Here is a 252193-nt window from a genome sequence, read left to right as displayed (position 1 = left end):
TCTAAAGAACAGCTTGCCTTTAATATATTGTAGAGAGCTATAGGCCAGCAAACTCCAGAAGGCTTGTGCATCTGGTTAAATGAATAAATTTGGACTGGCTCAAGCTCCTATATATATATATATACATATACACACACACACACTGTCATTGAGTGGTAAGTTTTTTACAACAATATATAAACTTATCATCTTTAAAGAGAACAGATAATCAACATGAGAGTTTAATGTCAGAGGCCATTTTCACTAGCCTTACTTTTCTAGATTTTTTCTAGCCAAGAAGGGCCGGGGGGGGGGGGGGGAGTAGTAAGTCCAATTTCTCCAAGGACCTTGTCCACATCCTCAGGTTGGAACAGCTGAAAGATCTGTGTGAGCTTGTCAAATAGAACAAGACCATCTTTATGCACACTTTTCACAAGTTATGTCAGAGTGAGCTGTCAAGGGTTCTGTGACTCCTCCAGCAGATTAAGCAAAAGGACCTTCCTTACCCTACACAGGTACCCTGTGGGATGTCTCTGCAGAACTTCCACAATGGCGGAGAGCAGGCTGTCACAGAGCAGGCTCCAAAACAAGTTCTAACTTGGGTCCAATCACTTATAGTGAGTTCCTCCACTGTCATTTCCAGCTGCCTTGGAACCAGCAGGCATGGCCAGTGTGTGGGAGTAGGCCAGGTAGGGCCGGTGCTGGGGGCTCTGCTGCCCCAAATTTTTTATTTCCATTCAGCTTTGTGGTATCTCTTGTAGTTATTATCTTGGTTTATTCCAGAATGAGAGAGAAGATATTGCAGGAGAACATTTACATTTGGTTGGTACTAGAGTTTGTTAACCCTGAAAGAAATATAGAAAGGATTACTCCTGAGGAAGCCTATTGACGAAATAAGCCTACATCCGGGTGCCCATAGGACTTTTTTTTGTAATATGGGAATGTTAGAGTTGGACCTCTGTTACAGTATGAAGTATTATAATATATGTTTTTAAATGGTTTTATTAAACTTTGTTAGCCAACATACCACAGTTGCTTAACTTTCATTGCTTGTCTCATTAACTGTGATTCCTTTTTTGTTTCCCATTTTTCACAACTGATCTCCAGCTGGCAGAGATCAGCTCCCCTGGAGAAAACGACTGCTCTGAAGGGTGGACTCTAGGGTCTTGTACCATGCTGAGGCCCCTCCTCTTCCCCAAACCCACCCTCTCCTGGATCCACCCCCAAAGTCTCCAGGTATTTTCCAACGCAGACCTGGTAACTGTAAACATGACTAATTTGTACATAGAAGTCCTTCAGCCACAAGTGGAACTTGTGATTTTCCTTCATTTGTTTGCACCAACCACATAAAACTTAATCTAAATACACCGGCTCATTCTTATTCTGCAAGTGAGGGGCTACACAGATGGCATCTTTTGAGATGGGGTAAAGGCAAACAGACCCTGACCTGGATAGCTCAGGCAAACCTGATCTCAGATCTTGGAAGCTAAGTAGGATCAGCCCTGGCTGGTGTTTGGTTGGGAGAACTCCTAGGCAAGCAATGGCAAACCACCTCTGAATGTATTTTGCCTTGAGAACCCTATAAAGGTAAACAGAACATGCCATGTCCCTGCTAAACAATTCTGCCACAATCAGGTTACACTCCCACACTTGATGTCCCACCTGCAATATTCATATTGGCTTACCTTACAGAGCTGTTGGAAGGACACCTTTTGAATACTGAAAGCGCAAATAAGCTTCCCTCTGTCTCTGCTCAAATTCAGTTAATTACAGATTTCAAACTGGAATTTTTCATCATTTCTTTCTTTTGTGAACTTTCTATCTAATGATTCCTCACTTCTTTAACTTCTAACTACTTGCGGGTCCCAGGAAGGCTGAGTGGGGTTGGGGCAGCAATGGGCACAGTGCCTTGCCAACCCCACCCAGACTTCCTGAGTTCCAGAACGGGGTTGGCGCAGCAGTGCGCGCACTCGGAACTTAGCTCCTAGTGTGCCCACTTCTGTCCCGACCCTGCTCAGCCTTCTTAGGACAGCTGGGTGGGGTCAATATCGGCCACCTTCACATTCCCCAGGTCTGTGCTACAGACCCAGGGAATGCAAAAGCAGCTGGGTGGCATGTGCACACCACAGAGCACACATGGCATGTGGGGAGAGGGAGCACCCAGTGGCACCCTGTAGGCCAGGTGGTGCCCTAGGCAGTTGCCTACCTGGCCTACTCTGATGTACCATCATGCCCTCTCCCCATGATGTGTGTGCTCCTTGGAGCTTGCCAGCCCCTGGGTCTGCAGACCCTGGGAATGTGAAGGCAGCTGCACCCCCACCCAGACTTTCCAGGAAGGCGTAGCAGGGTCAGGAAGGCAGTGGGCACACTTAGAGCCAGAGTCCATGGGCCAGGTGCCAGGTGTTCGGAGCCAGACTCCGTAACCTCCATAGCCCTGGGACTAGGGAAGGTGACTGGGGCTCCATAGCCCTGGAACTGGGGAAGGCTGAGAGGGGTTGGCGGGGTGCTGCGGCAGTGGGCATTCTTGGAGCCTGGCTCCTTATGACCCTGACCCATGACTCTATATAAGACCATGAATCTATACTAAGAAAACAATTGTATGTCAGTCCATCTTTTATTTTTATATATAAGAAAACATTGTATATACTACTACTAGTATATATACTACTAGTACTACTATTACTAGTAGCAATTGTCACAGCTTAAATAGTTAAGGTATTTAAAAGATTTGTCATAATGATCACTTGTTTGAAGTAGTTGGTCAAAGAAATAAGTTCTCTTTTTTGCTTTTCAAAATATGGTAACCTTTTGCAAGATCTGGCTGAACTCGGTGCAAATCAAGAAGGGGAAAAAATACTGACCTGGGTAAATACTGACCTGCCAGCTTGATGTCTGGAAAAGTTTTAAAACAAATCATCAAACAGTCGGTCCTGGAACATTTAGAAAGAATGGATATGATTACTAAGAGCCAGCATGGGTTTCTCAGGAACAAGTCATGTCAGACTAACCTGATCTCTCTTTTTTTTTTTTTAAGTGACTACCTTGCTGGATCAGGGGAATGCTGTAGACATCGTTTATCTTGATTTATCTTGATTTCAGTAAGGTTTTTGAAAAGGTTCCACATACTATCCTTGTTGACAAATTGGTAAAATATGGTTTGGATTCTGTAACCATTAGGTGGATCTGGTTTCAAACAATTTTATTAGTAACATATGGTAATAAATTTCAATTTCTTACATCATTAATAACTACTTTTTTAATCTATTCCATATATTACTTTCTACCCACCCCTCCCCCCGTTACTTGACCCCCGCCGGTGTTCTATACTTAAAGTATTAACATTAAAGGTACCCTTAATTAATAAGAACCAAAATTAATATCCTCCTCTCTCTTGTACTTAATCATTATCAAAAATTGTCCAACGTCCTTTTATTTTCCACTCTTTTTCTACGTATCTTCTGAACTTTTTCCACTCCATCTTAAATACTTCTAAATCATAGTCTCTTAAGGTTCTTGTTAACTTGTCCATTTCACTCCATGTCATAACTTTTACAACCCAATCCCATTTCTCTGGTATTTTTTCTTTCTTCCACAACTGCGCATACAATGTCCTAGCAGCTGAGAGCAAGTACCAGATTAAAGTTCTATCTTCTTTTGGAAATTTTTCCATTTGTAATCCCAACAGAAAAGTCTCTGCAACTTTGTTAAATTCGTATCCCAAGATCTTAGAAATCTCTTGTTGAATCATCTGCCAATAATTTTTCGCTCTTTCACAAGTCCACCACATATGGTAGAAAGAACCTTCATGTTCTTTGCATTTCCAACATCTGTCTGGCATCTTATTGTTCATCTTTGCCAACTTTTTAGGAGTCATATACCATCTGTACATCTTAAAACCATTTTCTTTGATACTCTGACATGTTGAGTTTCATAGAGTTCTTCCATAAATATTTCCATGTATCCATCTGTATTTCTTTATTTACATTAATTGCCCACTTAATCATTTGAGATTTCACTACTTCATCTTCCGTAGACCATTTTAAAAGTAACATAGATTTTCTAAATTAATTTTTCGTTATCTCCAAGCAGAACTTTTTCCATTTCTGTTTGTTCTCGTCTTATTCCTTCAGTTTTAAGATCACTTTCCACCAAACTCTTTATTTGTTGCATTTGAAACCAATCATATTTATAATTCAGCTCCTCAGCAGTTTTCAACTCTATTTTACCACTTTGTATTTTTAATAGTTGATTGTATGACATCCATTTCCCCTCTTCTAACTCAGCTGTTATTTTTATTACTTCTGCTGGCACTATCCATAGTGGTTTTCTCTCATCACCATATTTCTTATACTTCATCCAAATATTTAGCAAATTATTTCTTATGTAATGGTGAGAGAAAGATTTTTTTTCCCATAGTACATATAAGCGTGCCAGCCAAATTTATTTCCATGACCTTCCAACGTTAAAAGTTTTTTATTCAATAGCATCACCCAATCTTTTATCCACACTAAACAAACTGCTTCATGATATAATCTTAAATCTGGTAATTGGAATCCTCCTCTTTCTTTAGCGTCTATTAAAACTTTCATTTTAATCCTTCGTTTCTTTCCAGCCCATATAAATTCTGAAATCTTTCTTTGCCATTTATTAAATTGTTTACTGTCTTTCACAATTGGAATAGTTTGGAATAAATACATTATTCTCGGCAAAATGTTCATCTTAATTGCAGCTATTCTACCAAGCAATGACAAATTAAGCCTGTTCCACTTTATCATATCTTCATACATTTTTTACACCATAACTTTTCATAATTATTTTTAAACAAATCAATGTTCTTCATTGTTATTTCCACACCCAAGAATTTTACTTTAGAGGTAACTTCACATCCTGTTAGCTTCTGCAATTCCTTTTGTTTATTTACTTGCATATTTTTACATAAAAGTTTTGAGTTTTCTTTATTAACATAAAGTCCTGCCAATTTTCCAAAATCTTGTATTTTTGCTAACAACAAAGGTGTTACTTGTGTAGGATTTTCATTTATTAACATTATATCATCTGCGAATGCTCTATATTTATAGGTAAATCCTTTAATTCTCATTCCTTCTATTTCTTTATTGTCGGGTATTTGCATCAATAAGATTTCAAGAGTCATTATAAACAACAATGGTGAAAGTGGACAACCTTTTCTTGTACCTTTCCTGATTATCATTTCATCTGTAAGATCCGCATTTATACATAGCCTTGCACATTGTTCAGTATACGTTGCCTTTATCATTCTTATAAAGTTTCCCCCCAACTTTATTTTTTCCATTACTGCAAACATAAAGTCCCAGTTCACGTTATCAAAAGTTTTCTCTGCATCCACAAAAAATAATGCAACTTCCTTCTCTGGATGTCTTTCATAATATTATACAATATTTACAACAGTTCTAATATTGTCTCTTATTTGCCTTTTAGGGAGAAAACCCGCTTGCCTTTTAGGAAGAAAATTTCCTTCTTTTCCCTTTAACCAATTCAAATCTTCACCACTATCCAATAGTCCTTATTTTATAATTGCCAACTCAGTTAACACCACCAATTTTTACTGTCCCAGTCACTTTAAAAACGTTGTTAAAACTTTGTCCTCCCAGCAATGGCCGCCAATGTTTCTCTCTGATCTTATAATCCTAGAGTAGGCTGTTAACTTCTCTAACTTCCTTCTTTTTCCTCTGGTACTTCCTGCTTTTCCAGCCACCAAGTCTCGTTTCACTGGTAGAGAAATCTCACAATGTCTGACGTACTTCCTGTGTTGACTATGAGTGCTGCAGATCTATGACGATGGGGCTGCCTCCTCAACCGCAGATAGACTAAACAATAAATTCTTTTCTCCTTTTAGCACTGTCTTTTAAATTTACAAAGTTCAAATTTAGCCCCTTTTCTTCTCCTCCTTTCAGGCTTCCATTATTTCCAACTCCCACCTTTTAATTTTGTTTTGTTTAGCTTTAGTTAGTCCCAGAGTGAAAATAGCAATCAGTACCTTTTTTTTGTTGTAGTTTATCCAGATCAACACCAGTCTTTTGTAAATTAGATGTTTAAAGTTGTAAAAGAAGATTTGGATCCTGTCGAGCTTATGTCAAATAAATGACTCTAGAAACTTCTGCAGATGATGAATATGCAACTTCTCTCCGGAGAACCCTCAAAGGAGCCCCCGCCGGGACTCCCTTTCAGCCAAGGTAAGTCTCCTCAAAGTATCTGTGCATATCTTGGACAATTCTCTAGCTGAGAAAAGTAGGCAATAGGCATTAATTTGCCTTTTACTACCCCGAACAGAAGTGCCAGCCTGCCTCCCTTAAGGGAAGCAGCTCAGCTCGCCATTTTCTGATCCCGGAAGTCACCATTAGGTGGATCTGTAACTGGTTGACAGATCACACCCAAAGAGTGGAGTGCCTCAAGCATCTGTTCTGGGACCTGTTTTGTTCAACATCTTTATAAATGATTTGGATGAAGGAATAGAGTGAATGCTTATTAAATTTGAATATGATACAAAATTGGGAGGGGTTGCAAATATAGTAGAAGACAGAAACAGGATCCAGGATGACCTTGACAGGCTGGAAAACTAGGCTAAAACCAATAAAATGAATTTTAACGGGGATAAATGTAAAGTTCTGCATTTAGATAGGAAAATCCAATGCATGGTTATAGGATGGGGGAGACTTGTCTTAGCAATAGTATATGCAAAAAGGATCTAGGGGTCTTAGTGGATCATATGCTGAACATGAGTCAACAGTGTGATGTGGTAACTAAAAAGGCAAATGCAGTTTTGGGCTGTATGAACAGAAGTATAGTGTCTAGATTACGTGAAATGATGGCATCACTTTGCTCTGCTCTGGTAAAACCTCACCTGGAGTATTGTGTTCAGTTTTGGGCACCATATTTTAAGAAGGATATAGACAAGCTGGAAGGGGTCCAGAGGAGGGCAACGAAGATGGTGAGGGGTCTGGAGACGATATCCTACAAAGAAAGGTTGAAGGAGCTGGGGATGTTTAGCCTGGAGAGGAGGCGACTGAGAGGTGATATGATCACCATCTTCAAGTACTTGAAGGGCTATCATCTAGACGATGGTGTGGAATTGTTTTCTGTGGCCCCAGAAGGTAGAACCAGAACCAATGGGTTGAAATTAAATCAAAAGAGTTTCCGGCTCAACATTAGGAAGAACTTCCTGACAGAGCAATTCCTCAGTGGAACAGGCTTCCTCGGGAGGTGGTGGGCTCTCCTTCCTTGGAGGTTTTAAACATAGGCTTAGATGGACATCTGACAGCAATGAAGATCCTGTGCATTTAGGGGGAAGTGTTTGTGAATTTCCTGCGCTGTGCAGCTGGTTGGACTTGATGACCCTAGAGGTCCTTTCCAACTCTATAATTCTATGAACTCAAGGATGAGAGAAAGGTTAGACTACTGGAGAAAATGACCTGCAGGCTGGCAATTACTGTAGCAGCCCATCAGCATGCTGCCTTGTCTAGCATCAGTTCTGCCTTGGTTGATGGGCGTAACTTGATCTTTTGGCAAGTCTGCTTCAGTCTTAGAGAACAGCAAGTCTGGCTGATACTAGAGGGCCTTTTATTGGGCTCAGTTTTCTCTGTGCCCCTAGTAGCTGTTGCCAGAATTGCATTTTAAAAATAAATGGAAAGTTGTTCGTTTGGCTGCAGCATGATGCTGGCTTCAAGGGCCCTCTGCAATTTGTTTCCCCAGTCTACCCCTATTGGTGGCCCTGAGCAGCAGCATGTGAGGAGTGACTCAGCTGTATTAGAGGAAGGTGCTTGGAGCTGGGACAGAACTGCTGGCGAGGTGTTAATTTTGCTTTTCTAAAAATGCTGGGGAGCATTACTTAGGGTTGCTGTGGGAAACAACTGTGTGAGGGTTGCTGTGTGAGTGCTTGGAGCCTGCTGGAGACGGGTTTCTGATTGCTTTTGTGTGGTTGTTGCTGAGAGAAGAGGGCCTGTGTTGCCTGGGGGTGGTTCTTGGCAACACCCTCTGCTGTTGCTCTGGCTGTTAAGTCAGAGGTGGGTGGGAGCTTGAGCCTTTAAATTGCAAGCCTCCTCCTCATCACAGGCTCTTGGCCTATGGGTGTTAGCCTGGGGGTTCTGTAGGAAGATGGGTAGTTCCTCAGAAGTAGTCTCAAGAGGCAGTTTGGCAGTGGAATTTACAGGGAAGTCAAGATAAAAAGAACACATTTTGAAATGGATTGCAACAGCATGATTGGTGAGGGCGCTGAGGCAGTAACATGTAAAGTCTGTGGGATGTTTGTATTTCTACCTGATGATAGCAGCAATTAACTTGCAGCAAGTGTGAGGTGGTAGCCCTGCTGGAGGAGAAGATACGGGCCTGGAGGCACGATTTCCCACACTACAGCGTATAAAGGAAGGTGAGGATTTTTTTGACAGAACCCATGAAGCGTTTTTGAAAGGACAACAGGAGGAAGAGGAAAAAGTATCTCAGCAATTGGAAGAGAATCCAACACAGGAGGACGGTTTGTGGAAAAATGTAACCCACAGGAACACGAAAATCAGGAGACGTTGCTTCTGAGCTTCTGTTGCTCAGCAGTTGGTTCCAAGATCTCCCCACAGATACTGATTCTGAACCACTGGAGCAAGGGCTACTTCCCCAGCCTCCATGAAGTTTGAAGAAAGATCCTGTGGATAAGAAGCCTGGAGATTTCACTCCCCAATATAGGAAGAAGAGGGTGGTGGTAATTGGAGACTCCTTGCTCAGAAAGGTAGAGCCCAAAATATGCCGACTGGACTTGTCATCCCAAGAGGTCTGCTGTCTACCAGGTGCACATATCCAGGATGTGACAGAAAGGATAGGAAGACTTGTCAAGCCTGCGGATTATTATCCTTTCTTGCTGATCCACTTGGGAATAAATGTACTGCCCAGCACAGCCCTGAATGCATTAAAAGGGACTGTGTGGCTGTGGGTCAGAAGATGAAGGAGCTGGGAGTGCAGGTTGTGTTTTTGTCAGTTCTTCCTGTTGAAGGCCGTGGCTTAGGATGAGAAAGAACAATACTTCAAAGAAACAACTGGCTACGTCGATGGTGTCATCAGAAAAGATTTGGATTTCTAGACCATGGCTTATGCTTTCAAGATGGTGGTCTTCTATCGGGAGATGGTTTGCACCTTATGAAGGTAGGAAAAAGGGTGTAAGCAGTGGGGTGCTGCAGGGCTCGGTACTGGGTCCCATGCTCTTTAACTTGTTCATAAATGATTTGGAGTTGGGAGTAAGCAGTGAAGTGGCCAAGTTTGCAGATGGCAATAAATTGTTCAGGGTGGTGAGAACCAGAGAGGATTGTGAGGCACTCCAAAGGGATCTGTTGAGGCTGGGTGAGTGGGTGTCAATGTGGCAGATGAGGTTCAATGTGGCCAAGTGCAAAGTAATGCACATTGTGGCCAAGAATCCCAGCTACAAATACAATCTGATGGGTTGTGAACTGGCAGAGACTGACCAAGAGAGAGATCTTGGGGTCGTGGTAGATAACTCCCTGAAAATGTCAAGACAGTGTGCGATTGCAATAAAAAAGGCCAACGCCATGCTGGACGTTATTAGGAAGGGAATTGAAAACAAATCAGCCAGTATCATAATGTCCCTGTATAAATCGATGGTGCGGTCTCATTTGGAATACTGTGTACAATTCTTGTCACCGCACCTCAAAAAGGATATTGTAGCACTGGAAAAAGTGCAGAAAAGAGCAACTAGAATGATTAAAGGTTTGGAACACTTACCCTATGAAGAAAGGTTAAAATGCTTGGGGCTCTTTAGCTTGGAGAAACGTTGACTGTGGGGTGACATGATAGAGGTTTACAAGATTATGCATGGGATGGAGAAAGTAGAGAAAGAAGTCCTTTTCTGCCTTTCTCACAATACAAGAACTCGTGGGCATTCAATGAAATTGCTGAGCAATAAGGTTAAAACGGATAGAAGGAAGTACTTCTTCACCCAAAGGGACTGGATAAAAATATGGAGCAGAGGTCCATCAGTGGCTATTAGCCACAGTGTGTGTGTGTGTGTGTGTGTGTATATATATATATATATATATATATATATATATATATATATATATATATATATATGTATGTGTGTGTATTTTGGCCACTGTGTGACACAGAGTGTTGGACTGGATGGGCCATTGGTCTGATCCAACATGGCTTCTCTTATGTTCTTGCTGGAATAAATGCTGTCAGTCTTTGAAGAGCTACTGAATTTCTGTGTTCTTTTGTTACAATGGACTAACATGATGACCCCTCTCGAACTATCATGAAATTCTGACAGCCTCCCCCATCCCGCAGCTCAGTAGTAGGGAGTAAGTTTGCATGAATAAGGTCTCAAATTCAATCTCCAGCAAATGTGCCTTTGAAGTTTTCAAGGCTGCAAGACTCTTCTGTGGTCAGAAAAGATGGAACAAACTACATCCCGAAACCAAACAAACAGGCAAGGCACATGTCATCCTCCAAGTCCCAAATTTTTAAAAATTTTATTTAATCAAAGTTAAAGATGTGAATGAACATAAATACAATATAGTTAAAACTTCAGATCATTCTTCATATTGGTGTACATAAAGACCCAGTAACATAAATCCCAAGGAAACCTGCAGTCAGCAATGAAGTGCAGACAATCTCCCAAACACACACACACACACACACACAGAGGAGGGAAAGACCCCCCCTTTAGAAGTTATCTCTGAAAAAGGGGGGGGGGACCATACAAACTTTAGAATCTCAGAACACGCACATGCACACACACTCATTACAAAAGATTCATACATAAATAGGTAGTGGGTGCAAACAAGCTACTATGCTAACATATGTATAAACCTTTGTTAATAGGAGAAAACCAAAAAAAAAAAGCAGCCATAATGATTAAAATACATTCAGTTATTGATCGCTAGTTGTGCCGTATGAGGGGTTTAAAAAAAAATGGAAATCGTGCTGCAGAGAAGAAAAAAAGCTATATACAAAGGAAGTTAATGGCCAGGTAAATGCATGCATGCCCTGTAGTGGGGGTGAGGGAAAACACTGCCACTTGCCAGTATAGCTCTGTGTCTGCATTGTAAAAGCCCTGTGCACTCAACTAAACAAAAAATGGTCTTTAAAATGATAATACTTGTATAGCAGTGGTGTTTGCTCAATAGCCCATAACAGACACACGCAGTGAACAGGAGAGATGTAACGTCTGCTTAAATCTTTAGCTGTAGGAAAAGAAAACTGCAATAAAATAAGTGTTTGGTTCATGTTCTAAAAAAGGAAAAAAAAATCTATGTATTTTAATGACATGCATGATTCAAGATACACATCCCTAAGTTCCTGATAACTAAGGGGATGAGAGCAGGGAAAGAAGATCAAGTAAATTTCATCTGCAGATGGTCAGAAATTTTAATATTCTAGCCAAGGTAGCAGTTCAAATCTTCTGAATCTTTTCACCAACAACTACAGGATTCTCTTTTCTGATTTTCTCAGCTGCATCAGCTTTGTAATTGTAAGAGCAACTGTGGACGTCTGAGTAACGGTGTACACCGCAGAATATGTTTCCACACCTGCATTCAAACCCTGTGAAGACATTGCAGGTATTAAGGATATGTAGTATTAAGCAGTAAAAGATAGTTTAAAACAAGTTCTTGTGTATTTCCATCCACACCCTCTTGATGAACACAAACCCACACTGGAATCATCCTAACAATACATCAGTTGGCCTGATAGGTGGGCACCACCTCAACTACTTTGTTGCAAGATCAATCAAAGAAAAAAAATCATGCAAGGGTTGTCACCCTGTTAAAGACATTTTAACAAGGTAATTCTAGGGGTTTTAGTTGGATTGGCTGTACTCTCATCATGATTTTTGCTAACAGTTTAAATGTGTTGAAGCAGTTCTCCTAGAAGAACCATTCCTCCTCTTCAACACCAGGGGGAATTTATCTTCTAAGATGGCCCTGCTTATTTGCAGTATTTGTATATATCTCTACTTACTTTTGAATTTGTATGATCTTTATTTATTTTGAAATATACTACAAACATAATTTTTGCATTCAGAGCTTTTCCACAACTGAAAGTGTACTTTTTATATCTGACTAAAATTGATTCAACTCTGTTCTGAATCTCTATGCTTTGAGTTGTTCAGATCTTCTGATGTAATTATTTTTCCTGGACTGAAGAATGATTTAATCCTGACATTTTAACCATTTTCCAGTCTAGGAGAGGCTACTACTTGATGTATACTAACTATCCCAAGTTTAATCCCACTCTGTTATCTATGTGTGTATGAAGATAACGAGAGTTTACAGTGGGATGCTTTGTTAGTACTTACAGTCCATTCAAATCTTATTTCCATAGTACCAAAATAAGTATATTTAAGAGGAATCTCAAATTCATATTGTTCCTGTCTCAGTCATGGGCTTTTATGCATATCAGATGACCACAATACAATGGAACATGATAGAAAAGCATAATATACAGTAGTACTGGAGAGAAACAATCCATCATCCAGTTGCTCAACATTTTTGTAAAGTCTTTATAGATACTGCAAGGGTTTCTTGTTCCAAACAAATTTAGCTATTTGTCACAGTACTAGAATTTTAGGTGCTATAAGAATGGGCACATTACAAAAGGAAGCAATACAAGCTTGCAGAGAAATCAATCTGCAGAACATGTAAATGGAACAGTTCAAGAAAACCTTTTTGTAAAGGGGAATTAGGATCATAATTAACTTTTGTGAAATTTTAGGTCACTGGTTTTCAGTTCTCTAGCATTTTTATATAATCCTTACTGTGTATAGTATGTATTGAATAGTTTTTATGATGGTGTTCTCTTATTTTGTAATGCAGTTTTATTCTATTCTTCTTATTGTATTGTTTAAATGTGTGTATTCCACTTTCAGTCTCAATGAGAAAGATAACTATACATCAGGGGTGGCCAATGGTAGCTTTCCAGATGTTTTTTGTCTACAACTCCCATCAGCCCCAGCCAGCATGACCATGCTGGCTGGGGCTGATGGTAGCTGTAGGCAAAAAACGTCTGGAGAGCTACCGTTGGCCACCCCTGCTATACATGATGTGAAATAAATAAGTACATAAAATGTACTTTAGGACTATATTCTTCTTTATGAAAACATGTCCCCTAGCTGCTGATATCACAGTCCAGATTCTTCTTGGTAGACCTGAGGTGTGTGTGTGTGAAGAAGCTGCAGGTAGACAGGGGCTGGCTGGTGCCAACCCCCAAATGCAGCTCTTTCACTGAATTGCAGTCACTGAGAAAACATAATCCAGCTCGAGGCTCTTTCCCCTCTGAGGGAGGAGGTCAGTAAAATGTAATTTTTAATTTCATTTAATTTTGGGATTTATATCCTGCCAAGTCAGGCTCAGGGCGCATAACAGCATAAGAACATATACATCGATTTCATTAAAACCATTAAAAAGTCATCAGTAAGACAATTTACAACTTACAATATAACAGCAATAAAACAAGATGGCTAGGTTCCTTAGGTTTGCTCAGGCCAACTAATAATAATTAAATTTCAAGCACTTAACGTGATAAACAATGTAAGAGCAGTCTGAGCCAACATAGAGCATACAGTGTACAGCAGAAGGGGCAAATCAATCAGGCAGACGTCTGGCCTCCCCAGCAACGGGCTTCACCAAAACGGGCTTCACCTGGCAGAAGAGCTCTGTCTTGCAGGCCCTGTGGAACTGCAAGAAATCCCGCAGGGACCTGATTTCCACAGGGAGTTCATTCCACCAGGTAGACGAAAAGGCCCTGATCCTAGTGGCAGCTAACCATATACCTTTGGAACCAGGGACTACCAGATGACATTGATTGGCTGACCGGAAGGTCCTTCGGGGGACATTTGGGGAGAGGTGGTCCCACAGGTATGTTTGTCCCCAGCCATTCAGGTCTTAACCTTTAAAACCAAAACCTTGAACCTGATTCAAAATTCTTGCGCTGGCAATCAGTGCAGTCCGCAGAAGACCAGCCTGTACAGGCGTCATTGACAGCAGGCATGCTGCTGTGTTCTTCACCAGCTTTAACTTCCAGATCAGATGCAAGGGTAGGCCCGCACAGAGTGAATTACAATAGTCTAATCTGGAAGTGACCACTGCATGGATCACTGTAGCGAAGTCATGAGAAAAAAGGTAGGGAACCAGCTGCCAGATCTGCTGAAGATCCAAACTTTGCTGCTGTTGTGACCTGGGCCTCCATAGATAAGGTGGCATCCCGTGTCACACCTAGGCTCCGGAGTGTGGACACAGGCATCAAAGATGCCCCATCCAAGGTCAGGAGCCAGATTTCCCTGCCCAAGTCCCCACAACTCAGGTACAGGACCCTCTGTCTTTGATGGATTTAATAGCAGCTGGTCCCACCTCAACCAATTAGCCATGGCCCCTAATGCATAGTCCAAAATATCTGGGGCTAAGTTTGGTTGGCCGTCCATTAACAAATACACACAGGAACATTTTAAAAAAGAAAATATAATCTTCAGGTTGAAAGAGATTGGTATGCACGAAACCTTGCTTTGAATTAGCACCCATTAACACTTCCTGTTAGAACTGGCCTCACTTTTCTTCATTCCATAACTTAAGCTATCATTAACTTACCGGTAAGACCAACCTTCTTCCGGCACATGAAGCAGCGAGATTTTTTCTGTTTTGGTTTATCAAGCGATTTGTCTTGTTCTTCAGAGGAAGGCTCTGCACTATCTGATGCTGAAGCTGACGGGGTAGGGGGAGAGGAAATCCAAGCAATTTTTTTAAAAACCCAGGCAGAAATAAATACAAGCCAAGACAAAGCTGCAGCCAGATTCTCCTGCCAGGAACTTACATAAGATTTTTCTTTATCACATAGCTGCATTTTTTTCTAGGAAAGACAAGTGTTTATTCTTTTCATGCTTTTATTCTTTTCATGCCTCGCTTACAACCATGATATATATATTTTTTAAAGTTGCTGAATTGAGGTCTATTTTTCAGTTAAGTACTTAGGATCCATACTGGATCCAGCATTACTGCTAGAGAAGCAAATTAATGCAGATGCAAAAATACTTTCTTCTGTCTCTCTGTACCTTAGAAGACTGCTGATCCAGCTACCTGGATCCATGCCCATAGTAACATAAAGACTAGACTACTGTAATGCACTCTACATACGTTTCCCCCTCAAAGTAAACTCAGAGAATCCAGTTAGTACAGAATGTTGCAGCTTGGTTACTAACCAGGAGCTAGGTGGAACATGCATTAGTTCAATTCTATACCACCTGCCCTTCAGTTATTGGGTTCAATCCAAGGTACTGGTTATCTCATACAAAACCCTTTATGGCCTAGGACCCTCAAATCTGCAGGGCCACCTCTCCCCCCTATGCTACACCACAACAGTTTCGCTCATCTGAGCAGGCTTTCTGCAGGTGCCAACCTAAAAATGGGCTTTCTCTGTTATAGATCCCATCTTATAGAATGGCCTGCCTGGTGAGATCAGGAAGGCCATCACCTTCCTGGCCTTCCACTAACGATGCAGAGTGGGGGAAAATTGCCCATATGAATAATCTTCTTGGAATGACCACAGTTAACTCTACAAAATGCCTGCATGACTTCCAGCACCCCTGTCCCTCCCTTTGGTTCATCAAGCCTAATGCAGCCCAATCCTTTACAGCAGCTCGGCAAGGACACAGATAAAACTTCCCATTCTGTGCTGGTCCCCAAAGATTCAATAAGGCACAGGAATATGTTTGATGATTCAGAAAGACATAAGCAATCTTGCTCAGCTGAGTCCAGCTGCAACAGACTTGTTTCTGACCTCATCAGTTATTCTTTAGTGTCTGTCCCTAGGACCACTGGAGTCTTCTCATTTTGCTTACAGCCAGTACATAGTGCAACGATTGCATTTGTCCCTTGTAGTCCCAATCCAAATATGTTGTGGGTATGCACAAGCAAAGGGGAGGGAAGAACAACAACCATGCCTCAGAATCCCTGCTTTCTTTTAATGACTTTAAGGCAGCTACCAGAAGACGTCAATCCTTTTCCATTTGAAGAACAAACTTCTTGCTCTCTTTTTTTTAAAAAGTAGGCTGTATCTTTAGGATGCCATAGAATCTTCAAAAGGTACCTCAGACTCTTTAATCCATTCCCTTATTTTAAATTGTGGTTTGGAGAGTACCAAAAAGTGTAGAGGATATCTACTGGAGATCCACAGACTGCAAGCACTACCATCTTTGTTCTATAAAAATCAGTTCCTAGGCTGTATATAAAAAGAGTGACTCAACAGAAGGAAGTGGCAAAGCTTTTACATATACACCAACACATGACTCTTCTTTTAGCAGCTGCACTACCTCACTCAAGGCCATCTCTACTGTAACCCCTTCAATTCCTCCTCTGCTACCCAAGAAGAGCCTTTAATTGGAGTTACAAGGGACTGAAACAAAGATTGTGCATAAAAGGTTGGCTCCAACTGGCTTTTTGTCTGATGAAAAAGGGAAGAGGGAATCTCCTTTGGCCATCAAAAATGACTGTGATTATGAAAACTGCATTAACAAATGCTATGAGGAACAGGGGAGGTGGTAAGCAGGGCCAGTGCTACCCAGTAGGCCAGGTAGGTGGCCATCTAGGGCACTACCTGGCCACGGGGGTGGGTAGTGAGCAGCCACTCCCCCTCCCCCTGCGCGCCCCACTGCCGAGCTCGCCCTTGCCGCCACCCACAACTCTCCTCCAACTTGCAAGTACAGCCTGACGGCCTGCTAGGAGTGCTGTGGGCAGGCAGTGGTAGTGGGGAAGGAGCTGAGCAGCAAGGGAGGGCAGGCTTTGACCATGGAGAAGGCAGCTGGTTTCTCTAAAGTGGCCTGTAAAGCCCACGAGGCCTTTGAGCCCTGCAGCCTGCACATACATGTTCACCAGTGAGGTGCCCTCAAACATGGCCGAGGCCATCCTGCCTCAGGCCAGCCAGAACTGGAACAGGGGGCTCCAGGCAGGCAAATGGGTGGGTGGACAGGGCATCCTGCTGCCACCGCCTCCCGCGTGGGTGAGGAAGGAAGGGAGAATTCCAAAGGTGCCTGCAAGCTCCGAAAGGTTGGGGGCCAATTCCTAAACCAACATTCTCTCCACCACATCACAGGGGTTATCTTCAAAACAGGAGGGGAGAGGGACAGGTCAAACATACCACTGGGTGTGTGCAAGTCCTTGGATGCTATGTAATGATAGCTGTTGGGATCCAGTTGCTGAGCTCCATCACAGTTTTCTCCACAGGCTTTGTAAACGGGACTGACTTAATGACATGGTTGACATTTCAAACATGGTATTACAGAGGATTTATATGTTAAGGTAACTTTGCACAGTCAGAAACATATAAAGCCAACTGATTTTTTTTTTTAAAAGCACACTAGATTTGCTGGCTGCAACTCAGCCTCTGTCCTCTTCCTGTTTGCATCAGTGCTTTCTTTGCTAAAGACAATCACTATAGTAAGGTCAAACCTGTTTCAATTTGTCAGGTCAGTTCACCCTATTGATTAGTTGGGGCTTTCTATTTCCCAGATGTCAAGGAACAAAAATTAGAACATCTATGGCTACCCAAGTGGAGACATGCGGGTTTTTTTAGAGCCTGAAGGTCTTAAAGGGGCAGCAATTACATGAATATCTTCAAATACACAGGAAAGAAGCTCCAACTGAGTAATGCTGGAAAGACCACGTGTAGTCATAGAGGGCTACAACAGCTCATGATATCATTAGTTAATGGGAAAGGAGCAAAGGAACAGAGCAAGGCAATGGTTTGAATACACATAAAATAATTTGACAAAATAGGCAGGGGTGAAAATAGCAAAATTTTGCATGTTATTTATTCTACCCTTCTACCATTTGTGCATAAATATATACTCTGGCTTTGTAATTAATGGGGAAGGGCCAAGGATATAGGCACAGAATGAAGCCTTACTTCAATTACTATAAATCATACCCAGGTATCATGTTTGGGATTTCACCAAAGCATCTCTATGCAGTCATTAGGGCTGCACATGCTAAGCATCTTGGGAAGCAGATGTGACTTTCTGCATTTTTTTTTGTCCTCTTACCAAATGATGGCGCACAAACGACCATATTTATAAAGCTCTAATGGAAGGATGGGGAGGAGAAGCAACTAATGCCCCAAATGTCCCAGGAGCGAAACATGGTTGAATTAAAAAAAAAATAAACTTAGCAAAATTGCATGTAACCATCGGGATTAAAACATGGTGTCTTGTCAAATTCAAAACTAAATGAATGAAACAATAAAATTCAAAACTAAATGAATGAAACAAATAAAAATAAATGAAACAAAACTGAAAATCCCATAAATTGAACCTTCATATTCTTGCCAGACCTTCACTATGATTCCTAATAAAGTCAGTGTGCAAAGAGTCTAGGAAATGAGAGACCCAAGTTCAAATCTCCCAACTGGCCATGGAAGTTTCCTGGGTGACCACGAGCTGGTCCCACACTCTCAGCCTAACCTATTTCACAGGGTTGTTTGTTGCGAGGATAAAATGGAGGACAGAAGAACTATACAGGCTGCTTTGAGTTCCCACGGGGGACAAAGACTAGGTATAAATGAACAAAAATAAAAATAAAATAATGGATGCATTAGGAACACATCTCCAAACATTTATACTATTTCAAAAAAGCACCTTGCACTCTAGGCTTGGATGCAAAGTAGACATTTCTATAGGGGTAAAGATTTCTGCACATGGAGTGTGATTTTTCTGCCCCTCCCCCCCCCCCCATGGCAACCAAAAATGCCTCCTGAAATCCTGTTCTTGGAGGAGAGGGGGAACCACAGGAATAAGATTTCAAGCGGAATTTTTCTCCTGATGCAGGAAGAGGGAGGGTAGAAAATCAGTCTTGTGAACATAAATTCTTTTGCCTGTGAAAACATTAGCCTCTTTACATACTTATCCCCTCTTTACATACTTAGTTGTACTAGAATAAAACCTTTATATTAAGTTCACTCTCTAATCAGTTTACATGTTTGAGGTGAACCAGATGTTGAAATGCACTGGAGAATCAATAACCTCTGGCAAGGTCAAGAGCTTGTGATGGTTGCTCTCCCTCTGTGCCCAAATAAAATACTTTAAATCCAGTGGCAGGATTGGTTCCATGTACAACATATCAATTCCTCATCCATGAGCTGAGACAATCCTTCAAGAGACTGTAATTGTAGTATCAGATAACTGAGCTTTGAAGAGGAGGAAACCTCTTGAAACATACCCTTGAATAAGTGTCTGAATTTTGATTGTTCACTTACTCATGAGCGAACTGCTCTTTTACCACTGCAACACCCTTCAATAACACCCATATCCTAGTTCTCACTGGGGCAATGAACCCCGTCTGGGCTGTGCGAGATTAGACTGAAATGGTGATTCACTTTATCTTCACCTATATTTACTTTATTTATACCACATCTTTCTTCCCAATGGTGACCCAAAGTGGTTTATGTAATTCTTCTTTCCTCCATTTTTTCCTCACAACAACCCTATGAGGTAGGTTAGTCTGAGACCTTGTGACTGGCCCAAGGTCACTCAGTGAGCTTCTACGGCAGAGTGGGGATTTGAACCTGGGTTTACACAGATCCTAGTATGGCACTTTGACCACTATACCCAGTTTGGTGTAGTGGCTAAGAGCAGCAGACTCTTATCTGGGAGAACTGAGTTTGATTCCCCACTTCTCCTCATGCAACCAGCTGGGTGACTCTGAGACTCTGACTGAAGGGCAGGTATATATCCAAGTCTTCTCCTTATACTACTCTGGCTGCTCAGCAGCATCTCCAGGAGCTATCCAGGGTCTCAGGCAGAGGACAAGGAAGAAGACGGAGGAGGAGGAGATTGGGTTTATATCTCACCGTTCATTCAGAGTGGTTTACAATCTCCTTTCCCCTCCTCTTCCCACAACAGACATCCTGTGAGGAAGGTGCAGCTGAGAGATCTGACTGAGAAGGGCTCTTGACAGAACAGTGATGTGAGGAAATGTGGTTGTGTGGTCCTAAATGAAAAAGGAGCTATCCAGGGTTTCAGCAAAGGTAAAGGAAGAAGATGGAGGAGGAGGAGATTGGGCTTATATCTCACCCTTACAATCTCCTTTCCCCTCCTCTCCCCACAACAGGCATCTTGTGAGGAAGGTGCAGCGGAGAGATCTGACTGAGAAGGGCTCTTGATAGAACAGTGATGTGAGGAAATGTAGTTGTGTGGTCCTAGATGAAAAATTTAGCCTGCTAGGTAGGTGACTTAAGATCAGGACCCTGAAGGTGGCCTTCAGAGAAGTGCTGCCTCTTCCACATGCAGGGCCAGTTAGACAGACACAAGTTAGTAATCTCGATGAGATGATGGTGTAGGAAGGAAAGGGTTAAGGCTATTGGGCACTGGAATGCACACTGTAAGTTGGTACCAATATTTCCTCTAAGCTGAATTAGTGTGAGCTAGCTCACAGTTTTTTAACCTCCAGCTCACACATTTTTGTCTTAGCTCAGGTAAAAAAGCCCCAGAGCAAACTAATTTATGCAGGAGCTCACAACTTTAATGCCAGTAGCTCATGAGGTAGAATTCTTGCTCACAAGACTCCACAGCTTAGAGGGAATATTGATTGGCACTGTGACTGAGCACTCCTCAAGAGAAAAACACTTGCTGAAAACAAGCAAGGTAGAAAGATGTTTTTTGGAACATGCAGGACCTGTACAAAAGAGATGGCCTCCAATTGTCCTGGAAAAGAACCAGGCTGCTGCAGCTTAAAATCAAAGGGGTGGCAGAGCAGTTTTTAAATTAAATCCTGGGGGAAAGCCAACAGGAGATGAAATGTCTCTGGTTCAGGATGGCTCATCTCTAAGTGATGAAGGGATAGCTGTTACTGTTCTAGAGGGAAATGGACAATGACAAACAATATTGACTGCCTGACAGGGTCTAGAAGCCACAGGAGGAAGGCTGTAGGCCTAATGTGTCTGGGGAATTATAGATGTTTATATGGAAATGGTAGAAGTGTTTGAGGTAAAATGGGGGACCTGGAATGCTTAGTGGAGCCCATAGACATTGTGGGCATTTCAGTAAATAAGTGAGATGAGGATAATCAGTAGGATGCAGTGATTCTTGAATCTAAATTATATCAGAAGGATAGGGAGGAGAGTGGCTCTTTATGTCAGAGGGAATATACAGTCCAGTAAAATTGAGAATCTATGACAAACTGATTCACCTACAGAAATGCTATGAGTAGAAATAGTGAGCCCAAAAGGAGCCTTAACTCTGGGAATGTGTTATCACCCACCAGATAAGAGATTAGAGAATGATTTATAAGCAGCAAAATAATTAAGGTAATATTCTTGCTGACAAGTTGGTAAATGTGTTTTGGATCCTATTACTACTAGGTGGATCAATAACTGGTTGACAGCTCACAGCCAAAGAGTTCTTCATCCTCTTGCAGAGGAGTGACAAGCAGGGCCAGCCCATGGGTGCCTGGCACCCTAGGCAGGCACCCCCCCCCCAGCCACCCCACCGAGGTGCGGTGCCTCCTGCCTCCTCCCTCCCCTACCTACCAGTTTACCTCCTCCCCCCCCGCCGCTGCGGCTGCTGCTAGCCCCCTCCAGCCCACCCCGCCCCCTCCTGCCCGCTGACGCATCCCCTCCCCTCTGACGCTGCTTGCCCTCTCCCAACCCCTCCAGCCCCACTTGCCGTGAGTAAAACTAAGGGCTTCTGGCTCCTCGTAGCCGCACCTGCGTATTTTGTTAAGAGTCAAAACGCGCAGGCGCGGGCTGTGAGGAGCCGGCAGCCCTTAGTTTTACTTGTGGTGAGCAGGGGGTGGGGAAGAGCAAGCAGACAGCAGCGGCAGCCAAGGCAGTGGGGGGAAGAGCGAGCACAGTGCAGCGGCGGGCCAGATGGCGTGGGGCGGCCGGGGGTGGCAGGCCGGATGGAGCTAGCAGCAGTGGGGGCAGTGGCCACAGCAGTGGGGGGGGGGGAGGAAGGCAAACTAAGCGCTTCCCTGGGACACGGAGGGGGGGAGCCCAGTTTGCTGCCCCCTGCCTCCCTGCACCCTAGGCAACTGCCTAGTTTGCCTAGTGGGCGAGCCGGCCCTGGTAACAAGTGGAGTGCCTCAGAGGTCCTGGGATCTGTTTTATTAAACATCTTGATAAATGATCTGGTTGAAGAAATTGAGAGAATACATTAAATTTGCAGATGGTACTAAATTGAAAGAGGCAGCAAACTGTAGTAGAAGACAGAGTCACAATTTGGGATGATCTTAACAGAATGGAAAACTGGGCTAAAACAAATAAAATGAATTTCAATGGACATAAATGTAAAGTTCTGCATTTAGGTAGGAAAGATCAAATGCATAATTATAGGATGGGGAGACTAGTCTTGGCAGTAGTGTAGGGGTCTTAGTAAACCAAACATTAAACATGAGTCAGCAGTGTGACGTGGTAGCTAAAAAAACAAATGCAATTTTGGGCTGTATCAACAGTAGTGTCCAGATGAAGTGATGGTATCGCTTTACTCTGCTCTGGTTAGACCTCACCTAGGATACTGCATTCAGTATTGGGCATCACAATTTAAGAAGAATGTTGGCAAGCTGGAACTCCAGAGGAGGGCAACAAAGATGGTGACAGGTCTGGAGTCCAAGTCCTATGAGGAAAAGCTGAAGGAGCTGGATATGTTTAGCTTGGAGAGGAAACAACTGAGGGATGATATGATCACCATCTTCAAGTACTTGAAGGGCTATCATATAGAGGATGGTGCTTTCTATTTTCCCAGAAGGTTGGATCAGAATAAATGAGTTGAAATTAAAAGAGTTTTTGGCTGAACAATAGGAAGAACCTCCTGACAGTCAGAGCAGTTTCTCAGTGGAACAGGCGTCTTTGGAAGGTGGTGGGCTCTCCTTCCTTGGAGGTTTTTAAACAGATACTAGATGGCCATCTGATAGCAATGCTATCATGAGAGGGCAGGTGAGAAGGGTTGCATCAGTTCTTAGTTCTCAAAAAAAGACATTATAACATTGGAAAAGATGCAGAAAAAGGGCAACTGAAATGACTGAGGGGGATAGAACACCTTCTCTATGAAGAGGGGCTTGGATAAACATATAGAGCAGAGGTCCATTGGTGGCTATTAGCTACCATGTATAAATGGAACACTAAATCGTCAAATGATGGAGATGGGAAGAGTGCTCTGTTGGTTTCTTGGTAGTGGTGAGGGATTTCTCCCCCAAAGCTGCCTTTATCCTGCCTCTCCTTGGTGTAAACAGCTTGGCATGTGGAGGTATTATGCCTTTGCTCAGACAAAGGAGATACTCAGTGTGTTCATCATTTGGGGCCTTTTCAAACTGTATTGACAGTATTTCTTAAATAAGGCCACCTCCCCAGCTGGAAATTTTTTAAAAAGAACCTGAAGACCTGGAAAATAAAGTATCCTTTCTCCACAGCAGCAAAGAGAGAACTAAGGCGAGAACTCTCCTCACCTTTGTCACATGAAGGGGAAGAAGACTATAGCTTTATACCCCACTCTTCTCTCTGACACTCAGAGCGGCTTACAATCTCCTATAACTTCTTCCCCCACAACAGACACCCTGTGAGGTGGGTGGAGCTAAGTGGGCTCTTACAGCAGCTGCCCTTTCAAGGACAAGTTCTGAGATAGCTATGGCTGACCCAAGGACATTCCAGCAGCTGTAAGTGGAGGAGTGGGGAATCAAATCCAGTTCTCCCAGTTCTCCTCTTATTCCCACTCTTGGCTCAAGATGGAGGGGAGGGAGAGTGCTCTGAAGCTTCCAAAACTGCTGGAAGCTTGCAAAATGAATCTCCATGGCTGGCCTGCACGTGCACAGTTCCATGTGGGATTGCACAGTAAATACAATGAACATGCTTCTGCCATTTGTAGTACATGTAATGAACATTGCTTGGAGTCCTCTCATCATACAGAGAGGAAGGTTTGGCGGGAAATAGGGTGGAAGGGAAGCAATGTAGTTGTGTGCCCAAACAATCACAAAACCACTGACTTGCTCACACAGCTGATATTTGGAGAAAGATATGCTACTAAGTGTGCAAATTTAGTGGTTCAGTGATTGTTATTAGCTCCAGCATGCAGAATGGCAGAGTGTTCTCTAGAGGCTGCCTTAGCAGTCATGCACTTGTATAAGGAAAGCTACAGATTAAGAGTTATGATGTACCCACTACCACCACTGCCTTGGAGACTTTATTTCTGGTAACTAGGGAGAGGGAGTCATTCTGATAAGAATGGGAACTCCACTAATGTATGCATATGTTAGTTTTATATTATGTTAGTTTTATATATGTTGTAAGCCGCCCTGAGCCACTCGGTGGGAAGGGCGGGATATAAATCCCAGATAAATAAATAAATAAACAAATATCTTCAACAATTTCTAAGAAGCCCTCCCTCCCATGAATCTCCAAGAAAGATGACAACTTTTTCCAGGGACAAATTTCAAAAGACAGGAGCAGTCCCTGACAAATAGGCACATGAAGCATATGCAGTGCTGGCCCAAGGGTGTATGGCACCCCAAGCAGGCCCCTCCACTGCCCCCCCATGGCACTGCAATGCGGTGTGCACTCCATCACAATCCCCCCAGGGTGCTGTGCCATGGTGTGGCGCCTCCCCTTCCCTTCCCCTCCACCCAGGGTGCCGAGGTAAGGCCCCCCCTTTCCTTCCCTTTGCTTCCCCCCAGGGAGGCAAGGTGCTCCCCCCTTCCCTTTCTGTCCCTTTGCCTCCCCCCCCCGCACAATCACAGCGCACCCCGCCTGGGCCTTGCTGACCCTGATGCGGCGTGCATCTTTAGAAGGGGCACCGGAGGGGGGGAGCCCAATTTGGCACCCCCATCCTCCTGGCGTCCTAGACAACTGCCTAGTTTGCCTAGTGGGCGAGCCAGCCCTGAACATATGCATCTTCGATACAGGAGTGATGAATGCATCCAATTTTAATCTACACCACAAACACAGCCTTAAGGATTCAATGGTTGAGAAATCTCCTAGGATTACAGTGAGCATACAGAATACACAGAAGGCCTTTTGTCCAACCTTCTGTTCAATAAGTCAACACAGTACAGCGGACAAGGTCTCTGTCATGAACCCACAAAATAGCTTTAGGTAGATAGTTTTCAGTCACATGTTCTCTTAAAATCTCAACAAGCCTGAAAGCCTGAAAGCTTTCAACAAGCCTGAAAGCAGTGATGAGCTAAGCTATGATAACACTTTTAGAGTGTCCACCAACTAATGCATGACCACTAGGACTTTTGCCTTAAACACATGCACACACAGAGTCGGTATATACCCACTTGCCCTCTGTATCAAACTGCTTTGGAAAACATTCAAATCCAAGGTCTCCCTGGGCTTGGGAGCCAACCTTAAAAGTAATTGTATGGAGAGAAGGGGCATAAATGTTTAGAATAAATCACTAAACTTCTGCAGCCGGAGTTCCAGGTTTCCTATGTGCACAACTGAAAGGAAATAACAAGCAACCCACACTCTGTGACAAAGGAACCTTTATGATTTGTATTGCCCAACATAAATTGTTGTATTCATATTTTTAGGTGAACACAATTGTCATCTTAGATGTATTAAAACATTTCAGTAATGTAACACATCAGAAGTGCATCTGTAAGAAAAAGCCCCTACTTTTCATACACATGGACATTGTGATCACCAGTATGGTTGCCAGGGTGCCTGGCGTTTTGACCCACACACATCTGCTTTAAGAAGTGGACTTTGCCCACGGTTTCTAAGGCTTATGTGGATACTATAAGCCTCAGCTTTGCAGCAGCATTCTACATCTCTGGATGGGTGTTAGCCAGAACTACAGACAAGCTTCCAGCTGCTCCTTGCATGCCCAATCTTGGCCGCTGCAGTGGAAGAAGAAACGCCACCATGAACTGTACAGGCAAACAGTTTCCAGCCTGTTTCCATGAACCAAAGGCTAACACCACCAGAATCCATCTTGTTTTCCTGACTCCATATCCAACAGCTGCTTCAACTTCTGCATAAGGCAATCAAGCTTATCTTAGGCGTGGATCCTGCCAGACCGCCTAAGCCTTTGTCTAACAGAACTCAAGACAAAGACTGGTGCCAAGAAGAAGACTGAACAAGAGGAAGACCATCTTCAGCCAGAGCCAAGTTCCTTTGTGTAAACCGGGTGTTACCTTAGGTAGCAATTTGGCCATCTATTGTCACCTTTTTAGATAAGTTTGGTAAACTCAAGCACACCTCCACCCAGCAATTTCCCCCATTCTTTTCCCCATTTTGGAGCCTCACCCTAGTCCATTGCAACCTGAAAGTCCAACCAGGTGCCCCTGGACCAAGCTTGTTCATTGGTCAGTCATGGGCACCCAATTAGGTGCCACCAATTAACTTGCTATTGGCTACTGCAGAAGTCCAGCCCTTATGGTCACTGAGGTCATGTACCAGCTGACCACCTGTCATCCACCCCTGTGCCTCCCATCCCCTAAGGGCTCAAGGTAGTCTATATAATCTGTAACACAGCTCCCCACATGTGTGCTTCTAGCAGTATCCCAATTCCACTGTCTAGATCCATCCCCGATTCTAAGGCCAAGTTTCAGGTCCCCTCTCCCACTTCCTCACTCGTCACTATTGGAGCCTTCCTTGAAGACTACGATCGGTAAATATCACCCTGTTCGTCTACCCATGTATTTCTCTATATCTCTCTCTATTTTTCTTAGGACTGTATGAATGATTTTATAAGTATTTTATCTTGTATGGAAGCCTATATTTTTCTGGAATAAATTTTACACATCCTAAACAGAGCTATACCCTTCATCGACTTCAGTTGAGTTCTTACACTTCTAAGGGTGTACAGCTGCTTAGAATGGCTCTGTAAACTAGACCTAGTCATATGGTTTTGCTTCTTCTACAGTAGAACTGGGATCCAGTGTCTTCTCACTACCTCTAAGCCTTAAAATACACCTGAATGATATTTATACAAGAGTTTAAGCACAACACATTGAACACTGCTTTCTGATGGAAGATCTAATCTCAGCAAGACAGGAGGAAAAAATGGAGGAAAATCCTGGATAAAATCAATCTTTCACACACAGGTGAGGATCATAAAATACTTTTTGTTCTGAAGTTTGTTCTGTTCACCCAATTTGGTCCTGGACATCAGTTTTCAGAGAGAAGCCCCCCTCCCAAATGTCACATAGAAAGCTACTTATAAAATCAAGAGGAGTTTCAAAAAGATTTTGAGATATGGCACTGGTGTGCATGTTATCTATTTACCAAAGACACACTCCCTTGGAGGCACATAACACGGCTCATTAAATCCTGGCTCCCAGTTTCATCATTCCTGAAAATGCACTGAAATTTCTCATTTACTCCAAGGAAGGGAGCTGATGGCAAGAGCAAAAAGTGCCACACACAAGCTGCACAAAACTGCCAAAAATGGCAAACACATTTGAAGAAAATGAAAGCTTAGAGAGCAGGAAGTTGGAATTAAACGATTAAAAAACACTGTTATTTTGTCTGTGATTACCCACGCTCTTTATGGGACACCATGGAGTTAGAAGATCTGAAGCAGATGGAAGTATGAAAATAAATACTATCAGAAGAGGAATCATAACGCAAGATAGATACACTAACATCTGGATGCAGCAGCATGCAGAAAAGTTATACATTGAGAGGGAAAAGAGCTACAGAATTACAAATGTAATCAAAATCTGAAGGCAGCTAAAACAAAGGCTTTTTATTAATAAATATTACATAATGCAAGAGAGCAATGACAAAAGCATGTTAGGAGACACCTGCAAACAAAGGATGACATCTACACCAAGGATGAAAAAGTGTGCAAGAAAAATGTGGTTTGAGTTTCTGCCCGGCAATTAGGCTGGGCATGATCTTCTCCATTTAGCATTTTTGAAGTCCCACTGATACCAAGGAAAGAATTAACACACACAATTTCTGCCTTTGAAATTTATAGGACTAAAAGGAGTGCTATACAGATATCCTGTATGCAGACATCCTAGAAACACAGAGACATAGAGCTAGAAGGGACCTCGAGGATCATCTAGTCCAACCCCCTGCTCAAAGCAAGAAGTTGACAACTACCTCCCACCCCTCCATTTCCCCAGTGACCCCTGCTCTATGCCCAGGAAGACAAAAAAATCTCCACAATCCAAGGCCATTCTGCCCTGAAGGAAAATTCCTTCATGACCCAAAGTGGTGATTGGCATTACCCTGGGAATGTAAGAAAGAGCCATGAGAGTCAAGCACTGGCTCATCCCTTCCTGCCCTCCCTCTCACTGCTGTCAGATGGCCATCTAGACTATTTAAAAGCCTACCACCTCCTGAGGAAGCCACTTCCACTGAGGAATCACTCTGTCAGGAAGTTCTTCCTAATGTTTAGCTGAATTTTTAAAAAATTAATTTCAACCCACTGGTTTTGGTCTGGGATCTTCTGGGGCAACAGACAACAATGCCACTCCATCCTCTATAGGACAGCCCTTCAAATACTCCAAGATAGTTATCATCACCTCTCAGTTGTCTCCTCTCCAGGCTGAACTTCAACGTTTCCTCATAGGACTTGGTCTCCAGACTCCTCACCATCTTAGTGACCTTCTTTCCAACTTGCCAACATCCTGACCGAGGTTTAGTTGTGATGGTTATAAACAAAGCTTATTGGTTGAAAAGTTCTGGTTAGTGGGGAGGAAATAAAGTCCAATTTGGCCAGGCACCTGCAATTTGGACATCCCAAACTAAGAAGCCTTCAGTTATGCTCTATGCATTGGGGAAAGGAGAGCACACAAAGATGTCAATAAACTATGTTCATGCCTGTCATGGACAAACCTTCTTTGTACCTTCTTATCCATTATAATTGGATGTATCTATTACAATTGGATGTATCAGGTCTTTAAAAAGGTAAAGGTAGTCCCCTTGCAAGCACTAGTTGTTTCCCACCCTGGGGTGACATCGCATTATGACGTTTTCACACCACTTTTTTTTTTTTTAATGGGGTGGTTTGCCATTGCCTTCCCCAATCATCTACACTTTCCCCCCAACAAGCTGGGTACTCATTTTACCGACCTTGGAAGGATGGAAGGCTGAGTCAACCTTGAGCTGTCTACCTGAACCCAGCTTCCACCAGGATCACAGAATCATAGAGTTGAAAGGAACCTCTAGGGTCATCTAGTCCAATGTACAATGCAGGAAATTTACAAACACCTCCCCTCTAAATTCACAGGGTCTTCATTGCTATCAGATGGCCATCTAGCCTCTGTCTAAAAACCTCCAACGAAGGAGAGCCCACCACCTCCCGAGGAAGCCTGTCCCACTGAGGAATCGCATTAACGGTCAGGAAGTTCTTTCTGATGTTGAGCCGGAAACTCTTTTGATTTAATTTCAACAAGTTGGTTCTGGTCCTACCTTCTGGGGCCACAGAAAATAATTCCACACCATCCTCTATATGACAACCCTTCAAGTACTTGAAGATGGTGATCATATCACCTCTCAGCCATCTCCTCCCCAGGCTAAACATCCCCAGCTCCTTCAACCTTTCCTCATAGGATTTGGTCTCCAGACCCCTCACCATCTTCATCGCCCTCCTCTGGACTCGTTCCATCTTGTCTATATCCTTCTTAAAATGTGGTGCCCAAAAATGAACACAATATTCCAGGTGAGGTCTTACCAGAGCAGAGCAAAGTGATACCATCACATCACGTGATCTGGACACTATACTTCTGTCGATACAACCCAAAATTGCATTTGCCTTTTTAGCTACCGCATCACACTGTTGACTTATGTTTAGCGTATGATCCACTAAGACCCCTAGATCCTTTTTGCACATACTACTGCTAAGACAAGTCTCCCCCATCCTATAACCATGAATTGGATTTTTCCTACCTAAATGCAGAACTTTACATTTATTCCCGTTAAAATTAATTTTATTGATTTTAGCCCAGTTTTCCAGCCTGTCAAGGTCATCTGTATCCTGTTTCTGTCTTCTTCTGTGTTTGCAACCCCTCCCAATTTAGTATCATCAGCAAATTTAATAAGCATTTCCCCTATTCTTTCATCCAAATCATTTATAAAGATGTTGAACAAAACAGGTCCCAGGACAGATTCTTGAGGCACTTCACTTGTCACTCCTCTCCAAGAGGATGAGGAGCCATTCATAAGCACTCTTTGGGTGTGATCTGTCAACCAGTTACAGATCCACCTAACAGTAACAGGATCCAAACCACATTTTACCAACTTGTCAACAAGGATAGTATGTGGAACCTTATCAAAAGCCTTACTGAAATCAAAATAAACAATGTCTACAGCATTCTCCCGATCCAGCAAAGTAGTCACTTTCTCAAAAAAAGAGATCAGGTTAGTCTGACAGGACTTGTTCTTGAGAAAACCATGCTGGCTCTTAGTAATCACATCCATTCTTTCTAAATGTTTCAGGACCGACTGATTTGTTCTAAAACTTTCCCAGGTATAGACGTCAAGCTGATGGGTCGGTAGTTACCCGGATCGTCTTTTTTCCCCTTCTGGAAGATGGGGACAACATTCACCCGCCTCCAATCTTCTGGCACCTCTCCTGTTCTCCAAGAATTCTCAAAAATAATAGCCAGAGGCTCAGAAATTACTTCTGCAAGCTTTTAGAACCCTTGGATGCAATTCATCTGGCCCTGATGACTTAGTTTAATTTAAAGAAACTAGGTGTTTATGTACTACTCCTATGCTGTTCCTAGGTTGGAACTTCATACCCTCCTTATATGTTCTGTTTTTGCCACGTAGGGCAGCGTTTCCCTCAGAAGAGAAGACTGAGGAAAAGTAGGAATTGAGGAGTTCCGCCCTCTCTTCATTACTCGTTACAATTTCACTTTCTTGCCCTTGCAATGGGTCTACCATGTTCTTGCTCTTTTTCTTACTCTGAACATAAGAAAAGCACCCTATTTTGTTGTTTTTAGCATTTTTAGCCAGCCTAAGCTCATACTGAACTTTAGCTTTCCTAACTTTTTCTCTACAAGCACGGATGATTTGTTTATATTCATCCTTGGTTATAAGGCCCTTTTTCCAATTCCTAAACGAGTCTTTTTTATTTCTCAAGTCTTTAGAGAGCTGTTTATGTAACCAACTCGGCTTCTTTAGGCTTTTTCCATTTTTTCTTCTCATAGGAATCGTCTGTGATTATGCTTTCAGTATTTTGCTTTTAAGAAACTCCCACCCCTCCTGAACCCCCTTCATCCTAAGTATTTCTGACCATGGGATTTTACCCAGCATAGTTCTAAGTTTATCGAAGTCTGCCTTTCTGAAGTCCAACCTGTAAGTCTGACTACGTATAGCTTTTCCCTTCCCTAAGACTGTAAATTCCGAAGTCACATGGGCACTACTGCCCAAGGTGCCCACTATTTCCACTTCTTCAATCAATTCTTCCTTGTTGGTGAGAATCAAATCCAAGATAGCAGATCCCCTTGTTTCCTCCTTCACTTTCTGGAAAAGGAAGTTGTCAGCAAGACGAGTCAGGAATCTATTTGACTTTTCATTTTTAGCAGAGTTGGACTTCCAACAGATGTCCAGCTAATTGAAATCTTCCATGATCACTCTATCCCTTCTCTTAGAGAACTTTGCAATCTGCTGTATGGATCAAACTCAAGTCATGAGCAGAGCTTGGACTGCGATACTGCAGCTTAGTGCTCTGTGCCACGGGGTCTTTACAGCACCTGATTTATAGCCCAGTGTTTCCCAAACTTTTGACATCTGGAGGACAGTCTTTCTTTCCTCTGGTTTAAAATGGGAGGTACACTTCACATCTTCAGAAAGATTTTCTTAATCATATTCTATTGAATGACAGGGCAGATGCATTTGGTAAATGTAGGAAAGCCCAGTTAAATATTGCCTCTGGGGCATTCCCTTTACTCAGACCATACCTTTCAACAATTTTGATGTTTCTGGGATTTTTCCATACCAGGCTATAACAGGGATTACCAAACAGCCTTACTCTCCTGCCCCTGAGACCACACCACAACCCTTGGAAGGCAGTCAGAGACCCTGGCCACCCACAGTCTTCCTTGGAGCTGGTAGCTAAAATTTTTGAAGCCATGCATCAGCCTCTCTCACAGTACACAAGTATGTCACAGCACATACTTTGGAAATTACTGTTGTAGCCTATGGTTAACAATGAAACTCACTTACCTACTGCGTTTAGTGTTAAATCCATGTCATGCCTCTTCATTCTCACTCTTGAGCTCTCGTCTGGGAAATCAGGGCCATCTATATTATTTTCTATGCTTGCATCATAATCACACTCTGTTTCTGAGCCCCTGGCAGTGTCGGGTAAATCTGAGTTATCCATCGACAATTCCTCTCCGGTACTGTCTATTGAAATTGTCTCGGCAAGGTCCACTGATGTTGGTTCTATTTGTTTAATGGGACATGTATTTAGGTATGTGAAAAATGTTTTTTGGTAATAAATAAATAAATAAATAAATAAAACTTATGCTGTTCACTCAGTTTCAAGAGGTCGTTTGCATTTGGTACACAGTTTTGCTATCAGTTGCATTGCAGCACTGCAACAATGCAGAGTCTATCAACTCTGCAAACATGCCCAGGGACCAGATGGATCACTAGTGAAGAATGAATGTGGGAAGAAGTGATTTTTTTTACCTTTTTCTGTTATCACTGAAAACAGAGGACAGGGAAAGTATTAGGGATATGGAGGAAATGAAGGGTGACTGCTGCAATTTGCACTGAATTGCAGTGACTGCTGCAATTTGCCCACTGCAGAGTAGCCTGAGAAAGGTTTCTCTCTGCCTGCCCCCTGCACCTTGGTTAGATGAATAGTGTAAACGCCTTTAAACGCTTTTAAAGATTTAAAGTGTGAAGATTTTCCCAGTACAAACTGAACAAGAACTGCAAAATGAGGAAAGCTAGCTTAGCACACATGAACAGAATGAAGCAACAGGGATGATCTTTATTCACATACATTTTTAAAAATAGGGTAAGCCCAAGCATCCTTCTCCTTCATAAGCCATTATGCCTAGGAAATATCCATCTGCAGAGTACCACACTGGCTACCCACACCAGCCTTTGGTCAAATGTATGTGGTGCACAGAAATTGCAGTCATTTCCATGTGTTTACCACACTGGGGGCAATATGCTATTTCATATTTAGAAGTGCTTGCTGTTGTGGAGGGGGGGTGGGGAGAAAACCAAGGAGATATGTCAAGAACCAATAGTGCTCAAGCACCCAAATATAGCAGCATTGGGGGGAAGGGGGTGGGTAGGACATAATTCAGTTGTGCAACTTCCAAGTTCATCACCTCCGATTGGTAGCAAAACAGGGGGAAATGACTGCTGAGGGGTTGGACTGCCATTGCTACTCATAGCAGAGAGTGCTATGGTACAAGACCAATGGCTAGACAATGTAAGGCACCTATCTATTTTTTTTTCCTCTTAAAACCCAACCCACATGTGTAATGCCATCAAAAAGGTTCAGCAATACAACTGGTAGAATTTCAAACTATATCATATGTGCTGAATTCTGTGTTAATCTATGCTTGGTGCTTTAATCCATACACAAGTATACCTAGTACTATATTCCTTGGGTGTAAGTTTTAGCAGATGTTTGTCCAGCTCGGGCAAGGGCCACATAACTGTATTCTCTATACATTTCATTTATTATTGGACACTGGCACTACCTGGGATTCATGCTTTCAAAAAAATGGTGAGAGAAGGCAGCCTCTGGGGGGACAGGTTATTTAGAAAGTGCTCAAATGCTGAATAGGATAAACAGATTCTACGTAACCTCAAATAAACTCAAATTTGATAAACTCGAATTCTACATAACCTACAATTCTACAATGAGGACTGGAAGGAAAATTCCCAAGAGACTGACCTTCACCCAAAACTTTTTATATTGAAGGATTCTTTACCACCTTAAAAGAGTTGAGAGACACTACGCAACCACATCACATCACACTTACTCTGAATATGTTTAGGTAGTCTAGTGAATTGTCAAGCACAGCCCATTAAAGCACAGGAGCTTTGTACACTGGACTTGTTAGAATCTGAGCTTAAACACAAAGACTACTGAATCCTGTATACACTGGGCTTGCTTCTTGTTTTGCAACATTAATTCTATTCTTCTTAGGCTTTTCTTCCTTCACATTTCCTGAAGGAATTTATATTCCACTTGTTCCCCAAGAAACCAAGTGGCACTCATGAAAGGTGTGGAGGATGCAAATACAGCTTCCAGCCCGTCACATGGATGATGCCTCTTGTGAGCAATAAGATCAGGGCAAATGTCCAACTGCACATGGGGCTGGTTGTCATGATTCTTCTTTGCATGGTGCAGAGGTAACCTCTTAAGGCAGGAGTGGCCATTGGTAGCTCTCCAGATTTTTTTTGCCTACAACTCCCATCAGCCCCAGCCAGCATGGCCAAAAAAAACATCTGGAGAACTACCATTGGCCACCCCTGTCTTAAGGCATCAGCAGCAATGTTTCCTCTAAGCTGTAGCATATTGTGAGCAGAAAATCTACTTTGTGAGCTACTAGCATAGAAGTTGTGAGCAAGCCTACTTCACAAGATTGTTAGATTCAGGTGGGTAGCCATGTTGGTCTGAAGCAACAGAACTAAATTAGAGTCCAAAGGCACCTTTAAGACCAGTGGTTTTATTCAGGGTGTGAGCTTTCGTGTGCATGTACACAATTGGAGATTGATGTGTCCTTATATAATGAAATATGCTAAACCCATTCCACTATATTGGTAGACCTGTCCTCTGGAGAACATTTCCCGCCCCCACCCCCACCCCCACCCCCAGTCCAGTATTATTGGTAGACCTGGCCTCTGGAGAACAGGTTTACCTGCCCCAATCCACTATATTGGTAGACCTGGCCTTGGACTATCACCCTGCACTAAACTTTAGAAAACATACCAGTACTTGGGGGAGGGGGGACTCTTGCAGCCTACTTTAAGTTTTTTTAGCTCAATATGACAAACAGTGTTACAGGTCAAGTGTAAGAGAGGTGGAACAATAACTGTCAGAACCCTGTCTAACTTAATAAACAGGAAGTTGCTTAAATATTATCAACTTGCCCAAACTACTTATTTATTCTAATATTTATATCCCACTTTTCCCTGTGACTCAAGACAGCTTACAAATCATACTGAAAAGTATAATAGGGGTGTGCAAAATAAGCAATTTTTACCCAGCTCCATTGTTGCCTAAGAGAACCATTATAAGTCAATGGCCCCACAGGCTATAATGGAGAATCAAACCCAAAGTATCTGGGGCTCAAGGAGGGGGAGGTTGTTTTTTGAGGTAGAGGCACTAAATTTGCAGCTTAGCTGCTGATCCCTCTTCTATTAAAAAAACTCCAAATTTTAAAAATACTGGACCAGGGGGTCCAATTTTATGGCCCCCAGAAGGAGGTGCCCCTATCCTCAATTGTTTCCAATAGAGGGGAAAATTCCTTCTAGTGGGCTGAGTTCAAAATGCCTGCTCTGGCAGCTGAAACGTTGTGTGCCAGCTTAGAGGGAACTCTGATCAACAGTATCCTTCCCTGCCCTCTACAGCCCCTCAGCTAGACATGTGTTGTACCAAGAGCACTGTGACAAACTGGGCCCAAGTGACAAACAGGAAGCCTTCCCTGCCCTAGGCAGCAGGATCCAGTAGCTCCACTTTTTCTCAGGGTCTTAGTAGTTTGCCCCATTTCATTTCCCAAAAGTCCCTGGCCTACTACATGCTTGACCTTTCAAAAAGATAATTCCTTGAGGATTGCAGAAATCACTGTATACAATCCTTTCCGGTACTCCTCTCGGGGACGGGTCTTAATCAGTGCAACTAAGATTCCACACACCACAAATATTTAACTTCTAAAATGTTCTAAGATGCACAAGTGTTCAAGAACTAGAAGCCTCCAAGTGCTGACGATTTCATGTCCACAGGTAATAAGCATAGCCTGTACTTAAAGGGCATATATCTAAAATTGCTCTAACCCCTTCTCCCACCCAAAGTAGCTCAAGGTTGCATTTCCCACCACATTCACTATGGTAGCCCATCCCCAAAATAACTTTGCTTTGAACATGTGGCAATTTTTGTACAAGTCCAGATTGTAGAAAGTCCAGAACTAGTGTTACTAAGCCAAGCTACACTGGACAGACGGTATCAGTGCAGTGCCAGTTTTTTTTAAAAAGATGCCTACATGGGAATCAGTGGGAAAGAAACCTTGCTATGTTCTACTGATATAAGTTTGACAAAACAGGGAAACTTCCATAGCTAAAACAAGACTTATGGCAGTTTGGAAACTATCTTCTTATCTTAATGACCTCACTGTTGAATGTATAACCAAGTTCTAGCTTAATCTAAAAGCCATCCCAAATGGTTTCCCCATGGCAGATACAAAAATATTGAGATGGATATTCAGTTTAAACGTACAAGATTATTCAGCCTGTACTAAGCTGCAACTATGCATCTTTTTAAAGACAGTAACAAGATCTGTAGTTGTGAAATAATGGAAATGTGCAGTTCTCAAAAACAGAGGAAACTATATTAATGAGATGCTTGAGAAGCCATAGTCCGTACTTCATTTGAAACAGGGCAGGTTCCATTGAAACAGCTGATTTTGCCAGCTCTTTTAGCCACTGTAATCATGTGAAGTTCAGTTCTATGGCTGTCCTGTCACTGAGCAACGCTGAAAAGGAATTCCCTGGAATTTCAGTACTTCGAAAAAATATATACTAGAGGACACTTTTAAAAGGTGACCAATTTTAATGCAGAATGACCCTACAAGCCTGCAAAGCTTGTGCTTTGTGCTATGTCTTTTAGCTACTACAAAAACATGATCCCTGTAGGAGTATGGCACGTTTTTACTCTCATAATTCTGTTCTGTACAGCAGAGGAGGAGGAGGAGGAGACTGGATTTATATTCCACCCTTCACTCAGAGTCTCAGAGTAACTTATCTCCTTTTCTTTCCCCTCCCCACAACAGGCACCCTGTGAGGTAGGTTGTGCTAAGAGCGCTCCCTTGAGAACTGTTCTCGAGAGAACAGCTCTGAGAGAGTTATTACTAATTCAAGATCACCCAGCTGGCTGCATGTGAAAGAGTGGGGAATCAGACCTGGTTCTCCCAGATTAGAATCTGTGCTCTTAACCACAGTACCAAAATGGCTGTAACTGAAAAGTAATGCCTATTTCAATTACACAATGCATTCTTGGTGATCTGAAACTATCCAGGTGTATCTTTTTATTTATATTCTGCTTTTCTCCTTTATGGGTTTCTCAAAACAGTTTATCAAATTGTTTTCCCATCCCCCATTTTATGTTCACAACATCAACTCTGAGAGGTAGGTTAGACCCAGAGATTGCAACAGGCCAAGGGTAACCCAGCAAGCTTCCGTGGCAGAGGTGGGGATTTGAACTTAGTTGTTCCAGATCCTAGTTTGACAATTTGACCACTACACCACACTGGCATAGTCTCCTTTTTGCCAAGCTATATGAAATGTGGAGACTTTGGTCACTTGTGCAAAGAACAAGATGGTTCTGAAACCCAAGCTGATGGCATGAACCAGGATATGGAAACACTGGGTTATCATGCAACAAGAAATAAAAAAGTATTCTGGCCTTTTAATCCAAAGCTGCAAGTTGGCAAATGATTTGCAAATATCTTTATTTAGCCTAGCTCTGAAGCTCATTCAGATTAAATAGCTAGCAACAAAGAACTTGAATCCTTTATCTACCTTTCATCAGAACGCCTTAAAAAGCAGTGAAATAAGAAAACAAGTCTTGATGCACTGGAACTCCCTCTTCCAACAAAACTACAAAGCACTTAGAGATTCTCTCTTTACTGCTGAGACCAAGTTTTCTTGTCAACAAACTCAACAGAAGACCCCAAAGAAGAAACCTTTCCTACAGCCACAGCCAAGGCATTAAGATAGAACACTTAAAATGTCACCTGACTACAAGGTCCCTCTTTTTAGCTAAGGCTGCTGTAACTTAAAACAACAAAAACAAAAACCTCACTGGCATCATTCAGTTACGGAAAACAGCCATAAACCATGTGATTTTCCCTGCTGCCTTAACATGTGCAACAGACTTGTGTGGGGGGGAACAAGTTCAGATACTGACCTTGCACATCTTCTCTTTCAGGAACTGTTTTGTCCACTAGGTCTGTACTTTCCACTTCAGATGATGTTACTGATTCTGCTAAGAGTGAGGATGGGCTTGACACAGGACTGAAATGAAAACATCCAAACAGTTTGTTGTTCAGAAAGCAGCTTCAGTCTTAGTCATAGCAAAAAGCATGAGAACTTTATAAGAGGCAGCAATGGCAATGGCATATTAAAGGTAGGGACTAATCTGCTCTTCTACAACTATTCAGAAACCTAAATATTTCTATATTAAATGTTCATCACCAAAAAAGACCTAAAGGCAGGCAAGCTCACTGGACCCACAATGCTGATGAGTTACTCAGAAAACTGACCAACAAATAATGATGATAATAGATATAAGGGTAGGCAGCATGTTGCAGGCTAATCTTGTCAGATCTTGGAAGCTAAATGAGTACTTGGATGGGAGACTACCAAGGAAGATTCTGCAGAGGAAAGCAATTGCAAATCACCTCTGTTTGAAAGCCCATTGCTGGGGTTGCCATGTCAGTTGCTACTAGATAGCGTATTTATTTGTTTGTTTGTGTGATTTTTATCCTGCCCTACCCCGCAAGCAGGCTCAGGGCAGCTTACATCATGTCATAGAGCAAAAACAGGTTTCTTACCTGTAACTGATGATCTTCAAGTGGTCATCTGTGCAGTCACACACATGGGGTTATCCGCCAGGATCAATCCCGACCTCGGAGAATTCAAAGCAATCTTAGAGCATTAATTTTGGCACGCACTTCCTCTTGTCCCGGGGAGGAGGCATCCACTGCGCATGCCTAGACGAGAGGGAGGCGTTTCACCCACCCAGTTTCTTCCCACCGCCGTATAGGAGGAATTTTTTTTAATTAGGAACAAGGAACCAGCAGCAGGGAAGGTTGGGCAGGCATGTGTGACTGCACAGATGACCACTCGAAGATCATCAGTTACAGGTAAGAAACCTGTTTATTTTCATCGTGGTCTCTGTGCAGTCCCACACATGGGTGACTGGCAAGCTAATCTGTCCGGAGGCGGGTGCTGGATCTGTAACCAAAAGACAAGGTTAGGTATGCATATAAGAATCAATAGTGTACTTACAGTGTAGTTGACTGGAGATATCAGTCGAAAATGGATCATAGTACAGCCTGCCCAAAGGACGCGTCACGCCGAGCACAGACGTCTAAAGTGTAGTGCGAGGCAAACGTAGATGGAGACGACCAGACTGTAGCGGCACAGATGTCTTCCATTGGAACACCCTTACAGCAGGCTGATGAAGTGGCAACGGCTCTAGTAGAATGAGCTCATAAATGTTCAGGTATAGGCTGTTTAGCTAGTCAATAGCATAATGTAATAGCAGCCACAATCCATTTTGAAAATCTCTGCGTTGAGATTTTAGTGCCTTGGTTGTGGGTTGCATATACTACAAAGAGTCTAGTGTCTTTTCGAAATGGACGTGTCCTCTCAATGTAAAAAGCAAGGGCCCTACGTACATCCAGGTTGTGTAAAGTCTGTTGACCTGCATCGGCAGGACGTTGAAAAAAGGCAGGTAAAGTAGACGACTTTCCTAGATGAAACAGTGAGACTACCTTGGGTAGAAAAGAAGGGTCGGGCAGTAAAATAACTCTGTCATGATGGAAAATAGTGTATGCCGGGTCTGCTCTGAAAGCGCAGATGTCGCTGGCTCTTCTGCCAGAAGCACTACCAGTAAAACTGTCTTCCAGGACAGGAGATGCATAGCAATGGATGCCATGGGCTCAAAAGGTGGCTTCATAGTTGGCTCAGCACAAGAGACAAGCTCCAGGTGGGGTGAAGCTGGCAGATTGGAGGATGAGGGTGGAGGATCCCTTTCATAAAGGCTTTAGTAGCATAGTGGGAGAAAACAGTGCACCCTTCGATGTGTGGATGGAATGCAGAGATGGCCGCTAATTGGACCTTCAGAGAAGAGTACGACAATCCTGAGTTAGAGAGGGATAAGGTGTAGGTCAGGATCTGAGCTATAGTGGAGAGTTCAGGCTTGAAGTTATGTAGAACAGCATACGCCGAAAAACGTTTCCATTTTAAAGAATAAGATTTTCTGGTGGCAGGTTTTTTGGCGTTGAGTAAGACATGATGAACGTCCGAAGGAAAATTCAGAAACTGATTTTCCAGGCAGTCAGTGGTAGAAGTCCCGGATTGTGGTGAAAAACTTTGCCTTCTTGCTGGGAAATCAAGTGCTGAACTTGAGGAAGTCGGAGGAACGTGCTGTCCGAGAGGAGGAAGAGAGTGGTGAACCAGGGTTGACGGGGCCACCACGGTGTAATCAGGATGCAATTGGTTCGATCTAGCTTTATATTTTGCAATACTCTTGTGATGAGAGGAATTGGTGGAAATAGATAATGTAGTGTCCTGGACCATTGATGGAGGAAGGCGTCCCCCGCAGACAGTGGGGATGGAGGACCCCGAGTGTAAAAGTGCGGAAACTGGGCATTGTCTGGAGATGCAAATATATCTATTTTCGGAACTCCAAAGGTCTCGAACACTGTGTGCAGGTAACGACGGTTGAGGGCCCATTCGTGGTCGTTGACTAAATGATGACTCAGTGTGTCTGCTTGGACGTTTTGGACCCCTGGCAGATGCACCATTGTCAGGAAAATGCCATGATAGTGCCATAAGGATAGGGCTAATTTGCACAAGCGAACAGAGGCTGTGCCTCCCTGCCGACTGATGTAGAAAACAGTGGCTACATTGTCGTAGGTGACTTGAATGTGGCGATTGTGAAGAGATGGTAGAAAGGATCTCAGAGCTCTGTGGACCGCCAGGAGCTCTAAGCAATTGATGTGAAGGGATCTCTCGTAATCAGTCCACTGTCCCTGAACTGTCAATGTTCCCAAATGGGCTCCCCATCCCCACTTGGAGGCGTCGGTCATGACAATCGCAGAGGGCGGTGTTCGTACGAACGGCATTCCTGCCAGGAGATAACAATCCACCGTCCACCATTTTAGAGATGGGATAATGTGAGATGAGACCGTAAGTAAAGTCATTTGGTGTTGCCGGTGTAGATGAAATGTCCGGACAAACCACAGTTGAAGAGGGCGCTTATGAAGTCTTGCAAAACAGAGGACGGCGGTGGTGGCCGCCACGAGACCTAACATCCGTTGGAAGATTAAGGCAGTTTGGGTACGGTGCGTGATTATGGTATTGGCCAGGGATTGGATATGATGCACTCTGTCTGCTGGAAGGTAGGCCTTGTGTGATATCGTCGACAGACGTGCCCCTATAAATTGTATGTTCTGAGTGGGATTCAGGTTGGATTTTGCATGATTGACCTGAAGACCTAGTGCAGACAGGAGGGACAGAGTAGAGGAAATGTCCTTCTGAAGTTGTTCTTTTGTTTGAGATACGACCAGCCAATTGTCTATATAAGGATAAATGGAGATCTGTTGTAGCCGGAGTACGGCTGCCACCACTGCCATACATTTCGTAAAAACTCTCAGTGCTGTCAAAAGACCGAAGGGGAGAGCGCGGAATTGATAGTGTTGATCTCCAAGAGCAAACCTGAGGAATCTTCTGTGATGGTGATTGATGGTGAGATGGAAGTAGGCATCTTGTAGGTCTATCGACGCCAGCCAGGCCTGTTCTGGAATCAGTGGTAGGATAGACTGCAGAGTAACCATGTGGAATTTTTTGTAGCAAATATGGAGGTTGAGTTTTTGAAGATCCAGTATAGGGCGCTGCCCCCCGTCCCTCTTTGGAAACCAGAAAATAGCAGGAGTAAAATCCCATGTGATGGAACTGCGGTGGAACTGGTTCTATAGCTCCCTTGTCCAGCAAGGTGGCAATTTCCGTTTGAAGTGGAATAGATGGGGGTGTAAGTATGAACCTGTTGAGTTTTGGAGTAGAATCGAACTCTATGATGTAGCCCCTGTGGCTGATCGCCAGGACCCATGAATCCAATGTTATGGATTCCCACATGGGGTAGAATGGTCGTAGTCTGGTGGTGTCTGAATGGTGTTGTAACTGATTGAGAGGTAGTGTCATGGGTGCTGGGGGCCCTGCAGAAGAAGCCGAGCCTGCAGAAGAAACTGTGCCCCTGCCACCTGCACCAGTGCCCCTGCCTCCTGCTGGAGAAGATCCAAGCCCCCCTGCCTCGCCCTCTCGGGTGGCTCGTGTGCGTGACCGCCTTTGTCAGGACCTCAGGGATTGGAGGAGGACGGCACGCTCACGAGCAAGACGCTCCCTGAGCCCTGAGTTTTGAAAGGATTCTGGCCCTTCTAGGAGTGAGGGTGCTTGAGTCTCAGCAGGATCCTGGCTGCCCTCTGAGTCAGCAATTAGCCCAAATGGGCAACAGACAGCAGAGGGCTATATAGCTGTGGGCTTTGAGAGAAGACTTTGTGGAAGCAACTCGTCACTTACCTGACGTTCTAGCATCCACTTCGGCTTCTGACTCCGGCTTCTGGACCCCCTGACTCTGGCATTGACTTCTGGATCCCCTGACTTCGGCTTCTGAACCTCTGACCTATGATACCTGGACTGTGATTCGGTTTTGGCGCTTTGGACCCTCCTTGCTACCCAGCTACAGACCTTGGACTGCCCCTGGACTTCGCCTGGCCTGGCCCCAGCCCATGACAGGTAGAAGAGAGGAGTCAAAGAGACTTGTTTTGGAGCCGGTGTTGTCTTCTTTGAGGTTTGTGGACGTGCTCTTTGCTGAAATGGTTGTTTTGCCGGAGGAGCCTTATGCTTCCAGAATTCAGCTTGTCAGGGAGATCGGGAACGTTTGTAGTATGACGGTTTCCAGAATCTCTGCCGATTAGGTTGGGATTGCTGTTGAGTAACTCCCAATCTTTTGGCCCTTTTCCTACTGTCATCAACAGTGGTTAAAATATCATCTGAGCTGGCATTAAAGAGACCCTGTCCATCGAAAGGTAAGTCCTCTATCTTGAATCTGATGTCAGGTTGCAGTGACGAGGACCTAAGCCAGGCATGACGGCATAGAGCAATCGATGTAGCCATAGTCCTAGATGAGCATGCCACAGCATGAAGCACTGTATTAATTTGTTGCTTGCTGACACGAGAGAGCTCCTGAAAGATGCGCAAAGCCTGCTTCTGTGCTGCATCCGGTAGGGAAGGGACCAAGGTATTAAGTTGGGAGGTCAGATTGAAAGCATATGCTGAAAAATAGGTCAAATAATTGTGAATTTTGGAAGTAGCAGTGGTAAGTGAATATATCTTTCTTCCTAAAGTGTCCAATTTCTTCCCTTCCTTTTCAGGTGGGACCAGGTGTCATGTTTGTTTGGATTTTTAGGATGAATGCAATATCATGGAATTTGGTGCCGGATGACTGAAGAGAAATTTTGATTCAGGAGCATGAATTTTGTAGAGGGATTCTACTCGTTTAGATGTCGGTGGCACTGAAGCGGGTTTGTCCCATGCCTCTTTCAAGGCTTCCAAGTGAACTCGAAGCATCGTGAGAAAAGAGCCTGCCGGCAGGTCTGCATATACTAAATCGTGGACTACATCCGAAACTCTAGGTGCGTCAGTAGTCAGTTTAATATTGAGTGAATTTGCCATGTTGGATAGTAAATCTAGGTAAGATTTAGAACCCTCTGAGGGTGAGAGGTCAGCAGGTTTGATGATGTCGGAGGCTGGTGAAGGGGAGCTGAGGCTGTAGAATGGGAGGAATCCGATTGTTTCACTTCATATTCTTCCTGAGTTTCAATGGGTGTATCAATGGGCTTGGTAGGCATTGATATCTGTCTGGTCAGCAGGGGAGGCTGTTCCACCTGTTGCTTAGGAGAGACTGAGCACACCAAAGTCGATCTAGCTGGAGACGATGGTTTTGATACCATAGTATAATGCTTAGGGCGTCGATAGGGACTTGCACGGGGTTGATAAGACACGTCCTCATGGTACCGAGGACGATCCTCACGGTATGCGTGCTCCCAATGTGTAGGATGATGAAGCACCTCACAGTACCGAGAGTCCTCACAGTACCGAGGGTCTTCACAGTACCGATGGGAATCCGAGGAAGGTGATCTATAATATCGTTGGTACCTGCGAGGAGATGGTGATCTGGACCGCGATGGGCTATAATAGTAATAGCGTTCCCTATGATGACTTTGAGATCTCTCGGCTCGGACTCGAGTGGATGGCTATCTCAGTGTCGAGGGTTCTCTTAAGAATGGAGATACGGGTGTCGCTATCTGTTGTTTGCTAGGCATCAGTCTACTAGGCATCGAAACTTCTCGGAAGGAGTATGCGCCAAGAAGGTTAGCACACTGACTCCTGTGTGATTCTGGAGATTCGGTGTCGAGGATATTTTCTGGCAAAGACCTATGAAGTGATGGCGACCGAGAATGGATATGAATGACCTTGAGAGGTACAGTATTGATGGGCACTGAGACCTCCGCTGAAGTTGGTGCTGTCTATATCGAGGCCGAGGTGTTGACAGTCGGGTGCGATGTAGAAATCATGGTGGGAGACTTCGAATCCGAGGACCTACGGCCGAGGTGCTGACAGTCGGGTGCAATGTAGAAATCATGGTGGGAGACTTCGAATCCGAGGACCTACGGCCCGTCTTAGATTTCGTTTTCGATTATGTCAAAATTGAAGGATCTTTAGAAGTCGATTCTGTGCGATGTTTCTTTCTAGAATCATCAGACTTTTTTGAGTGTTTCCCGGACTTAAGCTTGCTGGGAACAGAAGCCACGGAAGCTGCCGGTCGAGGCACTTCCTTTTGAGTAGATAGGGAAGATGGCGAGGTTTGGGATCCCGAAGTATGGGACATAGTAGGGCGCAGTGACGACTCCAACAAATGACTTCTGAGTCTAGCCGCGTGGTTTTTTCTTGCTTGCTTTCCAAATTGACTACAATGCAGGCAAGTGTCGGTGTGATGGGCCTCACCCAGACAAAAAAGGCATAAAGAATGTCCATCTGTGGATGGGATTTTTGAGGCGCACCGATTTTGTCTTTCCCTTCCATCTGCCTGGGGGGGCGGGGGGGGGGAAGGGAAGGGACGAAGGTAGAAAGAGGGTAGAAAGATATATTTTTTTATAATGATACCAGTGAAGTTGAAGAAGAAGACAAAGACAAACGATGAGGAGAAAAATGCAGGAAAAACAGATGAAGAATCGCTGTGGAGACTCAGCGAGGTAGGTGTATCCCGGGAGGCGGTAAAGAACAAACTGGGTGGGTGAAGCGCCTTCCTCTCGTCTAGGCATGCGCAGTGGATGCCTCCTCCCCGGGACGAGAGGAAATGCGCGCCAAAATTAACGCTCTAAGATTGCTTTGAATTCTCCAAAGTCAGGATCGATCCTGGTGGATAACCCCATGTGTGGGACTGCACAGAGACCACGATGAAGATTAAACAATTCCATAAAACAGTAATACAACAATTCCATAAAACAGTAATACATTAGAATATTAATTGCAACAGGATTTAAAATTTTAGGAGACTAATTAAAAATATATCTATACCTTATGGCAGCTCGGTGGTTAGTTCCATTCCAGTGTACTATAAGCCCATGTTAGGAAGGAGCAGAGGATCACACTGATGGATTAAATCAACTGCATCTGGAACCCATGATGGAGTGCTTGAAACAGGAGAGGCCGATATTATTTGACATCTGCTGCTTCAACCAAAGGCCTGGTGGAACAGTTCCATCTTACAGGCCCAGTGAACATATGAACATATGAAGCTGCCTTATACTGAATCAGACCCTCAGTCCATCAAAGTCAGTATTGTCTACTCAGACTGGCAGCGGCTTTCCAGGGTCTCAAGCTAAGATTTTTCACACCTATTTGCCTGGACCCTTTTAGTTGGAGATGCCGGGGATTGAACCTGGGACCTTCTGCTTACCAAGCAGATGCTCTACCACTGAACTGCAATGAATCCCACAGGGATCTCAATCAGGAGCATGTTCCACCAGGCCAGGGCCAGAGCTGAAAAGGCCTTGGTCCTGGTTGAGGCAAGGCAGATGTCTTTTGGACAACGGACTTCTAAATGGTGCGAGTCTCAAGAGTGCAAGGTTCTTCGGGCCACATACAGGGAGAGTCAGTTCCGCAAGTATGCTGGTCCCTGGCCATATAGGGCCTTAAAGGTTAATACCATAACCTTGAACGTGACTCAGTTCTCAGTCAGCAACCAATGCAGTTGATGCAGCACTGGCTGAACGTATGCCTGCACTAACATCCCAGTCAGCAGGCAAGCTGCTGCATTCTGTACCAGCTGAAGCTTCCAGATCAGGTTTAAAGGTAGGCCTGTATAGAGTGAGTTGCAGTAGTCAAGTCTGGAAGTGACGTTGCATGGATCACTTTCACTAGGTCATGGGAGGAAAAGCAGGGAACCCAGCTGCCTGACCAGCCAAAAGGCTGACCTGGCAATGTTGGTGACCTGTGTCAAGTCCTCAGTCTCTCAGGAACATCAAACAGACCATTGATATAATAGTAGTTTATTGAACCTCGATAACTGTGTTAGGCATGGCAGATCTTGCAAAGACTGGCAGGGCCAGTCTTTGACTCTCTTATATACATTCAGTATAACCGTTATGTTTTCAAAGGGAAAGCGGGAATTTCAAGCAGGAATTATACGTGGGAAGTCTTTTAGCCCTTCCCCTCCCAGGTGCATCTAGCCTGGCCGGTCAACCTTGATCTCTTAGGCAACCGCCAGGCCACTGGAGTCTTCTTTGATAACTTGTTGCAAAGAGATAGTGGTAAGAAAAGCGAAAGAGCAAGGGAACATCAAATTAACAGTGTGCAGGAATTCATGGCAAGACCCTTGACAACCTGGGCCTCCATGGAAAGGAAGGCATCCAGGATCACTCCCAAACTCCTCACCATTGGTGCTGGCGTCAGTGGCAGCCCACCAAGGGCTGGGAGTCAGATTCCCACACCCATTCCCCACCACTCCTCTAGAACAGGACCTCTGTCTTAGCTGGATTAAGTTTCAGCTGGCTTCTTGTAATCAGTCTGCCTTGCCCCTAAAACCCTAGCCTGGGGCTGAGTCTGTCCATCAACAGATAAAGCTGGGTGTCATCAGTGTACTGGTGACAACCCAGCCCAAACCCCCAGATTAACTGGGCAAGGGAGTGCATATAGATGTTGAATAACATCAGTTAGAGGATATGTAAATACTTAATTAACCAAGCCTACAGTACTTGACTGGAAAGGACAGTGATTCTTGGCTGCTATGTCAGGATCCATTGGCAGGCTGAGAAAACCAACGAAGAGAGATACACATGCAATGCAATAAGTTGCGATTTGTGGGGGCAGGTGGGTGCTATAACCTTCAAAGTAAGGAGGCTTGGTTACAAACTAAACTTTTAGTACTGGCTCTAAAAGAAGGCCCTTGTACCCTAAAGCTAGAAGGCAAAGAGGCAGAAAGCCCATAACACTGCCAACTCTCCCTAAAGGACATTCCACTCTTATACACAATTCCCAAACACTGAGGTTGGGTGGGGTGGAACTGAAACTCACTACCACATAAGGACTCCCAGTTGTGGTTTTTATATAAAAAATTAAAGCATTAAGGCAGAGTGTCTGAAAAGCTTTCTTCCATTCTCAAGGCATGCACAAACATAATGCTCTATTAACCTGGAAAACAATGAGAAACAAAGCTGTATTAAGCCACACCTGGGGGAAACCACTGATATGCATGGGCTTTAAAAAATGTGATATGGTGGTGACCATATGGTGGTGACCTTGACCTTGACCGTGACCATATGGTGGTGACCTTGACCAAAGGGCATAGACACCACCATGTTCCTCCTCTACCCAAAAAAGGCCCCAAATTGCTTTTCTTCCCTTCCTGCATTTTTCAATATACCACTCTGACCACAGGAAATCTTTTTTGTTGGTCTTGGTATTTTATGTGGCAGTTTTTATCATTTTTATTAACATTTTCCAAGCTGATCATGTTCTGAAGTAAACTGAACTGAATACGCACACTTTACACCAACTTTCTGACATCAGTATATCCTCTGGCTGGCAGCAGCTCTCCATGGACTCAGGCGGAGAAGAGGCCTTTCTCCACAACTGCTATCCAGGAACATTTAATTGCAAGTGCTCGGGAATGAGCCCAGAACCTTCCATATATGAACCACATCATGTACTACTGAGCCCTAGGTCTCTCCGCTTTGAGATATTCCCTTCTCCCCCTCTGTTGGCCATTCCCTTCAATGCAGCAAATATCTAGCAGCCTTCTTGGCCTCAGAAATGTCTGCTGATGCCTAGGAATTTATTATTTACTTCATTTATACCATTCTTCCCAACGGGGGTCCAAAGTGATTTATATCTTTCTCTCTTCCATTTTATCCTCACAACATCCCTGTGATGTAGGATAGGCCAATAACATATGATAGCTGAGCAAGCTTCCATGGCAAAGCAGGGATTCAAACCTTGGTCTCCCAGATCCTACTGCAGCACTTTAACTACCCCTCCACACTGGCACTAGTTCTCCAGCTGGTATTCTAGCCCTATACTTAATATACATTCTCCCTCTCCCCCTGAGTTAATAAACTCACCAGCCAAGATTACCTTGAAAGAACACCTCAGAAAGGAAAGAAGAACTGGTTGCTCTGTTTTATCCAGACTTTACTCATATTAGCAATGCCAAGATCCTGCCAGCAGGATGCAAGCAGTAATTTGACAAGGCAATGTCATGGCTTCATGCAGTTACCACCCCACCTCAAAATGCAAAATCATACTAGAAAGTGAGAAGCAGCAGTAATACACACAGTTTTTAAACTCTGTAACATCAGCAATTTTTACCTTGGTTGCATAGGCGCTATAGGTGTAGAGTCTAGTGTTGATGGAGCTTCCTGGATGCTGCCTTCAGTGCACTGAACAGGTAAAGACTCAGGGAGACTATTAACAGAAGTGGCTGAAAGAAGAAGCACCAGTGTTAAGGAAGCACTTGGCTGTGCTAAGAAGATGTTCATGGTAGGGCTCAGTCCTGTGCCTTCTGGATCAGAAAGACTTCTCAGACTTCAAACACACACACACATGAGCCAGCCCTGCACTGCCAACCAATCAAATAGGTGCTCTTCTGTTAGAAAAAGAGAACCTGGGATATTCACTTTTTAATTACCATGGGGCCTCTTGGATGCAAGTTAAGAAAAATACACATGCAACAAAATGTACTTTAAAAAATATATCAAGCTCCTGTTTGGAGGTATTACTCTCCTCGCCAGTGCAGCTTTAAACATCTCTTACTGCAGCTGCTCTGCATCTGAAAGCTTCCTCAACAGCCTTTATATATTCCCATTCAATGCCAATAGATCAGTGTCAGAAAAAAACCTCATTTTATTAACAAATGGTGACACAAGGTCACTGTTACAGTCTGGGAACATGCATCGGGAATTCACTGCATGAAAATGTTTGAATGTGCACACCCAGAGTGGAGAGACACTCCTTTCCTCACACCATAAATACATTCAGTTTGGTGTAGTGGTTAAGTGTGCGGACTCTTATCTGGGAGAACCGGGTTTGATTCCCCACTCCTCCACTTGCACCTGCTGGAATGGCCTTGGGTCAGCCATAGCTCTGGCAGAGGTTGTCCTTGAAAGGGCAGCTGCTGTGAGAGCCCTCTCCAGCCCCACCCACCTCACAGGGTGTTTGTTGTGGGGGAGGAAGGTAAAGGAGATTGTGAGCCGCTCTGAGACTCTTCGGAGTAGAGGGCGGGATATAAATCCAATATCTTCATCTTCTTCTTCTTCTTCTTCATTCTTAAACAACTGCTCAATGAACAGGCTGCGCTGAATAATCCAAAGTCTACTGGCATAGGGGCAATTATGTGATACAGCACTACAACCAATCCTCAGAGTGCCCAGAGAATAGCACAACTAAGTACATATCCTAATTTTTATTCAGTTGGCCTACATGAACTGGGTTTACACCAACCACACGTGCTATGATCTCGGGTCAGGTCCATTATGCCCCAAAGTTATGCTTCATCTGCAAGAATTAACTTCACCTCTCCTATGAATTTGCATGGGCATTAGACATAGTACTCTATCAGCTTAACGTGTCCCCTCTGCTGAAACAATGTAGATACACTGGGGTGAATGCTATCCCTATCCTACAACAAAGTTTACTTATTTGTCAAAATATTTCTCTCTCACCTTTTCTTTTAACTCAAGTTAGAAGCCTTCTTTCAACTTAAACAGCTCTTCTATTAGTCTAAGAGCCATTTTATGTTAGAGGAAGGCACCTTAAACTTGAAGAATGGTTCTTCGGAGGATAGCTGGCTCTATCCCCTGGCTAGTGTACCCAAAAAGGTGGTTTTAAGGACTGAGATCATGTTTTGAGCAGATCTCAAGTATATATTTAATATTTGCCTTATCTGGACAGGAGAAAGGAGGATACCCACCTAACCACCAAGGAGTAATTTTAGTGAGACGGTGGAACTTTAGCTACATAAGGAAAAGTAGGTAAGCAAAATCAAGTAAGATCATAGGTCTCCTTCTGGGTAGCTAGCTATCACTTTGAGGGGCAAGCTGCAGCACAGGACAAGTTTTATGCTGAGGGTCAGGGGTGGACTGGATCCATTGAGTCAATGGCTTGAAGCTGCTATCCCCTCCATGGAATTTTCCTTCCAGAATAGCCACAGCAGGGAGCATGGCCAAGGAGGGGGTATAACCATTTGCCCAGACTGTTTTTGCCTTCATAATATGCCCTGCTCTTCCCTCCCCCTTCTTATATTTGGCAACTACATTCATTTGAGAGATCAGCATTTCAGCGGGGACTGCTCCAACTTGTGCCTTTCAGATTTTTGATACTGATGAAGCTTGATTTGAAGCAGATCCCAAAATTTCGGTTTGAAAAGCTTTATATTTTGAGTTGAGTCTGAACCCATTTGAATTTGGGCCCTGCTTCAAATGAAGCATGCATTGACCCCTCCCTTCAACTTTTCTGATACAGCTTCCAGAGCAATATGCTTTTTTTTTGGTGGCGGGGGGAGAGAAAGAGATTAGTAAGCAGTAGAACCTGCATTGCTTCCCTATACAGATACATAAAATCTGTTCTGCAATTTGTCCTTCTTGGCCATAATTTTTCCCCCAGGGATGAAGAAAACTACTTGTATATTTGTTTGCAAGCACCCCTATAGAAAGTAGTACTCTTTGTTTGCAAGCACCCCTGTAGAAAGTAGTACTCCATTGTGTAAGAAGCATGCTGCAAACTTTCACAGTTTGATCAAGGTCCAATTGCATGCAGCTTCTGAATGCAGCTGCCTTGGTGACTGGAGTTTTTCATCTATAATTGATGTGACAATGAGGGCATACTCATCACCAAAACAGCTAAAAGCGTCCATGCACAGAGTTTTATTGCAGCTTCTCATGGCATCCGAAGGCAGCTTAATCATTTTTCAGATAGAGCATGGAGGGAAGGGTGTAAGTGAAGTGCACAAATCACTTCTTTCTGCAACACCTATTTTCAGGCAATCTTTTGTCCACCTACTCTCTGCTCTCAATTTATATATGCTTCCCTATTTCACTCACTTGGTGAAGCCTCTGCTGATAAACAGGGGTTTTAACAACCAGCAGTGGACACATACAGCTGATTATACTTTACCAAAAATAAACACCAGCTGCAAGAATTAGACTTCTTATAATTATAGTGACAAAAATATTGTGAACACTTTTTTTTTAGTACCGTTTCATTTAAAGCTGAATCATAATACATATGCTGGCACTACAGGCCCCACACAATTAGTCATCCTTATGGCCAAACACACACTTTCTCTCCCTCTTGACAGTTAGCAGCCACAAGGAGGAGGAGGAAAGTTGATTAGCCTGGTATATTTTGCTTATGAACATGGGTTGAGGGAGGGAAAATCACAATTGTCTTGGACTGTCAAAAAAGCACTTCGCAAAGTCTGTATACCTGGAAAGAGGGAGCCGTCAGACAGCATTTATGATTCATGCTTACCTGAGGGGCTAATTCTACCATTACTACCATTCTGTCGTTGAAGATGTTCTTTGTAGCATACCGAACACATGCCATTTGTACGGGGGTTGCCGTAAAATCCGCATCCAGTGGAACAAAGCATAGGCACTTGGCTATGGTTGGTTTCTTGAGCCATTTTACTTTTCTAGTGATCAGAGGAAAATACAAGACAGAGATTTCTGTGAATTCAGACCAACCTTTACTCCCAAGGCAACTTTTACTCCTCACAGCCGATGTACTACCTTTCACTGGCTTTTGAGGGTGGAATTCTTCCCTAATTCTGTTGTTTTAGAAGAATGCATACAAAAGGGGGCTTACATTCCCCACTCCCCATTTACAACATAGTCACTTGTGCCTTCATTTAAAAAAACCATGCCAAAGTACAATAACTTCTGGAATAGTTTTCTTTTCATAAGCAAAAACAACTAGGGGCATAAAACAGCCCTATGAGGAAACTACTGAGTTTGGCAATACAGGTAAATTCTGGAGAACTGATTATAGTTATTAAATATGCACAGAGATGTGGGGGTAAATTTTCAACTAGATATCCCACCTCATGAAAAAGTGTACGTTTAGGCTTTGGGAGTAGCGAAATACCCTGACTTCAGCCACCCCCCACCCCCAAAAAAATATCCTGGGGAAGCAAGGAAAGAGGACATTTGATTATTCAATAAAAATTAAGGATTCCCCCCCACACAGAATTGGCACTGAATGGAAAAAGCAGAAAAATTATAACAATTAAATATTATAAACTAAAGCACCAGATTAAGATGGTTTTATCCTCCAAATCTTAACCGTTAACTTTTGTCTCTCCAACTCTTATCAATAGCTTTTCACTGCTATGATTGCTTATTCTTTTTCAAATTTTGATCTACTTTGAGTTTGCATTAGCATTGTTGTTGTTTTTTTACTTGTGTGACACTGTGGATTTCAATACAGAAGGGGTGGGATGTATCTATATGTGTAGGAGTAAATAATATTCACAGTGGTTGACAAAAATGAAAAAATCCCAAAGCAAACATGATCTCAGCTGCCCAGAAGTGCCTACGGGGAGGGGGGGGGAGCGGGGACCCGGCACTGTATCACTCCCTAATCTTGGGATTAGGTGCTTTATGGACTCCTTCCAGAAGGTGCTTTATGGACTCCTTCCAGAAAAATATTCCAAAAAGAGTCTGTGCTACCACAGTGAAAGGCATGCAGCCTAGCAGAGGATGACTGAATCTGTCCAGTAAGAAAGCATCCAAAATGTGCTGTATATTATACAATTATTATATGCTTCCGTCTTGCTAGCCTCTTAGTGGCTTCATCAACAACCGATGCATCAGATTCACACCTGCTCAGCTGATGCATCAAGTGTTCCCAAACCATTCATTGGCCGAGCAACATTCCCTTTATAACATCTGTGGGGTATAGTGGCAGCTTGCTGCTTACCCTCTTTTTATCTCCCAGCACTCCACAAGGTCCCTGGCCCACTGTATGCTGGACCTGAAGAATGCACAGAAGAGTTCAGCAGCTGCCCTTCAACTGTGGAATCCTCTTCCTCTGGAGATCCTCAAACCCCAAACATTTCCCCCCACCAGTGGGGCAAGATGCTTTTTATTCAAATTGGCTTCTGACAGCTAAGGGAGAAGGTAGCGTAATTAGCACACTGCTACTGCCCCAAGTCTTTGGGACAGGGTAGGCTAGAAAGGCCAGCACTAAAAAATTTTTCAAGCAATTGAGTACATGAAGAGACAAGCAACCAATTCTGTGACCACAGCTGCAGGTTTCTCCAGAACTGTAAGCACAAATAGCTGCTAGCTTCCCACAGTTATAGCCTGTTTACACTAGCTTCTCCTCAGAGGGCTGTGTATTCACACACACAAAACCATGCATAGAAATCAAACACTTTTCTCTGTGGCTTTAGTATCCATGCTAGATTATAAAGACGGAAAGCATCAGACTTGCATTCCCCTAAAGCTACTCCCTGAAATTTCTGCTTTTTAGCTTAAAGAAAGTAATGCTGCACAAATTGTATAATCTTCACAAGTTCAATGAATGAAGCTAGAAAGAATCAATATGCTGCTCCAATTAACCTTAACTGCTAAAAACTGCATTCCATCAGTCTAAAGAGCACATGAGCCCAGATAAATATGTGAACACCAACCCTGTAGCTGGAAGAATGCACAGCGTGGCCTGGATACAAAGAAATGCTCAGATATGCCCATTAACTCTTAAATATTCTGAGCAAGATATCCATCCATCCAGCTACAGGTACAAAGTACTACGAACTGGATAGAAAAGGGGCCTTACATTTCAGCGCCCCCCCCCAAAGTATTTAAAAAGTACAGTGAATTTTGTCATGACAATGATCTATATATCTAATTTCCTACATGGCTCCTCTGTGTCCCTCAGGGCAGGTCTGGGGCTAGGGGTGGCTGCACCTGCACCTCCCTGCCCCCCCAGTGTCAATTTCGTGTGCACAAAGCATGCGCATCCGATGATGTAATGATGACATCACTGCCACACTCCCCCGAACTTAGCCGAGCTGGTACAAGGGGACGGTACAGCAGCAGGCGCGGGGGGCGGGCTGGGAGGCGAATGGCTCCACAAGTTCATGGAGGGTAAATGAACATTCATGAATGTCTTACACTTGGTGGTTCCAGAAGGCAAGAGCAGATTTAATAGCCTCAAGTTTCAATTGGGGCATTTCAATTGCACATTCGGAGAAACTTCCCATGGTAATGTCAGGTGGGAAGCCATGTTGGTCTGTTGAGTCCAGTAGCATCTTGAAGACCAACAAGATTTGCAGGGTATAAGCTTTTAAGAGTTAAAGCTCCCTTCATCCCTTGCAGATGACTCTTGAAAGCTTATACCCCGGAAATTCTTGTTAGTTTTTAAAGCAGGGGTGGGGAACCTCCGTCCCGAAGGCCGTATATGGCTCTCGGGGATTGCTGGGCCGAACTGAGCCATGTGGCAGCCTTCCTGAGGCCTGGCTGGCCAGCGAGGATTGTGGGGCCCAGCTGCACTGTGCAGCAGCCTTCCCAGGGCCCAGCAGCGATCACAGGGCCCACACATGTATTGTGTGGCAGCCGCCATGGGGCCTGGCTGGCCAGCTAGAATTGCTACAGGGCCTGGAAAAGTTACTGTGACAGTTCAGGTAAGTTTCCCCCTCATTTCTTTATTTCGCTTTCTTTCCATTTCTTCCCCCCATTTCTTTGTTTCCTTTTATTCCCATTTCTTTCTTCTCCCCTTTATTCCCTTTCTTTCCATTTCTTCCCCTCTTTGTTTACCTTTATTACTCTTTCTTCCCTCCATTTCATTTCCCTTTATTTCCTTTTCTCCCTCTCTCTCTCTCTCTCTCTCTCTCTGTGGAGTCTGTGTGGTGGGCATTGTGAAGGACTGCTGCTGGGGCATGTGGGTGCCTTTAAAGGTCTGCTGGGAGCAGCTGCAGTTTCCACATGGAGGGAGGGAGGAGTGGTGGGGGTGGGAGCCATCTACCACCAGTTCAGTTTGCACTTAATTATCCCAGATGGTGTGGCCTAATATGCTAATGAGTGTTTGACCTAATATGCTAATATTAGGGGATGTGGTCTAATATGCTGCTGAGTTCCTGCTGGGCTTTTTCTACAAAAAAGCCCTGAAGCTATGCATTTGCTTAGGGCGACAGGCTGTGTGTGTGTGTGTGCCAGATTAGGCTCTCCCCACATGACTTCAAATAGAAAAACAATTATTTGCATTAATTTTGCTGGCCTGAATCATTCTTCCTCGGCAGAGCATTGTTTTTTAAGTTGATAATTTTGTATGGCCTGCGAATGATGTTATAAATATCCATATGGCCCTTGGCAGAAAAAAAGTTCCCTACTCCTGCTATTGGATTCAAATCCAGCTTCCTAATGGTAAGAGTAGTTCATTAATGGAACCAGTTACATAGGGGGCAAGTGGGCTATTCCTTAATGGAGATCTTCAAGCAAAGGCTGGAGAGCCACCAGTTCAGAATGTTCTAAAACTGCTTTCCTGCACTGAGCAGAAGGTTGAACTAGATTACCTGTAAGGTTCCCCCCCAATTCTAGGTTTCAGTAACAGAAGCAGTAAACCTCTCAGTGCCACTTGCAGGTAGGGGGTATGCTCTGATCAGGCACCTGGTTAGCTACTGTGCTTCATAGATTAAATAGAAACTTTGATCTGATCCAGCACTTTTTATCGGGCTAAAGGAACTTCATGAAGGTTCTTGAATGTTCATCCTGATCACAAAGGACAACGATAAAATCCAACAGCTATGACCAGTAAGCTACACAAACTGAATGTATGTCCATAGTTGACCTAGAAGGCGTTCCAGAGTATTCTCCAAGGCAAAAGCTTCCATGGGACTCCCAGATACCCTGGCAGGTCAATCATTATAGGAAGGGTTCCTTGAAGCTAGCAAGACCAATAACTACTGAATCAATACAGAATTCATTAGCAAATAATACATGCTGAATTTATTTTGATCAAAATAATGACATCATAGAGGAAAGGGGAAATAAGAACACAAAACAGGAAGAAAAAGAGCAAAGAGATGAAAAATACCATTCAAAGGAAAACCAGAAAAACTGGATTGAGTACCAGCTCAGCTGGTTATCAGTTTCTCCTTAGAGAGAAAAACAGAACACAACACCTGGCATACACAGCTCCGGAATATTCTGTGCACTTTCAAAAAAAGGTGTTAGAATGGGGTGTGTGTGTTTTTTTAAAAACTAAATTAATCAAGTAGTAAAATGAACTTCATTGTATTATTCAGGCCAAACAAAATGGCATTAAGCAGACACACGCAGAAGTCTCTTCCAAAGTTGGTTGGAGTTTTAAATGAAAAGCAGCTGTGGTGGAATGGGGAGAGGGAGCACATATACCACAACTTGCAGATTCAGGAAAGTTCACAAAAATAGGACCTTAGAATCACAGAGTTAGAAGGGACCTCCAGGATCATTTAATCCAACCCCCAAGCACAATGAAGGAAATTCACAAATACCTGCCCCAAACCCAGTGACCCCCTTCTTGCCTCATAACGCTGAACCATCTGAAATTCTGTTCTCACAGACTCTAACCTTAACTCTTCAACCTCCCTTTAAGACATTTTATTTAATGGTATCATTTCAACCTCCAATTGTGCAGACTTGGTAACTTTCCTAGCTTGCAAAAACCATCAGTGACAGTTGCATTGAGGAGGATTAGTCTTAAATCTCAGGGTTTATAATCTTGGCAGGGGGTGGGGAATCATGTTCTCAGCATACAGCCGGACTGTTTGTAGCAGTATCTTAGCACAGACATGCTGTATTGCAACCCATGAATAACCGTTTCCCATACTGCTTTAGGATGTGGCTAGACAAAAGACAACTCGCAGCAACATTAGGCTGTGTTTCTTTGCCCCTGTTGTCAACAGCCAGAGATCCAGGGCAATCATACATACTGTGCAATGTCATCACCATATTACATTGAAAGCAATTTTTACTGGGAAAAGAGGGGAGATGTACAGTGGAAGCACCAGCTCTGTATCTCTTGCAATGCCTAGTGAAATCTAAAGATAGCTACAGATCTATTTGTGTAGATTGCAGCCGAATCTTACTGCAATTAAGAGGGAGTTACAAATATTTGCCTTCATGTTTGTATGAACAGCATTTTAGATCACACATTCACTTTCAGATAGACAGGGCTTTTTTTGTAGGAAAAGCCCAGTATGTTAGGCCACACCCTGTGGCATCACCATTGTTTCACACAGGGCTTTTTGTAGGAAAAGCCCAACAGGAACTCATTTGCATATCAGGCTACACCCCTGACGACAAGCTAGCTGGAACTGCATTCTTGTGCATATCTGCTCAAAAAAAGTCCTGCAGATAGATATGTATTCTTTGCATATTACATTTTTTCCTTTTTTATTAGCAGCAAAAGTTGAATTGGAAAATTTCCTAGCACCACATTACTTGGAAAATCCACAACTTTGTCAATCCTAAATGATTTACTCAAAAAAGAATGCAGGTTTCAAGCAGCTTGACCTTGACTTACACCACAATGTCCGTTAAAGGAAATGCTAATGGAAACAGCAAGATGCAAATGGCACTCTTCTAGCATTATTTTAAGACATCAGCAAGGAAGGCGGGAATATAAAATCAGGAGTATCTTGTTTCAACCATCCATCAGAAACAACATTCAGGAGCAAGGTTTGAAAAAGGAATTAAATAATTGTGGACCACTATGCCATCCAAATTTAATGTTAAGAAATCACGCCAAAGATTGGGAAAAAAAGAAGTAAAAAAGAAGACTGAAATGCTCTGTTAAATTTTACAGCTCTGCACAAACACCCAAAAGCCATGCACCATCCACATGGCTGTTTTCATACTGAAATCTAGTTGCCATCCTCTAGACATGCAGCATTGGCACTCCATGAGAGTGCTCACATGGGATCCTGGGCATGTGCAAACCCATGCAGGGATAAAGATACTCAGAACCATGCCCTTGTCAGGCCTTACACATGTTGGTTGCTAATGTCAAGTGGAGGCCTCCTTTAAACTAACTGGGAAAGTTTTCCAAGCTGCAGTGTTTGGAAAAAGACCTAGCTTCAAGCCACAAGTTAAACTTGTTCATCTCAGACAATACATTAAGCATAAGAATCCAGACAGTGTTGTTTCATTCCGCTTATAAAAGAACTATCTGAAGTACCATAACAATCTGTTCAGAAGCACTTACTCTGGGCACCTAGTAATAGTTGCCAAACTGACTCTTTCAGAGTGCTTGCGGCCTAGAATTCAAGACATACCCCAAAGGTAACAATGCAGTTGCATGAACAGGAAGTGAATGCTGAAAGGTGACAGTTACCCAAGGCTTGGGTCAGCAAAGAGGAGGCAGAGCTGGAAACCTAAAAAGATGATAGGAAGGAAATGAGAGTAGCACAACCAACTTAAATTCTCTTGCTGGTAGGCTTCCCAATCCCCAGGTCCCAGAGGGGGATCCCCCGGTTTTACAGGCTTCCCCCCTCCCCCAGCCAGCTGGCCAGCGGGGGAAGCCCCGCCCCCAGAGCCATCATGCACCTCCATGAACGATTCCCATAGGGAATGATGGGGAATTGATCCGTGGGTATCGGGGGCTCTGGGGAGGCTGTTTTTTTAGATAGAGGCACCAAATTTTCAGTATAGCATCTAGTGCCTCTCCCCAAAATACCTCCCAAGTTTCAAAAAGATTGGACTAGGGGGTCCAATTCTATGAGCCCCAAAAGAAGGTGCCCCTATCCTTCATTATTTCCTATGGAAGGAAGGCATTTAAAAATTTGTGCAGTCCCCTTAAATGTGATGGCCAGAACTCCCTTGAAGTTCAATTATGCTTGTCACACCCTTGCTCTTGGCTCCGCCCCCAATGTCTCCTGGCTCCACCCCCAAAGTCCCCAGATATTTCTTAAATTGGACTTGGCAACCCTACTTGCTGGTGAGTCAGTCTCTGATTTGCCTGTGCTAGGGAGGCCAACTATGAAGACATTTGGAATCCATGGGTCTATATCTAATTTTAGGAAGGTTTGTCTTCTGAATATAGTAGATCATAAGCAATCTGGATACACTGAAAGAGTAATTAATACTTACGCTAAAGGTTGAGTGCAGCTGCAACACAGATTAGTGATACACCAGCCTGAGGATCAAAGATTATAATGACTATAAAGCACAACATGCCAGTGACCTCTGGTTAATCTCAGATAGAAGACACAGATGGCAGAGGAAAATAGCTTTTATATGAAGCATTTCTGACAAGCTGCAAGAGGCAAAGAAGTTACTTCTACACACACACACACCCTGCTGTGTATCAGGTGATGTTATTAAAGAGACAGTGAGCTACTCTTAACATCACAGCAATAATCACAAATGCCACCCTAAGAAGAATTGATAGAAGACGATATTGGATTTATATCCCACCTTCCACTCCAAATCTCAGAGTGGCTCACAATCTCCATTACCTTCCTCCCCCACAACAGACACCCTGTGAGGTGGGTGGGGCTGAGACGACTCTCACAGCAGCTTCCCTTTCAAGGACAACCTCTGCCAGGGCTATGGCTGACCCAAGGCCATTCCAGCAGGTGCAAGTGGGGGAGTGGGGAATCAAACCCGGTTCTCCCAGATAAGAGTCCGCACACTTAATCACTACACCAAACTGGCTCTCAAAAAACATTCTGATATTGGCTAGAAAAAAAGGTACCATTTCAACACAGATTTAAAGAGTTGTGAACAAGACACAAGGTAACCATGTGTGAAAACATTTTCTAGTGATGTCCATTTCAGAAGCAAAAGTATTTATGATTAAACTATTGACTGCTTTTCACGCATATTACTTCACACAGAACATGCCTGATACAGTGCAAATGACTAAATGTACAGTACTAATTAAGTGCACAAATGTATATACTATCTCTAAAAGTACAATGAAATTGCAGTGTTTGCTCAGATGACAGCAAGAGCAAATTCTCACAGGGATTAGACTGGGGGAGGGGTCAGGAACGTACAGTTCTAGAGCCACATGCAGCTCTTTTATGACTTACTTGTGACTCTTTGGCTGGTTGACTGGAGCAAGGAGGAAACGTCATCGCAGGCTTGCGCTGTTCTCTCAACAGCAGCGTCTCTGGCTCGCAGCGGCAGCGCAGAAGGGAGGGGGGAACTCTCGCGAGGTTTGGGCGCAAGGGGAACTCTCGTGAGGTTTGGGCGCAGAGCATCGTCGGAGCAGTGCATTTTGGGACTGGCTGACTGGAGTGAGAAGTTGTGCACGGCGGCAAAAAGGAGCATTCAAATTTGGGACCCCGCTTAAGCTGCGAGCTTTGCTGGGACTTTGGCTGGCAGGTTAGAGCCGCACTGCAGGGGGTGAAAGGGTGGGGGGGGAGAGAGAGGGAGAAAAAGGAGCATCTCTGGGGAAGGGATGGTGGTGCTGGTGCAGCTCCTGCTGCCGGGAAGCACCTGAGAGCAGGCGGGCTGGGGGGCCTCCCTCTCCTTTCCCTCCTGCTGCTGAGCCGGGCGGCACCTGAGGGCAAGTGGGGCCTCCCTCTCCTTTCCATCGCACGCAAGGGTGATGGTGGTGAGGAGGGAGGCCCGGGCCGCGTGGGAACATTGCCTCCTCAGAAGGGCCCCCTGCTGCCCCCCCACTTCTAGGTCATTAGATTGACCAGTACGCTGCAGAGAAGGCTCGGGAGTTTTATTGTGCTTTTTGACCCCTGGTAGGCCAACCATGGACAAATCCAAGAAAAGAAAAATTTCAGAAGAAACAGAACATTTATTGGAGCATGGGCAGATTCATTTGCTTTCACTACTGATGAGACTGGTTTACCATTATGTTTAATATGTGATGAGAAATTGGCAAACAACAAAAAGTCAAATGTTGCAAGACATTTCCAAACTAAACACAAAGCCTTTGCTGAAAGATATCCGGATGGAGATGAAAAAAGAAAATCCGTTTCAGAACTGATGCGGAAGGTTGATTTGAGTAAAAATCACTTCAAGAAGTGGATTAAGTCTGCCAGTTCAACTACATATGCTAGTTTTGTGGCTGCTCGGGAAATAGTCAGGCACGGGAAGCCGTTCACAGATGGAGATTATATAAAAGAATCATTTATGAGGATTTTAGAACATCTGTTCTCGGACTTTAAAAACAAGAGTGAAATTGTGCAGAAAATCAGAGATATGCCTCTCTCTGCGAGGATTGTCAAAGGAAGAACCATAAAAATCACCGTCAGAAAACATCACCAGACATCAATTCAGCAATGGCGTACTCAATCGCCTGTGATGAGTCCAAAGACAGAAGTGATATTGAACAAATAGTGCTGTTCTGCCGATATGTGAGCTCTGCTGGGTCACAGGAAGAAATAATTGATTTGATACCACTAAAAGGTCAGACATGGGGGGAAGACATCTGTGAGGCTGTCTTGGATTCTTTAAGAACTAAAGAAATAAACACCATTCACCTGGTGTCAGTGGCTACTGATGGGGCACCAAGTATGACAGGAGCGCAGAAGGGCTTTGTGGCTTTACGGCAGAAGTCGCTGGGTAGAACGCTGATGATACTTCACTGCATCCTGCACCAAGAGGCATTGTGCACTCAAACATTTGCACCAGAATGCACAGAAGTAATGAATGTTGTCATTCAGATTGTCAATAAAATAATGGCAAAAGGTTTACATCACCGTCAGTTCTGTTTGCTACTGGAGGAGGTGGAAAGCATGTATTCTGATCTCTTGTTGCACAACAGAGTCCGTTGGCTGTCCAAAGGGGAGGTACTCAAACTCTTTGCCGCGTGTCTGGAAGAGGTGAAAACTTTCGTGGGAAGCAAAGGGCTCACCTTTCTTGAGCTGGAACAGCCAGAGTGGCTGGAAAAGCTACACTTCATGGTAGATATGACAGCGCCCCTGAACACGCTAAACACAAGTCTTCAGGGGAAAGGAAGCACAGCCTTGCACATGCTGGAGAGGTTTTGGCATTTGAGCGCAAGTTGACAGTGTTTGCCAGAGATTTACAGAGAAGTACACTATCTCACTTCCCCTCTTTGAGAGAGTTGAAACAAGCTCACAATATGATAAATATGGAGTATTTGCATTCTGCAATCGTCGCAATGCAAACATCGTTTGGGAAACAATTCTGTGAGTTCAAAGAGGGAAAAAAACACATTATCCTTCCCTGTCACTCCCCTGTACATCGATGCATCCCTATTGAATATGACTGCATTTGCAGGTGTAAGTCAACCAGATCTTGAGACGGAACTGGCTGACATAGCCAACAAAGATATATGGGTGTACAAGTTCAAATGCCTGACAGCTAATCTTGAAGATGTTGCCCGTCAGAAGGCCATTCTTGCTCAGAATCACAAATGGAGTGATATTGAAAACCTTCCCAAACCGGACCAACTTGTATTTGAAATATGGAATGCCATCCCCGATACGTATATGAAAAAATATGCATTTGGGGTCCTGTCGATCTTCGGATCCACATACTCATGTGAGCAGGTCTTCTCCCACATGAACTATATTAAAAACAAACATCACTCACGCCTCACAGACGACAGTTTACAATCCTGTGTGAAGATGAAGGTGATGTCTTATAGCCCTGATGTACAGACGTTGTGCGCTGAGGTTCAGGAGCAAAAAGCACATTAACCAGGTAAAATAAATAATTTTAAATAATTTTAAATAATTGGGTATTATTTTTCAAATATATATTTTACATTGTTCAGTGAAATAGTCCTTCTTTTATTCAGGTTGACAGCTGACTGCACACTCCAGTACACGTGATTAAAGGATGATGGCACACAGAAGCAGACAGCATTTTTGGTTTGATGCAGGTGGATAATTTAAGTCCAGCTTTTTATTTCATAAATACGAGGAGGACTCAAATAGACATTGAATATTTTATTTCAAAATAACTTTCAACCCAGCATCTTTTTTTCAGAGTTCAAAATGTTTATGTTGCGTGCAGAAATAAAAATTTGTTTTCTCTGCAGCAGTTCATTGATTTCATAAATGCAACACACTATCATAAAGGTAAAAAACAATATATGCATTGTTATCTTCATTTTAGATGTTAAAAGGGTTTTGCAGCTCCCAGTGTTTTCTTTTCTGTGAGAAACGGGTCCTAATGGCTCTTTGAGTGTTAAAGGTTCCCTACCCCTCGGTTAGACCAATTAGCTAATCATTTAAAAATTATACAAATTATGCAAGGTATGTTTTTAGGGTAAAGTAGAATGGAATACGTTACTGTATGCTGGTACTGGCTAGTGTACCGTCCGCCTACTGCACCGGCCAGTGCCTTACCGTCCCTGATGGAGGCCATAGCAGGCTGGGCATTGGAGTACCCACAGCTTTTAGTCCTGGGTAACTTCAATGTCCATGCCGATGACGTGAACTCCTTAAAGGCAATGGACCTGGAGTCATCCATGGCAACACTCCCAATATGTAACAACTACCACCCATCAGGCTGGGCACATGCTGGATTTGATCTTTGTGGCGGAAGTTACGGTGGACCGGATTACTGCCAAGGCAGTGCCATGGTCGGACCACTACACCCTGAAGCCCCGTATGGTTGTGCCACCACAACCCTGTTTAGGTGGTATACCCCGGAATTGAGGCTGATGAAAAGGCAACTAAGATGACTAGAGAGGCGATGGCGGCGCACTGGTGATGAACAAGAACATCTTATAGGCTGTTTACGAAGTCCTATGAGATGGCAGTTAAGGCTGCAAAGAAGGCTTACTTTGCAACCCAGATTGCATCTGCAAATTCTCACCCAGCCCAATTATTTAGAACAATTCCGATGCATACAAACTTGCCACAGAGCAGACCAAATGATAAGGAATTGGAAATTGGCTGTGAGGCTTTTGCAGATTTTTACGCAGATAAGGTCCTGCTGTTCCGCCATAATCTCCCCACCAACCTTGACACAGTGAGTGAACTCAAGGCTCCAAGTACGTCTTCTGGTTTGATCCTGGATCATTTCACTTCACTCAGCTTGGAGGAATTCGACAAAGTCCTTTGTACTGCACGTCCCACTACCTGCGATCTGGACTCATGTCCATCCTGGTTGATACGTGCTTGCCGGATTGAATTGTGAGCCCTGTTGCAGGTGATTATCAACAGGTCCCTGATTGAAGGAACCTTTCCCATGCCCCTTAAGGAGGCGGTAGTACGCCCTCTCCTCAAAAAACCATCTTTGGACCCAGCCGTATTGGCAAACTATCAGCCAGTGTCAAACTTGCCCTTTCTAGGTAAAGTCATTGAGAGGGCAGTGGCAGTACAGTTACAAGGATTCTTGGATGACGCTGCCGTTTTAGACCCATTTCAGTCTGGCTTCCGGCCAGGCCATGGGATGGAGACGGTACTGGTCGCCCTCATGGATGATCTCTTGAGACATCTGGATCGGGGCAGCTCGGCAGTGCTATTGTTGTCAGATCTGTCAGCTGCGTTTGACACAATCAACCACCAGCTTCTGTCCCACCGCTCCACCGACGTGGGGATTCAGGGGTCTGCCCTTCAATGGCTTACCTCTTTTCTCCAAGGCCGGGGACAAAGGGTGGCTATAGGGGAGCAGTCATCCCAGAGGCATCCCCTTGTATGTGGGGTCCCTCAGGGGGCAGTCCTCTCCCCAGTGTTGTTTAACATCTACTTGAGCCCCCTTGCCCAGATTGTCTGGAGATATGGGCTGGGTTGTCACCATTTGCTGATGACACCCAGCTCTATCTATTGTTGGGTAGCCAGTCCTGCTGCGCCCTGGAAGTTCTGGACCTGGCATTGCAAGCCATGGTGAAATGGCTCAGGCAGAGTCGATTGAAATTGAATCCAGCGAAGACAGAGGTCCTGTGCATGAGTTGCAGCTGCCTGGGTTGGAAAATCTCCTTGCCAGCCTTCGATGAGACGCTTATAGTGCCAGCGTCGAGGGTCAAGAGCTTGGGGATGCTCCTGGAGTCTTTGCTGACAATGCAGGTCTAGGTAGCAGCCATTGTCAAATCTGCATTCTATCATCTTAGACAGACAAGACAGTTGGCTCCTGGAGTGCGACAACTTGGCAATAGTGATCCATGCAATGGTCACCTCGAGAATAGACTACTGTAATGCCCTCTACATGGGGCTGCCCTTGACTCAACTTCGGAGGCTGCAACTGGCGCAAAACGCAGGAGCTAGGTTGTTAAAGGAGCTACCTGTATGGCAGCACATTCAACCTGTGCTGAAAGCATTGCACTGGTTGCCTGTGGCATTCCAGATTCGTTTCAAGGTGCTAGTTATAACCTTTAAAGCCCTATATGGCCTGGGACCTGTCTACCTTCGGGACCACCTTTCCCCATACGTACCCCAGAAAGCACTACGTTCAGGGTCTCAAAATCTCCTTAAGATTCCTGGACCGAAAGAAGCTCGATTGACTAGCACTAGAGCCACAGCGTTCTCGGTAACAGCCCCTACCTTGTGGAATGTCCTCCCCAAAAACATCAGGACCCTGCGGGACCAGCCACAGTTCCACAGGGCCTGTAAGACTGAACTATTCAAACTCACCTTTAATGGTTAGGAGGAGGTGGCTATTACCTTCAGCACCGACAATCTCCCTGAACTAATATAATATAATGGAAATCAGAAGCTTGCCATCTTGGATTTTTAATATGTATGGAAATATTCTTATATAGTTAACTTTAATATGTTTGTAAATTGCTAATGTTTTAAACTGTTGTTAGTCGCCCTAAGCCTGTCGGGGGGTGGGCGGGATATAAATCAAATAAATAAATAAATAAATAAATAAAACTAACTTCTGATTGTATTCAGAGGATAAAAATGCCTTTGATTAGCTGTGAAATTATCTTACATTCTCTGAACAAGCTGCAATTGAGACATATTAGTACCAGCAGGGCTTTTTTTCTTTTTCTTTAGTAGGAATGCGTTCCAACTGGCTTGGTGTCACAGAGTGTGGCCTAATATGCAAATGAGTTCCTGCTGGGCTTTTTCTCCAAAAAAGCCCTGAGTAGAACATACAACTTGAGTCAGACTTTACACACGGAAACTGAGTGGAGGACATGCAGATAACCTGGCAGTCAACACATGAAGGTGTGGAAAATATGCACATATTAACAGTGTCAGATAATTTTGTTCACTGCCAATATGAACTGCCAAAGTAACCGGATTAAATATTTTGTACAATGACCGTTTAACAGATATATGCTGCCTAGACAACAGGCAGTCATCTGGTGTACAAGGCATACATCAACCAGCTAACATGCGTATAACATCAACTAGATTGTGCATCGTATCAAGCTGGAACTCACATAGCTGCTTTACACTAGGTCATAACATCAATCTAATCAAGGCCAGTATTATCTACCTAGACTTGCTGTGGCTTTCTATGGACCAAGGAGGAGATCTTTCCCTTTACCTACTAATGGGCTATTTTAACCAGATGCTGGGGACTGAACCTGGGAACTTCTGAATGCCGCCACCTCCCCTTTATTCTGCATCACTTGGGAGCTGGCCATGTCATGTTCCTTGTATCCTCCATGTGAATGTGTAGTCACCAGTGCCACCAGTGACGTTCAAATCACCTTATTCTGTCACTTTATTGACATTTCTATCCTGCCTTTCCTTGTGGCTCAAGGCAGCAGACACATCACAGCCAAAACATTATTTAAACCAACAGAATAAAGTCTCAAGAAAGTGTTTCTTGCCAATGATTTATGTTATTTTATGTTATTTAATTGCAATGGCTTTGCATATCCTTGTCATTTATACCTGCCATATGTATTTTGAGTTAACCTGGCTTGGCACAGAGATTGTTTAACACAGGCAATGTTACAGAACCAGACACTGCACAAAATAGGCACTGCATCCTTGTTTTTCTTTGACCTTGAAGGCCAGACACTTATCAAGACTGCTGAAGAGACCACTCTAAATTTTGTTTCAAGGAAAAGATACCTAGTAGCTGTGGGAGGGGGGGTGTTATGGGAATAAGTTTATAATGCTTTTGCTGCTTTGCACAACCATAATTGCTTATGTGAACTAATGGTATAAGCATATAAGTACCTGACCCTACCTCAGAAGGGCAGTTTTAACAAAAAAGCCTTTCACTGTGACCATGTATCTCTTTCAATAAATACCTTATTTCATAAACATCAAAGAGGCTGAGTTGATGAGAGCTGCACAGGAGCTGACATAAAGCCCCAGATATCTCCTTTCCCCAAAAAGACACCAGCATTTTATACTCCATTAAAAGCCCTGGTGAATAAAATGACTTTGCAGGACTCCACAGCAGAAACAGTAAATGGAGATTTTCAAACACATGAGCCCAAAGGCCCTTATCAAGCTCCTACATATATCTTTCCCTTAGAAGCTGAATGGTGGGATTTACTACTTAATAGCCAGGGCCATCTGGCTAGGGGATGTTTAGATTCTCATGAACCACTGTTGTGTCTCACAAGTGTGAGAGGGAATGCTCTAGTAGCTTCAAACGTCCTTATCTCTTTGATATGCAGTTCTTCCTCTTTTGTTGTTTATTATAACATTTGACCCTTAAGGTAGAAGTGCCTGCCAAATAGTAACGGCTGTAAAACCCCCATTATATATCTCTGTATGTGCTCTGGTTCTTCAGTTCTTTCAGTTACCTGTCCTGTAAGCATCTCTAGGTCTTAATAAATGAATCTATTTGAAATAAACAAAGGATATCGTTATTGGGTGCACCAGTTATATCATTAGACGTTGGGAGGAGCTGGATCCTTGTGTAGGGCTGTGGAAGCTACCAAGGATGCCATCAAATGGACTCAGCCACATTTTAAGTTGGACCTCTCTGCCCTCACAATTAAAGTTGCCCTCCCCCCATCTCGAGATGGCTCTGGTCAACCTAAAGCTTTTTTTCCTTCCCCCCAATTCTCATACTTTAAGGCAGTGGTGTTTAGGGGAAGGGAGGAAAAGCCACACTAGCTAACCTTCCCAAGTCCCTCCCCCCATCTTGAGATGGCTCTGGCCACTTAAAGTTTTTCCTCCCCCCCCCCCCCCAATTCTCCTACTTTAAGGCAGTGGCCAACTTAAAGCTTTTTTTCCTTCCCTCCTCCCCAATTCTCAGACTTTAAGGCAGTGGTGTTTAGGGGAAGGGAGGAGAAACCACACTGGCTAACCTTTCCAAGCCCCTCCCCCCCCCCCAATCTTAAGATGGCTCTGGCCAACTTAAAGCTTTTTTTCCTTTTTTTAAAAAAAAAAAGTTTGACTTTTGAGTGACTGGATGGAGTTTTGGAAAACACAAAAGTGGCATATGATCAGAAGCAAAACATTCCCTGATATCTTTAACGTTGAATGGAGGGGGTATGATATTGGGTGTGGTCACATTAGGGATTTGGCCCAACCTAGCCACACCTCCCCTCCAGATTAACCAGGCACGATCACACACATACATCTGCCCCCCGCATCCCGCTCATCCTTACCTTGTCATAGGACAGGCTGGGACTGGATTAAACAGACACTGGGAACTTCCCGATAGCAAATATATGAAGCACATGCAGGGAGCATTTCCCAGCTGTCTGTGGCCAGGCCTTGCGTGCCTTGCATGCGCAGGAACAGTCTGAATGCTCCTCTTGTGCATGTGCAGCCCATGCTTCTCCTGGCAGCAGGGCAAGGGCTTTGTGATTGCTGTGGCTTGCATCGAAGAGCACCAGCTTCTTCAAAGCTGGGAAATTACTGCAGCAAGTTTTGAGCGGTTCTGAAGACGAAGGTCTACAACCAAAGCCATCAAATGAAATTTGGAGCCAAGGATTATAAATTCATTGAATAAGATGATAGCTTTGCTAAGGAGTTGGTATTTCCTAACCCTGAAAACATCAGAACCACTAAAGAAACTGACTAGTCGCGTGCATATTGTTGTGAGCACTGGTTCCAGATAATATGAAGTGAATTGATCGAGACGAAGGTCTATAATCGAAAAACGGCTTTTTAAACCTAGGGAACGTGTTATCATAACCAGAGAACAGGCCTTCTCTATAAAAGCACCCCAATGGTGGAACCAGCTGCCGGAAGAGGTGCGGGCCCTACGGGACATTAGCCAATTCCGTAGGGCGTGCAAAACCGCCCTCTTCCGGCTAGCCTTCCAAGATGGAACCTGAAATGAACACCATGCCATTACTAACATCAACAATCGAGATAGCAATAAGATGAGATTATTTTAGATTGATTTTAGACTTTTATATTATGTAAATTTAAATGGTATAGAAATGTATAATTGTTTTATTGTTTAACATGGCTTTTGCCATACTCTGTAAGCCGCCCTGAGCCTGCCTCGGCGGGGAGGGCGGGGTATAAATAAATTTTTATTATTATTATTATTATTATCATTTACACTTCATTATAAAGACACTGCCTCATGTATTGAGTCTTCAATGCACTGCAAAGTAGCTTTTGACATCGCAGACAACATCGTCATCCATCAGGAGAGGTCAAAGTGCACCTACTAGGACTTTGCACTCCTTGGAGTCCTTACTCTACATGGACTCTTTCATGATGAAAAATGGCAAATGCTTTACTGTAATTTTGATTTATAATTTTGGACATAGACATTATTATGTTATAAAACAGCATGAGATATTCCTTCAATAGTGAATATTTACAAAATTCTTTGTATTGAGCAACTACAGCATATTCTTGTAAATTTAACTGAAATTGTTTTTGTAGAACACAGGTCTCCCTTGCTTTCCCCCCGAAGATTGGCAACTGTTTGGTTCTGCTGAGGTTAAAATAAAAAGGCTTAAAAGGACCAGTTGTTTCCGACTCTGGGGTGACGTTGCTTTCACAATGTTTTCATGGCTTTTTACGGGGTGGTTTGCCATTGTCTTCTCCAGTCATCTACACTTTCCCCCCAGCAAGCTGGGTACTCATTTTACCAACCTCAGAAGGATGGAAGGCTGAGTCAACCTTGAGCCAGCTACCTGAACCCAGCTTCCACTGGGATCAAACTCAGGTCATTAAGCAGCTTACCACTCTATGCCACAGGGCTCTTCCATTACCTAAAATAGTCCTCTATAATTCATTGGTTTCAAGAAACAACAGATAGCATTTATATAGTGCTTTCAATGTTCAAAGGGTTTCACATTAATTCGACTGTATTGTTCAAAGGGTTTTGCATTCATTATATTGTCAGTATCTTACATCAGTACTGTTATCCCCATATTACAATAACTGGGGAAGGGAGAGAGGAGAAACTGAGGATGAGTGGCTTGTCTAAAGGCAGCTAATGAATTCTTGGCAGAGTAGAGCTCTGAACCTGTAACTTTCCAAAACATGACTCATTCTCTTTGCCACCTTTTAATGCCAACTCCTCAAAATATTTTTGTGCTGCCTTCAGACTCATGACAGTAGCTCCTTAGCTACTGACAACAAGTAAAAACAATGCACACAAGGGGGTGAAAAAGCAGCAGTGACCACCGTAGGCCCTGGGAAGGTAACAATTCAAGTTGTCTTTTCCCCAGGCCTCAGACACCAGGGCAACTTCTCCAAATGCTCATGATTGGAACAAGTATCCAATCACAGCCATCCTTTGAATTCATTTTAAACTCCAGTATGGATATACATACTCAAGGAGCAAATCAGATGTTTAACTCAACTGAGCAGTCAGACAATTCTTTGCACAGCCATGAATTCTCAGTACTTTCTCATTGCAGGGTAAAGAGCCAACCCACATGGTAGGTCCACAGTATAAAGCACAGAGACTTTGCCTAACACGTAACAGATACACATTTTGGCAATGAGTATCTGTGACTTCCTTGTTCATACACACAGGAACATTTTCAAAGGGGAAAAAAATCTGAGACTGTAACCACAGATTTTGACTGTATAAACCAGTTTACAAGATGGCAGTTTATGGGGTGGAGAACAGGCTTATAGGAGGAAATCTCTAAAAAGAGGAAATGCATACAAAACACACCCACAGTCTTGTGGTTACTAAAATACTGTGAGTTTGTGCATTAAATCCTTAAGAAGGAAACACTAGACTTACCTGAAGGTTTCTTCTCTTCAATAGGGTAAAATAATCCCAACTGGTTAGGTCATACCTTCTCTTGCTCCAGACAGGGATGTGCAATTTTGGTTATGCTTTCCAGAACAGAGTGAGGGTGCCCTTCCAGACATAAAGTAGCCTAGCTCCAAAAATATAATCTGACTCGAGAAGTAATTTCAACAACTTTATTCACTGGAACTTAAGAAATAACTTACCAAAACATACTTTTTTTGTGTGTGTGCATGGTGTTGGGAAAATAGAATGACTTCACCCAACTGGAGAGAAGAAACTTTCAAGTAAGTCCAACGTTTTGTTCTCTTTCAGTGGGGAAGTAATTCCAATTTGAAAACAGGGTGAGATAAATATGACAGAATACTACTGCAATACCTGTTAAGAGTACTCCCTTCCCAAATGCAGCCTCCATCGAATTCTGTGCATTACTTTGCACTTGGCCACGCTGAACCTCATCTGCCAGACTGATGTCCACTCGCCTGGCTTGAAAGATCCCTTTGGAGTACCTCACAATCCTCCCTGGTTCTTGCCACCCTGAACAACTTAGTGTCATCCGCAAACTTAGGCATTTTGCTGCTTACTCCCAACTCCAAATTATTAGAACACACACACAAAAACAGCACAGAGAAACTCTATTGTTGATTTAAACCACCAATACACATTTTTGTCTCGAGCATAGCTCATATGCATTTGAGAAGCCTGGTTATATATTACACACTAAGGGCAGGAAAAAAGGTATTTAAACCTGCCCCAAACCCCATCCAGGTGTGCACTCCCTGGGTGCCATGGAGTGTGGACCTGCAGACTTTGTTCTGTGTCCTCTTGCATGGGTTATTGGCTGTCCCGTCTGCTTCTTCCACAGCATCTTTTTTGGGATTTCAGGAACAGACAAGTATAACCCCAGCCCTCTCTTTGTCACTATCAATCCTCCTTTGATTCACTATCAATCCTCCTTTGATTTTTTATTTTTGTTATTTTCTTGAATGCTGGTTGTATGATTATCTTACACTCAATAAAACCCCTTTATTGTATTTGAACGCCTCTTTCTTTCCTGTTGAATAGCACTCTGGGTTTGACCTCCATATACGTAAGGACAAAAGAACCATAATTACACAAGGGCCTCTTGCGTGTCTGCAGCAGGCAGGGGCATTTTCGGTAACAAGCCCTTCTGATGTCCAGCTTGTGCCACATCTTTTCCTTTGGGTGTGTCTAAGGCAGAAAGTTGGTAGAATCAGCTGTTGATTCAGGTGGTAAGATGAGTTAACTTTGGGTATGAAGGATGGGTCAGTTCTTAATACAACTGAATTCTTGTAAAAGGTATATAACTCATCCCTTCCTGATAGAACTCTCAGCTTTGAAACTCTTCTTGCAGATGTAATAAAGTCTACTTTCCACTATAAGAGTGAAAGAGCTCTATAGTGCTCAAAGCTTCAAAAGATGGTTTTGAAGGCCTGTAGCACCCTCGACAGCCTCCACACTGGGAATTTATATTCAAGACAGTAATTATATTGGAGACAGTAATTGCATGGTGCACTTTAGGGACCATTTTACATATTTGTTAGCTGCCAGACTGGCCATCCTTCTGTTACTGCATTACACCATTACTGCAGCAATGGTGACTACTTACCTTTTTTGGGTGAAGCCCCTCTTCCACCCCTCATATAAGAAGGCGTCTCCTCTTCACAACCAAAGAATTTTGTGAACTATGGTCAACTTTATTTTGAACTGGTGCTTCAGGAAAATAACTTGCTGGATTGGGCACATGAAGCCACTCGCTGAAGAAGGTATTCTGATTAAAATTGCATTTGCTGTGTCTTCAAGTGCACATCATTCCTCTTGCATTTGCTGTGTCTTCAAGTGCACATCAGAGGGCTTCCGTGGAAGAGTTATATCCAACTTGTGAAAGTTGCATTTAGTTACATTGTTGGGCCGCTAAAAGCACTTTAATATAAAGCTGTGGGACTATTACAACACAAGTCAGGGTTTTTAAATGGGTTTATGTATACCTTTTATATTAAGATTGCAGAATTGTTTCCCATAAAATGGCATTTGTGAAACTGTAAGGATTTATTCTGGTTTTTGTGCTACATGGTTCTATATGGGTTACTTTTTACATTTGAACTGTGGTTTCTTAATTCTGTTACCTAAAGCATAATGCCTACAACCTTCCTAGACAAACCAGAATGTTGTCTTTCCACTCAACTTCATGCCATCAGTTGGATCTATTGTGAATCTGGATGGAGGATGGGTCCCTGACTCAGTCCTCCCTGACTGGGATTCTCCAAAGATTGTCCACTGACATCTGGACCAGTTTGGAGAACCAAGGATGTCTCTGCCAGAACAGTGCCAAGAGAATTACTTCTGCTTTCTCCTTCCGTATCCTGCACAGCACCCTGCTGAGTAGTGGAACTGGAGGGAATACATATAACAGTCTACCTCTTCAGCTGCAGTATCCTCAAATATTGACAGGGACCTTGGGACCTTCTGGTTGCTTGATGTTGCAAAGAGGTCCATGACCTGTGTCCTGAAGCATTTTGCAAAGAATTGAAAATCTCAATTGTTCAGCCTGATCTAGGATCTTCTGACTCAGCCAGTCCACTTGTGTGTTCAATACACCCTGAACATGTTGAGTCTTCAAGTCCTATCAGATGTTCTTCTGCCCACTGGAAAATCTGCACTGCTTCCTTGGTGCCCCCTTAGTGATTTACGTGGGCTTTTACTGTGATGTTGTCCATTTTTATTAGGATGTATCTATGTTGGATCAAGTCTCAAAAAGCAAACAGACCAGCTTTATTGCCCTTAGCTTGAGCGAATTTATGCTCTTTTTTCCTTTTCCTTTGGTGACCATTTTCCTTGGGCCACCTGGTCCAAGCAGTGTGCCCCCCATCTCCTTGTGCTGGCAGCTGTAGTCGCTAAGACATGTCAGGATAGAGAAAGGAAACTCCCCAATCTGGGTTGTTTGCTGAAGTCCACCATATCAGTGACTCCTTTAAGGGTTGCATGGAAGCACACTAAGGGCACAAGGTCTATTGTTGCTATGAGAAGGCACAGCAGCTGAGACAGCAACATCAGGTCTGAGTGCTTCTGCTTGCAGATAGTCTGGACTGACTTTCTGATCTTTGCTTATTTCTCTGTTGGTAGAAAAACTTTGGACTGGCGAGTGTCTGTTCTGGCCTGTAAATCTACCCAAGATGGCGATGAGGCAGGATCTCAGGTGCTAGAGCTCCTGAAAACCTAGGCTTCCACCTGCCTGTTTAGCTGCTTCAAACGGCAAAAACTGAAAACTTATGTTTTTACTATGGGAAGAACAAAAGTTTAACATCGGAGGGTCCTGCAGAGCGTCAGTTAAGTTTAATCTACCGTTTAATCTACCGTTTTCAGCGAGTTGGGCCTGACGCAGATGTGGAGGGCTGCCGAGGCTGCGGTCTGGAGTGTGGGTGTGACCAGGCAGGGCTGGGTGGCGAGTGGAGTCGAACGGAGTCAAGTGGAGCCAAGTGGAGTCGGAGGACCCGTATGACGAGCAGGGTGCTGACGCGGTCGGGCGCCGGGAGTGGCGCGCTGGCAGTGGTGATCAGCTGCGGCTGTGGTGCCTCTGGCTTGGGCGAGAACTCGAGGCAGCCACCCTGGGCGTTGACGAGCACACAAGTGGAGCGGAGGTCTACGACGGCCATCCTAAGTGCCAGACGACTCCACGAACGGAGCTTTGGAGCCTTACTGTGTGGCGGGGGGGCACGAGGGGGGTCTCCACCCCCCCAGGCCTGCCAGGCTGTGCGGGGGGACTGTCGGGCTCAGGCCTTCGCTCGCTCACTCTATATATCGCCCTATATTTCGCTATACATCCTGCTGTACGACTGCTGCACTTAACGCTGCACTTTATCCCACAATTACACCTGAGAAACTGGGGACCCTGCTCTTACACAAACTGCAATCTGAGGAGAACTTTATATCTACATTATAGATGCACAACAGCACTTTACTTTGCGACAACAACTACCTCCAGCCATTTACGAACTGCCAGTTTTATAATTGAGTTGCTTATGGGTTTAGTTAATTAACTTATAGAGATTTAGTTGGATTGATTGGTTTCAGATAAATATATATATATTTGGCAAATTAAGGGTGGTTTATTGTTAGTGTGGGGGTTTAAAATTAATAATTAGCCATTAGGATTAAATTAAGTATTTTAGCCAATTAATTTAAAAGGGAGATTGTGGGCTGGGTTTTAACTGGGTTCATTAACTTTAGAATTGGCAGCTGGCGGGGCGGAGTGGATTGGGGAGTTAATTGTGGGGTGTGAGTTGTGTGTCTGTAGTAGCTACGACAGAAGTAGAGAACAGTGGGAGATGACTGGTCTAGGGATTCCAGTGCTCCTGGGGAGGGGGAGGTATGATGGTGGGAACAGACAACAATATAAGGGAAGGAGACCGAGACCAGACAGTGCTCGACCGCCTTCCAGTCTGTGTTCCATCCTGAGGATGACAGGTAGAGGGACCAGGTTGAATTACTCGCCTGTCATTGGTGTTATGCAATGCCAGGTCCATAAATAATAAGACTTCCGTCCTCTGAGAGTTTTTACTCGAGCAGGACATGGACTTGGCTTGCGTGACTGAGACCTGGGTATGAGAGGGAGACACAGTGGCTCTCTCAGAAACGGCTCCCCCGGGCTACTCAGTCTTTCACCAATCACGGACTAGCGGGCGGGGGGGGGGGAGGAGTGGCCTTATTCATACAAGAGGCTTACTCCTTTAGGGCTCTCCTGGCCCCAGAGATCGATGGTATTGAATGTGCCGGTCGGGCGTGGGAGGTTGGAGAAGGGTTGGCGATTTGGCTGGTGTACCGTTTGCCTAACGCACCATCCAATGCCTTACCATCCCTGATCGAGGCTGCAACAGGCTGGGCATTGGAATACCCAAGGCTTGTGATCCTGGGTGACTTCAAAGTCCATGCTGATGATGCGGCCTCTAGTCAGGCGATGGACCTAGTGTCATCCATGGCGACACTAGGACTCTCAATTTGTTACATCCCCCACTCACCAGGCAGGGCACATGTTAGACTTGATCTTTGCGGCCGGAGTTATGGTGGACGATATAACTGCAGAAGCGGTGCCATGGTCGGACCACTTTGCCCTCAAGGCTCGTGTGGATGCTTCACTCCAAACCCGTTTAGGCAACGAGCTTATTATGGCTCGCCCGCGGAGTCAGATGGATCCGGAGCGGTTCCAAATGGCTCTACGAGATCCCTGGCCCCCTGGCGATTCTCTCGATGATCTGGTTGATACCTGGCATGGCCGGCTCTCCAGAGCCATCGACGAGATCGCACCTCGATGCCCTCTGCGTCCTCGCATTAAGCTGGCCCCATGGTACACCCCGGAGATGCGCCAGATGAAACGAGGACTCAGACGGCTAGAGAGGCAATGGCAGCGTACTCGGAATGAAGCGACTAGAACATCTTATAGAGAGTTTATGAGGTCCTATGAGATGGCAGTCATAGCCACAAAAAAACGTACTTTGCAGCTAAGATTGCATCTGCAAATTCACACCTGGCACAATTGTTTAAGACAATTCGGAATCTCACACAACACTGCCACAAGGCAGGCCAAATGTTAAGGAATTAGAGATAGGCTGTGAGGCTTTTGCGAAACTTTTTGTAGACAAGGTCATATCGCTCCACCACGACTTCTCCGCCACATTGGATACAGTATGTGAACTCGAGGCCCCGTGCCTGTCTTCTGGTTTAATCCTGCATCACTTCAACACACTCAGCTTGGAGAAAATTGACAGAAGTCTCTCTACTGTACGTCCAACAACCTGTGATCTGGATCCATGCCTCTCCTGGCTAATTAAAGCTTGCCAGAGGAAGCTAAGATGTCCTATACGGGACATCGTAAATAGATCCCTCTCGGAGGGCCTTTTTCCAACACCTCTTAAAGAGGCTGTGGTCCGCCCCCTCCTGAAAAAGGTTACATCAGATCTGACCGAATTGGCGCATTACCGGCCGGTCTCAAATTTACCCTTTTTGGGCAAAATCATTGAGAGGGCAGTGACGTTGCAGTTGCAGAGTTTTCTGGATGACGCTTCCTAGATCCATACCAGTTCGGCTTCCGCTTGGGCCATGGGATGGAGATAGTGCTTGTCGCCCTCATGGATGATCTCCAGTGGCATCTGGATCGAGGTGGTTCGGCGGTACTGTTGTTGTTAGACCTATCAGCTGCGTTCGATATAGTCGACCACCAGTTACTGACCCACCGCCTTGCCGACAAAGGGATTCAGGGGCTGGCCTTGCAGTGGCTTTCCTCTTTCCTTGATGGTCGGGGACAAAGGGTGGCGATTGGGGGAGAACTATCCCAGAGACACCTACTTAATTGTGGGGTGCCTCAGGGGGCGGTCCTCTCCCCGATGTTGTTGAACATCTACATGCGCCCCCTTGCCCATATTGCCCGGAGATATGGGCTGGGTTGCCACCAGTACACTGATGACACCCAGCTCTATCTATTGATGGACAGCCGGACTGACAATGTCCCTGAAAATCTGACCTGGCGTTGCAAGCCGTGGCAGTTAGCTCCCTTCCTGGAGCATGATGATCTGGCAACAGTGATCTATGCAATGGTCACCTCGAGGTTAGGCTACTGTAATGCCCTCTACATGGGGCTGCCCCTGTGCCGAACCCAGAAACTGCAGCTAGTGCAGAACACGGCAGCCAGGCTGTTAATGGGACTCCCTAGGTGGGAACATATACAGCCTAGGCTGCGGGAACTGCACTGGCTGCCAATTGTGTACCGAGTTCGTTACAAGGTGCTGGTTATTACCTTTAAAGCCCTATATGGCCGAGGACCTGCCTACCTTAGTGACCGTCTCTCCCCATATGTTCCCCAGAGAGTACTGAGATCTAGCTCACAAAATTTGCTGAAAATCCCTGGGCCAAAGGAGGCCAAACTAAAAGCGACAAGGGAGCGGGCCTTCTTGATTACAGCACCCCACTGGTGGAACCAGCTACCAGAAGAGGTGTGGGCCCTGCGGAGCCTTAATCAGTTCCGCCGGGCCTGCAAGACCATCCTCTTCCAGCTGGCCTTTTAAGGTGGAACCATTGTATCATTGCCATGAAAAAACAGGTTTCCTACCTGTAACTGATGATCTTCGAGTGGTCATCTGTGCAGTCACACCGATGGGAGAAGGCGCCTGCGCCGATCACGATCGGTAAACTTCAAAGCTGCGGATTTCCGCGCCTCCGTCCCAGTGCGCATGCCCAGACGCCCCACTGCGCATGCCCACCGGGACGGGGAGCGGACATCCCGCCAGTTCCTTCTGACCGCTGCGTTAGCCCACAGATGGACCGACAGCAGAGGGGAAGGAGGGCGGGTAGTGTGACTGCACAGATGACCACTCGAAGATCATCAGTTACAGGTAGGAAACCTGTTTATCTTCTTCGTGGTCTCTGTGCATCACACCGATGGGAGACTAGCAAGCCAAGGTCCTACCTGGAGGAGGGAGCGGCGGTCCATCAGGAAGAGACAGACTGCAACACAGCGCGGCCCACCGAAGAGTCCTGACGCCTCCTCAGGTCCAGCGCATAATGCGAAACGAAGGTATGCGCCGAGGCCCACGTGGCGGCCTTGCAGATGTCCAGAAGAGGGACCCCTCTCATGAAGGCCGTCGAGGCCGCCACAGCCCGCGTGGAATGGGCCCGGACTGGCCCTGGAAGCGGCGTCTTGCGGAGGAGGTAACAGAGTCGAATGGTCCCAGTAATCCATCCCGACAGCCGCTGAGACGAAATCCTCCGTCCCCGCGACGCGGATGCGTATGACACAAATAGTCGAGGGTCCCTCCGGAAGCCCTTCGTGCGATGGAGATAGAAGGACAGCGCCCGCTTGACATCCAGAGCGTGTAGCCGACGCTCAGAGTCCGACGCCGGGTTGGGAAAAAACACCAGCAGGCACAGATCAGCATTCAAATGAAATGGAGAGAGCACTTTCGGCAGAAAGGTTATATCAGGCCGAAGCACCACCCCCTCCGGGGTAAAGCACAAGTAAGGGTCATCACACCGGAGAGCCGCCAGCTCGCCCACCCTCCTGGCAGACGTGATCGCCACCAGAAAGGCCGTCTTCCAGGCTAAAAGATGAGGGGGGCACGTGGCCATCGGCTCAAATGGCTTTGCCGCCAAGGCTTTCAACACCAAAATTAGGTCCCAAGCCGGCGCCGGAACCTTGATAGTAGGGTACAGCCGGGTAATCCCGTTAAGGAACTTCTTTGTATCCGGATGAGCAAAGACGGAATATCCCTCCACCCGGGAATGCTCCGAGGAAACAGCCGCCAAGTAGACCCGGACGGAAGACACCGTCAGGCCCCCGTCCAGCAAGGACAAGATAAAGTCAAAGATGACAGGCAAGCCTGCCCCGCGAGGCTCAGCCCCAGCGTCCTCAGCAAACCGGACAAACCTCGCCCACTTATAGGCATAGGACTGCCTAGTAGAAGACTTTCTGCAGTTCAGTAGGACGAAGCGCGCCCGGTCTGATAACTGCGAGCGCTGAGGCGCCACGCCGTCAATTTCAAGTGCGGCACATCGTGGTGTAGGACCTGACCCTGATGGGAAAGCAGGAGGTCCGGAGCCTGTGGGAAGTGATGAAGCTCCCTGTTGGCGAGGCGCAGAACTATCGGGAGCCACTGCTGCCTCGGCCACCAAGGGGTGACCAGGATTCCCACCGGTCTGTCCCGCAGAATTTTGTGCACCACCCTGGTTATCAGAGGAATCGGAGGGAAAAGATAAACGCTGAGGTGGCTCCATAAAACCAGGAGTCCGTCCCCCAGAGACCCGGGGTCCGCTCCCCCCCTGCTGCAAAACAGTTCGCACTTTTTGTTGTCTTGCGTTGCAAATACGTCCAACTGGGGAATCCCCCAATGTCGGAACACTGGACTCAAGAACTCCCAGTTGAGCTCCCATTCGTGCAGGGAGGCCCCCCCTCGGCTGAGGAAGTCCGCCCGCACATTCAGCTCCCCGGGAAGATGGGTCGCGGCAATCGAAACCCCCAAGGTCTCGCATAACTCCCAGATGGTCACGGCAAGCAAACAGAGGCTGCGGGAGACCGTGCCCCCTTGTCTGTTGACATATGCCATGGCCGTTGTGTTGTCTGTTAGAATGGCCACCGGGTTGCCCTGAATCAACGTCTGGAAGGACTGGAGAGCATGGTATATGGCCAGCAATTCCAAGAAGTTGATGTGCCGGCGAAGATGATGGTCCGTCCAAGGGGCCCCCACGCAAAGACCCTGAGTGTGTGCCCCCCAACCCCAGAGGGATGCGTCCGTCGTAATCGTTACCGTCGGGGCCCGCCTCTGGAAGGAGACGCCCTCCGTCAGCCAACACTTCAGTCCCCAGCAGTCCAGGGAAGCTACCACCTCCGGAGGGACGTGCAATAGTCAAGAGAGGGGGTCGACATTGCACCGGAAAGCTCTCAGGAACCATAGTTGTAGCGGGCGCATGCGGAGTCTCGCTAAAGCGATGACAGACGTAGTGGCCGCCATAAGTCCCAACAGTCGCTGGACTTGCCGAGCTGACAAGGTAGGGTACTGACGTACTGCGTGGACCATTCGCACAATGCCGTCCGCCCGATTCGGAGGGAGAAAGGCTCTGCAGACCGTAGTGTCCAGGATCGCCCCTATAAATTGCACCCTCTGAGAAGGGCAGAGGTGAGACTTTCCCCAATTGACCTGCAGGCGCAGGTTGGCCAAGAGAGTCACAGTGACGTCGATGTGCTGCAGGAGGAGCTCCCTGGAGTCCGCCACCAACAGCCAATCGTCGATGTACGGAAACACCGTTACCCCCTGCAGCCGCAGGTGGGCCGCCACGACCACCATAGTCTTGGTGAAGACTCTCGGGGCTGTACACAGGCCAAAGGGTAGGGCCCGATATTGGAAATGGTCCTCCCCTATGGCGAAGCGCAGGAACTGCCAGTGACTCGGAAGGATGGAAACGTGGAAATATGCATCCTTCAGATCCAATGTGGCCATCCAGTCGCCACAACTGAGAAGCGGTAGGATGTGCTGCAGGGACACCATGCGGAACCTGTCGCATCGAACGAAGAGATTTAGGGCCCGGAGGTCCATGATCGGCCGTAACCCCCCGTCCTTCTTCGGGACTGTAAAGTAACGGGAGTAGAAACCACGGCCCCGCTGGCCCAGAGGAACCATTTCGATAGCCCGTTTTCAGAGGAGAGATTGCACCTCTTCCTGGAGGGACGGGGAAGGTGGGGTATAAACAAAATGCGGGGTCCGGGGAAGACGAATGAACTCTATCCCGTACCCATGTTGGATAACTGATAAGACCCAGAGGTCTGAAGTAATGCGGGACCATGCTGACAAAAAAGGGAAAAGGTGGGTAGGATCCACAGCCGTGGGTAGGCACGGGGCCGGGAGGCAGTCAAAGGCCCTGCTTCTGTTGTTTAGATCCCTTCTGTCTGGTCGACTGGGTCGAGGACGGTGAGTACTTGGGTTTAGCCTGATACTGCTGGCGAGGAAAAGTGGGCGACGGCTTCGTACGCCAGGACTGTTCCGGTGACTTGGAATACGGCTTCTTGGGCCACGGTTTCCATTGGCGCTTTTGAGGACGAGAGGTGGACACCCCCAAGTTCCTGGATGTCTTCATGCTCTTATCCAGCTCTTGGAGTACAGAGTCAGTGGTGGAGCTGAAGAGGCCCGACCCGTCAAAAGGAAGGTCCTCAATAAAAGCCTGTGTGTCTGGCTGGAGCGCAGTGGACCGTAACCAGGAGTGGCGCCGCAGTGAGATGGCCGCCGTCAATGCCTTGGCACACGTGTCCCCAGAATGTTTGGCCGCATTTAGTTGTTGCTTCGCCAATAGCATTCCTTCCTTCTGAAGCTTCTTCAGAGCACTTCTACTCTGATCCGGAAGGGTATGGAGAATTGTAGAGACCTGGTCCCATAGAGCATACTGGTACCTGCCCATGCACGCCGAATAGTTGGCTATTTTTACGCCAAGGGAGCCCGTCGAATAAAGCCGTCGGCCCATTGCATCAAGCTTCCGGCCCTCCTTATCGGGGGGGGGGGGTGGAGTGCGTCTTCTTAGCTTTTGACGAGGAAGACACAACCACAGAATTAGGCCTCGGATGGGTGTAAAGGAACTCTGCTGTGCTCTCTTGGATCCTATACATATGATCCAGACGTCGCGAAGACACTGGGGTAGAGGCCAGCTTGTCCCAAGAGGACTTCGCTGTCTGCAGCATGACATTTGTGAGCGGAAGCGCCACCGCAGTTGACGTGTCCCTCTGGACAATGTCGAATACGCTGTCTGTGACTACCGGTTGCGGCTGTTCCGTGGTGAGGGACAATGACTGCGCCATTCGTCTGACCAAATCCCCATAAGATTGTAAGTCCTCTGATGGGGAAATGGGGTGCTCGTCCGAAGTTTTGTCCGGCGGGGAAGGCACCTCAGGGGAGGAATCTTCCATCTCCTCCGGGGACGATTCCCGGTGCGACCGTGGAGATGCCGAATCCGAAGGCTCCGAAGGGTTTCGCACCGGTGGCAACACCGGTGCCGCCGGTTTGGTAACGAGCTCGGGAGCAGGCTTGGGGCGTTGTTCGACCTCGGGTGGTTTCGGTACCGAGACCGGAGCCGATGGGGCCGATGTCGACGCTGACCGCTTCGGGGTATGGTAGGACGTCCGAGAGCGATACGGCGTTTCCGACCGCTGGTCCCACTCCGATTGTTTGAGGGGGAGCCTTGGAAAAGGTGGTGGCATGGAATACGCTCCATACAGGTACTGCCATTGGTGCTGGTCCCAAGGCACATGAGTCACAGGTCGATCTTGAGCGTCATCGCGGTGTGGAGAACGGATGTCGAGGGGTCGATCCCGACCGGTGTCCCATCGATCCCGCAGTGGGCTTCGGGGGCGAGGGGTCCTTGGGCCTGGTGTGAGGCGGCCTGTCGGACTTTTGTCGGGTTTGAGAGGTTGCGCCGACTCGATTTCGGAGTCCAAGTCCGATATGACGAGCTGGGTAGACATTGACGAAATCTGGGGGCTTTGCCGATGCACCGGCGACGCGAAGAGCTTCAGCGGAGGGACGAGCCGCGTCGGTGCCGGGGGCGATTCAGGAGAAATCTGTAGTGGAGGCTTAGAATGTTTGGCTTTATCGGCCTTCTTAGCCTTCTTAGCCTTTTCCGCGTGCTCTCCAGCGTCATCCTTGTGCCGTTTGGCAGGCACAGAGGGATCCGCGGCGGAAGCCGAGCCCGAACGTTTTAGTGGGCGATCGGCATCGGTTGGAGCTCGATCGGCGTCGACCGTTTTCAATGTCGATGGATCGATGGGCGCGGTGGCCTGCTCCTCCGCCATTTTCTTGGGGGTAAGCGCCTGCTCCATCAGCGCTGCAGCCAGTCTTGCAGCCCTATTCTTCCTAGTCTGTTTAGAAAAATGGGCACAATGTCCGCAAGAGTCTGGCTTGTGGTGCTCCCCTAAACACCATAAACACAGCGAGTGTCCGTCGGGTGGTGCGATTTTACTACCGCACTTGGAACACCGGCGGAAAAAAACCCACCGCCTTTCCATGCGAGGACAAAGGCGGGAAGGGAAGAAAAAGCGGGGGGGGGGGAAACCACCCGGCGGGTGGAAGGAAAAACACACGCCCCACACTCCTGAAAAAAACAATCCTAACTATCTAACTAACTTACACTATACTAACACTAACTACACTAATATATACAGCTATTAACAAATCGAAACGAAGTTCACCGACCATAGCCTATGGATCGACTGATCAGCGCGGCGGTAAGAAGAGAACTGGCGGGATGTCCGCTCCCCGTCCCGGTGGGCATGCGCAGTGGGGCGTCTGGGAATGCGCACTGGGACGGAGGCGCGGAAATCCGCAGCTTTGAAGTTTACCGATCGTGATCGGCGCAGGCGCCTTCTCCCATCGGTGTGATGCACAGAGACCACGAAGAAGATACTATGTTTATATGCATATACCAAGATTGTAGCATCATATCATACTGTGGTTTTAAATTATTAGTTTAAATGCTGTTTTAAATGTAATTGTACTTTTAATTGCTATGAATTTTATTGCTGTACTACTGTAATAATGTATTTATGTCATGTAAGCCGCCCTGAGCCTGCTTCGGCGGGGAGGGCGGGATGTAAATTAAAAATTATTATTATTATTATTATTATTATTAAATGAATGTGGTTCCTGGTGGGTACCAGCTGGCTTTTCTGGAAGTTTGTCAGAAAATCATGGGTTTTCAGGAATTGAATGGTCTCAGTAGTGCTTTCCTTGGTCGTCTTCAGATCACCTGCCCTGATTAAAATGTCATCCAAATAAGAGTACTTTATGAACTCCTTTTTGTCTCAGAACTGCTATCAAAGTTACCACAATCTTTGAGAAGACTCATGGTGACAAGAACAGACTTCGTATTGGTGGTTAATGCAAAGTGCAGGTACTGTCAGCACATTAAGGTAGGCCTCTTTGAGGTCCAGAGAAGTCAGGAAGTTGTTCTGCTGAAGAATACAGAGGACAGTTTGGAGTGATTCATACAGAATTTCTGTTTCTGAACCCGCAGGTCAAGTTCTTTAAGGTTCAAAATCACTCTCCACTCGCCCAATTTTTTTGTGCACTACAGAGTCCACTCCTCAAAAACACTGACAAGGAGGCACAGGTTCTGTTGCTGCAATTATGAGATGTTGAACTGCTTATCACAAGACCAATTCTTTCTGTGATGAATTCTATTTCGTAATCAAATCCCAAAATTGACAGACCCAACAGTCTGTAGTAGTCTCCTTCCAAATCTATGCAAAGTCCTGAAGGCAGCCCCTAGTCTTGGAGTCATGCTGAAGATTTCTTTCCTGGGCTGACTCTGTCTTGTTGCTTGTTGGCTTTGAAGTGTCTATACTGAAATTTAACTGAAGGAGCCACTGCTGAAATTTTGGTAGCCTCTTTCCCAGTGGAGGTTTTGTAGGAGCAAAAGGACTGAGCTTTATACTCCCTTTTCCTATTTGCTGAGATGGAAGTCGTTGCTTTCTTCTTTTCCTTTGTTTCCGTGAGCACCTTATCTAATGCTCTTTTCTCCAAATAGAAGCTGTCCTAAGAATTTTTTCATCAATAGGATGGATTTAGATAATAGGTTCACTTTCAAACGTTTGAGCCACAAATGCCTCTTTCCAACCACATTAACCGCCTACACTCTGGCACAGAATTGGATGGCATCCTGGGATGCATCTGACACCAACTGGAACGCTTGCCTCATTTTTAGGAGGGATTTCTTGAGTGTCAAAGGTCCAGGACGTCTCCATCTTTTGACAGCACTGTGCTGGAATGTAGCATGACCACAGGAGCATCGACTAATGGTACTTTTAAGTCTTCCATTGCTTCCTCTGATAAAGCATAAAAACTTGTTGGCAATAGCATTTAGGGAAGTTCCATTGCCTGAAACTGACTATTCAATTTGCAAAATGTAAAAAAAAAACCCCATAGGAAAAGGGCAGAATATTAAGTGTTTAGATGGTTTCTTGAAACCCCTGGTGTGTAAATTTGAGGAGGCTGAAGAAGCAGTTATTCAACAGTCTCCAGAGAGTAATTAAGGCTGGTGATTACTTTAAAAAAAAAAGTATTTGTGTGTGCACATGTGCCTGAAAGTCATGGTGACCCCTAGTGCGTCTAGGATATTTTTCAGAGAGGTGGCTTGTACTACACTTGCCTCTGTGTTCCAGCCCTGGTATCCCTTGGAGATCTCTCCTCCAATTACTTGCCAGGGCCAGCCCTGAATAGCTTCTAAGATCTGAGACTGGGCTTGGTTGAGCTATCCAGATCAGGGTGTGATGACTTTCTTGAGGAGTCCTTGGAAATGCTCTGCCTGGAATGGTCTGAAAGAGCTGTCCTTAGCATCAGTTTGGTGTAGTGGTTAAGTGTGCGGATTCTTATCTGGGAGAACCGGGTTTGATTCCCCACTCCTCCACTTGCACCTGCTAGCATGGCCTTGGGTCAGCCATAGCTCAAGGTTGTCCTTGAAAGGGCAGCTGCTGTGAGAGCCCTCTCCAGCCCCACCCACCTCACAGGGTGTCTGTTGTGGGGGAGGAAGGTAAAGGAGATTCTGAGCCACTCTGAGACTCTTCGGAGTGGAGGGAGGGATATAAATCCAATATCTTCTTCTTCTTCTTCTTCCTCCTCCCTGACCATTCCCTTTCCTCTACATCTGAAATAATCACAACTGAAATGGTGACAGATTGCACATCTTTCATCTCTGAATCAGGGTCTGAGTGCTTCAGTGCTTATTGTAGGGGCCCACAGAAAGTGATGCCTCCCTTGCTCCACTGGTCTTTTACAAATACCCCCTCCACACATACCTAGTGATACCTGCTCCATGCCCAGAAGATGGCAAAAAAAAACCCCTCCAGGATCCCTGGCCAAACTGGCCTGAAGAAAATTGCTTCCTGCCCCCAAAGTGGCAATCAACATTTCCCTGGGCATGTAAGAAAGGGCCATGGTAACAAAGCAGCGATACAACCCTTCCTGCTCCCTCCCTCTAATGATCTGCCTAAGTTCACAAAATCAGCATTGCTTTCAAATGCCATCTAGCCTCTGTTTAAAAACCTCCAAAGAAGGAGACCCTATCACTCCCAAGGAAGCCTATTCCACTGAGGAACCGCCCTAACTATCAGGAAGTTCTTCCTAATATTTAGCCGGAAAATCTTTTAATTTCAACCCTGGTCCTAACTTCTGGGGCAACAGAAAACAACTCCCCCACCCTCCTCTATATGACAGCCCTTCAAGTACCTGAAGGTGGTTATCATATCACCTCTCAATCATCTCCTCTCTAGACTAAACCTATCCAGTTCCTTCAGCCCTCCCTCACAGGACTTGGTCTCCAGACCCCTCACCATCTTTGTTGCCTTCCTCTGGACACGTTCCAGCTTGTCTATAGCCTTCTTAAGTTGTGGTGCCTAAACCTGAACACAATGCTTTAGGTGAGGTTTAAGCAGAGCAGAGTTCTGTTGAAACAGCCTAAAATCACATTTGCCTTTTTGGCTACTGCATCACATTGCTTGAATCATGTTCAATGTTTTGCATTAAGAAGTCTCTCTATGAAGAAGATGATGATGATAACCCATGTATGCCTAAGCCTTCCCTATGCTTTGGAGCCTTCAGATTTCCCATCCCCAGAAGGGTTTCTGGCAGACTCTGCAGCCCCTCCAACCTCTGGCTGCTGGATGGGCACCTGGGGACATGGTATGCCGTGGCTGGACCTGAAGGGAAAAAACTCCAGCCTGGGATCCTGGCTTGGAATGGGACCTCTGATAAGCCCCTGGGGGCCCAGAACAGGGAAGGCTCAGTGCCTCCATTATGTCTGCATTCCCATTTGATCATCCAATTGTGCCCGCAGCCTCCCTTTTCAATGTTGCACCACTCTTCCCCAGCTGCCTCCAGCTGTCCTGAGACTTCCCAGTCAGGTTAGAGTTATGCTGTTTTGTCATTGGTGGTGGGGGCAGGGAGGGATCTAGAACCTTGGCCCTTCCTGATCTCCCGGCAGGTTCAGGGGAAGGATCCTTGAATCCAGAAAGACCCTCCCCACCTCTGTCCAAAGTCTCAGATGGGAGGGGCTTCTCGTCTGCCTCCCCCCCCCAAACTCACCATTTTATGCGACCAAGAATAAGAGGATCTTGAGATTCAGCACCACCAACTTTGAAATTCTGAACACAGATAGTGTGATCTGAATAGTTTTAATGTGGGTTTTTTATTGTATATGTATTTATTATTTTTGATGTATTTTAGAATCTATTGTGTAATCCTGCAGGAAGGGTGGAATATCAATCTAAATAAATAAATAAATTTTTGGCAGACTTTTTTCTTCAGAGGTCCAGAGCCTTGGACCTTTTTCTGAAGAATCTTCCTCCATTCAGATGGGATCCAACTGTTTTGAAGTAGAAAGCCTCTCTCTCTCTCTCTCTCTCAAGTTAAGTGGAGCTAAACTCTGGTGCCACTCTGGAAGGGCTATTTAAACTGGAAGGGCACCCTTGCTCTGTTTTGGAAGGCATACAGAATTTGCATATCCCTGCCTGAAGCAAGAGGAGGCATGACCTAACCAATATGGATGACTTTCCCCACTGAATTGTGAATACTAGCCCACAACAATTTGACACACACACACACACATACATATTTTAGTCATATGTTGCACATAATATTGCTGAAATAAAAAAATCCAAATGCAACCAACCGGCACTCTTTCAGTTTATGAAAGCTTTTCTGTCTACTCCATCTGGGAAAAATTCGTGGAAGCATACAGTTGGAAAGGACTTCCATAGTCCAACCCCCTGCACAGTGCAGGAAACCCACAAATACCCCAAATTCACAGGATCTTTATCGATGTCAGATGGCCATCTAGCCTCTGTTTTAAAACCTCCAAGGAAGGAGACCCCACCACCTCCCGAGGAAGCCTGTTCCACTGAGGAATCACTCTAACGGTCAGGAAGTTCTTCCTAATGTTCAGCCGGAAACTCTTTTGATTTAATTTCAACCCAATGGTTCTGGTCCTACCTTCTGGGGCCACAGAAAACAATTCTACACCATCCTCTAGATGACAACCCTTCAAGTAATTGAAGATGGTGATCATATCACCTCTCAGCCGCCTCCTCTCCAAGCTAAACATGTCCAGCTCCTTCAACCTTTCCTTATAGGACTCGGTCTCCAGACCCCTCACCATCTTCATCACCCTCCTCTGGACCCGTTCCAGCTTGTCTATATCCTTAAAATGTGGTGCCCAAAACTGAACACAATACTCCAGGTGAGGTCTTACCAGAGTAAAACGATACTATCACGTCACGTGATCTGGACACTATGCTTCTGTTAATACAGCCCCAAATTGCATTTGCCTTTTTAGACACCGCATTACACTGCTGACTCATGTTCAGTATATTATCCACTAAGACCCCTAGATCCTTTTCGCACATACTACTGCTGAGACAAGTCTCCCCCATCCTATAACTATGCATGGGATTTTTCCTACCAAAATGCAGAACTTTACATTGATCCCTGTTAAAATTCATTTTATTGGTTTTAGCCCAGTTTTCCAGCCTGTCAAGGTCATCCTGTATCCTGTTTCTGTCTTCTACTGTATTTGCAACCCCTTCCAATTTAGTATCATCAGCAAATTTAATAAGCATTCCCTCTATTCCTTCATCTAAATCATTGATAAAGATGTTGAACAAAGCAGGTCCCAGGACAGATCCTTGAGGCACTCCACTTGTCACTCCTCTCCAAGAGGATGAGGAACCATTCACAAGCACTCTTTGGGTGCGATCTGTCACAGGTGAATAGACGTGGTTTATTCACAAGTCTGAAGTAGAGAAATGTCACTGCTGGTAAAACATACTAAAACATGATTGTGAATCATGCTATCCAGAATCTGCATCCTTTATAATAAAAGCCCTGTGGGGTGGCCAAATCCAGACCTCCTATTGGCTGAAGGATGCATTCAATAAACCATTGGCCCATCTCAGCTCAGTTAGCATCTCCAGCTTCCCACTGGCTGATTCCCCTGCTTCTACCTACTGGAGGTCCAGGAATCTGAACAAACTGTCAAAACAGACTTTACCTCAGGGACAGACACATTTCAGACACTTCTCTGTGTCCTGTCAACCAACCTCAGAAAGGGCTGCCACTCTACTATGGCCTCATGAAAGGCGTTGCAGCAGCTGCCAGCAACAGGCCTCTGCCGCCCCAGCAATGGCCCACACGGCCTCTCAGCACACGCAGCCTCCAAAGGCCACCAAAAGAGCCAGGAAACCACTGCTGCCACCATAATGTGACTAGGTGGCAAGGCCTGGCCCCACCAGGAGCATTTCCTCAGAGACTATGGCTGCCGCCTCTTTCCTGTCACTCCCTCCCTCCCTTCTCTCATCAACATCATCCCAGGACAGATGAGGACTGCGCAACTAGGGAAGCTGCTAGTCAGAGGCTGTTGCTAAGCAACCAAGGTTGCATCTGTCAGTAAACGGAGAGGCCTCAGCCGAATAGAATACCATAGAATCCAACCTCCAAGGTCGTTATTTTTTCCAGGGTGAGAAACATCTGTTGTCTGGAGTTCAACAGTGGTCCCAGGGGATCTTCAGGTTCCACCTGGAGGTTGGCTATCCTATGCCTGGCTGCTTGCTACAGCTACTGGGAAGGAAATAGGGTTGCAAATACCTGGAGATGTAAGGGGTAGAGGGTGGGATTTGAAGAGGGGTGGGACCTCAGACAGGTACTATGCCATAGACTCCACCCTCTAACCAGTCATTTCCTCCTGGGGAACCACTGATGACCTCCAAGGGAGGCCTGTGTCAGGCTCTGTAACTTTCCTATAACAAAAGCCATATAATACTAACCAAATGGACTCATCATACTAACCCCAAAAGCCTTTGTTGTGTTGTAGCTAGTATGCATATCAAAGAGAGACTGTTTGAAGTGTTAACCTTGTGCAGAGTGTGAAAGGAGTAAAAGAATGTGGCCGTTCATAGATACCATGTCCGGCCAGCATCCTCCCTTAGGCAAAGAGATAAGGGGGAGCTCTCATGTGAAAGTTTGCACCTTCAGTTTCTTTTGTTATGAGAATCACTTTGTTTAGATAACACTTTGATGTAGAATTCCATAAGATCCAGGGACCCCTGGTCTCTGGCATTAGTCTCAACTTCTGTATCTTGCAATGAGTTTCCAATAAAGTGTCCATTTTTATCAATGAACACAGCCTTGAGTCTCCATCGCCTGACATTTTGAGACTAATTCTTTGAAAAGGGTTTATCTGAACCAGCCACTTTGAAGTCGGATGGCTGAAAAAGTTCCGGAAAACGGAGAACCTTCAGGGGAACGGAAAACTCCCCAGTGGCACGTCCTTGGAACTAGGCGAGCCACGGGGATCGACTCCCCTACCTACACCCAAACGCTATTCATCAGCCCACCGCAGTGGAAGCCAAAAACCTCCACGGAGCTGATGGACGTGGCCCTGGCACGACACGAGACCCTCCTCACCCGACCATCGGCCAGAGGATCTGGAGAGGAGGGAGAGGATGCACCCAGGAGCCCGCTCGACTCGGAGGAAGAGGAGAACAGGAGTGGTGACCCAAAAAGAGCAGACGAAGCCGCCCGGCTGGAGGAGAAAATCCTGAAAAAGGTGAAAACCCAGATGCAAGGGCTGGCGAGGGACCTCCGAAGCGAGATCCAAAACAACACCCAGGCAGTTGGCCGGGAGATCAGGAGACAGATAGACCGCCTGCAAACCCTGTGGAAACTATAGACTCACTAATCCCGCCTTCGGCAGTAGCAGGGGGAGTGACCACTCGGTCGGGGAAAAAGACCGGGAAACCAGAACTCTGGCCGGGGGGGGGGGATAAACTGATCACGGAAGCAGAACGCGAGGGGGAGGAGCGACCGGAAGTAAGTAAGTAAAATTTTATTTGTATCCCGCCCTCCCCCGCCGAAGCAGGCTCAGGGCGGCTAACAACATTTAAAAGTGAACAATACAATAATAAGACATTAAAATCACATTAAAACCAATCAATAATTAATTAAAACATTTCTAAATCTAACACTATTAAGTCTGGCAGTAAACATTATTGTTTGACGCTATGTCTGTCAGATGGTGTAGTGGTGGTGGATCCCTAGACCAGACCATTTTGGCGTTTCCTTTGTTGTGCACCTATAATTCAGTCATTGATAAACGCCTGTTTAAAGAGGGTGGTCTTGCAGGCCCTGCGGAACTGGTCTAAGTTCCGCAGGGCCCGCACTTCCTCTGGGAGCTGATTCCAGAGGTGTGGGGCTGCGGCGGAAAAGGCCCGAGTGCGGGTGTTTTGAAGTTTAACTTCTTTTGGCCCAGGGATAGTCAATCTGTTTTTTCCTACTGACCTCAGTGCTCTCTGGGGCTCATATGGGGAGAGACGGTCCCTCAGGTAAGTCGGTCCTTGGCCATATAGGGCTTTAAAGGTAATGACCAGCACTTTGTACTGGATCCGATATACAATCGGCAGCCAGTGCAGTCCGCGCAGCCCCGGCCGTATATGCTCCCATCTTGGGAGACCAAGTAGCAGCCTGGCCGCCGCATTCTGCACTAGCTGTAACTTCCGGGTCCGGCACAGAGGCAGCCCCATGTAGAGAGCGTTACAGTAGTCCAGTCTTGAGGTGACCGTCGCATGGATCACCATTGCTAGGTCCTGACGCTCTAGGAAAGGAGCCAACTGCCTCGCCTGCCTCAGATGGAAAAATGCTGACTTGGCAGTGGCTGTTATCTGGGCCTCCATTGATAATGAAGGCTCCAGTAAAACACCCAGGCTCTTTACCCGCTGCGCCGTCTTCAGCGGCGCACCGTCAAAGGCCGGAAGAGATATTTCCTTCCCCAAAGTGCCACGATCCACATAGAGAACCTCTGTCTTCGCTGGGTTCAGCTTCAGCCCACTCAGTCTAAGCCACGTTGCAACAGCCTGCAGAGCCCGGTCTAGGTTCTCTGGGGCGGAGGCGGGCCGGCCGTCCATTAGTAGATAAAGCTGGGTGTCATCTGCATATTGATGGCAACCCAGCCCAAATCTCCGGGCAATCTGGGCGAGGGGGCGCATATAGATGTTGAATAACATCGGGGAGAGAACTGCTCCCTGAGGCACCCCACAATCTAGTGTGAGCCTCTGGGATCGCTCACCCCCAATCGCCACCCTCTGTCCCTGACCCATGAGGCTTAGTAAAAGGAGAGGGAGGATTTTGGTATCACGAAGGGAAATTGTACGTCCCAAAAACCCTCCACCAAGAAGTACTGATGCATTGCCACAGCAGCAAATTAGCCGGACATTTTGGTTATGTGAAAACGCTGCACTTAGTGAACCGACAATTTTGGTGGCCGCAAATGAAAAAGGACATTTCAGAATTTGTAGCCTCCTGCCCTACCTGTATAATGGCTAAAAGGAGAGGGGGAAAACCCCCGGGGATTACTACGCCCCACCTCAATCGCAGGGCGCCCCTGGGCGGTAGTATCTATGGACTTTATAGTCGAACTGCCAGCCTCTAAGGGGCGAACGGTGATTTTGGTGGTGGTGGATACATTTTCAAAGCAAGCACATTTTATCCCCTGCAAACAGCTCCCCACGGCCAAAAAACTAGCAGGGCTCTTTTTCCAGCACATTGTGAAACTCCACTCATTCCCAGACAAGGTCATTAGTGACCGCAGCTCACAGTTCGTTGCCAACTTCTGGTGGGAATAGGCAAAAATTGAAGGGAAGGAGACTGATATATGGACATGCTCGCTCTTCTTCCAGCCTATGTCCCATCCCAACAGTAGCAGGTAGTGGGGCCAAGAAAAATTACCCACCTCCGTCCCTGGTGCTGTGCAATGCCAGGTCTATTAATAATAAGACCACGGTCCTACGAGACTTCCTGCAGGAGCAGGCAATGGACCTGGCCTGTGTGACTAAGACCTGGGTGCGAGATGGAGAGACTGTAGCTTTCTCTCAAATGGCTCCACCTGAGTACTCCATCCTTCACCAGTCATGGACTAGCGAGTGGGGGGAGGGGTGACACTACATATATGGGAGGCTTACTCCTTCCGGGTGCTCCCATCCCCAATGATTACTGGCAGGGAGTGCGCCGGCCTGTTATGGGATGTGGGGGAGAGGTTGGCTATCTGGATAGTGTACCGTTTGCCTAATGCACCGGACAGTGCCTTACCATCCCTGATGGAGGCCATAGCAGGCTGGGCATTGGAGTACCTGTGGCATCTTGTCCTGGGTGACTTCAGTTTCCATGCCGATGACGCAAACTCCCTACAGGAGACGGACCTGGTGTCATCCATGGTGACACTGGGACTCTCCCAACATGTAACAACTACCACCCATCAGGCCGGGCACATGCTGGATCTGTTCTTTGTGGCAGGAGTTATGATGGACCAGATTAGTGCTGAGGCAGTGCCATGGTAAGACCACTATGCCCTGAAGGCCCATATGGTTGTGCTGCCACAACCCTGTTTAGGTGGCAAGCATATTTTGGTTTGACCGCAAAGCCAGATGGACCCTATGGAGCTTCAAATGGCTCTGCAGGATCCTTGGCCCCCTGGCAACTCGCTGGATGAACTAGCAGAGACATGGCATCAACAACTCTCCGCAGCCATCAACGAGTTCGCTCCCCGGCGCCCTCTATGCTGCTGTTCATAACTTGCACCGTGGTATATCCTGGAATTGCAACTGATGAAACAGCAGCTAAGACGGCTAGAGAGGTGATGGCCACGCACCCACAACGAAGCAACAACATCTTATAGGCTGTTTATGAAGTCCTATGAGATGGCAGTTAAGGCTGCAAAGAAGGCTTACTTTGTAACCCAGATTGCATCTGTGAATTCTCACCTGGCCCAATTATTTAGCACAATTCGGATGCTTACAAACTTGCCACAGAGCACACCAAATTATAAAGAATTGGATATTGACTGTGAGGCTTTCGCAGATTTTTTCACAGATAAGGTCCTTCTGCTCCTCCATGATTTCCCTGCCAACCTTGACACAGTGAGTGAACTCGAGGCCCTGAATGCGTCTTCTGGTTTGATCCTGGATCATTTCACTTCACTCAGCTTGGAGGAAGTCGACAAGGTCCCTTGTACTGTACGTCCCACTACCTGCGATCTGGACCCGTGTCTGTCCTGGCTGATATGTGCTTGCTGGATGGAATTGCGAGCCCCGTTGCAGGTGATTATCAACAGGTCCCTGATTGAAGGAACCTTTCCCACGTCCCTTAAAGAGGCGGTGGTACATCCTCTCCTCAAAAAACTATCTTTGGACCCGGCCATATTGGCAAACTACAGGCCAGTGTCGAACTTGCCCTTTCTGAGTAAAGTTATTGAGAGGGCAGTGGCAGTACAATTGCAGGGATTCTTGGATGACGCTTCTGTCTTAGACCCATTTCAGTCTGGCTTCTGGCAGGGCCATGGGACGGAGATGGTACTGGTCGCCCTCATGGATGATCTCTTGAGACAGCTTGGCAGTACTGTTGTTGTTAGATATCAGCTGCGTCTGACACAGTCAGCCACTAGCTTCTGCCCCGCAGCCATGGGGATTCAGGGGTCTGCCCTTCAGTAGTTTATCTCTTTTCTCCAAGGCCGGGGACAAAGGGTGGCTATAGGGGAGCAGTCGTCCCAGAGGCATCCTCTTGTATGCGGGGTCCCTCAGGGGGCAGTCCTCTCCCCAACATTGTTTAACATCTACATGATCCCCTTGCCCAGATTATCTGGAGATACAGGCTGAGATGTCACCAGTATGTGGGTGACACCCAGCTCTATCTATTGTTGGGAGACCAGTCCAGCTGCACCCTGGAAGATCTGGACCTGGCATTGCAAGCTCAGGCAGAGTTGACTGAAATTGAATCCAATGAAGACAGAGGTCCTGTGCCTGAGTCGCGGAGGCCTGGGTTGGAAAATCTGTTTGCTGGCCTTTGGTGCGACGCTATAAGCACCAGCGTCAAGGGTCAAAAGCTTGGGGGTGCTCCTGGAGCCTTCACTGGCAATGGAGGCCCAGGTAGCAGCCACTGCCAACTCTGTATTTTACCATTTTAGGTTTGATAAGGCAGTTGGTTCTGTACCCGGAGCGCAATGACTTGGCAACATGATCCATGCGACGGTCACCTCGAGAATAGACTACTGTAACACCCTCTAAATGGGGCTGCCCTTGACTCAACTTCAGAGGCTGCAACTGGTGCAAAATGCATCAGCCAGGTTGTTAATGGAGCTAACTGTACGGGAGCACATTCAACCTGTGCTGAAAGCATTACACTGGTTGCCAGTGGTGTTCCGGATTCGCTTCAAGGTTCTGGTTATAACCTTTAAAGCCCTATATGGCCTGGGACCTGTCTACCTTCGGGATCGCCTTTCCCCATACGTACCCCAGGGAGCACTACATTCAAGGTCTCAAAGTCTCCTTAAGATCCTTAGACTGAAAGAAGCTTGATTGTCCAGCACTAGAGCCAGAGCATTCTCGATAATAGCCCCCACTTTGTGGAATGCCCTCCCCGAAAACATCAGGGCTCTGTGAAACCTGCCACAGTTCCACACGGCCTGTAAGATCGAACTATTCAAACTCACCTTCAATGGTCAGGGGGAGGTGGCTATTACCTAACAGTACCGACAATCTCACTGAACTAATACAATGGAAATTAGAAACTTGCCATCTTGGACTTTTAATATGTATGGAAATGTTTATTATATATTTTATTTTTAAAATGATATGTTTGTTAATTGCTAATGTTTTTAAACTGTTGTTATCCGCCCTGAGCCTGTCAGGTTAGGGCGGAATATAAATCTGATAGATAAATAAATATTATGAGAGGGCACAGGGAGGCATGACAGCAGTCACTCAGATGCTGAAGCTCAGCATTGCTTTTGTCTGCTGTGTGTTTTTGCTACCTTTTCCAGTCATATTCAGCCTTGCAACATTTAGCATCAGCGTGACCTTGCCTGGCTTGGTTGTGTTGCGGTATACCATATAGTATGCAGCTCAAAGTGACCATTTTCTGTAGGAGAATTGATCTGACTTCAGCTTTCCATCTCACCCAGCCCCACAGCCTCTACCTAGGAAAAGTATGGTCTTTATTCACAGTGTGGACCAAAGAAGCAGGGAAGTGAGCTCAGCAGGGTATAATTACACAGAGTCCACCCTGCAAAGCGTCCGTTTTGGGATGGGACATAGGCTGGAAGAAGAGCGAGCATGTCCATATATCAGTCTCATTCCCTTCAATTTTTGCCTATTCCCACCGCTATATTTTCCCCGCCCCAGGAGCACTGGGATCCCCTGACCGGACATCAGCATTGGCTGGTCTTCGCCTCAGCCTCAGACCAATCACACTGTGATAATGTCCTCTTACACCTATCCTTTGCTTCCTATTCTAATATTTATGCCTTATATCTACTTCTAACCTATCTAGCCAAATTTTAATAAAACAACCTAATTTGGTACCTACCACTAATTAATTAAACTAAACTCAATATGGATAATCACAACCCCCTAAATTATTCTACCCATCCAATTAATTACTTGTCAATTAGCAGCTATTACAAGGTACCAACTTGCACCTTATCATCATTCTGGGCCTCTTTCAGGGCTTTGCACCACAGACACAGGGGAACACACACACTTGGGGGAGGGAGACGCCAACATCCGTTTCAGCTGTGGGATGGGTGGGAAGACAGCAAGGGTGGGGGGTAAGTGAATGCCAAGAGTTGGGGGTGGATGGGAAGACAACAAGGGTGAGGTGAGTGAATGTCATGGGTGGGAGGTGTAGTGTAGTGCCAAGGGTGCAGGGGTAGTTCAGAGGAAGAGGTGGTTGGGGGTAGTTGGAAGGGGTGGGAGTGGGAAGTTGGAGGTGGGTAGGAAGACACCAAGGGTGAAGGGGAGTGAATGTCTTCACTTTAGACAAAGCAGGAGACACTTTAGACAGAAAGGGCAGGAGGGCACATGCCCAGAGCTGCTTTTCTTCACAAGTCTTATTCCTATTTATCAATAAATTCTTAAAAAACAGGCTATACATCCTGCTGTTGAGGCCAAAGAAGATGTCATGATTCAAGCAACTAAGTAAATGTATCACCATGAACCCAACCCTGTCTTAATGTGACCCCTATCAGCTGTCAACTGAGAAATCCTTCAGCCTGAACCATTAAATGGATCTGTAGGTCCGACAGCTACTATGCCTTGTGCAGCAAGGCTGAGGCATAATGCATCATTGTAATACTTCTGCTTCATGTCATTTATTTATTTGTTTCGATTTATATTCCGCCCTCCCCGCCAAAGCAGGCTCAGGGCGGCTATATGCCCATATTTCATTTTCTGTTTTACAGAAAGTGGCAGCATGCAACAGGGGCAGGAAAACATTACACTGGGTTTAGGTACAATTCTCTACAGGAAAGCAGACCAAGAAAATGAATGTAGTTAAATGCAGTTAAGAACTTTATGCTGTGGTGGAATTTCATTTTTAATATTTTTGAGAGCTACTATAGCACAGTGATTAAGAGTATGAGTCACAAGCAGGGCAGGCTCACCCACTAGGCAAATTAGGTGGTTGTCTAGGGCGCCGGGAGGAAGGGGGCATCGAATTGGGCTCTCCTCCCTCCCAGTGCCCATGACGACCACTTAGTTTGCCCACCTGCCTCTCCCTCCCTTCTCCTGCGATTCACGCCCCCTCCCAGCCCGCCGAGGCTGGACCCTACCGGCTTCGATGCCGGCCGCGCCCCATCTAATCCTTTGACACTTGGGCGGGAAAAGGCTTCGCTCCCCTTCACTTCCGATTCCAGGAAGGAGGGGGGAGAAGCCGGAGGGTGCGCAATTCAAAGGATTAGATGGCATGCCACCGGCATTGAAGCCGGTAGGGCCCAGCTGAGGAGTGCTCTGGTTGGATCCTTCCAATGGCAGTGGTGGTGGCAGCAGCAGCACCTCCATCAGCTTAGGAAGCAGCTCTGGGAAGTGGGGGCAGCTAACTCTACACTTCTTGGCTGGGTGGCAGTGGGGAAGGGAGCTGGCCTCTTCTGAGGCAAGAAGGAGACTCTGCGGCTCTGCCACCGGGCACCGAGGGACCACCCAGCCTGCCTGCCTGCCCTGTGTCATCACAGGGGCGCCAATGGCTCCCTCCTTGCTTTGGAAGAGAGTGCTGAGTTCCTGCATGTGCCCCGTACGGATCACATTTCAGAGCAGGGAGAAGTAGTGAGAGATGAACTTTCTTTCAGTGTTGTGGTGCTTTCCCCCCCACCCCCACTCCCCGTAAGTTAATTCATTTCCTGGAGGAGGATCCTTCTCTCCAGCCTTAATGCAGTCCCCAAGCAGCTTGGAAGGGGTGGAAACCTGTCCCACCGGCCCTCAGGTGTTTGTTCAGAGTTCAAGGAAAGCAGGAACAGCGGCAGCCCAAAGACTTTTGCTGTGCAGATCTCTCTTTTTTAACTTTTTTTTTTTTAACTTGGCTACCCGGTGGGGCTTTCAAGGCAAAAGACAATTAGCTTAGAAATTGCCAGCCTTGCTTAGCTTCCAAGAGCTTTATGTGGACCCCCCAAACTTACAGCTGGTCGCAAAGCTTGAATCCTTAATGCTTTGCCACCGGAGCACCTTGCAGAGGACTTCCCTCGCTTGCTCTTCCACCCATATGTTCCCCTGCTAATTCCCTCCCTCCATCCCCCTCCTCAAGTTTCCTTTCTATTTTCCTCCCCATCCTTGTTTGAACTTCCTTTCTTTCCTTGGATCCCCCCCCCCCACCCAGTTATCTTCCACGAAGATTCCTTCTCTCTCCAGAAGGGATAGAAGCCTCCTCTTCCCTATATGTGGATGGTAGAGAGCTGCTGCAGAGACACAATTTTCTCTGTATATTTTATTACCCTTCCCCATGGCACACACCTTTGCACTTTGAAGAAGGAAGCAACAGCTGCAAGTTTTGATCCTGGGCACACATATTTGCTGACTCTGAGGAATAGTGAATTGGCGGGGGGGGGGGGGTGTTAAGAGCAAATCTTTTTTTCTTCCTATATGACTTCTTGGGAAATGTGTAAAGCAGTGGTGTTTTGGGAAAGCAAAGCAATGGAAATAATGATTAAATTGACAAATTATCTGTAACTTTAAAATATCTATCTATCTAATCTATCCATCATCATCTCCAGATCATCAGTATTAGAGCAAATAACAACTTTGAAATGTCAGCCAAGGGTTGACAATACAGTTGCCAACTCCAGCTTCAAAAATTCCTGGAGATTTAAGAGGGGTTTAGGGAGGGGATGGACTCTGGTAGGGTATAATGTATAATGTATCTAGGTGCTTTTTCTGAACATGTACAAGTGCATACATGAACATTGCTTGATTACTTAGGTTCTGCTGGATTTGCAGCTTCCTTTTTGGGTCAGTATTTTGGAAGGGAGCCTGCCAAGGAATACCAGGGTCATGACACAGAGGCAGGCAATGGCAAAACATTTCTGCTAAGTCTCTTGCCTTAAAAACCCTAAGAGATTGCCATAAATCAGCTGTGACTTGATACTCTAGGGCTGTATTACTTGTTCTCATGATTACTTAAATAGCCATTTCAAGTTGGATTTTTTATGGGTGTGTGCTCACCCAAAAGTCATGGTGATAATTCACCATGAAAATTTGTTATCAGTGCAGGGGGGGGGGGGGGGGGCAGAAGTTAATCTTGCCTAGGGCACCAGATGGTCTAGGGACGGGCCTGGTCAGAAGACCGCAGTTCAAATCCCAAACCAGCCTTCCCCCACAATTTACATCAAGAGGGACACTAGTGGCCTACCTGACAATGCTATTGCAAGCATATGTGAAGTGCTTTCAGTACAAACATCATCAACATAGCAGTTTTACTCTGAACCAATCTGATTGACAGGGCTCAGCCAATACTTAATTGCAAGATGAATGTCTAGCAATTTTACAAAGCTTACAGACAGGTGGAAGTACTCCTCAATGATGGGGAAGGATGGTACACAAGAAGAAAACATTAAAGTAGGTAATCAGTAGAACTAGGCTAGGAACTCGTTGACACCAACACCTATGATAAAGCATACAGAGGTCACAAGTGACATATAATTCTGTGCCACATCAAATTAGTCATGATCTGAAGGGGGGGAAGTCAGCTAAGAGGCAGTAGAAATTCACTCCTATGTAATACAGGATACAAAATTTAGATTTTCAATACACTTAAGATTCTGAACCACAGTAAAACTTGCAAACTGAGCTGCTGTTTAATAGGCATTCATAGGTTAGCCCCAACAGAGCTCCTTCAGACCAAAAGGAGCTATGTGCATTTGTTGATCTCAAAAGTTATTAAGTCCTTGTGTAATCCACAAAGCACCTCCATTTCTTGTGGGGAAGCATTTATGCCTCGCGTCAGTTCAGAACTGAAATCATCAACTTGTTATTTCCAGTTGGGAGAAATGAGGTTTCCAGAAGGTGGTGGGGAGTTTCAAGTGGGAACAATTAGTACTTCAGTATGACTCTGCTCAAAAACCTGAGAATCTGTCACTGTCCAGTACAAGTCCCTAACAAGGACTGCTCCAACAGTTTCACAAATGGTATTATGCTTGCTCCTAGAATCAAAGACTTGGAAGGGACCACCCAGGGTCATCTAGTCCAACCCCCTGCACAATGCAGGAAATTCACAAATAAGTCCACAGGATCAACACTGCTGTCAGATGGTCATGTGGCCTGTTTAAAAGCCTCCAAAGAAGGAGAGCCCACCACCTCCCAAGCAAGCCTGCTCCACTGAGAAATCGCTCTGTCAGGAAGTTCTTCCTAATGTTGAGCCAGAAACTCTTTTGATTTAATTTCAACCCATTGGTTCTGGTCCTACCTTCTGGGGTCCCTGAAGGCCTTGATCCATAAATATTCTAATAATAACAAAAGTCACCTTTATGTTGCCTTTGTTGACTTCACATCAGCCTTTGATTCCATTGAGCGATCAAGACTCTGGTCTAAACTTGCCCAAACAGATATTGACAGAAGGCTCCTTCGAATTCTGAGGGAATTACATACTAACCTCACAGTCAGGGTAAGAGTTGATTCATATGGTTGTCTCACGGACTCCATTCCTTTGAGAAAGGGGGTCAAACAAGGATGTTTATTAGCTCCATTTTTGTTTAATTTCTATAGTAATGATTTTGTTCAGGTTATGAATTCCAAGGACCTTTTCTCTCCCTCACTAGTTGGCCAGAAAATCCCTGTTCTGTTGTATGCAGATGACATGGCAATTATGTCATTCACCCAGGTAGGACTTAGAAGGATGTTAGTTAAGCTGGCGGACTACTGTGACGAAGAGGAACTGAAAATCAATTACAGTAAAACAAAAACTGTGTTTTTTGGTAATAATAGCCCAAAACACAGCTGGTCCATTAACAGTCATGAAACAGAGCAATGCTCCTTTTTAAAATATCTTGGCATAGTGTTCCAGAGGTCCCAGACCTGGCAAGCCCATCTTAATGCCACTCTTTTAACTGTACAACATACTATGGGAGTTATTTTAATTTTTTTCTTTTCAAAAGGTGGTCAAGTTAATGCGTCTTTGTTCCTGTGGTACCAATCAGATAGAAGATATTGCTCATTGTATCCTGTCAGTTTTATGGGCCCATCCTAAATAAACTGCTGAATCAATTTCTCACAAAGTTTAAATCAGAAGAGGAATGTATTAAATTTTTATTGGCTGATGCCATTCCAGATATTACCCTTAAGGTGGCTACTTTCATCTTTTTTAGCAACAAAAATAAGGAAGAAGCCACCCATACAAAAATTTTGGGCAAGTTATAGCTTCATTCTGTCACATTGTTTTATTATATATATTTTAAATCTTGTTCATAGTACTATATTTTGCGATGTATTTTTTATGTTTTAATTTTTATGGCTGGAAGTAAACTGTATACTTTGCGGGGGGAGGGGTTGCTGAGTTGTTATGGCCTATGGTTACAATAATAATAATAATAAATTTATTTTTATATCCCGCCCTCCCCCGCCAAAGGCAGGCTCAGGGCGGCTAACACGACACGGTATATAAAACACTTTGACTCTTTGACCTTCTGGGGCAACAGAAAACAATTCTGCACTATCCTCTAGATCAGGGGTGTCAAACATGCGGATCCACCCCGCAGAGGGCTCCAATCAGGCCCTCCAACAACTGGCTGTTGTCTGCTTCATTCTCCCTTGCCTGCTTTGTTCGGGTGCCATTTTGTGTTTCTCTCCAGCGATCAGCCTACCAGCAAAGCAGCCTTTCTTGGTTCCTTCCCTCTCCCCCTCCCTTTTCCCAAAGGGAGGAGGAAAGAGGAGGAACGTCAGTCAATGAAAGAGCCTTGCTCTATAGATGTCAAACTGACAGGTAGGTAGTTAGCCTGATCCCCCTTTTTCCCCTTCTTGAAGATGGGGACAACATTTGCTCTCCTACAATCTTCCGGCACCTCACCTGTTCTCCAAGAATTCTCAGAAATAATAGCCAGAGGATTAGGAATTACATCTGCAAGTACTTTTAGGACCGCTGGATGCAGTTCATCTGGCCCTGAGGACATAGTTTCATTTAAAGAAACTAAGTGTTTATGTACTACACCTATGCTGATCCTAGATTGAAACTCCATATTCTCATTATATGTTCTGTTTCTGCTATGTTGAGCACTGTTTCCTTCAGAAGAGAAGATTGAGGAAAAGAAGGAACTGAGCAGTTTTACCCTCTCTTCATCACCTGTTACAATTTCACTTTCCTGTCCTTGCAATGGACCTACCACGTCTTTGCTCTTTTTCTTACTTTGTACATAAGGAAAGAAACCTTTGTTGTTGTTTTTAGCATCTTTGGCTAGCCTCAGTTCATACTGAGCTTTAGCTTTCCTAACTCTTCATCTACAAGCACTGGTGATTTGTTTATATTCATCCTTGGTTATAAGTCCCTCCTTCCATTTCGTAAATCTTTTTTATTTCTCAAGCCCTCTGAAAGCTATTTATGGAGCCTCATCAGCTTCTTTAGGCTTCTCCCATTTTCCCCTCTCATAGGAATCGCTTGTGATTGTGCTTTCAATATTTTGCTTTTAAGAAACTCCTCCCCCTCTTGAACTTCTTTAGTATTTCTGACCATAGAAGTTAACCAAGCATAACTCTAAATTTGCTAATGTTTGTTTGTTTGTTTTCCCCCTTTCCCCTTCATCCTCCTTTTCTTGGAAGTTAGTTCGCCCTGTGCATTCCATGCAGTCTATAAACAGCCTCTTTTGAACACGTCAGTAGGTATTCTCTATGGAGGGAGTTTATTTTGCAGCTTTTTATGTTGATCATATTGTATCTAATTCTTGAACTTTGCCTGTCTGAATCTGATCCTAGGATAATGGTATAGATGTGTTATTATAGGTTTTTGTCTGGGGGGAAGGGGGAAGTTAAAGGGTTAAGATTTTGTGAATATTTGACTGCACTTGTTCTATATCATTATTTTTTTAAGTTTAATTTTAAAAAAAGAGAATGGAAAAAAATGCTTTTCTGCAGTCCAACCTATACATCTATGTACAGCTTTTCCCTTCCCCAAGACTGTAAATTCCAAAATCACATGGTTACTACTGCCCAGGGTGCCCACTATTTCTACTTCATCAACCAGTTCTTCCTTGTTAGTGAGAATTAAGTCCAAGATACCTTGTTTCCTTCTCCACTTTCTGGAAAAGAAAGTTGTCAGCAAGACAAGTCAGGAATTTATTTGACCTTTCATTTTTAGCAGAGTTGAACTTCCAACAGATGTCCCATAGTTGAAATCTCCCATGACCACTGTGTCCCTTCTCTTTGAGAACTTTGCAATCTGTTTCAGTATCTCATCCAAGTCCTCTGCCTGGCTTGGTGGTCTATAGAAGACCCCCCCCACTATAGTATCACTGTTATTTCTTACTCCTTTTATTTTTACCCAGAGACTCTCAAATGAGCTACCATGCTCAAATTCATGTATTTCCTCACAACTATATACCTCCACCCTCCACCCTTCCTTATTTGTCTGTCCCTTTTAAATAAGTTGTACCCCGTAATCCTAATATTCCAATTGTGAGTGTCATCCCATTCAGTAAGGCCTATTAGGTCATAGTCTCCTTCCTGTATTCGGACTTCCAGTCTCCTGCTTGTTTCCCATACTCTATGCATTAGAGTAGAGACATTGGAATCCATGTTTTATGCATCCTGAGCGGTTATTTCCTGTACATTGATAGCAGACCCCCCAGTATAATATCACTGTTATTTCTTACTCCTTTCATTTTTACCCAGAGAATCTCAACTGAGCTGCCATGTTCAGATTCACATATTTCCTCACAAGTATACACCTCCTTTACATATAATGCTATGCCTCCACCCTTTCTTATTTATCTGCCCTTTTAAATAAGTTGTACCCATGTATCCTAATATTCCAATTGTGAGTGTCATCCCACCAAGTTTCAGTAAGGCCTATTATGTCATAGATCCAAGCGGGCAGCCATGTTGGTCTGACGTAGTTGAACAAAGCAGGAGTCAAGTTGCACCTTTAAGACCAACCAATTTTTATTTCGAATGTAAGCTTTCGTGTGCTCTTAAGCACACTTCATCAGATGAGGAATCCAGCACAGTGAGCAAAGTCATACATAGCTGAGCAGAGCCATACATAGCTGGTAGGCAGTCTGGGCCACTGCCTACCAGCTATGTATGGCTCTGCTCAGCTATGTATGGCTTTGCTCACTGTGCTGGATTCCTCATCTGATGAAGTGTGCTTAAGAGCACACGAAAGCTTAGGTTCTAAATAAAAATTGGTTAGTCTTAAAGGTGCAACATGACTCCTGCTTTGTTCAACTATTATGTCATAGTCTCCTTCCTGTATTAGGACTTCCAATTCCTCCTGCTTGTTTCCCAAACTCTGTGCATTAGTACAGACATCAGAATCCATGTTTTATGCATCATGAGGGTTTTGTTTCATAAGAACATAAGAGAAGTCATGTTGGATCAGGCCAATGGCCCATCCAGTCCAACACTCTGTGTCACACAGTGGCCAATACACACACACACTGTGGCTAATAGCCACTGATGGACCTCTGCTCCATATTTTTATCTAACCCCTTCTTGAAGCTGGCTATGCTTGTAGCTGCCACCACCTCCTGTGGCAGTGAATTCCACATGTTAATCACCCTTTGGGTGAAGAAGTACTTCTTTTTATCCGTTTTAACCTGACTGCTCAGCAATTTCATTGAATGCCCACGAGTTCTTGTATTGTGAGAAAGGGAGAAAAGTACTTCTTTCTCTACTTTCTCCATCCCATGCATAATCTTGTAAACCTCTATCATGCCACCTCGCAGTCGATGTTTCTCCAAACTAAAGAGCCCCAAGCGTTTTAACCTTTCTTCATAGGGAAAGTGTGCTCCAACTCTTTAATCATTCTAGTTGCCCTTTTCTGGACTTTTTCCAATGCTATAATATCCTTTTTGAGGGGCGGTTACCAGAATTGTACACAGTATTCCAAATGAGACCGCACTATCGATTTATACAGGGGCGTTATGATACTGGCTGATTTGTTTTCAATTCCCTTCCTAATAATTCCCAGCATGGCGTTGTCCTTTTTTATTGCAATCGCACACTGTCTTGACATTTTCAGTGAGTTATCTGCCACAACGTCAAGATCTCGCTCTTGGTCAGTCTCTGCCAGTTCACACCCCATCAACTTGTATTTGTAGCTGGGATTCTTGGCCCCAATGTGCATTACTTTGCACTTGCCCACAATGAATCTCATCTGCCATGTTGACGCCCACTCACCCAGCCTCAAAAGAGCCATTTGGAGTGCCTCACAATCCTCTCTGGTTCTCACCACCCTGAACAATTTAGTGTCATCTGCAAACTTGGCCACTTCACTGCTTACTCCCAACTCCAAATCATTTATGAACAAGTTAGAGAACATGGGACCCAGTATTGAGCCCTGCGGCACCCCACTGCTTACCGCCCTCCACTGCGAAGACTGCCCATTTATACTCACTCTCTGCTTCCTATTAATTAGCCAGTTTTTGATCCACAAGAGGACTTGTCCTTTTACTCCATGACTCTTGAGCTTACTAAGGAGCCATACGTACCTGCATGTTAAAGTTACTTAGCATATGCCCCATTCTCTGCAAATCTTTAGTGTTCTTATCTCCAGTTATTGGCATAATATGAGGCTTTGAATTATTGTCTTGCTCCCCCATACAGTATAGTTTAAGCCCTCCTTTGTTAGATTAGCAAGTCTCTTACCAAACACCCTTTTTCCTACCTTCATAAGGTGCAAACCATCTCCCGATAGAAGACCACCATCTCCAAAGCATAAACCATGGTCTAGAAATCCAAATCTTTCCTGATGACACCATCGATGTAGCCAGTTGTTTCTTTGAAGTATTGTTCTTTCTTGTCCTAAGCCTTCAACAGGAAGAACTGACAAAAACACAACCAGCTCCTTCATCTTCTGACTCACAGCCACATAGTCTCTTTTAATACGTTCAGGGCTGTGTCAGGCAGTATCATTTGTTCCCACATGGATCAGCAAAAAAAGATAATAATTTGCGGGCTTGATGAGTCTTCCTATCCTTTCTGTCACATCCTGGATGTGTGCACCCGGTAGCCAGCATGCCTCTTGACACAACATGTCCAGTCTGCACTCTTTGCGCTCTACTTCTCTGAGCAAGGAATCTCCAGATACCAGCACCTTCCTCTTCCTATGCTGGGGAGCAGAAACTCTAGGCTTCATATCCACAGGGTCCTGAGAAACTTACCTCAAGCTTCGTGGAGGCTGGAAAAGTAGCCCTTGTTCCAATGGTTCAGAATCAGCATCTGTGGGGAGATCTTGGAACCAATTGCTGAATAGCAGAGGCTCCGAACGTCTCCTGATTTTCCTGCTCCTGTGGGTTACATTTTTCCACAAACCCTCCTCCTGTGTTGGGTTCTCTTTTATTGGCTGAGATACCTTCCCCTTTTCTTCCTGTTGTCCTTTCAAGAGCGCTTCATGGGTTCTGTCAAGGAAATCTTCACCTTCCTTTATACACTGTAGTGTAGACAAGCATGCCTCAAGTCTCTGTATCTTCTCCTCAAGCAGGGCTACCAACTTACACTTGCTGCAAGTGTAATTGCTGCTACCCTCAGATAAAAATACAAACATCCCACAGACTTTACATGTCACTGCCTCATCTTTCTCACTAGCCATGCTGCTGCAAACCATTATTTTTCTTTATCGTGACTTCCCTGTAAATTCCACTGCCAAACTGCCTCTTGAGACTACTTGTGAGGAACTACTCACCTTCCTACAGGACCCCTAGGCTAGACACCCAGGCTAAGAGCCAAGGCCAAGAGCCCTTTAGCTCTCACCCTTCAGCTCATGCCAAAGGGTCATGCCTCTGGCAAGGAGAAGCCTTGCCATTTAAAGGCTCAAGCCCCCACCTCTGACTCAACAGCCAGAGCAACAATAGAGGGTGGGGCCAGCAATTAACCCCAGACAAACCGGCCTTCCTCTCTCAGCAACAGCCACACAAAAGACACACAGAAGCAATCAGAAACCCCTCTCCAGCACTCACACAGTTCTCTCACATAGCAACCCTAGGTAATGCTCCCCAGCAATTCTGGAAAAGCAAAAATAATACTCACCTTGCCAGCAGTTCTGTCCCAGCTACAAGCACCTTCCTCTAACCTAGCTGATTATGATCTCTTGACTCACCGCCTCACTGAAACAGGAGTTCAGCAGTCTGCCTCACAATGGTTTTCCTCCTTTCTCGGTGATTGGGACAGAGGGTGGCACTTGGTGAGGAAGTATTCCTGCAATACCCACTTGAATGTGGAGTTCCACAGGGGGCAATTCTCTCACCTATGTTATTTAACATCTATATGTGCCCCCTAGCCCAGCTGGTCCAGGGATTTGGGCTGGGATGTCACCAATAAGTGGATGACACCCAGCTCTATCTGTTGATGGATGGCTGCCTGGACTCTGCCCCAGAAAAGCTGACTGGGGTATTGGGTGCCATCTTCATTGGATCTTCATTGGGTGCCATCTTCATTGGATTAAGTTTCAACTGGCTCTGCTGTAGCCATCCAGCCATGGCACCCAATGCTCCAGTCAGCTTTTCTGGGGCAGAGTCCTGTTTCAAAGTTAGGGGGGAGTTGAATTGGGGATCAGGTTGCCCACCTTGGATGGCATATTACTTGTGCCAGGCCAGCCCAGAAGGTGAGGAGCCTGGGGGTGCTCCTGGATACCCCCCTTTCCATAAAGGCCTAGGTTATCACAGTTGTTAGGGCTGCCTTTTATCATCTCCAGCAGATCAGGCAACTGGCACCTTAACTCTCCTCGCAGGACTTTGCTACAGCAACCCATACAGCAACCCATACAGGCTTGATTACTGTAACTCGCTTTACACAAGCTTGCCCTTGTAGCTGATCTGGAAACTGCAGCTGGTGCAAAATGCGGCAGCACACCTGCTGCCTGAGCTGCTTGTGCAGGTACACATTCAGCCGGTGCTACACCAATTGCACTGATTACCAATTGAGTACCGGATCCATTTCAAGGTACTAGTTTTGATCTTCAAAGCCTTGCATGGCCTGGGACCAACATACCTGAGGGACTGCCACTCCCTATATGAGCCCTGGGAAGCCCTGCACTTTTCCAACCAAGATCTGCTGGTTGTCCCCAGCCTTTGGGACATCCGTTTTATCTTGACCAGGACCAGGGCTTTCTCTGCCCTGGCCCCACCCTGGTGGAACATGCTCCCATGTGAGATTAGGGCCCTGTGGTACCTTCTACCATTCCACAGGGCCTGTAAAGCAGGGCTGTTCTACCAGGACTTTTGTTGAGACAGTGGATATCCAATAAAAAAGTCCCCCCCCTCTTTCATGCAACCCAGATCTAACAAATTTCAGAGTTCAGTGGCATCAGTTTTGGAGACTGTGCACATAACAAATTGTGCAATTTGTTTATATTCTTGTTTTACTGTGTTTTAACTATTTATTAATCTGTGTAATATTGTAAACCCGAATGGTTTAATTGTCTGCCTGTAATCCTCCTGAGTCCGCTTGCGGGGAGGGCAGAATATGAATTTGAAAAACAAAAAAATAAATAAATAATTTTATTTTGGGGGAATTTAAATCCCCCTATGTATTTTTTTTTTATTATTTTAGATTTTCCTGCAGACTTGGAGAGTTCCCCAAGTCTGTAGAAAAATCTCTTTAGCCTCCATGTGGCCCCAATCCATGGATTCAGCTATCTGCAGATTGAGGCCACGGATGCATAATAGTATACAGATTAAGGAGTAATCACTAGGTTCAATTACCTCTTTCATAAGGTATTAACTTTTACATCTAGAAAACAGGAAGTGGAACGCTATTCAGGAACATGATAGACAACAGTGCTGAAGCATAGGTTCCACTTGCCTGTTGTATTACTTTCAGTGAAGGACCACATGAAACACCATGAGCAGATATTAATCTACTCTGTATATATTTAGAACATTTACACATGCATTTTTGTAAACAAACCCTGAAACAGAAAGTATACCAAAATGGTTTTGTTGGGGAGAAGACGGATTTCTGAAAGCTCTCTTTGTGCTCAGCAGCACATTCTGCACTACTTTGCTAGTTTATTCATACTTATCAGGATGAACAGCTTTCCTAAAAATCTCATTTTTAAAGGGCAGGAATGCTAAACTATGTAACACCCTTCATCTGTCTATTGGACTGCGCACCCTAAGGATTCTATAACCTCATCGAATGTTTATGAAAATGATATTACTACATTAATACCCCATTCCTTCTTCCAAATAATTCAAGGCGAAGAATACAGCATCCCAGGGGTGGGCAACGGTAGCTCTCCAGATGTTTCTTGCCTACAGCTCCCATCAGCCCCAGTCATTGGCCATGCTGGCTGGGGCTGATAGGAGTTGTAGGCAAAAAACATCTGGAGAGCTACCGTTGCCCACCCCTGCAGTATCCTATATATCTTCGCAATAACCCTGTAATGTAGATTAGGTCAAGATGCAGTTACTTGACCCCAAGATCATCTAACAAGCATTGAGAGGGGAACTGAACCTACCTGATCTACCTAGGAACTTAGACTTAGAATTCATCTATATCCTTGATGGAATTCATTGTCTGGTGGACTCAGAAGTCTTGCTTATTGTTTCGGTAAAACAGTTTGGTGTAGTGGTTAAGCCAGTTAAGTAGTGGTTAAGTGCGCAAACTCTTATATGGGAGAATAGGGTTTGATTCCGCACTCCTCCACTTGCATCTGCTGATGTGACCTTGGGTCAGCCACAAGTTCTCTCAAAGCTGTTCTGCTCAATTCTGGGAGCGCTCTCAGCCCCACCTACCTCACAGGCAATGTTCTCTCTAAGCTGTAGAGTCTGGTGAGCAAAAATTCTACTTTGTGAGTTACTAGCATTAAAGTTGTGAGCTACTGCATAATTTATTGTGCTCTGGAGCCATTTTTCCTGAACTAAGACAAAAAGGTGTAAGCTGGAGGCTAAAAATCTGTAAGCTAGCTCATGCTTACTCAGCTTAGAGGGAACACTGCTCACAGGGTGCCTGTTGTGGGGAGGGGATAGGAAAGGAGATCTGTAAGCCGCTCTGAGACTCCTTTGGGTAGCGAAGGGCAGGGTATAAATCAAATCTCCTCTTCCTGTATAAAATTTCACACAGTATTTCCCAGAAATAAAAATGGAATTGCATCAAGTACATAAAGAATTGTCAGCCACCACGTGGGACCTGGGGATCCCTTGGAATTATAGCTCATCTCCAGACTACAGAGATCTGTTCCCCCTGGTGACAATTGATGCTTTGGATGGTGGATGCTATGGCATTGTACTTCACTGAGGTCCCTGTTCTCCTCAGGCTCCATCCCCTTATCTCCAGGAGTTTCCCAACCTGCATTTGGAGACTTTACCCCACCGTCCCGTGCTGGTGTCCAGGAGGGACCTGGAAACCCTAATTCTGGCCCATACAGCAATACAGCTTTGATACAAGCATACAATGCCTTCTGAAATAAAGCCATAACCAGCAACCACATCTACACAGTGAAATGCCACATGCAACTCTAACATTGGCTAGATAATGTTTACTGAATACACTCTTAAGTAGACATTGCTAAAGCCTCCTTCCTCAGAAACACAGAACAAAGTAGCTCAGGGAAGGTCACACAGTTAAGTCCATGATTACATTACCAAGTCAAGACAAAAATCTATAGATACAGTGAAAATGTTTATCTGAAGAGAGGGACGGCAAAATTTCAAAATCCTAGGCAATCTGCAGCCTGAAGTTTTTTCTGACCACAGATGGATATTACAATCACTGAGTCTCAATGTATGCCAAGAGCTGTTTTAGAAATGCCCAGGCTTAGGAGCTTTCCTCATTTCTTTGGAAAGTGGATGTCCATTCCAAATCTCAAATGGAATTTAGGAGCTGCTCACCTTTATAACTGTTCTTCAGTGCAGTCTCTCTCCCTATGAGAGAGTGAGGGGATAGAGGAAAAGGAGGAAATTGGCTTTACAGTCCGCTCTTCACTTGGAGTCTCAGAGCAGCTTATGATCTCCTTCCCTCCTCTCAAAAGACACCATGTGAGGTAGGTGGGGCTGAGAGCTCTTTTGAGAACTGCTCTTGAGAGAATAGCTCTGAGAGAACTTGGGACTGACCCAAGATCACACCAGCAGCTGCATGTGAAGGAGAGGAGAATCAAACCTGATTCCAGTGAAAAGCAGTTAGTTCATCCTGTGCATTCCATGCATTCTACAAGCTGAGCTCTTTTGAACTCATCAGTATGTATTTTCTATGTAGGGAGTTTATTTTGCAGCTTTTTATTTTGATCATATTGTCTTCTTGTGTCTACCTCTTGAACTTTGCCTGTCTGAATCTGATCCTAGGATAATGGTATAGATATGTATAGGTTTTTGTCTGGGGGGAGGGGAGATTTAAAAGGTTAAGATTTTGTGAATATTTGACTGCACTTGTATATCATTTTTAAAGGTTTAATTAAAAAACAGAATGCAAAAAAAAGGCCTGTATAAACTCCACACCCCCAGTAAAGATTTAAAACTCACTGCTTCACATGAGCCAGAGTAAAATCCACCTCTCAAAAGCAGCACACACAAAGATCAAAATAGAAGTGTTCTCCTGAGATTTAAAGAAAGGTTACAAGAGAAACCAAGGGTTTTCCAGCACCTACCTCTGGGGCTGTCAAATGGGTATAATGGAATGGCAGAGCTCTGCCAGCTTTTCTATAGTATTGAATTAAGAATGCTTGTCATCTCTCAAAGAGACATTCTCCCACCCATGTCAGGAAACCAGTATGTTTATTTTTCAGAGCAGAGTTCCCTTTTCAGATGAGTTACCCAGAAACTGTATCCTTGTGCAGTAATATCCCAGCAGCTGTGAGACATTGCAAGGAAAAAACTCCAGCTGACTTTTGCGAGGTTTTTGTTTTAAAGCTGAATTTCACTAAATAAATTCCTTGAGTCAGCAGTGTTGCTTACATAAGGGCCACTATGAGAGGAGAAAACACTAGGCCAGAACCCCATTCCACCCCTCAAAGCAGTGTGCAATAATTACTACTCCCATACAGCTCTCCTTCCTCAAGACTCCCAGTGAAGGGTCAAGTGCATGTTTCTGGGTGAGGGGTGTCTCCAGATGCTGATCCCCCATGTAGCAGATTTGCTCCCAAAGAGTCAATGAGAATGGCTCCTTCAGCTTTCTCAAGACAGACGATGAACACTTTTTATATAAGCTTTTACTAACCAACAATTTCATATGTACTTTTTCATTAATCAAGAGTCTCACATTTGGTTAATCTTTGCATGACAAAGAGAGCAGATCACCCCATGTAGGCACAAATACCTGCTGTCTCTAGAATAGCAAACATGCAGCATTACACTATGTTCAGAGAGTCAGTCATCTCTGAGAGACACAGACAGAGGGGTAAACCTCCACCTCCTAGTCAGAACCAACTGATGAAACAAAAACATACTTGAGACCCAGAAAATACACACATCCTACAAACTGTGAGATTTTTTGGAGGCAATATTTACCAGCTCCTGGAGAAAATTCCATTTGTATATCAGAGTTGTTTAAACTATTATTGCATTTCTCTCTCTTGCTCTTTTTTTTTGGGGGGGGGGGGAATTTTACAAATATTGTTCAGGGAAATCAGAATTTAAGAAAAAGCACACACCCTCAATGTAAACTTCTGTATTTTCCTTGATCCTGCTACAAATGCAAAAGATTTGCATAGCATTCCCAAGTGACTTAGATGTACTTTTTGGAGTATGATATCCAACAACAACATCTGTACTAATATAATATTCAGAACACAATTTAAAGAAAACAGCAAATGCCATCACTATACAACCTATCCAGTTTGTTTTTTGCCCCTGTCTCATCAGAAGCAGTGAAGTTAAGAGGTTAAAAGGAGATCAAGGAGATTTAGGAGACACATTGACACACAAAAAAGACCTATTAGCCTACAGCATTGTTAAAAAAAGAAGCAGCAGCAGCAACATTTACTTTTCAGAATAAAAAAGAAAACTTACACTAGAGGTTCATGAAAAAATAAACTCAGGTTTGTCTCTCAGCACCTTATTTCCTGTCCAAAGATCCCTTTTGTTCTGCTTCCCTGCATAAATTTTAACATCCTGCCAAGCATCGCAAAAACAAACAATGCCCAGCTAATGACAAGAGACACAGACGTAATTGCCTTAGAGTCCAAATGAAAAATATACAAACATTAGAAGAGCCAAAAAAAATCCTACCAACAAAATCTGCACAATTTTCTGTTTCCTTCACCCCAGATTAACTTCACTTGAAGCTGTATTCTGGTGCAACCTACCCTGAACATTATGCCCCACCTCCTTAACAGTGACTGGCTAAACCAGGAAAACTCCACCCTGTTTGTGAAGTTTATAATCCTAATTGGTAAAAGCTAATATCCATTATTTAAAGAACTTTTTCCTTGCTAGCAGGTTAGGTTAAGCAGGTTAAGACATCCTGAGCAAGCTGGTTCCTTAAAGAAACAGTGCATAGATGTTAGAAGCAGCTAAGAGGAGTGCAGTTAAAGGAAACTGGTGACAGAACAGCACACATACAGAGGCAGAGATCAGACACCTTTTATAGAGGAGTTAGACAAAGGAAACTGTGGGCATTGTTTGGGACCTTGAATGTGGTAATTATACACTCATCAAGAAGCGCATGACAACACTTAACCAAGAAAGGTGAAGCAACCTTACAAAACATGTGTGAAAAATGAGGTCAGTCTATTATTAGAGAGCGAGATGCTATTTGATACTTCACAGGAGCAGCTATAAGTGTACATTGGCTCTTGTTTATTTTTTATTTTTTTAAATGCAGAAATCTTTATTTAGAAATCTTTGGAAAACACAAAAGAGCAGAGTCTATAGATCCTACTGACTCTTCCAACCTGTTAAATTGCTTACTTTCTTGTGGTCAAGAACATGGTTCTTCTAGTAAACACCCACTCTGCCCATATTTTACATTTCCTATTCTGTGAGGACCAGGATCTTTTTATATGACAGTGGACAAGCATTTTGGTGTGTACAAACTTATTTTGGGATGATAATGATTAAACTTTTGGAACTGCTGTTCCAGCTTCATAAGATAATGGAATTTTTTTTATTAACTGCATTGCAAAATTACCTGAGATGCAATTTCTCTTTGTTTTTAACTGTATATTATGGGATACTTTGAGTTTAGATAATTGTCAATTTAACACCAAATACAGTTAACATGCCCCTTTGCTTCACAGCAAACTATGTTACTTAGATTAATATTGCCCCCTCCAAAAATTTAGATTAATATTGCCCCCTCCAAAAAAAAAATTGGCTACCAAGCTAGCTCCTAACCTGGAGGACAGTGTCCTACCTTTTCTACCTCATCTGCTGTGTCCCATATCAGTGGAACCTCTCCTCCCAGCATCTCAGAGTCCCTGCATCTCAGCTTCCATTCACAAGGCAATATTGTCTCTATTATTCAAACATCATTGAGAGTGAAGAAAGCTGTGTCAAGGAGAGGAGGGGAGAGCAAACTCTCTTAGTATCAAGGCAGCCAGAATGAGCCCCACGGCCCCACCCCATCCCTACCCTTAAGGGCTCAACAGGACAAGTTTCAATCTATGTATGCCTGGCTTAAACTACAGTTTATTCCCCTGTCAAATCATGCTCTGTAGACTCCTGTATTGCAAGTACTGCTACAAGAGTGCAGCTGTCTCCCTCAAACAAACTACAATATAATTTATTATCTTGATTTATAGTCTGGCTTTCTCCTTGGGACTGAAGGTAGATTTCAAACATGATATGAGAAAGGCAATCCAAGCACTCTAATTTTAGAATTACTGCAAATTCTAATTGATCAACCCAGAGCAAGGACCCTACATTAGAGAAATGGGAATTAGATTCCAGTCCAGTTTACAGCTGTGCCCTGTCATTGTAAGGATCAGGACAAGGAATAGAGGGAATGCTTATTAAATTTGCCGATGATACTAAATTGGGAGGGGTTGCAAACACAGAAGAAGACAGAAACAGGATGACCTTGACAGATTGGAAAACTGGGCTAAAATCAATAAAATGAATTTTTAACAGGGATAAAGTTCTGCATTTAGGTAGAGAAAATCCAATTCATGGTTATAGGATGGGGGAGACTTGTCTTAGTAGCAGTATGTGCGAAAAGGATCTAGGGGTCTTAGAGGATCATACGCTGAACATGAGTCAACAGTGTGATGCGGTAGCTAAAAAGGCAAATGCAATTTTGGGCTGTATGAACAGAAGTATAGTGTCCAGATCATGTGATGTGATGGTATCGCTTTACTCTGCTCTGGTAAGACCTCACTTGGAGTATTGTGTTCAGTTTTGGGCACCACAGGATATAGACAAGCTGGAACGGGTCCAGAGGAGGGCGACGAAGATGGTGAGGGGTCTGGAGACCAAGTCCTATGTGGAAAGGTTGAAGGAGCTGGGCATGTTTAGCCTGGAGAGGAGGCAGCTGAGAGGTGATATGATCACCATCTTCAAGTACTTGAAGGGCTGTCATATAGAAGATGGTGTGGAGTTGTTTTCTGTGGCCCCGGAAGGTAGGACCAGAACCAATGGGTTGAAATTAAATCAAAAGAGTTTCCGGCTCAACATTAGGAAGAACTTCCTGATGGTTAAAGCGGTTCCTCAGTGGAACAGGCTTCCTCGGGAGGTGGCGGGCTCTCCTTCCTTGGAAGTTTTTAAACAGAGGCTATATGGCCATCTGACAGCAATGAAGATCCTGTGAATTGAGGGGGAGGTGTTTGTGAGTTTCCTGCATTGTGCAGGGGGTTGGACTAGATGACCCTAGAGGTCCCTTCCATGATTCCATGATTCTAAGGTATATGTTTGAGAACTACTCATTGCTGACATCAGATTTTCTTCGTGAAGCAATGGTTTCCTATTGTTACATACCTCTCTGACCTTGACATTTTGCTAAAAAACAAATTTTATCATAATCTGATATTTTTCTAAAAGCAGTGACACTCCTTTACTATTGCATTTTGGCTTTATTGTGTGTATTTTTGTTTGTTTGTTTTCCCCTTTTCCCCTTCACCCTCCTTTTCAGGGAAGTTAGTTCACCCTATGCATTCCATACATTCTATAAGCTGAGCTCTTGTGAACTTGTCAGTATGCATTCTCTATGTAGGGAGTTTACTTTGCAGCTTTTTATTTTGATCATATTGTATCTACTTGAACTTTGCCTGTCTGAATTTGATCCTAGAACAATGGTATAGATGTGTTGTTATAGGTTTTTGTCTGGGGGGAGGGGGATTTAAAGGGTTAAGATTTTGTGAATATTTGACTGCACTTGTATATTGTTGTTTTTTTAAAGTTTAATTTTAAAAAAGAGAATGGAAAAAATAAAGAACTATACTCTCTCTTTACTAGACGTCTAAGTTGGGTAACAGACAATAATTTCATATTCTTCATCTCCATTCACTGTTACCAGGCATTAAGCTCAGAGTCAAAAGCTGACTCAGCTGCTTTCAAAATTCTTGCACAACCAAGTGAAACTAAAAATGATCAAATGAAGTGAAATGGGGAGTTACTGTCTGCAGCGTCAAGGTTTGGACAAAGTACTTTGGGGAGACCACCCTACCCCCACACTATTCTTTACTATTGCTGTCAACGTGGCTAGTCACAGAAAGAAGAAAATTAGTTTTTTCATTTTATAGTTTTATGGAAGCCGAAAACTGCACCAACACAAGAACAAATCTGCCTTTTTGAGGGCACCTGAGGCAAGGCTGAACAGAGTTGGGCTGGCAGCATACATTTTATGCCCATGGGTACACAGTTTAGCAAAATGGAAAGGAGTATAGCCACAGTGACCTATGGCAAAGGTAATCAAGGTAAACACTTTTCAAACACAGACAATAGATTGCAAAAAACAATAACACTCCACCACCCAAACATAAAAGTTGCTTCATTATTTCCAAGCACTGAAATCAACAAGAAGTTGTTTGGCACACTGCACCCTGACCCAAATGAAACAAAAGAAACTAGGTTTGAGGCAGTGGAGCAAATAGTTAAGGCTCTCTCTTAGCAACCCTCAGTGCCTACCTAGCAAGTCTCACTTTATGTTTGAGAATCCCGGATGTGCACTTAGTAAACGTATATGAGAATAGACAGAAATGCCAACACACAATACTGAGCTCAGAAAAACTACCTGACTGTTTTACTGCCTTAAACACTGCATGGAATACTTCTGAAGACGAGGGGGGATCATTCCAATTAAAAGCTAACTTAAAGACCTGAATCACTCCGCAGTCTAGCTGCAATTCCCTAAATATATACAGCCTTGATTCTAGAACTCTTCTTTGCTGATGAAGTTCATGCCTTAATAGGATGAGACTCCATAATCTCAGGAACGCAGCTACCAAGGCCCTGCATGGTTAAGCATTCCAGCATTCAAAAAATAGGTTGAGCTTCAATTGCTGCTCAACAGGATGTAGAGCAAGCAGATGAAATACCAGGCAAGATGTTTTTGTTTCCCAGGATACTAAAGGCCTCAACTTGGAAGTGTTTAGTTGCTAGTTTACTATGGAGGTGGGTGACATAAAGAAGGGCAGAAGACATTTGGAACAATGCTGGCAGCAAACTAGTATCAAATATGATAAATTATGCTATAAAGCCAGGCACAGCACATGGGGTTCTGCCACCTGAGGCACAACCCCAATGTGCACCTCCTCAGGTGATTTTTGGCGTGCACACGGCATGATGACATCACCCAGATGTGACATCATCACACCGTCCCCTCCCCCTAATTAGCCCTAATTTGACCTCCCACAACTCCTTAAAGCCAAGAAAAAACACTCAGCACTTTTCCTCTGCAGCACTTGCCAAGTTTGGGGGGTGCTGCAGAAGCAAGTCCAAGGCTTGGGGATGGCGTGAGCAGGGAGGAGGTAGCTGCCTGCCACCCCTGCTGGGAGCAGGTACCCTAGGCATTTGCCTAGTTTGCCTACTCCCACGCGCCAGGCCTGTATAGATCCCACTAGAAGACTCATGCAGCAGCAGTGAATGCAGCAAACATGCGTTGCCACTATAGCATCAGCCAGTTCACAACCATTCCAACTGTTCAAGGTAACTCAGCAACTGCTGACACCAAAATCTGAGCCTTTATTGCCTCAGAAAGACCAATGATACTTTTGCCAAGTTTTTGCAGATAAATGTCAAGAATACACTGACCTGGCTGTCAATGGTAACACAGGCACACCAGAAGAAAGGCCAAATACACTGATTGGTCTATATTTATGAATATTTTGACCCTGTTTCTCCAATGAATGTCCACAAGATTGGTGAAGGCCACTACATGTACTCTGGATCCTTGCCCATCATGGCTGCTAAAATTATGTAAGGACCACATCAATGATCCCTTAGTATCCTATTATAAATCAATTAGTAACTCACGGCACCTTCCCTTGGCCACTCAAAGAGGCAGTTATCCATCTGCTACTTTACAAATGATCCCTATAGACAAATGATGTAGCAAATACAAAAGTCTTTATCCTGTTCTTCCTGGGCAATGTGATTGAGAGAGCAGTAGCAGATCATTTCCAGGTCTTCTTGGATATCTACTGAGTCCAGTGACGCCTAAGACCAGCAAAAGTTTATTCAAGGTATGAGCTTTTGTGTGCATGCGTATGTCTTTAGAAACATGGAAATGAAAGCTAATATATATAGGCAGATTCCTCTACATAGGTGAACAGCAAATTAGCATACAACTTAATGAAGATGCTTTGACATGTGTAAAGATGAAGTAAGAATAACAAACTAAGGTTATAGGTCATAATATGTTTGGAATTAGGGAAAAAACAAGTGGAGCAATAAATATGTCAAAGTAGGAGACTAATGTGTAAAAATCCTTTATACATAATTCCCTTGTGGCAAAATCAAGCACCCTCATTGGTTGGAACTGTGCTGCATGAACGATTGGCTCATGAACTGTCTGTCACCATCTCTGGCCTCCCACTGGCTGACGCCCCTGCCTACTACAGGCCCAGGAATGTTGAACAAACTACCAAAACGGTCTTACTTCAGAGACGGACATCTCCGATGTTTCTCTGTGTCTTCTCTGGCAACCAGCCTCAGAAAGGCCTGCCACTCTACTGCAGCCACATGAAAGGCATCATGGCCACCACCGGCAACAGACCTCTGACCCCGCCCCCCCACACACACAGTCAACGGCCCACACAGATGGCCTCCCAGCACATGCAGCCTCCAAGGCTGCCAAAATAGCCAGGGAGCTGCCACCATAATGCGATTAGGCAGCAAGATGATACTGTTGGGAGCGTTTCCTCAGACGGCATGGCTGTCCCACATTCACTGTCTTTGCTGCCTCTTTCCTCTCACTGCCGCCTTCCCTCAGCCTTGTCCCAGGATGGTTGGCTGAGAAGGAAATAGGGTTGCCAACTCCAGGTTGGAAAATTCCTGGAGATCTGAGGGATCGAGCCTGGGATTTCAGGAGAGGTGGAACCTCAGACAGGAGGAGTGGAACATCAGACAGACTCCAAATGAGAATTTCCTCCTGAGGAACCACTGTTGGCAATATCCAGGTGAGGACTGGAGATCACTCAGAATTACAACTAATCTCCAGATGGCAGAGATCACTTCCCCTGGAGAAAACATCTACTTTGCAGGATGGTCTCTGCTGAGGTTGCTTCCCTCCTGCTTTGGTCCACACTGTGGAGAAAGACTGTCCTTTTTCTAGGTAGAGGCTGCAGGGAGGGGGGAGATGGAAAGTTGAAGTCAGATCAGTTTCCCTACAGAAAACAGCCACCTTGAGAAGCATACTCTGTGGTATACCATAACACAACTAAGCCAGGCAAAACACCCCAGATCATGCGACAAGCTCACGCTGATGCTGAATTCCACAAGGGTGAATATGACAGGTAAATGAGGCAAAAATGCACTGCAAACTAAGGAAATGCTGAGCTTCAGTGTCTGTGTGACTGTTGTCATGCCCCCCCCACACACTACCATTATTCTTCATTATCTCCATTCTAGGCCTCTTTCAGGGCTTTGAGCCACCACAGACACAGGGACACACACACATGTGGGGGGGGGGGTGAATGCCAAGGGTTGCAGGGGGGAGACAGCTAGGATGCCAGTAATTGAATGTCACAGCCGGTGGGTAGTAATGTGCCAAGGATGCAGGGGTAGTTGAGAGGAAGAGGTGTTTTTGGGGGGGTATTAGGATGGAGGGTAAGGGTGGGAAGAAACCAAGGATGGGTGGAGTGACGTGGGTGGGTGGGAAGACAGCAAGGGTGGTGGGGCATTTGCCCAGAACTCTTCCTAGAGCCCATTGTATTTTTCTCCACTAGATTCCTAGTATCTTTCTTAACTGTTAAGAGTAGGGATGAGCATGAACCAAAAAATGAACGATGGTTTGAGTACCAACCGTGCCAGTTCATAATTCATTTTGAATTAGTTCATTTGGTCACATCGTTCCTAAACCCAAAAATGAAATGCTTTTTTCCCATGGAAATTTGGGTGGTTCATTTTTGCAGCTCATTCTCCAGTCAGCCTGGTGGAGAGACCTAGAAACACCCAAAGCAGTTGTCTATAGCTTGAGTGGCAGCTCTGCAAGCCAACCATGGAGCTCTACGGGAGCAGATTATATACCACTATAATACCACACCCTGACTCAGCTGCTTTCACTTTGCAGCATGAAGAGAGAATTGATTGACATGAGAGCAGAAGAATTGTTTGCTGTGTGGCTGATTTAGGGGAGACTTTGAGGGATTCCTTTTTTCCCTACACACTTTTTAAAAACACCTCTCCTGGCTGGGAACGTGTTCCTTGCTGTGGTTTCAGGGACCAAACTTGAAGCTAGAGCTGAACTTTCCTGGGGACACCTGCTTTGGGGGGCTATACCTTGGACATCCCAAATCTAACCTTCGCCAGGCTTGGAGAAGAGCCTACTAAAGATTCCCTGTGAGTTTAGCATCTCTAACTCTCAAGGGGGCTATTCTACCACTTCCCAAACCAAAGAACCATGAACCTGTTTGGAAAATGGAAAAGTTTGTGAAAGTTCATTGTTTGTCCAATCAAACAAACCATGAACCAATATAAACCACCATTTTCCTGGTTTGTGCCCTAGTTAAGAGCAATTGAGGCTCTACTGTTATGCACCATTCATCTCCTCTCATGCATGGAGTTAGCTGACAGCATCCTTCCCTTGAGGTGGGCTGTGTTATGTCAGAGAAACATATTCCAATATTCATTGTATTACATTACATTCACTATTCTAATACACTATTCCAAAAAATACACTGAAATAGTAAAACACAGTCACAGTTCTCTCAGAGTGTTCTCAAAAGAGCTCTCTCAGCCCTGCCTACTTCACAGGGTGTCTCTGTTGTGGGGAGGGGAAGGGAAAGGAGACTGTAAGATGCTCTGTGCCTTTAATGAAGGAAAGGAAAAGGAAAGGTCTCCTGTGCAAGCACCAGTTGTTTCCGACTCAGGGGTGACGTTGCTTTCACAACGTTTTCACGGCAGACTTCTTACAGGGTGGTTTGCCATTGCCTTCCCCAGTCATCTACACTTTCCTTCCAGCAAGCTGGGTACTCATTTTAACGACCTCGGAAGGATGGAAGGCTGAATCAACCTGAAAACCCAGCTTCTGCTGGGGATCGAACTCCAGTCATGAGCAGAGCTTAGGACTGCAGTACTGCAGCTTTAACACTCTGCGCCTTGGGGCTCTCTCTTTAATGAAGGGCAGGGTATAAATCTAATCTCTTCTTCTACTCCAGTCCTCTTTCAGTCCAACTTCATGGGATAATATGGCTGTGCTAGCTTTAAGCTGATGAACTCTGTCTGAATGTAGACAAAGGTCATGCCTCTTTGTTGTTCTTACTGGACTTAGCTGCAGCCTTCAATAAAGTAGATCATACCATCTTGTTGAGATGCTTGGACAGAAAAGCAGGTATCACGGATGTGTGATGAAGTGGTTCAAATCATTCCTCATAGATCAGACTCAAAGGGTTGCCAGGGCTTTTTCTGAGCAGGAATGCACAGGAACGCAGTTCCGGCTGGCCTGGCATCAAAGAGTGTGGCCTAATATGCAAATGAGTTCCTGATGAGCTTTTTCTTAAAAAAACAAACAAACCCATGCGGAAAAAATGCTGCAATCAGGGGTGTGGCCAAATATGCAAATGAGCTCCTGCTGGGCTTTTTTGTAGAAAAAGCCCTGGGGTTTGTTATTGGAAACCAGTTATCATCAGCACAGAGCCCAACCTGTGGTGTTCCACAGGGGCAAGTCTATTCCCAATGCTTTCCAGTTTTTATACAAAGCTGTCATGGCAAATCATTTGTAGCTTTGGGGTTAGTTGTCATCAATATGTGGATGATACCAGCTCTCTACAGCATTATCAAGTCTCCAGGTGATGAGACAGAGGCCCTCAATCCCTGCCTGGCTGCTGTGCTAAACTGGCTAAAGAGAGAACAAACTGAAATTAAAACTTGAAAAGAGAGAGGTAATGTTGACTGGGAAAACAAGAGATCTTGAAAGACAATACGTTCCCCACTTTTGATGGACTTCAGGTGATCCTTGTTGACTCAGTTGAGCCTTGGGGTTATACTGGATCCAGTGTTATTGCAGAAGAAGCAAGTTAGTACAGCTGCTAAAAAAGGGCTGTCTCCCAACTCAGCCTAGCCCATAAGAATGTCCCTGTGACAGACTCAGGCAAGCTAGCCTGGAAGCTGGGAACAGCCTTGTAATGATTGGCTGGGCCGCAGCTACGGTAACAGAAATGTAGCGAATTGAGAGACACTTGGAGGGAAGTAAAACGCCTCTGGGTTTTTAGATTCAGTACAATTGGAGCTTGAGTACTGAACAGTTAGCAGAGAAGACTGTGTACTTAGGCTGATCAGTTGTTGAAGCAACCGGAAGGAGCTGAGAACAGCCAGTGGGACTGAGTTCCTTGACGAGACAGAACTGAAATAAGTTTCTGTCTGTGAGAGAGTTCTTGGTCAGAAGGGGGTGAGGTGAAACTCTGTGGAGTTCTGTCAGACCACAGGGCAGACTCCTAGTATAAACTGAGAACACTCAAACACTCTGAAAAGAGGACTGGATTCTTGTGGCTAGAAGGGAATCCCACGATTCAGACTAGGAATCTAGCTGGGTGGGTCACACAGGAGTGAGGGGCTGTAAATTAACTCTCAAAAGTGTGAATCCTGAATGCTAGTGTGTACATCTGTGAGGGAATATTGAACTGGCACAAGTTAGGAGTCTTCAGTGTGAATGAAAAAGAGTGTGTAGAGTTTTATTATTTTGATGATTTAAAGAAGCCTGAGCATAGGGCTATTTCATCTCTGACTAGTGTTCCTAGTGCCAAGTTGGCACGGCTTGCCTGTTCAAAGATTTTTATATATATATAAAGCCTGCCTGCATGTTAGTTCAATAGTACTTCAGCCTGACAAATCTCTAGAGTTTAGAGATTGTTTATTTTGAAGTTCTGCCTGCCAACTGATTCGCCTTTTAATTAGCCTAATTAATTTCATTTTACCCTTCCCCTTGCTTTTTGTGAATAAACATTTTTTGGTTTTTGAATTTAAAATAGTCTGGTGCCTATTTTTATACTTCTGACAGGATTTCTGTGAGTGTGGCTGAGGGACCGGAGGGAAGGTGACAGGGGGAAAATTCTTAGTGGTCACCCTCCCAAGCTGACCCTGACCGATTCCTTATAATCCCCTACCTTCATACAGCTGATCTGGCTGCCTGGATCTACACTATAGTGACATCCATACCAGATTACTCTCCCAAAATCAATTTGGAAGCTCCAGTTGGTTAAGAACACCATTGCTTGGCTATTAGTCAGGAGCTAGATGGAGCATGGGGAGCAGCCCCATGGCGCAGAATAGTAAAGCTGCAATACTGCAGTCCTAAGCCCTGCTCATGACCTGAGTTCAATCCCAGGGGAAGCTGGGTTCAGGTAGCCGGCTCATGGTTGACTCAGCTTTCCATCCTTCCGAGGTCGGTAAAATTAGTACCCGGTTTGCTGGGGGGAAAGTGTAGATGACTGGGAAGGCAATGGCAAATCACCCCATAAAAAGTCTGCCATGAAAACGTTGTGGCGCGACGTCACCCCAGAGTCAGAAATGACTGGTGCTTGCACAGGAACTACCTTGCCTTTTTTTAGATGGAGCGCACATTTTACATTCTAGTTATTCATGTCAAGAAGAGGCTCCTTGCCAATGATTTTATGTCAGCCAATTGTCAATGTTGATTACTAATACTGTGATTGTTAAATCTGGATACATGTATTTCATATATGTTTTTCACATTTTATCTTTTATAAAGCATTTGTCAATTAGCTATGCTTTGATTTACTTTGCTCATTATTTAGCCCATGTAATCTTAGAGTGGACTGGAATGTGCAATGGACTCACAGGAGAGCCACGGTCTCCCTTTCCACTTGGGCTTGTAATGCAGTTGTTGAGTGTTTTATTCTCAAAGAAACGCACTGAGTGACTATTGGGGGGCAAGGAACAGGGCACATAATAATTCAATAACTTTGCTGCCACTTTTGCTTGCCTGGATTTCTGATGTCAGTTGTCATATATAAAGTGCCTAGCCTTATCCTATGAGGTCAGTTCTAACAAGGAATGTCTTGCTCGTGCCCCAGAATTGCGCATGGCTAGCGGATTCCTACAGGTTCTTCCACTGCAGTTTGAAGACCTGCTCCAGGAGATGAGAGCCTGTGCTTCACTACAACGACTCCACCAAGGGACTCAGCAGAGTTCTGGTCCCACATTACCAATGTTCATGGGTGGGATGAGCAGATGAAAGTGGATCAATACTGGAAAGGACTGAATGCCACCTTGCTAGATTAGGCCCTGATGCAAGACGACCCTGACATCCTTCTAGGGTGGATCCAGCTGGCATTCAAGATCGAGAACCAATAGCAAATAGTGGTATTAATTTTTTTATTGAATTTTAGTATAAAGAGGGGGAAAACAGTGCAGGGATACAGAAGCAAGAAAAATAGGGTAGTTAGGGAGAGCATAAGACAAAGAAACAATAACCAATAAAGAAAAGGGGTGACATGATAGAGGTTTACAAGATAATGCATGGGATGGAGAAAGTAGAGAAAGAAGTACTTTTCTCCCTTTCTCACAATACGAGAACTCGTGGGCATTCGATGAAATTGCTGAGCAGACAGGTTAAAACGGATAAAAGGAAGTACTTCTTCACCCAAAGGGTGATTAACATGTGGAATTCACTGCCACAGGAGGTGGTGGCGGCCACAAGCATGGCCACCTTCAAGAGGGGGTTAGATAAAAATATGGAGCAGAGGTCCATCAGTGGCTATTAGCCACAGTGTGTATGTGTGTGTGTGTGTGTGTGTGTGTGTGTATATATATATATATATATATATATATATATATATATATATATATATATATATATATATATATATATATATATATATATATATATATATATATATATATATATATTGGCCGCTGTGTGACACAGAATGTTGGACTGGATGGGCCATTGGCCTGATCTAACATGGCTTCTCTTATGTTCTTAAAAAGCAATAAATAACTATTAAATTTCTACCTTTCAAACCTCATGTATAATTTTCCTACCTGTAAGTTTTAAATTTTAACTCAATACAACCATAACATCCTACAGTCTTATTATTTTGTTATATATATTTTAACTGCTTATTACTTATGATATAAATCTAAACTATTCATTTTAATACCAACAGTGAGGAAAGCAAAACAAGTCAGCCACTAAATAAAACCCTCTGTAAATTTTTGACCTCCTTAATAATAAGTGCAAACTTTGTCACCAACAACAGTAATCATAAGCAGGGAAGGTGGCCATAGTCTTTTAACCTTAATACTTCCTTAACTATTTCAAAAATAAGAAAGAAAGATAAGAATACCAAAAAGCCAAAATAGAACTTAGCATAGAACAGCTTATCTGTTTCAATATCAACAGAATCTGTTGTTAAAAGAAAACAAAAAAAAACAATATAAGAATAACCAGGAGCACATCTTTCAAATATACAAATACCTGTGACATCTACTTTTATAATTTGACCCAAGTTAATTGCTTATCTAAGTTAAGTATTTGAGTATTTAGTTTCATTAGGTTTTGGAGACTATATCTCCCATTTCCATAATCTTTTAAAAACTGGAAAGAGAGAAAAAAGGGTCACCAGTTTAGTGTGCAATGTCACCATCATTTCCCATACTTATTGTTGCATATATATTTTCCAAATAAGAAGTCATATATTCTCTATAATTCACTGTTAAATTTCTCTATTTGCGTTTGTAGAATAAAAGGGAGAAAATCCCTAAATAAAAACGGCTTCCTCTCTCACCCTTATTTATTTTTGCCCCTAGTAAAAATCATACACTTATATAACTTTTCCTCTGTTAATTACTCTATTTGGCTTTGGGAACATACAATCTGTAGCACCAAAAACAATAGCGAGAGCACATTTAAATTCTAAAGGTCTCATTGCCATTTCAAAGCCACACATCTCAATATGTCTCGATTGTCCCTTTCAAGTCGCTTAAAGTCGCATGACAAGTCCCTTTTACTAATTACGTGTTAACTGGTTACACAAAAGATCAATAGTTTATAATCCCTTTTTTCTGAAAGCTTTCCAAATTTGGATTTCTTAAAGTAGTCTGCCTTTTCTCCCTTTGATTCATATGTCCATTTTATTAAAGCCGATGAAGTCTCCAGACCATCACTTCCTCCTGCAAAGATTTTAATCACGCTTAATTTCCGTCTTTTTTTGTAGCTTCGCACGATGTCTACATTTTGATTTCTTTCAGCTTCTTTCCCTCTGGGTCATTTCCAACTTCTTCCATCTTTGTAGACAACATTGGGGTCCCGCCATTACTCTGCTCATACATATTTTCTGTTTTGCTGTGTTTTAAAATAAAAATCTCCACTTTATCCTGTATTAACTCTGCCAATCGTCTGATTTCCTGCTTTAAGGAAGATATATCAACCTCAATGTCTTTGTTATCACATGTTTCAGATTTAGACTCCATCTTCTCTGCAGTTTACCTCAGACCAAAAAAACAAAGTTAAAAACCAGTTCCAAGTCCCAAGGAATCTACCTTTCTAATTCGCCTCCAGCTCTGTACTTTTCTCTTACAGTCCAGTTGTAATCAATTCCATACAAATCAGATATCAAAAGTATACCTCTTGAAATATGTCAGACTTTTATTCAGACCGTATTAAGGTAAGATAATATTCTCATTGTAGCTTATTTAATTGTAAGCTGAATCTGTTTGAATTTCTTACTCAGTCCCATTTGCATTCTTAATGGTTGCTAGATTTGTTCATTGTCTTTTGGAAGCTGCCCTCAGGAAGAAAAGGGAGGGGGGATCTCCTCCCTTTCTCCTTTTCCTTTTGAACAATCCCCGTTGGCGTTATAACAAAAGATCCATTAGTTGTTCATAGTAAAGAGGAAGACTTACTTGCAGGATAACATTTCAATGTTTAGGGTAGAAGTATGCTGTAGTAAAAACTTGTTAGAAAAGAAAAAGGAGTTGGGTATTCATCTCTTTCTGCCTTCATGGCTGCCGCGATGGTAGCGCTTCAGGGCAAACAGATGGAACAGAGATCAGCCGCCACTGTTTCTCTGTCTTCTGTCGAGCCCTTTGCTGTCAGAAGACTCCTCCAAAGTCTCCCTGGGGACACCACAGCTGTGGCATCCCTCCAACCACCTGGTTCGAGGGGGCCAACAAGAGCGAGCGCCGCAGACCCCCAACAATCTTGAGATGACAAACACCGGAAACCGCAAAAGTGGTATTCCAACAGGAACAACAAGTGGGTCTCTGCAGTAAACAGACTCAGTCCAGGGACAAGGCAAACGGGAAGAAACCCCCCAACATGTCCGAGTGTGAACTATGTTTCAAATGTGGGGGAGAAAATAACATTGCTGCAGATTGCCCCACTGGACTTCAAGTCTCCCCTATGACCCAGAATTAAGAAGATGGGAAGAAGCAGCAGAAGAACGGATGCCCCGATGGAGCACCATGAACAGAGAAAGAGGGAGTGACTGTTGCCCAGTATGCTGAATTAGAGAACTAGCAGCTGGCCAACATTTCATCATCTGATGGAGAGCACAGTGATGACCAGACGGCAGAAAACACTAATGACCTGCTAATAAGAGGCACAGAACAGCACGTCCATGGAATTTCAGCACCACTGAAGGTGAGAACAAATGGAACTTTGATGTATGTCCTCATCACTTTAGTAAACCCTAGACTGAGGAAATTCATGCAAGTAAGAACTTTGTTAGACTCAAGGTGTACCAGAGACCTAATCACTCCCCCCTGCATAGTGGAAGGACTGGAGTTAGATAAAGTACCCTTTGAAAATCCTATCCAGTTTGAACAGATGGATTCGTATTTAATTGTAAGTTGAATCTGTTTGAATTTCTTACTCAGTCCCACGAGTGGTGAACCATGCACCCATGAAACTGAATCAGTCCCCAGGGGACTGAGGCACCACTGGGAGGAACTGACATTTGTCATAGCTCCATACACCAGTTTCCCAGTAGTGCTGGAGGTGACATGGCTGAAAGATTATGACCCATATGTACAATGGAGCCTTCAATCTGTATGTTTCCCGGACAAATATTGTCAAATGCACAGTTGAAATGGGGCCCCAGCCCTCCCCTGGGATCAGAACATCTCTCCTTACCCAGGAGGAAGTGAAAGGGATTCCCAAAGAGTACAGGGACCTAAAACAAGTCTTTGAGGAGAGCTACCCCCTCATTGTCCCACAGACTGTGCCATAGAATTAATCCCAGGTGAGCCTTTGCCTAAAGTCAAACTATATTCCATGAGCAGAAATGAAATAACTAAGTTGCAGAAATTTTTGGATATGAACCTAGCCTGAGGGTTCATCTACCCAGCAAACTCACCCCACGCAGCCCTGGCGCTGTTTAGAAAAAAGAAAGATGGGGGACTGAGACTGTACACGGACTACTGCAGCATTAATGCACTCTCTATGTCGAATGCTTACCCAATCCCCATCAGAAAAAAGACCTACTAGGAGTAGTTGAACGAGGTCAGATTTTCACAAAACTGGATTTAAGAGACACTTAGGGCCGGCGGGTGGGAGTAGGCCAAGTAGGCAGCCGCCTCAGACCCCTCTCCCCGCCCCTGCCCACCATTGTCCACTGCCTCTCCACACCCACTTCCCCACTCCCGCTGCTGCCCTCCCCACCTCCTCGAGCCGGCTGCCGCTGCCTCCCCCTGCCCACCTCCACGCACCCAAAGACGCTCCCCTCCAGCACTCAGCAAGGCCCTCCCCTGCTTCAAAGGGAGCCGGCTTGTTCCCTTTGAAGTAGGAGAGGACCACAGTGAGTGCTGGTGGGGAGCACATAGCCAATAATGTCACTTCCAAGGCATCCCGCCCCTTTTCGTTTCCCAGCGCGGTGGGGAGAAGCAGGCTGGGCGCTTGCATGTTGCGCTCCTCAAGAGGAGCCCGCGGTGTAAACTGGGTCATCCAGCCCTGCTTTGCTTCCCTGTGCTGCACTGCAGGGAGGCAGAGCAGGGCTGATTGTTTGCATGGAAAGCCTGAGCAGGGGAAGCCTGAACGGGGGCAGGCTGGCGCTTGCATGGTGTCCTAGCTCTCCCTGTTCTGACCAGGCTGCTGCCAGTGCCAGTGGCTACAAAAAGTCTGTTGATGTTGCAAGGCAGGAGATGCATGCAAACCTTTCCCGTTTTGAGGAGGCTACATATCGCTTGCACTAGCATGCCAGTGCACACCTCGCTTCCTCTCCCCTCCTCCACCATGCAGATCAGCAGAATCACAATGTTCATGCTCAACCTCTCTCCAGCGCTTGACAGTTACCAGCTTAGCCAGACACCCCTGGGAAGGAAATTCCCTGGCTTATTTAGCACTCAGAGCTGCCTTTTGCTTCCCTGGGTCCTGCTTTGTCAAAGCAGCCGGGCTCTTACGGGGGTGCTGCTATGGAGGTGCTGCGTGGTTCCCTCCTCCCCCACCTGGGGCTTCCCAGCTCTATCTGATACAAGCCAAAGCTGCTGCAGAATAAAGGAGGAGTCGAGAAGCACCTTTAAAGACCAACAAAATTTTATTCAGAATGTTAACTTTTGTGTGCTAAAAGCACACTTCATCAGATAATAGAATGGGATGGGAACCTGCTGCAGTTTGTTCTGGTCTTAGCTTACTCACACTGCTGCGAAACGGTGGCTTTGCAGAGAGGGGGAGAAAGAAGAGAGGCTGGGGTTTGTTTGTCACTGTTTGCTTTAAGTCTAGGATGGCTGTGGGATGAAAGCCTCACAGGTTGTTTGTCGCCCCCCCCCCCCACTTCTCCCGGGTTGCGGTGGCTGATGGATTCTTCCTCCCCAGGCATGGTCCTAATTGGCTGAAGGGAAAGCAAGACCCACCCCCCCAATACACGCGCGCCTGCACAAACAGCTGCTTTCAACCTCCAGAAAAGTTGTGAGATGCTGGCTTTCTGCCTTCTAGGGCAAGAGGGGTGGCACTGGCAACTAGGAGCAGGTAAAGAACTGGGAAGGAGCCTGGAAAGAAGAGCACTCTGATTTTTTGGGTTGGTTGCGTTCTGCTTCAGCTCTTTTGAGGGATCATGTAGAGTTTTTTAATTGTTGGTTTATGTTTGCTTTAAAATTAAAAGTTAATTTAGGTTGTGCAAAAGCCCCCTGCTGTGAAAACGTCCTGATGTGACCTCACCCCAGAGTCAGAAAGGACTGGTGCTTTTTTTTTTAAGGTTGTGCAAAGTTAAGCAATCAGACTTAAGTGCAGCAGAAATACCAGTTTGTGCTTCACACTATGATTAATTTGCACCAAAAGTGTGCGTTTCAGAAAGTTTTATATTAAAATCAGTGCTGATGTAATTGGTAGCAAAGCAATAAGTGGTGGATTGTTGCAGGTTGTTAACTTTTATGCTGTTGTGTGAAACCTGGTGCCAGGTGCCTATAAAGACTGTTGGCTCAGATGCCAAAATAAGAGCCCTATAGTGGTTGCTATTTTATACAGTGAGAAGTGGGTTATATAACTTTTTGAGTAGTAATTCCTCTCTCGTATGAATTCGTGATAAGAAATGTAAATCTGGGGCACAGAGAGACCCTGATTATCCAGAATCTTATTTTCTTGCTTTTGACTGGCTTCAGCTTAATACAAAACTTTTGTGATTTTTTTAAACATTCAGAATTTTTAAGCCAGTGGTTACCTTCTGTCAATATTTATGACCACTGCCATAAGAAGGAGGTTGCCTTGTACAGTGAATTTATAAGTAAAGCTAAAATATGAAACTTTGAGATTACTATTTTTGTTCATTTGAATTTATACTATTAATACAGAATGAATGGAAGTGATAATGTGAAGTAACTTGTACACTATTTTAGCAGCATGTCAATTTTGTTTGCAGTCAATTTATGGTGACCCCCTAGGATACTTTTGATTAATAAATACCAAAATACATTTCATTTTTCTTAAAATTCAGATTCTGGTGTATCATGTAAAGTGAGACGTGAGCTTTGCTCTTGCAATATAATCAGTTTATTTTTCCAATCAGTTATCAGCATATTTCAACTTTCCATTTGGATGCAAATACCACATTTTATCTCAATGTAGAGAAGTAGAGATGAATGATTTTGTTGTATTACTTATTCTCACATTAAAAAAAACAACAACTAAGGCTAAAAATTTATTTTTAAACGATGGTAACATAAAAATGTAAAAAGTCTCAAGCTTGGTGCTTTTCATTTTTCCTCTCAAGGCTAGGCTGTGATGGGCTTGAACCTGGGAATGGTGTGGGGGGGGGGTGGTGGAAGAGTTGGTCATCTGAGGAGCACTTGGCAGCCATGTGGAGGTGGGTGGGGGGGAGGCGCGCAAATAGGTAGCTTGTCTAGGGCATCAAAAAGCCTAGCACCGGTCCTGGAGACATTTATTACTGGGTGTGCATTCAAGAGAGGAGTGAGTAGAAAACAGTATTCAACACCTATGCTAGGCAGTTTGAGTACTTAGTGATGCCATTTGGACAATAGGGGGCCCTCTTATCGGACAATGTGATAAGAAAATTTTTGTACAAAGGGGTAGTAGTGTATCTCAATGATGTTTTGATTTATTCTCAAGATAAGGCGCCTCATGTGAAATTTGTGAGGGAAGTCCTTGTGACCTTATATCAGAACAAACGGTTTGCAAAAATTGTCCAAATGTGAATTCCACAAAACTGGGAATGGATCCTGCCAAAATAAAAGCAGTGCTAGAATGGGAACCCCCCCAAGACAAGGCACCAATTGCAAATTTCTATGGGTTTGCAAATTTCTGCCATGTGGCACAGAGTGGTAAAGCTGCAGTACTGCAGTCCGAGCTCTCTGCTCACAACCTGAGTTCAATCCTGGCAGAAGCTGGGTTCAGGTAGCTGGCTCAAGGTTGACTCAGCCTTCCATCCTTTCGATGTCGGTAAAATGAGTACCCAGCTTGCTAGGGGGAAAGTGTAGATGACTGGGGAAGGCAATGGCAAACCACCCCATAAAAAGTATGCCGTGAAAACATCATGATACGATGTCACCCCAAAGTCGGAAACGACTGGTGCTTGCACAGGGCACTACCTTTATCTTTTTATGGATGCTTTATTTTAAAAAAACTTGCACAGGTGGCACTACCATTACAGATCCGTTAAAAACTAAAGGGAAGGGCCTGGAGTATTAAAAAACGGGGGCGAGACTAAGCTGGACTGCAGAGTGCCAAACTGCCTTTGCACACCTAAAAAAACCTGTTTACCTCTGAACCTGTGTTACAACAAACACCCTGACGAGAACAACTAATTTGTAATGTGAGTGATGTGGCCATGGGGGTGGGTAATCCTCCAAAAGGGGGCCATGTGCTTTTGTGTTGAAAAATTTGACAAGACTGAGATAAACTGGTTAGTGTGGGGGAAAGAAGCTGCCACCATTAGCCTAGCTCTAAAAACTTCGCAGTAATAGCTGGAAGGTGCAAAGATGCTGTTTGAAATCTGGAATTATCATAAGAACCTGGAAGTGCACAAAAGCCCGTGCAAATTGGGCACCAAACAGATTTGATGGGCAGAGTTTTTCTCAAAGTTCAAATTCACCTTTAAACACCTCACAGAATCATAGCGTTAGAAAAGACCTCCAGGGGCATCTAGTCCAACCCCCTGAACAATGCAGGAAACTCACAAATACCTCCCCCTAAATTCATAGGAGCCTCACTGCTGTCAGATGGCCATCTAGCCTCTGTTTAAAAACTTCCAAGGAAGGAGAGCCCACCACCTCCCGAGGAAAAACAATTTTTTTGGCTGATGCCGTGCCCCACCTCCCACAACACAAAAGCAAGAGGGAGCAGATTATTGACACTATGTTTATGCAGGCACAATTGGGTGGGTCAGTGATCACACGGATCCCGAAAAGCTGCCACTGAACCCCTTGACGCACCTCTCAGGGGGAAAAAAAAAAGCTGGGCTGGAAAAAGAGGAAGGGGAAGAATTTTTAAAAAGACTTGGAATGTAAAAAATGAAATGGTCAAATAGCTAAAAATGAAATGCTAAAAATGAAAGGTCAAATAGATTCCTGACTTGTCTTGCTGACAACTTCCTTTTCCATAAAGTGAAGAAGGAAACAAAGGGATCTGCTATCTTGGATTTGATTCTCACCAACAAGGAAGAATTGATTGAAGAAGTGGAAATAGTGGGCACCCTGGGCAGTAGTGACCATGTGATTTTGGAATTTACAGTAGGCTTGCCAATCCCCAGGTCCCAGCAGGGGGTCTCCCGCTTTCCCAGGCTCCTCCCCGCTCCCAGTCAGCAGGCCAGCGGGGGGAAGCCCCGCCCCCACAGTCCCCATGTGTCTTTCCACCTCTGGAGGCTTCGCTTGGAAAGGCTTCCTCTTGTGTCTGTAAGGCTGAATGGATGGTGTGTCTGTGTCTTTAAGGCTGAATGGGGGGGGGGGGAGTAAGCAGAAGAACATGGCTGCTCCTAGTGGCTGTGGTTGCACAATCTTTTCAGAGGTCCTTTGCATAGGAAAGGTAAACTTGAACCTTTTGTTGCTCTGTGTTACTTTGAAGAAGTTGGAAGTTCATCAGCTTGTGAGTAGAGATGCCAATCTCCCGCTTCAGAGTTGTCAGAAATGTGGGGGGGGGGAGGGAAATGTCTGCCGGGCACTTCATTATTCTCTAAGGAGATCGATTCTCATAGGGTATAATGGAGAGTCCCAAAAGAAGGTGCCCCTATCCTTCATTATTTCTAATGTAGGGAAGGCATTTAAAAGGTATGCGGTTCCTTTAAATGTGATGGCCAGAACTCCCTTTGGAGTTCAATTGTGTTTGACGCAACTTTGTTTATGGCTCCACCCCATTTCTCCTGGCTCCACCCCCAAAGTCCCCAGATATTTCTTGAATTGGACTTGGCAACCCTAATTTACAGTCTTAGGGAAAGGAAAAGCTATACATAGTCAGACACAGGTTGGACTTCAGAAAGGCAAACTTTGATAAACTTAGAACTATGCTGGGTAAAAACCCATGGTCAGAAATACTTAGGAAGAAGGGGGTTCAAGAGAGGTGGGAGTTTCTTAAAAGCAAAATACTGAAAGCGCAATCACAGATGATTCCTATGAGAAGAAAAAATGGAAAAAGCCTAAAGAGATCAAGTAGGCTCCATAAACAGCTCTCTTGAGAAATAAAAAAGACTCCTTTAGGAATTGGAAGGAGGACCTTATAACCAAGGATGAATATAAACAAATCACCAGTGCTTGTAGAGAAAAAGTTAGGAAAGCTAAAGCTCAGTATGAGCTTAGGCTGGCCAAAGAAGCAAAAAACAACAGAAAAGGGTTATTTTCTTATGTTCAGAGTGAGAAAAAGAGCAAGGACATAGTAGGCCCATTGCGAGGGCAGGAAAGTGAAATTGTAACAGGTAACGAAGAGTGGGCGGAACTGCTCAATTCCTACTTTTCCTCTCTCTTCTGAGGGAAACAGTGCTCAACATGACAAAAACAGAACATATAATGAAGGTATGAAGTTCCAACCTAGGATCAGTATAGGGGTAGTACAAAAACACCGAGTTTCTTTAAATGAAACTAAGTCCTCAGGTTCAGATGAACTGCATCCAAGGGCTCCAAAATTTCTAAGCCTCTGGCTATTATTGTTGAGAATTCTTGGAGAACAGGAGAGGCGCCAGAAGATTGGAGGCGGGCAAATGTTGTCCCCTCTTCAAGAAGCAGAAAAAGGAGGATCTGGGTAACTACCAACCCGTTAGCTTGATCTCTATACCTGGAAAAGTTTTAGAACAAATCATCAGTCAGTCAGTCCTGGAACATTTAGAAAGGATGGCTATAATTACTAAGAGCCAGCATGGTTTTCTCAAGAACAAGTAATATCAGACTAACCTGATCTTTTTTTGAGAATCTAGGGAACGGCCAGGCCAGATGCACCTGTGGGGAGGAGGGCCGAGGGAACTCCCGCGTTCACTTCCCCGCTTAGCTTTTTCCACTTGCCTTTTGAAAAGTATAATAGTTATGTGGAATGTATATAAGGGAGGCAAAGGCTGGTCCCACCAGTCTTTGCTAGACCTGCCATGCCTACAACAGTTATCAAGGTTCAATAAACTTCTGTTACTTCAATGGCTTGTTAATTGTGCCTGAGAGACTGAGGACTTGACATTTGCTAAAGAAAGATCCTGGTAAGAGCAAATGGCACCTGCAACCAGCAGTTCTTCCTCTTGTGATGGTTAATGGTTAGACCCACCATGAAGTCAAAGAGATACTGGACTCCAAAATAAAAAGAGAGGCACTTTACTACTTTGTGAAGTGGACCCATTTCCCTGCTTCCCATAATGAATGTGTCTGTTTTGATCAAATAAAGGCATCCAAACTGCTTAAATAATTCAGGAAAAAATACCCAAACAAACCTGGGGTGGTGGTGGTAAGAAACTTGAAGGGCAGAATGTCAAGAAGAGGCTTCTTCTTTATGTCAGCCAATTGCCAATGTTGATTACTAATACTGGTATTGTTAAACCTGGATGTATTTATTTATTTATTCTATAACTTATACCCCGCCCTTCCCATAAAATGGCTCAGGGCGGCTCACAGCAAACAATAAAACAAAGTACAGAGTTATTACATTTAAAAAGTCGAAGCATTTAAAAACCTAAAAACCTTAAATTCTTAGCATTAAAACTATACAATATAATTCACAGAGGTCTAATAAGCTACATTTATCCAGTCAGGCGTAGGCTAACCGGAAGAGGGTTGTCTTACAGGCCCTGCGGAACTGAGTAAGATCCCGCAGGGCCCTCACCTCTTCCGGTAGCTGGTTCCACCATGTAGGGGCCATTGTAGAAAAGGCCCTGTCTCTGGTTGACTTGAGATGGACTTCCTTAGGCCTGGGGATGGTGAGAAGGTTTTGAGTCCCAGACCTCAGTACTCTCTGGGGAACATGTGGGGAGAGACGGTCCCTCAGGTAGGCAGGTCCCAGGCCATATAGGGCTTTAAAGGTAATGACCAGCACCTTGTACCGGACTCGGTATGTTATTGGGAGTCAGTGCAAAGCCCGAAGACCCGGCCGAATGTGCCCCCACCTTGGGAGGCCCAATAACAGCCGGGCCGCAGCATTCTGCACCAGCTGCAATTTCCGGGAATGTATGTATTTCACATATATTTTTCACATTTTATTTTTATAATGTTATTTTATAACGCATTTGCCAATTCACTATGCTTTACTCTGCTCATTATTTCGCCCATGTAATCTTAGAGAGCCCCGTGGCACAGAGTGGTAAAGCTGCAGTAACTCTCTGTTCACAACCTAAGTTTGATCCCAGCAGAAGCTGGAGTCAGGTACCCGGCTTCAGGTTGACTCAGCCTTCCATCCTTCCGAGGTCGGTAAAATGAGTACCCAGCTTGCTGGAGAGAAAGTGTATATGACTGGGGAAGGCAATGGCAAACCAGCCTGTTAAAAAAGTCTGCTGTGAAAATGTCGTGATGTGACATCACCCCAGAGTCGAAAACGACTGGTGCTTGCACAGGAGACTACCTTTACCTTTTTAATCTTAGAGTGGACTGGAATGCGCAATGGACTCACAGGAGAGCCACGACCTCCCTTTCCACTTGGAGTTTTATTCTCAAAGAAAGACACTGATTGACTATCGAAGTATAATAAAAAGTAGAGACATCACCCTGCCAACAAAAGTCTGTATAGTCAAAGCAATGGTATTCCCAGTAGTAATGTATGGCTGTGAGAGTGGGACCATAAGGAAGGCCGAGCCAGAAGAACAGATGCTTTTGAGTTGTGGTTCTGGAGAAGAATCTTGGACTGCAAGAAGATCAGATCAGTCAGTCCTAAGGGAAATCAACCCTGACAGTTCCCTGGAAGGTCAGATGCTGAAGCTGAAGCTTAAATACTTGGGTCACCAAATGAGAAGGGAGCACTTATTGGAGAAGACCCTGATGCTGGGAAAGACAGAAGGCAAATGAAGAAGGGGACGGCAAAGATGAGATGGCTGGACAGCATTACTAATGTAACTAACACGAATTTGAGACTTCGAAGGATGGTAGAAGACAGGAGGTCCTGACGTGACTTTGTCCATGGGGTTGCGAAGAGTCGGATTCGACTGTGTGACTGAACAACAACAATCCTAGTGTATTGTTTATTGGATACCTCCTCCTGTCAATTATATTCACTCACTCTGTGCAATCTGCCTTGAGTCCAAGTGAAAAAGGCAGACTATACCTGAGGTAAATAAATAAAAATAGTTGTCCCAAGTTACATAAATATGTTTTGAAATTAACAATATGCAAGTTATCCTGACAGCTCTTCTGTATGGTGGACAGACTTAAAATACCTCTACATTTCAAGGAGGGGGCATGGCTCAGTGCAAGAGCCTCTGCTTTGCAGAAAATCCAAAATTCAATCTCCAGCATCACCACTTAACTGGGCCAGGCAGTAAGTAATATGAAATACCTCTGCTTAAGACTCTGGAGAGCTGCTGCCCATCTGAGTGGACAATACTGACTTTGATACATCAAGGGTTTGATCCAGCACAAGGCAGTTTAATTTGTGTTCATTCATTAGCCTAGGTGCCTGAGCCTGTGTGGATAGACACACACTCAGCCAGCATTTGCTTACTCATCTACAAAGTCAGCCCCAAATTCAAAGAGTTATAGAAGAGCCTGATGATCAGTGCTATCAGTGCTAACTTATTTGCATATAAGGCCACACCCCCTGAAGGCACCATTGTTTCACACAGGGCTTTTCTGTAGAAAAGGCCTAGCAGGAATCATTTGCATATTAGGCCACACACCCCTGACACCAAGCCAGCCGGAACTGCGTTCCTGCTCAAAAAAAACCCTGCATCTTAGAATCACAGAGTTGGAAGGTACATCCAGGGTCATCTAGTCCAACCCCCTGCACAATGCAGGAAATTCACAAATACCTCCCCCCATACACACATACATCCCTGATGACCCCTGCTCCATGCCCAGAAGATGGCAAAACTTCCAGGATCCCCTGCCAATCTGTTTAAAAACCTTCAAGGAAGCAGAGCCTACCACCTCCCAAAGAAGCCTGTTCCACTGAGAAATCACTCTTGTCAGGAAATTCTTCCTAATACTTAGTGGGAAACTCTTCTGATTTAATTTCAACCCACTGGTTCTTGTCCAACCTTCTAGGGCCATAGAAAATAACTCTGCACCATCCTCTATATGACAGTCTTCAAGTACCTGAGGATAGTTATCGTATCACCTCTCAGTCATCTCCTCTCCAGGCGAAACATACAAGACCAACAAAATTTTCCAGTGCATAATCTTATGGGAGTCAAAGCTCATCTAATCTCATTGTGTTTTAAGGTTAGTTAATAAGATAAAGACACACAGAGATCTTTTCACAATTGAGTCATAACTAAAAAGCAAGCACACACTCTTATTTTTAAGAGCACAAGCAGCATTTTACCAAGGTTCACGTAGCCCAGAACTGTGAATAGAACTCAGCCAGTGGGTCACCTGCATATTTCCAGTTGTCCCATCTACCCCCACATTTGAACAGACTTTCCACCTAATCACCCTCCAAACTTTTCCTTAGCCAATTTGTGTTTGGGGGGCACTACCTGGATGAGGGAACAGTCATGTTTATTTTCCAAAGCCCCATCACCTTTTTACCTTCCTTAAAACTACAGCTGAGGGCAGCAAAGATCCACACATACTATGTCTCCCTCTTTCACTGGTGTATGTGGGATTCTTTAGATAGGGAAGAGAGTTAAAAAATCACCTGAATTCTTTTACTGAACCCCCCCCCCTTCTTATATTTACCCCAGAAGATACAGCATCTTCTGCTGTAAGGGAGCTTGAAGGTCCGCATCTGCCATTCTTCCCTCTATGTGTGTACGGGGTCTCCAGAGAAGTCTCTAAAAGGATGCAGGGGATAGTAGCTGTTTATGTTCCTTTCCCCACCTCACCCTTGACTTTCTAATCTTTCTTGGGATCCTCTTTGAAGGAGTTATGCCCCCCACAAGCCTTTCAGGGAACCCTTTCTCATGTACTCCATTAAGGGGTGTCTATGCAGAGAGTTCTCATGTTCCTTTTCCAGCAACCGCCAACCTCTTAAAAACTGAGGTTTTTAAGAAATGGGACACCCCTCACTATATCTCTCAGTGAAGACTTCTCCCACCATCCTCTTCCATGCAAAAGCAGATAAACTCCCTAAGGGTTTGAAGGGGACATTCCACATATCCTTTTTCCCCCAGTAACCAACACAGAGCAATTTCCAGCTACCAATCTTCCCTTCATGAATCCTATCAACTCTTGAGGAGTGGATTGGGGTGAAATGCCATCCCAAGAGCCTTTCATTGAAGACTCCCTGATGCGTGTGGGTGGCACTCTCCCCATATTCTTTTTCCCCAACACTCATCTGAGGTCGGGCCCTGGTCACTGGGACAGGTCAAGTTCCCACTCCAGTGTCCCCTCAACTCCCATGTGTAGGGAAGGGGCTGGCTCCCTGGGTTGTGTGTAGGGAGGCACTCACTGCCCATGTCTCTTGCCCCTTCAACCATCTTCCTCCCCTCCCAGTCAGGTCCTGAAAAGCCTTGTCCTGAAGACCTTCCATATAACCCCTTTCCCTGCTGTGTGTGTGGGGGGGGGACTTCCTGGTGAGTGTGAGGTTGGGGGACCTCCCCCATATCCGCTTCTCTCAAGTGTCAACCCCTCCCCAAAAAATCAGCAGTGGGACAGATGGACTCGCACTCTAGGACCCTTCCTGCCCCCCAGTCAGATCCTGAGGAGGATTATGATGGCCCTCCCCCGACCCTTGAAGCCCAGGGAATAAAGGGGGGAAACCGCCCCACTTCCTTTCTCTCTTCCCCTCCCCCCAGGGCCCCCTCCAGCGGGGGGAGGGCACAGCGCAGGCCCGCGCGCTCACCTGCCGCCGCCGGGGTCCTCTCGCCGCCCGCTCACTTCTTTCTCCCTCAGTCCTGAGTAAACTTTTCCCCCTTTCCAGCCCTGCCCAAAAGAACTCGCGAGTGAACGCTGATTGGTGGCGCTTGGAAGGCGGGCGGGAACAGGGAGGAGAGGCGGCGCCCTCTAGTCCCGCTTCCTCCTCCCGAACAGCCCCGGCCAGCTCTGTCTCGAATGGCCTCGGAAGCGCTGCCCTGCCCTGCCCTGCCCCTGGCTTGGGCTGGCAAAGGCGCGGCACCGGGCAAAAAGCCGCGGGGGACCCTGCGGGGCTCTGCAGTCCAGAACTCCGCTGCTGGAGGGCATTTCCCGGCCACAGATGGAGGCGCGTGGCGGAAAGGGGCACGTGCTGTGGTGGTTGCGGGTCGGTCGGTCCCAGCGGTGGGAGGACCAAGGGAGCTGGTCCTGCACGGGAAGCTTCTTATGGCGACCAACTGGCGGCAGCAGGGAAGAGTTTTTCCCGCACACGCTTGCTGCCCGCTCGGGTTGCCAGGCCTGTGTTGGAACACACCTGGAGACTTTGGGGGTGGAACCAGGAGAGGGTGGGTTTAGGGAGGGGAGAGGCTTCAGTGGGGGATAATGCCGTAGAGTCCACCTTTCAAAGCAGCCGTTTTCTGCAGGGGAGCTGATCTCTGCCCGCTGGAGATCAGTTGTGAAAGCAGGAGATATCCAGGCCCCACCTGGAGGCTGCCAACCCTGCAAGTCCTTGCACGAAGTCATCTGCAGAGCTCCTTGCTGCAGGAGGCTGGAAAAACAGTGGCTGTTAAGTTTCACAACGGAGATACGTGCGTCTGATAGTCTGTTGTGAAGGACTCTGATTTGTTTTTGAAAAAGATTTGGAATGAAAGCCAAAGGTGGTTTGTATTAACATCTACAGCCTGATGCTACGCACATTTATGAGTGTTTTTTTTTAAAATAATTGCATTTTATTTTGGTTAATTATGCCTTGTTTTTTATGTTGTAATATTATTGTGGATGTTTAAATTTGACATTGTTGTTGCTTTTAATTTTGTTTTAAATGTAAAGTGCTTAGCAAAACTCTGGGCACAAATGTTTTAAATAAAGAAATGATTTTTAAAGCCTGCCTCTGTTCCCTCTTCAAGGCAGCCAGATTGGTATAGTGGGCAAGGTGTTAGACTCTAGTCTTGAAGACCCAGTTTTGCATCCCTACTCTGCTTGCTGAGTGACCTTGGGCCAATCAGTCTCACCTACTTCACAGGGCTGTTGTGAGGATAAAATGGAGGGAAGGAGAAGGATGTAAGCGTGACTGGCCCAGGATCACTCAGTGAGCTTATGTGGCAGAGTGGGGATTCATATCTGGATCTCCCAGACCTTAGTTTGATACTCTGACTGCTACAACGCAATCATCTGGCTTTACTACCTGCCTTTTGCTAGTAATGTTGCCTGACTTTTCACTTTAAATGATTGCTGAGCTAACTTATTTGAACTGACCAAAATGATTCTAGACATGCTATTATCATTTCATTATTCATTCAGGTTAATGGAAGTAAAACTGTTTAGTTTCTTTTGTATGAATCAGGGTGTTTTTTTAACCTGCCATTCCAGCATGGAGTGCATTATGGCATACATTTTTCTGTCTCCCATTTTATCTTCTCAACAACCCTGCAAAGTAAGCTATGCTCAGAAGAGGCATTCCCTCCTGTGTGCCAGAGAAAGAGGGGGGGGGGGGAATACCTCTTCCAAGGAAGAGATAGGCACCTGCAGTTCAGGTAAACAGTACATTTTTAAAAGCTGATAAAAAGAAATCTACTTCCCCAAGTCATCAGGAAAGTTATGCAGCTCTAACAGGAAAGAATATATTTGATTGGCCTGCCTCATCATTTATATAAAAATTAAAACACATCTTCCCAGCTGTTTGGACTGATGAGTACCTTACTGAATTTACGGCCCATTGCAAAGTGATTAGAGAGGATCTAATTAATTCTTCCCTGCAACCTATTTAATAACAAACATATGATGTAGTTTAAGCTATCCATAGGATCGGTTAACATATTTATGGGCTGAGTGTGTGATCACAAAAACAGGTTGTAGCAACTGGTAGATCATGGGGGACCCTTTGTTTTAAGTCACAGGAATAACTGACATCTGCTCTATGCTTGTCTGCCTCAAAACATGAAGAGATAGGATAGCTTCTGCTGCTGTGCACTATATAAGTATGGTGTGATCCACTAGTGGCTTTCCTCCAGTTGCCAAGTGGTAGAGACAAACAATAATTTATAGGAGAAATCAATATGTTTTAAAGGTTAGGCTTCGGATGTTGGCATTCTGTGATTTGAACATATATTTAAACATAGTTTTGCTCAGAAAAGCAGATGGGAAGGGGATGTTCACTCATATATTAACCAAATTGGGGGAGAGGGGCTCCAAATCTATTAGGGGAATTTAACGTTGTCAAGCATGGCTAATTCTAATCAATAATTGATGGGTTTATGGCTTGTCAAAAGCAGGCCTGGGTAAGAGCCTAGAGAACCAAATGCTGCTAGTTTATTATCCTTTCCTGACTCCTCTTGTTTTATGACTGTTAATTAGAGGGAACAAAGCAATCAGCACCTTCCCATGAATCCTTCCACGGGAGGAAGAGCCATCTGGGCGATGCAAGGCCGAATGCCTGATAACGCCCTGGGAATGTATGTAGTTTTGATATTCTATGTGTGAATGCTCCCCTGCTTCCCCTCCCCGTAGGAATCCCTTTGAAGTGTATCTTAAAACCTGTGTATCAGTTTGGTGTAGTGGTTAAGCGTGCGGACTCTTATCTGGGAGAACCAGGTTTGATTCCCCACTCCTCCACTTGCAGCTGCTGGAATGGCCTTGGGTCAGCCATAGCTCTGGCAGAGGTTGTCCTTGAAAGGGCAGCTGCTGTGAGAGCCCTCTCCAGCCCCACCCACCTCACAGGGTGTCTGTTGTGGGAGAGGAAGGTAAAGGAGATTGTGAGCCGCTCTGAGACTCTTCGGAGTGGAGGGCGGGATATAAATCCAATATCTTCTTCTTCTATTGGTTTTATTCTTCTCAAGCCACAGCTTGAGCCAAAGTATCAATCTATCAATAAACGTAGTCTTTGTAGCAACCTCGACTCATCATTGAACCCGCATGCTTGACATTTTGAGAAGAATCCTTTTTGAAGCTTAACCGCCCTGTCTACTTTGTAACCGAATGACTGAAAAGATTCCAGGAGGCAGTGAGCTTCCCGATCCTGAAGACCGTACCATGGCATGAACTGGACGCCCGGAGAGCAGCAGGCTCGCCTCTCCAGATCCAGCAGCTCCTGGTCACACCCCGGCAGTGGCAGCCGCGGACCTCCACCACCACGATGGACAAGGCAGCGGTGTGGAGAGAAGCCATCCTAACCTGACACATGTGCCGGGTAAAGATGGCCAACGAAGGGGCCAGCAACCCAGGACCAATGGAGCCGGAGGAGATCGATACCATAATGGTCGTTCCCCTGCCAGATGGAGATCCCGATCCGGGGGAGAGGGATCTGGAGGCCCCGGCTCCAAAGGAGGAGGAAGATGAAGTGGCCCGTGAGTTCCATGCAATGGTCCGCAAAGAGGTGGAGGCTGTGGCCAAGGGACTGTGGGACGAGATGCAGGCGATGACCACTCGGATGGCGAGGGAGATCACTAGAGAGATAACCCAATCCCTGGGACTGCCCGAAACCCGGAGGGTTCAACCACCCCCTCGGGCCCGGCAGCTGGCAGCCCAGGGGGCACCGGCTGCTCCATCACCTGCAGGGCCGGCAGCACCCCCTGGCGCCAAGGGAAGGGGGCCATGGGCAGGAGCTGGATGACAAGAGACCCGGGCGTTAGTGGCCTTGCGTGACATGCAGCAAGGATCGAAGTCGATTAGAGAGTACGCTGCGGAGTTTCAGGCCAACACCGCGAAGGTGAGAGGGTGGAGTGAGTTGATGAAGATAGAGCACTTCACCAGAGGGCTGAATGCGGGCATACTGGATCGGGCCCTTACCCAGGCCAGACCTACCACGCTGGTGGGATGGATCCAACTGACAGGTGAGGTCGAGACCAACATGAAATGAGTGGCCATGCAACGCCAGCAGCAGAGCAGTAAGGGGAGCCGAGATCCAAAGACGGGGGCCAAGCCGGAGGTGAAGAAAGCCCAAGGGGAAGGCTGTGGGGTCCCGAAAGTGTTTTCAGTGTGGGGACCCCAACCATCTGGCCAGCAATTGCCCTAACCCCCCTCGGGCACCCTCAAGTGCACCCAAGCCGGGCACCCCAGTGCCGAAGAAAACACCGGGCCGCCCTAAGGAAGCGGCGAAAGGCAGCGCTGCATCCTCGGGGAGCCGGAGGACGACACTCTCATCGCAGACGAGCTGAGTGAGCTGGTGTGGATGGACGAGCCGTCGGGAAACAAGGATGACCTGCTCTAAAGGGTCGCGGAGGAACCGGCACCACTCAGGGTGAGAGTAACGGGGTCGCTGTATTTTGTACCAGTGAAACTGTTGAACAGTAAACTCAATGCCTATCCCATTTGTGCAGGTGAGAGCCCTGATTGATTCAGGATGCAATCGGGACTTAATCACCCCCAAGTTGGTGGACGCCTTGGGGTTGGCCACGGCCCTACCCTTTCCTATACAATTCGAACAGATGGATGGGTCAGTGATGTGGGGAGAGCCCTGCGTGCTGGAGACTCAGTTGGTGCCCGTGGGGATCGAAGGGCATTGGGACCAAGAGATGTTTGTAATCGCTCCCTCCTGCTCTTATGATGTAGTCCTGGGAGTGGGGTGGTTGGCTAAACATGAATCAAGCATTCGGTGGAGGGATCAAACCATAAAGTTTGTTGACCCGCTGTGTAAGATCCATCTTTGGAGTATGGACTGGGGCTCACAGCCCCCTCCTACGAAGGAGAAGGTCTGTTTGACAATGGAGGAGGTCCCAGCCGTTTCTAAGGAATATCGGGACTTGATGGGGGTGTTTAGTGAGCAGGGAGCGAATTTCCCCCTCACAGGAGCACTGACTGCGCTATCGAACTAATACAGGGCAGTCGCTGCCTAAAGCTAAGCTGTACTCCATGGGGTGGGCAGAGAAAGTGGAGCTATGAAAATTTCTAGACTGGAACTTGAAACGGGGTTTTATCAGACCGGCGACGGCCCCCCACGCCACCCCAGTTTTATATAGGAAAAAGAAGGACGGCTCGCTTAGGCTTTATATGGACTTTTGTGGGATTAACGGGCTTTCAACCTCCAATGCCTATCCCATTCCCCTCATCAAAGACTTGTTGAGCACAGTGTCCGAAGGAAAGATTTTCACCAAACTGGACTTGAGGGATGCGTACTTTAGAGTGCTCATAAAGGAGGGGGATGAATGGAAGACGGCTTTTAATACTCCCATGGGACAATTTGAGTATTTAGTAATGCCATTTGGACTACAGGGCGTGCCGGGGGTGTTCATGAATTTTATTAATGATGTGTTACGAAAATTTTTGTTCAAGGAGGTAGTGGTCTACCTGGATGACATCATTATTTACTCACAGGATGAAAAGTCCCATGTAAAATCGGTGAGGGAGGTATTGAGCACCCTATTGGAGCATAAGGTATATGCCAAACTGTCCAAGTGTGAGTTCCATAAGACCAAGCTAGATTACCTGGGGTTTCGGGTGTCTGCACAGGGACTGGCTATGGACCCGGCCAAGGTACAAGCCGTATTGGATTGCCCTCCCCCCGAGGACACGTAGACAGTTACAATCTTTCCTCGGGTTCACAAATTTCTACAAAAACTTCATTGTGGGGTTCACCCAGATTATGCTCCCCCTCACAGAGTTGTAAAAAACGAACCGGAAGGGGCCTGAGGCAAAGCGCCCGGGGGCCCATCTAAATTGGACACCGAAATGCCAAGAGGCGTTCGACAAACTCAAATGGCTGTTTACTAGCAAGCCAGTCCTGAGCCACCCCAATGAGTTGTGGCCCTTCATTGTGCAATGCGACGCCTCCGACATGGCCATAGGAGCCATTCTCATGCAGAAAGACAAGGAAGGGAGGCTGAGACCCTGCGTATATATTTCCAAAAAGTTCTTGGCTGAACAAAGGAACTGGTCGGTGTGGGATAAAGAGGCGTTTGCTGTAACGTATGCTTTGAAAACCTGGCGGTCGTGGTTAGAGGGGGCCAAAATCCCTTTTGAGATATGGACGGACCATAAGAACCTCGAGGCTCTCACTGGCAGGAGGAAACTGAGCGAAAAACAGATCAGGTGGCCGGGGTTTTTCTCCAAGTTCGACTTTGTGCTGAAGCATATTCCCGGAACCAAGAATTTCTTGGCTGATGCGCTCTCCCGCCTGCCCCAGCACAACAGTCAAAGGGAGGAGGTAGTAAATTCCCTAGTCTCTCCCTCCCAAGTAGCTATTGTTGTGACAACCCGGTCCCAGACCAAACATAAGCTGGAGGGGTGGGGGACCGAAAAGATGGCTTTGGAGACAGAAAAGGAAGGTGACGACCGACCAGGGGAAATTCAGAAGAAAGAGGATGGGTTGTGGTATAGGGGGGAGAAGCTGTACGTCCCCAAAAATATGAGAGCAGAAGTCCTACACTTTTGCCACTCAAACAAACTGGCCGGGCATTTTGGGTACGTGAAGACGCTCCATCTAATTATTAGGCAGTTCTCGTGGCCCTCCCTAAAGAAAGATGTATCCGAGTTTGTATCCTCCTGCCCCATATGCATAATGGCGAAAAGGGGGGGGGAAGCCACCTGGACTGTTAAAACCACTAGAGACCGCTAACAGACCCTGGTCAGTAGTCTCAATGGACTTTATTGTGGCACTCGCGCCATCACATGGCAAGACAGTAATTCTGGTGGTAGTAGACACATTTTCAAAACAAGCCCATTTCATTCCTTGTGCACAATTACCCACAGCTAAAAAGCTAGCCTATTTGTTTTTTAACCATGTTGTTAAACTCCACTAATTCCCGGACAAGGTAATTAGTGACCCGGGGCCCGCAGTTGGTTGCCAACTTCTGGCGGGAGTTTTGTAAATTGTTAGGGATGGAGCAAGGCTTAAGTTCCGCCTACCACCCTCAAACCGACGGACAGATGGAATGCGTAAATGCCTTGCTCAAGCAATACCTGTGGTGCTACATAAACCACCAAAAATCAAATTGGGTGGATCTCCTCCCCTTCGCTGAATACGGTTACAACAACAGTGTGCACAGCTCCACCAAAACCCACCCAACGCTGCCAGGGGGAGTGCAATTAAAGGAGCCCAGCTCATTCGAGCAGTGGTGGGGAAACCTGAGTGAGGGTTGGAAAGGGATTAAAGAGAATTTGGAGTCTGCAAAAGAGGTGTACAAAAAACAGTATGACAAGTCCCATGTGCCCGCCTGGGACTTCAAGGTGGGGGATTCGGTGTTCGTTTCAACAAAGAACTTGCCCCTGAATCAGCCCTCCATGAAATTGGTTTATCAATATTTAGGACCCTTTAAGATCAAACGGGTGATCAATAAGGTAACTGTAGAATTGGAATTGCCTAAAATGTTGAGTAAAGTACACCCTGTCTTTCATTGCAGTCTGCTCCGAAGAGACCCCGGTGCTTCTCTTTGGCACCCTCGACCGACAGCTCCGCAACCTATCCAGATTGGGAATCAGAGTCACCATGAGGTCCAGGAGATTCTGGACTCAAAAGTCAAACAGGGGACATTGTATTAATCAAATGGAAACACTTTCCTTCTAGTGAAAATGAATGGGTGGCACAAAAAGATGTATTAGCCCCAGATTTGGTCAGTAAATTTCACAGAAAATTCCCTCAAAGACCAAGGGGTTCAGCTTAAGGGGGGCAGTATGTTAAGTATGGCTAATTCTGATCACTAACCGATGGGTTTATGGCTTGTCAAAAGCAGGCCTGGGTAAGAGCCTAGAGAACCAAATGCTGCTAGTTTATTATCCTTTCCTTTGTTTTATGACTATTATTTAGAGGGAACAAAGCAATCAGCACCTTCCCATGAATCCTTCCGCGGGAGGGAGAGCCATCTGGGCGATGCAAGGCCGAATGCCTGATAACGCCCTGGGAATGTATGTAGTTTTGATATTCTATGTGTGAATGCTCCCCTGCTTCCCCTCCCCGTAGGAATCCCTTTGAAGTATATCTTAAAACTTGTGTATCAATGTATTGGTTTAATTCTTCTCAAGCCACGGCTTGAGCCAAAGTATCGGTCTATCAATAAACGTAGTCTTTGTAGCAACCTCGACTCATCATTGAACCCGCATGCTTGACAAACATATGCTAACACATATGGCCTGCCAACTGAGAATGATCCCCTGGGAGCACTTCATGGTGAACATTTTTGACAAATGAAACGGCATTGTGGAGGAGTTAACCCTTCATGCCATGGAAATCAGTAATATTTCCCTCATGACTGTTTCTGAGGGCCAGATTCTATTTGTTCCATTCACAAAACTCCAGCATTACCTGGTTTAGCCTAGAGTAGGAAGACTGCATACTACCATCCCTTTTTCAAAAAGCCTCCAACTCTGTTAAAACTATCCCTGATTCATGATAAGAACTGGTTTCTCTTTTTCTTCCCTATTTCAAGACAAAAAAGTAGGATGAATTACAGTGTATCCAATCTATTGCAAGTTAGCCTGAATTTTAAAAGGAACTCAGGGCTATCAAAATAAATATTTCCTCTCTCTTTTCCCCTAAAAAGAGCGGAACCTGTATCATCGAAGTATATAGAATGGTCAACATCTTAGGTTAAAAAACAAAACACCCTGAAACCCCATTCTGTAAGCAAAAGCTTGCTTTGCTTTCCTACGTAGTAGGTGACTCTCCGTTTTCTGTCAATGATGTGAGAAAAATTTTACAGTTTTACAGGATAGTTTTCACAAAACTGATTTGGGAAGGGGAAGGTTTTTCTAAACAAAAGACTGTTTGAATTATTAATTGCTTTGACAAAGGGGTTGTAAACAACATGTAAACAGTTTGTGAGAATGCAGGAGGTTTGCTAGTTGCAAAGAAAGACAAAGCCAGAACAGCATTCTTTAAGCCCTGCTTTAAGCCCTGTATATCTTATTTTATATCAACCTCTTTTTGCAGTCCTAGCCAGACAATAAAAATTGAAGGTTTATTGATCCTCACTGACACACACACACAATGTGCTGCCACACATGGCTGTTGGGTCACATTAGCCACAATGCTGAAATACCTCTGTATTTTGAGGCAGTGTACCTCTGAATATCAGTAGCTGAGGGAGAAACATCAGGGGCAGGTATTGGTGCCCTGCCTACAGGCCTTCTGTTAGTCACTGTGGCAACCAGGATGCTGCTCCAGACAGATACACTAGTTGGTTTAGAGTTGTTCTCCTTTTTCTTAAGAGGTGCGTGAGCCTAGGGCTAGAGGCAATGAATGGTAGTCCTGGGGCAGCTTGGCCAGAGAGACATCTTTTTGGTTTTGCCACAGAAGCAAGGTGTAGGCACTCGCCTACTGTCAGTTTCTGTCATGTGAATGTAGATTTTGGGCATGGCTGCAACCCCTCCCCCCTTCACCTGCAGGGGTTTGGCCATTTCAGCTGCTGTTTGCTCACCTGAGACTTGGTCCTGAATGCTCAAGCGCCAAGGCCGCACCACACAACCAAAATTGTTGACTTCCAAAGTTGACCGCTTTGATCACTTCCTCAGATGTACTGAAGTACAGATCCATCAGACTATTGTATATATAGACAACAGAAAGGGATTGTTACAAAAAGTTATAGCATGTCCTGTTATAGGTTTTATAATAGCAGAAAATCAAATATTAAATAGTTATAGCAGAATGATGACATCGGTTATTCCTTCCAATATTATGGCATCTGTTGTATAAGAAAAATGGTGTGTGTTTTTTTTCTTTTAACCCACAAAATCTACCTTATATGGTTGCTTTGACCAGCTCACCTAGATTGAAAGAATAAATTAAACACTCATGGAAACACTTACCAAACTCACATCAAACATTCATCATACATGCAAGGCAGGATTTTGTATGTATTTATGCAAGAAGCGGAGAGGAGAAGAATTTGACGACTGAAGATGGTAAGATTTGCTCTTAACATCACAGTCGCTGAAACATTGAAGAACCACAAGTGAACTGGGTGGGCATGTATGTCAGGCATCTGAGAACCTGAGATCTTTAAAGCGCTGTCTCTCTTCTTTGTGCCTCGTCTCCCTCTTCATCTTTCTTTTTCTCCACTTTTCACCTCTTCCTTCTGTTGTTCTGGGAATTACTTCCTCTGAAGCAGAAGGGCTGTGATGTAAGCATGCCAATTATGACCTCAGAGCCAGGTCAACCCACCCTAGCCTATCTCTGGTCTATACAACTTCCTTCTCTTTTGGACAAGACTCTCATCTGAGAAACAAAGGGTGCACTTTAATGGGTTTGAAATTCTGCAGATGGACACTCTGACCATGTTTTTTGATATTAGCCATTCAGCATTGCTCATGATACCAAAAGCTTCACCATAAACTGTGCTTCTGGAAAGAGGAGGAAGGGGAAATAAGAGCCATAGATAGGGCAGCCACCTTCCAGATAGGCCTGGATATTTTTTGGAATTATAACTTGACCTCCATACTAGAGATTTATTTGCAAAATTTGTATTTGTTTACTATATATATATATATATATATATATATATATATATATATATATATATATATATATATATATATATATTTCTGCCCTTATAAGGGCTGCCAAGGTGGCTAATAGTTTAATACATGCATGATAAAATATATTATAAAACCATTAAAATAAACCCTTTCCCCAAACTTACCTCATTAAATCATCTTTTAAAAGAATTTTAAAAAGCAGAGTTAAAATACATACAAAATACAAAACATGGGTTAGGAAGGAGAGAATCATTGAAGGAATGCCAAGTGAGAGAAAAAGGCTCCACCTGCTGGTAGAAGATGGCAACAGAAGGGAACAGATGACGACTCTCCCTGGGGAGTTCCAGAACTCCCAGCTGAACTTTTCAAAAAACCGTGGGACTGGTGGGCTGCCCCACTGGCAAATCTGTTTACTCTTATGGATCACAATGGGACCATCCCTCAGTCCTGGCTAAGATCATTAATATGTCCAATATATTAAAAAGGCAATTCGACTTCCCCTTGAAATTATTGCCCTATCTGTCCACTTTCCATCATATGCAAGCTGTACTCTAAACAGCTTGAACATTTCCTTCTAAATTGGTTAACCAAAGGGAAAATATTTGGCTTGGAGCAAACTAGCTTCCTCCACTTGCACCTGCTGGAATGGCCTTGGGTCAGCCATAACTATTGCAGGAGTTGTCCTTGAAAGGGCAGCTGCTGTGAGAGCCCTCTCAGCCCTACCCACCTCACAGGGTGTCTGTTGTGGGGGGAGAAGATATAGGAGATTGTAAACCGCTCTGAGTCTGATTCAGAGAGAAGGGCGGGGTATAAATCTGCAGTCTTCTCTCTTCTTCTAAAGGGAAATCAACAATCAACGACTGTTCTTCCCTTGCTTTTTTGGCCGATAAATACCTGAAACCTAAAGGAGGAAAACTATACGTGGCCTTCACTGAGGGGACGTTTGTCTCAGTCCCCAGGGATCTGTTATGGGGAAAACTTAAAACCCTGGGAATGAAGCCTCATTTACTTTTCCTAACTAAGAAACTTGTTGTTTGGTTGACAAGTCTCTGTATATCTCTTTTCGTTGTACCAATAAAGGTGTGATTGGATTGGAACTAAGAAACTTCATGATGCTACCCTGGTTGTTGTTAAGGTATCCTCTGATGGTCAACTCTCATCTAGTTTCCCAATTTCTAAAGGAGGGTTGTGTCCTTGCCCCTTACCTCTTTAACGTGTTCCTAATTATTTGAGTCAAGACGTGTCCACTGTGAATAGTCATCCCCCCTTTTTAGAACAATTAAAAAGGTAAAAGGTAGTCCCCTGTGCAAGCACCAGTCGTTTCTGACTCTGGAGTGACATCGCATCACGTTTTCACAGCAGACTTTTTTTTTACGGGGTGGTTTGCCTTCCCCAGACATCTACACTTTCCCTCCGGCAAGCTGGGTACTCATTTTACCGACCTTGGAAGGCTGAGTCAACCTTGAGCCGGCTACCTGAACCCAGCTTCCACCGGGATCAAACTCAGGTTGTGAGCAGAGAGCTTGGGACTGCAGTACTGCAGCTTTACCACTCTGTGCCACGGGGCAGTTAGCAGTACCTATATTGTTATACACTGATGATACTGTCATCCTTTCCCATACTAGAATTGGCTTTCTAAGATACCTGGAAGCCTTCTACCTATATTGTAAACTGAACAGGCTAATAATCAATGATGAAAAATCCAAAATTGTGATTGTTTTCAAAGAGTTGGCACCTAGTCAAGTGGCACATTGGTACTGAAGAAGTTGAATAACTGAAGGCTTTCAGGTACCTTGGAATCATCTTTAATTACAACCTTAGATGGCCAAAGCATCATAATAGAATTATAAATTTAGTGAAATGCTCTTTGGTACAAACTAAAAAGTTCTTTTTTTAGGAGGTAACCAGTTCATCCCAGCGACTTTGAAAATTCACAATGCAAAAATCCTCCCTCAGTTGTTGTATGGAATCCCTTTGGGCATCAAAGCTAATTCTTGTATTGAGAATGTACAATCTTTCAGTGGATTCTGGCAATCCCTAAGTGTGTCCCCTATTCATCTATATGTGCAGCTGGGTCTACATATTTTGGAAACGAAGGCTTGGACCATGGCCTTCAAATATTGGCTAAAAATTCATTTTAGATCTGAACCCAAAAGCTTATTATCTTGCTTAATGAAAGACTGACATAGCATTACTTTGTTTTCTACATGTACTCAGAAACTGCAAAAGCTTGGTATTGTGATGGATTCTCTTTATTTTATGTGATGGAATTGTACATTCAAAAAACAATCCAACTAAGGTTTATAAACCATGAATTCCAAAAGATGTTCCCTTCACCCACCGCTATCTGTTCTGCAACCAATTTAAGTATATGTCAAAGGCATGGAATGATACCCCATTACTTTTCCACTTTAGACTCTCCATTCCAGCTCCAGCCCTTTACTCCGGCTTGCCTAAATGCCTTTCCATTGATAGTCCTTGGCAAATTTAGGCAAATACCTTTTCAAAATAGGCTATGCCCATGTGAATTAGGAGCCCTTGATTTATCATCTCATTTTATTTTAGAGTGCCCTCTCCTTGCCTTACAACATAAACAATTTTTGTCTAAATACATTCAGCACAGTGTTTTTGCCAAGGACATTTTTTAAATTTACCTTTTAGAAGATGTTAAAGCTCAAACTACCGCATATGTTGCAAAATTTTTAGCAGAAGCTTATAAAATTAAGTCTAAACACCAAACTGTAACTTAATTGTTGAACAACTATTTATCCTAGACTTGTATTACCAGCTATTATTTTAACTGACCATTTCATATTCTTGTTTTTATCATTTACCAGGCTTCTGTATTTATTCTTAATTGTAAAATTACCAGTGCTTTTATGGCAATAAAGGCATGAATTGAATTGAGTTCTAGAGCTTTGGTACTGTGATCCAGAAGGCCGTCTCCCAGGCTTTCCAAAGATGACCATAACAGTCAGGCAGATTCATAAAGGGATTAAGCAATCCTTCAGCTATGTTGGTCCCAAACCATATAGGGCTTTGAAGGTCAAGACCAGCATCTTAAATTGTGCCCAGAAACAAATTAGAAGCCGGTGTAGGTGGGCCAAGACTGGAGTGATATGGTCTCTATCTGGTCATTTGGTTCAACATCTTGGCTGCAGTGATCTGTACCAGATGACGTTTCTGAATGCTTTTCAATGGCAGCCCCATGCAGAGAGTATTGTAACAGTTTAATCTTGATGTGACCAGGGCATGCACCATAGTGGCCAGATCTTTTCTATCCAGGAAAGGCTACTGCTGACTAACCAGTCAAAGCTCGTAAAGGCACTCTTGGCTGCAACTGCCACCACAACTATCCAGCATTAGGCCTGGGTCAAAGAGCAGCCCTTGACTATGGACCTGTTCTTTCAAGGTGAATGCAACCCCATCCAGAAAGGGTGACATCTTAAATCCCAGGTCAAACCTTCTTCCCACCAGGACCAATTGCATCTTGTCAGGTTTAAGCCCCACTTTATTAGCCCACATCCACTCCAAAACTGCTACCAGGCACTGGTTCAGGGTTTCTACAGCCTCCCTATGTTCAGCCCGAAGTGTGAAACAGAGCTGAATGTCATTTATATTCCGGTTATAGCCCAGCCCAAATCTCTGGATGACCACACCCAGAAGATTCATATAGATGTTAAAGAGCATAGGGGACAAGATGAAATGTCATAGGCCAAGGGGCTGAACCACTGTCTTCCAGCACTATCTTCGGAAATTTACCCTCCAGTAGGACAGAAATCACCACAGAACAGACCCAATCCCAGTCTAGATAGGCAATCTAGAAGTATTCCATGATTGATGGTATCAAAAACCTCTGAGAGACTCAGGAGAATCAACAGAGTTGCACACCCTCCATCTCCCAGTGCAAGTCATCCACCAGGGAGACTAAGGCTGTTTCAGTCCCATAACCAGGCCTAAAACCATATTGGATCAGTTTCCCTGGAAAGAATGGCTGCTTTGGACTCTATGGCAGGGGTGGCCAACGGTAGCTCTCCAGATGTTTTTTGCCTACAACTCCCATCAGCCCCAGCCAGCATGGCCAATGGGAATTGTAGGCAAAAAACATCTGGAATGGGAATTGTAGGCAAAAAACATCTGGAGAGCTACCGTTGGCCACCCCTGCTCTATGGCATAATACCCTGCTGAGGTTCCTCCTCTCCCCACACTCCACGTTTCTCAGCTCTTCCCTCAGATCTCCATAAATTTCACAACCTGGAGTTGGCAAACCAAACCCACCAATGGGCAGAGACAGATGAGGAAGGCAGTCACATTCTGTGTGAAAGGCAGTGTCCTAGTTGTTTCTTTCAACTCCAGATGCAGCATATTGCAATAGTCTGTCCTCAAGGTTGCAGTAGCAGAGGCAGGGACTCATTAATAGGAACTTACCCTGGTAAACAGGAACACTTGGAGGATATAGGAATGCAAGGAAGTCCCTGACAGGAGAGTAAAGAAGTTGGCAACAGGTAAGCAAGAGCCACCATGACTTTTCCCCACAAAGATTCTCTCCAATCCCCCCTCCCAGACTCACTCCACCAACCATATGAAAGCAAGCCTAGCCTAATAATGGAGTCTTTGTGATCACCGAACATCTTTCCCCTTTCCATTCAGACCCCACCCTTCTCCAGGCAGCTCAGGCAGCCCTTATTTTATCCTTAAAACAATCCTGTGAGGTTCGTTAGGCTGAGAAAGAGTAACCGTCCCAAAGGCACACCTCCCTACCCCTTAAAGGGGCTACTGTATATACCTTCACAAATCATTAGCACCTTGCCTGGTTCCCCAGGGGACTCGTGCTTTTGAAAGCTTGTCTTCCTACTCTCCCTGCAATGGCACCTCAGGCTGTCTGAGGAAGAGGAAAGAAGCCACTGAGTTCAGGGAGGAACAGGTAGAGAAATTTAAAACAAGTATGGCAGGGGTGGCCAACGGTAACTCCAGATTTTTTTTTGCCTACAACTCCCATCAGCCCCAGCCATTGGCCATGCTGGCTGGGGATGATGGGAGTTGTAGGCAAAAAACATCTGGAAAGCTACTGTTGGCCACCCCTGAAATATGGCAAGGCCAAACTGCACAATAGCCATGTCATGATAGCCAGTCAGAAGGAGCCAAACAGCAGGCAGGAGTAATGCAGAACATTAGAAAGGAAGCTTCAGATGTCACTTTCAGGCCAATTCTGGACTGTTCATGGCATTGATTTACTAACATAAATAATTTTTCCTTTGACAATTGCCAACCAATAGAAGATGTAAAAATATGTACATTTTTAATGTTTTCCAAAAATGTTTATCCTTTTCTCTCTAAAGCTTTGTAAAGAAAGGAAAGTTCCATCCTGTTCATACATTTGGGGACCTTCTGGAAACTGACCTTTGGATCCATCCCAATATCTTCTTCCCATTCACTGACTCTGAGGAACAAGTGGAGTGATGTTCAAATGCATGCACACACCTGCAGGTTGCAGCCGCTGTTTTCTGGACAGGCAGAATGCCAGTTTTCCAAAAAGCAACATCACTTTGCCATTATATCCAAACCAAGTGTATTGAAACACAGTGATCACACACTGCAGCATATCTGGCTAGTCCTACTAAGGTTGCAGTGTGCAAAGGACATCCAGTTCTTTGGAAGTTCCAGAATGTTTGCAGTGCTTTGTAAAAATATGTTCCATGCTACACAATGTTTCTGCTCACAGAACAGCATGTAGTAGCAAGCCAAAATTCTTACCAACTGGGAATCTCAGATAGGTATAAAAGACCAAAAAGCTAATTCTCTTGGTGTGTCCCCTCCCCAACTGTTTTATGGAAATGTACATGCATACAAAAACACAACAAATACGATGCTGAAAAGTTAATTAAGCGAAAGAAATAGCCCTAATCAGAAAGAGACAGTTACTAGTCACAAATATTCCCATACAAAGGGAATAATCAGATCATGTCAAGAGAGCCACAGAGGTTAGAGAGGTGGTAGATTGTATGTTGATTGGTCAGTTGCACATTTGTCAGTGGTGGTGAACAATATCATCGTTATAGCAGCGGTGGTTTGCATTGCCTGCCTTTGCATAGCAGCCCTGGACTTCCTCAGAGGTCTCCCATCCAAGTACTAACCAGGGCTGACTTTGCTTAGCTTCCAAGATCTACTGAGATCAGACTAGCCTGGGCCATGTTTGTTAGCTGGCAATCCAAAGTCCACACTCTGGTCACTGCATCCTTACATCAAATATCAAAGGTCTCCACATATATCAAAAAACCCACAACGCTGCTCTTCAAAAACTCTCACCTGATTTGCTTTTTCTGCAAGAAACTCACCTGAAGAATGTAGACTATCCCTCCCAGTTCCAAGCCGCTGGCACATCTAAATCTCATGGAGTGGCCATCCTGATTTCCAACAAAGTTCGCTTCAACTGTCTAGCCCAAGAAGTGGACCCATTAGGGCGCTATTTATTCATAAAAGGTCAAATGGGTATACACATGCTTGCTTATATGCTCCAAATGATGGCCAAATTACCTTCTTGCAAGACGTTTTTACCACACTAACCTTATTCCAGGCAGGCCACGTGATTGTAGGCGGAGACCTTAACTATATAGTGAACAACTATTGGGATAGATCTCACCCTCATGCTAAACTGCCTAAAAGTAGTTTCACTCCCCTCCAAACTCTTTTAACTCAGTATCACCTGTGTGATACATGGCGTTTCCAACATGAAGGAGCGAAAGACTATACATACTTCTCTTCCCATTTAATGTTTTTACACGCATTGACTACATCTTGGTTTCCAATTCTTTGATCCCCCAAATCATCTATTCTAACATTGGTCTCCAGACCTTATCAGATCATGCTTGGGTAGAATGTCATATTAACACCTTAGCTCCAGAATCGCGTACACACTCATGGTAATTTAACAAGGCAATTTTATAGGACCCCACAGCGTGCACAGAAATTGAATCATGAACTTCTTTGAACTTAATTCCAATTGTGGAGTTTCAAAACGAGTAGTTTGGGATGCATTCAAGGCAGTCCTCCATGGGAAGTGTATTTCTCTTAGCACAGCCTACAGGAAACTGGGTCAATAATGCAAAACTCCATCTCTAAGTTAGAAACCTCACACAAACGCACTGGGGCCAAAAAGGTCTACAAAAATTTACTAATTGAACGTAAAAAGCTAGACCTGTTAGAATCAAATTCTATCAAAAAAAAGCCTTCTCTTCACCAAACAGAAATATTGGTACAGCCATCCTAGGTCTTTGAAAATTCTCTCATGGAAACTTCGCTCTGAGTTGGCAGATAGGCACATCCACTTAATCAGGGATCTCATGGACAAAACCCATTCTGCCCCCTCTAAAATTCACCGTCTTCCAGGACTTTTAAAAAAAACTTATATGCTTCTGAAAATCCTGACCCATCTTCTATTCACGGTTTTCTTTCCAAACATGACATTGTCAAATATCTGGACCCGGTTCATAAATCCTTTTTGGACTCTCCTATTACATCCTTAGAAGTTCTATCTGCTGTTTAAAAATGCTAAAATCAACAAGACTCCGGGTAGAGATGGATTTCAGGCTGAATTCTACAAAAAAATTGCCCAAAATATCCTCTTGTATTTCACAGACATTTGCAACCACACACTAGATTCTGGCACAATGCCGGATAGCTGGAAACTAGCAAAGATAGTACTTCTACCTAAGAAGCATAGGGACCCTAAGGTTCCCAAATCATTTCGCCCAATCTCTCTCCTCAACGCTGATTACAAACGTTTTACCTCCATCCTAACTTCTAGATTGAATTCTATCATAGGCCACTTTATCCATGAGAACCAAACAGGTTTTATTCCCCAAAGAAACCACCAACAATAAAAACAATGGGATTTGGTCAAAAATTTCTATCTACCATCGAAGCACTTTACTCCTCTCCAAAAGCATGTCTTCATATTAATGGGACCTCAACTTCCGACTTTTCTCTTTCCCAGGGGACCCACCACGGATGCCCCCTCTCTCCCTTATTATTTGCCATAGCTTTTGAACTGCTAGCTAACTTTATTCGGCAATCTCCTTCAATTTTAGGTTTTAATATCAACAACACAGAATATAAGATCAGTTTGTTCACCGATGATATGGTCCTCTATTTGAAGGACCTCATTTCGTCACTTCCAGCCTTGTCTTCCTTTTTTACTGAGTTCACGCTATGCTCAGGTCTCTCTTTCAATCTATCTAAATCTTTGATTTACCCCATCAACATTTCTTCTGCTACGCGATCTTTCTTGGCAACTCTCTACCCATACCGTTGGATCCACTCAACATGGTCCTATCTAGGGCTATCAATCCCCTTAGAGCGCAAAGATCTTATTAAGGTAAACTATACTGCTACATATGACCGCATTTCATCCATCCTCCAATCTTGGAATTTTCTTGCTTTATCCTGGATTGAGCACATAAACACAATTAAATCTTTTATTTTTCCAAAGTTTCTTTACCTATTTCGAGCTCTTCCTATCATCATCCCTGTAGCCATGTTCAAAAAATGGCAATCTTCATTGACCAATTTCATTTGGAGTAAGAAACCTCCCAGAATACATTTTGACACTATTTGAAGACCTAAGAACAAAGGAGGGCTGGCCTTTCTGGACCTATAATACTATAAAGCCGCAGTACTCTCTTCTATGACTACTATATTATATTCTCACTCGCTCCCACTGTGGACGTGCCTCAAGGAGACCCACATCGCTTCTCTTAAATATTATGAATTCTTATGGCTAAAAAAATCAGAACACCCACACTGGTTTATAATTAACCCATTTTTACAAGCTATACTAACCAACTGGGACCAGGCCCACATAGTACTGGCCCCAGCACAATCTACTCTCTCTTCCTTCATGGGCCAGCCATGGTTTCCTCCAGCCCGCCAGCCTTCCTCATTTCCCACTTGGAGGACTGGATCCTCCAACTTTTCTCTAAGAACAAAATTCTGACAAAAGCTCAAATAGAAGACAAATTGTCTGTCAAACTCCCTTGGTTCAAGTATCTCCAAATCTGCCAGTTCCTGAATAGTCCCCAGTTCCAAAAGGGGTCTTTAAGACTTCAAACTGACTTTGAACCTTTAGTTTCACACTCATCTTTAAAGCCCAAAGGGCTTATTTTCAAGATGTATCGTATTCTTTTACTACAACACTGTGCTACCTTACCCTCCTATTGTACGAGATGGCACCAAGAAGGCAAGATCCTCTTAACACCAGCCCAATGGGAAAACATATGGGCATACACAAAGCCCCCCTTACTACAGCAGGGGTGCACCCTCACACCTTTAGGGGCCCAGAGCCAGCTCCACACCCCATTTCCCCCTTTATTGGATAGCTATATTCCCTTCGTTATATTCGAAGGGAAACATCCACAAAATGATGCAGGTCATACAGAAAGGGCACAGAAGCTGTTCTCCCTCTTCTGTGACACTGCAATGAAAACGAAGGGGAACAAATGTGTGAGGTGCAGACGACCCCAGCCTCGTCCCGTGCAAAGGCAGAGAGCAGCAGCCGCCTCCATTTCAAGCAGGCCTCCTCCCGCCCACAAGCGACGAGCTCTTTGCACTGTCCACCAAGGAGCCGAAGTCCCTCCAGCTGTCTGTCGTCCCCACCCCACCCCGGCCCGCCCGGCTCCTCCTCCTGCCTCCCTGGCCGCCTCCGCGGGAGGAGCTGCTGCTGAGGCGCATGGAGAGAGCCGGGGCGGAAGCTGGCGCCATGGCGGCTTTGCACGCAGCCAAGCGAGCTCTGCGAGTGGAGCTGAAGCGGCGCCTCCGGGCGCTGAGCGAGGCCGAGAAACTGCGCCAGTCGCGCCTGCTGGGGGCCCAGGTGGGGGACGGGACGGGACGGGCTGGGGCGGGGGGGGGCGGAGGCGCTTCTGGCGCGACGGGCCTCTCCCTGCCCACTCTCGAAAATGCTTCGCCGGCGCGCCGCAGCAGGAACGCAACGTGGGCGCCCGTCCCCGCGCAAACCCCCGCCTAACTTGGGGAGGGGGGAAGAAAGGCTTTGGCGCCTGGCCGGGGTCTCGGGAGTGCTTGCTTCCCAGTAGGCGGGCAGAAGACCGCAGCTTTCCAGCCTGAGCCGTGAGCTTCCCCGAGGGGAGCGCTGCTTACTTCCAAGTTGCACTTGGTGATGCATCAGCTGCCCCAGGCAAGTTGGGCAAAGAATGGCTCCGTTGCTGGCTTTGCGTGAAGGTTGGGAGGGCTGCAAGCAGGGGGGGGGGGGGGATGGGGTGCGGCTGGCTTTGCGTGAAGGTTGGGAGGGCTGCAAGCAGGGGGGGGGGGAATGGGGGGGGAGCTGGCTCTGGACCCCTAAAGGTGTGGGGGCCCATAGGCCAGTGCTTACTTGGCCTTATTGTTAATCTGGCCCTTGGTTCTTCACAGAAGAGAGGTTAGGCGGGCTCAAACTCCTCTGGCAGCCACATGCAAAGTGCAGCCCCTTCTTGACTCCAAAGTTTTAGGGTTGGCTGCCTTGACTTAGCCACATTCAGAGCTTCCAGCTTTTGCCCCTACCCTAGAAAGCTTCTGAGAAGCGGCAAGCCCCACAGTGGATGGGAAAGGGGGCCCCCTGACTTTTTTAAAAAAGCCCCCCGACTTTTAAAACCCTGGCTACGGCCCTGCTTCCACCTCTTGTTTCTTGTCGGTTACAGAGAATTTACGCACTCTGTGTATGCTCAGAGAAGGGTTCTTGAGTAATATCACAAAGGTTCTAGACCTCAGCAGAGCTCCTAAACTAAAATACCATTTTGAGGCCAGGTGAGTCGCTGCACCTGCCCTTCCATTGCCATCGACAAGCCCCCTCATCCCACGCCTTACATTTACCCCCCTTTCTCCCTTCATAAATAAATCACAGAACAGTATTGTATTTATAGAAACCCTGGACTGAATTGTTTGCTCTGCACCCTGGGGGTACAAAGCATTTATTGGATAGCTCCATCCAATAAATCCACCAAAGCAGGTGCAGATCAAAAGAAGCCAGAGTCTCCAAGTTGTGGGCATATTAAAACAACAATCCTAAACTCTGAGTGTACTTATTTAAAAAAAATAACATGGATAATATCACTTCCCTTCTTGTCTGCCCTTGCCTGTGATTGGCAGGGTGACATTGGAGAATTAGCGGTGGTTCTGTCTAATGTAGAGCTCTGCCTGACCCCATGTGAGCTAATTTTGTCTACTGCACCCACAAGACTTACATCTCCACCAAAAACATGGGGATGGAGGATTGATCAAGAGCTCAAGTGAAGAGGCCTCCAGGCCGGACTTGTGTATCTTCCTGTAGCCCTTCTCTGCTATCCTTCTCTTCAGCTTCTGAGGCCACAACAGGGTTTCTCCCAGATCCTTGTACCATCTACCTCAGGCTGTAGGAGTTAGAGTGCTGGATGTGGAGCAAAGGTGAGCTGAAATCCCTACTCACCCTCAAGCTCAGTTTGGGCCAATCAGGTGCTCCCTGCTTAAACCTGCCTGGCAGGATTGTTGTGAAGATGAAGTAAGCCTCTGTGTTTTGTTGTTGTTGTTCAGTTGCACAGTCGAGTCCAACTCTTTGCAACCCCATGGACAAAGTCACGCCAAGGTACCACCCTAATTCCTTCAAGAAAGGGCAGGATAGAAAAGAAAGCAATCATATTTACAACTTGTGTCTCTGCACTGCACTGTCAATTTGTAAAAGCCATAGTGAGTCTTATCTATTTGTTGAGTGAATGGTGATCCTGCTCAGGAAGATGTACATGCCTTTCTTCCATTTTTACCCTCACAACAACCAGGTGAGGTAAAGTAGTCGGAGTGCAAGTGGATCAGTGAACACCCATTACTGCCAAATCAAGGCATGAGTTATCCCATGCATTCCATAGCAAGCTGGAGATTTGTCCCTGGGCCCTAATCCAACCAATAGTGGATGTCTTCAGCCCATTTTCAGTCCCACAGATACACATTCCAGAGGTTCCACTAATGTGCATAACTTGTTTTGTCCATAGTACAGTTATTAGTTTCTTTCTAGTCCTCCCTTATGTGGTAGGACAAAAGGCAGCAGGAACAGATCTCGCAGTGTATGTAACCAGTGGACGTTAGACTTTACTGCCACCTAGTGGCTCAGTGTTGTACAGTGCAGCAAGAGCCTGGAACCTCAAGACTTTAAAAAAATTTTTTTATGAATTTTATTGAAACTCTTGGCATGCATAGAAAACAAAAATTAATGCAGTTCCAACACTGTAGAACATAAATTCCAAATAATCTTAAGTAATATCATCCAGTATAGAGAAAAATTACATCAAATTTATCATCATAAAAATAATAAGATATTGGATTTATATCCCACCCTCCACTCCAAAGAGTCTCAGAGCAGCTCACAATCTCCTTTACCTTCCTCCCCCACAACAGACACCCTGTGAGGTGGGTGGGGCTGGAGAGGGCTCTCACAGCAGCTGCCCTTTCAAGGACAACCTCTGCCAGAGCTATGGCTGACCCAAGGCCATGCTAGCAGGTGCAAGTGGAGGAGTGGGAAATCAAACCTGGTTCTCCCAGATAAGAGTCTGCACACTTAACCACTACACCAAACTGGCTCTCCTGCACAATAAGCACAATAATATAGAATACAAATCTTTAAGAATAGAAGAGATCTTGATAAAATAAATTATTAGGAACAATATCTTGTTACATTAAGTAATCCACAACTGGAAACTATATGGTTTGGAAACTGGCAAGACTTGAATGTCAAAAGATGCAGAGCAAGAGAGACGAAAATTATGCAAAGGGCAGGAAACACCTGGAAACAGAAGGAGGCAATAGTGGGATGCAAATATTTCCAGTGCTTTTGTTTAAAAGACTCAGTTTCCAGGAGTTTTAATTTGAAATTAGAGTAACTGCTCTGCATTGACCAACCCACTGGTGTTTAATTAGATAACAGAATGGTTTTGCTTGCTTAATGTTTGCTTTCCTGATTGAAGTCTTGCTGGGCGGCACACTTATTTGGCAGTAATGGCTGTTCGCTGATCCAGAAAGGCAAAGAGTGTATTTCTTTTTTTGCAAATTTTGCTATAGTTTCCAGGCTTATTCATAGTGTAGTGCAGTTGGGGAAGCTTCTACTTACATTCTTCTTCCATATAGGAAGGGGAGGGTGAGTTTCATAGACCGAAACAGGCAAGGCTTAAAAGAATAAAGGCAAAAAGCAGAAGGAGAAAGATGAATGTTTATTGATATTTATTGATACCGTGCTTTTTCCCAATGGAAACCCAAAGCGTCATACTACACTGTTCTCCCCTCTTTCATTTCATCCTCACTAGAACAGTCCTGTGAGGTAGGTTATGTGACTGACCTATGGTCACCCAACAGGCACATTGGGATCTCCCTGAGCTGCTGGATGAGACCAGTGGTCCTGGTAGACTAGCATCCTGTTTCCCACAGTGGCCAATGAAATGCATCCTAAGGCTTACAGGCAGGGGTGCAGTCTTATTTCCCCACTAGACATCTAGAGATACATACAGTGTTTCCAGTTAGTCATCTTGACTAATGGCCACTGATGGAGTTAGCATCTATGATTAAGTCTAAGCCCCTCTCAACCCCATCTAAATTAGCTGCTCTGAATACATCCAGTGGCAGTGAGTTCCAGAAGTTTATTATGCATCACAGCTCAGTTACAAGTTCAGAAAAGGGTTAAAGCCAGAGGTCTCATGGAAAAGGTGAGCTTTAAATGAACATACCAAGATTTTTGTTTTGTTTTTAAAAAGCTTTTTGGTCCTTTGAATACAGCTCTCCTTTTCTGAAAGCAGGTGGTCAAGCATCCTAAATATTGTACATCCCACCGAATTGCAGTCTTTCTGAGCATGTTGGATGAAGTCCAAACAGCAGATATAATTAAGGACATTTTTCAGCAAGGCAAGGAGTGTTTTATTCCACAGTATGAGCCTTGCAGCAACCACATGGACATGGTAAAACTGGCATCCTATGAAGAAATTGCTTCTCTCCCCTTAACCTCCTGGAACATCCATCAGCCTGCTGAGAGCGATGCCCGGGAAGATGCCTTGTCTGTGGCAGGTGAGTTGGGCTACTTGCACAGTAGAATGGAGAGCAAAAACATGTGGGGATGAGCACTTTGCTGGGAACTATCGAGATAAATACGAAGCTAGACCAAGCTTATCAGATCTTGGAAGCTAAGCAGGGTCAGCCATGGTTAGTACTTGGATGGGAGACCAGCAAGGAAGTTAAGTTTTGCCTTGAAAACCCTAAGGAGTCATCATAAGAACATAAGAGAAGCCATGTTGGATCAGGCCAATGGCCCATCCAGTCCAACACTCTGTGTCACATAAGAACATAAGAGAAGCCATGTTGGATCAGGCCAGTTGCTCATCCAGTCCAACATTCTGTGTCACACAGTGGCCAATATGTGTGTGAATACACACACACACATACATAAACACACATATACATATGTGTATACACACACACACACACACACACTGTGGCTAATAGCCACTGATGGACCTCTGCTCCATAATTGGCTTGCAATTTGATGACACTTCCACCACCAACTAGGAAGCCACTGGAGTCTTCCAGTTAATGTGGATATCATCCACTCATTTACTTAGTGATTTAGGACCATTTCAACATCACTATCCCAAAATATCGGATAGCTTTCTCAAAAGCACGACTCAACGCTCTTTTCTCTTCGGTGCTTTTGGGACGTTACGCTGGGTCCCCATATCTGGAAAGATTGTGCCCCTGTAATTGCAATGAGGTCGAAACAACTCTCCACATCGTTTTGCGGTGTCCAAATTACAATGACTTGAGGGCAAGATTAATCTCTCCAATTCTCGGGTCCTTGGCGGGCAGGCCGGAGGATGAGCAGATTGCCTTCCTCCTGTCTGACACTCACTCTGATGTTTCAACTAAGATTGCCCGTTTCTGTTATGTTGCTCAGTTGGAAAGGAGGGAAACTGAGAATGTAAATCTTGGCTATGATTTTTAACAATATGTGTAATAGTTGGCGTAAGGAACTTTGTGTAAGAGGTGATGGGTTTGTTTTTTATGATTTTGTTTCTGTTTGTATTAAGCTGGTCGGATGACCGTGAATAAAGTACTACTACTAGGATTTAGGACCAGGACATCCATATTTTTTCAATAGTAGATGACATGATCTGCACTGTACATCTGTCCGCAATCTTAGCCTGTCAGTAACACCAATGTGGCAACATTGCTGAATGTCAGAATCAAGAGGTCTCATGCTTGACATACAAGTATTAAGTGCATTAGAGGTTTTATTCATGCTAATTATCCTTTGGTCAGTAATTCTTCATAATGCTCCAGCATCATGATGTAATTTCTGATGTAATTAAACTTGATGTAATAAAACGTATTTTTTTGCTAAAAATCCCTGGCAGGCCATGCCCCAGATTCAGGAGAGCCTATAGTCTGCCTTGTAACTAAGGTGTTTTTATTTGTTTATGAATGTGTCCAGGGGTTGTTTTATAGAAAAATAGGTGGTGGAGCTCATTAGCATATGCCCCCCCGCCAAAAGCAACCCAGTGCAAGAAAGGAGAGCTCCAGGTGAGCAAGGCCTGCTTGGGCTGACTAGAGATTCAGACAGCCCAAAGAGGCCTCGCTTGCCTGGGGCTCTCCTTGGCCACCTCCCTCCCCAAGTCAAATGGTCAGCAAGCCACCTGCCACCCGAAATCACATAAGAAGTGGAGAAAGGGTGCTGCAGGTTTTCCAGGGGTTAAGGAGGGCTGCTGGAGGCGTGGCAAAGCCCCTGGTGGCTGGCTGGTTGCCTGCTCTACTAATCAAGGGATTATTATGAAGCTGTGCCTACTATTCAATGGACAAGGTAGGTGGGGAGGAAGAGGGGGAACCCTCAGAAAGGTTCAGGAGCTGTGCCCCTGTGAGTTCCTGCTGAATCTGAGGCCTGATTGTATCTATTTATTTCACCTCACCTTTCTCCCCAGTGGGGACCCGAGCTGGTTACATAATACTTCTCCAGCCTAGTTCCCTTTTCGATCTTAATTTGATCCGTCAGTGCTCCATTCACTATAATTCTTGCCTTCTGTTCTGTGTAGATAGCTTGTACCCATTTCTTAAATTGTTTACCGCAACCTATCCCCTCCAAACATTTCATCATAAATGTCCGGTTTACATTATCAAAGGTTTTTTCCGCATCCAGAAAAATAAAGGCCGCTTGCTTATCTGGATATTGCTGGTAGTACTCCAGTGCATTCAAATAATTTTCATATTATTTATCTGCCTCTTTGGTAAAAATCCCATTTGATCTTCATTTATTATACTTAAAAACATTCTTCAATCTTGAAGCCAGGATAGTCGTAAAAATTCTGTAATCCACATTTAATAATGAAATGGGTCTATAATTTCTAATATCTTTTGGGTCCACTCTTTTATGTATTATGGATATTGTTGCCTCTTTCCATGAGGCTGGTATTTCGGACATCAATGTTATTTTTTCTAGAAGCATTTTATACGGCAATAATAGGACATCTTCAAAACTTTTATAAAATTCTGCCGGTAAGCCGTCTGCCGGTAGGCCGTCTTGGTGTTTTATTATTCTTCTGTTCCTTAATTACGCCAATAATCTCTTGGACTGTTATTGGATTATTCAATAGCGTTTGATGTTCTTTCAGAAGTTCCTCTTTCTTGGTTTTCTTGATATATTCTTCTTGCAGAGACTCTGGACTTTCATACTTTTTGTATAAATTTCCATCAAAAGTTTTTACAATTTTTTCAATTTGGTTGCTTTTATTGCTCTGTATTATTTTAATCCTTCAAGGCTGTTAGCACTTTCTTCTCTCTTTTTTTCTTTAATCTATAAGCTAACTATCTACTCACTTTATTTGCATTTTCAAAAAAGGATTATCTTGCCCATTTCATTTTCTGCTCCACTTCTTCCATCAACAGCAAATTTATTTGATGTTGCAAAATCTGTACTTTGGTTTTCGTCTCCTGTCTCAAGTTTGTCTTGAATTCCTTTTCTTATGCTTCCAATTTTCCTGCCAGTATTTCATATGCTTTATTTTTTTCTCATCTCCGTTTTGCTGAATATCAAATTGCAATTCCTCTAAAAAAAGTTTTAAAGGTGTCCCAGATTATTTGTCTTGGTGTGTTTTCTTTCAAATTTTGTTCAAAAAACATTGTGATTTCTTTTTTGGCTTCTAATAAAAATGCCTCTTCTTTTAATATCTGCAGATTTAACAACCATCTAAATGTCTTATTATAGCTTTTAAATTTCACTTGAAGCAGGTTATGATCGGCAAAGGTTCTAGGCAGTATCTCGGCTTCTTCCAGCTCCTTAGTCAAAGTTGTTGAAAGCCAGCACATATCAATTCTTGACCATGAATCATGTACTTCTGAATAGCAAGTGAAATCTCTCATCTTTATATTCCTCATTCTCCAGCAGTCAATTAAATTTAGTTCTTCCGCCAATCTCAAAAATGTTTTGGGATGTTGATTGCTTTTCTTTTTCTTTGTTATTTTCCCAGATTTCCTGTCTATATCTCCATCAAATACAGCATTGAAGTTTCCAATTAAACAATGTTCTTGGTAGTCAAACTACTACTTTGCTACGTAGGTTCAAAAAAAATTTCTCTTGTTGCTCATTTGGTGCATAGATGTTCGCCAACAATATTTTTTTACCATTATGCTGAATTTCAATTATCAATATTCTCCCATCTTCTGAGGCAAAGCGAAGTCCCAATTCTATTGTTTCTTTAACATAAATTGCTACACTTTTTTTTTTTATCTGTCGCCACATATAATTTCCCTAGCGTTTTATTTTGAAGGAATTTTACATCTTGTTTGATAATATGTGTCTCTGGTAAGCAAATCATATCTGCTTGTAATTTTCTGAGTTACAAGATAAATTTTCTTCTTTTTCCGGGAGCATTTAATCCATTTGCATTGATAGAGACCAGTTTTAGTTCATTCTTCCCCATTATTCTTTCTGAACTTTACTGCCTTGTATCTCTTGCAGCTCTCTTTGCGTTTGGGCTCTTGTTTTGACTTTTTTACCTCCTTCAAGTTCCTGAGTTTTTGTTACTGTTTGTTTTTCTTTTTTTCCTCTTCCTCTGATACTCTTGATTCTTGATCTTCATCTGCATGTCGTTCTAGAAAATCTTGTGCTTTGAATATAGATGTGATATTGAATCTTTTATCCTGGTATATAAAAAATACTCCTTCTAGTACCAACCAACAAAATTGTATATCCTTTTTGTTTAGCCATGCCGTCAAGTTTTTATATTCATTTCTTTTTTGTCTCATACTCCAAGGAACTTCTTTCAAAATTCTTACTTTGTTGCCTTTCCAGCTTAAGTCTTCCCCTTTCGTATATCTTCAGATAGTATCTTGCACTGTGGTCCTTATAAACTTAACATGAATCTCCCTGGGTAATTTATGTTTCCTTCCGTATGAGGAAGCAACTCTCCGAGCCCAATCTATATCTTGTTCAAGCTCTTGCTGGGGCTTCCATAACTTTGCTCAAGAGTTCACTGACTTCCTTACTTACATTTTCTTCTTTTTCTTTTAGGATATTTTGAAAGCGTAGGATATAAGCTGCCATCTCCATTTCCAATTTTACAGTTCTAGCATCTAGTTCCCTGTTTAGTTTTATAGTTTATTTTTCTCTTCTTGCAAGTTAGTGCTCATAGTCATTTCTCCCTCTATTTCTGCAACCTTAGAGGTCACCTTTTTTTTTTTTTTGGATGTTGCTCAAAAGTTGCTTTTGAAATTCATCCAATTTCTCATTAGTTTTTTTAATTTCATCTTTGAGTTCATTTTTAATATCTTGCAAGGCATCTTGATTCTGTTTAAAACTTTTCATCATCACTTTTTGTAATTTTCCTATTGCATCCTGATCAATTGCTGCTACTACTGATCTGGACATTCCAGGTGATGTGCCTTGTACAGCTCTTTTAATTTTTCTCTCTTTTATATCCATTTTCAAAAAATTCTTTCTTTACTTAGTCTATTTAATCAATTTAAATGAAAATATTTGTTAATTATTACCTTTACTGATACACCTCTCTATTAGTTTCTAAGACAACCACACTTTTCAGCAAAGGTTTCCTTAGAAATCTATAAATGCATTCAAGTTCACAAACCACCTTCAAAAAGAAAGGAACCAGACCACCTTAAATATTTTTGCACATCCCAACCACCAAGTTACAATTGTAGACTGTCCTTTTCAGTAGCCCGAGACATCACTTTCTTCTTTCACCCCAGCTTCACTCCCACAACAATCAATTTTCACACCAATAGCTTCTTTTAAGTAACTTCTTAATGACTCTGCAATCTCTCCCACACACCTTCTTCTGTCTTCCAACAGTCTATTTTAAATAGTTTCTTAGCTAAGTTGTTTTGCTTCTCCCACACATCCACTTCTTTCAGATCTCACTCAGTATTCTTCTATGCCATATCACGTCTTCTCTTCCGGCAGCACAAACTCAGCCACACCACCATTTAAAAGCAGCTACGTCACAGGTAGTTATCACAAACCCATCTTCCGATAAAGAGGGACCGCATTTTCCTTTTGCTAAAAATCATTCTCTATCTCTTTTATTGCCAAAACTTTTCAAAAAAGGGGTGGCTGTCTCAGCTAAAACTGCTTTGACTAAAAGCCCCCCTTTTTCCTTTCCAATCTTTCCCATAGACTGTACAGCCACTGTAATCCACAAATCACCAGATACGGACTGTCATGCAGATTTATAGCTGTTAGACTTCCAGTCCCTTTATCTTAGACACTGCTATTCCTTTCACTTCTCCCAGCTGTGAGTAACAGTTAAATACTTCGCTTATCACAGTTTATTACTGCAGTGTTATTTTTAGAGCTTTTCTGCAAAGTTCTGCCAGTAGTTTTTCTTCAAGAAAGCATAAGAGATGCTTACAGTTTATGATCTTTAAGTCCTTCAATCCTCCAGGGTGTCGGGGTTGGTCACAATTGACTGGCCAAAGGCGTTTGCAAACCTTGACAAGAGAAATAAGTGGAGCTTGGCAGAGGGACCTCCATCTCTCCACCACTATCTCCACAAACTCTCTCTGCTAGGGAGCACCTTCCTGATGCTCTTTAAGGGGTGTTCAACTGGTGTGAACCCCCTCTAGGGCTCACAATCAGAGTATCAGCTGGAGCTATCAGCTAACCACTCTGTGCTATTGCCCCATTTCCCCCGTCTTCAGTACCTGGTGTTCTTAATGAAGGTTTTTTATATAGGTTTCCATCAATTTTTGTAGATGACTGAGGAAGGCAATGGCAAATCACCCTGTAAAAAGTCTGCCATGAAAACATTGTGAAAGCAACATCACCCCAGAGTTGAAAATGACTAGTGCTTGCACAGGGGCCCTTTCCTTTCCCTATCAATTTTTAGCAATTTTAATCATTTGAATTTTTTGAGTCTAAATTCTGTTTGGGTGAAAAAGCAGGTAGAAAGTTAGGTGTGAAATCTCCTCCTAAAATAGTGATTTTGAATGACTTTGTCTTGTCTTTGATTGATCTGGCTTTATGCTACTCTGTATTTTATTGGCTGTTTCTGCATTTTTATTGTATTTATGTTGCTGCAAGCAAAGGTCCATCAGTGGCTGTTAGTCACAAAGTATAGAGCCACTATTTCTGAGGCAGGGATTCTCTGAATTCTTAGTGCTTGGGGGGCAACAGTGAAAGGGGCTTCTGGAGTTCTGATGGACTTCCTGATGGCACCCGGATTTTGGCCACTGTGTGACACAGAGTATTGAACTTGATGGGCCATTTGCCTAATCCAACATGGTTTCTCTTATGTTCTAAGCCACATTGGCAGCAAAACATGCTAAGCTACTTTAAATGAAGTTTAACATGCTAAGCTAGTTTAAATGAAGTTTTTAAAATCTGTCTATCTACCTTTCTTTCTTCAACAGATGGTCTTGATCTCATCCTAATGCCGGGACTGGGCTTTGACAAAACTGGCAACAGGCTAGGAAGAGGAAAAGGATACTATGATACATACCTCAAAAGGTGTACCCAGCACCCGAAAGGGAAGCCTTATACCATCGCCCTCGCTTTCAAAGAACAAATTTGTGGCATGGTCCCCGTGACTGAAAATGACATGAAAGTTGATGAAATCCTTTTTGAACCGAACTAAACCATGAATCTGGTGGCTAGGAACCATGAATGAGTCTCGCAAGTGTCTACACCACTCTTGGACTGCTCACTTGTGGGATATAAGCAATCTGATCAGGCCTCCGTAGATTTGATACAACATCACCCCACACTACAGTGGAGTCAGTTCAAATATTCAGCCAACAGGCATTGAGCTGTGAAACAGGAAGCTCAGATTTCTCTTCCACTGCCAACTCACCAAGTGGTCTTACGCAAACCAGTGCTATTCAGCTCCTATCTCTTCTCACGTTATGCAATATGATAATAATCATGTTAAAAGCCAATAAAAATGGAACAGTGGAATAGTCTATCATACGCTGAACATGTTGAATTTTTATGAAATTTCCCATGTAATATCTTTGTTTTAAACTGACCATTCTGGTCTTTTAAAAGACCAGAAGTTATCTACAAAGAAGTTATCCTTGGAGGTGGGGGAGGAAATCAGTTCTAAATGCACAGCTGTATTCCAGAATAATTTGTCTGTGCCTACATAACAAACACAAATTTGAGCAGACTTCGAAGGATGGTGGAAGACAGGAGGGCCTGGCATGACTTTGTCCATGGGGTCGCAAAGAGTCGGACTCGACTGTGCGACTGAACAACAAAAATATTTGAATCCTGCTGCAATTTCCTTTAAGGAAGGATATGGATGATTTTTATAGTTTCTTAAGTTGCTTCATGCCTTAAGGCGGCATCCCTCGGAACCAGAGTTTACTCTAACAAACTGTGATTAGTATGATTGTCTGAAAGCAGATGACAACATTAACTGTGGTGGGGCAGGGTCCATCAAGCAAGGATCTGAAAGTGGCTTATTAACTATCTTAAATTATAACCTTTGTATGCTGTCTGCATATGAACATGCTTGTCTTAATCCTGGTTTAAAATGAGCTTGTTCTCTGGTGGTGTAGAGCAGGGGTGACCAACGGTAGCTCTAGCAAGCGGTAGGATTTTTTTGCCTACAACTTCCATCAGCCCCAGCCAGCATGGCCCATGGCTGGGGTTGATGGGAGTTGTAGGCAAAAAAAACATTTGGAGAGTTACCGTTGGCTACCCCTGGTGTAGAGTTTGGGGTTAATGATACCAGCATTTGCTGTATTAAACCAGAATTTGAGTGATTATCTGTAATTTGAATCCTGGTTTCATAAACTATCCTCAGGTTTCCTTTTGTATTTAAACTTCGAGTCTTTGGTCTTTTGAAATAATTTAGCATTTAGACTGATGTTTTCTTTTTATATGGGAAATATCTTTCTCTTGCTATAAAATCTCTGCACCCTTTTACAGGCTATTTTGTAGGCTGGAGCAGTTCTACAAGTCAGTTGTGTCTGACATCACAACCAGTTGTGCCTGAAGTGCAATGGAATACCCAAAACTTTGGGAATACTGAATTAATAGCAATATGTTAGCTACATTTTTTTGCCCTTGAACCTGATTGTAGTGCAGTGTTCTCCAGTGGTCCCAGGAGTGATCCATTCCTTTACTCCTGGGATCATAGCTCCTCCTCTCTGTGGGCAGACTTGAACCCAGAGGGGAGGTGCTTGACCCTCTGTTTCCAGTCTGTTTGGCCATGCCACAGGAGCAGGACGTGCCAGCAGAGCTCTAGGCAATTTGCCCAGAGAAAAATGATTTTTTTTAAAAAAAGGCCTTTTGAATTCAAGTCAAACTCTGCGCGGTTTAGAGTACCGCTTCTGCCGTTCTGCAGACTCGCAGCAAGCAGGGAGGCCGCAGACTACCCCACACGGTTCCCATGCCCAGCCTAAAGGCACCCCGGCGATCCCGAGGGCCTGCTGAGCAGCAGTAGAGCCGGGAGAGGACACGCGGTGCCATGCAGCCCTCCTGGGCCACCAGAATCAGCTGGAGAAGAGGCAGCTGGAACATGGACGCCCAGCAACAGTAGGAATTGGTGGCAGCTTGCAGAGCTCCTGAGGAGCCCAGTAGGAACTTCCTCATGAAGTCAGGGACATTAGCCTCAGAGCAGGGGTGTGGGGTGAGGAGGTCGACCAGGGTCTGCCCCCACCTTTTTTTGCTACCCTCCCTCCCTTAACCCACTTCACCCCCTTCTCTTTGAAGACCACTCAAATGGTCTGGTGGTTTTAAAGGGGATCTGAAGCCAAAAAAGGGGCCTTACACTATGGGCTTCCCTGTGGTGGGAAAAGTGGGAGCAACAATATCCTCTCAGAGGGATTTGTTTAGGCGGGAAAAGTGGCCATTTTCTGCTTTCTTTCACTTTCAGCCATAGACTCTCAAGATGGCCGCCCCCTCTACCTTCCCAAAGGGGACAGTTTTGGAGGATGATGTGTTTTAGAGCTGGCTGACTCTCCTATCCAGGAAGATAAGGCAGACACCTGCTCTGTGGACCTTTCAGGGGAAGATGCCAAAATAAATCTGTTTTCCTGGAACCAACAATTGGTCAGAAGGGAGGTTCAGAATGCTTCACTAGCAAGTTCTCAACCCAAGAAGGCACCCAAACAAAAGCATAAAGAGGAATTTCTTTTTCCCATCCCTTCCAAATGTAGGGAGGTCCCATCCCTTCCAAATGTAGGGAGGTCAAGCTGCGTCCCAGTCCCTGAGCCCTGCTCCTTCAGACCAGGAGAACTCTGACATTTCTGAGGACTCCGTGCCCAAAGGTGATGGTGAACTCTCAGAGGAGGAAGAGGAGACTGTTACAACTAATCACTCTAAACTCTTTCCCCAAGATATTTACACACATCTTTTACCTAAGGTCATCAGGACCCTTAAGTTTCAGTATACACGCAAGCTTAAGGAGGAAGAGGATACAGATTTCCCAGTGGGAGATGAAGATAACATCCCCAAATGAAACTACAAACCTCTTCAAGTTTCACTGCCAGCAGGTGTTTTCTCCATCAAAGCTGAGTGGGAACACCTCCTCCATCATCAAAGCTGAGTGGGAACACCAAAGCTGCTTCTTCTAATTTTTCCAAATTCTATTCTTTTATTCCTGAGGCAACTAGATGCCTGAAACTGCCTACGGTGGACGACCCAGTTAACAGCCTGGCCTCTAATTCTATCCTTCCCATGGATGCAGATAAGATGCCAAAGGATCCTTCAGACAAGAGGATAGAACAGGCCCTCAGGGTGGAAATGCGCACGCTCTGAAGAGAAACAGCCTCGGCTCGCCCCTCTCCGGACAAGAAAAGAGATTAGGACCAAAAGATAAGTAAATATTGAAGTTTTGGGGTCATAATATTTGGCAGTGAAGCTAGAGAGTCAAAGAAGTTAAAGGCGTGCTCAGAAGACAGCTAGCACTGAGAAAAAGGGAGTATTTTGGAAAACAGATAAGAACCGGAGGCAGTGATTAGCACCGTTAAAATGGCTGCCACTACAGTGAAACAGCTTTCCGAACAGATAGCACAGTTTCAAGCTTTAATGATGCAGTCTCAGAACAAAATAGAGGAGACTGTTGCTAAAATTAATAATGAAGTTAGCCAGATAAACAAGGATCTGCAAGATATTAGGCAGCTGGCCAACAAGGCTGATAAGGCAGCGTCAACAAATCGGAAGGAGATAGTTTATTTAAAGGAGCAGATTAAAAGCCTCTCTGACAGAGCAAGAAGGGCAAACCTTATCATTCATGGTATTTCAGAAGACATTGACTCACGACACTTGGAAGACGGGATAATAAATTGGCTCTCAGAACAGCAAACAGGTGTTATGATTAATGCTGACCAGGTCGAGAGAGTCCATAGGCTTAGGTCTAGAAGGTCAGGAGGATCTCCGAGACCAGTGATAGTCAAATTTACAAGAGAAAAAGTGCAGCAGCAAGTCTTTTTGGCTTTGAAGAAGAAGAGGGCGCTGGAATTTAAAGGGAAAAGGGTATATGTGAGACAAGACTTTTGCAGTGAAACACTGGAAGAAAAAAGACAAATGAAGCCATTTGCAGATAAACTCTTTCAGAACAAGATATTGTTTACATGGGCTTACCCAGCCACTATTGTGATCTACAAAGAAGGCAAAAGACTCACAGCAAGGAACCCAGCTGAAGCAAGGAAACTCTTGGAGAAGATGGGTCTGGACCCAGGAGAAACAGGAACTCAACCAGAGGAAGAGCTTAATGTCGACGAACCAGAGGAGGGGCCTTCTACACGTCAGGAGAAACGACAGAGGACGAGACTATAAGATGTTCAAGGAAAAGGAGGAACTCCCAAAAAAAAAAGGAAGTACCCCACAAATAAGAGGGAGGGAATATCACGGTCTTAAGTGAAGGAAGGAAATAATAAAAGATCCAGGAGGGGGGGGAGGTGTGCCCACCCAAAGGTATAGGGAGGGTGGAGAGATCAACCCAAAAGCGAGCCCTATACCAGAAGAGGGGAGGGGGGATGATGTGGAAGAGTGGGAGGAAAGTGTGGGAGGGGGGAAGGGAGAAAGGGGAGAGGCAGAATAGACTTTGTTATCCAGCCAGGGAAGGGAAGGGAGGTGAATGATTATGGCTAAAACTTTGAAAATGCTCTCACTGAATGTCAACGGACTAAGTTCAGACCTGAAAAGATATAGATTAACAAGAATGGCAAAACAACACAATATAGATATCGTGTATTTACAGGAAACACATAAGGCAAAGGATGATATTAAACCGTTGATTAAACACCCAGGATGGAAAGTATTGGCTGAAGCAAGAAGTAGAACTAAGACGAGAGGAGTTGCAATTTTAGTCCACACAAGGATCGATATTAGGATACTAGATCTCATTAGTGATAGGGAAGGGAGATATTTGTTTATCAAAGGTAGGTTTCAAAATAGAGTAATAACACTTATAAATATATATGCCCCAAATACAGGACAGAGGAGATTTTTGAATAAAGTTATGCAAAAGGTTCAGAAATTCTCAGAGGGAGAAGTTATTATAGCAGGAGACTTTAACATAGATATGACCAAGGAGAAGGAGGCCAGGTGGAAAAGGAATTTGGTAGAAGCACATGAGGCCTTAGGCTTGGTTCCAAAGCCGACACATTTATCAAGTAGACACAAGACAGCTTCTTGTATAGATTATATATTTCTTAAAAAATCAAATAATTGGGAGTTGAGGAAAGTAACAACCCATCCAATATGGATCTCAGATCATGCTCCACTAAATATAGAACTGGTGATAAAAAACGAACAAATTAGAAGGACTTGGAGATTTAACAGTATGGTCTTATTAAAAAAAGAAAATAGACAATATATGGAAAATCAAGTAAAACAATATTTTAGAGAAAATAAGGGAACAGTGGCCACAAATATCTTGTGGGAAGCAGCAAAAGCAGTGTTAAGAGGTCATTGTATGATGAAGGAGAAAGAAATAAAAAAAGAATGGTATGCTAACAAGACACAGAAACTTCAGGAATTAGGCGCACTGCAGAGCAGTCAAGGTATTAGATTCTGCCCTGATAGGAAAAAAAAGATCGATGAAATTAGGAAACAGTTGGACTTTATGGATTCGAGGGCATTATGGAAAAAACAAACCATGGTAAGAAATGAGTTTCAAAGAGATTCAATAAACTCCGTTAGGAGATTGGCTAATTATCTCAAGACTAGGAAAGAAAAGCAAAAGGTGGAAAGTATTAAGAGACAAGGAAAGGTCATGCAGAACCCGAGAGAAATTAGGCAAGTGTTTCAAGAATTCTACAAAGAGTTATACGCTAGGAGGGATATAACAGAACATATTGAAGAAAGTGGAGAAGTGTTGGGAGATACAGATAGAGAGAGTTTGGAGAAGGAAATAACAGTTCAAGAAATAGAGGAAGTTGTGAACAATTTAAAAGTGGGTAAATCCCCAGGGCCTGACGGCTTTACTGTGGATTTTTATAAGGAGATGAAGGAGTTACTGATCCCCGAATTACAAGTGTTTAATGCTATATTGAAGGGAGGGAAAGCTCCCGACTCTTGGAGAATGGCTGAAATAACCGTAATATTAAAACCCCAGAAGGATCCTCGGGAAGTGGGTTCATATAGACCAATAAGTTTACTTAACCAGGACTACAAAATTTTCGCTAAAGTTTTAGCAAATAGGTTAAGGAACATATTACCTCATATAATAAAAGAGGATCAATATGGCTTTGTAAAGAATAGGAGTATTGCACATCCTATAAGGAATATATTTAATATGTTGTACCATAAACGTTCTGGGCAACTTGCTTTACTTAAATTAGATGTATACAAGGCATTTGACACGCTGTCCCATGAATTCTTATGGTCCATAATGAAGAAGTGTGGGATTGGCCCACTATTCTTAAAAGCCATTCAAGAGGTCTATAGGGAGGGGTCAGCAGTGGTAAGAGTAAACAACGAACATACGGATCAGCTCCCAATTGAGAGAGGTGTGAGGCAGGGGTGTCCACTTTCCCCATCCCTGTTTATAATGGCGATAGAGCAACTAGCAGAAAGGATTAGGAATTCAGGGAGAATAAAAGGCTGTAGAATAGGAAAGGAGGAAATAAAAATCAATTTATTTGCAGATGACATAATCATGACAATATCTAACCCGAAAGAAGCCATTAGGGAAACGAAAATTATTTTAGAAGATTTTGAAGCAGTATCAGGCTTAAGGATAAATATGGGAAAGTCTGAAATAATGTACTTTAATGTTGGTTTGGAAGAAAGGAAAGAGATTAATAGGATAACTAATATGGGGATGGGAGTTAAGAAATGTAAATATCTAGGGATAGAAATTTATAAAAATATCAACAGGATAGTGGAGGGAAATTATAATAAAATCTGGGAGAAAATAGAGAGGGATATGCAGCAGTGGGGGAAAAGGACGATGAGCCTGACCACTAGAATAAAGAGTGTATCGATGTTTTGGATGCCAAGGTTGTCGTACCTTTTTCAAACGATACCACTGGAGTTAGATAAGCAAAAAATGACTAACTGGAACACTAAAATAAGGGAATGGATATTTGGTAGTAGGAAACTTAGATTTCCAAAAAAATTAGCATACAATCATAAATCAGAACTTGGATGGGGAGTCCCAGATATAGTCAATTATTATGAAGCATTTCAGCTTAAAGCATTATTAGAAATAGCGAAGGAAGGGGACCAGAAATGGATAAGGTTTGAGAATGAAGCTAATAATGGGGTAGGAAAACATGGCATCTTTACGAACATGGGGGCGAAGGAACTTAATTTAAACATGGGACCAAGGAAAAATGGGCTAAATGTTTGGAAGAAATGGCAACCAAAATGGCTGAATCGGGTATCTAGATGGACGCCATTAGAAGTGTTGATGGAAGGAGCCAAGGAGCATAGGTGGAGCGAACTACTTAAGGCTAAAGGATTTAGAAGGGTAGAAGATTTGTTAATACTAGATAAGTTAAAACCATTACATGAATTTCAAGAAGTCGTAGGAATACAATACTGGCTTAAGGCTACAGGATTGTATACTAAAGTTAAAAAGGAAGTGGAGAAGAGTAACTTAAATGAAGAAGAACCTATGGAAAAGTTTTATAAATTAATGGGTAAAACAAAAAAAGGATTAGCAGGCATCCTATACAGGAGCATGAATTTAGGTAACGAAGGAGCAATAAGCTACCTTCAACGGTCATGGAGTTTAGAAGGCCAAATAACGAAACGAACAGGGGAGAAGATAATGGAAGGTTTAAAAAAAGTTAAGATACATAAGGTTAGAGAAATGGAATTGAAATTTTTCACCAAATGGTATAGAACTCTGGCTACTTTAGCCAATATGTTTCCTGGGTTGAGCCCTAAGTGTTGGCACTGTAAGAAAGAAAAGGGATGGTATTCCCACATGTGGTGGGAGTGTCCTGAGGCCAAGAAACTATGGGATATGGTAGTGGGAATGATAAAGAAATTCTTTCAGGTAGAGCCGAGAATTAACTTCGAACTAATGCAGATGAGTTTATTAGGGAATGAAAAAACAGGGAAAAACAACCAACATTTACTAAAAGCAATGATATCAGCGGGTAAAGCGGTAATAGCGGCAGGATGGAAGGATAAAAGTAAATGGAAGGAAAGTACTTGGCATAACTACCTCTTTGATTTTGTCCATTCGGATATAGCCGCTATAATGGTGCAAGAAGAATCATGGGAAGAAAGAAGATCAAGAATTAAAGAAAAGTGGCTGACGTATCTGAAATGGGCAAAGGAAGAAAGGAGAGTGGACATTCAGTGGAAGCTTCGAGTCCTTTGTCCCTGGCTGGAAGAAGAAAAGGATGCATAGACTAAGGGGGGTGGGTTGGGGGTAAATGTAAAATGGATATCAGAAACCGTGTAGAGAAACGGATAATGTATTAATAATAAAAATATACATATTAAAAAGAACAGGCCCTCAGATGGGACTTTGAAGCATCCTCCAACTTTCTCAAAGTGTCAGCCACAGCCTCTTTCTTTTGCAGAGCCTCCTATACCTGGCTTTTAGAACTGTCCACAAGGGACGACCTTCCCAAAGATGTGAAAGATGGTTTGAAGAAAACCACCCTAGTGAATGCCTTTGCAGCAGACATCACCTTGGATGGTTCAACTATCAGCTAGAGCAATGGCATCTAGCGTCACTGCTCGCAGGAACACTTGGCTGTGGAATTGGGACGCCGACCCTTCAGCTAGAGCAAAGGTGGCCACAGTTCCCTTTAAAGGTGATTTCCTCTTCGGAGATGTGCTTGACAGATACCTGATAGAGGACAGGGATAAAAAGAAGGTCCTTCCTTCCAAGAGAAGAGAAAACAGGAGCAAACGTAGATTTCAGTCCTTTTCGGACAACAGGAGAGACCCCAGAAAAAACAACCACAAAACCTTCAGACAAAAATGGCAACCCAAGTCTAGAGGCTCAAACTGTCGGATCTCTTGGTCCAGGTATCCAGAGGAAACTTCTGGTTTTAGCACAACTCCTGGGAATGCTAGTTTCCTGTCAGGATGTGGTGCAGTGGGCTCGCTTCCACACTTGGCCTCTCCAGATTTTCCTCCGGCCCTTCCAGAAGGAAATCAGCCTAAGAAACCCTTGAAGCTGAGCATTCCGGCACATCTAAAACAAGCCTTACTCTGGTGGATGGCTCCCGACCGTTTCACACAGGGACAAGTGATGAGGGATCCGAAGAGGTTGGTAGTGACAACCGATGCGAGTCTCTTCAGTTGGGGAGCCCATCTAATGGGAACAGTAACCCAGTCTGTATAGGAATCCACCAAAAGTATCAACTTCCTGGAACTGAGGGCTATATGGTTAGCCCTACTAAGCACAACCACACTCCCTCTCTTCCTGCTCCCCTCAGGCTCACCCTAGGACAGATGAAGATTGGGCCACTAAGGAAGCTGCTAGCCAGAGGCTGTTGCTAGGCAACCAGGGTTGTTTCTGTCAGTAAAGGGAGAGGCCTCAGCTGAATAGAATGTCATAGAGTCCACCCTCCAAAGCAATTATTTTCTTCAGGGGGAGAGAGATCTGTTGTCTGGAGTTCAGCTGTGATCTCAGAAGAACTTCAGGCTCCACCTGGAGGTTGGCTACCCTACATCTGGCTTCTTGCTACTACTGCTGGGAAGGAGATAGGGTTGGCAAATTCCTGGAGATTTGAGGGGTAGAGCTTGGACAGGGTGGGGTTTGAGGAGGGGTGGGACCTCAGACAGGTACAGTGCCATATACTCCACCCTCGAAACCAGCCATTTTCTTTTGGGGAGCCATTATTGCCAATCTCCAGGTAAGGGCTGAAGATCATTCAGAGTTGCAACTGCTCTCCAGATGACAGAGAGCAGGTCCCCTGGATAAAATGGCTGCTGTGTTGCTTCCCTCTGCTGAGGTCACTTCCCTCCTGCTTTGGTCCACACTGTGAAGAAAAACTGTACTTTTCCTAGGTAGAGGCTGCGGGGGGGTGTGTGGAAAGCTGAAGTCAGATCAATTCTTCTACAGAAAATGGTCACCTTGAGCCACATACTATATGACGGGCTTTTTTTGTACCAAGAACCTTTGAATATTAGATCACACCCCTCTGATGTAGCCAGTCCTCCTGGAGCTTACAGTGGGCCCTGTACTAACAGCCCTGTAAGCTCTTGGAGGATTGGCTACATCAGAGGGGTGTGGCCTAATATGCAAAGGAGTTCCTGCTACAAAAAAAGCCCTGCTATATGGTATACCATAACACAACCAAGTCAGGCAAAAAAACCCCCCAGATCACACCCAAGCTCATACTGATGCTAAACTCTGCAAGGCTGAATATGGCAGGAGAAGGTGGCAAAAATGCACTACAAACAGAAGAATGCTGAGCTTCAGCATCTATGCAACTATTGTCATGTCCCCCGCGCCCTCCCCATAATTATTCTTATCTCCATTCTGGGCCTCTTTCAAGGCTTTGACCCTCACAGACACACGCATACATATACATGTGGGAGTGGGGAGCCAGCATCTGTTTCAGCTGTGGGATGAGTGGGAAGACACCAAAGGTGGGGGGAATGAATGCCTTCACTTGGGTTGGTGAGTGGAAAGACAGTAAGGGTGGGAAGGCACTCACTCAGAGCCTCTTCCTAGAGCCCATTGCATTTTTCCTCACAACTGTCTTTATTCCTAACATATTTGTATATATCAAGGATAATTATATATTACATATTACAGAGTGTATAAAACAGGGGTGGCCAGACTTGCTTACCATAAACGCCACAGAAAATAAACATCAGATGTTTGAGAGCTGCGAGACACACATCTTTATTAAAACTCTTAATACTTCCTTCCTTTGCACAGAAAGATAAAATACATATGTGTACACATGGCCACAAAAACTGGAAATAACAGTTCCCATAAAACCAGCATAGGGAAAGGTTAGGGAATTATTTTTTAGCACCAGTGGGAGGAAGAAACACACATGTCCCATATAAATCACTGTCCACCGTTTGCATCCTTGTGCATCTCTCTTTGCCTTGACACCAAGGTTAGTAAATACAGCTCCTATAAGAGCTATGAAACTAAGGAGGAACCCTGTGCTGCCTTTTTAATTCCATCCCTCCTTCCAGTGGCTCCCTTAGCTCTTATGCGCTTGTTCCCCATTCTAGTTCTCTGGGTGACCGCTGTGGTGAAGAAGAGCTTGCAAGCCTACCTATTTCCTTCTCCTTCCTTGCTTTACACTTGGCAAGAAATAGTCACCTACTTATGGGTCAGCACTCAGAGGCTGACTGAGGTTCTGATGCTAAGCATGCTTACTTGAGAGTAAGCCTGCATTAAGTTCCTTCTTGATCTCTGGAAGCCACACAATATGTGTGAAAGCGTTTGGCCACCCCTGGTATAAAACATAAAATATTTCTCTCCAACATCCCCTTCATTATAATTTTAAGACATTGTCTTTAAAATACAATAGTCCTTACTTCTGTTATGGTACATTTATATTCAACATTTTAAATTTCAAATTTCATAACTGATCTATTTTTGCAACTACATTATTAGTTTCAGCATTATGTCAAATGTCTTGCCAATCATGGATGAAAAGTATTGTAAAATCAGAAAGTAAATTCATGCACTTTATTGACAGTATCTTACTCGCATGCTTGCAGGAACACAGTAAACAGTAGTAAGAGAGGTACCTTGGGAACTGGAGTGTTTTGCTTTGTGTTATCAATGACTTTGCACCAACCTGGACTGTGAGAACCAGAACGCTATGGACTGTGGGAACCAGGGGGGTGGCGTTCAAGTGGGCTTTTGCATTCATGGGCTTTTGCAAAGTATAAGGTGTATGCATGAGCCACTGACTTCAGTCTTGACTCAAGCTACATGATAGGCTCCATGTGGGTCTCCTCAGTTGATATAAATGGCTTGTCACACCCAGATCTTTTAGCCCCACCCCGCTTTTAAAGGAAAAGTTCTATAATATCATTTGCTTTAATATTTTTTGCAGTACCCCAGGTGTCAGGAACAGGTCACTGACAAATATAGCAGGGGATGGCATTATGACTTGTTTGCTGGTATGATTATCTTTGCTTATCATTTTGCAGATCTGTTTGTATCCATATAATATACTAACCCCATACAACAATTGTATTCATGACTACTAGCATCCATTGTATTTCTTAAACATTCAGTACTTTGTGGTTAGTGGGATGGTCTCAATTTGCAGGTGGAAAAGGAGCACGGGGAGACAGCTCTAATCTGGTCTCCCTGATATGAACCAACTGAATTGTGAAGAGCTTGTGGAATGTGACCTTGACAAAAGCAACACTGAAGCACAGGAAAAGGGAGCGATTACTTCAGGATGTATAATTATTGGAGGACTGCCCATCCACGTTAGTCTGGCAAGATACAGTCTGGCAATTGCATGCTGATAATGGTTGCTATCTGATCTATTAATAAAGCTGCTTCTGCATATACTCAAGGAATCTTATGATAGTAGGCAAAACCTTACACTAGGCCCTCTTGGTTAGCATAGATGTAGATTGAAGAATTTGTTTTAGCCTATTTGCTAATATTTTAGTAAAGATTTTATTGTCTGAGTTTAACAAGGAAATAAGACGGTAAGAGGAAGGGTATAAAGGATCTTTATTAGGTTTGGGTATCACTATAATATTAGCCTGAGTCCATGTTGAAGGCATTTTTCCTGTTTTTATTTTGTATATTCTGCACAACTCACTTTTTGACCTTCTACTTCGTTTTCCAACATTAGGTTGATCTTGTTTATGTGAACTGTACAGACATGTCATGGTTGTAATTGTAAGCATTAAAGTTTGTTTTTAAATGGGAAAAAATAGATGTAGATTATACAGTAATTTAGAGGACCATAGAGGTCCCTCGATGAAACTTCTTCAAAAAAACTAGGAAATGAATATAGTGATGAGATAAGGCAGGCCATCTTTCCAGGCTCCCTACAAATCCTTTGTCAAGCATGTATTGTTTTAAAACTTGTTTTTCATCAGCTCCCAGCTACCTGATGTAAGTCCCATTAAAAACCCTGCCAAAGTGAAATGGAACACCTTGTTATCCAACCTGACACCATTCACACGCTTGATGCCCCTGGAATGGTGGAATTTGACAGAGTAATAAATTAAGATTTTGGTTTCATTAGGCAGATGCTGAAGGATTTGTATAATTTTTCAAGTTTCATTTGATGCAATATTTTAAATGATCTAAAAGGCCACATTGTACAGTAACTTTATAAAAAGAACATTATCATTAACCATTGTCCAGTTACCAAATGCCTCCAAGATTTTTTTTTTATTAAAGCTCTTAAGAACCTAGCAAGGATCAACTCTTCCTACTTGCCTTCCTTGTGTAAACCACATGAATTTAACTCGATAGGGCACACCCAGCTCAAGTTAGACTGGTCACATCCTGTTAAAACACAATGAGTCTAAAGCAAACAAGTTTTTTTCATTGTTTCAATGGAATGTTGATAAGCATCAACTGTGGGATGACCCATAAGACCCAGTGAGAGAAATAGGAAAAGTTCTAAATGATCATTTGCTTTAATATTATATTTTGCAGTACCCTTTAATTCAGCATATAGCATTTTATTTATAAGGAATAAATACAAAACGAAATACCAACATGTTCATCATTATTTTCATTTATACTACCTAATACATTGATTTCCAGTCACACTAAGGATTATAATTTAACTATAGCTGCACTGATGTTATGTCCATACAAAAGTCCATATATAACACAATGTAGGTTATAGTCCAATAACTGGTTTACAAGCTTGAGCACAATATAATTTCAGGCTATTGCTGCCAGATATTTCTATTTTACAAACAAATAATAAATTTTAAGGCTCCACCTTCCCTGAATCTCAACACTTGTCCTGAGGTTGAATCCTGCCCAAAGTCAATACTCTTCAACAGTAATCTCCCTCATCAAGAAAGGGAAAGCCGCATGTGAAAACAGCCTTCTGCACAGTAGCCGAAGGCCTCACTAGTCAATATGTATGCCAATGCACCTCTGAATAATACAGCTTCACCTATATTGTAATGCTCACTTATTGGATGCACAACTGCATCTGGTGCCACTGGTCATTACACACAACCAGTAGTCCATAGTTGCAGGTGGATTGGACCCTGTCACTTTTAGTGGTGGGGAAACCAAAATATTACTTGACTACCAGAAAAAATGTACATGTAGGAAGCTTCGTTTAAAGATGGAGAGCTGTTAGCAAGTAGGTGAATTTGGGTACATTTGGGTGTAAAAAGAGGCTTAATTTTTTTCTTCTTCTGAAGTATTAATAGTGCAGCTCTATGTTCTTGGGGCATTCTTACAACTTGACAAAGATGCCTTTTCAAAATCCTGGAAGCTGGGCAGGAGGAAGCAAAGACACAGCCTGTTAAGTCACAAAACAAACATGGGATGCAAACTAGGACCCACTCTGGGGGCACATTCTTAAGCAGCAAGGTGCCTATTTAAGCTGCAAGTCTTCTAAGGAGGTACAGTTGATATGGAAGCTAATACATTGCTAGGCAAAATCCAGTCCCATGAAGAATTTTACTAGCTCCCCAGTTATCTATGTCAGATCCAGTAGTTCTTGGTGGTCACTTCAAATGGATATGTATGTGTTTTTTTTGGGGGGGGGGCTATTGGCATCTCACAATCCCTCCCTTACCAAAAAGGCCATCCAAGGATATGTGTCCATGATGAAGTCCCCATGTTACCTTCAGCTTTGCCACAAGCCAAAGGTAACATTGGACAGGATTGATATAGGTGGGAAGGATGAACTGGCTTTATGATCAAAGAAAACATCATTTAGAAAGGGTAGGAGATGTCTGCTGTGCCAGCATAGCATCACAAAACTCAGGTAATGGCAAAAAACGTCCCCATAACTAAGTCATTGCTTTTGGCACATGGTAAGTAGAGACAGAAAAGCACAAATGCTATGGTTCTTGCAATGCATGCAATGGAGCAGAAACACTCCCTGCCACTGCACTGAAAATGGCATACGCAGGCACACTGCATTACTTCCCGCCTTTTTTGAAGGCAATAAAGTTTACATGCAGGATCCACACACACCCCACACACAAACAGGCATCAGCACAATGTGCCCATCTGTAGAATTACACCAACGTGTTCTTAGGATTGCACTGTTGGATGGCAGAAATGCAATCTAGCATTTTGTTGATGTGCACCAACGATGTATTACACAAACAAAATGCTATCTGCCATCAAACACTGCAACCCTAAGAACACTCCTTGGAGTAAGCTGTACTGAGTAGACCTGCTTAGGACTGCACAGAAAGGTCTACAAAGTTATCAGAACTAAGGCAATATTTTTTTTCTTTCTTTTAAAAAATGTATCCTGTTTCACACATATTAGATTTTCCCTTTTGTGCTTTAAAAAAATGTGAATAAGTGTTCAGTATCCAACTAATGCTTGTTATTTGGTTACACAATTGAAACTAACTTGTCAAAAAAAATTGCAGGATTTACTCTTGTATGAGGCCATCCATTCACTGAAAGGAAGACCGATCTCACATGAGGCTTGTTCCGAGTGGACAGCCCTTTTGCTCCTGGGGCTTCTCTCCATTTTCGCACGTTGCCCCAGAGCTGTGAGTTGGCGCGGCGCTCTTCTGCAGCAAGCAGAATCCTCTTCCAAGCGGTTTCTGCTTGCCACGGAAGAACGGCACGCCAACTCGCGGCTCCAGGGCAACTTGTGTGAAAACGCAGAGAAGCATGGGGATCAAAAGGGCTCTCCACTTGGAACAAGCCCTAGTGCGAAATCGGTCGAAGTTTTCAGACTTTCTCCAGGTAATCTACCACAATCTGCCCAGTACTACTATCTGTGGTAGCCACATAAAAGCTGGCAGGCTGAGCCACATTCTTGGATCTGCCAGCTCATCCCCCCCCCCACCCTCCAGATTGGCGGAAGCTCTCCAAAAGAGAATTTTCTCCTGATGTGCAAAGTGCCATCAAGGCAAGTGAAAAGCAGAGATGGTGCGCCATTGCCTTCCTCTACAGAGTTATTTTTTTTTGTGATCTCCCTTCCAAGTACTAACCCTGCTTAGCTTCTGAGAGCTGACAAGATCAGGCTATAGCATGCCTCCTTTCCTTCCACTGTAGGTCACAGAGCATGTTGGCATTAAACACATTGAGCAGAAACAGTATTAGAACTCACAGTTTTTCAATATTGGAGATTCACAGAGTGGGTCAGTTTGCATTCCATTTCTCACTGGGTCATTCTCTTTTTAAAAATTCCTGCACACTGTCAAATTAGACAGCACAGCAATTCTACCCATTATGCCTAGTCTGCCCAAACAACAAAAGACAAATTGCTCCTTCAGTATCTGGTCTGGGTGGCATCCAAATTTGAGTCGAAGCTGCACCTTGAAAAACAGCTAATCTGACCAGTCATAACCATAAAGTATACTCCTAATATTGACTTCAGTTTGACCAAGGCACAGGCTTCTTACTGAGACCCATGTTACTGAGACATAGCTTCTTACAGAGACAAATATTGCACAACTTTAGTACCTTCTCAACTGGACAGGGCTCTGGGACGCACCTACTCAGCTGCCTCCCATATGAAACCAAGTGATAGTAAACCCATACTACGTGGTTCCCAGTTCTGTCCCTAGAAACAAGCCTTCCAGCTCTTCCACATACAAGCCTTACAACTCAAAAAACCTGCAAACTCTACATGCAGAAAATATTCAGATATTTTCTCCAAGCAGCTTCCATGGATGGAGCTTCTCTCACCATGCCACAGTAAAGTTTGAAGTTGCTCTTTGTTATAACTCAGTTAACCTTTTTCTGATTTGAACTAAGGCACAAAAGGAAAGTCAACAGATAACTGAAGCACCAGATAAAGGTACTACCAAAGAACATATCAAACACTGTTTTACTTGAAATCTCATATTCAAGTCCAGTTATTTGTTGGGAGTTATTTGTTTATGCTCTAATTGGAACATGGTAGCTCATCAATATACCTCTGCTTCAGTGGGGCAAGCAGCAGTTCCCCAGGGCTGTCTTAGATCAAGAAATGGTGAGGTTTAAGCCCCTTTCTCCCACATTCTACAGTCCTAACCCAAAAAGGACTCCCACATGCTTGAGAATCAAAGTTCCAACATGGAACTTCAGGCATGTGCTTGTGTGGTTTGACCTAAAGGGAAGCCAGATCTGTGGAGCCAGACCCCAACAGCCACTTAGGGAGGGGTGGGGTTAAATGCAGTTTATGTTTGGACAGGGCACTGTATCAATCCTAGTTCTCATACAAGCATACTTGTATGAGATGCCCAGATGCTTGTACAAGCATACTTGTATGAGATGCCCAGATGTTTGCAAAATTTGCAACAAAATTTGTAAATTTGTAACATTCATGTTACATTTTCAAACATGCATGTAAAAAAAGTAACATCAGAAGAAAATGTGTGAAGAATGATCTGTGGACACAACTCAACAAATCTGGGAGTAACATGGGATCTAGTTAGAAATTAAAAATTTCAAACAAAGCAAAAATCTGTTTATATTCCAAAAGGCACAAAGTACAAGTTACCATCTTGACTTTTTTGGTTAAAATGGAGCAAGAGAAACTATTTTTATACCAGTTATACTGGTATGAATAAAGTAACCAATTCACCATTTTGGGTGTGGAGGTACAAACTGATTTTTTTTGCAAGTATTAAGCAACTGAAATCCTTCAGTAACTGCTTTTCAATAGGATATTTTGTATATAGCAGATGAAACTTTTACCTATGTGCTCAGCAACAACAAAGGAGGTCTTTGGGTGAGAGACCAGGTTCCAAAGAGCCCTTATCAAATCTGTATGCAGGAACACACCTATCCCATGGCAACACAGTCTGCTTCCAAACCAGAAAACAAAGAAACACAACCAAAATACAATACATTCAAGGTTTTTCACATTTTGGAGAAAGATAACATTGCTTCTTGCTGTGTATCTTGTACAGGCCAGTTACTCAGCTGCTGTTCAATTTCAGTATAAAATTTCTGCTGGAATAGAGTACGGGAGTTAATTTCTTAATTGATTTCCAATTTGGTAAAATATCTCCTCTTAAAAGGATGAAAAGGAAAATGATCAATTGGTACCAAAATGAAACCAAGCTACTGATAAGTCTGTTGGCTGTTTTGCTATTTTCAAAGAACACTCTTAAAAAAAAAAAACAGAAAAAAAGTTTTTTACATGTGGGATCTCTCATCACATCCTTCCCAGCCAACTGTTACTACTTTGCTACAAAGAGGTTAAAATACTGAAGGGATATCTGAAGTAATATTTTATACAGGTTTGGGATGCCTTCATCCATTCTTGAAATTCATGATTTCATAGTACATATAGGAACAACAATGACTAGGATAACAGTACAAGTAGCAGCTGCAATCAATGCCGCTATTTTGCAAGCTTTCGCTCTTCTAAATTCAGCTTCTTTACGTTTCAATAATGAATCGTAGCCCGGTGTATAGATGTCCTCCATCCAGTATTCCAGATTGTTGGGATTTAAAGATTCTTGAGTCTGAAATAGAGGAAATCCTTTATTAATTAAAAAAAAATTAAACCAGAATACATGTAATTTACAAATGAAAGGTTGGATCCACTTGCAAAGTTACAGTGCAATCCAAAACAGAGTCGTATCTTTCTAAGACCCTTAAAGGCAACTGGCTTAGAAGGGTATAAATCTACTTAGGCTCAAGCTGTTAAGCATGTTAAAGGCTTCAATTGAAATTTGGCTGGATTGTATGCCTAATTATAGCTCTCTTGAAGGATGAAGGAATAAAATACAGTAATTTGGAGGAGTTGGTTGTCATCAGTATCTCGTGGAGATACTATAGAAGACCTAAATCACTAAGGTTGCTAACTCCAGGTTAGGCAATACCTGGAGATTTCCAGGTGGAGCTTGAGGAAAGTGGTGTTTGGGTTGGGAAAGATCTCACTGAATATGATGCCAGATAGTCTACCCTCAAAAGCTGCCATTTTCTACAGAGGAATTGATCAGTAGTAATTCTGGAGATCTCCAGGTTCCACTTGGAGGCTGGCATACGAATCTCTGCCAGACTGCTGTGGTTAAAGGGCTAAAAATGAACAAACTGAAACTAACAGTGCAATCCAAATAAAACTTTCCTAAGAGTAAACCCCATTGAATAGTCCTGAGTAGACCTGCTTAGGAATGCTCTCAAAATCACTGAAAGAAAGAACTGGTTGGGAAGGTGGATGTCTTGAAGGACAATGCATTCCTTATTTTTGTTGGAGTTCAGCTGACTTGGTAAGAGCCTAGATATTACACTGGATGCAACATTGCTGCTGGAGAAATAATCTGTCTAGCCCAGAAGACAACCCTCTAACTTTGTGCAATCAATTGAACCTGCTCCCCTATCCTTCATATCATAACAGCTGGTATTTTCCCATGTCAGCCTGTTTGTATTCCCCCTGTAAGTCGAAGCTGTTGTTGAGAAGATGCATTTTATCTCACTGCCAGATTCACACATTACTGAGCATGCAGATTGGGTCTGGGTACCTACCCTGTGTTACTGTGAAACACTAGTTGTGGGTTTTCCTCAATTATTGAACATGCAGAGCCTGATTCGGATTGGGACTGTGGCTAATATTGAGAAATATCTTCACCCTTTTTCCTCTGTGTTGTTTTCTCAACCTGACACAGTTGTCAGCTGGCATCCCTACTCATCAAGTGGGCCATTCCATAGGCACAACAGGGAATACAAGGTAGTGCCATAAAAGACCCTGCTCGGAGAAGCAAAGCTATCACAGTGGAATATAGGGGAGAGATGGTCCCACAGATAATAGTGATATCACTGAGACAAAATACAAACAAACAAAAAATCATCCCTTACTGGGTGAGACAGTACAGAAGTACCCATTGCCCCATGCGTGTGTCTTCAACCCCTTGGGTTTATTTTAACATAAAAAGTACGCTAGCTGTAGTAGCACCCAAGAAACAGGACTGCATTTTTTAAATATGATGCACAAGGTAGGGCAACATTATACGCATCATATAAGAGATTGCAGAGTGTCAGACAGACAGTAGTTGGAGTTGGACCAGAGTTCAAATGCTTGCTAGATACTTGCATCACTCTGAGTTTTTTAAAGGAGAGGCAGAATACCAAAGCCACAACTGGCCCCATCTGGCCCCAATTGTTTGTTCTGACATTCTCCAAAACTACTGGCAGAAGTACTGGCCAGACCTCTGGGAGCTTCAGATCTGGAGCTCCCAGAATGTTTTAAGAGCTAGCATGGAAAATGCAGTTCACATTGGGACCATGCCTCTTCTCCCATCTCCCGTGCAGGCACTGCAGTTTGCCCCACTAGACAAAACATACAGGTTTTATCCTGTCCATCTCAATGAGGTAAAAAGCTCCATGGGGTCATTTCAGATTGGGAAAAAAACAGCACTAGGTAATTCCTTCTTAGGCCCTGATCTAGGTCTGAATTGAGTCATGTACACTAGGGCTTTTAAAGGAAAATCCCCCACTGTGAACTAACTTCCCTCAATCTTCCACCTCTAGTTCTCCAGATAAATTTTGCTTTTCAAAAAGCATAGATTCTGTGCCAGAATTATTTGCTTCCTTTATACTCAGCCTTTCTTCCCAGAGGGGGACAAAAAGGCTTGCATTATTCTCCTCTGTTTTATCCTCACGACAACCCTGTAAGGTAAGTTGGACAGTGTTTTCCCAAGGTTACTCAGCAAGCTTCCATCCTGAACCTGGGTCTCCCAGATCCTAGTCTGACACACCATAGAATCATAGAGTTGGAAGGGACCTCCAGGGTGATCTAGTGACAACCATGCTGGCTGTCCCTTTATTAGAATTAGAGCCTTCTGCATTAAAATCCAACCACACAGTCATCTGTCCCTCCCCCATGACTGCATGGGTCAAAACAGGTGTGTCTGCATTTGCAAGATATTTCTCACTTACACACCTCACCAGAACTGGATATGAATGCAACTCACTTGCAGATCCAAAGCTGTAAGTTTCCCTTTCTCGCCTGTATTTCTGGTATATTCCTCAATGGTCCATGATGGTTGTGCTCTTTTCACTTCAGCCAGTTCAGTCAGCCGCATGTCCGTGTAGAGGGGGTTGTTCTTCATGTGCAACTTCAGTGATGTGGGGTAAGGATGGGGGCTGAAGACCTGCTCAATCAAGAATGTGTCTTTGGACTGTTTGGCATGCCTATGTGGCTGTGGGACCTCATACTGCCGGTCTGCCTGCAAAAAGGTTCAAAAAGGTTTGGAGAGAGAAGGCAGCTTTCAGAGAGCTGGTTCTCAAAAACGTGATGATAAGAGCTTCACATGTGTGAACAAGAGGCTACAACAAAGATTTACATGTGCCACTGCAGGTCAAATTCATGCTACCTAATTATTGTCAGTAGATTTATTTGACACATTCTGGCATACGCACACGCTTATAGGTCTGAGAGGAGGACAGTGATTGGTGTAATGATTAAGGCAACAGTGCCTCCTTAAGGTAGAGATACTCCCCATCTTGGAAAAATGATTTGTAGGAAAAAGGTGATCAGATAGTATTAAAATAAAAAGGCGTTGTTCTTTATACCCTACTTTTCTCTACCCTAAGGATTCTCAAAGCTGCTTACAATTGCCTTCCCTTCCTCTCCCCACAAAAGTCACATTTAAAGGCAGGTGGGGTTAAGAGAGTTCTGAGAGAAACAGTGACTAGTTCAAGGTCACCAAGCAGGCTTCATGTTGAATAATCAAACCTGGTTCTCTAAATTAGAGTCCACAGTTCTTAACCACTAAACCATGCTGGCTCTCATGGTGTATGGCAATGTTAACTGAAAATGTTTATTTTAGAATGTCAGAACATGGAGAAAAACTCCATGTTCTGGATCCAGCACAAAATTTCTACCTTCATATGGCATACGTTCTGGATAAATGGAATTGGGAATATGCTGCAATTTTGTTCCAAACACAGTCTATAGTTTGATTATATATATCATCGAATCATGGAAGACTCCAGGGTCATCTAGTCTAACCCCTTGCACAATGCAGGAAATTCACAAATACCTCCCCACACACATACACCCAGTGACACCTGCTCCATGCCCAGAAGATGGTTAAAAATAAAAAAATAAATAAACCCCTCCAGGATCCCTGGCCAAACTGTCCTTGAGAAAAGTTGCTTCCTGACCCCAAAGTGGCAAACAGCATTTCCCTGGGTGTGTAAGAAAGGGCCACAAGAGCTAAGCACTGATGCAGCCCTTCCTGCCCTCCTACTCATGACCTGCCTAAATTCACAGGATCAGTATTGCTGTCTGATGGCCATCTAGCCTCTGTTACAAAAACTCCAAGGAAAGAGAGCCCACCGCCTCCTGAGGAAGTCTGTTCCACTGAGGAACTGCTCTGTCAAGAAGTTCTTCCTAATGTTCAGTTGAAAACTCTTCTGGTTTAATTTCAATTCATTGGTTCTGGTCTAACCTGGGGCCACAGAAAACAATTCCGCACCATCCTCTATAATATCAAGGGTGGCCAAACTAGCTTAATGTAAGAGACACATAGAAGACACATCAGATGTTTGAGAGCCACAAGACATGAGCATCCGATGACGGAGAGCCAGAAAGGAGGGAGGGAGAAAAATAGATGGAGGGAGGAAAGAAAGCAAAATGCATTCTCCAAGCTGCTGGCTGGCTTGGCGAGGTAATTTAAAGAGACAAATGCTTACTCCGAGCTGACCAACATGGCAGTGGGGGCTTTGAGAACCACACAATATGTGTGAAAAAGCTACATGTGGCTCCTGAGCCGCAGTTTGGTCATCCCTGCTCTATATGACAGCCCTTTGAGTACTTGAAGATGGTGATCACATCAACTCTCAGTAGGGCTGCCAATCCCCATGTGGGCAAAAAATACAATGGAGAGAATCACAGAATAGGATGAGAACCCAAAGGAAAAAAACGTGACAAAAAACGAATACAACCATAAATTCACTTGTAATTATTAGTGTATAAACCTTCAAAGTATTTGATTGTCATGATCCATTTCAATAATTAGTATTGGAAGTTATTAGTATTTTTCTTTTGGAAGAAAAATCTGCACAGGCACTTTGACTTACAAGCACTTTGTAGCACTAAGCACTTTAAATTATTTGTTCTGATGGTAATTGTGCTTAGATGCGTTTTGTAAATGAATTATATGTACTTACCTTACAATATTAATTATTGAAATGGATCATGACAATCAAATACTTTGAAGGTTTATATACCAATAATTACAAGTGAATTTATGATTGTATTCGTTATTTGTCATGGTTTTTCTTTGGGTTCTAATCCCCATGTGGGGGCAGGGGATCCCCCAGTTTGGAGGTCCTCCCCCCACTTCAGGGTCATCAGAAAGTGATGGGGGGTGGGGGAAGAAAATATCTGCTGGGCTCTCCATTATTACCTATGGAGACCGATTCCCATAGGGTATAATGGAGAATTGAACAGCTGATATCTGGGGCTCGGGGGGGGGGCTGTTTTTTGAGGTAGAGGCACCAAATTTGTAGCATTGTATCTGATGCCTCTCCTCAAATACCCTTCAAGTTTCAAAAAGATTGTACTAGGGGGTCCAATTCTATGAGCCCCAAAAGAAGGTGCCCCTATCCTTTATTTCCAATGGAGGGAAGGTGTGGAGAAAAGGTGTGTGGTCCCTTTAAATGTGATGGCCAGAACTCCCTTTGGTGTTCAATTATGCTTATCATAACCTTGCTCCTGACTCAACCCCAATGTCTTCTGGCTTCACCCCCAAAGTCCCCAGATATGTCTTGAATTGGATTTGACAACCCTAGCACTCAGTCATCTCTTCTCCAGGCTAAACATACCCAGCTCCTTCAGCCTTTCCTTGTAGAACTTGGTCTTCATAACCCTCACCATCTTGCCCTCCTCTGGACATGTTCCATCTTGTCTATAGCCTTCTTAAACTGTGGTGCCCAAAACTGAACACTAGGTGAGGTCTAACCAGAGAAGAGTAAAGCAATAACCATCTTCATGTGATCTGGACAATATACTTTTGTTGATACAGCCCAAAATCACATTGGCCTTTTTAGCTACCACTTCACAATGCTAACTCCTGTTCAGTGTGTAGTCCAGTAAGACCCCTAGATTGTTTTTGCATATACCAAGACAAGTCTCCCCCATCCTATAATGATGCATTTGATTTTTTTTAACTTAAATGCAGAACTTTACATTTATCCCCATTAAAACTCATTTTCTTTGTTTTAGCCCAGTTTTCCAGCCTGTCAAGATCATCCTGTATTTGGCTCTGTCTTCTACTATATTTGCTACCCCCCCCCCCCCCATTTACTATCATCTGCAAATGTAATGACCATCTCCTCTATTCCTTCAGCCCAGTCATTTACAAATATGTTGAGCAACACAGGTCCCAGGACAGATCCCTGAGGCCCTCCACTTGTCATTTCTCTCCAGGAGAATAAAATCATAGTTGGAAGGGACCTCCAGGGTCATCTAGTCCAACCCCCTGTACAATGCAGGAAACTCACAAATACCTCCTCCTAAATTCACAGGATCTTCATTACTGTCAGATGGCCATCTAGCCTCTGTTTAAAAACCTCCAAGGAAGGGGAGCCCACCACCTCCCGAGGAAGCCTGTTCCACTGAGGAACTGCTCTAACGGTCAGCAACTGCTTCCTAATGTTGAGCCGGAAATTCTTTTGATTTAATTTCAACCCATTGGTTCTGGTCCTACTTTCTGGGGCCACAGAAAGCAATTCCACACCATCTTCTATATGACCACCCTTCAAGTACTTGAAGATGGTGATCATATCACCTCTCAGTTGCCTCCTCTCCAGGCTAAACATCCCCAGCTCCTTCAACCTTTCTTTGTAGGATATGGTCTCCAGACCCCTCACCATCTTTGTTGCCCTCCTCTGGACCCCTTAAAATGTGGTGCCCAAAACTGAACACAATACTCCAGGTGAGGTCTTACCAGAACAGAGTAAAGTGATACCATCACTTCATGTGATCTGGACACTATATTTTGGTTGATAAAGCCCAAAATTGCATTTGTCTTTTTAGCCACCACATCACACTGTTGACTCATGCTCAGCGTATGGTCCACTAAGACCCCTAGATCCTTTTTGCACATACTACTGCCCAGATAAGTCTCCCCCATCCTATAAACATGCACTGGATTTTTCCTTCCTAAATGCAGAATTTTACATGGATCCCTGTTAAAATTCATTTTATTGGTTTTAGCCCAGTTTTCCAGCCTGTCAAAATCATCCTGTATCCTATTTCTGTCTTCTACTGTATTTGCACCCCCTCCTAATTTAATATCATCTTCATATTTAATAAGCTTTCTTTCTATTCCTTCATCCAAATCATTTATGAAGATGTTGAACAAAACAGGTCCCAGGACAGATCCTTGAGATACTCCACTTGTCACTCCTCTCCAAGAGCATGAGGAACCATTCACAAGCAGTCTTTGGGTGTGCTCTGTCAACCAGTTACAGATCCACCTAACATTTTACCAATTTGTCAAGAAGACTATTATGTGGAACTTTATTAAAAGCTTTACTAAAATGAAGATAAACTATGCTTACAGAATCCCTCTGATCCAGCAAGGTAGTCACTTTCTCAAAAAAAGAGGTAAGGTTAGTCTGCCATGACTTGTTCTGGAGAAACCCATGCAGGCTCTTAGTAATCACAGCCATTTTTTCTAAATGTTCCAGGACTGACTGGTGATTTCTTTTGATGCTTTTCCAGGTCAACCTGATGGGTCAGTAGTTATCCAGATCCTCCTTTTCACCCTTCTTGAAGATGGAGACAACATATGCCCACCTCCAATCTTCTAGCACCTTACCTATTCCCCAGGAATTCTCAAAAATAATGGCCAGAGGCTCAGAAATTACATCTGCAAGTTCTTTTATTACTCCTGGATAGTTCATCTTGCCCCGAGCACTTAGTTTAACTTAAAGAAACTAGATATTTATTTACTACCCCAATGCTGATCCTAGGTTGCAACATATGGTGGCACCAATTATAGTTTCCAGTGGTGTTTCAACCAATGCAGTAAAACACCCCACAATAGGAATCTTCCTGCCAACAGTTACATCAAGATTGCTTTTTTGAAGGGTTTTATCAATCCACACATGTTCATAGAATCAGAAGGGGCCATATAGGCCATCGTCCATCCCCCTGCTCAATGCAAGGTCAACCTTAGAGCTCCCCTTACAAGTGTTTGTCCAACAGCTGCTTAAAGACTGCCAGTGAAGGGGAGCTCACCATCTTCCTAGGTAGCTGATTCCACTGTTGAACAACTCTGACTGTAAAAAAGCTTTTCATCACTAAACATAAAGAGGGGAAAAGATTTAAGCAAGTAGAAAGAATGGAACAGTGAAAAATAGTTTGCTTGACTCCTAGCATCACTCACTAAAAATCCTTAAATAGCAGGTGCTTGCAAAGTAAGGTTGCCAAGTCCAATTCAAGAAATATCTGGGAACTTTGGGGGTGGAGCCAGGAGACTTTGGGGGCAGAGCCAGGAGCAAGGGTATGACAAGCATAATTGAACTCCAAGTGAGTTCCAGCGATCACATTTAAAGCGACAGCACACCTTTTAAAATGCCTTCCTTCCATAGGAAATAATGAAGAATATGGGCACCTTCTTTTGGGGCTCATAGAATTGGACCCCCTGGTCCAATCTTTTTGAACCTTGGGGGGTATTTTGGGGAGAGGCACTAGATGCTATACAGAAACTTTGGTGCCTCTACCTCAAAAAACAGCCCCCCAGAGCCCCTGATACCTCCAGATCAATTCCCCATTATACCCTATGAGAATCCATCTCCACACAGGGAATACTGAAATACCCAGCAGACATTTCCTTCCCTCTCCCCTCCCCCCCCGGTTTCTGGCGACTCTGAAGCGAGGGATTGGCATCTCTACTCACAAGTTGCAGCCAACTTCTTCAAAGTAACACAGACACACCATACCAAGAAGAAGCCTTTCCAATTGGAGATGGAAGCCTCCAGTGGTGGAAAGTCACATGGTGGCTTTGGGGGCAGCGTTTCCCCCTCCCCCGCCGGCCAGCTGACTGGGGGTGGGAACGAGCCTGGGAAAGCAGAAGAACCCCCGCTGGGACCTGGGTATTGGCAAGCCTATTGCAAAGCCCCTTCTCTCATTACCCAAACCGGACCTAGAGAAAGGGAAATTAGCTTTAAAAGGGTTCCAGAAAAGAATAACATAGGACCTTGGCCTATGTGTACCAGGGTCAATCTCGACAGAGGTACCCAAAAATAAAATAATAAAGAACGTGACAATGATTTTAACCACAAACAATTGTATCATATACAAAATAAAATAGAACAATTTTTTTAAAACAGGATTGCACTTTCTTGTAACCAGGGCTTTTTTTGAGCAGGAATGCAGAGGAACGCAGTTCCAGCTGCCTTGGCATCATGGGGTGTGGCCTAATATGCAAATAAGTTCCTGCTGGGCTTTTTCTACAGAAAAAGCCCTGCCTGTAACTGTTGTTCATTGAGCTGTCTTTGTGCAGGCACACGTAATGAACTGCACTTGTGCAGGCCAGTCACCAGTCTCTCTATATAGTTACTGAGTAGTCTAAAATGCACTCAAAGGGGAGCCCCTCCCCTGTGGGGGCCATCCAAGTTCTTTCCCCACTCAAACGGTCATATATCAGCAGGGAGGGGGGCACCTTTCCTTCAGTCTATCAGAACCACCAGGAGTAAAATAAGGAACTCACAGCAGGGAAGGAGGGAGGGAAATGTGTGCTTGCACAGAAGACATCTCAATTAATAATGGTTACAGGTTAGTTCAAGTCTGTTGTAATCTTTAGCCTTCTGTGCATTCCCACAGTGGGAGACAAACAACCGCCATACTGCGAATAGGGGGTGAATTACTGGAATAGGTAATGCAATACAGCTCTGCTAACTGCATAATCTCTCCTGGCATTCATGTTCACAGAATAATGCCAGACAAAAGTGTCAGATAACAACCCCATCACTGCTCAGCAAATTTCTGTGTGAGGCATTCCCTTCCAGAAGGCAGCAGACACAGCTTGGACATGCATTGATTGCGTTTGGATATCAAGAAGGCACTGGAGACCAGCTTTTTCATATGCCACATGGATGGCTGACACCACCCATTGGGATACTGTCTGTGCTGATGCAGCCTTCCCCTTCAGGCTGCCTAAGAAACAAACAAAAAACTTGTGTAATTGTCTGAAGACTTTTGTGCTAGCCAAATAAAATAACAATGCTGTTTTCACATCTGATGTGTGGAGTGACTTTTCTGCTTCCAAAGTGGGTGAGAAGAAAAAATGAGGAGAATTATATCCTGTGCCAGATGACAAGCTGAAACAACTTTAGGTAGGAATCTCAGCCTCAGCTTGAACAAAACATGGCTGGGCTGGAATTTGAGGTTACCACCACAAGCAAGGTGACCTTGAAGGATATATACACCTGACTGCAGGTGCTCATGAGTTCAAATGAGGCAAGCATCAGTTGGGGAAATGCCACATACATGTGTGTGGGTGGGTGGGTGCGTGTGTATATTAGTGAATAGAAGTAAAAGAAATATAACTTTGCGTGCATATTAAGGTCCAGACTTCAAATAGCTTTCTTTTCAAAATTCCTTTTCACCTACACTTCAGCTAAAATTAATCACACATAAAAGTACACACACATTAAAAAAGGCATGCAGAGAAAAAAGCATATATATACCCTTAATACTTTTGCTCTTATTTTGATTAGCTGACAAAGGTAATCTCTTTTGGATTCAGTCCCCATATGGTGAGATATAAAACTGATAAATTGGTGGAATGCGCACGCTCTAAAGAGTAGCAGCCTCGGCTCGCCCCTCTCCGGACAAGAAAAGAGATTAGGACCGAAAGATAAGTAAATATTGAAGTTTTGGGGTCATAATATTTGGCAGTGAAGCTAGAGAGTCAAAGAAGTTAAAGGCGTGCTCAGAAGACAGCTAGCACTGAGAAAAAGAGAGTATTTTGGAAAACAGATAAGAACCGGAGGCAGTGATTAGCACCGTTAAAATGCCTGCCACTACAGTGAAACAGCTTTCCGAACAGATAGCACAGTTTCAAGCTTTAATGATGCATTCTCAGAACAAAATAGAGGAGACTGTTGCTGAAATTAAAAATGAAGTTAGCCAGATAAACAAGGATCTGCAAGATATTAGGCAGCTGGCCAACAAAGCTGATAAGGCAGCGTCAACAAATCAGAAGGAAATAGTTTATTTAAAGGGGCAGATTAAAAGCCTCTCCGACAGAGCAAGAAGGGCAAACCTTATCATTCATGGTATTTCAGAAGACATTGACTCACGACACTTGGAAGACGGGATAATAAATTGGCTCTCAGAACAGCAAACAGGTGTTATGATTAATGCTGACCAGGTCGAGAGAGTCCATAGGCTTAGATCTAGAAGGTCAGGAGGATCTCCGAGACCAGTAATAGTCAAATTCACAAGAGAAAAAGTGCAGCAGCAAGTCTTTTTGGCTTTGAAGAAGAAGAGGGCACTGGAATTTAAAGGGAAAAGGGTATATGTGAGACAAGACTTTTGCAGTGAAACACTGGAAGAAAAAAGACAAATGAAGCCATTTGCAGATAAACTCTTTCAGAACAAGATATTGTTTACATGGGCTTACCCAGCCACTATTGTGATCTACAAAGAAGGCAAAAGACTCACAGCAAGGAACCCAGCTGAAGCAAGGAAACTCTTGGAGAAGATGGGTCTGGACCCAGGAGAAACAGGAACTCAACCAGAGGAAGAGCTTAATGTCGACGAACCAGAGGAGGGGCCTTCTACACGTCAGGAGAAACGACAGAGGACAAGACTATAAGACGTTCAAGGAAAAGGAGGAAGTTCAAAAAAAAAAAGGGAAGTACCCCACAAATAAGAGGGAGGGAATATCACGGTCTTAAGTGAAGGAAGGAAATAATAAAAGATCCAGGAGGGGGGGGGAGGTGTGCCCACCTAAAGGTATAGGGAGGGTGGAGAGATCAACCCAAAAGCGAGCCCTATACCAGAAGAGGGGAGGGGGGATGATGGGGAAGAGTGGGGGGAAAGGGTGTGGGAGGGGGGAAGGGAGAAAGGGGAGAGGCAGAACAGACTTTGTTATCCAGCCAGGGAAGGGAAAGGAGGTGAATGATTATGGCTAAAACTTTGAAAATGCTCTCACTGAATGTCAACGGACTAAGTTCAGACCTGAAAAGATATAGATTAACAAGAATGGCAAAACAACACAATATAGATATCGTGTATTTACAGGAAACACATAAGGCAAAGGATGATATTAAACCGTTGATTAAACACCCAGGATGGAAAGTATTGGCTGAAGCAAGAAGTAGAACTAAGACGAGAGGAATAGCAATTTTAGTACACACAAGGATCGATATTAGGATACTAGATCTCATTAGTGATAGGGAAGGGAGATATTTGTTTATCAAAGGTAGGTTTCAAAATAGAGTAATAACGCTTATAAATATATATGCCCCAAATACAGGACAGAGGAGATTTTTGAATAAAGTTATGCAAAAAGTTCAGAAATTATCAGAGGGAGAAGTTATTATAGCAGGAGACTTTAACATAGATATGACCAAGGAGAAGGAGGCTAGGTGGAAAAGGAATTTGGTAGAAGCGCATGAGGCCTTAGGCTTGGTTCCAAAGCCGACACATTTATCAAGTAGACACAAGACAGCTTCTTGTATAGATTATATATTTCTTAAAAAATCAAATAATTGGGAGGTGAGGAAAGTAACAACCCATCCAATATGGATCTCAGATCATGCTCCACTAACTATAGAACTGGTGATAAAAAACGAACAAATTAGAAGGACTTGGAGATTTAACAGTATGGTCTTATTAAAAAAAGAAAATAGACAATATATGGAAAATCAAGTAAAACAATATTTTAGAGAAAATAAGGGAACAGTGGCCACAAATATCTTGTGGGAAGCAGCAAAAGCAGTGTTAAGAGGTCATTGTATGATGAAGGAGAAAGAAATAAAAAAAGAATGGTATGCTAACAAGACACAGAAACTCCAGGAATTAGGGCACTGCAGAGCAGTCAAGATATTAGATTCTGCCCTGATAGGAAAAAAAAGATCGATGAAATTAGGAAACACTTGGACTTTATGGATTCGAGGGCATTATGGAAAAAACAAACCATGGTAAGAAATGAGTTTCAAAGAGATTCAATAAACTCCGTTAGGAGACTGGCTAATTATCTCAAGACTAGGAAAGAAAAGCAAAAGGTGGAAAGTATTAAGAGACAAGGAAAGGTCACGCAGAACCCGAGAGAAATTAGGCAAGTGTTTCAAGAATTCTACAAAGAGTTATACGCTAGGAGGGATATAACAGAACATATTGACGAAAGTGGAGAAGTGTTGGGAGATACAGATAGAGAGAGTTTGGAGAAGGAAATAACAGTTCAAGAAATAGAGGAAGTTGTGAACAATTTAAAAGTGGGTAAATCCCCAGGGCCTGACGGCTTTACTGTGGATTTTTATAAGGAGATGAAGGAGTTACTGATCCCCGAATTACAACAAGTGTTTAATGCTATATTGAAGGGAGGGAAAGCTCCCGACTCTTGGAGAATGGCTGAAATAACCGTAATATTAAAACCCCAGAAGGATCCTCGGGAAGTGGGTTCATATAGACCAATAAGTTTACTTAACCAGGACTACAAAATTTTTGCTAAAGTTTTAGCAAATAGGTTAAGGAACATATTACCTCATATAATAAAAGAGGATCAATATGGCTTTGTAAAGAATAGGAGTATTGCACATCCTATAAGGAATATATTTAATGTATTGTACCATAAACGTCCTGGGCAACTTGCTTTACTTAAATTAGATGTATACAAGGCATTTGATACGCTGTCCCATGAATTCTTATGGTCCATAATGAAGAAGTGTGGGATTGGCCCACTATTCTTAAAAGCCATTCAAGAGGTCTATAGGGAGGGGTCAGCAGTGGTAAGAGTAAACAACGAACATACGGATCAGCTCCCAATTGAGAGAGGTGTGAGGCAGGGGTGTCCACTTTCCCCATCCCTGTTTATAATGGCGATAGAGCAACTAGCAGAAAGGATTAGGAATTCAGGGAGAATAGAAGGCTGTAGAATAGGAAAGGAGGAAATAAAAATCAATTTATTTGCAGATGACATAATCATGACAATATCTAACCCGAAAGAAGCCATTAGGGAAACGAAAATTATTTTAGAAGATTTTGAAGCAGTATCAGGTTTAAGAATAAATATGGGAAAGTCTGAAATAATGTACTTTAATGTTGGTTTGGAAGAAAGGAAAGAGATTAATAGGATAACTAATATGGGGATGGGAGTTAAGAAATTTAAATATCTAGGGATAGAAATTTATAAAAATATTAACAGGATAGTGGAGGGAAATTATAATAAAATCTGGGAGAAAATAGAGAGGGATATGCAGCAGTGGGGGAAAAGGACGATGAGCCTGACCACTAGAATAAAGAGTGTATCGATGTTTTGGATGCCAAGGTTGTCGTACCTTTTTCAAACGATACCATTGGAGCTAGATAAGCAAAAAATGAACTAACTGGAACACTAAAATAAGAGAATGGATATTTGGTAGTAGGAAACTTAGATTTCCAAAAAAATTGGCATACAATCATAAATCAGAACTTGGATGGGGAGTCCCAGATATAGTCAATTATTATGAAGCATTTCAGCTTAAAGCATTATTAGAAATAGAGAAGGAAGGGGACCAGAAATGGATAAGGTTTGAGAATGAAGCTAATAATGGGGTAGGAAAACATGGCATCTTTACGAACATGGGGGCGAAGGAACTTAATTTAAACATGGGACCAAGGAAAAATGGGCTAAATGTTTGGAAGAAATGGCAACCGAAATGGCTGAATCGGGTATCTAGATGGACGCCATTAGAAATGTTGATGGAAGGAGCCAAGGAGCATAGGTGGAGCGAACTACTTAAGGCTAAAGGATTTAGAAGGGTAGAAGATTTGTTAATACTAGATAAGTTAAAACCATTACATGAATTTCAAGAAGTCGTAGGAATACAATACTGGCTTAAGGCTACAGGATTGTATACTAAAGTTAAGAAGGAAGTGGAGAAGAGTAACTTAAATGAAGAAGAACCTATGGAAAAGTTTTATAAATTAATGGGTAAAACAAAAAAAGGATTAGTAGGCATCCTATATAGGAGCATGAATTTAGGTAACGAAGGAGCAATAAGCTACCTTCAACGGTCATGGAGTTTAGAAGGCCAAATAACGAAACGAACAGGGGAGAAGATAATGGAAGGTTTAAAAAAAGTTAAGATACATAAGGTTAGAGAAATGGAATTGAAATTTTTCACTAAATGGTATAGAACTCCGGCTACTTTAGCCAATATGTTTCCTGGGTTGAGCCCTAAGTGTTGGCACTGTAAGAAAGAAAAGGGATGGTATTCCCACATGTGGTGGGAGTGTCCTGAGGCCAAGAAACTATGGGATATGGTAGTGGGAATGATAAAGAAATTCTTTCAGGTAGAGCCTAGAATTAACTTTGAACTAATGCAGATGAGTTTATTAGGGAATGAAAAAATAGGGAAGAACAACCAACATTTACTAAAAGCAATGATATCAGCGGGTAAAGCGGTAATAGCGGCAGGATGGAAGGATAAAAGTAAATGGAAGGAAAGTACTTGGCATAACTATCTCTTTGATTTTGTCCAGTCAGATATAGCCGCTATAATGTTGCAAGAAGAATCATGGGAAGAAAGAAGATCAAGAATTAAAGAAAAGTGGCTGACGTATCTGAAATGGGCGAAGGAAGAAAGGAGAGTGGACATTCAGTGGAAGCTTCGAGTCCTTTGTCCCTGGCTGGAAGAAGAAAAGGATGTATAGACTAAGGGGGGGCGGGGTGGGGGTAAATGTAAAATGGATATCAGAAACCATGTAGAGAAACAGATAATGTATTAATAATAAAAATATACATATTAAAAAAAAACTGATAAATTAATCCAGTCCCCGTGAAGGTAGCAAAAAGAAAGGCAGCTGTTAGTGAAATACCCCCCTTAATTAAAGACAGGGCTCATTTCCAGGGGGAACACACAGGAACCACATTCCTGGAGAGAAGATGCAAATTATTTTTTACCTTACAGGGCCACGCCCATGGTGAAGTTCTCTGAGACTGTCTCTCCATGTCTGCTGTTGCAGACTGCTGGAGCTTCACAGGCTACACAGGGGTGTCAAACATACGGCCCATAGGGCGGATCAGGCCTGCAGAGGGCTCCAATCAGGCCCTCCAGCAACTGGCTGTCCTCTGCTTCGTTTTCCCTTGTTTTTCGGTCGCCATTTTGTGTTTCTCCCTGGATAAACCAGGGAAGCAAAGCAGCCTTTCCCTCTCCCCTCCCTTTGCCCAAAGGGAGGAGGAGCCTCAGCCAGTGAGGGAGCTTCGCTCTATAGCTCTGCTGGGTGATTAAGTTTGCAAGGCTCAATTAATCACTCTGCAGATCTACTGAGACAAGCCTCTCTTCCTTCTAATGAATGGCTAAGGCTCCTCCCCCTCCTCGTGCCCCAGGGAAGGAAAGAAAGAGCAGGAGTTTCCTTTACCAGTCCCCACCATCAGGAGAGCTACAAAGAGTGCTTTTAAGACTAGCAACGTTTTAGTGAAGGTATGAGCTTTTTGCCTTGCTACAGAGAGTGAGTTTTGTTGGGCTTGTTATGGGTGTAACTGGGTTCCCCTCCTCTTTTTCACTGTACTCATGCCCTCCAGTCTTTCTCAATAGGAAAGCATGTGAACTATTTAGAAGAGAAATATCATCAGCATTAGGCTGAGTGTGTGTTCCACCCCAGGTTTACACAGCAAATTTTCCTTAATATTTTTTTCACATTTTCCTTTGATTGGGGGTCTTGAATTTAGTCTTCCCAGATAGTAGGCTGACACTGACCACTGTACATGGCTGTCTGTTCTTGTAGTTGTTTTTTGGGGGGAAAGGTGTATTTTGTTTTAGTTGTAGTCATTTTTCTGGGGGAAATTATAGTTTTGTAGACAGATACATAGCCCTCAGTCTGTGCCATGGAGCCTTCACATGTTCTTGACTAGTACGTGAAGCAACTTCTGTACAAAAGCTCACAATGCCCAGCTGCTGCATGTTCCTCTGGGTCTTAGGCTCAAAGCATTGACCATGAGATGTCTGTAATGAATGTCAATGAATCAAAAGTAGGTTTGCAACTTACAGATGTGCACACCTGAACAGCGCATATTCAAGACTGTGACATTTATCACAAACTGTAAAACAAAATATTGCAAGTGGGCAAATATTTTAAGCATGTTTTATTTTAAACAAAAAAAGAATATTTAATTGTGTGTCTCTGCCATTTATAAATTTTGTATGTCGACTACCTGTCATTACATTTTATGATACATATGGCCCGGCCCGAAAAGGTCTCATTTATGTCAAATCCAGCCCTCATAACAAATGAATTCGACACCCCTGGGCTACAGTATCAGCTAGCTCATTTGAAATCTGGCTGGGGGGGAAGGGGAGGAGGGGGCCCATCAGGGCTGTTTCATAAAAGATGATGAGGAATGGGATCATGAAACCCAATTCAATACTCTGAGTAAGCCTTGGCTAAATACACCTAGGGCCTTGCCAAACACAGACCTTTTGGTTTTAGAGAGTCAGGAACAACTTTGTCCCCATTACTGTTTGAGGTTATAAAGCACATGCCATAGCTGTGCTTCTATTATATAGCCAAAAGTATCACTGATATAGATACCAGAAGCAAATGGAAACTCTGGTGAGTTTTAAGGCAAAGAGAGGTTGCCCTGCCCAGATGTGGATAATGTGTGGGAGGCCCCCTCAATGGAATAACTTGTGTATGTGGCTGGCTGGAGGAGCAAGTGGTTGTTTGATATTTGCTATACTACTCTGTGTGGGAGACTGTATAAGAGAGACTGCAGATTCCAGATGAGTCTGGTCAGCTTTTAACTGAAGTAAAATGTTGAGAAGCCTGGTGAAGAGAGATGACAGAGTTTAACTCTGGTGAAAATTTATTCAAGTGGTTAACAAGCTGGCTTCCTAGTTTAGCTGGTTGCATGAAGGGTTTATAATTTTTATTTTTATAATCGTAATGTGCGTCGTCTTTTGTGGATGTACTCCATGTTTGCCTGGGTGCATGCAGATTCTGAGGACAGGTTGCATAACTTCAAACCCCCCCCCCCCCACGCATCGGTATCCAGTATATGAAATGATGAGGTCAACTCAGGAAAGATATGTAAGGGATCAGGCAATACCGTGATAAATAAGGTAAGCCTGAAAGGGGGGACTGAAGCTTCAGTAGCTCTGCTTCAGTATGTCACAGTACACAAAAGTGGTTGTGGCTCTGCTTGGCATGCAGAGAATCTCAGGATTTTTCCATGGCACCTCCAGTTAAAAAGACCCGTCTATGGCTTATAAGAAAGATTTCAGCTTGAGACCCTGGAGAGCCACTGACCCCCTGAGTAAACCTTGGGGTGGGGGGAGGGAAGTTTGCAATATCCTAGGCTCAGAGCATTGACCATGAAAGCAGGCTGGGGAAAGGGTTTGCTCCCCTTTCAAACACAGGGACATGAGCTCACTGATACACTGCTGGCTCTGTGTTCTTTATAAAGTATCTCTGGTTCCTGGCATTACATTTTATGGCACACATGACCTGGCCCAACAAAGTCCTATTTATGTCAGATTTGGTCCTCATAAAAATTGAGTTTAACACCCCTGGCATAGGGCATGGTCATCCCAAGCTGGGCATTTTAGACCCACAATGAGGGGTTTCTATGACATAACAGCAAGATTACCCTTCACCAAGTCCTTTCCCAGTGGCTCCAAAGCTTTCTTTTTCTTTTTAAATTTACAGATCGAGAATCTGCCGAAGACATCCTATCAACTCGATGGCAAAGAAGAGACTGAGGGAAGGAGGGCTCTTCCTGCTGACATGTGCCTTTTGAGCAGGAATAGAGCTTCGGTGGCCCCCTGCAGGGTCCCCTCTGAGTGCCTTTTGGAATACTAAACCTCTGGTGGCCAGCAGTAACCAATGTGGGAAAGCACAGAAGACTGAAGACGAATGTGAACTAATTCCCTAAATAACCAAACACACACACAACCCAACAAAGGGCACACTTATAAAAGGTAGGAGGAAGGAAACTGGGATATTTTAGGGAAAGGACATACAATCTGGAGGTCTGGAGAGGTCGAGGGGCAAACACAGCTGAGATGCAAGGAGCAGAGCAAGGAGTTGGCTAAGCAAGGAGAAAAAGTCTGCAAAGTGCAGCAGGGATTCTCAACAGGAAACCAGACTTCTTACCTGCAGAGATCTGGGCCAGGAATCTGTGGAACAATTTGTTATAGCATAAGTCTTTCTTTTATGATCCCCAGGATAGGTGGGATTTGAGCCATCTTGACTTTGGATTAGGGTCAAGATAAAATAATTAAATCTCACTAGCTGGTTTAAAGATCCAGGTGGGCAGCTGAGTTGGTCTGAAGCAATAGAACAAAGCAGGAGTCCAGAAGCACCTTTAAGACCAACAAAGTTTTATTCAGAATGGAAGCTTCCATGTGCTAGAAGCACACGTCATCAGACAATAGGATGGAATGGAAAGCAGTCCTTAATATAGAGAAAGTGGGCAGTGAATTAGTATGCAAAAATGCTGGTTTAAAGTTAACTGCTGTCAAACTTTGGTTGGGAAAAAGTGCATGAAAATATCTTAATTAGGCTATTGTGAGCCAAGTTTGCATAGGCACAAAGAGCCTGGATGAGAAACATGATTAACATACTTCAATTAGAACAAAGTCTGAGCCCAGTGGCACCTTTAAGAACAACAAAGTTTTTTTCAAAGTATAAGCTTTCGTGTGCACTCACACTTCAGATACAATTAAATGGAAGTTATGACTCCATACATATAGGCAGAGGGTGAGTAGTAAATGCCTTTATGAGACTCCCCAAATTTCAAGTCCCCTTAACACTTAGACTATAAAAGGTTGTGCTTATTAAAATAACTAAGTTCAAAATGAGATGAGGATCCCACTAACAAAGGAGGTCTCGGCTGGAGGAGGTGGCTGGATCCTCACACTCCATGAGACCTGGACTGATAACTTCCATTTCATTATATCTGAAGAAATGTGTGTGCACATAAAAGCTTATACCTTGAATAAAACTTTGTTGACCTCAAAGGTGCCACTGGACTCACTTTGCTCTGCTGCTTCAGATCAACATGGCTACCCACCTGAATTAGTTTAATTAGGTTGAAGTGAACCAGATCTGGATTGACACAAAAGTCTGGGTGAGTCAAGATGGCTCCTGAAACAGAATGGAACACAAGTTAAAGACTTAAGTGTCTTTCTTGAATAAGCAAAAAGAAAAGAAAAAGAGGAACTGGGTGTTGGTCAATGTAATAGCAACTTCCTTGGTCTGGGCAGACTCCTCTGGCGTATGCCAGAATATTCCAGTGTTGAAAAGTATTTTGTTATTGAGAACTATGAACTGGGGAGACTGCACTTAATCAGTTTATGATGCTAAAACACCCTTCCTTTCCTCTCCCTGGGAATTCCTAGTGCCATGGAGGGTTAATGCCTCACCGAACCAGAGAACCTTTGAGTGATAGGCTACTAACTGGATAGCATCAGTTGAGAAGAAAGAGCTGGGAATTGACTGCTAGAGAACTCAGTTTAGCACTGATTGAGGACTGAGAAGGCTGGCAAGGAGAAGTGGGAGGATTGCTGAAGACCCCCACTTGGGCCAGCAAAAGAAAAAGATCTTCTAGTTCTGAAAAGTAATTCCTTGCCCAGTTGAAAAGGGAGATAGCTCAAAGAGGAGGAATTTGAGTACTTGGTAGTGTATGAATTGGGTATCCAATTAAATTTGAAGCCCCAAGGAGAACCTGTCAGCAAAGAACTGTCTCCCTCAAATGTCAGGGGCCTTCTGGTGGAGTCCTTGTCTGATGGGGCTGGCAGTGGGTGGGGGAGAGCAGAATCAGTTGAAAAACTGAGAATGAGTTGAAAAGAATTTATACTGGAGTGTCTAGCAAACACTGAAACCAAAGCCTCTCATCTTAACGATTCTAAGACTTTGTGATTGGCTGATTCTGCTCTCCCCCACCCACTACCAGCCCCGTCAGACAAGAACCCCACCAGAAGGCCACTGACCTTTGAGGGAGACAGTTCTCAGTTGACAGGTTCTCCTGGGGGCTTACCGATCACTACTGCCTCTCCTCAGGGCCTGTTGTAGGAAGTCCGGGACAGTCTGTCACCCCCGACACACACAAACAATGCCGCCATGAAGCAAACAGTAACATGTGAGAAACATGTTGAGGAGATGAAACAGTTGCAGTTCCTTCTCTTCAACTGACACAAGAGAGCCTGTTTGGTGTAGTGATTAAGTACACAGAGTCTTATCTGGGAGAACCAGGTTTGATTCCCCACTACTTCACTTGCAGCTGCTGGAATGGCCTTGGGTCAGTCATAGCTCTTGTAGGAGTTGCATTGAAAGGGCAGCTGCTGTAAGAGCTCTCTCACAAAAGGAAAAAACTGTATAAAAGTAACAACTGTTGATACAAGTCTTGGCTTGCTACTCTATATTTTAAAGCAAACAATTTATTATCAATATTATTGACAAAAAACTACACACTAGATGCCAGATTTTAATAGCACTGTCAAAATTACAATAGGGGGTTGATGTTACAGCAACTTAGCACAGAGACATTTTGAATGTGATGAAGGGTAACTCCTAATGGAAGACTGTTGATCTCTGAGGCTCCAACTGCAACTGTCTATACAACAATCGTAATAGCTGGAGAGTGTCTAAATATAAATTTGATGGAAATATTGGGTATTCCATTATTGAATTCAAGGCTTTACCTCAGGGGTGGGGAACCTTTCTTCTGCCAAGGACCATTTGGATATTTATAACATCATTCACGGGCCATACAAAATTATCAACTTAAAAAACAGTGCTCTGCTGAGGGAGAACGATTCAGGCCAACAAAATTAATGCAAACAATTGTTTTTCCATTTGGTCATGTGGGGAGGGCCTAACTTGGTGCACGCTCACACACACAAACAGCCCACCGCCCTAGGCAAATGCCTAGGTCCAAAGCTTTTTTTGTAGAAAGGAAAATAAAGAAATGAGGGGAAGAAAGGGAAACAAACAGAAATAAAGAAATCGGGGGAATAAAGAAGAATAAAGAGAAAGAAAGGGTGAAGAAATGGAAATAAAGGGGGGAAGAAATGGAAAAAGGGGAAGAAAGAAATGGGGGAAGAAAGGGAAATAAAGGGGAGAAGGAAGGGGAATAAATGGAAAGGGAAATAAAAAAATGAGGGGGAAACTTACCTGAACTGTGACAGTGACTTTTCCAGGCACTGCAGCAATCTTGGCTGGCTAGGCGGGTCCCAGGGAGGCCACCGCACAGCATTGCTGGGCCCCACGATCCCCAGGTAGCAGCCACTGCTAAGTCCGCATTTTTTCATCTTAGGCGGGCGAGGCAGTTGGCTCCTTTCCTGGAGCAGGACGATCTGGCAACAGTGATCCATGCAACGGTCACCTCAAGGTTGGATTACTGTAATGCCCTCTACATGGGGCTGCCCCGGTGCCGAACCCGGAAGTTGCAGCTAGTGCAGAACGCCGCCACTCGGCTGTTATTAGGGCTCCCTAGACGGGAGGACATTCAGCCGGGCCTCCGGGGACTGCACTGGCTGCCAATAATATACCGAGTCCGGTACAAGGTGCTGGTTATTACCTAGGCCCTATATGGCCTAGGACCTGCCTACCTTAGGGACCGTCTTTTCCCATATGCCCCCCAGAGTGTGCTGTGATCTGGCTCTCGAAATCTGCTTGTAATCCCCGGGCCAAAGGAGGCCTGGTTGAAGTCAACTAGGGACAGGGCCTTCTCAATCACAGCCCCTTGCTGGTGGAACCAGTTACTGGAAGAGGCCAGGGCCCTGAGGGACATTGGACAGTTCTGCAGGGCCTATAAGAAAGTCCTCTTCCGGTTGGCTTATAACTGACCGGCATTGAAATACTCTGAAGGAAGTCTATAAGATAGCACACTGACATTGATTGATGTATCGATATATTAGTTGTTTTAATTATGTAAATTATTATTGTATTTTAATTCTGAATTTTATTGTTAGAACTTTTATGCTGTGAGCCGCCCTGAGCCCGCTTCGGTGGGGTAGGGTGGGATATAAATAAAATAAAAATAAATAAAATAAAATAAAATAAATTGCCAGCCAGCCGGCCCCCAGGGAGGCCACCACATGGCTCGTCTTGGCCCAGCAATCCCCGAGGGCTAGACCAAGTGATCTCGAGGGCCATAAACAGCCCTCGGGCTGGATGTTCCCCACCCTGCTTTACCTAGTATTCTGCAGCCTGAAGAAGGCGAATTAAATGGATAGTTACTGCTGCTGTAACATCAACCCTCTATTGTAATTTTGCCAGTGTTGTTAAAATCTGGCATGTAGCATGTAGTTTTTTTTTGTCAATAATATGTTCCCCAGAGAGTACTGAGATCGGGAACTCAAAATCTCCTAGATATCCCCGGGCCAAAGGAAGCCCGCTTAAAACCGACAAGGGACCGGGCCTTCTCTATTATGGCCCCCTCCTGGTGGAACCAGCTGCCGGAAGAGGTGAGGGCCCTGCGGGACCTCGCCCAGTTCCGCAGGGCCTGTAAGACAACCCTCTTCCGGCTGGCCTATGACTAGCTGGTACAAGAAACTGAGCGTAGTTATACTGGATGTTGCTGCCCCCAATGTTTTAAATGTTTTAATTGTTTAAATGGTTCTATGTTTTAAATGGTTTAATGTTTAATTTAAATGCTCTATGTTTAACGTCTATTTATGTTCGATTTCTGTGATTGTAAGCCGCCCTGAGCCACTTGTTGGGAAGGGCGGGATAGAAGTCATAAAACAAACAAACAAACAAATAAATAAATAAATTTTGTTTCAAAATATAAGAGTAGCAAGCCAAGACTTGTATCAACGGTTGTTACTTTATACAGTTTTTTTCCTTTTGTTACAATCTCCAGGTGAGACCTATGGAAGCTGACTGGGTGATTTCAGACCAGACACAGACTTTCAGCCTAATCTGCCTCATGGGGTTGTTGTTATAATAATTCACTGCCACAGGAGGTGGTGGCGGCTACAAGCATAGCCAGCTTTAAGAGGGGACTGGATAAAAATATGGAGCAGAGGTCCATCAGTGGCTATTAGCCACAGTATATATACATATATATATGTGTGTGTGTGTGTGTACACACACACACACATATATTGGCCACTGTGTGATACAGAGTGTTGGACTGGATGGGCCATTGGCCTGATCCAACATGGCCACTCTTATGTTCAGATCAAAGGTGGGAGAGGAGAATGATGAAAAGCTGCTTTGGTCCCCCACACACATACTGTGAAGAAAGACTGTCCTTTCCCTATGCAGGGAGGGGGAAGACAATGGAAACCTGAAATCAGAGGGGCAGATAAATGGAAAGAGAGAGGGTTGCCAATTCCATGTTAGGAAATTCCTGGAGATTTAAGGGGTGGAGCCTGGAAGCGGTGGGGTTTGAGGAGGGATAGGATCTCAGACAGGTACAATGCCATTTCCTACTGGGGAACCACTGGAGTTCACTCAGATTCACAACTGCTCTCTAGATGGCAGTTTCTTGTCTGTTTATGTTTCCATTCTCTGGATTAACATACCCACAGATGGGGCCACACTGATAATTAGATATGACATCTGTTTTACAATGCAATCCTAAAACAGTTTACACCCTCAATGACTTCAAGAGACTAAAATGATGCAGCTCAGCTTAGGACTATCATTCACTGGAGTGTTCCTGTGGAAATTTACTCATACAAACCTCTACAGTTGCAACCATTGCCAAAGAACAGGGCCTTCTCTGTTGCAGCACCCTGGAATGCCCTCCTGAGAATCCCCCCCCCCCCCCGCAGGCCAAATCTATACCAAGTTAATACCTTGTTTGTCTGCTGGGTTTAGTTGTGCTGTGCTTTATCCATGGTGCTTTTACTCACTGGATTGGCATATACTTTTAAACTTCCTATAATTACCTTTTCAGTTGTCATGCAGACCACTTTCTTATACCATTGCTTTCATTTCACTATGGGTTTCATTTTTAGATTGATATTTGTTTTGATTTAATTTAGGATATTTGTATGCCACCTCATAACAGTCCTGATTGAAGCAGGTGACATTTAAAACAATGTCATCATTCCATTGGTATAAGCAGCACAAAAAACAGAAGCAGACCAAACCAATAATATAGTACCCCTAATTAAAACCTAGTCAAAAGCCTGGCACTTGAAATTAAAGCAGGCACCAAACAAGCTTCAAGGAGGGTTTTCCAAAGGTGAGATGCCATCAAATAAAAAGTCCTGTCTCCAGCACTTGACTCACCTGTATAGGTGAGGACATGGAGAGCTGGATTTTGAAGACAGATCTTAATTGGTGGTCTGAGGAGTATGGGATGAAAGGTCCTTCACATACCCTGGTTCCAGGCCATTTAGGGCCTTGGAGGTTCTCCATTAACCAATAGCATCTTATTCTTGTCTGTATTGCATTGTGCCTGAAAACAGATGGCTAACCAGTGTAGATCTTTCAGGACAGAAGTTATATAATCCCTGTAACCGAATCTTGCCAATTGCCTGGCTTCCATATTTTGGATCAACTGAAATTTCCAAACCATTTTCAAACGGCAGCCCCTTCTAAAGAGTGTTATAGCAGTCTAACTTGAATGTGATCAGAGCATGTATAACTGTGGACTTTGCACTTTGAGGAACAGCCAGGTTGCACTTTGAGGAACAGCCATGGCTGGTTAACTACCTGCAATGGGGGAGACCCTGAGCCTCTAGTTGGAGGATCCAGTAAAAACCCCAAACTATGAGCCTGCATCCCCTTCCGGGACAGACGGGACTGAGTTTATTAGCGCTCATCCATCTTGTTATCTTCTCCAAGCACCTGTTCAGAACTTCCAGAGACTCATCTAACTGAGCTGGGTTTCAAGTGCATATTGGTGACACCTCACTCCAAATCCCCAGATGCCCTTTCCAAGTCAAGCCGAGAGAGAGAGAGAGAGAGAGAGAATGGGGGACAACTGAGAGATTCCCATTGCATAAATGTAGCAGTCCCTCAGCACCACCTTCTGGAACCAGTTGGTGAAGTAAGGGAGGAAACAGCCTTTCCATAAGGATATTATGTTATGAAAAACCAATGAGAGGTCCAGGAGTATCAACAGATGCCCTCCCATGCCACTTTCTGGCAAAAGTCAGGGCAATCAAGATCAAAGTCAGGCCTGAATCCAGATTAAATGGCCCACATAATCTGAAACCGCCTGCAGTTGAATAGTCACCACCAACTTGAGCACCTTGTCTAAAAATGCAGTATTAATCACCATGTGGTAGTTTCTTGAGTCATTTGGATACAGAGCCTCTCTGCATTTATTAGCTCCTACCCTCCCAAGACTGGATGTGGTGGGCGACACACTTTGAAGCACCTTGGTCCTCTTCATCAGGTTTCACCAACTACAAGTCATTGATACAAATAGGACCAGATCAGGCTCCAATAACATCCTGAGTCAGAACAACTAAGTTTTGGCAGATGAAAGCAATTTTATCTGCAAAATGCATTGCAAAGAAAACACAGTGGAATCGTATGTTTTCTGAGTCAACATCATCTGGAGCCCTTCACAACTGGAAAATCATTGTACAAACACACTGGTGGCAGAAAGGTGAGTTTGGTGGCAGAAAAGTGAGGTCACTTCACTGCAATCACCACCACTTGTGCTCTAACCATCTGCTCAACCGTTTCATCAGCCAAAGCTCCACAGTAAACCAAGGGATATTCCAGACTCCAAGGAAGAAGAGAGGGTGCTCAGGGGCAGTCATGTCCACAGCCAACCTTGCCAACTGGAAAATCCCCAAGTGACATCAGGAACCTCTCTGGATCTATCAGTCTCCTGAGATGGGCCATTCTCATTGGCCCCTCACCCTTGCAGAGGTAACCACTCCTGTTGTGATTAAATTGTTCATTGGAAACTAGCTCAGGAGACTTTTTAAGAGCATAGCACATGAACATTTCAAATGAATTAATGCATAGATTTTTTTTTTTTTTTAGCCTTGCAGGATACTGATTAGACTTGGACTGGAGAGATCTAGGTTCCAATCTCTACTCAGCCATAAAGTTTGGGAGCAGTACAGTCTTTGTCAAAGCTGCTCTAGTCTAAGTTAATGGCTTTATTCAGCTCAGAGCAGAGTAACTGTACCACTGAAGGTGACCTTGCGTCAGATGCCACCTACACATTGCAAAGTCCTTGTGATCTTTGTAAATGAACAATACAAAGACTTTGAATCACACATTTAATGGGAGTTCTGTGCCTCCCTGATGCACATTGGCTCTTTTCTGTTTGCAACTACAGCACACAGGATAAGAGGCAATAGCCGCTCCTCCAGCATTATTTTCAAGTCCTCAAATTGCCCCAAAAAGCCATTACTTAACATGGCTACATGTATGCTTCACAATGGAGCCAATGGCAGCTGTGTAGGGCAATCTGTCAATACAAAAGACAGCAAGGGGGAAAAGCTACACTGCAGATGGGGTCACAAACAGGAGAGAGCCAGTCTGCATCTGGGAGGCACAAGACTCCCATTGCTTATGTGATGCAAAGTCCTGGTATTGTTCTATTCCCCAACAAACAAAAGGACTTTGTAAGGTGTAGATGAATCCACAATTTCTCTCTTACCCCACTTAACCTCCCTCACCTCGAGACTGGATTACTGTAATGCCTTCTACATGGGGCTGCCTTTGTGCCGAACCCAGAAGCTGCAGCTGGTGCAGAACGCGGCTGCTAGGCTGTTATTGGGGCTCCCAAAGTGGGAGCACATACAGCCAGGGCTGCGCAGACTGCTCTGGCTACCAGTTCAACCGTTTCATCAGCCAAAGCTCCACAGTAACAAAGTGCTGGTCATTACCTTTAAAAGTTACAAAGTGCTGGTCATTACCTTTAAAGCCCTATATGGCCGAGGACCTGCCTACCTGAGGGACCGTCTTTCCCCATATGAACCCCAGAGAGCACTGAGGTCAGCAGGGAACAACCTGCTGACTATCCCCAGGCAGAAGGAGGTAAAACTACAGAGTACCTGCATGCGGGCCTTCTCTGTGGTGGCTCCACACCTATGGAACCAGCTCCCGGAAGAAATGCGGGCCTTGCGGGATTTTGAACAATTCTGCAGGACCTGCAAGACCATCCTCTTCAGGATGGCCTTCACCGATTAGAAAGAGACTGCTAAGTAAATTTACCATCTGCTGAAATAGCACCAGGATGTTAATTTTATTTATTTTAGATCTTATTTTATTTATTTTAGAATCTTAATTAAATTGTTAAATTAGTTATTGTTTTAAACATTATTGTATAAGTTAATGTATTGACTTGATGTTGTCAGCCGCCCTGAGCCTGCTTCGGCGGGGAGGGCGGGATACAAATAAAATGATGATGTTGATGATGGTTAAGAATGAGGGAAGTTGCCCTGCACTCCAAAGAGTAAAGGCTGAGAGGTCTTCTGTATGAACCGTATATGTTCACAAGATGCATCAATTAATAGGCTTAGGGATATCATGTTAGTTTGCATCAGGGGTGGCCAACGGCAGCTCTCCAAATATTTTTTGCCTACAACTCCCATCAGCTGGCTGGGGCTGATGGGAGTTGTAGGCAAAAAACATCTGGAGAGCTACCGTTGGCCACTCCTGGTTGACATAATCTATAAACTGCTAATATGAACTTTGTAACAGGAGCCACAGTTATAACCAAATTATAAATAAATCATTGAAAAAGAGCTACCTCTTTGGATTTTCGGTGCCAGTCCTTGTTTTCACTCCCACCTTGGTCTTTCATCTCTTCCTCTGTGATCCCAGCTTGGTTAGTATAAGTGATAGCCCGCCAGTCTCTAGGAGAGTTAGAAATACTTGCTATCTTGGATTCGGTAGCACTGTTTTCCTCTGTAAGTGATCTAGAGGACCTCCTAATAAAGTTTTTTTTTAAGGCTTTGACGCGAAGGCTTTCGCTATTACTGCCGCTAGCATCTGAGCAGCACCAATCTGGATTGTTGTCCAATTTACCCCCACGTGAGGAATTATGACATGAAAAAATCCTTGGGGAGGTACTTTTCTCTGACTGGACTTCACTCGTCAGAGAACTAAGATCAAGCTGAACACTGACTTTCTCTGGCTGTTGGATCTTTTGATCCAGCTTATTCAGCTTCCCCAAAACTTGTGAAATTTCATCCCTGACGCTTGAGAGAGATTCCAGTTTCTTTTCTATTTCCCCAATCCTCAGCACTAGCTTGCAGACACTGGTTTTAAGTTCATCATCTGCGGTACTGCCAATCGGCAACTGAGACACCTTGTTCAACTTGTTACTGGAATTCTCACTGGAAATTTTTGCTAAGTGGTGTTCAGGGGAGCTTTCACAGTCAGATTTGTGTATCTGTGAGAGTGAGCCAGTGCTGTTGTAGCAAGAGGAATGCATCACTCCAGAAGACCCGCAGACACTCATGTCATCCAGAAACCTGAAGATGTCGCTGATGTCATCACTCACAATTTCAGAGTCATCATCTGATTGCTTGAGAGAATGTCTCTTGCCATATTTATTCTGATTTGAGTTACATCTTTTGTGCTCCAACCCATGTTGGTCTGTCTGTGTTCCAACACTGCTGGTTTTGTCACTGCTGAGAAGCTGGACAGAAGTGCAGTTAATGCTTTTGTCTTTAAATTTTTTGACAGGTTCATGTTGCTCCATCTCTAAAATGGAGGGGATGTCTTTGGATTTATGTCCATTTGGTTTCACAGCATAGTTGGATGGCAAAATTGGCTGTTGATCCTTTGGGCTGAGATAAGGTTGGTGTCTCTCAGTAGTTGCAAAACTAGAAGGCTTGCTGTTTGAACCTTGGTATCGGGGTTTCTCTTCTGATGGTTTCCTGTTCAAAAAGGATCTTTCAAAATCAGGTACTTCTTCGGTATTCAGACTCCAGCTCTTTGCTGGCCATGGGGTTTGTTTGTTTGGTTTTCCTAACCACCTTTTAGTATCTTGTGATCCAAGGATCGTTGTTGGGCCAAAATAAGTAGATGCTTGGAGGTCGTCTAAACTTTCATGTTTGACTCGTCTTTTGTCTGGTATAGGGGAATAAACTGGGTTCAAATATTGGCTACTATATGGCATTTCAAAACTATGATTGAAGAATGCCTGCTTGGAAGTCTCCTTCCTGCTTAGAGGTTCTAGAAGTTCATCTTCTGTTTTGCTTGTGGGTGATACCACATTTGGAGAAATAGTTAAGAGGTTGTGGAAGTCTTCCTTGAATATGTTTCTTTTCTGCATGCATGACTGCATCACAAAGGGTTCATCATTTGAAATGAATGTTTCCTTGAAACTTGCACTGGTAGGCAATGAGTCCTGGTCTGAGATAGACTCTGTCTCAATTTTCATGGGGAAATATGTGCTCTGCATTTCACAGGGGGTAGAGCTGGTGATATTATATGATGCTAGGGCTTGCAATCTATCCAGGGATGCTGCTCGGCCTTTCATTTCCTTATTGACCTCAAGCAAAAAATTAGGTTCTGATGTGGGTATAAACTGTGGGCAGTCTTTGCAATCCCCTTTCCTACATTTGGAAGACCTCCTGCCTGAGTATTCTCTGCTAAATTCTCTGTCTCTCAATTCACAGTTAGGCACACAGTCCACAACATTACAGACTTCTGAGTCAGATCGGCAGGTTTCTACTGATTCATTCTTCCTCACCTTCTCTTGGGTCACAGGCAGTTTTTCCTTGGCCACACCCCCGTTCATCTGGATGAGGTTGAATATTGTCACAATGTCTGCTGCAATCATGATCTTTTTTGATTGCTGGTTGTTTACTGTGCATCTCATTTTGTCTTTGAACAAAGTGGCTGGGAAATTAGGATCCAGGCAGGCAGTGTAGAACAGCACGCTCCTTAGTTTGGCCAGCTGGGACAAATCAAACCTTGCACACAATGATTTGCAGAGATCCTGATAGGAAACTGTGTTTTGTTTGGTATCAAGTTCCTCTAAGATATTTACCAGGAACAGTGAAGAGTCTTGATTGATCTCCATGGCTGATGAACATTAATTTTTGTAGTTCATCCAGAATGTCTTGCTCAAGATCTAATTCATCACAGAACAGAAAACACAGAAGTTTACTTATCATAAGCTTCCTAAAATATGTGAACTGAAATACAGATTGTTATTTTTCTTAAATACATCAACATAAAATCAGTGGAGAGGGGCAAGGTGGAGTCCATGTTTTGTACTCAGAAGGCCCTGCTTCACTTCCTGCAACTCCTGATAAGAAAGGTCTAGCATTGGGAAAGGACTGAGATCTTGGACAGCTACTGCCAATCAGAGCAAACGATATTGGGCAAGATAAACTTACATTGTTAGCTATACTGACTTAGTATAAGGCACCAAGTTCTATGCCAATCCTAATGTTTTATCTCATTGTCACAATAAAACACTACCAAGAAACACAAGCTGGAGCATTACCAAGAGCCTCTGCCTGCCCCACTAGTCCAACCACTGGGTTAACAAGAGATGTTAGGTTCTGCTCAGCTCAGAAAGCAATGTGACTTAGGGTTGCCAAATCCGATTCAAGAAATATCTGGGGACTTTGGGGGTGGAGCCAGGAACAAGAGTGTGACAAGCATAATTGAACTCCAAGAGAGTTCTGGCCATCACATTTAAAGGGACAGCACACCTTTTTAAATGTCTTCTTCCATAGGAAATAATGGATAAGGGCACCTTCTTTTGGGGCTCATAGAATTGGACCCCCTGGTCCAATCGTTTTGAAACTTGGGGGGAACTTTGGGGAGAGGCACTAGATACTATATTGAAAATTTGGTGCCTCTACCTCAAAAAACAGCTCCCCCAGAGCCCCTGAAACCTCCAGATCAATTCCCCATTATACCCTATGAGAATCGATCTCCACATAGGGAATAATGAAGACGTTTCCCTCTCCTCCCCCCTCCCCCCATTTCTGGCAAATCTGATGCAGGGGATTGGCCTCTCTACTCACGAGTTGCTGCCAGCTTCTTCACAGCAACACAGACACACCATCCCAAATTGAAGCCTTTCAATCAAGCCTCCGGAGGTGCAAAGGCACATGGTCCTTTGCGGGCGGGGCTTCCCCCCCCCGCCAGCCAGCTGACTGGGGGCGGGAAGCAGCCTGGGAAAATGGAAGAACGACTGCTGCGATTGGGGCTGGGTGGGAAGGGAAGGGCAAGGAGAAGCTGCTGCGATCCGGGGTGGGAAGGGAAGGGACGAGGAGAAGCATCGAGGACCGGTGGGAAGGGAAGGGGCGAGGAGAAGCTGCTGGGATCAGGGCTGGGTGAGAAGGGCCACCATTCCCCCTCCCCCCCCCCGCTTTCTGGATTTTTGACGAGCGGGGGGAGGAGGCTCCAAATCAAGGGTCCCCCGCCCAGGCGGGGGATTTGGGAAGCCTAATGTGACTGGAAAATTAGTTGGAGCAGGGAAAAGAGTTTTAGCTGAGGAAATAAAAAAAACAAAAGGAGATTCACGAAAGCAAGAGATAACCCTACCGCAGATAACACCTACCCCAGGCAACCCCCTTACAGGGGTGGAATCTAGTAGGAGCTCCTTTGCATATTAGGCCACACATCCCTGATGTAGTCAATCCTCCAAGAGCTTACAAGGCTCTTTTTTGTAAGCTCTTGGAGGATTGGCTACATCAGGAGTGTGTGGCCTATTATGCAAAGGAGCTCCTGCTAGAATTCCACCCCTACCCCCTTATATTTTCATTTGTAATTTCCTAAATATTATCTATTAATAACCTGGCCTTTTTTGTAGCAGGAACTCATTTGCATATTAGGCCACGCACCCCTGGTATAGCCAAGCCTCCAAGACCTTACAGGGCTCTTAGTACAGGGCCTACTGTAAGCTCCAGGAGGATTGGCTACATCAGGGGTGTGTGGCCTAATATACAAAAGAGCTCCTGCTACAAAAAAAGCTCTGTTAATAACATTTCCTTGTCCTAAATGCCTGAAAATCCTAATTTCATTTACCTATCTTCCACAACAAACTACTGGTTAGGCTACTTTGAAATGCTGTGGAAGTTAAGAGGCAGGACATTTCAAGGCTACATTATCCCAAACTTCCGCATAAATCCTATTGAACTAACCATAGCCCAGTATTACAGAATGGACTAATGATAATAGTAAGACTGTGCATAGCATAATACTGAAAGATTAAAATAAAGTGCATCAACCTACACAGTGTTGGGATATTCTCATGAAATCTGTGCCAACATCACTGTAGAGTATTGGAATCAGCACAGCGCCGCGCAACCCGAGCCGCCCGCGGGTCGCCTTGCGCAGCGCGGGAAAGCCACCCCAATCAGCTCCAAGGGCGGGAAGTTCAACTGGCCAGGATTGGGCTGGCCAGCAAAGGGGATGTTCCGGGATGCTTGTATATATTAGCGGACCCGACCGCGTGTTAACCAGTTCGGTAGTGTGCTAGCTATTAAATACTTATGCCTTCACCACGACTCGTCTCTCAGTACACTACACTGGCGACGAAGGTGGGATCTAGCTAGGCCAGGCCACCCCGCGGGGAACCAGCCCTGGCCGGAGACGAGGAAGGCGAGAGACCGACGACCGAGCAGCCCGCCGCCACCATGGCGAACTCTAGCGTAACGACGGGCCACCTTGCTGAATTCAACCCAGAGCACCCCGAGAGATGGGAGACCTACACCGAACGGGTCGAGTGCTACCTGAGGGCGAACTTGATCACTGATGATGACCGGAAGAGAGACGTCCTGCTGAGCGTCTGTGGGGAAGAGACTTTCGAAATCGCACGAAACCTCTCCGCTCCAGAAAGGCTGACCGAGAGATCCTACGGGGAGATCGTGAGACTCCTCACGGGCCACTTTGCGCCCCAACCCTCCATCGTCGCCCGCCGATTCCTCTTCCACAAGAGGGACCAGAAGTCGGGGGAGACAGCGGCGGTCTACCTGGCGGCACTTCGGCAAATCGCCGGGAACTGCAGTTTTGATAAGAGGGACGAAGCCCTGAGGGACCGTTTCGTCTGGGGCCTCCGAGACGAACGGCTGCAACAGAAGCTCTTCGCAAAAGAAGAGCTCACCCTACAACAAGCCTTCAACGAGGCGACGGCGTTTGAGAGGGCCACCAAGGCGTACGGCCAGCAACGCGGGGAGGCAGTACACCAGGGTGAAGCAGAGCCAGAGGTCCGAGCAGAGGGAGACGCGTTCCAGCTCCGACGACCGCAAAGAACCGACACACGGGCCCCCGCGAGGCCACGAGCAACGGAGAGGCCCACCGCCACCACCGGTTCCAGGTGCGCCAGCTGCGGCGACCCCCACGAGCGAAGGGACTGCCCGTACCGCCACCTGGACTGCCGCAGCTGTGGGAAGACGGGCCACATCGCCCGGGCTTGCCGGGCCAAAAACAGCCGCCGCCAACCGTCAGCGCATCACGACTCCTTGGATGCCTACACGACGGCTTCCACCAGTCTACAGGTACTGAACCTGCCCCTTGCAGCCCCCGACAAGGTCAAAATGTCGGTCCTGATCGAGGGCGCCCCATGCCTCATGGAAGTAGACTCGGGTTCCTCCATCTCGATCATTTCGGAGGAAACCCTCAAGAGACTATGCCCCCGCCGCCGCCTCCATACGAGGCCAGCGGACTTCGTATTAAGGGACTTTCAAAAAAACCCGGTACACATCGTGGGGTGGGCCCGGGTGAATGTGGAACGAGGGAGTTTTAGAGGACCCCTAGACATCCTGGTGGTCAAGCGCCAACTGACCACACTCCTAGGGCTGGCTTGGTTCCAGCCTCTGGGAATCCAGCTAGTGGGGGTAGACCACATGCGGACCAGCAATTTCGACGGGGTCTGCCGGGAGTTCCCAGAGGTCTTCGACGGGTCCCTGGGGAGCTACAAGGGGCCGCCCATCACCCTACCGATCGACCCAACGGTCCGGCCCATAAGGCTCAAGGCGAGACGCGTCCCGTTCGCCCTAAAACCGAAAATAGAGGCGGAACTGGACCGCCTCACGGCCCAAGGCGTCCTAGAGCCAGTCACATACGCCGACTGGGAGACCCCTATAGTGACACCCGTAAAACCCAACGGGGAGGTGAGGATCTGCGCTGATTACAAGTGCACGATCAACAAGGCTCTACAGGACAATCCCTACCCAGTCCCGGTGGTCAGCCATGTCCTCGCAGCGCTAGCCGGGGCGAAGGTTTTTGGGAAGCTGGACTTAGCTCAGGCATACCAGCAACTGCCGGTCGACGCTAAGACAGCAGAGGCACAGACAATCGTGACCCACAGGGGGGCGTTCAGGGTTAAACGGCTGCAGTTCGGGGTGAGCGTGGCTCCGGGGATTTTCCAAAGCATAATGGACTCTCTCCTTAAAGGGATCCCCGGAGTCCAGCCCTTCTTCGACGACGTTTTGATCGCCGCCCCCACCGAAGGAGAGTTCAGCCGCCGCCTGCGAGAGGTCCTCAGACGGTTCCAGGCGGCGGGGCTGAAGGTGAAAAAAGAAAAATGCTTGTTGGGTGTTCCGCGAGTGGAGTTCCTGGGCTTCGCAGTGGACGCAGCGGGAATCCACCCAACCGCGGACAAGACCAAGGCCATTGTCCAGGCCCCTGCCCCCAAATGCAAAGCAGAACTACAGAGTTTTCTCGGATTGTTGAATTTTTACCACTCATTCCTGCCGCACAAAGCCGCGGTGGCGGAACCACTACACCGTTTGCTCGATAAACAAGCCCCATGGGTCTGGGGAAAGCGCCAAGCCGCGGCGTTCCAGGCGGTCAAAGACCTCTTAGTCTCAAACGCGGTTCTTCATCACTACGATGAAAACCTTCCCCTGATCCTGGCTTGCGACGCCTCTCCCTACGGGGTGGGAGCGGTCCTGGGGCACCAACTCCCGGACGGGAGGGAAGTGCCGGTCGCCTATTACTCCAGGACTCTGTCCCCAGCCGAGAGGAACTACGCCCAGATCGATAAAGAGGCCCTGGCGATCGTGGCGGGAGTCCACAAGTTCAACGACTACCTCTACGGTAGGCGCTTCACCATTGCCACGGACCACAAGCCACTCCTCGGCCTCCTAGCCCCCGACCGGCAAACCCCCCAAATCCTTTCACAGAGGGTTTTACGGTGGAACCAGTTCCTGAACTCGTACACCTACACGTTGGTCCACCGCCCAGGGAAAGCAATGGGGCACGCCGATGCCCTCAGCCGCCTGCCGCTGCCCGCCACAGACCCAGATCCCGCCCCGGCCCACGGGGTGATGCTTATAGAGTCCCTCCCCGAGCGCCCACTACACGCCGAAGAGGTGGCTCGAGCTACGGGCAGAGACCGCATCCTAGCGCGGGTCAGGGACTGGGTGGGAAGGGGGTGGCCAGCGGGCAAGGTGGAAGATGCATTCAGGCCATTCACGTCCAGGAAGGACGAGCTATCGACCCACAAGGGGTGCATACTCTGGGGGAGCCGGGTGGTGGTTCCCCCCCCCTTGCGCAGACAGGTGTTGGAAGATCTCCACGAGACCCACCCGGGCATCGTGAGGATGAAAGCCCTGGCCCGGAGTTACGTGTGGTGGCCAGGCATGGACGAGGAAATAGAGGGGTGGGTTAGGAGGTGCCAACCCTGCCAGGAGTCCAGGCCCAATCCGCCGTCCGCCCCGGTCCACAGGTGGGAGTCAAACGGGCGGCCGTGGTCCCGCCTCCATTTAGACTTCGCGGGGCCGCATCAGGGGCAACTCTTCTTTATACTGGTAGATGCTCACACAAAATGGTTGGAGGTGATCCCGGTCACCTCGACCTCCACCGCAGCAGCCGTCCGGGCGCTCAGAAGGGTTCTCTGCACACACGGGATCCCTGACACCCTAGTGACGGACAACGGCACGGCCTTCACCTCCCGGGAATTCCGAGAGTTCACCGAGAGGTACCTGATAAGGCACATAAGGTCCGCTCCCTTCCATCCAGCCACCAACGGCCAGGCGGAGCGGATGGTGCGGACCACCAAGGAAGCCCTAGGGCGCATTGTCCAGGGGGATTGGGACCACCGCCTCTCCGCGTTCCTGTTCCACAACAGGATCACCCCAAACCCCACAACTGGTTTCAGCCCCGCCGAGCTGCTCATGGGGAGGAAACTGACCACCCGGTTAGATAGGCTCCACCCGGACAGGGCGCCGGAGGTCCGCGGGTCCCCCGAGGTTCGCGAGGCAGTAAGGGGATTCTTTCCGGGCGACCCGGTGTACGCGAAAAACTTCGCAAGCGGCCCGGAGTGGGTAGCCGGGAGGGTCCTGAGAGTAACCGGCTCCCGATCCTACGAAGTGACCACAGCAGGGGGCCAAGTACTGCGGCGACACATCGATCAGCTGCGCCGCCGCACCCTGCCCGAAGAGCCGGAGGCAGCCGGGATCAGGGAACTGCCGGAAACGGAGTCCCCAGAAGGGGCCCCGCCGACTCAAGAACAGCCCATATACGAGGTCCCCGGGGCCGCGGAACCCGTACCAGAGCCGCTACCCGACCCGGACCATCCACCGCCAGAAACGGAGCCACCCGCAGCTGGGTCGGGCTCCACACCAATAGCAACCCCGAGGAGATCAACCCGGGAACGCAGGGCACCAACGTACCTACAGGATTATGTAGTTTAAACTAGGAGGGGAGGAGTGTAGAGTATTGGAATCAGCACAGCGCCGCGCAACCCGAGCCGCCCGCGGGTCGCCTTGCGCAGCGCGGGAAAGCCACCCCAATCAGCTCCAAGGGCGGGAAGTTCAACTGGCCAGGATTGGGCTGGCCAGCAAAGGGGATGTTCCGGGATGCTTGTATATATTAGCGGACCCGACCGCGTGTTAACCAGTTCGGTAGTGTGCTAGCTATTAAATACTTATGCCTTCACCACGACTCGTCTCTCAGTACACTACAATCACTCTAACAAAAACTGTTTCAGGACGAAAGATGCAGTTTCCAGGGGACAGGTATAAGGAAACCTTCCATGCTTACTTCTTCACCAACTGTTCACTACTGCTTCTTTCTCCAAGCTGAGGCTATGGCGTCTTTAAACAGGGATCATAAATAAGCAGAGTAATGAAAGTATGTCAGCAGTAGAGGTGTGCCTTTAGTTCAGCCAAACTGAATACAATGTGAATAAAGGCTGATTTGGCTGTATTCAGCTCCATATACAGCCAAATCAAATTCTCTGATCTGATTCAGCCGCCACATAAAGCAGTCCCAAATACAGCCAAATCTATTCAGAAGCTATTTGGCTCAGTTATATCCTATGGAATATTGAAATCAATGGCAAAACACTGGGTATAATGTATGGAGGCTGGGCCAGTTTGTGGGAGAGGCACCAAATTTGCAGGGCTCTACAGGAGCCTCTCCCCCACAGAATCCCCACATTTCAAAAAGATTGGACCAGTGGATCCAATTCTGTGGGGCTCCAAAGTGGTTGCCACATTCCTCCTTGTTTCCTAGATGGGAAACACTTGCAAACACAGGTAGAAGTCAGATTCTCCTAGGGGTGGCCAAACTGTGGCTCGGGAGCTCTTTCACACATATTGTGTGACTGTCAAAGCCCCCAACACCCCAGCTGATGACCTGGAAAATGCATTTAAAGTTTCTTTCTTTTCACCTCTCCTTCCCAATCTATCTTCCTTCTTGCCTGCCTGCCTTCCTCTCTCTCTCTCTTATGGCTCTCAAACATCTGATGTTCATATCTTCTGGCATCTGACATTTATTATGTGTGGCTCTTACGTTAAGCAAGTTTGGCCACCCCTGTCCTAGAGAATCTCTGCAGTGGATAGTCAGCTGTGGGTTGCAAGAAGCATAATAGTGCTATGTGCCTAGCAGAACACTGTGGCAGTACCAGTGCCACACACACAGGATCTTAGGTCACATATGAGAATCTATCTCAATTACAAACATAGTGCTTTCTGCAAGGACTGCAGCACAGAAACAGTGCATTGAATGCACTGGTGCTAAGCAGCAGAGCCCTGTACCAATGTAATAATGACCAGCCCAGTGGTACAACCCTACCAACTACTGCCTAGCAACTGAACTCAGTGCCCTTGTGGCCTAGAAATACCAAAAGATGAATTGAATACAGATCTGAAATCAATTTACAAAAAGCTGAGCAACCTGTTTTACTGCAACATCATTTCAGAAACAGACTGCAACAGGAGGTTGCTGAATTACAATCTTTACACTCATTACAAAACTCAGGGCAATGGAATGCCAATCTTTTTTGAAGCCTGGGGGTTCTGTGGGGGAAAGGCTCATGCAGATGCCTGGCAGATTTAGTGCCACTCCCTCAAACCCCCCACCTCTCCAGCCTCGATATATTATACCCTCTGTTTTGCCATAGGGTATAATGGTCTATAGGGTATAATGGAGCCTTATATTCAGGAACAGCTGCATATCTCTCAAATCAGATTTGGCCACCAAATCTGATATTCAGGGATATTCCACCCCCACCCCCCCAAAAAAATGTTTTTTGCATCCAAATGCCCTGAATCTTAATTTTACAGATTTTTTTTGTTTGTATATCTCTAGTCATCAGATATTACCTGATGATGTCATCAAGCCAAATGAAAGCAAGGGCAGGAAACAGCAACCTCACTCTGAATAAGCTTCCTGACAATATCATAGAACTGTCAGGAATGACATTGCAAAGTCAAACCATAGGCGGGGAAAGGTTTTCCACCCTCACTCTGAATGGGTGTCCATTTTCACCCCATTTTACAGGGTGCTTCCTGAGCAAATGAGGCATACATTTTATGGAGCAAAAGTATTTTCTGTGTGTGAAATTCACTCCTGCTCCCCAACTCTGCTCAGTCCTGATGCTTGTAACCTTTTCCTATTGTATTGTTGAGAACTGAAAGTATGCTGAGGCCCATGAAAAATAGTACCACATAATTCTACAGCATTAATATTTCTTTCATTTACCTGTTTGTTTCATGGACGTGGCTTGAATACATTTCCCAGGACATCTCTCTCCCGTCTTTGTACCTTACAAGGCAAGTCCTCCTCATAAGTCTTTAAACCATGAGATTTGCCTTCAAACTTATAGTTTTGCCTTGTAGATTGGCTGCGGGTGAGGTCTAAGCAACTGAGTTAAGGTAGCTTGCTACAGTGGAACTTAAGACTGACAACTCTGCTGAGAAATGACTCTTGGTTCCATCAGCCGAACTTCAAACCTCAAACCTAACTTCACAACCCACAGTACAACATTTACAAACAGACAATAAGTGAGCATCTAAGTCTTCAGTTAACTCACTGGTCCACTGAATATAATATTGTCCATTCCAACTGGCATCTGCCTTTTAAGTTTTGAGGCAGAAGTCTAACACAGCCATAGAATCTCAAACTGTTTGATTGAGGAAGTAAGGGATTGATCCTGGGATGCTTTATGCAAACACTACCATCCTACATCCCCATAATCCAACTATTTCAATTTAGAGATCCTCACTGCTTCCCCAGCACCTGTTTTGAACTTGCGGCTTGAAGGAAAGCAACACTATTCAATCACTGTGCCAGAGCAGCAGAACAACTAGCTACAGATTCCTCAAACTTAGGGTGGGGGCTATGGCTCCATGAAAGAATACTAACTTTTCAATCCCTGGCAACTCCAGTTAAGAGGATCAGGTAGCAAGTGATGTGAAATACTTCTGCCTCAGGACGCTGTATGAGAGTAGACCTTGAAAGATTCATAAGACCACTTCCTGAATGCATTCCCCCCGTAGAAGATTCGAGGGACTCCAAATAAAGCTGCAAGTACTAAGCTGATACTTGCCTCCAAATAATATATATACAAAAGACATTACCTCCTTATTACTTGCACAGGAATTGCTTAAAAAAAAAACACCTGAGAAAGGCTATTTTTCCTATTCAAGAGCTTCTTGTGAAGTCAAAAGTTTGTAGAATCTTACATCACAGAAAATCACTGGGCAATGAAAATTCTCTTATCTGTTTTACATCATCTTTAAAAGGAAACATTTTAAGACGGTTCTTGCCACTAAAGAGAGATCCACCTCTTGAAGAGTGATCCTGCAGGAGTTACTCTAGTCTAATCCTGCTGATCTCAATAGCATAGGATTCCATTGCCCATTTAGTCCACTGGAACAGAGCCATCTTATTGGCATGTAAATGCACATACAGGTAACACTTGAATCTTCAGGATGAGCTACAGCCTTTTGTGACCTCTGCCAAATGAATATTGAATTCGCTTTTGCCTATTGCCTGTGTCACAGTGAGGAAAACAAAATCTGAGCCCTGCATTTAAACTGCTGAAAGGGAGGGGCTCATTAATCATTATAACTTCCCTTCCCTGCACCACAGCTCTGCCAGGCAGTGTGACTACTTTCCTGCTCTAGCCCCTCTCATAAAGAATACCCAAAGAATCTCAAAAATCACCCTCTCCAAAATTGTGTCACTCAGGGCTTTTTGTAGAAAAAGTCCAGCATGAACTCATTAGCATATTAGGCCACACACCCTGACATCACCATTGTTCTGCATAGGGCTTTTTTGTAGAAAAAGCCTGGCAGGAACTCATTTGCATATTAGGTCATATCTCTGATGCCAAACCAGCTGGAACTGCACTCCTGTGCATTCCTGTTTTGTTTTTTGTTTTTTAAAAACCCTGGTGCCACTACAGAAACTGTATGGAAGGGCCAGCCTGCTGATCAAATAATGGCTTCTTATTATTATTAATCACTGATTAACTGACTATGGTCCACACAAAGAATGTCACAGTGAAGGTAGTAGCTCACTTTGTTTCTGTATAGTATAATTTGTTAGCTAGGGTGAGACCTGGGAGGGCTGCAGGCTCCCTAGAATCATAGAATTGGAAGGGACCTCCAGGGTCATTGTCCAACCCCCTGCACAATGCAGGAAACTCACAAACACCTCCCCCTAAATTCACAGGATCTTCATTGCTGTCAGATGGCTGTCTAAATTAATGATTTACACTATTTATACCCCATCTCTAAGTATATTGTTCTTGGTGAGGAAGACAGGGACAAATCTAAATGTAGAGCAAAGCATCTATGAATATCCAAATACAGGTCTGTCCCATTCAAATCAGTGTAATTAGAGTAAGCACACCTAGGTTTAGCCCTAGCCCAATTTAGTATTTCCCTCCCCTTCCTATAGAATTTCAAAATGGGGTGTGTTGAGTTTTGCTTATAGGTAGCCTGGCTCATAATGGTATACATGCCAGGCCATTGGCTGGTGCTTTCAGCAACTCAGTAAATTCTCACCCCCTGGGGGCAGGTATGAGAGAGTCTGCTGATATGATATTCTTAATCACTTCTCTCAAATCAGTGGGGGATAGGAGGAAGTGAAAATGGCAGAAAACTTGGGAGCTGAACAAAGATAACTAGCAAGCAGTGTTCCCTCTTAAGCTGAGTTAGTGTGAACTAGATCACAGATTTTAGCCTCCAGCTCACACATTTTTGTATTAGCTCAGGAAGGATGGCCCCATAGCACACTAATTTATGCAGTAGCTCACAACTTTAATGCCAGGAGCTCACAAACTAGAATTTTTGCTCACAAGACTCTGCAGCTTAGAGGGAATATTGCTGACAAGAGGCCTTATTTATCACTGCTTCTAGCAAGCCACTGAAATCAAAGACAGAATAAACGCAAGCTTTGAACAGAGAATCTTCTGTACATTGATATATGCCTCTTCTCTGGTATGGAGGTAAATTGGAAACTCTGAGCCTGCTTTGGCGGGGAGGGCAGGATATAAATTAAAAAGTATCATCATCATCTATAGAAACCAGGGGTTTCCTGAAGGAGAAAAGCTGCACCAGATATCCTGTGTTGTACAATATACCAGTTGCACTCTGTAAACAATTTAACACCCTCCATCCAAGGAAAACTTATTAAAATCTGCATTAAAAGAGTACAGCTTTTGTTTTTATTCCCTGCAGTTGCACTTCTGCACAAGTTTGAATACCATTTGCTACTGACAAAGAGGATTACTCCCCCCACCCTGCAGAACAACACTGCAATTAATAAACTACTGCTATTCGGTTATGTAATTGAAATCCCCACCCCATTAGGGTTTCTTGGCATGTGTGTGTTTTGAGGGGTGCTGAAAAAAGATCATGGTGAGCCCCACAGGCACAGGTATTATTTATGACTGCATCACATCCTTAGATCTAGAATTATCTCCAAATTCTAGAGGATTTATGACTGTATCACATCCTTAGATCTAGAATTACTGTCCAAAAGAGTTTCTCATCTCATACACTCAATTCCTGCAGCTGGGATAGTGTTCTGGATGGTCCTACCCTGGTTCCACCTTTCTCAAACAAATGCCCGCCTTAGCATTCTAGTACTGCCAACCCAAGAAGGGGGAGGGGGAGAGACACAGAGCTGATTTTTCACTCCATTTGTCTGCCAACCAATCATATCTCCTAGAGATATTTTGGAAGTCAACAAGGCAGCAAAATGCCATTACAAAAAGAGTTATTGCAATAACTTTATCCTATTCTGTGCTTATTTGGGGGGCAGGGGAGAGAAAACCTATCCTTCAATGCCTCTGGGAGAATACAAAGACCAAGGCTCCCATTTAAAAAAAAAATCAGGGCCAAACGACCCCCCCCCTTCCCCAATATATATATATTCAGTGCATCTTGAAATGTCTCTCTGGAGATACCTGATCTGGCTACTTTACCAGGTGGAAACAACCTCCAAATCAGCCTGGAGGGACCTTTTGCAAAAGAGGGTTTGGCGCTTGTGCCTTTCTGAGTGCTAGCGGGGGGGGGGGGGGGGGGGGAGAATTTCAGAGATGCACCTCCTCCCTAGCCAAATGGGCCCCCCCCCGGATCTGGAGAGATTTTTCACCTTCCCATCTGCCTTTGCTCACCTTAAAACAAAGTGCTCTTCTCCCCACTGGAGCAATTGGAAAAGGAGGGGGAGGTTGACCCCCCCACCCCCGCAAATCTGGACGCCAGCAATCCCAATCCTGTTATGCCGCTGAAAGAGACAGGAGCTTCTTACCTCGAAGTTGTCTTTCGGCGGGGGTGCGGAGAAGGGGCTTTGTGTTTTTGCCTCCCTGTCTCTCTCTCAAGTCAGGAGAAGCTGGGGCTGCTGCAGCCGGACGAGGAGGTGGAGGAAGAGCGGGGGGAGCTGGCAGCCCCTACAGCCGCGTCTCCTCATGGTGCCAAGCGCCACTTCGCAAAAAGGCCAGCCGCGAGTCGGCATAGAGAACGAAAGGAATTCAGTGGACAAGCCCGCCCTTGCGGCCACCAGCAAGGAGAGCTCGTTGCGGGTTGCTGCCGCCGCCGCGTCTATGTGTGTGTCTGTAGAGCTCGTTCTGCGACGGCTGGAAGACGTCAGCGGCTCAGGACCCCTCCGGCAGGGCTGCTGGGGAGTAGCCCCAGGATGCCTCGCACAGCCTCGACCCGCGCCACCCCTTCCAAAGCTGCCAATCAACCACTGGACAAAGGAACGAGGGAGAGCAATGAAGAACAATGGCCAGGTAAGGGAACAGCTGCAAAGCCCCCTTCCTGCGCCACGGCTGAGCTCCACAAACACTCTTCCGGCCTCCCTCAACAGCCCTTGCAAGCCACCGCTGCTTCTAGTGCAAAAGGCAGGTTACCTGAGTGCCAGAAGCAGAAAAAGCAAATAATAGGGCACCAGCTGCAAATGACCTTGCCCCACCATGCTACTGGCTGCAAGGAACTCTTCGCCAGTATCCCAGTGGCTGGTGGAAGCCAGGAGGACTCCATGGAGTCTTCCAGTCAAAGGTAGGTAGAAAAACAAAGAAGGAAAAGGTTTCCCATGATGCTTTTCTGGTTTTTGGCTGGTCACAGCTGGAAACAAGAAGCTAATCTCCATATACTTGTTTTGGTCTCATCCAGGATGAATATTCTTGTGCTTCATTTATTGTTGATGCTTGGATCTTAATAAGGGAGGTGCCCTACTGGCTTTACATCAAGACAGGTAGAGTGGTGACCTGGATACTGGTATTGTATTGTATACCCATCCCCATAGGGTATAATGGCATTTAAATGCCTTGAGTTCCCTCACCAAGTCACACTGCTACCACAGCACAACTCCGCGAATTCAGAAGGCATTTAAACTTTAAATGCCTTCTGAGATCCCTAAGCCAGGTGGGTGAGCTCATCTGTTGTTAGACTGATATGGCCCTTTTACTGCCTCTCACTTTTATTTTTTAAACGTAACAGTGGGGATGGGGGTACTGATAAGCTGACAAGGCTGAAAGCCAATTCATCAATCCCTTTCGCTCCCCCACTCCACTTCTAAGCAGGGTAGAGCAGGCGTGGCCAACGGTAGCTCTCCAGATGTTTTTGCCTACAACTCCCATCAGCCCCAGCCAGCATGGCCAATGGCTGGGGCTGATGGAAGCTGTAGGCAAAAAACATCTGGAGAGCTATTGTTGGCCATCTCTGGGGTAGAGAAAAAAGGATCAATGAATTGGCTACCAGCCATGTTAGCCTAACAGTGGACAGGCTCACCAGTTACAATTATGTTACAATTCTCATTAATTGGCTAAAAGCCAATTAATCGATCCCTTTCAGTCCCTCTGCTTCCAAGGGGCGAAACAAAATGGATCAATTAATTGGCTTCCAGCAATGTCAGCCTAACAGCGGATGCGCTCACTCACCCCACTCACCCCACCATTAGGTTTGAATGGCTAAATGTTCCCAGTTCATGCTCATCCCTAGTTCAGATGGTATTTGATACTTAAATGCCTTCTGAGTCATGTCATGGTGGCTGCACAACTCAGTGAGTTCAGGATAATATTGGCTTTTATTCAGGTGCAGCTATTTTGGTAGTCAATTCAGATTCTCTAATCTAATTCATCCAAATAAATATCTGAAAAAATACTAATAAGGTATTTTTCTGGTATTTGTCTGGCTTGATATATACCAAGTGCACATACCGCTAGTCAACTTCTATTTAAGACTGAGAGGAGTTAGCTGTGTTAGTCTGGTGCTGTAAAATAGTAAAGAGTCCAGTAGCACCTTTAAGACTAACCACTTTTATTGTAGCATAAGCTTTTGAGAATCACAGCTCTCTTTGTCAGAGGAATCTGATGAAGAGAGCGGTGTTTTTCAAAAGCTTATGTTACAATAAAAGTGGTTAGTCTTAAAGATGCTACTGGATTATTTACTACTCAAGATTGCTTATTATTAGCCAAAATTATAGGACATCAAAGCAACTGCAGTGGAATTTACAGTATATGTCAATTCTCATTCAAGCAGCTAACCAAACACTGTAAAATCATAATGCAGTGGAACTCATGTCAGGGCTCTGAAGATCATGCGATCAGCAATTAGCACACAACATGCATGAAAAGCCAATACTAATTATTGTCTTTTAAATGTATCAGTTCCCTTCAGTATATCTGTGTTGCTCTTGGTTTTGCTGGTCTTTCAGTTTGTTAATTTATATGAAGGTTTAAGTGCTTGTATGCTGTATTTGCCTTCTGATTACTTTTTGGGTGAATCATACAGAGTAAGCATTCCCTTTAAATGGTTGGCAGGGACCAGGAAGCAGGAACCTGCAATTTGCTGCTTGCAGGGAAGCAAGCATGTCCCTCACTTGAAAGGAGCGGGCGCACTGTATGCCCGCTCTTTTCAAGTGGGACCATGGACAACTGTTGGGATGGGGCTTACCCCCACCTGCCAGCTGGCTGCCATCTAGGGGAACCCCCAAAATTGCGGGTTCCCCAGTTCCCCAGCCAGCATGACCAATGGCTGGGGCTGATGGGAGCTGTAGGCAAAAAACAACTGGAGAGATACCATTGGCCACCCCTGTTCTATACCAAGGCACTTCTACTATATCCTTTACTTATTTTCACTACAACCCAATGCCTAGTTCAACTGTTTTTTTCCCCACCCATAGGAGTACACATTGGCTGCTTTTATTTTCTGGTTTGGAAAACTGACACACCACTTCTCTGTTTCAAAAGGACTACTTCTTACCTTTAATTATAAACAACGACTTTCAGCAGAGTGGCAAAAATGAGGTAGTGGTGGAAAGTGCCATCAAGTCACTCCTGAATGATGGTGACCCTGTAGGATTTTCACCACAAGAGACAAACAGAAGAACAGATTGGATTTATACCCTGTCCTTCACTTGGAGTCTCAGAGTGGTTTACAATCTCCTTCCCTTCCCTTCCCCTCCCCACAACAGACACCCTGTGAGGTACGAGGGGCTGAGAGACCTCTGAGAGAACTGCTCTTGAGAGAACAGTTTTGAGAGAATTGTGACTGACCCAAGGTCACTCAGCTGGCTGCATGTGGAGGAGGAGTGGGGAATCATACCTGGTTCTCCGGATTAGAATCCACACTCTTAACTACATCAAACCACTATGCTACCCTTTTAACTACTACATCAACAGAGGTGATTTGTCATTGCTTGCCTCTATGTAATGACTTTGGACTTCTGTTATGAAGTCCTGCATAGTGGGGCCCCACCTGGGCCTGCATAGTGGGGCCTAGTGTAGTCACTCTAGGAGTGACTACTGGACCTACATTTCCCAGGCCACCCTTTGGATCCTGTGATTGGTTAACAGGTGATTTGGAGGGAAAACTTACAACAGTAGAGGATGGTGCCGGGTAAAAAGGGATAAAAGGCTGTGACAGATTCAGAAACATAGCTTGATAAGCTGCAAACAGACTTACAGCAATTGGCTGGAACGCAGCCATGGTAACTAAAATTTAGCAAAATGAAGAGTCAGCAGGGAATGCCTCAGGGTTTTCAGTTGAGTTTGGAAGTCTTCAGTGAAAGCCTGGAGAGTAAAAACTGGGGCTTAGGCTGGTCAGTTGTGGTGTGAAGCAACTGGACAAGGAACTGAACAGCCAGTGGGACTGAGTTCCTTGTGGAGACAGAGCTGGACTGAGCTTCTGTCTGAGAGAGAGTTTGAAGTTAGAAGGGGACAAAACCAGGCACCTTCTGTAAGGGGAACTCTCTGTGGGAGTTTTGCCAGCACATCAAGGCAGGCTCCTTGTACAAACTGAGATCACACAAACACTCAGAAGGGAGGACTGGATTCTGGTGGTCAGCAGGGTTTTCCAAGATACAGACCAGAAAACGAGCTGGGGCTGAGACACACCAGGAGTGAGGCGCTGGTGTTCCCTCTGCTGAGCTAGTGTGAGCTAGCTCACAGATTTTTAGACTCCAGCTCACACATTTTTGTCTTTGCTCAGGAAAAATGGCCCCAGAGCAAATTAATTTATGCAGCAGCTCACAACTTTAATGCCAAGAGCTCACAACTTTAATGCCAGTAGCTCACAATTTTAGTACCAGTAGATCACAAAGTGGAATTTTTGCTCACAAGGCTTTGCAGCTTAGAAGGAACATGGTATTTGCTCTCAGTGGTGTGAGTCCTGAATGCTAGTGTGGGTTTCTGTGAGGGAGAATTAATCTGGCACCAGTCAGGAGTTTTCTGTGTGTGTGTAAAAGAGTGACTGTCAGTTTGTTATTTTTATGATTTGAGTAGCCAGAGCATAGGGCTGTATCTTCTGAAGCATTCCTAGTGCCCAATAGGCACTGCCTGCCTATCATTTTCTGCCAGGGTTATATATTTGATTTTACCTCAGCCTGATAAACCTCTAGTAAATAGTAATTAATTATTTTGCCAACCATCTGCCTGCCAACTGATTCGTTGTTATTGATCAGATCTAATCAATATTATTTTATCCCTCCCTTCCCTTTTGTAACCCAATAAATATTTCGTTGTGGTTTTAACTTTTAAAAACCCTCTGCTGCCTATTTTTTTAGAGGTCTGACAGGATTTCTGTATGTGTGCCTGAGGGATTGAGGGAAGGTGACTGGGGAAAAATTTATAGTGGTCACCCTCCCACACTGACCCTGACCAGTCCCTTACAAAGGCCTTGCCCAAAGGCGGAGGTTATTCACTCCTAGGGAACAGAGCTGAGGAGAAGCTGCTGCAGGAAAGAGGACAAGGGCCCACTAAGTTGGGTGAGTTGGAACCTGCTAACCCACTTCTCTCCTCTCTCCTTCCTTCCCTCAGCAGCGCAGGGAAGATTAATAAGAGGTGAAACCAAAACACATTCATGCTCCCTGGGCTCCCTGCATGCAACAGGTGTCTTATGTGAGTCTGAATAGAAGTAGGTGAAGTGAGGCGAAGGTTAGGGATAGGAGCTAGCATTCAGAAAAGTGTGTTGGGTTTGCACACAGCAAAAACAGGCACTGGATGTGTGTCTATGCACTTGCACATGGGGGTACTGTTTTGGATGGTTGGATAATGCCATGGAAATGCCAGAATATAAACGTTTGCAAAAGGCAATTAAAGTGCAGCTGGTATTTTTGGAGAGTGACAGCGCTTGAAGATTGTTTGTGGTGCTGGGGAACATCACAGATCCTCTTCTGGTTCAAGCTTGTTGCTAAATTTGGGACTTGGGCAGAGGGAGATGTGGGACTGGTTGACTGACCTTCCCCTCCCCCCCAAAAAATCTATTGACCATAGCAGTTTCTTTAAGACAGGGGTTATTGACTTCCCCTAGTTGATGCTACTTGGCCACCTGTCTGGCTGCTGCACCTGTAGCAATGGAATGCAGCTCTTCATGCTCCAGCTCATCAAAAGCTTTTGAAATGTGAGTCTTTAAAGAGAGTCTCTGGTTGTTGCAGCTTGATTGTCAGATAATAGCTGTCTGTGCTGTGCAAAACTGGTGTGTATCATGCAAAGGGTGGTTAGTTAGGTGCTGAGGAGAGGTGTGGGTCGTGATCAGTGGTACAATATCTCTGGTACCTGATGTTACATTTTATGGCACTCATGGCCTGGCCCAGCAAAGTTACATTTATGTCAGATCATCATCTTGCCCTCATAGCGAACTAGTTTGACATTAAGTCAAGTGGTACAATTATGCAAGCTCAGACTTTAAATTTAGCAGCCTTAGCTACCACACCACACACCTCCCATTATGAAAACTATAATTTCCAGAATGCAGCGGGACAACAAAGCAAAGGGACAAAAAATATTTTATTTTGATTTACTTTCTTTGTACCCTGCCTTCTTTCCCAGTGAGGACTTAAAGCAGCTTAAACTGTTCTCCTCTCCATTTTATCTTCAGAACAACCTTGTGAGGTAGGTTAGGCAGAGAGAATATAACTGGCCCAAGGCCACCCAGCAAGTTTCCATGGCAAAAGAGGGATTCAAACCTCAGGTACTAGACCAATACTAGACCAACACCACACTGCCTCTAATCTAAGTGGAACTCATTCATTTCTAGCCACAGTTTGAATTGGGGAGGGTGAGGGACTTTTAATCCCCCAGCCTGGCCTGAGAACACCACTAGCTGCATCACCTGTTAATGACTAGACAATGATCTTGTCCTCACCTGGATAGCCCAAGCTAAACTAATCCCATCAGATCTCAGAAGCTAAACAGCATTGGCTTTGGTCAGTATTTGGATGGGAGACCACCAAGGAAGCGTAGGATTGTTGTGGAGATGCAGGCAATGGCAAACTACTCTGAACATCTCTGGCCTTGAAAATCCTGTGGGGTCGCCATAAGTTGGTTGTGACTTGACAGCAAAGCAAAAACAAACTCAAACCCTCCTACATTCTAGGGCCCTCCCCTCTTCCCTCCCCTCAATAATAAGTTGCGACCCCTTTGGCATTCTTGATTGACCAGTAGCCAGGACAGAAATATTGCAGTCTGTTATTAAACAAATTCCATGCCAAACTGCCACCTTTGGTGGCAATCCCTTGTTCTTCATTCTCTTCAGGTTAGGGGAAGACAACTTTTTTGGCCCAAATGCCCAATACCCCCAACATCTCTCTGGGTATGTTAATATAACAAACAACAACAATAAAAGACATGCAAATGAGAGCCACACTTGGCCAGACATACCTGGGAGCAAGCTGAGCCCTTGCCTTAGGACTTCACTTTGGTCTCTCAAGTGAAGAACTGGCCCTGTATTCCAAGCATAATGGTCCAGAGGTTCTCTATTTCGCACAGATGCTACCCTTGCTCTAGTCCTACGCCTAAAGTCTTTCTTGTGGAAGTACATGAACAAACTTCACTTAGTAATCCACCCTGCATTTTTTTTTTATCAGTCATTCCTCCATGTGCCCTTCTTCCTCAGTCTATCTCCCCTGGGGTATAGTCAATTATGCCTTTTCACTGCAGCCAGCTTCCGCACAAGAGTTGTGCCTGGACAGATACATCTTTGAGTTGGCAGTGTCAATCAGCAAATGACTATGGACACAAATCTGTGTTCAGCCCAAGGCTTTTTTGGCATAGGGTTGTTTGAGAGAAATAAGTCCATCCCTACCAGATGTACTGATGGAAAATGTGCCAAATGAATGAAAGTTATAGGATTCAGTGCCAGTGTTACACAGAAATGAATGAGTTTTTTTTTTAACTGATTGGCCCTGAAGGCAGTATATGGTCCATCATATCAGGCTCAGAGTCCCTTGCATAGTGCAGACGGCCAAGTGCTCCTCACAGACAAGGCATCCATACTGAACCGGTGGTCGGAGTATTTTCAGGTTCTCTTCAGTGCCAACTGCGTAGTTCAAGATTCAGCAATCCACCTCACCCCACTTCAACCGGTGAAAACAGAGTTGGATGAGATCCCCACCCTAGAAGAGACTGTTAAAGCCATCAAGCAACTGAAAAGTGGCAAGGCAGCGGGAGTTGATGGAATTCCACCAGAGATCTGGAAGCATGGGGGCACAGTACTACATAGCTCACTTCACAAAGTACTTGTCACCTGCTGGGAACAAGGCAACTTACCACAGGACTTTCGCGATGCAATCATCATCACCCTATACAAGAACAAAGGGGAAAAGTCAGACTGCTCCAACTACCGGGGGATAACCCTGCTCTCCATCGCAGGCAAAATCCTTGCCAGAATACTCCTGAACAGACTGGTGCCCGCCATTGCAGAAGAACTCCTCCCAGAGAGCCAGTGCGGCTTCAGAGCTAACAGGAGCACCACCGACATGGTATTTGTTCTCAGGCAGCTCCAAGAGAAATGCAGGGAACAGAACAAGGCTCTGTATGTGACTTTTGTCGACCTTACCAAAGCTTTCGATACCGTTAGCAGGAAAGGCCTATGGCAAATCTTGGAACGTTTAGGATGTCCCCCAAGGTTCCTCAGCATGATCATCCAGCTACATGAAGACCAGCGAGGCCAAGTCAGACACTGCAACGACCTCTTGGAGCCCTTCCCAATAGGCACAGGTGTAAAGTAAGGCTGCGTTCTTGCGCCAACTCTCTTTACGATCTTCTTTAGCATGATGCTTCAAAGAGCCGCAGTAGATCTAGATGATGACGATGGTGTATACATCCGCTATCGCACCGATGGCAGCCTGTTCAACCTGAGGCGACTAAAGGCACACTCCAAGACAATGGAAAAACTCATCCGAGAGCTACTGTTTGCTGATGATGCTGCACTCGTCTCCCACTCGGTATCAGCTCTGCAGCATATGACGTCCTGCTTTGCAGAGGCTGCCAAGCTATTCGGCCTAGAAGTTAGTCTGAAGAAGACAGAAGTTCTCCACCAGCCTGCACCCCAGGAAGATTATCACCCTCCCTGCATCACTGTGGGTGAATCAGTTCTGAAGACAGTCCAGCAGTTCAGCTACCTGGGGTGCATCATCTCCTCAGATGCCAAGATCGACAAGGAGATTGACAACAGGCTGGCAAAGGCAAACCGTGCATTTGGCCGACTGCACAAAAGAATGTGGAGCAACAAGCATCTGAAAAAAGGCACAAAGATCAATGTTTACAAAGCAGTTGTGATGACAACCCTCATCTACGGCTCCGAATCGTGGGTTTTATACCGTCATCACCTGCGACTCCTTGAGCGCTTTCATCAGCGCTGCCTTCGCACCATCCTCAACATCCACTGGAGTGACTTTGTGACCAACACTGAAGTCCTCAAGAGGGCGGAGGTTACCAGCATCGAGGCACTGCTGTTGAAGACGCAGCTGCGCTGGGCAGGGCATATTTCTAGGATGGAAAACCACCGCCTTCCCAAGATTGCCCTGTATGGCGAACTCTCCACCGGCTATCGAAATAGAGGGGCACCAAAGAAGAGGTACAAGGACTCCTTGAAGAAATCCCTTAGCACCTGTCACATCAACCATCACCAGTGGTCTGACCTAGCCTCAGATCGCAAAGCATGGAGGCACACCATCCACCAGGCTGTCTCTTCCTTTGAGAATGCACGCATAGCTGGTCTTGAGGACAAAAGGAGATTGAGGAAGAATCGCACTGCTACAGGACCAACCCTAAATCAGACTTTTCCTTGCAGCCGCTGTGGCCGGACCTGCCTGTCCCACATTGGTCTTGTCAGCCACCAGCGAGCCTGCAGCAAATGTGGACTATTGCACCCTTCTTAAATCTTCGTTCGCGAAGCCGAGCCGAGAGAGAGAGATTTATAACAGAAGAGTTAGAAGTCCTGGTAAGGAGGAGTGCATTTTCTTTTGCAAATGTTGTTTTCACTTTTAAACAGTCATTTCATAGGGGCTAGTCTTGTCGCTAGCCACAGCATAGTGAGGCATAAGGTGCTCATGTGCTCTCTGAGAATCATGTACAATTTTTGACCAGTACATCCTTCTGCTCCCCATTGTTGGCAAATCTTCTAATCTCTGTGTTTATGTATGCTGATAACACCTTACTGATTGCCCACTCTCCAGTAGGATTATGACATTTACTGACAGCATTTGGGAACTATTGTAGAAAAATGAAGGTCTAACTATTAATTATAATAAATCTAAGATAGTAGTTTTTACAAAAAAAAATCCTGACCCACCATGCATATTTGGCAGCTGAATGGGAAGAAATTGCTACAGTTAACTAGCTATAATGACTTAGGTATGAAGTTTCAATCTAACAATTTGGAAAAACCATTTAGCCCTTATGAATGAGAAAGTCTAAAGAACAACTAAAGGAATCTTGCATATTTTTTCTAAAGGTGAACAACATATCTTCTTAGTTCTTAAGCTTTTTGAAGCTTAAGTAGTTACCCAGCTTTTATATGGTGTTCCTTTGTGGGTTGATTTAGTTGGTGGATGTCTTTATACCATTTTGCATAGTTTTCTTAGAAAGCGTTTTGCTGCTCCTCATTTTGTAGCAGAGATTTCCATTAGAGCTGAGCTGGGGATTCAGTCCCTGGAGGCTACAGCATGGGCTGCAATTTTGGGGTATCGGTTAAATTTCTTTTGCTCCCCCCCTCCCAACAGATAGTCTATTATTAAGGTACTTGTATGTTAACCTCTGATTCGAACATGCCAATGCCAAATTCCTAACCCTGGGTTTAGATAATACTTTATTGTTGACTATGTCCCTTTCTACAGCTCGCTCTCTGATGAAAAATGGTTATTTCAGTGGGATTTGAATGACACTGCTGCCCATGCTTGCCACACGTACTCTCCTGCTTTGGGGGTTTACATATTTTAAGTTCCACTGTCCATATAGACTTTTTGAGTATCAGTTTATAGAAGAGCTTTCTTTTTAACTAAATTTAATGCCTTGCCTATAGAGCCCTGTGGCGCAGAGTGGTAAAGCTGCAGTACTGCAGTCAGAGCCCTCTGCTCACAACCTAAGTTGGATCCCAGTGAAAGCCGGTTCAGGTAGCCAGCTCCAGGTTGACTCAGTATTCCATCCTTCTGAGGTCGATAAAATGAGTACCCAGTTTGCTGGGGGGGGGGGGGGGAGAGTAAAAGACCAGGGAAGGCAATGGCAAGCCACCCCGTAAAAAGTCTGCCGTGAAAACGTTGTGAAAGCAACATCACCCCATAATCGAAAAAGACTGGTGCTTGCACAGGGGACTACCTTTACCTTTTTAATGCCTTGCCTACAGCTGTTCTAACTGGGCACTATACTAGAAAACCCTACTGTGACCATTTATGTTGTTGTGGATCCAGCTCTATTGAAACTATAGAGCAGGGGTGGCCAAAGTTGCTTAACGTAAGAGCCACATAGAAGAAACACCAGATGTCTGAGAGCCACGATATGAAGGTCAAATATTTGAGTGCTACAAGATATGAATGTCAGATTTTGAGGGGGGGGGGAGCAAATAGATGGGGGAAGAAGGCAACTTTAAATGCATTCTTCAAGCTATTGGCTAGCTTGGATGGAAAAAGTGATTTAAAGGAAAAAAAACACCTTCTCCAAACCGGCCGATAGGGCACTGGAGACTTTGAGAGCTGCACAATATGTGTGAAAGAGCCAATTTGACCACCTCCGATCTACAAGATTTGGTTTTTATGACAAAGTAAAAACACTAGTCAACCAGGGCTCAGCAATTCTGATACCAATCAGGATAGTAACAGCTCCATACCACATACCATTAGGTCTTTTAATATGGTTATTTTTAATAGGTCTTTTAATATGGTTATTTTTAATATGGTTATTTTTAATATGGTTATTTTAACGATGAATGCCATTGGGCTGCTGCGTGTCAACACAAGATCTGGCACCCATCCTTTAATTCAGTTTCAAGCCTTCTGTCTAATTTGGACAGGTCATGACTGAATGACCAGCAAGGAGCCGATCCTGCTGGTGACAAAAGGGAGGCTTCACAATAATGAGTCTAAATTAAGGGTGGGAAGGTACCAGCTGGATATTAGAAGAAGACTGCAGAGACTCAGAGAAGCTTACAATCTCTTATATCTCCTCCCCTCACAACAGACACCCTGTGAGGTGGGTGGGGCTCAGAGGGCTCTAACAACAGCTTCCCTTTCAAGGACAACGCCTGCAATAGCTATGGCTAACCCAAGGCCATTCGAGCAGCTGCAAGTGGAGGAGTGGGGAATCAAACCCAGTTCTCCCAGATAAGTCCACACACTTCCAGATAAGAGTCCTCCCAGATAAGAGTCCACTACACCAAACTGGCTCTCCTTTTTCCACTCAGAGTTGTTCAACAGTGGAATCAGCTCCCTAGGGAGGTGGTGAGCTCCCCCTCATTGGCAATATTTATCACTTTACTTTAAATTATTTATTACTTTAAATTTCTATCCCGCCCTCTCCGCAAGCGGACAACATACATTTTTACAATTTAACCAATAAAACTACAATTTAAAATTATTTAAAACACTTAAACATTAAAACATTCCATTGCATTTTTGGTGCTGTATCACTATGATATAATTTAACATAAATATAAATGTAAATGGTGATCATGGTACTCTGTAATGGCGTAGAGTGGCAGCTCTCTCCCAAATTAGGTTAGATCTCAAAGGCCTGTCAAAACAGTTCAGTCTTACAAGCCCTGCAGAAAGTGGAAAGATCCCGCAGAGCCCTTATGGCCTCTGGGAGAGTATTCCACAATTCTGGCGCTGTCACCGAGAAGGCCCTAGCTCGCGTCTGCCGCAACCTAGCCTCCCTTGGTCCAGGGATGGACAACAGGTTTTTTGTCCCTGAACGCAGTGCTCTCCGGGGAACGTGTGGGGAAAGGCGGTCCCACAGATAGACAGGCCCCTGACCATAGAGGGCTTTAAAAGTCAATACCAACACCTTGAAACGGACTCGGAACACAATAGGTAGCCAGTGCAGCTCTCTCAGCACTGGCTGAATGTGCTCCCACCGGGGGAGCCCCATTAGCAGCCGCGCTGCAGCGTTCTCCACTAGCTGTAGTTTCCGGGTCAGCGCCAAGGGTAGCCCCATGTAGAGAGCGTTACAGTGACTGTAGCATGGATCACCAGTGCTAAGTCGTTGCGCTCCAGGAAGGGGGCCAACTGCCGCACCCGCCGAAGATGAAAAAAGGCGGATCTAGTAGTGGCTGCTACCTGGGCCTCCATTGTAAGAGAGGACTCCAGGAGCACACCCAAGCTCTTGACCTTGGGAGCCAGGATTAGTGACACCCCATCAAGAGCCGGCAGAGGGATCTCCTCCCTTGGACCACCCCGACTCAGATACAGAACCTCCGTCTTCGTCGGATTCAACTTCAAACAACTCAGCCTGAGCCAAGATGCTACAGCTTGAAGAGCCAGGTCTAGATTTTCCGGGGTACAGTCGGAGTGACCACCCAGCAATAGATAGAGCTGGGTGTCATCTGCATATTGGTGACATCCCAGCCCATACCTCCTGACAATCTGGGCAAGGGGGCGCATATAGATGTTAAATAACATCAGGGACAGAACCACACCCTGTGGCACACCACATATAAGTGGGTGCCTTTGGGATGATTCTTCCCCTATCACCACCCTTTGTCCCCGATCTTGAAGGAAAGAGGCCAACCACTGTAAGGCAGACCCCTGAATCCTCACGTCGGCAAGGTAGCTAGTCAGTAGCTGATGGTCAACCGTATCAAATGCGGTCGACAGATCTAATAATAACAGCACCGCTGAGCCGCCCCGATCCAGATGTTGCATGAGGTCATCTATGAGGGCGACCAGAACCGTCTCCATCCCGTGACCTGGTCGAAAGCTGGACTGGAATGGATCCAGTGCGGAAGTGTCATCTAGGAATCCCTGTAGCTGAGTTGCCACCGCCCACTCTGTGACCTTACCCAGAAAGGGAAGGTTTGATACTGGCCGATAGTTCGCCGATACAGCCGGATCTGCAAATGGTTTTTTCAAGATGGGACGGACCACCGCCTCTTTAAGAGGTGTGGGAAAGATCTCTTCTACCAAGGATCTGTTGACAATACCCTGTAGTGGCTCACGTAACAGCGCCTGGCTAGCTTTTATAAGCCAGGACGGGCACGGATCCAACCTACAGGTCGTAGAGCGCACAGCGAAAAGGATCCTATTGACTTCCTCCAGGCTGAGTGAGTTGAAGGAGTCCAGAATTGGGCCAGAAAACACGCTCAGTGCCTCAAGTTCTTTCACTGTTTCAATTATGGCGGGGAGGTCGCGTTGGAGCAACGAGACCTTATCTGCGAAAAAACTCGCAAAAGCCTCGCAGCCAATTTCCAATTCTCTAATGTTTGATTTACCTTGCGGTAAAACTGTTAATGATCGAATTATACTAAACAATTGTGCTGGGCGTGAGGTTGCAGACGCAATCCGGGACACAAAGTAAACCTTTGTGGCCCGGACTGCCATCTCATAGGTCCACATAAATGACCTATAAGATGTTCTCGAAGCTTCATCGCGAGTACGTTGCCATTGTCTCTCTAGTTGTCTCAATCGCTGTTTCATTGATCGCAGCTCCGGGGTATACCACGGAGCAGATCGTGAAAGGGGATGGAGAGGACGTCGGGGAGTGATCTCGTCAATGGCTGTGGAAAGCTGGCTGTTCCAGATCTCCACTAGCTCATCTAACGAGTCACTAGAGGGCCAGGAATCCGCAAAGCCATTTGAAGCCGCAAGGGGTCCATCTGCCTTCGTGGGCGAGCTAAAACTTGCTCGCCGCCTAAACGGGGTAAGGGCGGTGTATCCACACGGGCCCTCAGGGCATAATAGTCAGACCATGGCATTGCCTCGGCAGAAATCTGATCCAATATTTAAGCAGTGGCTGGACACCTGTCAGGGATAGCTCACAGGATGAGAAGATCTTTAAGTCCTGAGATTTAGCAGAAGCTTGGCTTCTGTTGCATAAAGCTTCTGTTTCAGACCACAGGTGATGTGGAAGCAACAAGTCAATTTGGTGATTTGCCGCCACCCCTGCTCCCACCCGGGCCCGTAGCCAGGATTTTTCATTTGGTGGGGCCCATCAGCAGTATTTTTATATGATGGGGCCCAACATTTTTGTGGGCTGCCAGTATTTCATGAGGTCACCAGTTATGCTCATACCATACACATTATGCCCATTCTTAACAGTGATATTCTCATTCTTAACAGTGATATATAATTTATTTAATTCAAAAATGCAGACAAGTCATTTTTTACAGCACAAAGCAAATATTAATTTACTGCATTTTTATCCCACTTTTCCTCAAAGGAGCTGCTGGAGCTGGCCATCAGTTCAGAAGCAGGTAGCAAGAAGCCCCTAAAGCAGGAGTCCCCAATATGGTGCCTGTGAGTGCCATAATACCCACTGACATCTTTCCTAGCCCCCACCAAGTGTTTTTAGAAAGTGAGTGAGGCCATAAGGTTTCTTCTAGGCCATTGGAAATTTGATTGCTTGTGTAGATTTTAAGAACATTGCCACCATAGCAAAAGGATTTTCATTGCGAGACTTAAGGTAAGTTGCAGCAATTTTTTTTTTTTTTACAAAAATCAATTTTTATTATACACAAAACTGCTTACTTCCTCCTGTTCCTCAAGGCTATGCTGTCTTGATCTAGCTGGGTTCTTCTATGATTAAGAACATAAGAGAAGCCATGTTGGATCAGGCCAATGGCCCATTCAGTCCAGCACTCTGTGTCACACAGTGGCCAATATATGTGTGTATATGTGTACACATATACACTGTGGCTAAAAGCCACTGATGGACCTCTGCTCCATATTTTTATCCAATCCCCTGTGGCGGCTACAAACTGGCTATGCTTGTAGCCGCCACCACCTCCTGTGGCAGTGAATTCCACATATTAATTACCCTTTGGGTGAAGAAGTACTTCCTTTTATCTGTTTTAACCTGACTGCTCAGCAATTTCATTGAATGCCCACGAGTTCTTGTAGTGTGTGAAAGGGAGAAAAGTACTTCTTTCTCTACTTTCTCCATCCCATGCATTGTAAACCTCTATCATGTCACCCCACAGTCGACGTTTCTCCAAGCTAAAGAAGCCCAAGTATTTTAACCTTTCTTCATACGGAAAGTGTTCCAAACCTTTAATCATTCTAGTTGCCCTTTTCTGGACTTTTTTCAATGCTATAATATCCTTTTTGAGGTGCGGTGACCAGAATTGTACACAGAATTCCAAATGAGACCGCAGCATTGATTTATACAGGGGCATTATGATACTGGCTGATTTGTTTTCAGTTCCCTTCCTAATAATTCCCAGCATGGCTTTGGCCTTTTTTATTGCAATCGCACACTGTCTTGACATTTTCAGTGAGTTATCTACCACGACCCCAAGTTCTCTCTCTTGGTCAGTCTCTGCCAGTTCACACCCCATCAGCTTGTATTTGTAGCTGGGATTCTTGGCCCCAATGTGCATTACTTTGCACTTGGCCACATTGAACCTCATCTGCCACGTTGGCGCCCACTCACCCAGCCTCAACAGATCCCTTTGGAGTGCCTCAGAATCCTCTCTGGTTCTCACCACCCTGAACAATTTAGTGTCATCTGCAAACTTGGCCACTTCACTGCTTACTCCCAACTCCAGATAATTAATGAACAAGTTAAAGAACATGGGACCCAGTACTGAGACCTGCGGCACTCCACTGCTTACCGTCCTCTACTGCGAAGACTGCCCATTTATACTCACTCTCTGCTTCCTATTAATTAGCCAGTTTTTGATCCACAAGAGGACCTGTCCTTTTACTCCATGACTCTCAAGCTTTCGAAGGAGCCTTTGATGAGGAACATTATCAAAAGCTTTCTGGAAGTCAAGGTAAACAACATCTCTTTGGTTCCCTTTGTCCACATGTTTGTTCACCCCCTCAAAGAACTGTAACAGATTATCCCTTCAATGCTTAATTGTAAATCATTGCAAAGGAAGGGCATGTGTTCCTGGAAGTTCACCTCCTGGTCTTTATTATGATCCAGATCAGCCACCAGTCCTTGAATTCCTTCATGTGGTCCAATGGTCAACTCCTTCTGTATCAGTTCCTTCAACTCCTTCTTGTTCAAACTCTTCTTGTCAACTTCTTTGCCTGCATAGTTATGAAAAACAGTA

At 44.6% G+C, this 252193-nt stretch overlaps 3 protein-coding genes across 13 annotated transcripts; 1 reads left to right on the top strand and 2 right to left on the bottom strand.

The window, feature by feature from the left end:
- Window positions 1-10459: 10459 nt before the first annotated feature.
- On the bottom strand, window positions 10460-151968 carry ZFAND6 (zinc finger AN1-type containing 6). 10 transcript variants are annotated; one of them, XM_060260036.1, is made up of 7 exons: window positions 151791-151968; window positions 51955-52117; window positions 48796-48907; window positions 38048-38154; window positions 32113-32334; window positions 14595-14708; window positions 10460-11556 (listed from the first exon to the last, which is right to left on the bottom strand). In XM_060260036.1, exons 1-7 carry the CDS (start codon window positions 151806-151808, stop codon window positions 11408-11410), a joined length of 885 nt encoding a protein of 294 aa, XP_060116019.1. In that variant the 5' UTR covers window positions 151809-151968; the 3' UTR covers window positions 10460-11407. The 10 variants fall into 10 exon arrangements, with proteins under 10 accessions (XP_060116019.1, XP_060116023.1, XP_060116027.1 ...); XM_060260040.1 differs by having other exon boundaries at window positions 32113-32172; window positions 151791-151947; XM_060260044.1 differs by lacking the exons at window positions 32113-32334; window positions 151791-151968 and adding exons at window positions 53404-53457; window positions 141829-141892.
- Window positions 151969-162141: 10173 nt separating this feature from the next.
- MTHFS (methenyltetrahydrofolate synthetase) lies at window positions 162142-173917 on the top strand. Of its 2 annotated transcripts, none has more exons than XM_060259904.1 (3): window positions 162142-162324; window positions 166256-166520; window positions 173367-173917. In XM_060259904.1, exons 1-3 carry the CDS (start codon window positions 162184-162186, stop codon window positions 173588-173590), a joined length of 630 nt encoding a protein of 209 aa, XP_060115887.1. In that variant the 5' UTR covers window positions 162142-162183; the 3' UTR covers window positions 173591-173917. The 2 variants fall into 2 exon arrangements, with proteins under 2 accessions (XP_060115887.1, XP_060115888.1); XM_060259905.1 differs by having other exon boundaries at window positions 162178-162645.
- A 17416-nt stretch (window positions 173918-191333) lies between these two features.
- Window positions 191334-222629, bottom strand: MINAR1 (membrane integral NOTCH2 associated receptor 1). The gene is made up of 3 exons (XM_060259888.1): window positions 220297-222629; window positions 194413-194667; window positions 191334-191964 (listed from the first exon to the last, which is right to left on the bottom strand). The coding sequence occupies exons 1-3, from the start codon at window positions 222580-222582 to the stop codon at window positions 191767-191769; spliced, it is 2739 nt and encodes a 912-aa protein (XP_060115871.1). The 5' UTR covers window positions 222583-222629; the 3' UTR covers window positions 191334-191766.
- Window positions 222630-252193: the final 29564 nt, after the last annotated feature.

Source organism: Heteronotia binoei, chromosome 19 (assembly GCF_032191835.1).
Source record: "Heteronotia binoei isolate CCM8104 ecotype False Entrance Well chromosome 19, APGP_CSIRO_Hbin_v1, whole genome shotgun sequence".
NCBI classification, from domain to species: domain Eukaryota; kingdom Metazoa; phylum Chordata; class Lepidosauria; order Squamata; family Gekkonidae; genus Heteronotia; species Heteronotia binoei.
The sequence above is the reverse complement of the archived record's forward strand: the minus strand, read 5'-3'. Positions and strand labels throughout refer to the sequence as shown.

Excerpts from the sequence above, each read along its gene's own strand:
- MTHFS (XM_060259904.1), top strand. The coding sequence starts at position 162,184 with ATGGAGAGAGCCGGGGCGGAAGCTGGCGCCATGGCGGCTTTGCACGCA. Across the intron at positions 162,325-166,255 it reads CGCGCCTGCTGGGGGCCCAG|GTGGTCAAGCATCCTAAATA; the intron begins GTGGGGGACGGG and ends TTCTGAAAGCAG. Across the intron at positions 166,521-173,366 it reads AGATGCCTTGTCTGTGGCAG|ATGGTCTTGATCTCATCCTA; the intron begins GTGAGTTGGGCT and ends TTTCTTCAACAG.
- ZFAND6 (XM_060260036.1), bottom strand. Across the intron at positions 48,908-51,954 it reads TGGTAGAATTAGCCCCTCAG|CCACTTCTGTTAATAGTCTC; the intron begins GTAAGCATGAAT and ends TTCTTCTTTCAG. Across the intron at positions 38,155-48,795 it reads ATAGCGCCTATGCAACCAAG|TCCTGTGTCAAGCCCATCCT; the intron begins GTAAAAATTGCT and ends TTTTCATTTCAG.
- MINAR1 (XM_060259888.1), bottom strand. The coding sequence starts at position 222,582 with ATGGAGATCAATCAAGACTCTTCACTGTTCCTGGTAAATATCTTAGAG. Across the intron at positions 194,668-220,296 it reads GGCACCGAAAATCCAAAGAG|GCAGACCGGCAGTATGAGGT; the intron begins GTAGCTCTTTTT and ends ACCTTTTTGCAG. Across the intron at positions 191,965-194,412 it reads TTACAGCTTTGGATCTGCAA|ACTCAAGAATCTTTAAATCC; the intron begins GTGAGTTGCATT and ends CCTCTATTTCAG.